The sequence below is a fragment of the Rhipicephalus microplus genome, chromosome 6 (genome assembly GCF_043290135.1).
Source record: "Rhipicephalus microplus isolate Deutch F79 chromosome 6, USDA_Rmic, whole genome shotgun sequence".
Taxonomy (NCBI): Eukaryota; Metazoa; Arthropoda; class Arachnida; order Ixodida; family Ixodidae; genus Rhipicephalus; species Rhipicephalus microplus.
This window is the reverse complement of record NC_134705.1, coordinates 18440474-18714514: the sequence shown is the minus strand read 5'-3', so window position 1 is coordinate 18714514 and position 274041 is coordinate 18440474. Positions and strand designations below refer to the sequence as shown.

At 42.2% G+C, this 274041-nt stretch overlaps 2 protein-coding genes across 2 annotated transcripts; both read left to right on the top strand.

The window, feature by feature from the left end:
- The first annotated feature begins 37174 nt into the window (after nucleotides 1–37174).
- On the top strand, nucleotides 37175–42031 carry LOC142765204 (uncharacterized). The gene is made up of 6 exons (XM_075865837.1): nucleotides 37175–37856; nucleotides 37989–39811; nucleotides 39898–40050; nucleotides 40146–40596; nucleotides 40656–40853; nucleotides 41320–42031. The coding sequence occupies exons 4-6, from the start codon at nucleotides 40519–40521 to the stop codon at nucleotides 41917–41919; spliced, it is 876 nt and encodes a 291-aa protein (XP_075721952.1). The 5' UTR covers nucleotides 37175–37856; nucleotides 37989–39811; nucleotides 39898–40050; nucleotides 40146–40518; the 3' UTR covers nucleotides 41920–42031.
- A 4940-nt stretch (nucleotides 42032–46971) lies between these two features.
- LOC142765203 (uncharacterized) lies at nucleotides 46972–51628 on the top strand. The gene is made up of 3 exons (XM_075865836.1): nucleotides 46972–50127; nucleotides 50187–50384; nucleotides 50851–51628. The coding sequence occupies exons 1-3, from the start codon at nucleotides 50050–50052 to the stop codon at nucleotides 51340–51342; spliced, it is 768 nt and encodes a 255-aa protein (XP_075721951.1). The 5' UTR covers nucleotides 46972–50049; the 3' UTR covers nucleotides 51343–51628.
- Nucleotides 51629–274041: the final 222413 nt, after the last annotated feature.

The window sequence follows — 274041 nt, the reverse complement described above, 5'->3', positions numbered from 1 at the left end:
CTGTGATAGCTTGGTGGTTAGAGCATCGAACGCATTATTTGAAGGTCGTAGGTTCCATTCGTGCTCACGGCTGGTTATATTTTCACCCACTTTTCTTTCTTCCTATTGACATTCCATTTGTTCTAATAATTTTCCCTATACATTCCTTGGGCTTACTGTCTGTTAGATCTCATAATTATTGTGCCAAAACACGAAAACAACGAGCCTTTAGGTACACACTTCTTTTGCTTATTCAATAACGAGGGTCTCGTTTTGGCAGACTTGGTGTCATTAGGTTGTATACGAGGGACTATTATTCAGCCGCCCGCTCGTACTAAGTACACGTGCTACGTGAGGCCACACATGCACATAAAAGAGAGTTTCACACTCGCTGCTTGGCTTATAGATGGTGCTGACCGACACTCCTACTTCTAAATTTACATATAAACCCCATAAAGTAGGGTGAGGGAAGGCCGCTGTAGTACCTCAGTGGTTAGAGCATCGAACGCGGTATTCTAAGGTCATAGGTTAGATTCCTGCACACGGCTGGATTTTTTTGCACCCACTTTTCTTTTTTCTTTTTGACATTCCATTTGTTCTAATAACTTCCCATTTAGATTCCTTGCTATTACTGTCTGTTAGATCTCCATATTATTGTGTCAAAACACGAAAGAACGAGCCCTTAGGTAAACACTTCTTTCCCTTAATTATTAACGAGGGTCTCGTACTGGCAGACGTAGTGTCATTAGGTTGTATACGAGGGACTATTAGTCAGCTGCCCGCTCGTAATAAGTTCACGTGCTACGTGACGCCACACATGCGCATAAAAGAGCGTTTCACACTCGCTGCTTGGCTTATAGACAGTGCTGACCGACACTCCTACTTCTAAATTTACGTATAAACCAAAACAGTGGAATGAGGGAAGGCCGCTGTGATAGGTCAGTGGCTAGAGCATCGAACGCGTTATTTGAAGGTACTAAGTTCGATTCCTGCTCACGGCTGGTTACTTTTTCTCCCACTTTTCTTTCCTCCTATTGACATTCAATTTGTTCTAATAACTTCCCCTGTACACTTCTTGGACTTACTGTCTGTTAGATATTATATTGTGTCAAAACACGAGAAAACGAGCCCTTAGGTATACACTTTTTTCCATTATTCATTAAGAAGGGTCTCGTACTGGCAGACTTAGTGTCATTAGGTTGTATACGAGGGACTATTAGTCAGCTGCCCTTTCGTAATAGGTTCACGTGCTACGTGACGCCACACATGCACATAAAAAGTGTTTCACACTCGCTGCTTGGCTTATAGATGGCGCTGACAGACACTCCTACTTCTGAATTTACATATAAACCTAAAAAAGTGGGGTGAAGGAAGGCTGCTGTGATAGCTTGGTGGTTACAGCACCGAACGCATTACTCGAAGGTCGTAGGCTCGATTCCTGCTCACGGCTGGTTATTTTTTCACCCACTTTTCTTTCTTCTTATTGACAATCGATTTGTTCGAATAACTTCCTCTATACATTCCTTGGCATTACTGGCTGTTAGATCTCATAATTATTGTGTCAAAACACGAAAACAACGAGTACTTCGGTACACACTTCTTTCTCTTAGTCATTAACGAGGGTCTCGTACAGGCAGACTTGGTGTCGTTAGGTTGTATACGAGGGAAATATTATTCATCTGCCCGCTCGTACTAAGTTCACGTGCTACGTGACGCCACACATGCGCAAAAAAGAGTGTTTCACACTCGCTGCTTGGCTTATAGATGGCGCTGACCGATACTCCTACTGAATTTACATATAAACCTAAAAAAAGTGGGGTGAAGGAAGGCTGCTGTGATAGCTTGGTGGTTACAGCACCAAACGCATTACTCGAAGGTCGTAGGCTCGATTCCTGCTCACACCTGGTTATTTTCTCACCCACTTTTTTTCTTCTTATTGACATTCGAATTGTTCGAATAGCTTCCTCTATACCTTCCTTGGTAATACTGTCTGTTCGATCTCAATGATGTTGTGTCAAAACACGAGAACAACGAGCCTTTGGGTACACACTTCTTTTTCATATTCATTAACCAGGGTCTCGTAAGAGCAGACTTGGTGTCATTAGGTTGTATACGAAGGACTATTAGTCAGCTGCCCACTCGTAATAAGTTCACGTGCTATGTGACGCCACACATGCACATAAAGAACTGTTTCACATTCGCTACATGGCTTATAGATGGCGCTAACCGACACTCCTACTTCTAAATATACATATAAACCCCAAAAAAGTGGTGTGAGCATACGAAATCGAACATACTAATTTCAATAGTCCCTCGTATGCGATGTAAATTTAGAAGTAGAAGTGTCGGTCAGCGCCATCAATAAGCAAAGCAGTGAGTGTGAAACACTATTTTATGCGCATGTGTGGCGTCACGTAGCACGTGTACTTAGTACGAGCCGGCGGCTGAATAATAGTCCCTCGTGTACAACCTAATGACACTAAGACTGTCACTACGAGACCCTTGTTAATGAATAAAGGAAAGAAGTGTATACCTAAGGGATAGTTTTTTCGTGTTTTGACACAATAATAATGAGATCTTACAGCCAGTAACGCCAAGGAATGTATAGGGAAAGTTATTCGAACAATTGGAATGTCAATAAGAAGAAAGAAAAGTGGGTGAAAAAATAACCAGCCGTGAGCAGGAATCGAGCCTACGACCTTCGAATAATGCGTTCGGTGCTGTAACCACCGAGCTATCACAGCAGCCTTCCTTCACCCTACTTTTTTTAGGTTTATATGTAAATTCAGAAGTAGGAGTGTCGGTCAGCACCATCTATAAGCCAAGCAGCGAGTGTGAAACACTCTTTTTTGCGCATGTGTGGCGTCACGTAGCACGTGAACTTATTACGAGCGGACAGCTGACTAATAGTCCCTCGTATACAACCTAATGACACCAAGTTTGGCAGTACGAGACCCTCGTTAATGAATAAGGGAAAGAAGTGTATACCTAAGGGCTCGTTTTTTTGTGTCAACTATATTAATGAGATCCAACTGAGAGTAATACCAAGGAATGTATAGGGGAAGTTATTAGAACAAACGGAATGTCTATAGGAAGAAAGAAAATTGGGTGAAAATATAACCAGCCGTGAGCAGGAATCGAACATACTAATTTCAAATAACGCGTTCGATGCTCTAACCACTGAGATATCACAGCGCCTTTTCCACACCCCACTTTTTTGGGTTTATATGTAAATTTAGAAATAGGAGTGTTGGTCACTGCTATCTTTAAGCCAAGCAGCGAGTGTGAAACACTCTTTTATGCGCATGTGTGGCGTCACGTAGCCCGTAAACTTATCACGAGCGGGCAGCTGACTAATAGTCCCTCGTATACAACCAATGATACCATGTTTGCCAGTACGAGACACTCGTTAATGAATAAGGGAAAGAAGTGTAAACCTAAGGGCTAGTTTTTTCGTGTCAACAATATTATTGAGATCTAACCAAGAGTAATGCCGAGGAATGTATAGGGTAAGTTATTGGAACAAATGGAATGTCAATAGGAAAAAAAAGTGTGTGAAAAAATAACGAGCCGTGAGAAGGAATCGAACATACGACCTTCGAATAACGTGTTCGATGCTCTATCCACTGAGCTATCACAGCGGCCTTCCCTCACCCCACCTTTTTGTGTTTATAAGTAAACTTAGAAGTAGGATTGTCAGTCAGCGCCATCTATAAGCCAAGCAGCGAGTGTAACACACTCCTTTATGCGCATGTGTGGCGTCACGTAGCACGTGTATTTAGGACGAGCGGGCGGCTGAATAATAGTCCCTCGTATACAACCTAATGACACTAAGACTGCCAGTACGAGACCCTCGTTAATGAATAAGGGAAAGAAGTGTATACCTAAGGGCTCGTTTTTTCGTGTTTTGACACAATATCATCGAGATCTAACAGACAGTATTACCAAGGAAGGTATAGGGCAAGTTGTTAGAACAATTGGAATGTCAATAAGAAGAAAGACAAGTGGGTGAAACATTAACCAGCAGTGATCAGGAATCGAACCTACGACCTTCGAATAATGTTTTCGATGCTATAAACACCGAGCTATCAGAGCGGCCTTCCTTCACCCCACTTTTTTAGGTTTATAAGCAAATTCACAAGTAGGAGTGTCGGTCAGCGCCATCTATAAGCCAAGCAGCGAGTGTGAAACACTCTTTTATGTGCATGTGTGGCGTCACGTAGCACGTGTACTTAGTACGAGCGGGCCGCAGAATAATAGTCCCTCGTATACAACCTAATGACACTAAGACTGCCAGTACGATACCCTCGTTAAAGAATAAGGGAAAGAAGTGTATATCTCAGGGCTCATTTTCTCCTGTTTTGACGCAATAATAATGAGATCTAACAGACAGTAAGTCCAAGAAGTGTGTAGGGGAAGTTATTAGAAAAAATTGAATGTCATTAGGAGGAAAGAAAAGTGGGTGAAAATATAACCAGCCATGAGCAGGAATCGAACCTAGGACCTTCAAATAACGCGTTCGATGCTCTAACCACTGAGCTATCACAGCGGCCTTCCCGCATTCCACTTTTTTGGTTTATACGTAAATTTAGAAGTAGGAGTGTCGGTCAGCACCGTCTATAAGCCAAGAAGCGAGTCTGAAACGCTCTTTTATGCGCATGTGTGGCGTCACGTAGCACGTGAACTTAGTACGAGCGGGCAGATGAATAATATTTCCCTCGTATACAACCTAACGACACCAAGTCTGCATGTACGAGACCCTCGTTAATGACTAAGAGAAAGAAGTGTGTACCGAAGGACTCGTTGTTTTCGTGTTTTGACACAATAATTATGAGATCTAACAGCCAGTAATGCCAAGGAATGTATAGAGGAAGTTATTCGAACAAATCGATTGTCAATAAGAAGAAAGAAAAGTGGGTGAAAAAATAACCAGCCGTGAGCAGGAATCGAGCCTACGACCTTCGAGTAATGCGTTCGGTGCTGTAACCACCAAGCTATCACAGCAGCCTTCCTTCACCCCACTTTTTTAGGTTTATATGTAAATTCAGAAGTAGGAGTGTCTGTCAGCGCCATCTATAAGCCAAGCAGCGAGTGTGAAACACTTTTTATGCGCATGTGTGGCGTCACGTAGCACGTGAACCTATTACGAAAGGGCAGCTGACTAATAGTCCCTCGTATACAACCTAATGACACTAAGTCTGCCAGTACGAGACCCTTCTTAATGAATAATGGAAAAAAGTGTATACCTAAGGGCTCGTTTTCTCGTGTTTTGACACAATATAATATCTAACAGACAGTAAGTCCAAGAAGTGTACAGGGGAAGTTATTAGAACAAATTGAATGTCAATAGGAGGAAAGAAAAGTGGGAGAAAAAGTAACCAGCCGTGAGCAGGAATCGAACTTAGTACCTTCAAATAACGCGTTCGATGCTCTAGCCACTGACCTATCACAGCGGCCTTCCCTCATTCCACTTTTTTGGTTTATACGTAAATTTAGAAGTAGGAGTGTCGGTCAGCACTGTCTATAAGCCAAGCAGCGAGTGTGAAACGCTCTTTTATGCGCATGTGTGGCGTCACGTAGCACGTGAACTTATTACGAGCGGGCAGCTGACTAATAGTCCCTCGTATACAACCTAATGACACTAAGTCTGCCAGTACGAGACCCTCGTTAATAATTAAGGGAAAGAAGTGTTTACCTAAGGGCTCGTTCTTTCGTGTTTTGACACAATAATATGGAGATCTAACAGACAGTAATAGCAAGGAATCTAAATGGGAAGTTATTAGAACAAATGGAATGTCAAAAAGAAAAAAGAAAAGTGGGTGAAAAAAAATCCAGCCGTGTGCAGGAATCTAACCTATGACCTTAGAATACCGCGTTCGATGCTCTAACCACTGAGGTACTACAGCGGCCTTCCCTCACCCTACTTTATGGGGTTTATATGTAAATTTAGAAGTAGGAGTGTCGGTCAGCACCATCTATAAGCCAAGCAGCGAGTGTGAAACTCTCTTTCATGCGCATGTGTTGCGTCACGTAGCACGTGAACCTAATATACTTGGACAGCTGACTAATAGTCCCTCGTATGCTACCTAATGACACCAAGTCTGCCAGTACGGCACCCTCGTTAATGAATAAGAGAACAAAAGTGTATACTTAAGGGCTAGTTTTTTCTTGTTTTGACAAAATAATATTGAGATATAACAAACAATATTGCCAAGAAATGTATAGGCGAAGTCATTAGAGCAAATGGAATGTCAATTAGAAGAAAGAAAAGTGGGTGAAAAAATAACCATTCATGAGCAGGAATCGAGCCTACGACCTTCAATGACGTGTTCGATGCTCTAACTACTGATCTAACACAACCGCCTTCCCTCACTACAATTTTTTGGGGTTTATATGTAAATTTATAGGTTGAAGTGTCGGTTAGCGCCATCTATAAGCCAAGCAGCGAGTGTGAAACACTCTTTTATGCGCATGTGTGGCGTCACCTAGCACAAGAACTTATTACGAGTGGGCAGCTGACTAATAGTCCCTCGTATACAACCTAATGACAATAAGTCTGCCAGTACGGGACCCTCGTTAATGAATAATGGAAAGAAGTGTATACCTAAGGGCTCGTTCTTTTGTGTTTTGACAAAAAATTATGGAGATCTAACAGACAGTAGTACCAAGGAATGTAAAGGGGAAGTTATTAGAACAAACGTAATGACAAAAAGAAAAAAGAAAAGTGGGTGAAAAGTAACCAGCCGTGTGCAGGAATCGAACACATGACCTTCGAATACCGCGTTCCATGCTCTAACCACTGAGGTACTACTGCAGCGTTCCCTCACCCCACTTTATGGGATTTATATGTAAATTTAGAAGTAGGAGTGTCGGTCAGTACCATCTATAAGGCAAGCAGCGAGTGTTAAACACTCTTTCATGCGCATGTGTTGCGTCACGTAGCATGTGAACTTAATATGAGCGGGCAGCTGACTAATAGTCCCTCGTATGCAACCTAATGACACCAAGTCTGCCCTGACGAGACCCTCGTTAATAAATAAGGGAAAGAGGTGTATGCCTAAGGGCTCCTTTTTTCATGTTTTGACACCATAATAATGAGATCTCACAGACAGTAATACCAAGTAATGTATAGGGGAAGTTATTAGAACAAATGGAATGTCAATAATAATAAAAAAGTGGGTAAAAAAATAACCAGCCGTGGCCAGGAATCAAACCTACAACCTTCGAATAACGCGTGTGATGCTCTAATCACCGAGCTATCACAGCGGCCTTCCTTCACTCCACTGTTTTTAGGTTTATATGTAAATTTAGAAGTAGAAGTGTCGGTCAGCGCCATCAATAAGCAAAGCAGTGAGTGTGAAACACTATTTTATGCACAAGTGTGGCGTCACGTAGCACGTGAACTTATTACGAGTGTGCAGCTGACCAATAGTCCTTCGTATACAACCTGATGACACCAAGTCTGCCAGTACGAGACCCTCGTTAATGAATAAGGGAAAGAGGTGTATACCTTAGGGCTCGTTTTATCGTGTTTTGACACAATATCATTGAGATCTAACAGACAGTATTACCAAGGAAGGCATAGGGAAAGTTATAAGAACAATTGGAATGTCAATAAGAAAAGAGAAAAGTGGGTGAAAAAATAACCAGCCGTGAGCAGGAATCGAGCCTACGGCCTTCGAATAATGCGTTCGGTGCTGTAACCACCGAGCTATCACAGCAGCCTTCCTTTACCCTACTTTTTTTAGGTTTATATGTAAATTCAGAAGTAGGAGTGTCGGTCAGCACCATCTATAAGCCAAGCAGCGAGTGCGAAACACTCTTTTATTCGCATGTGTGGCATCACATAGCACGTGAACTTATTACGAGCGGGCAGATGACTAATAGTCCCTCGTATACAACTTAATGACACCAAGTCTGCCAGTACGAGACCTTCGTTAATGAATAAGGGAAAGAAGTGTATACCTAAGGGCTCGTTTTTTTGTGCTTTGACACAATAATAATGAGTTGTAACAGAGAGTAATGCCAAGGAATTTATAGCGGACGTAATTGAAACAATTAGAATGTCACTAAGAAGAAAAAATTGTGGGAGAAAAAATAACCAGCCATGAGCAGGAATCGATCCTACCACCATCAAATAGCGCATTCGATGCTCTAATCACACACCTATCACAGTGGCCTTCGCTCACACCACTTTTTTGGGGTTTATATGTATATTTAGAAGTAGGAGTGTCGGTTAGCGCCATCTATAAGCCATGTAGCGAATGTGAAACAGTTCTTTATGTGCATGTGTGGCGTCACATAGCACGTGAACTTATTACGAGTGGGCAGCTGACTAATAGTCCTTCGTATACAACCTAATGACACCAAGTCTGCTCTTACGAGACCCTGGTTAATGAATATGAAAAAGAAGTGTGTACCCAAAGGCTCGTTGTTCTCGTGTTTTGACACAACATCATTGAGATCGAACAGACAGTATTACCAAGGAAGGTATAGAGGAAGCTATTCGAACAATTCGAATGTCAATAAGAAGAAAAAAAGTGGGTGAGAAAATAACCAGGTGTGAGCAGGAATCGAGCCTACGACCTTCGAGTAATGCGTTTGGTGCTGTAACCACCAAGCTATCACAGCAGCCTTCCTTCACCCCACTTTTTTTAGGTTTATATGTAAATTCAGTAGGAGTATCGGTCAGCGCCATCTATAAGCCAAGCAGCGAGTGTGAAACACTCTTTTTTGCGCATGTGTGGCGTCACGTAGCACGTGAACTTAGTACGAGCGGGCAGATGAATAATATTTCCCTCGTATACAACCTAACGACACCAAGTCTGCCTGTACGAGACCCTCGTTAATGACTAAGAGAAAGAAGTGTGTACCGAAGTACTCGTTGTTTTCGTGTTTTGACACAATAATTATGAGATCTAACAGCCAGTAATGCCAAGGAATGTATAGAGGAAGTTATTCGAACAAATCGATTGTCAATAAGAAGAAAGAAAAGTGGGTGAAAAAATAACCAGCCGTGAGCAGGAATCGAGCCTACGACCTTCGAGTAATGCGTTCGGTGCTGTAACCACCAAGCTATCACAGCAGCCTTCCTTCACCCCACTTTTTTAGGTTTATATGTAAATTCAGAAGTAGGAGTGTCTGTCAGCGCCATCTATAAGCCAAGCAGCGAGTGTGAAACACTTTTTATGCGCATGTGTGGCGTCACGTAGCACGTGAACCTATTACGAAAGGGCAGCTGACTAATAGTCCCTCGTATACAACCTAATGACACTAAGTCTGCCAGTACGAGACCCTTCTTAATGAATAATGGAAAAAAGTGTATACCTAAGGGCTCGTTTTCTCGTGTTTTGACACAATATAATATCTAACAGACAGTAAGTCCAAGAAGTGTACAGGGGAAGTTATTAGAACAAATTGAATGTCAATAGGAGGAAAGAAAAGTGGGAGAAAAAGTAACCAGCCGTGAGCAGGAATCGAACTTAGTACCTTCAAATAACGCGTTCGATGCTCTAGCCACTGACCTATCACAGCGGCCTTCCCTCATTCCACTTTTTTGGTTTATACGTAAATTTAGAAGTAGGAGTGTCGGTCAGCACTGTCTATAAGCCAAGCAGCGAGTGTGAAACGCTCTTTTATGCGCATGTGTGGCGTCACGTAGCACGTGAACTTATTACGAGCGGGCAGCTGACTAATAGTCCCTCGTATACAACCTAATGACACTAAGTCTGCCAGTACGAGACCCTCGTTAATAATTAAGGGAAAGAAGTGTTTACCTAAGGGCTCGTTCTTTCGTGTTTTGACACAATAATATGGAGATCTAACAGACAGTAATAGCAAGGAATCTAAATGGGAAGTTATTAGAACAAATGGAATGTCAAAAAGAAAAAAGAAAAGTGGGTGAAAAAAAATCCAGCCGTGTGCAGGAATCTAACCTATGACCTTAGAATACCGCGTTCGATGCTCTAACCACTGAGGTACTACAGCGGCCTTCCCTCACCCTACTTTATGGGGTTTATATGTAAATTTAGAAGTAGGAGTGTCGGTCAGCACCATCTATAAGCCAAGCAGCGAGTGTGAAACTCTCTTTTATGTGCATGTGTGGCCTCACGTAGCACGTGTACTTAGTACGAGCGGGCGGCTGAATAATAGTCCCTCGTATACAACCTAATGACACCAAGTCTGCCAAAACGAGACCCTCGTTATTGAATAAGCAAAAGAAGTGTGTACCTAAAGGCTCGTTGTTTTCGTGTTTTGGCACAATAATTATGAGATCTAACAGACAGTAAGCCCAAGGAATGTATAGGGAAAATTATTAGAACAAATGGAATGTCAATAGGAAGAAAGAAAAGTGGGTGAAAATATAACCAGCCGTGAGCACGAATGGAACCTACGACCTTCAAATAATGCGTTCGATGCTCTAACCACCAAGCTATCACAGCGGCCTTCCTTCACCCACCTTTTTTAGGTTTATATGTAAATTTAGAAGTAGGAGTGTCTGTCAGCACCATCAATAAGCCAAGCAGCGAGTGTGAAACACTATTTTATGCGCAAGTGTGGCGTCACGTAGCACGTGAACTTATTTCGAGCGTGAAGCCGACTAATAGTCCCTCGTATACAACCTGATGACACCAAGTCTGCCAGTACGAGAACCTCGTTAATGAATAAGGAAATGAGGTGTATACCTAAGGGCTCATTTTACCGTGTTTTGACATAATATCATTCAGATCTTACAGACAGTATTACCAAGGAAGGTATAGGGGAAGTTATTAAAACAATTGGAATGTCAATCAAAAGAAAGACAAGTGAGTGAAAAAATAACCAGCCGTGAGCAGGAATCGAACCGACGACCTTCGAATAATGCGTTCGATGCTCTAACCACCGAGCTATCACAGCGGCCTTTCTTCAACCCACTTTTTCTAGGTTTATAAGTATATTCAGAAGTAGGAGTGTCGGTCAGCGCCATCTATAAGCCAAGCAGCGAGAGTGAAGCACTCTTTTATGCGCATGTGCGGCGTCACGTAGCACGTGAATTATTACGAGTGGGCAGCTTACTAATAGTCCCTCGTATACAACCTAATGACACCAAGTCTGCCAGTACGAGATCCTCTTTTATGAATAAGGAAAAGAAGTGTATACCTAAGGGCTCTATTTCTCGTGTTTTGACACAATAATAATGAGATCTAACTGACAGTAAGTTCAAGGATTGTATAGGGACGTTATTAGAACAAATGGAATGTCATTGGGAAGAAAGAAAAGTGAGAGAAAAAATAACCAGCCGTGAGCAGGAATCGAACCTACGACCTTCAAATAATGCGTTCGATGCTCTAATCACCAAGCTATCACAGCAGCCTTCCTTCACCCCACTTTTTTTAGGTTTATATGTAAATTTAGAAGTAGGAGTGTCGGTCAGCGCCATCAATAAGCCAAGCAGCGAGTGTGAAACACTATTTTTTGCCCAAGTGTGGCGTCACGTAGCACGTGAACTTATAAAGAGCGTGAACTGACTAATAGTCCCTCGTATACAACCTGATGACACCAAGTCTGCCAGTACGAGAACTTCTTTAATGAATAAGGGAAAGAGGTGTATACCTAAGGGCTCGTTTTATCGTGTTTTGACATAATATCATTGAGATCTAACAGACAGTATTACCAAGGAAGGTATAGGGGAAGTTATTAGAACAATTGGAATGTCAATCAAAAGAAAGACAAGTGGGTGAAAAAATAACCAGCCGAGAGCAGGAATCGAACCTACGACCTTCGAATAATGCGTTCGATGCTCTAACCACCGAGCTATCACTGGGGCCTTCCCTCACCCCACTTTTTTGGTTTATACGTAAATTTAGAAGTAGGAGTGTCGGTCAGCGCCATCTATAAGCCAAGCAGCGAATGTGAAACACTCTATTAGGCGCATGTGTGGCGTCACGTAGCACGTGATCTTATTACGAGCGGGCAGATGACTGTTAGTCCCTCGTATACAACCTAATGACACCAAGTCTGCCAGTACGAGACCTTCGTTAATGAATAAGGGAAAGAGGTGTATACCTAAGGGCTCGTTTTTTCGTGTTTTGACACAATAATAATGAGATCTAACAGACAGTAATAAGAAGGAATGTATACTGGAAGTTATTAGAACAAATGGAATGTCAATAGGAAGAAAGAAAAGCGGGTGCAAAAATAACCATTCATGAGCAGGAATCAAGCCTAGGACCTTCGAATAACGCGTTCTATGCTCTAACCACTGAGCTAACACAGCGGCCTTCCCTCACCTCACTTTTTGGAGTTTATATGTAAATTTAGAAGTAGGAGTGTCGGTCAGCACCATCTATGAGCCAAACAGTGAGTGTGAAACTCTCTTTCATGCGCATGTGTTGCGTCACGTAGCACGTGAACCTAATATAAGTGGACAGCTGACTAATAGTCCCTCGTATGCTACCTAATGACACCAAGTCTGCCAGTAGGACACCCTCGTTAATTAATAAGAGAACAAAAGTGTATACCTAAGGGCTCGTTTTTTCTTGTTTTGACAAAATAATATTGAGATATAACAAACAATATTGCCAAGGAATGTATAGGGGAAGTCATTAGAGCAAATGGAATGTCAATTAGAAGAAAGAAAAGTCGGTGAAAAAATGACCATTCATGAGCAGGAATCGAGCCAACGACCTTCAATGACGCGTTCGATGCTCTAACCACTGATCTAACACAGCGGCCTTCCCTCACCCCCCTTTTTTGGGGTTTATATGTAAATTTATAAGTAGGAGTGCCAGTTAGCGCCATCTATAAGCCAAGTAGCGAGTGTGAAACACTGTTTTATGCGCATGTGTGGCGTCACGTAGCATGTGAACTTAATATGAGCGGGCAGCTGACTAATAGTCTCTCGTATACAACCTAATGACACCAAGTCTGCCAGTACGAGATCCTCTTTTATGGATAAGGAAAAGAAGTGTCTACCTAAGGGCTCATTTCCTCGTGTTTTGACACAATAATAATGAGATCTAACAGACAGTAAGTCCAAGGAATGTATAGGGGAAGTTGTTAAAACAAATGGAATGTCATTAGGAAGAAAGAAAAGTGGGCAAAAAATAACCAGCCGTGAGCAGGAATCAAACCTAGAACCTTCAAATAACTTGTTCGATGCTCCAACCACTGAGCTATCACAGCGGCCTTCCCTCACCCCAATTTTTTGGTTTATACGTAAATTTAAAAGTAGGAGTGTCGCTCAGCGCCATCTATGAGCCAAGCAGAGTGTGTGAAACACTCTTTTATGTGCATGTGTGGCCTCACGTAGCACGTGTACTTAGTACGAGCGGGCGGCTGAATAATAGTCCCTCGTATACAACCTAATGACAATAAGTCTGCCAGTACGAGACCCTCGTTAATGAATAATGGAAAGAAGTGTATACCTAAGGGATAGTTTTTTCGTGTTTTGACACAATAATAATGAGATCTTACAGCCAGTAACGCCAAGGAATGTATAGGGAAAGTTATTCGCACAATTGGAATGTCAATAAGAAGAAAGAAAAGTGGGTGAAAAAATAACCAGCCGTGAGCAGGAATCGAGCCTACGACCTTCGAATAATGCGTTCGGTGCTGTAACCACCGAGCTATCACAGCAGCCTTCCTTCACCCTACTTTTTTTAGGTTTATATGTAAATTCAGAAGTAGGAGTGTCGGTCAGCACCATCTATAAGCCAAGCAGCGAGTGCGAAACGCTCTTTTATTCGCATGTGTGGCATCACATAGCACGTGAACTTATTACGAGCGGGCAGATGACTAATAGTCCCTCGTATACAACTTAATGACACCAAGTCTGCCAGTACGAGACCTTCGTTAATGAATAAGGGAAAGAAGTGTATACCTAAGGGCTCGTTTTTTTGTGTCAACTATATTAATGAGATCCAACTCAGAGTAATACCAAGGAATGTATAGGGGAAGTTATTAGAACAAACGGAATGTCTATAGGAAGAAAGAAAATTGGGTGAAAATATAACCAGCCGTGAGCAGGAATCGAACATACTAATTTCAAATAACGCGTTCGATGCTCTAACCACTGAGATATCACAGCGGCTTTTCCACACCCCACTTTTTTGGATTTATATGTAAATTTAGAAATAGGAGTGTTGGTCACTGCTATCTTTAAGCCAAGCAGCGAGTGTGAAACACTCTTTTATGCGCATGTGTGGCGTCACGTAGCCCGTGAACTTATCACGAGCGGGCAGCTGACTAATAGTCCCTCGTATACAACCAATGATACCATGTTTGCCAGTAGGAGACACTCGTTAATGAATAAGGGAAAGAAGTGTAAACCTAAGGGCTAGTTTTTTCGTGTCAACAATATTATTGAGATCTAACCAAGAGTAATGCCGAGGAATGTATAGGGTAAGTTATTGGAACAAATGGAATGTCAATAGGAAAAAAAAGTGTGTGAAAAAATAACGAGCCGTGAGCAGGAATCGAACATACGACATTCGAATAACGTGTTCGATGCTCTATCCACTGAGCTATCACAGCGGCCTTCCCTCACCCCACCTTTTTGTGTTTATAAGTAAACTTAGAAGTAGGATTCTCAGTCAGCGCCATCTATAAGCCAAGCAGCGAGTGTAACACACTCCTTTATGCGCATGTGTGGCGTCACGTAGCACGTGTATTTAGGACGAGCGGGCGGCTGAATAATAGTCCCTCGTATACAACCTAATGACACTAAGACTGCCAGTACGAGACCCTCGTTAATGAATAAGGGAAAGAAGTGTATACCTAAGGGCTCGTTTTTTCGTGTTTTGACACAATAATATGGAGATCTAACAGACAGTAATAGCAAGGAATCTAAATGGGAAGTTATTAGAACAAATGGAATGTCAATAAGAAGAAAGACAAGTGGGTGAAACATTAACCAGCCGTGATCAGGAATCGAACCTACGACCTTCGAATAATGCGTTCGATGCTATAAACACCGAGCTATCAGAGCGGCCTTCCTTCACCCCACTTTTTTTAGGTTTATAAGCAAATTCACAAGTAGGAGTGTCGGTCAGCGCCATCTATAAGCCAAGCAGCGAGTGTGAAACACTCTTTTATGTGCATGTGTGGCGTCACGTAGCACGTGTACTTAGTACGAGCGGGCCGCAGAATAATAGTCCCTCGTATACAACCTAATGACACTAAGACTGCCAGTACGATACCCTCGTTAAAGAATAAGGGAAAGAAGTGTATACCTAAGGGCGCGTTTTTTCGTGTTTTGACCCAATAATAATGAGATCTAACTGGCAGTAATAGCAAGGAATGTAAAGGGGAAGTTATTAGAACAATTGGAATGTCAATAGAAGAAATAAAAGTGGATGAAAAATAACCAGCCGTGAGCAGGAATCGAACCTACGACCTTCGAATAATGCGTTCGATGCTCAAACCACCGAGCTATCACAGCAGCCTTTCTTCACCCCACTTTTTTTAGGTTTATAAGTAAAATCAGAAGTAGGAGTGTCTGTCAGCGCCATCTATAAGCCAAGCAGTGAGTGTGAAGCACTCTTTCATGCGCATGTGTGGCGTCACGTAGCACGTGACTTTATTACGAGTGGGCAGCTGACTAATAGTCCCTTGTATACAACCTAATGACACCATGTCTGCCAGTACGAGATCCTCTTTTATGAATAAGGAAAAGAAGTGTATATCTCAGGGCTCATTTTCTCGTGTTTTGAAACAATAATCATGAGAACTAACAGACAGTAAGTCCAAGAAGTGTATAGGGGAAGTTATTAGAACAAATTGGATGTCATTAGGAGGAAAAAAAAGTGGGTGAAAATATAACCAGCCGTGAGCAGGAATCGATTCTAGGACCTTCAAATACCACGTTCGATGCTCTAACCAGTGAGCTATCACAGCGGCCTTCCCTCACCTCACTTTTTGGAGTTTATATGTAAATTTAGAAGTATGAGATTCGGTTAGCGCCATCTATAAGCCAAGCAGCGAGTGTGAAACACTAATTTATGCGCAAGTGTGGCGTCACGTAGCACGCGAACTTATTACGAGCGTGAAGCTGACTAATAGTCCCTCGTATACAACCTAATGACACCAAGTCTGCCAAAACGAGACCCTCGTTATTGAATAAGCAAAAGAAGTGTGTACCTAAAGGCTCGTTGTTTTCGTGTTTTGGCACAATAATTATGAGATCTAACAGACAGTAAGCCCAAGGAATGTATAGGGAAAATTATTAGAACAAATGGAATGTCAATAGGAAGAAAGAAAAGTGGGTGAAAATATAACCAGCCGTGAGCACGAATGGAACCTACGACCTTCAAATAATGCGTTCGATGCTCTAACCACCAAGCTATCACAGCGGCCTTCCTTCACCCCCCTTTTTTAGGTTTATATGTAAATTTAGAAGTAGGAGTGTCTGTCAGTACCATCAATAAGCCAAGCAGCGAGTGTGAAACACTATTTTATGCGCAAGTGTGGCGTCACGTAGCACGTGAACTTATTTCGAGCGTGAAGCCGACTAATAGTCCCTCGTATACAACCTGATGACACCAAGTCTGCCAGTACGAGAACCTCGTTAATGAATAAGGAAATGAGGTGTATACCTAAGGGCTCATTTTACCGTGTTTTGACATAATATCATTCAGATCTCACAGACAGTATTACCAAGGAAGGTATAGGGGAAGTTATTAAAACAATTGGAATGTCAATCAAAAGAAAGACAAGTGAGTGAAAAAATAACCAGCCGTGAGCAGGAATCGAACCTACGACCTTCGAATAATGCGTTCGATGCTCTAACCACCGAGCTATCACAGCGGCCTTTCTTCACCCCACTTTTTCTAGGTTTATAAGTATATTCAGAAGTAGGAGTGTCGGTCAGCGCCATCTATAAGCCAAGCAGCGAGAGTGAAGCACTCTTTTATGCGCATGTGCGGCGTCACGTAGCACGTGAATTATTACGAGTGGGCAGCTTACTAATAGTCCCTCGTATACAACCTAATGACACCAAGTCTGCCAGTACGAGATCCTCTTTTATGAATAGGGAAAAGAAGTGTATACCTAAGGGCTCTATTTCTCGTGTTTTGACACAATAATAATGAGATCTAACTGACAGTAAGTTCAAGGATTGTATAGGGACGTTATTAGAACAAATGGAATGTCATTGGGAAGAAAGAAAAGTGAGAGAAAAAATAACCAGCTGTGAGCAGGAATCAAACCTAGGACCTTCAAATAATGCGTTCTATGCTCTAACCTTTGAGCTAACACAGCGGCGTTCCCTCACCTCACTTTTTGGAGTTTATATGTAAATTTAGAAGTAGGAGTGTCGGTTAGCGCCATCTATAAGCCAAGCAGCGAGTGTGAAACACTCCTTTATGTGCATGTGTGGCGTCGGGTAGCACGTGAACTTATTACGAGTGGGCAGCTGACTAATTGTCCTTCGCATACAACCTAATGACACCAAGTCTGCCAGTACGAGACCCTCGTTAATGAATAAGGAAAAGAAGTGTGTAGTTAAAGGCTCGTTGTTTTCGTGTTTTGACACAATAAAAATGAGATCTAACAGACAGTAAGTCCAAGCAATGTATAGGGAAACTTTTTAGAACAAATGGAATGTCAATAGGAAGAAAGAAAAGTGGGTGAAAATATAACCAGCCGTGAGCAGGAATCGAACCTACGACCTTCAAATAATGCGTTCGATGCTCTAATCACCAAGCTATCACAGCAGCCTTCCTTCACCCCACTTTTTTTTAGGTTTATATGTAAATTTAGAAGTAGGAGTGTCGGTCAGCGCCATCAATAAGCCAAGCAGCGAGTGTGAAACACTATTTTTTGCGCAAGTGTGGCGTCACGTAGCACGTGAACTTATAAAGAGCGTGAACTGACTAATAGTCCCTCGTATACAACCTGATGACACCAAGTCTGCCAGTACGAGAACTTCTTTAATGAATAAGGGAAAGAGGTGTATACCTAAGGGCTCGTTTTATCGTGTTTTGACATAATATCATTGAGATCTAACAGACAGTATTACCAAGGAAGGTATAGGGGAAGTTATTAGAACAATTGGAATGTCAATCAAAAGAAAGACAAGTGGGTGAAAAAATAACCAGCCGAGAGCAGGAATCGAACCTACGACCTTCGAATAATGCGTTCGATGCTCTAACCACCGAGCTATCACTGGGGCCTTCCCTCACCCCACTTTTTTGGTTTATACGTAAATTTAGAAGTAGGAGTGTCGGTCAGCGCCATCTATAAGCCAAGCAGCGAGTGTGAAACACTCTATTAGGCGCATGTGTGGCGTCACGTAGCACGTGATCTTATTACGAGCGGGCAGATGACTGTTAGTCCCTCGTATACAACCTAATGACACCAAGTCTGCCAGTACGAGACCTTCGTTAATGAATAAGGGAAAGAGGTGTATACCTAAGGGCTCGTTTTTTCGTGTTTTGACACAATAATAATGAGATCTAACAGACAGTAATAAGAAGGAATGTATACTGGAAGTTATTAGAACAAATGGAATGTCAATAGGAAGAAAGAAAAGCGGGTGCAAAAATAACCATTCATGAGCAGGAATCAAGCCTAGGACCTTCGAATAACGCGTTCTATGCTCTAACCACTGAGCTAACACAGCGGCCTTCCCTCACCTCACTTTTTGGAGTTTATATGTAAATTTAGAAGTAGGAGCGTCGGTCAGCACCATCTATGAGCCAAACAGTGAGTGTGAAACTCTCTTTCATGCGCATGTGTTGCGTCACGTAGCACGTGAACCTAATATAAGTGGACAGCTGACTAATAGTCCCTCGTATGCTACCTAATGACACCAAGTCTGCCAGTAGGACACCCTCGTTAATTAATAAGAGAACAAAAGTGTATACCTAAGGGCTCGTTTTTTCTTGTTTTGACAAAATAATATTGAGATATAACAAACAATATTGCCAAGGAATGTATAGGGGAAGTCATTAGAGCAAATGGAATGTCAATTAGAAGAAAGAAAAGCGGGTGCAAAAATGACCATTCATGAGCAGGAATCGAGCCAACGACGTTCAATGACGCGTTCGATGCTCTAACCACTGATCTAACACAGCGGCCTTCCCTCACCCCCCTTTTTTGGGGTTTATATGTAAATTTATAAGTAGGAGTGTAAGTTAGCGCCATCTATAAGCCAAGTAGCGAGTGTGAAACACTGTTTTATGCGCATGTGTGGCGTCACGTAGCATGTGAACTTAATATGAGCGGGCAGCTGACTAATAGTCTCTCGTATACAACCTAATGACACCAAGTCTGCCAGTACGAGATCCTCTTTTATGGATAAGGAAAAGAAGTGTCTACATAAGGGCTCATTTCCTCGTGTTTTGACACAATAATAATGAGATCTAACAGACAGTAAGTCCAAGGAATGTATAGGGGAAGTTGTTAGAACAAATGGAATGTCATTAGGAAGAAAGAAAAGTGGGCAAAAAATAATCAGCCGTGAGCAGGAATCAAACCTAGAACCTTCAAATGACTTGTTCGATGCTCTAACCACTGAGCTATCACAGCGGCCTTCCCTCACCCCACTTTTTTGGTTTATACGTAAATTTAGAAGTAGGAGTGTCGGTCAGCGCCATCAATAAGCCAAGCAGAAAGTGTGAAACACTCTTTTATGTGCATGTGTGGCCTCACGTAGCACGTGTACTTAGTACAAGCAGGCGGCTGAATAATAGTCCCTCGTATACAACCTAATGACAATAAGTCTGCCAGTATGAGACCGTCGTTAATGAATAAGGGAAAGAAGTGCATACCTAAGGGCTCGTTCTTTTGTGTTTTGACCAAATAATATGGAGATCTAACAAACAGTAGTACCAAGGAATGTAAAGGGGAAGTTATTAGAAAAAACGTAATGACAAAAAGAAAAAAGAAAAGTGGGTGAAAAAATAACCAGCCCTGTGCAGGAATCGAAAACACGACCTTCGAATACCGCGTTCCATGCTCTAACCACTGAGGTACTACTGAAGCGTTCTCTCAACCCACTTTATGGGATTTATATGTAAATTTAGAAGTAGGAGTGTCGGTCAGTACCATCTATAAGGCAAGCAGCAAGTGTGAAACACTCTTTCATGCGCATGTGTTGCGTCACGTAGCATGTGAACTTAATATGAGCGGGCAGCTGACTAATAGTCCCTCGTATGCAACCTAATGACACCAAGTCTGCCCTTACGAGACCCTCGTTAATGAATAAGGGAAAGAGGTGTATGCCTAAGGGCTCGTTTTTTCATGTTTTGACACAATAGTAATGAGATCTCACAGACAGTAATACCAAGTAATGTATAGGGGAAGTTATTAGAACAAATGGAATGTCAATAAGAATTAAAAAAGTGGGTAAAAAATAACCAGCCGTGGCCAGGAATCAAACCTACAACCTTCGAATAACGCGTGTGATGCTCTATTCACTGAGCTATCACAGCGACCTCTCCTCATCACCTCACCCCACTTTTTTGGCTTTATATGTAAATTTTGAAGTAGGAGTGTCATTCAGTGCCATCTATAAACCAAGTAGCGAGTGTGGAACACTACTTCATGCGCATGCGTGGCGTCACATAGCACGTGAACTTATTACGAGTGGGCAGCTGACTAATAGTCCTTCGTATACAACCTAATGACACCAAGTCTGCTCTTACGAGACCCTGGTTAATGAATATGGAAAAGAAGTGTGTACCCAAAGGCTCGTTGTTCTCGTGTTATGACACAATATCATTGAGATCTAACAGACAGTATTACCAAGGAAGGTATAGGGAAAGTTATTAGAATAATTGGAATTCAATAAGAAGAAAGAAATGTGGGTGAAAAAATAACCAGCCGTGAGCAGGAATCGAACCTACGACCTTCAAATAATGCGTTCGATGCTCTAACCACCGAGCAATCACAGCAGCCTTCCTTCACCCCACTTTATTTAGGTTTATATGTAAATTTAGAAGTAAGAGTGTCGGTCAGCGCCATCTATAAGCCAAGCAGCGAGTGTGAAACACTCTTTTATGCGCATGTGTGGCGTCACGTAGCACGTGTACTTAGTACGAGCGGGCGGCTGAATAATAGTCCCTCGTATACAACCTAATGACACTAAGACTGTCAGTAGGAGACCCTCGTTAATGAATAAAGGAAAGAAGTGTATACCTACGGGCTAGTTTTTTCGTGTTTTGACACAATAACAATGAGACCTTACAGCCATTAACGCCAAGGAATGTATAGGGAAAGTTATTCGAACAATTGGAATGTCAATAAGAAGAAAGAAAAGTGGGTGAAAAAATAACCAGCCGTGAGCAGGAATCGATCCTACGACCTTCGAATAATGCGTTCGGTGCTGTAACCACCGAGCTATCACAGCAGCCTTCCTTCACCCTACTTTTTTTAGGTTTATATGTAAATTCAGAAGTAGGAGTGTCAGTCAGCACCATCTATGAGCCAAGCAGCGAGTGTGAAACACTCTTTTATGCGCATGTGTGGCATCACGTAGCACGTGAACTTATTACGAGCCGGCAGATGACTAATAGTTCCTCGTATACAACTTAATGACACCAAGTTTGCCAGTACGAGACCTTCGTTAATGAATAAGTAAAAGAAGTGTATACCTAAGGGGTCGTTGTTTTGTGTTTTGACACAATAATAATGAGTTGTAACAGACAGTAATGTCAAGGAATTTATAGGGGAAGTAATTGAAACAATTAGAATGTCACTAAAAGAAAGAATTGTGGGAGAAAAAATAACCAGCCATGAGCAGGAATCGAACCTACCACCTTCAAATAGCGCATTCGATGCTCTAATCACTGACCTATCACAGTGGCCTTCCCTCACCCCACTTTTTTGGTTTATACGTAAATTTAGAAGCAGGAGTGTCGGTCAGCGCCATCAATAAGCCAAGCAGAAAGTGTGAAACACTCTTTTATGTGCATGTGTGGCCTCACGTAGCACGTGTACTTAGTACGAGCAGGCGGCTGAATAATAGTCCCTCGTATACAACCTAATGACAATAAGTCTGCCAGTATGAGGCCGTCGTTAATGAATAAAGGAAAGAAGTGTATACCTAAGGGCTCGTTCTTTTGTGTTTTGACAAAATAATATGGAGATCTAACAAACAGTAGTACCAAGAATGTAAAGGGGAAGTTATTAGAACAAACGTAATGACAAAAAGAAAAAAGAAAAGTGGGTGAAAAAATAACCAGCCCTGTGCAGGAATCGAAAACACGACCTTCGAATACCGCGTTCCATGCTCTAACCACTGAGGTACTACTGCAGCGTTCTCTCAACCCACTTTTTGGGATTTATATGTAAATTTAGAAGTAGGAGTGTCGGTCAGTACCATCTATAAGGCAAGCAGCAAGTGTGAAACACTCTTTCATGCGCATGTGTTGCGTCACGTAGCATGTGAACTTAATATGAGCGGGCAGCTGACTAATAGTCCCTCGTATGCAACCTAATGACACCAAGTCTGCCCTTACGAGACCCTCGTTAATGAATAAGGGAAAGAGGTGTATGCCTAAGGGCTCGTTTTTTCATGTTTTGACACAATAGTAATGAGATCTCACAGACAGTAATACCAAGTAATGTATAGGGGAAGTTATTAGAACAAATGGAGTGTCAATAAGAATAAAAAAGTGGGTAAAAAATAACCAGCCGTGGCCAGGAATCAAACCTACAACCTTCGAATAACGCGTGTGATGCTCTATTCACTGAGCTATCACAGCGACTTCTCCTCATCACCGCACACCACTTTTTTGGGTTTATATGTAAATTTTGAAGTAGGAGTGTCAGTCAGTGCCATCTATAAACCAAGTAGCGAGTGTGGAACACTACTTCATGCGCATGCGTGGCGTCACATAGCACGTGAACTTATTACGAGTGGGCAGCTGACTAATAGTCCTTCGTATACAACCTAATGACACCAAGTCTGCTCTTACGAGACCCTGGTTAATGAATATGAAAAAGAAGTGTGTACCCAAAGGCTCATTGTTCTCGTGTTTTGACACAATATCATTGAGATCTAACAGACAGTATTACCAAGGAAGGTATAGGGAAAGTTAATAGAACAATTGGAATGTCAATAAGAAGAAAGAAATGTGGGTGAGAAAATAACCAGGCGTGAGCAGGAATCGAACCTACGACCTTCAAATAATGCGTTCGATGCTCTAACCACCGAGCAATCACAGCGGCCTTCCTTCACCCCACTTTTTTTTGGGTTTATATGTAAATTTAGAAGTAAGAGTGTCGGTCAGCGCCATCTATAAGCCAAGCAGCGAGTGTGAAACACTCTTTTATGCGCATGTGTGGCGTCACGTAGCACGTGTACTTAGTACGAGCGGGCAGATGACTAATAGTTCCTCGTATACAACTTAATGACACCAAGTTTGCCAGTACGAGACCTTCGTTAATGAATAAGGAAAAGAAGTGTATACCTAAGGGCTCGTTTTTTTGTGTTTTGACACAATAATAATGAGTTGTAACACACAGTTGTGCCAAGGAATTTATAGGGGAAGTAATTGAAACAATTAGAATGTCACTAAGAAGAAAGAATTGTGGGAGAAAAAATAACCAGCCATGAGCAGGAATCGAACCTACCACCTTCAAATAGCGCATTCGCGTCTCTAATCACTGACCTATCACAGTGGCCTTCGCTCACCCCCTTTTTGGGGTTTATATGTAAATTTAGAAGTAGGAGTGTCGGTTAGCGCCATCTATAAGTCATGTAGCGAATGTGAAACATTCCTTTATGTGCATGTGTGGCGTCAGGTAGCACGTCAACTTTTTATGAACGGGCAGTTGACTATTATTCTCTCATATACAACCTAATGACACAAAGTTTGCCAGTACGAGACCCTCGTTAATGAATAAGAGAAAGAAGTGTGTACCGAAGGACTTGTTATTTTCGTGTTTTTACACAATACTTATGAGATCTAACAGCCAGTAATGCCAAGGAATCTATGGAGGAAGCTATTCGAACAATTCGAATGTCAATAAGAAGAGAGAAAAGTGGGTGAAAAAATAACCAGCCGTGAGCAGGAATCGAGCCTACGACCTTCGAGTAATGCGTTCGGTGCTGTAACCACCAAGCTATCACAGCAGCCTTCCTTCACCCCACTTTTTTTTAGGTTTATATGTATATTCAGAAGTAGGAGTGTCGGTCAGCGCCATCTATAAGCCAAGGAGCGAGTGTGAAACACTTTTTATGCGCATGTGTGGCGTCACGTAGCAGGTGAACCTATTACGAGTGGGCAGCTGACTAATAGTCGCTCGTATACAACCTAATGACACCAAGTCTGCCAGTACGAGACCCTCTTTTATGAATAAGGAAAAGAAGTGTATACCTAAGGGCTCGTTTTCTCGTGTTTTGACACAATATAATGAGATGTAACAGACAGTAAGTCCAAGAAGTGTATAGGGGAAGTTATTAGAACAAATGGAATGTCAAAAAGAAAAAAAGAAAAGTGGGTGAAAAAATAACCAGCCGTGTGCAGGAATCGAACCTACGACTTTCGAATACCGCGTTCGATGCTCTAACCACTGAGGTACTACAGCGGCGTTCCCTCACCCCACTTTATAGAATTTATATTGGCATGTGTTTATATGAAAATGACGATGATAGGAATGTTTTGTTGATTCCAGCTAGTGGGTCAGGTGGTTTTTCGGGATGACAACGAAGCAGGCATCTTGCTGTACAGCTTCTCTTTCAGATTGACAGATTTCAGAATGACAGATTCTCTTTCAGTTTGTGCAGCTCTGACAGCTTCAGAGAACTCTCGAATTCTAAGCACATTCAAAACATTAGTACCGCTGCAGTTGAGACTCCTGAGATTACTATGGGTTCCGGGTCACTGTGGATTAAGATTAAATGATTTGGCCGATTCCTCAGCACGAGCCGCACTTGATGGGCCAGTTTTGTCCATACTGCCATATGTAGAATATATCACGGCTATAAGATATCGAAAATCAGCAATCTCCACTGATACGATAGAAAAAATAATTACATGGACAGACTATAACCAGCTCATGTTTCCATGGCAACCCCACTGGAGTCAGTCCAGAAAGCTCGAAGTCTTAATTACTAAATTTCGATGTCGTGTCCCCCCCCTAAACCTGTATCTACACAGAGCTGGTCAGACAACATCACCCCTCTGTGCATTCTGCGGAGAAACGGAATCACTAGATCATTATTTTTTGTACTGTCGCCGCTACGAGATACTTAGAAAAAGGATACTAGTTATGCCATTTCGGAAAATAGGCCTTAGATTGACGGCGGAAACGGCGCTAAGCTTTGGCGCCTCAGCTTTGGGACATTGCCACAGGGATGCTTTCAATGCCGTTTGCGATTATATTCAGGCAACCAAGCGTATACCTTTGTGATCTTCAATCAAAAAAAAATTATTACTCTCAAGGGCAGAGTGAAGTAAACGCAGCTGAGTGGTAAACATAACACCTCAAATCTCAAAATTGCTCAACTTGATTTTTTTTTCGTTTGTTCTTTTTATGTTGTTTTTATTTTTACATTAGTCTTATTATAATACCAATTCATTGCACATAGTTAAAATGATCACAGAAAAACTGCACTACACTTTCTTGGCCAATCCCCCTGAGTGGGTATGAGCCAACATCCCAGGGAAACAAAACAAAACAAAAAGCTGTACAGCTGATCCTGAATACGCTCTTTTCGCTGCCGTAAGCTGCTGTCATCTTTTGTTCGCGTCGCACTGCGACACTGGTGGAGGAGCTGGGCCGTGACGCTGTCGGATGCTTCACACTCCTAGTGGGAGCCGTTCATCCAGCCCGGACGTGCCTACTGCAACCCCTGTCCATCGATTCAGTCGTCGGCTACGAGGTATTCCTCCAGACTGCAACCCCTCGCAGAAAACCTCTACCAGACATCTAGAAATGGCTAACACCAGCCCCCAGCCTGTACTTCTCGGCACCAGTCCTCCCGCTCCATCCCAGGTAACGTTTTTTCAATCGCTGGAGCCTAAACGCTTTGGTGGTGGCGCACATGAAGATGTAGAAGACTGGTTAGACCACTATGACCGTGTTGCGAAGATCAACCACTGGTCTGCTCAGGAAAAACTCGGCCGGGCCTACTTCTATCTCGACGACAGCGCTCGTACTTGGTACGATAACAGAGAAGGCAACCTGTCCACATGGACCGACTTTCACCAGAAGATGGTTGAAACTTTTGCCACTGTCGACAGACGTGACCGCGCCCACCAACTACTAGAGCTAAGGGTCCGAAAACCCAATGAAACGGTCGCCATGTTCGCCAAAGACATGACACGTTTATTTCGGAGGGCTGACCCGCAGATTACTGAAGATAGGAAGTTGCGCTACCTCATGCGTGGCGTGAAAGAGCAGCTGTTCGCCGGACTTCCGCGCAACCCGCCAAGCACTGTTGAGAACTTCATCAAAGAAGCAGCGACTATCGAGCGGGCCCTTCACCAACGCTGCCGACAATATGACCGCTTGTGCAGCAGCCCCCAAACTCAGGCCGCAGCTGTGACGTTTGACAGTCATAGCTCCTTACGGGACATGATCAGAGAGATTGTTCGTGAAGAATTGCAAAGGCTGCGGACTCCGGTAGTGGATACACCCATGGCATCTGTCGCTCAAGTCGTCCGTGACGAAATCCGCCAAGCATTCTCGACAGCCGATCCTGCCCCCGAACAACGTCCCATGACGTACGCCGCCGCCCTTCGAAGCTCCCCACCCGCTCCGCCTTCATACTACCCGCCACCTGCAACTGTTCCTTGGTCACCATCACAAGGGGAGACATCGTGGCGCCCATCCATCCAGCCCCCATACGACCAGTCGTCTTCTGGCTTGTCATGGCCTTCGTCGCGTGAGGAGTCATCACGGCAACCACAGCTTCGCCGAACAGACACCTGGCGCACTGCCGACAGGCGTCCACTCTGTTTCAACTGCGGAGGTGTAGGCCACATAGCCCGCTATTCCTGGCACCGCGCCGATCCGTCTTGCCCTCTCAGGCCACGGTTTGACATTCGACATGCCAACGAGTACGTATCCCGCCGTGGAGATGTCGGTTCTCAGGGACCTCCGGTACCTCGACACCCATTCGACGGCCGCCGTAACAATGATGACGAGGCTATAACTGATTACGAGCTGGTCTTACGACATCGACCACGCTCTCCTTCTCCTGCCCGGTCACCTTCGTTGCAGCGCCGCACTTTTGTCGACGCCAGAGGAGCGAGGTCACCCAGCCCACACCGGGGAAACTGAAGGCGGCGACCTCAGGGGGTAAGGTTGCAGGCTGTCAAGACGAAGAAAAAAACCCCATTACTCCCACCTCAGGACGCTGTAAAGCCGACAAGATGTAATACCGACGATACTGTGACCCCAGGCCTTACCGTTCTTGTGGTTGGACAGCAAGTCAAAGCTTTAGTCGACACCGGGGCTGACTTCTCTATTATCAGTGATGACCTTGCCGTACGCCTCAAGAAAGTAAAGACAGCGTGGACGGGACCTCACTTAAGGACGGCAGGCGGCCAATTACTGATGCCTGTCGGAATGTGCACAGCAAGGCTCGACATCGGTGGTTCTACTTTCGTGGCGACGTTCGTCGTTCTCGCTTCATGCTGTAAAGACCTGATTATTGGAATGGATTTCTTGAGAGAACATGGCACCGTGATCAACATCCCTGACAGTGTCATTACATTTCGCAACAACAGCCCTACTTTAGTCGATTGTTCAGAGCCGAGACATAAGTTTTGTTCAGGGCCTTTGCGTCTGACGGATGACGATGTGGTCGTCCCGCCACGATCGTGTACGCTTGTTTCGGTGGCAGGGGATGAGCCATTTGACGGCGATGGCATTGCTGACCAAATAAGCTCACTGATATTTAGCCACGGTATTTCAGTTGCTCGAGGTCTTGTCACTGTCACTGCTGGACGCACAGACTTGCTGCTCACTAACTTCAGCACTGAGCGCCGACATCTCCCGAAGGGTACAGCCGTCGCTTACTTTAACACTACTGCAGAAATCCAAGGCAGTTTATCGGCCCTAGACGAAGCACCTCAAGAAGAATCCCTACCTAATCTTGACGTTGGCACTACGTTGTCAAGGGACGAACGAACGAGACTTCTTGATCTGCTAGCTGAATTCCAGGACTGCTTTTCATCGACATCACGGGTCGGTCGAACGCCGCTAACAAAGCATCGAATAATTACCCACGACGCAGCAAGGCCTATACACCAGAATCCTTATCGTGTGGCTCCAAAGGAGCGGGAAGTGATACAGCAACAAGTCGCTAAAATGCTGGAAGATGATGCGATTCAGCCATCACAGAGCCCGTGGGCATCGCCTGTAGTATTAGTTAAGAAAAAGGACGGTACCCTGCGTTTTTGCGTGGATTACAGGAAGCTGAATCAAGTGACTAAGAAAGATGTGTATCCGCTTCCAAGTATTGATGACTCCCTCGATAGGCTTCGAAACGCTCGCTACTTTTCTTCAACGGACCTCAGAAGTGGATATTGGCAGATTGAGGTAGGCCCAAGAGATCGGGAAAAAACCGCTTTTGTGACACCGGATGGTTTATATGAATTTAAAGTTCTACCGTTCGGTCTGTGCTCAGCGCCCGCTACTTTTCAAAGGCTCATGGATACTGTACTTTCAGGGTTAAAATGGAAGACCTGTTTAGTTTATCTAGACGACGTCATAGTGTTTTCCCCAACTTTTGACGAGCATCTCAAGAGGCTAGAAGTTGTTTTACGAGCCATACGCTCCGCAGGCCTCACATTGAAACCAGAGAAATGCCACTTTTGTTTTGAAGAACTGCTGTTTCTTGGTCATGTCGTCAGCTGTACCGGCGTTCGGCCTGATCCCGAAAAACTTGCGGCCGTGGCACAGTTCCCAGTACCATCCGATAAGAAAGCTATCAGGCGCTTTCTGGGGCTATGCGCCTACTATCGCCGGTTCATCGCCGACTTCGCACGGATTGCGTCGCCGTTAACTCGCCTCACTTGAGACGACGCCACCTTTGAGTGGAATCACGAACAGCAAGCAGCGTTTAATGACCTCCGCCAACGTCTTCAAACACCTCCAGTGCTTGCTCACTTCGACGAACAAGCGCCAACAATGCTTCACACTGACGCAAGGAATGTAGGCCTCGGAGCTGTGCTTGTGCAGTGGCAAGAAGACACGGAACGAGTGATCGCCTACGCAAGCAGGACGCTAACACGCGCTGAGGCTAATTATTCAACAACTGAGAAAGAATGCCTCGCCGTGGTCTGGGCAGTTATGAAATTTCGCCCGTACTTGTATGGCCGCCCTTTCAAAGTTATAAGTGACCATCATTCCCTCTGTTGGTTGACTAATTTAAGAGATCCAACCGGCTGATTAGCACGGTGAAGTCTGAAGTTACAAGAGTTTGATATGACGGTCATACACAAGTCTGGGAAGCGCCATACGGACGCCGACTGCCTGTCTCGATCACCAGTACATTCAGCTTCTCTTTCTGACGACGACGATATGGCCTTCCTTGGTGTTCTCGACGCGTCCACGATTGCCCAACAACAACGAAGTGACCCTGAATTGCTTGATTTGATTAATTACGTGGACGGACGTTCTTCGAGGGCACCTAGAGTCTTTGCAAGGACATTATCGTCGTTTTGCTTACGCAATGGCGTCCTCTACAAGAGAAACTTTTCGTCCATCGGAGCTCCCTATTTGCTCGTTATTCCTGCACCCCTTCAAACTGAAGTGCTCCAAGCATGTCACAATGAGCCGACGTCTGGCCATTTAGGCTACACTCGCACATTGGCAAGAGTACAGCAAGGATACTACTGGCCAAAACTAACAACAGCCGTCAAGCACCACGTTCACACTTGCATCGATTGCCAGCGACGCAAGTCACCTCCGAAGAGACCCGCCGGTCAGCTGCAACCAGTTCAGGTTCCACGTACACCGTTTGAACAGATAGGAATGGATATTTTGGGACCCCTTCCTACTTCTACTGCAGGGAATCGCTGGGTTATAGTCGCAACGGACTACCTAGCCAGGTATGCCGAAACAAAAGCTATTCAAAAGAGCACCGCAGTGGAAGTGGCGAGATTTTTCATAGAAAATATTGTGCTACGCCACGGTGCTCCGACTATCATGATCACGGACCGCGGAACAGCATTTACAGCAGCTATTTTAGACCACGTCCTGATGCTTAGTGGAACGACTCACCGTAAGACCACTGCGTACCACCCGCAAACAAATGGACTAACGTAGCGCCTCAACAAGATGATTGAAGACATGCTGTCGATGTACGTGGATGTCCAACATAAGAATTGGGACGAGATTTTACCCTATATCACGTTCGCAAACAATACGGCTAAACAAGACACGACTCGCATGACTCCATTCAGCTTGGTTCACGGACGGGAGGTACGGACTATGCTGGATGCGATGTTGCCACATCAATGGGATGCTACCGACACAGGCCCTGACGTGTTCACTGAACGCGCGGAAGAAGCTAGACAGCTCGCCCGCTTACGGATCCATCAGCGACAAGACTACGACGCAGGCCGCTACAATGCTCGCCATAGAACCGTAAAGTACAAAATCGGTGACAGAGTGTGGGTTTGGACACCCGTACGAAAACGTGGACTGTCCGAGAAGCTGCTAAGGCGATATTTCGGGCCATACCGAGTATCGCGCCAGCTAAGTTACGTCACCTACGAGGTTGTCTCGACAGTCCCCAATGCCCGAGGCGACGCCAGCACCAGCCTGAACTTGTTCATGTAGTGCGTATGAAGCCGTATGTGAGTGACTGACTGCACGTTAAAAAAATGCTGTGCATCTGAATCAGCATCGGGGCGATGCTCTTATAAGGAGGGGCAAGTGACACGTGTTTATATAAAAAACACGATGATAGGAATGTTTTGTAGATTCCAGCTAGTGGGTCAGGTGGTTTTTCGGGACGACAATGAAGCAGGCATCTTGCTGTACAGCTGATCCTGAATACGCTCTTTTCGCTGCCGTAAGCTGCTGTCATCTTTTGTTCGCGTCGCACTGCGACAATATATAAATTTAGAAATAGGAGTTTCGATCAGCACCACCTATAAGCCAAGCAGCGAGTGTGAAAGACTCTTTCATGCGCTTGTGTTGCGTCACGTAGCATGTGAACTTAATATGAGCGGGCAGCTGACTAATTGTCCTTCATATACAACCTAATGACACCAAGTCTGCCAGTACGAGACCCTCGTTAATGAATAGGGAAAAGAAGTGTGTACCTAAAGGCTCGTTGTTTTCGTGTTTTGACACAATAATTATGATATCTAACAGACAGTAAGTCCAAGGAATGTATAGGGAAAATTATTAGAACAAATGGAATGTCAATAGGAAGAAAGAAAAGTGGGTAAAAAAATAACCAGCTGTGAGCAGTAATAGAAACTACGACCTTCGAATAATGCGTTCGATTCTCTCACCACCAAGCTATCACAGCGGCCTTCCTTCACTCCACTTTTTTAGGTTTATATGTAAATTTAGAAGTAGGAGTGTCGATCAGCGCCATCAATAAGCAAAGCAGCGAGTGTGAAACACTATTTTATGCGCAAGTGTGGCATCACGTAGCACGTGAACTTATTACGAGTGTGCAGCTGACTAATAGTCCCTCGTATACAACCTGATGACACCAAGTCTGCCAGTACGAGACCCTCGTTAATGAATAAGGGAAAAAGGTGTATACCTTAGGGCTCGTTTTATCGTGTTTTGACACAATATCATTGAGATCTAACAGACAGTATTACCAAGGAAGGTATAGGGGAAGGTATTAGAACAAATGGAATGTCAATAAGAAAAAGAAAAGTGGGTAAAAAAATAACCAGCCGTGAGTAGGAACCGAACCTACGACCTTTGAATAATGCGTTCGATGCTCTAACCACCGAGCAATCACAGCGGCCTTCCTTCACTCCACTTTTTTAGGTTTATATATAAATTTAGAAGTAGGAGTGTCGGTCAGCGCCATCTATAAGCCAAGCAGCGAATGTGAAACACTCTTTTATGCGCATGTGTGGCGTCACGTAGCACGTGTACTTAGTACAAGCGGGCGGTTGAATAAAAGTCCCTCGTATACAACCTAATGACACTAAGACTGCCAGTACGAGACCCTCGGTAATAAATAAGGGAAAGAAGTGTATACCTAAGGGCTAGTTTTTTCGTGTTTTGACACAATAATAATGAGATCTAAAAGCCAGTAATGCCAAGGAATGTATAAGGGAAGTTATTCGAGCAATTGGAATGTCAATAGGAAGAAAGAAAAGTGGGTGAAAAAATAACCAGCCGTGAGCAGGAATCGAGCCTACGACCTTCGAATAATGCGTTCAGTGCTGTAACCACCGAGCTATCACAGCAGCCTTCCTTCACCCTACTTTTTTTTAAGTTTATATGTAAATTCAGAAGTAGGAGTGTCGGTCAGCACCATCTATATACCAAGCAGCGAGTGTGAAACACTCTTTCATGCGCATGCGTAGCGTTACGTAGCATGTGAACCTAATATGAGCGGGCAGCTGACCTATAGTCCCTCGTATGCAACCTACTAATGATACCAAGTCTGCCAGTACGAGATCCTCGTTATTGAATAAGGGAAAGAGGTGTATACCTAAACACTCGTTTTTTCATGTTTTGACACAATAATAATGAGATCTCACAAACAGTAATGCAAAGTAGTGTATAGGGGAAGTATATTAGAACAAATGGAATGTAAATAAGAAAAAAGAAAAGTGGGTGAAAAATAACCAGCCATGGGCAGGAATCAAACCTACAACCTTTGAATAAAGCGTGTGATGCTCTAATCACTGAGCTATCTTAGCGACCTCTCCTCACCCAACTTTTTTGGGTTTATATGTAAATTTAGAAGTAGGAGTGTCAGTCAGTGCATTCTATAAACGAAGTAGCGAGTGTGGAACACTGTTTCATGCGCATGCGTGGCGTCACATAGCACGTGAACTTATTACGAGCGGGCAGCTTACTAATAGTTCCTCGTATACAACCTAATGACACCAAGTCTGCCAGTACGAAACTCTCGTTAATGAATAAGAGAAAAAAGTGTATACCTAAGGGCTCGTTTTTTCTTGTTTTGACAAAATAATATTGAGATCTAACAAACAATAATGCCAAGGAATGTATAGGAGAAGTTAATAGAACAAATGGAATGTCAACTAGAAGAAAGAAAAGTGGGTGAAAAAATAACCATCCATCAGCACAAATCGAGCCTACGACCTTCGAATAATGCGTTCGATGCTCTAACCACTGGGCTAACACAGTGGCCTTCCCTCACCCCACATTTTTGGGGTTTATATGTCAAATTAGAAGTAGGAGTGTCGGTTAGCGCCATCTATAAGCCAAACAGCGAGTGTGAAACACTCTTTCATGCGCATGTGTTGCGTCACAAAGCACGTCAACTTAATATGAGCAGGCAGCCGACTAATAGTCCCTCGTATGCAACCTAATGACACGAAGTCGGCCAGTACGAGACCCTCGTTATCGAATAAGGGAAAGAGGTGTATGCCTAAGGGCTCGTTTTTTCGTGTTTTGACACAATAATAATGAGATCTCACAGACAGTAAAACCAAGTAATGTATAGGGGAAGTTATTAGAACAAATAGAATGTCAATAAGAATAAAGAAAAGTGGGTAAAAAATAACCAGCCGTGGCCAGGAATCAAACCTACAAACTTCGATTAACACGTGTGATGCTCTAATCACTGAGCTATCACAGCGAGCTCTCCTCATCTCCTCACCCCACTTTTTTGGGTTTATATGTAAATTTCGAAGTAGGAGTGTCAGTCAGTGCCATCTATAAACCAAGTAGCGAGTGTGGAACACTACTTCATGCGCATGTGTGGCGTCACATAGCACGTGAACTTATTACGAGTGGGCAGCTGACTAATAGTCCTTCGTATAGAACCTAATGACACCAAGTCCGCCAGTACGAGACCCTGGTTAATGAATAAGGAAAAAAAGTGTGTGCCTAAAGGCTCGTTGTTTTCGTGTTTTGACACCATAATTATCAGATCTAACAGACAGTTAGTCCAAGGAATGTAGAGGGGAAATTATTAGAACAAAGTGATTGTCAATTGGAAGAAAGAAAAGTGGGTGAAAAAATAACCAGCCATCAGCAGCAATCGAACCTACGACCTTCGAATAATGCGTTCGATGCTGTAAGCGCCATGCTATCAAAGCAGCCTTCCTTCAACCCACTTTTTTAGGTTTATATGTAAATTTAGAAGTAGGAATGTCGGTCAGCGCCATCAATAAGCCAAGCAGCGAGTGTGAAACACAACTTTATGCGCAAGTGTGGCGACACGTAGCACGTGAACTTAGTACAAGTGGGCAGCTGACTAGTAGTCCCTCGTATAACCTTAATGACACTAAGTCTGCCAGTTCGAGACCCTCGTGAATGAATAAGGGAAAGAAGTGTATACCTAAGGGCTCGTTCTTTTGTGTTTTGACACAATAATATGGAGATCTAAGAGACAGTAGTACCAAGGAATGTAAAGGGGAAGTTATTAAAACAAATGGGATGTCAAAATGAAACAGAAAAGTGGATGAAAAAATAACCAGCCGTGTGCAGGAATCGAACCTACGACCTTCGAATAATGCGTTCGATGCTTTAACCACCGAGCAATCACAGCGGCCTTCCTTCACGTCAATTTTTTTAGGTTTATATATAAATTTAGAAGTAGGAGTGTCAGTCAGCGCCATCTATAAGCCAAGCAGCGAGTGTGAAACCCTCTTTTATGCGCATGTATGGCGTCACGTAGCACGTGTACTTAATACGAGCGGGCGGCTGAATAATAGTCCCTCGTATACAACCTAATGACACTAAGACTGCCAGTACGAGACCCTCGTTAATGAATAAGGGAAAGAATTGTATACCTAAGGGCTAGTTTTTTCCGTGTTTTGACACAATATTAATGAGATCTAACAGCCAGTAATGCCAAGGAATGTATAGGGGAAGTTATTCGAACAATTGGAATGTCAATATGAAGAAAGAAAAGTGGGTGAAAAAATAACCAGCCGTGAGCAGGAATCGAGCCTACGACCTTCGAATAAGGCGTTCGGTGCTGTAACCACCGAGCTATCACAGCAGCCTTCCTTCACCCTACTTTTTTTAGGTTTATATGTAAATTCAGAAGTAGGAGTGTCGGTCAGCACCATCTGTAAGCCAAGCAGCGAGTGTGAAACACTCTTTCATGCGCATGTGTTGCGTCACGTAGCATGTGAACCTAATATGAGCGGGCAGCTGACTAATCGTCCCTCGCATGCAACCTAATGACACCAAGTCTGCCAGTACGAGACCCCCGTTAATGAATAAGGGAAAGAGGTGTATACCTAAGGGCTCGTTTCTTCGTGTTTTGACAACTTAATAATGAGATCTCACAGACAGTAATGCCAAGTAATGTATAGGGGAACTTATTAGAACAAATGAAATGTCAATTCGAACAAAGAAAAGTAGGTGAAAAATAACCAGCCGTGGGCACGAGTCAAACCTACAACCTTTGAATAACGTGTGTGATGCTCAAAACACTGAGCTATCACAGTGACCTCACCTCAACCAACTTTTTTGGGTTTATATGTATATTTAGAAGTAGGAGTGTCAGTCAGTGCCATTTATAAACCAAGAATCGAGTGTGGAACACTGTTTCAAGCGCATGTGTGGCGTCACATAGCACGTGAACTTATTACGAGCGGGTATCTGACTAATAGTCCCTCGTATACAACCTAATGACACCAAGTGTGCCAGTACGAAACCCTCGTTAATGAATAAGAGAAAAAAGTGTATACCTAAGGGCTCGTTTTTCTTGTTTTGACAAAATAATATTGAGATCTAACAATAAATAATGCCAAGGAATGTATAGGAGAAGTTATTAGAACAAATGGAATGTCAACTAGAAGAAAGAAAAGTAGGTGAAAAAATAACCATCCATCAGCACAAATCGAGCCTACGAACTTCGAATAATGCGATCGATGCTCTAACCACTGAGTTAACACAGTGGCCTTCCCTCACCCCACTTTTTTGGGGTTTATATGTGAATTTAGAAGTAGGAGTGTCGGTTAGTGCCATCTATAAGCCAAACAGCGAGTGTTAAACACTCTTTTATGCGCATGTGTTGCGTCACGTAGCACGTGAACTTAATTTGAGCAGACAGCTGACTAATAGTCCCTCGTATGCAACCTAATGACACGAAGTGTGCCAGTACGAGACCCTCGTTATTGAATAAGGGAAAGAGGTGTATGCCTAAGGGCTCGTTTTATCGTGTTTTGACACAATAATAATGAGATCTCACAGACAGTAATACCAAGTAATGTATAGGGGAAGTTATTAGAACAAATAGAATGTCAATAGGAATAAAGAAAAGTGGGTAAAAAATAACCAGCCGTGGCCAGGAATCAAACCTACAACCTTCGAATAACACGTGTGATGCTCTAATCACTGAGCTATCACAGCGAGCTCTGCTCATCTCCTCACCCCACTTTTTGGGGTTTATATGTAAATTTTGAAGTGGGAGTGTCAGTCAGTGCCATCTATAAACCAAGTAGCGAGTGTGGAACACTACTTCATGCGCATGTGTGGCGTCACATAGCACGTGAACTTATTACGAGTGGGCAGCTGACTAATAGTCCTTCGTATACAACCTAATGACACCAAGTCCGCCAGTACGAGACCCTGGTTAAAGATTAAGGAAAAAAGTGTGTGCCTAAAGGCTCGTTGTTTTCGTGTTTTGACACAATAATTATCAGATCTAACAGACAGTGTGTCCAAGGAATTAGGGTAAATTAATAGAACAAAGGTAATGTCAATTGGAAGAAAGAAAAGTGGGTGAAAAAATAACCAGCCGTCAGCAGGAATCAAACCTACGACCTTCGAATAATGCGTTCGATGCTGTAAGCGCCATGCTATCAGAGCGGCCTTCCTTCAACCCACTTTTTTTAGGTTTATGTGTAAATTTAGAAGTAGGAGTGTCGGTCAGCGCCATCAATAAGCCAAGCAGCGAGTGTGAAACACAATTTTATGCGCAAGTGTGGCGTTACGTAGCACGTGAACTTAGTACGAGTGGTTAGCTGACCTGTAGTCCCTCGTATAACCTTAATGACACTAAGTCTGCCAGTACGAGACCCTCGTGAATGAATAAGGGAAAGAAGTGTATACCTAAGGGCTCGTTCTTTCGTATTTTGACACAATAATATGGAGATCTAAGAGACAGTTGTACCAGAGTCCTTCAATGCTTTTCTGGTCACGAAACTCCGCCGTCACTCTATGGGAGAGCTTCATACGCTGCCCAAAACTGCCGCGATGCGGTGCCACTGCGCCACAGAGGGCATCGTTCGGGCTGCTCGCGTACTGAAACAGACTGAAACGCGTGCGCACAGCGAGACAAACTGGTGGAAGAAGCGTGCGTGCGTGTCCGAGTTAGCCAAAATGTTGTGAGACAACAATGCCTAACACGTGTTGCGTGCCGGGGTGCTGTTGCGGCTACAGAGGAACGACCGAGAAGGTGTCGTTGTTTTCTTTTCCACCTGACAAGGACCAGCGCGAGAAATGGAAACGGGCCATACCGCGGCAGTAAAGTGGCGACTTCAATTTTGAGTCCAAATATACACGTGTGTGTGCGAAGCATTTCGACGCCTCGGACATTGTCACTACTTATGATTTCAATATCAACGGCGACGCCATGTTCCTGGAGCGCGACAAGCCAACGCTGAAGGCTGACGCTGTCCCAAGTATTTTTGGTGGCCTTCCTTCGTATCTCACGAAGCGTAAACCTCGACCCCGCTCATCGATAAATCGATCACCGCGCAAACGAGCACGTGAGTCGTCGTGCGAGACGGAGGAGCAACGAGCATCGCCGACGACCTGTTCAGACCGCACCGATGCTGCATCAGTGAATGAAGGTATGTAAGCGCTAGGCCAGATTACATCCGTGTCGTCGTGTATGAGGGTATCGTCTGAGCCTGTATATTTGAAACTGCATGACTTCTTTTTCTTCACTCCCTTTCTTCTTCCTTTTTTTCTTTTTTTAGCAGATGTGGCACTGACTAGTGAAACGGTCGAAACCTACCACACGGACACAGCTTGTCAGACAGACCGCTTGGTGGACAGCGCCAGCTGTGCAGCAGTGCAAAAATTGAGGTGCCAACTTCGAGCTGTGAAGCAGCAGCTTCGGCAATGCCAAACAAAACTCGCCGAGTTCCGAAAGAAGACTGCCAAGTACTAACGACAACAGCAGAGCATTCAAAGACTTTCCGATCGCGAGAAACTGATTATTGATCAGTGCGTGATGAAGGCAAACGCGAAGTCTGCAAGGGCCGTACGGTAAGCTTCAAGCACTACTTAACGAATATGCTTTACGTGTAAAGGCGATGGAATATTCACGTGGTAATTTTAGATATTAACCAAATTAAAAGCTACATATCCGTTGTTTTCTGCGCAAGTGTCGGCTCCATTCAAAATCAGCTAAGCGTTCAAAACTACCATGAAATACGTTTTCTGCTTGAGTCCACCTTTACTGCGCTGACTCTAATACTTAAAATCATGAAACAATGATTTTCTTCCATATAAAAAATGTGCCCTTTTTACTACTACGAGTGGCTTATTCACACCCTCATAACCATGTTATTGTGATGTGTTGATCTTTTTTTTGCACCTTACTGCTATTGTTTTGAGCACGTTTATAAACAGACAGTGAATGAGTGTTCTTATGCGCAGTTTCGTTGAAAACTTGGAGATCCAATGTGCACTTATTTTCTCTATTAATTGTTCTGGATTGAGAATGCACCATAGATCTGTGTCATTTATAGTGGCCTGCTCTCATTATGAAGGCTTTGGCCTGCATGTTGATCAGGTTTCCACTGTGTACACAGTGCAATGTGCATGTTCACATTACCCCTTGGCATGCAGTTACACTTGGTGAACAGCAATGTGTTTTTATGCTTGATAGCATTATGGAAGCACTGTGCTAGCATGTTTGTGCATGTGAATGAGATTTGCACCCTTTCCTTACCAGGTATAAGAAAGACAGGTTATATGACTGCCTGCTTTTGAAAACGAAGTCCACATCTGTGTATACATATCTCCAAGAGAACAACTTTCTACCCTTGCCAAATCCACGCACACTCTACTGCTATATGAAGAGCTTGAAAGCCGATTTCGGCTTTGATGCGCATGTATTTACTGTGCTCAAGGAAAAGCTGCTCACTTCCCCTGAAAGTGAACGACGAGGTTTGAAAGCACATCACTTAACCTGAATGCTGTGTGGTTTTGCCTTTCTGAAGTGATAGAAATTAATTTTTTTTCTTTCAGGTGTGCTCATGTTCGATGAAATGAGTGTCAGGAAAAGTTTGCACGTCCGAGAGTCTGACATGAAAGTCGTTGGTAAGGTTGACTTTGGAGAACATACCAGGCCAGCAGACCGTAAAAAGGATGCTGATCATGTTTTGGTCTTCCTGTTTCGACCCTTTCTGGGGGGATGGTCGCGGACTGTGGGTACCTTTTGTGCATCAAGTGCTGCCCCGGGATCAATACTTGCAAAGCTTGTGCTTCAGTGCATTGTACACTTGTGTAATGCTGGCGCAGTTATAGATGCTGTGACATGTGATAATTCAACTACCAATCGGTGTGCCTTGAGGTCCTTATGTAAGTGTTTAACACACAAGCTCTGCTGCAGACTATCTGGAAAGGTATAATTTATTAGTTGCTCATTTCTTTCAGGAATTCGTGGTTACATGAAAGACCAGCAGGTGTCGTTTCAGCACCCATGCGACCCCTCTAAGGTGATCTATGCTATCATTGATCCACCACACATATTTAAATGTATTAAAAATAACCTGCAGAAAGTTGGAAAGTTTGGGTAAGTGAAATAATTACTGTTCCTGTGATATAGTCACTCATATGATCTCATCTCGAGTGACATTCTGATATTCCTTCTTTCTACAGCTGCCTCAAGGTCGGGAACTGTATCATGATCATTATGAAGCACTTCTAGAGTACGAAAAGCAACAGTCAGAGCTGCGTGCTGTACCAAAGTTGACGACGGCAAATATATACCCAAACGCTTTTCAGAAAATGAGCGTCAAACTTGCTGTTCAAGTAAGGCGCCCAACACTCAAGTGCACTTAGAAAACAAAAAAATGCCTTTTTGATGTGACTCACAGTGAAATGCAATGCAAAAAATTTCTTTTCAGCTCTTCAGTGAATCCACAGCTACAGCCATGATATTTTACAGTGAGCAGGAATCATGCAAAAAGCTTCACGGGTCTGCGGGAACATCTGAATTCACCAGACAAATGAACAGATTGTTTGACTGCTTGAACTCCCGCAGGCCTGAACACGTGCAGTACAGTGAAGCTGAGCATGTTGACATAAGAATTATTACTTTGATCTTGCACACATTTTTGATCTCAGGCTAAATTATTTCTTAATTTATAGACACTGAAAGAGGGAATCTCATGGTTGAACAGGTGCTGCAAATACATCGAAAGTCTGCCAAAGCAAAGGCAGGTCTGCTTTTTAAGCAAGCCCACCTGTGAGGCGCTGAGAATAACTTTGCTCAGCACAATGTCACTGGTTGAAAACCTCCTTGCCTCAGGGTTTCGCTACGTACTGGTGGGAAAGTTTGGACAGGACCCATTAGAGGTAAGCATGTGCACGTTCTCGCTTGATAGGTAAATAGTAATCCTTATTTTTTCTTTCAGAGATTTTTTGGCATTATCAGGCACGTGGCTGGTGACGGAGCACAACCAACAGTCCAGCAATGTCTGTTCATTTATAGAATGCTCTCTGTCAGAAATCTTGTCCAGCCGCCTCAGCGAGCATCAGTTGTAGGAGACGGCCCACAACTCCTCCTGAAGCTCCAAGACCTATTCCAGAAGGAAAAACCTGCTGCCTGTCACGTGAGCAAGAATATATTAACAGGGGTTGAAAGGGTAGAAATATGAGCCAGATGGTAAAAATTCCTCAGGGAAAACAAAATGAAAAAAAAAGTGCGGGCAAGGAAGAACACAGTACAAACGCTTCGCGGAGCGATATCTCCTGAATAGGATGAAACTGATCAAAGCGTATTAGTTCTTTAACTAAGTTTTCAGGATAGATTTTAGGCTGCATGCATTTAGGTGTGAATTTTCTCATTTCTAGCCACACCAAGCTGTATGAGCATTACATATGTGCCAGGGGACTGTGCAGTGCAGGCAGTATCAAAGATTTTACAGCCATTAATTTGGAGAAGCCGAGCTGATTTCTGATAAAGCCTGGATTTCATCATACAAAAGGTGTAAAGCAATATTGGGCATTCAGTACATCTTTTTCGTTCGGTGCACTTTCTCTGTTCAGCACACCAGCAATACAGTGTTTGAATTTCAGGCGGACTGTTTGGCTATTCTCTTTGATGAAGTACTTTTGGAGCCAGGAGAAACTGTGGAGCAGGCTTCACTTTTGCAACATCAGCAGTCTCCTGAGGAGAAGATCTTGGACTACCTCGCTGGATACGTTGCAAAGAAGTTTTCCTCACTGAGATGCTCAAGCTGCGTAGAAAGTCTCAGGAGTTCAGAAAGACCGGCAACTGGCCTGATTCTTGTTAAGTCTAAAGGTTTTCTCCTTGTGCCCTCCAGCCAGCTCGTCACACTCCTTCAAATTGTGAAGGATCACATGGAATCGCAAACAGTTGAAAAAACTGCTTGTTCTGGTGTGTACATGAATATTGTGGAGGATGTTTTGATGGACCCTCGGACTGCTTCAGCTGCTGTCGGTTGCAAGTCACATTTTGTGAGCACGACTGCAGAAGTTGTTCAGTTTTTTCTCAAGGTGCGTTTGCATTTTTTACGAGAGAAAGAAACAAACAGATGCAAGCGAAAGGGTGGGCTTCATGTCCAGCAGGGGGAGGTAAAAAACCAAACACTCAAAGGTAACTCTGCACCCAATCCATATCTCACATATGTTGCTGTCCATTCTTCACGTTTTTAATTAGCTTTTCATGAACTGGTGCACTGGTGTTCTGTGTATGTGGTTTGTTCTAAATAAAATTTAATAAATGGTTGTGCTTGCATATTGCTTTCGCACAGGCACCTTTTATGTATTTTTCTTGTTGAATTATTTTTTTTCTTCTGACACTGACAACAATATTAGCATCGATGATTGGAATATCTTAACCCCTCGTATATAGTCGGCCATTAGAAGAATCAAAATAACTTCTTGTGTGTCTTTTTCGAAATCACGAGCGGCTTAAGTTACTGGTTTACTGTCTCTTTTATATGAGACTGCTTATAAAACAATGGCCTAATTACAATACACTGTCAACTGTGTTCGACCTTACTTTTCACGTTCGTCATGATCATAAACTAAACGTCGCACCGGTTGACTGATCGGGTTTTACGTCCCAAAACCAGCTGTGATTAAGACAGACGCCCCGTGGTGGAGGGCTCCGGAACGAATTTGACCGCTTTAACGGGTACCAAACTCCAAGTACACGGGCCTCAACATTTCGCCTCAACCAAAATGCAGCTGCCGCGGCCGGGATTAGATCTCGCAACCTTCGGATCTGTAGCCGGGTGCCATAACCGCTAGAACAGCGTGGCGGGATAACACGCCGCACCGAAGACTGCTATGAGGTTAATATTGCTGGCATTTAAGGACTCTGATATTACATATATTGTACCTAAGGCTCGTAGAGGGATTTAATCGTTCGGTCCAGAAATTTGAAGCGCATAGAACAGGTGTTTTTTTTCCTTGTCATGAAAAGAAGGCATTCTATGGAAGCATTTCTTGAAGTAATGGTTTAATTGTTTGGGTTTTCTGTTGCGAATAAAATGACACCAGGAGTCTGATAATGTTCACAGTTTAATAGAAATTGAGCGGCCGTGCCGTGCGAACCATCTGGCCTTATGCGCAACTTTGCACAGTCGAGAGATTTCGCTCACTTCCGGGCGAATGGACGTGTAACAACTCGTATGTTCGCCTCTGTTTACATGTGGCACAGCACGTGCGTTATTGCGAATGTACAGTGTCTGATTTCAGGCAAATTTTGATAAGCTGGACCAGTTGCAGTATTGCGACGAACGAGCGGCGCTCCCCCGACCCTGACGGCTGCATTTCAACGAGGCGAAACGCAAGAGCAGAAAAAAGGCGTGCACTTTGATTTACATGCATATAAAAACAACCCCAGCTGTTAAACATTAATCAAGAATTCCCACTACGACGTGTATCAAAATCATATCATCGTTATGGTGCTGCAAACCCCGAATTTTTGTCATTTTCGACTGCGACTGCCGCGAGCTGCTTGTCCAGAGCTGTTAGTTTCTTTTCTCCCGGGTGCTCGTTTCAAGGCAGACGGCGCGTTCACGCAGTCACCGACGCACGCTGAATGTTCCAAGTAAATGAGGGAAAGTGAAACGACTTTTGCAGAAGTTTAGAAAGCTTGGAAATCAAAGCAGACCAACACACTACCGCAGCGGTAGCGGACGGCAGCATGCCCTCACGAGCACAACTGCGCCCCTAGCGGCCAGTGCTGGCTCCATATGAAGCTGAGGCGGCATTTTCGTGACCAGAAAAGCATTGAAAGACTCTGGTAGTACCAAGGAATGTAAAGGGGAAGTTATTAGAACAAATGGAATGTCAAAAAGAAAAAGAAAAGTGGGTGAAAAAATAACCACCCGTGTGCAGGAATCGAACCTACGACCTTCGACTAATGCGTTCGATGCTCTAACCACCGAGAAATCACAGCGGCCTTCCTTCATCCCACTTTTTTTAGGTTTATATATAAATTTAGAAGTAGAAGTGTCGGTCAGCGCAAGCTATAAGCCTAACAGCGAGTGTGAAACACTCTTTCATGCGCATGTGTTGCGTCACGTAGCACGTGAACCTAATATGAGCAGGCAGCTGACTAATAGTCCCTCGTATGCAACCTAATGACACGAAGTCTGCCAGTACGAGACCCTCTTTATTGAATAAGGGAAAGAGGTGTATACCTAAGCGCTCGTTTTTTCATGTTTTGACAAATAACAATGAGATCTCACACACAGTAATGCGAAGTAGTGTATAGGGGAAGTATATTAGAACAAATGGAATGTCAATAAGAAAAAAGAAAAGTGGGTGAAAATCCATAGCCATGGGCAGGAATCAAACCTACAACCTTTGAATAAAGCGTGTGATGCTCTAATCACTGAGCTATCTTAGCGGCCTCTCCTCACCCCACTTTTTTGGGTTTATATGTAAATTTAGAAGTTGGAGTGTCAGTCAGTGCCATATATAAACCAAGTAGCGAGTGTGGAACACTACTCAAGGCGCATGTGTGGCGTCACATAGCACGTGAACTTATTACGAGTGGGCAGCTGACTAATAGCCCTTCGTATACAACCTAATGACACCAAGTCCGCCAGTACGAGACCCTGGTTACTGAATAAGGAAAAGAAGTGTGTACCTAAAGGCTCGTTGTTTTCGTGTTTTGACACAATAATTATGAGATCTATCAGACAGTAAGTCCAAGGATTGTATAGGGGAAATTATTAGAACAATTGAAATGTCAATTGGAAGAGAGAAAAGTGGGTGAAAAAATAACTAGCCGTCAGCAGGAATCGAACCTACGACCTTCGAATAATGCGTTCGATGCTGTAAGCACCAAGCTATCAGAGCGGCCTTCCTTCAACCCACTTTTTTTAGGTTTATATGTAAATTTAGAAGTAGGAGTGTCGGTCAGCGCCATCAATAAGCCAAGCAGCGAGTGTGAAACACAATTTTATGCGCAAGTGTGGCGTCCCGTAGCACGTGAACTTAGTACGAGTGGGCAGCTGACTAGTAGTCCCTCGTATTACCTTAATGACACTAAGTCTGCCAGTACGAGACCCTCGTGAATGAATAAGGGAAAGAAGTGTATACCTAAGGGCTTGTTCTTTCGTGTTTTGACACATTATTAATGAGATCTCACAGACAGTAATGCCAAGTAATGTATAGGGGAAGTTATTAGAACAAATGAAATGTCAATTAGAACAAAGGAAAGTGGGTGAAAAATAACCAGCCGTGGGCAGGAGTCAAACCTACAACCTTTGAATAACGCGTGTGATGCTCAAAACACTGAGCTATCACAGTGACCTCTCCTCAACCAACTTTTTTGGGTTTATATGTATATTTAGAAGTAGGAGTGTCAGTCAGTGCCATTTATAAACCAAGAATCGAGTGTGGAACACTGTTTCAAGCGCATGTGTGGCGTCACATAGCACGTGAACTTATTACGAGCGGGTAGCTGACTAATAGTCCCTCGTATACAACCTGATGACACCAAGTCTGCCAGTACGAAACCCTCGTTAATGAATAAGAGAAAAAAGTGTATACCTGAGGGCTCGTTTTTTCTTGTTTTGACAAAATAATATTGAGATCTAACAATAAATAATGCCAAGGAATGTATAGGAGAAGTTATTAGAACAAATGGAATGTCAACTAGAAGAGAGAAAAGTAGGTGAAAAAATAACCATCCATCAGCACAAATCGAGCATACGAACTTCGAATAATGCGTTCGATGCTCTAACCACTGAGTTAACACAGTGGCCTTCCCTCACTTCACTTTTTTGGGGTTTATATGTGACTTTAAAAGTAGGAGTGTCGGTTAGTGCCATCTATAAGCCAAACAGCGAGTGTGAAACACTCTTTTATGCGCATGTGTTGCGTCACGTAGCACGTGAACTTAATATGAGCAGGCAGCTGACTAATAGTCCCTCGTATGCAACCTAATGACACGAAGTGTGCCAGTACGAGACCCTCGTTATTGAATAAGGGAAAGATGTGTATGCCTAAGGGCTCGTTTTTTCGTGTTTGGACGCAATAATAATGAGATCTCACAGACAGTAATACCAAGTAATGTATAGGGGAAGTTATTAGAACAAATAGAATGTCAATAGGAATAAAGAAAAGTGGGTAAGAAATAACCAGCCGTGGCCAGGAATCAAACCTACAACCTTCGAATAACACGTGTGATGCTCTAATCACTGAGCTACCACAGCGAGCTCTTTTCATCTCCTCACCCCACATTTTGGGTTTATATGTAAATTTTGAAGTGGGAGTGTCAGTCAGTGCCATCTATAAACCAAGTAGCGAGTGTAGAACACTACTTCATGCGCATGTGTGGCGTCACATAGCACGTGAACTTATTACGAGTGGGCAGCTGACTAATAGTCCTTCGTATACAACCTAATGACACCAAGTCCGCCAGTACGAGACCCTGGTTAAAGATTAAGGAAAAAAGTGTGTGCCTAAAGGCTCGTTGTTTTCGTGTTTTGACACAATAATTATCAGATCTAACAGACAGTGTGTCCAAGGAATTAGGGTAAATTAATAGAACAAAGGTAATGTCAATTGGAAGAAAGAAAAGTGGGTGAAAAAATAACCAGCCGTCAGCAGGAATCGAACCTACGACCTTCGAATAATGCGTTCGATGCTGTAAGCGCCATGCTATCAGAGCGGCCTTCCTTCAACCCACTCTTTTTAGGTTTATGTGTAAATTTAGAAGTAGGAGTGTCGGTCAGCGCCATCAATAAGCCAAGCAGCGAGTGTGAAACACAATTTTATGCGCAAGTGTGGCGTTACGTAGCACGTGAACTTAGTACGAGTGGTTAGCTGACCTGTAGACCCTCGTATAACCTTAATGACACTACGTCTGCCAGTACGAGACCCTCGTGAATGAATAAGGGAAAGAAGTGTATACCTAAGGGCTCGTTCTTTCGTGTTTTGACACAATAATATGGAGATCTAAGAGACAGTAGTACCAGAGTCCTTCAATGCTTTTCTGGTCACGAAACTCCGCCGTCACTCTATGAGAGAGCTTCATACGCTGCCCAAAACTGCCGCGATGCGGCGCCACTGCGCCACAGAGGGCATCGTTCGGGCTGCTCGCGTACTGAAACAGACTGAAACGCGTGCGCACAGCGAGACAAACTGGTGAAAGAAGCGTGCGTGCGTGTCCGAGTTAGCCAAAATGTTGTGAGACGACGATGCCTAACACGTGTTGCGTGCCGGGGTGCTGTTCCGGCTACAGAGGAACGACCGAGAAGGTGTCGTTGTTTTCTTTTCCACCTGACAAGGACCAGCGCGAGAAATGGAAACGGGCCATACCGCGGCAGTAAAGTGGCGACTTCAACTTTGAGTCCAAATATACACGTGTGTGTGCGAAGCATTTCGACGCCTCGGACATTGTCACTACTTATGATTTCAATATCAACGGCGACGCCATGTTCCTGGAGCGCGACAAGCCAACGCTGAAGGCTGACGCTGTCCCAAGTATTTTTGGTGGCCTTCCTTCGTATCTCACGAAGCGTAAACCTCGACCCCGCTCGTCGACAAATCGATCACCGCGCAAACGAGCACGTGAGTCGTCGTGCGAGACGGAGGAGCAACGAGCATCGCCGACGACCTGTTCAGACCGCACCGATGCTGCATCAGTGAATGAAGGTATGTAAGCGCTAGGCCAGATTACATCCGTGTCGTCGTGTATGAGGGTATCGTCTGAGCCTGTATATTTGAAACTGCATGACTTGTTTTTCTTCACTCCTTTTCTTCTTCCTTTTTTTATTTTTGTAGCGATGTGGCACTGACTAGTGAAACGGTCGAAACCTACCACACGGACACAGCTTGTCAGACAGACCGCTTGGTGGACAGCGCCAGCTATGCAGCAGTGCAAAAATTGAGGTGCCAACTTCGAGCTGCGAAGCAGCAGCTTCGGCAATGCCAAACAAAACTCGCCGAGTTCCGAAAGAAGACTGCCAAGTACGAACGACAACAGCAGAGCATTCAAAGACTTTCCGATCGCGAGAAACTGATTATTGATCAGTGCGTGATGAAGGCAAACGCAAAGTCTGCAAGGGCCGTACGGTAAGCTTCAAGCACTACTCAACGAATATGCTTTACGTGTAAAGGCGATGGAATATTCACGTGGTAATTTTAGATATTAACCAAATTAAAAGCTACATATCCGTTGTTTTCTGCGCAAGTGTCGGCTCCATTCAAAATCAGCTAAGCGTTCAAAACTACCATGAAATACGTTTTCTGCTTGAGTCCACCTTTACTGCGCTGACTCTAATACTTAAAATCATGAAACAATGATTTTCGTCCATATAAAAAATGTGCCCTTTTTACTACTACGAGTGGCTTATTCACACCCTCATAACCATGTTATTGTGATGTGTTGATCTTTTTTTCGCACCTTACTGCTATTGTTTTGAGCACGTTTATAAACAGACAGTGAATGATTGTTCTTATGCGCAGTTTCGTTGAAAACTTGGAGATGCAATGTGCACTTATTTTCTCTATTAATTGTTCTGGATTGAGAATGCACCATAGATCTGTGTCATTTATAGTGGCCTGCTCTCATTATGAAGGCTTTGGCCTGCATGTTGATCAGGTTTCCACTGTGTACACAGTGCAATGTGCATGTTCACATTACCCCTTGGCATGCAGTTACACTTGGTGAACAGCAATGTGTTTTTATGCTTGATAGCATTATGGAAGCACTGTGCTAGCATGTTTGTGCATGTGAATGAGATTTGCACCCTTTCCTTACCAGGTATAAGAAAGACTGGTTATATGACTGCCTGCTTTTGAAAACGAAGTCCACATCTGTGTATACATATCTCCGAGAGAACAACTTTCTACCCTTGCCAAATCCACGCACACTCTACTGCTATATGAAGAGCTTGAAAGCCGATTTCGGCTTTGATGCGCATGTATTTACTGTGCTCAAGGAAAAGCTGCTCACTTCCCCTGAAAGTGAACGACGAGGTTTGAAAGCACATCACTTAACCTGAATGCTGTGTGGTTTTGCCTTTCTGAAGTGATAGAAATTAATTTTTTTTCTTTCAGGTGTGCTCATGTTCGACGAAATGAGTGTCAGGAAAAGTTTGCACGTCCGAGAGTCTGACATGAAAGTCGTTGGTAAGGTTGACTTTGGAGAACATACCAGGCCAGCAGATCGTAAAAAGGATGCTGATCATGTTTTGGTCTTCCTGTTTCGACCCTTTTTGGGGGGATGGTCGCGGACTGTGGGTACGTTTTGTGCATCAAGTGCTGCCCCGGGATCAATACTTGCAAAGCTTGTGCTTCAGTGCATTGTACACTTGTGTAATGCTGGCGCAGTTATAGATGCTGTGACATGTGATAATTCAACTACCAATCGGTGCGCCTTGAGGTCCTTATGTAAGTGTTTAACACACAAGCTCTGCTGCAGATTATCTGGAAAGGTATAATTTATTATTTGCTCATTTCTTTCAGGAATTCGTGGTGACTTGAAAGACCAGCAGGTGTCGTTTCAGCACCCATGCGACCCCTCTAAGGTGATCTATGCTATCATTGATTCACCACACATATTTAAATGTATTAGAAATAACCTGCAGAAAGTTGGAAAGTTTGGGTAAGTGAAATAATTACTGTTCCTGTGATATAGTCACTCATATGATCTCATCTCGAGTGACATTCTGACATTCCTTCTTTCTACAGCTGCCTCAAGGTCGGGAAGTGTATCATGATCATTATGCAGCACTTCTAGAGTATGAAAAGCAACAGTCAGGGCTGCGTGCTGTACCAAAGTTGACGACGGCAAATATATACCCAAACGCTTTTCAGAAAATGAGCGTCAAACTTGCTGTTCAAGTAAGGCGCCCAACACTCAAGTGCACTTAGAAAACAAAAAAATGCCTTTTTGATGTGACTCACAGTGAAATGCAATGCAAAAAATTTCTTTTCAGCTCTTCAGTGAATCCACAGCTACAGCCATGATATTTTACAGTGAGCAGGAATCATGCAAAAAGCTTCACGGGTCTGCGGGCACATCTGAATTCACCAGACAAATGAACAGATTGTTTGACTGCTTGAACTCCCGCAGGCCTGAACACGTGCAGTGCAGTGAAGCTGAGCATGTTGACATAAGAATTATTACTTTGCTCTTGCACACATTTCTGATCTCAGGCTAAATTCTTTCTTACTTTATAGACACTGAAAGAGGGAATCTCATGGTTGGACAGGTGCTGCAAATACATCGAAAGTCTGCCAAAGCAAAGGCAGGTCTGCTTTTTAAGCAAGCCCACCTGTGAGGCGCTGAGAATAACTTTGCTCAGCACAATGTCACTGGTTGAAAACCTCCTTGCCTCAGGGTTTCGCTACGTACTGGTGGGAAAGTTTGGACAGGACCCATTAGAGGTAAGCATGTGCACGTTCTCGCTTGATAGTTAAATAGTAATCCTTATTTTTTCTTTCAGAGATTTTTTGGCATTATCAGGCACGTGGCTGGTGACGGGGGAAGACCAACAGTCCAGCAATGTCTGTTCATTTATAGAATGCTCTGTGTCAGAAATCTTGTCCAGCCGCCTCAGCGAGCATCAGTTGTAGGAGACGGCCCACAACTCCTCCTGAAGCTCCAAGACCTATTCCAGAAGGAAAAACCTGCTGCCTGTCACGTGAGCAAGAATATATTAACAGGGGTTGAAAGGGTAGAAATATGAGCCAGATGGTAAAAATTCGTCAGGGAAAACAAAATGAAAAAAAAAGTGCAGGCAAGGAAGAACACAGTACAAACGCTTTGCGGAGCGATATCTCCTGAATAGGATGAAACTGATCAAAGCGTATTAGTTCTTTAACTAAGTTTTCAGGATAGTTTTTAGGCTGCATGCATTTAGGTGTGAATTTTCTCATTTCTAGCCACACTAAGCTGTATGAGCATTACAAAGGTGCCAGGGGACTGTGCAGTGCAGGCAGTATCAAAGATTTTGCAGCCATTAATTTGGAGAAGCCGAGCTGATTTCTGATAAAGCCTGGATTTCATCATACAAAAGTTGTAAAGCAATACTAGGCATTCAGTACATCTTTTTCGTTCGGTGCACTTTCTATGTTCAGCACACCAGCAATACAGTGTTTGAATTTCAGGCGGACTGTTTGGCTATTCTCTTTGATGAAGTACTTTTGGAGCCAGGAGAAACTGTGGAGCAGGCTTCACTTTTGCAACATCACCAGTCTCCTAAGGAGAAGATCTTGGACAACCTCGCTGGATACGTTGCAAAGAAGTTTTCCTCGCTGAGATGCTCAAGCTGCGTAGAAAGTCTCAGGAGTTCAGAAAGACCGGCAACTGGCCTGATTCTTGTTAAGTCTAAAGGTTTTCTCCTTGTGCCCTCCAGCCAGCTCGTCACACTCCTTCAAATTGTGGAGGATCACATGGAATCGCACACAGTTGAAAAAACTGCTTGTTCTGGTGTGTACATGAATATTGTGGAGGATGTTTTGATGGACCCTCGGACTGCTTCAGCTGCTGTCGGTTGCAAGTCACATTTTGTGAGCACGACTGCAGAAGTTGTTCAGTTTTTCCTCAAGGTGCGTTTGCATTTTTTTACGAGAGAAAGAAACAAACAGATGCAAGCTTAAGGGTGGGCTTCATGTCCAGCAGGGGGTGGTAAAAAACCAAACACTCAAAGGTAACTCTGCACCCAATCCATATCTCACATGTGTTGCTGTCCATTCTTCACGTTTTTTAATTAGCTTTTCATGAACTGGTGCACTGGTGTTCTGTGTATGTGGTTTGTTCTAAATAAAATTAATAATAGTTGTGCTTGCATATTGCTTTCGCACAGGCACCTTGTATGTATTTTTCTTGTTGAATTATTTTTTTTCTTCTGACACTGACAACAATATTAGCATCGATGATTGGAATATCTTAACCACTCGTATATAGTCGGCCATTAGAAGAATCAAAATAACTTCTTGTGTGTTTTTGTCGAAATCACGAGCGGCTTAAGTTACTGGTTTACTGTCTCTTCTATATGAGACTGCTTATAAAACAATGGCCTAATTACAATACACTGTCAACTGTGTTCGACCTTACTTTTCACGTTCGTCATGATCATAAACTAAACGTCGCACCGGTTGATTGATCGGGTTTTACGTCCCAAAACCAGCTGTGATTATGACAGACGCCCCGTGGTGGAGGGCTCCGGAACGAATTTGACCGCTTTAACGGGTACCAAACTCCAAGTACACGGGCCTCAACATTTCGCCTCAACCAAAATGCAGCCGCCGCGGCCGGGATTAGATCTCGCAACCTTCAGATCTGTAGCCGGGTGCCATAACCGCTAGAACACCGTGGCGGGATAACACGCCGCACCGAAGACTGCTATGAGGTTAGTATTGCTGGCATTTAAGGACTCTGATATTACATATATTGTACCTAAGGATCGTAGATGGATTTAATCGTTCGGTCCAGAAATTTGAAGCGCATAGAACAGGTGTTTTTTTTTCTTGTCATGAAAAGAAGGCATTCTACGGAAGCATTTCTTGAAGTAATGGTTTAATTGTTTGGGTTTTCTGTTGCGAATAAAATGACACCAGGAGTCTGATAATGTTCACAGTTTAATAGAAATTGAGCGGCCGTGCCGTGCGAACCATCTGGCCTTATGCGCAACTTTGCACAGTCGAGAGATTTCGCTCACTTCCGGGCGAATGGACGTGTAACAACTCGTATGTTCGCCTCTGTTTACATGTGGCACAGCACGTGCGTTATTGCGAATGTACATTGTCTAATTTCAGGCAAATTTTGAAAAGCTGGACCAGTTGCAGTATTGCGACGAACGAGCGGCGCTCCCCCGACACTGACGGCTGCATTTCGACGAGGCGAAACGCAAGAGCAGAAAAAAAGGCGTGCACTTTGATTTACATGCATATAAAAACAACCCCAGCTGTTAAACGTTAATCAAGAATCCCCCACTACGACGTGTATCAAAATCATATCATCGTTATGGTGCGGCAAACCCCGAATTTTGGTCATTTTCGACTGCGACTGCCGCGAGCTGCTTGTCCAGAGCTGTTAGTTTCTTTTCTGCCGGGTGCTCATTTCAAGGCAGACGGCGCGTTCACGCAGTCACCGACGCACGCTGAATGTTCCAAGTAAATGAGGGAAAGTGAAACGACTTTTGCAGAAGTTTAGAAAGCTTGGAAATCAAAGCAGACCAACACACTACCGCAGCGGTAGCGGACGGCAGCATGCCCTCAAGAGCACAACTGCGCCCCTAGCGGCCAGTGCTGGCTCCATATGAAGCTGAGGCGGCACTTTCGTGACCAGAAAAGCATTGAAAGACTCTGGTAGTACCAAGGAATGTAAAGGGGAAGTTATTAGAACAAATGGAATGTCAAAAAGAAAAAGAAAAGTGGGTGAAAAAATAACCAGCCGTGTGCAGGAATCGAACCTACGACCTTCAAATAATGCGTTCGATGCTCTAACCACCGAGAAATCACAGCGGCCTTCCTTCACCCCACTTTTTTTAGGTTAATATATAAATTTAGAAGTAGAAGTGTCGGTCAGCGCAAGCTATAAGCCAAACAGCGAGTGTGAAACACTCTTTCATGCGCATGTGTTGCGTCACGTAGTATGTGAACCTAATATGAGCGGGCAGCTGACTAATAGTCCCTCGTATGCAACCTAATGACACCAAGTCTGCCAGTACGAGACCCTCGTTAATGAATAAGGGAAAGAGGTGTATACCTAAGGGCTCGTTTTTTCGTGTTTTGACACAATAATAATGAGATCTCACAGACAGTAATGTCAAGTATTGTATAGGGGAAGTTATTAGAACAAATGGAATGTCAATTAGAAGAAAGAAAAGTGGGTGAAAAATAACCAGCCGTGGGCAGGAATCAAACCTACAACCTTTGAATAACGCGTGTGATGCTCAAATCACTGAGCTATCAAAGTGACCTCTCCTCAACCAACTTTTTGGGGTTTATATGTAAATTTAGAAGTAGGAGTGTCAGTCAGTGCCATTTATAAACCAAGAAGCGAGTGTGGAACACTGTTTCAAGCGCATGTGTGGCGTCACATAGCACGTGAACTTATTACGAGCGGGCAGCTGACTAATAGTCCCTCGTATACAACCTAATGTCACCAAGTCTGCCAGTGCGAAACCCTCGTTAATGAATAAGAGAAAAAAGTGTATACCTAAGGGCTCGTTTTTTCTTGTTTTAACAAAATATTATTGAGATCTAACAAACAATAATGCCAAGGAATGTATAGGGGAAGTTATTAGAACAAATGGAATGTCAATTGGAAGAAAGAAAAGTGGGTGAAAAAATTACCATCCATGAGCACAAATCGAGCCTACGACCATCGAATAATGCGTTCGATGCTCTAACCACTGAGCTGACACAGCGGCCTTCCTTCCCCCCACTTTTTTGGTGTTTATATGTAAACTTAGAAGTGGGAGTGTCGGTTAGCGCAATCTATAAGCCAAGCAGCGAGTGTGAAACACTCTTTTATGCGCATGTGTGGCGTCACGTAGCACGTGAACTTATTAGGAGTGGGCAGCTGACTAAAATTCCCTCGTATACAACCTAATGACACCAAGTCTGCCAGTACAAGATCTTCTTTAATGAATAAGGAAAAGAAGTGTATACCTAAGGGCTCATTTTCTCGTGTTTTGGCACAATATTGATACGTGTATGAAACCGTCACCCCGACACAGCTGAATTGGCACCCAAATGAAGAAGACGACAACGTGGTTGTAGTGGGTTGGACTCTCGAGCTTCTCCCGTTGGCCTGCATGACTGTGCGCTCTTTAAGCCGTTAGGTAGACCACCTCTCGGTGAATAAATCTTCCCCGTAACATCTTTTGGTGGAAGGTGCGGGTTCTTCACACAACCCGGCTCTGGAACTCAGCAGTGGACGCCAGCTTTCTCCAGCCGCGATGCCTGAAACTGGCACTCAGGCCTCACCATCCGCACCGGCTACATCACCTGTGATTCCCCTCCATCTTCTCGACCCTGGCACGTTTTTCGGGACGGACAGCACGGACGTCGAAGAATGGCTCGCATTATTCGACCGCGTCAGCAAGCTCTACAGGTGGGACGAAACGCTTATGCTGGCAAATATTCTGTTCTCCCTAAGGGGTACGGCACGCGCCTGGTATGAGACGCATGAAGAAGAATTAACCAGCTGGGACACATGCAAGCAAAAGCTTCGCGATTTGTTCGGTCGGTCAGTTGCTCGTCAGATGGCAGCCAGGCAGGACCTCGCGTCGCGTGTTCAATCATCGACGGAGTCGTACGTCACGTACACCCAAGACGTACTGGCACTGTGCCGAAAGACGGACAAAAACATGTCCGAGGCGGACAAGATCAGCAACGTGTTGAAAGGCATTGCTGATGATGCTTTCAACATACTAATGTGCAAGAACTGCACCACTGTCGACTCCATCGTATCCGAATGCCGACGATTTGAACAAGCAAAAAGCAGGCGAATCACCCACCACATCGCGAGACTACCAAACACTGCTGCGACTTCGTCTTGCGAGGATTCTGCAGCGCCCCGTTCACTTGCGCCTCCTGCCAATATCGCAAGGATTGTTCGCCAGGAGCTGGAAGCCATGGCACCCGCTTCCTATCAGCCCCCTGCGCAAGACCACTGGGCAACAGTCTCGCTCATTCAAGCCGTCGTACGCCAGGAGTTTGCTAACCTGGGCGTCCAGGTTCCCCAGCCGCAGTCCATGAGCACTCCTGTCCACAACGCTGACCACCACTCTGCCCCACTTGTCGCTGCGGCAGCTTCGACTCCTCGGTTTCCACCACGCTACCGAAATCCATCTGAGTGGCGTACGCACGATGATCGACCCATCTGTTTTTCTTGCTCTCGAGTTGGGCACATCTCCCGCCATTGTCGCAACAGGGGGTATTTCCGGCCAAGCTTTCGTAATGTCGACCGCCGTCAGGACCGTGGACACTATTCGATACCCGGTTTTTCGGATGACCATATTCAGGACTCTTCAGCTCGCCGTTCATCTCCACGCTCCGAACCGTTCTACGCTGACGTCGTCGCCCAAAGAAACTGGTCAAGCCGCTCGCCATCACCTCAGGGTCGGCCGTCACGCTCCCCTCAACGCCGCCGCTCTCCGTCACCGGCTTATTCTGACCATTCCGCGGGAAACTGACGAGTGCAGCTCCTGGAGGGGGCGCTGCGTTGACGAATTGGAACGAAAACCCTCAACCAGCTACAATATCAAGACGCAATTTACTTCGGGTGTTCGTTGTTGGCCACGCCGTTACTGCTCTAATTGACACTGGTGCCCAAGTATCTGTTATGAGTTCTACACTTCGATCTCGCCTGAAAAAGTTCTCACACCAGCTATGTTCTCTACTGTTCGAGTTGCTAACGGAAGTCGAACATCGGTACTTGGTATGTGCACTGCCCGCGTTACTGTTGCTGGCCACCACACTTCCGTTCTCTTCGCAGTCCTCGATGCTTGCCCACACGACGTCATTCTTGGAATTGACTTCTTAACCACCCACTCCGCCCTCATCGATTGTTCTACCGGTATTTTACAGCTCGAATTGCCTTTGCGCTCCGATTTCACTCCTTCAAGTCGCACTCGGCTACGATCTGTGGAGTCTCTACGGCTACCGCCCCAGGCTGCTATGTACGTTCCTCTGTCGCCCTTCCCGTCCATTCCTGATGGATACTATCTGGTAGCTCCCCTCATTGATTTGACCCTTACGCACCACATCGCACTACCACATACTATAGTGATTGTTGCTAACAACACGGTGCTACTTCCAGTTCTGAACTTCTCTACGTCGACCCAAGTTCTTCCCCAAGGCATCACTTTAGCCGATCTTTCCACCCTTGATGAATGTTCGATTTGTTCTTTTACACCTGACACTAAGGCCATGGCGAAACCTTTCATCACGTCGCAAAATAAGGCGTCCCTCGACAAAATGATATCCAGCGACCTCTTATCTTCCCAAATTGCGGCGCTCCGGGGAGTTCTGTTTTCTTACCTGGATATCTTTGACGTCGACGACCGTCCCCTGGCCGCACAAGTGCCATAACCCACCGCATCGACACCGGCGACGCCAGTCCACTCCACAAACGCCCTTATCGCGTGTCACATGCTGAGCGCCAAGTTATACAGACGGAGGTCGAGAAAATGTTGAGTAAAGAGGTCATTGAGCCTTCATCGAGTCCTTGGGCCTCCCCTGTGGTCTTAGTTAAAAAGAAGGACAACACCTGGCGCTTTTGCGTCGACTATCGCCACCTGAATCGGGTCACCAAGAAGGACGTTTATCCTTTACCCCGAATCGATGATGCGCTCGACTGCCTCCACGGCGCCAACTATTTCTCGACCCTTGACCTGCGATCCGGATACTAGCAAATTTCGGTCGACGACCGCCACCGCGAAAAGACAGCATTCATCACACCCGACGGCCTTTACCAATTCAAGGTCTTGCCTTTTGGGTCGTGCAATGCCCCGGCTACGTTTGAACGTATGATGGACTCTCTTCTTCGCGGTTTCAAATGGTCGACCTGCCTTTGCTATCTGGATGACGTAATAGTTTTCTCGCCCTCCTTCGAAAGCCACCTGTCTCGTCTCTCGGCAATTCTTGACGTTTTTCGTTGCCCTGGTCTCCAACTGAATTCGTCGAAATGTTCATTTGGACGTCGGCAGAATAAACTACTCGGCCACCTTGTTGACGCCACTGGTGTTCAACCCGACCCTGACAAAGTCCGTGCAGTCCGAGAATTCTCGGTTCTGCGTTCCACACAAGAAGTTCGAAGTTTTATTGGGCTCTGCTCATACTTCCGCCTCTTTGTCTTCAACTTCGCGGATATTGCTAGGCCCCTCACGGATCTCCTCAAAAAGAATGTGGCCTTCTCTTGGGGAAGGGACCAAGAACATTCCTTAGCGTCGCTAATTACCGCCCTCACCTCACCACCTGTGTTGGCTCATTTTGATCCAACGGCTCGAACAGAGCTTCGTACTGATGCAAGCGGCCATGGCATTGGTGCTATACTCGCGCAGATACAGAATGGCACCAACCGTGTGATAGCCTACGCTAGCCGCCTTTTGTCGCAAGCGGAACAAAATTATTCTATAACTGAGCGGGAATGCTTAGCCCTCGTTTGGGCTATCGCGAAATTCCGTCCGTACTTATACGGACGTCCGTTCGCAGTCATCACGGACCATCATGCACTTTGCTGGCTGTCGACGCTTAAGGACCCTACAGGAAGACTCGGCCGATGGGCTCTTCCATTACAGGAGTACACGTTCTCGGTTGTTTACAAATCTGGAAAGCTGCACAGCGATGCTGACTGCTTATCCCGGCAACACGTTGATCCACCTAGCTCCATTGATTTGAAATCCGATGCCTGCGTTTTAGCCATCACTGACTTTTTGAACGTGGCTGACGAACAGCGCTGAGATCCATCGTTGCTCACCATCATTGACCGCCTTCAATCGCGTTATGCTGACCCTTCTCTTAGCAGATACCTGCTTCAAGACAACATTTTGTACCGCCGCAACTTACACCCCGACGGCGCGGAACTTTTACTCGTCGTACCGCATCACCGGCGAAAGGATGTTCTGCGACAATTCCACGACGCTCCAACTTCTGGACATCTAGGAGTCTCCAGAACTTACGACCGCATTCGACGGCGAGTATTCTGGAAGGGTCTGTACTGCTCTGTTCGCCGTTACGTCACATCTTGTGACCTCTGCCAGCGCCGAAAGAAGCCTAGGACTCCCCCTGCCGGTCTTCTTCAACCTATTGAAGTTCCAGCCGAGCCATTTTATCGAGTGGGGTTGGACTTGCTAGGTCCTTTTCCTACTTCTACAACTGGAAATAAATGGATTGCAGTGGCCACAGACTATGCCACTCGGTATGCAATCACTCAAGCGCTACCAACCAGCTGCGCAACCGACGTTGCCGACTTCCTGCTGTACGACATTATTCTCCAGCATGGCGCTCCGACTCACCTGCTCACAGACCGTGGTCGCTACTTTCTATCTCGTGTGGTTGATGACCTACTCCGATCTTGTGCTACCCGTCACAACTTCACCACATCTTACCACCCTCAGACTAACGGCCTTACGGAGCGCCTAAACCGCACATTGACGGACATGCTTTCCATGTACGTATCTACCGACCACACTGATTGGGACATAGCTCTTCCGTTCGTAACCTTCGCCTATAACTCGTCGCGTCATGAAACAGCGGGCTACTCCACTTTTTATCTACTCTTCGGACGTCATCCCTCACTGCCCTTCGACACACTGCTTTCATCAGACCACCCATCCTCCACTTCGTACGCTCAGGAGGCGATCACCCGGGCCCTCACGGCACGCGCGGTAGCGCGCGCTCGGTTATCGTCGTCGCAGACAGCACAGAAATCCCTTTACGACCGTCGACATAGGGATGCCAATTTTTCTGCGGGATCTCTTGTTCTCTTGTGGCTCCCATCTCGACGTGTTGGCCTCTGCGAGAAACTACTATCATGATACGCCGGGCCCTACCGAGTCATTCGTCAGGTCACACCTGTGACCTACGAGATTTCCGCTACCACAAACTCATCAGCTGCTGCACCCAGAACGGAAGTAGTCCACGTTTCTCGTCTCAAGCCCTACAACGCCGACTCGCTCATTTAACAGGCACCGAGACGGTGCCTTACGGGCCGGGGTGATGATACGTGTATGAAACTGTCACCCCGACACAGCTGAATTGGCACCCAAATGAAGAAGACGACAACGTGGTTGTAGTGGGTTGAACTCTCGAGCTTCTCCCGTTGGCCTGCATGACTGTGCGCTCTTTAGGCCGTTAGCAAGACCAGCTCTCGGTTAATAAATCTTCCCCGTAACAATATTAATGAGATATAACAGACAGTAAGTCAAAGGAATGTATAGGGGAAGTTATTAGAACAAATGGATTGTCAAAAAGAAAACAGAAAAGTGGGTGAAAAAAATAACCAGCCGTGTGCAGGAATCGAACCTACGACCTTCGAATACCGCGTTCGATGGTCTAACCACTGAGGTACTACACCGGCGTTCCCTCACCCCACTTTATGAGATTTATATGTAAATTAAGAAGTAGGAGTTCGGTCAGCACCATCTATGAGCCAAACAGCGAGTGTGAAAAACTCTTTCATGCGCATGTGTTGCGTCACGTAGCACGTGAACTTAATATGAGCAGGACCTGACTAATAGTCCCTCGTATGCAACCTAATGATACGAAGCCTGCCAGTACGAGACCCTCGTTATTGAATAAGGGAAAGAGGTGTATGCCTAAGGGCTCGTTTTTTCGTGTTTTGACACAATAATAAAGAGATCTCACAGACAGTAATACCAAGTAATGTATAGGGGAAGTTAATAGAACAAATGGAATGGCAAAAAGAATAAAGAAAAGTGGGTAAAAAAGTAACCAGTCGTGGCCAGGAATCAAACCTACAACCTTCGAATAACACGTGTGATGCTCAAATCACTGAGCTATCACAGCGACCTCTCCTCATCTCCTCACCCCACATTTTAGGTTTATATGTAGATTTTGATGTAGGAGTGTCAGTCAGTGCCATCTATAAACCAAAAAGCGAGTGTGGAACACTCCTTTATGTGCATGTGTGGCGTCACGCAGCACGTGAACTTATCACGAGTGGGCAGCTGACTAATTGTACTTCGTATACAACCTAATGACACCAAGTCTGCCAGTACGAGACACTCGTTAATGAATAAGGAAAAGAAGTGTGTACCTAAAGGCTCGTTGGTTTCGTGTTTAGACGCAATAATTATGAGATCTAACAGATGTAAGTCCAAGGAATGTATAGGGGGACTTATTAGAACAAATGGAATGTCAATAGGAAGAGAGAAAAGTGGGTGAAAAAATAACCAGCCGTGAGCAAGAATCGAACCTACGACCTTCTAATAATGCGTTCGATGCTCTAACCACCGAGAAAACACAGCGGCCTTCCTTCACCCCACTTTTTCTAGGTTTATATATATATTTAGAAGTAGGAGTGTTGGTCAGCGCCATCTATAAGCCAAGCAGCGAGTGTGAAACACAATTTTATGCGCAAGTATGGCGTCACGTAGCACATAAACTTAGTACGAGTGGGCAGCTGACTAGTAGTCCCTCGTATACAACCTAATGACACCAAATCTGCCTGTACGAGATCCTCTTTTATGAATAAGGAAGTGTATACCTAAGGGCTCATTTTCTCGTGTTTTGACACAATATTGATGAGATCAAACAGACAGTAATGCCAAGGATTGTATAGGGAAGTTATTAGAACAAATGGAATGTCAATAAAAAGAAAAAAAGTGCGTAAAAAGTAACCAGCCGTGAGCTGGAATCAAACCTACAACCTTTGAATAACGCGTGTGATGCTCAAATCACTGAGCTATCACAGTGACCTCTCCTCAACCAACTTTTTTGGGTTTATATGTAAATTTACAAGTAGGAGTGTCAGTCAGTGCCATTTATAAACCAAGAAGCGAGTGTGGAACACTGTTTCAAGCGTATATGTGGCGTCACATAGCACGTGAACTTATTACGAGTGGGCAGCTGACTAATAGTTCCTCGCATACAACCTAATGACACCAAGTCTGCCAGTACGAAACCCTCCTTAATGAATAAGAGAAAAAAGTGTATACCTATGGGCTCGTTTTTTCTTGTTTCGACAAAATAATATTGAGATCTAACAAATAATAATGCCAAGGAATGAATAGGGGAAGTTATCAGAACAAATGGAATGTCAATTGGAACAAGGAAAAGTGGGTGAAAAACAACCATCCATGAGCAGAAATCGAGCCTACAACCATCGAATAACTTGTTCGATGCGCTAACCACTGAGCTGACACAGCGGCCTCCCCTCACCCCACTTTTTCGGGTTTATATGTAAATTTTGAAGTAGGAGTGTCCGTCAGTGCCATCTCTAAACCAAGTAGCGAGTGTGGAACACTACTTCATGCGCATGTGTGGCGTCACATAGCACGTGAACTTATTACGAGTGGGCAGCTGACTAATAGCCCTTCGTATACAACCTAATGACACCAAGTCCGCCAGTACGAGACCCTGGTTAATGAATAAGGAAACGAAGTATGTACCTAAAGGCTCGTTGTTTTCGTGTTTTGACACAATAATTATGAGATCTAACAGACAGTAAGTCCAAGGAATGTATAGGGAAAATTATAAGAACAATTGGAATGTCATTAGGAAGAAAGAAAAGTGGGTGAAGAAATAACCAGCCGTCAGCAGGAATCGAACCTACGACCTTCGAATAATGCGTTCGATGCTCTAAACACCAAGCTATCAGAGCGGCCTACCATCAACACACTTTTTTTAGGTTTATATGTAAATTTAGAAGTAGGAATGTCGGTCAGCGCCATCAATAAGCCAAGCAGCGAGTGTGAAACACAATTTTATGCGCAAGTGTGGCGTCACGTAGCACGTGAACTTATTACGAGTGGGCAGCTGACTAAATGTCCCTCGTATAACCTTAATGACACTAAGTCGCCAGTACGACACCCTCGTGAATGAATAAGGGAAAGAAGTGTATACCTAAGGGCTCGTTCTTTCGATTTTGGACACAATAATATGGAGATCTAAGAGACAGTAGTGCCAAGGAATGTAAAGGGGAACTTATTAGAACAAATGGAATGTTAAAAAGAAAAAGAAAAGTGGGTGAAAAAATAACCATCCATCAGCAGAAAACGAGACTACGACCTTCGAATAACGCGTTCGATGGTCTAACCACTGAGCTAACACAGTGGCCTTCCTTCCCTCCACTTCTTTTAGGTTTATATGTAAATGTAGAAGTACGAGTGTCGGTCAGCGCCATCAATAAGCAAAGCAGCGAGTGTGAAACACTATTTTATGCGCAAGTATGGCGTTATGTAGCACCTGAACTTAGTACGAGTGGGCAGCTGACTAGAAGTCACTCGTATATAACCTAATGACACCAAGTCTGCCAGTACGAGACCTTCGTTAATGAATAAGGGAAAGAAGTGTATACCTAAGGGCTTATTTTTGTGTTTTGACACAATAATAATGAGATCTAACAAACAGTAATGCCAAGGAATTTATAGGGAAAGGTATTGAAACAATTAGAATGTCAATAAGAAGAAAGAATTGTGGGAGAAAAAATAACCAGCCATGTGCAGGAATCGAACCTACCACCTTCAAATAGCGCATTCGATGCTCTAATCACTGACCTATCACAGTGGCTTTTTTTTTTTTTTATTTATTGCCTGGCATGGACATTGTACATGGCAATCATTGCACACACATATATTACAATACAAAGAAAAGAAAAAAAAACAAGCATTGCCATCAGTCCCATTTGTACTGATGTTGTCCTCTTAAAAATACTTAAGGTTTGCCAGGGGTTCAAACCTTGACAACCATTCTGGCTCGATATCCTCTATTTTGCTACACTCAATGAATGCAGACATGCTTTGCCTGAAATAAATTACTGCTGGCTTTGCGTCCGGGTCGAAATGGTATCCGGCCATTCGTGCACGCCATATACAGTGGAGACCGGTCAACATCACTACATCAAATGGGACCCCATCATCATTTGTTACTGCGAGGTACCTTATTCCGTGTGGGTCTAGTGGAAAATCCTTCTTTATTGTCCTCTGTAATATGTCCCAAAAATGTACCCCTTCCCAACAATGCAAAAAAACATGGTCTATTGTTTCTGGTTTCTTACATATCAAGCAGTGTGACCCCCATGGTGTAAAAAAACCCCGTTCCTCTGTGAAAGTCTTTACTGATAGTGTTCCTGTGTGTAACTTGAAGAAAAAAGTTTTCACCCCTGTAGGTACCTGCATGTTTCTCACCCGCTTCAGTACATTTTGTCCCGGTCTTCCACTGTATATGGCCCTGTACAATGGTACTGGCAAAACCATAGCACATACATCTTTGTACAATTCTTTTCTTCTAACACTTGCTAGATAATCTATCGAAAAGCGTACAGATAAAAAACGTACACTGTCTACCACTTCCTTGAGATACCCACGCAACGTCACGGGCCGGCTATCCGTAGTAACAACAAAATCTGGTAAGGCACTGCCTAACCTGAGCTGGCATACCGTACGCAAAAACGGATCCCTGACGTCACGGAAAAACAAAAATCTATTTACTACTTGTCTCACAAATAGGTGCGCCAAACCAAGACCTCCGTCCTTCACGCGCCTGAACAAGTTGGTCCGTCTGCACCTTTCCCATTTCGAGCCCCATATAAAAACTGCGAACACTCTGTGCAGCCTTTGCACGTTGATCCTTGAACAATGTAACACCTGCATCACATACCACAGTTTAGCGATAAAAAACATGTTGCACACAGTAGCCCTAGCGAAAACAGACAGGTTCATGCCTTTCCACCTGTCTGCTTTTTCCTTCGTCTCTTTTGTTTGACGCGACCAATACTCCTCGCTGCCGTTATAACATTCCAGGGGAACACCAAGGTACCTTGTCGGTGTTTCCGTCCAGTGCACATTCGCAAAAAGGTCCGGCTTTGAAGGCCACCTTCCGTGCCAAAGCCCAAGAGATTTCGCCCAGTTTACGCGGCTTCCTGTGACGCTACAAAAATGTTTCACAACACTTATCGTTTCCTCTACACTTTCTTTGTTCGTACAACACACCGCAATGTCGTCTGCATATGCCAGCAGCTTAACTTCCACTGCCGCCAAGCTGAAGCCACGAATTTTTTCATTTTCATTTATCGCTAAGCACATCGCTTCGATGTAAATACAAAACAAAAGTGGACTGAGGGGGCAGCCTTGACGCACAGAACGCATTACGTGAATGGGGGCCCCCAAAGACTTGTTAACAATTAAACGTGTTGTGCAGTTCTGGTACGCCAAGGCCACTCCCTCCTTGATGATGGAACCGACATTAATATGATCTAAGATGACAAACAAAATATCATGCGCAACACAATCAAAAGCTTTCTCCAGGTCTATCTGGAGCACAGCAACGCCAAGTGAATCTTCGTCACAACACTCTAGCACACACCGCATCTTGTGAATGTTTGAGCTAATGGTTCTGCCTTTGATTCCACAAGTTTGGTGCTCTCCAACAATTTCTTTAATGACACCTTGAAGTCGCGCTGCCAGAACCTTCATAAAAATCTTGTAGTCGACATTGGTCAGCGATATGGGCCTATACGATGTCACCAGTTTAAGTTTTTCCCCTTCGTCCGTTTTAGGAATTAATATCGTATGCGCTTTGCTGAAGGAGGGCGGCAGAGTTTTCCGTTCGTACGCCTCATTGAACAGCTCAGCTAACCCCGGGGACAGTTCTATTCTAAACGTCTTATACCATGCTGCGGTTAGGCCATCGGGTCCCGGTGACTTTCCGGGGTTCAGATGACCAATCGCGCGTTCCACTTCACCTTCCGTTATTCTGCCTTCTAAAAGCTTTTTTGTGTCGTCACTAAGCCGCGGCAAGCGCTTGAGAAACTCTTCTTTAAAACCATGTACATTCGCTTTTCGAATTGCAAAAAGTGACTGGTAATACGCAACAAAGGCCCGTTCGATGCTTTCATTGTCGCTCGCGAGAGTCCCGTTGCAATAGACCTTATCGATGTGGTTTCGGCGTCCTTGCGCTTTTTCGAGACCAAGCGCCCTTTTTGTGGGCGTCTCACCCGCGGCAAGATCATTTGCGCGCGCGCGAACCCAGGCGCCTCGATAACGCTCTCTGTCATGCAGTTCTAATTTTTCCTTGACACTGCGCACCTCGTCTTTGCAAGTCCCAGGCTCCCGACTTTCTAGGGCTATCAGCTGCTGCAGTGTTTTCTTAAGACTTCTTTCTTTTATTTGCGCTTCGAATTTTAGCGTGCTCGATCTGTCAAGCGCTTTCATTTTCACCTTCTGCTTTAAACACTCCCATTTCTCTGCTACTGTTTCCGTTTTTTCCATAAGCACTTCATTAATGGTCTCGTGCACTGCTTCTAAAAATGGTTCATCTTTTAGTAACAATGCGTTCAGTTTCCATAAATCCCAGTTGAAAACCTTACGCTGTTTCTTCATGCCTATGCGACACACAACCAAACAGTGATCTGAAAAAGACACTGGCTCAACCGAAAAATCGTGACACATAGGCAATACATCTAGGGATAGGTATATGCGGTCTAAACGTGCATGGCTATTGCCATGAAATCGCGTGTAGATCACTTCGCGATTTGCTGCCACACATTCATACACGTCTTTCAAGTCATTTTCGGCTATTAATTTGCCTAGCACGTCACTGCTTTTGTCACGAACGCCAGTGCTATTGACTCTATCGCGAGCCCTTAAAACACAGTTAAAATCACCTAACAAAACCACCCTCTTATCACACTTTGTCCACTGAAACAGGTTAGAAAAAAACTGAGCACGCTCTTCTACACTATTCGGTGCGTATACGCATATAACTCTGAATTCAGTGGCACCATAAACAAAGTCACAATAAACAATTCTGCCCGACTGGCATGAAAAAACACTTTGCACAAGAAGGCTTTGCAATTTTTTTACAAAAAGAACACAACCCGCGGACGTTCCTATCGAGTGGCTTACGACCGCGTAATATCGGTCAGTGAAACGGCGCACCATGCTCCCGGTCTCCTCCTCTCCGTCTACCTTAGTTTCCTGGACGGCTAGGACGTCTATGTCTTGGTCTGTGAGCAACCGATAGAGCTGACTTTGCCTACGCCTAGCCGCCAACCCTCTGACGTTAAGCGTAGCTATACTGAATGGCGGAGTTAATGCCATAGTGACTTGTTCGCTAAAGGAGTAGGCCCGGAGCATGGCGCTTACCCTTCACGACCAGCCCTCGGCTAGTCGCCTCCAGGACCATCCTGCTTCCCAGCGCTGTTTTCTTTTGCCTTGTCCTCCAGTCTCCGGTCGGTAGGGACTTTCGGCTTAGGTTTGAGACTACGCCGCCTCCCTTGCGGCGCCTTCGCAGGCGGCTCCTGGCTGCTGGTGGACGACGCCCCGTCCTGCTCTACCGAGTCGTCGAGTGGACGCTTTAGCGTGGCGCTGGTCACGCACATCTCGTCGTCGCTGTCCGCCGCCGTCTCTCCCTGACCCTCCGTTGTATCAGCTGTCCCCACCGGAACCACGTCCGTCTCGACCCGCTCAGGCTCGGCCGCTGACGGGGCGCTGGCCGGTGTAGTCGAAAGCTGGAGAGTCTCCGGAAACTTGGGTGTGTCTGCCGGCGCCGCCCCTCCAGTAGTCACAGGGACCACTGGGCTTCCGACCCCTTTGGCGGCGTTCTCTGCCTCGGCCGCGTCCATGACGTGATCAGCCATCGCCTCGTTCTTCGCTGGCCCCATTGCACTGGCGTACGTTCGAACGCAATCCGCCTCGACGTGTCCGAAGCGTTTGCACCGCGAGCAACGGGGAACCTTGCACTCTCGGCGGACGTGCCCTTTGCCTTGGCAGCGCAAGCATTGCATCGGCCGACCAGGCACAACCAGCAAGGCCAGCTCTCCATCGATCCTGATCTGGTGCGGAAGGTCTTCGACCCTGACGCCGCTTTTCAGCTTCAGGAGAGCTGTTCTCGTGGTCGAACACTTGTCGGCCATGCCCGGGACACGCCACCGCTCACGGCTCACCTCCACGACCTTGCCGAAAGCCGACAGCGCCGTCCGTACTTCTTCGTCGCTCACCCCGTGAAGCAGCCAGTGAATTCGTAGCCGCACCTGCTGGTCCTGTGGGTCGACGACGACGCAGCGCCGCCCCTTCACCTGCAGCTCCTTCAAGGCGAGCAGGCGTTTCGTGGGAGTGGCATCATTGAATGTCACCGCCCACAAGTGGTTAACCTGGTATGCACCGAGGCTTACCACATCCGGCAGCAGGCCCGTTGGCGTCAATGCGTCCCTGAAATCTTCGACCTTGTATGGCCTCGCTCGTACATCACCGTGTAAAAACACGGTGTTGATAACAAGTCGTCCTTTTGGCATTTGCGGCAAAATAAACTGGTATTCGCTATCTCCGTTCCTGTTTCCGCGGCTAAGATTGGCCGCTGTCGCCGCTCCGCTGGAGCTCATGATCCTGCGATCCGTTCAGCACGACTGCCGGAAGCAGAATGACCTATCACAGTGGCCTTCGCTCACCCAACTTTTTTGGGGTTTATATGAAAATTTAGAAGTAGGAGTGTCGGTTAGCGCCATCTATAAGCCAAGTAGCGAATGTGAAACACTTCTTTATGTGCATGTGTGGCGTCACGTAGCACGTCAACTTTTTACGAGCGGAAATTTGACTATTATTCTCTCATATGCAACCTAATGACACAAAGTTTGCCAGTACGCTACCCTCGTTAATGAATAAGAGAAAGAAGTGTGTACCAAAGGACTCGTTGTTTTCGTGTTTTGACACAATAAATATGAGATCTAACAGCCAGTAATGCCAAGGAATGTATAGAAGAAGTTATTAGAACAAATGGAATGTCATCAGGAAGAAAGAAAAGGGGGTAAAAAATAACCAGCCGTGTGCAGGAATCGAACCTACGACCTTCGAATACCGCGTTCGATGCCCTAACCACCAACGTACTACAGCGGCATTCTTTCACCCCACTTTATGGGATTTATATGTAAATCAAGAAGTAGGAGTTCGGTCAGCACCATCTATGAGCCAAACAGCGAGTGTGAAACACTCTCTCCTGCGCATGTGTTGCGTTTCGTAGCACGTGAACTTAATATGAGCAGGCAGTTGACTAATAGTCCCTCGTATGCCACCTAATGACACGACGTCTGCCTGTACGAGCCCCTCGTTAATGAAAAAGGGAAAGAAGTGTATACCTAAGGGCTCGTTCTTTCGATTTTTGACACAATATAATGGAGATCTAAGAGACAGTAGTACCAAGGAATGTAAAGGGGAAGTTATTAGAACAAATGGAATGTCAAAAAGAAAGAAAAGTGGGTGAAAAAATAACCAGCCGTGTGCAGGAATCAAATCCACGACCTTCGAATACCGCGTTCGATGCTCTAACCACTGAGGTACTACAGCGGCGTTCCCTCACCCCACTTCATGGGATATATATGTAAGTTTGGAAATAGGAGTGTCGATCAGCACCATCTATAAGCCAAGCAGCGAGTGTGAAACACTCCTTCATGCGCTTGTGTTGAGTCACGTAGCACGTGAACTTAATATGAGCGGGCGGCTAATTGTCCCTCGTATACAACCTAATGACACCAAGTCTGCCTGTACGAGCCCCTTGTTAATGAATAAGGAAAAAAAGTGTATACCTAAGGGCTCATTTTTTCTTGTTTTGACACAATATTATTGAGATCTAACAAACAGTAATGCAAAGGAATGTATAGGGAAAATTATTAGAACAAACGGAATGTCAACTAGAAGAAAGAAAAGTGGGTGAAAAAATAACCATCCATTAGCAGAAAACGAGCCTACGACCTTCGAATAACGCGTTCGAAGCTCTAACCACTGAGCTAACACAGTGGCCTTCCTTCCCTCCACTTTTTTTAAGTTTATATGTAAATTTAGAACTACGAGTGTCGGTCAGCGCCATCAATAAGCAAAGCAGCGAGTGTGAAACACAATTCTATGCGCAAGTATGGCGTCATGTAGCACGTGAACTTAGTACGAGTGGGCAGCTGACTAGTAGACCCTGGTATACAACCTAATGACACCAAGTCTGCCAGTACGAGACCTTCGTTAATGAATAAGGAAAAGAAGTGTATACCTAAGGGCTCGTTTTTTGTGTTTTGACACAATAATAATGAGATCTAACAGACAGCAATGCCAAGGAATTTATAGGGGAAGTTATTGAAACAATTAGAATGTCAACAAGAAGAAAGAATTGTGGGAGAAAAAATAACCAGCCATGAGCAGGAATCGAACCTACCACCTTCAAATAGCGCATTCGATGCTCTAATCACTGGCCTATCACAGTGGCCTTCGCTCACCCCAGTTTTTTGGGGTTTATATGTAAATTTAGAAGTAGGAGTGTCGGTAAGCGCCATCTATAAGCCAAGCAGCGAGTGTGAAACACTTTTTGTGCGCATGTGTGGCGTCACGTAGCACGTGAACCTATTACGAGTGAACAGCTGACTAATAGTCCCTCATATACAACCTAATGACACAAAGTTTGCCAGTACGAGACCGTCGTTAATGAATAAGAGAAAGAAGTGTGTACCGAAGGACTCATTTTCTCGTGTTTTGACACAATATTATAGAGATATAACAGACAGTAAGTCAAAGAAATATATAGGGGAAGTTATTAGAGCAAATGGTATGTCAAAAAGAAAACAGAAAAGTGGGGGAAAAAATAACCAGCCGTGTGCAGGAATCGAACCTACGACCTTCGAATACCGCGTTCGAGGCTCTAACCACTGACGTACTACAGCGGCATTCCCTCACCCCTATTTATGGGATTTATATGTAAAATAAGAAGTAGCAGTTCGGTCAGCACCATCTATGAGCCAAACAGCGAGTGTGAAACACTCTCTCATGCGCATGTGTTGCGTCAAGTAGCACGTGAACCTAATATGAGCAGGCAGCTGACTAATAGTCCCTCGTATGCAACCTAATGACATGAAGTCTGCCTGTACGAGCCCCTCGTTAATGAATAAGGAAAAAAACTGTATACCTAAGGGCTCGTTTTTTCTTGTTTTGACACAAGAATATTGAGATCTAACAGACAGTAAGTCCAAGGAATGTATAGGGGAAATTATTAGAACAGATGGAATGTCAATTAGAAGAAAGAAAAGTGGGTGAAAAATAACCAGCCGTGGGCAGGAATCAAACCTACAAACTTTGAATAACGCGTGTGATGCTCAAATCACTGAGATATCACAGTGACCTCTCCTCAACCAACTTTTTTGGTTTATATGTAAATTTAGAAGTAGGAGTGTCAGTCAGTGCCCTTTATAAACCAAGAAGCGAGTGTGGAACACTGTTTCAAGCGCATGTGTGGCGTCACATAGCACGTGAACTTATTACGAGTGGGCAGCTGAGTAATAGCCCTTCGCATACAACCTAATGACACCAAGTCTGCCAGTACGAAACCCTCCTTAATGAATATGAGAAAAAAGTGTATACCTAAGGGCTCATTTTTTCTTGTTTTGACACAATATTATTGAGATCTAACAAACAGTAATGCAAAGGAATGAATAGGGAAAATTATTAGAACAAATGGAATGTCAACTAGAAGAAAGAAAAGTGGGTGAAAAAATAACCAGCCGTGAGCAGGAATCGAGCCTACGACCGTCGAATAATGCGTTCGGTGCTGTAACCACGGAGCTATCACAGCAGCCTTCCTTCACGCCACTTTCTTTAGGTTTATATGTAAATTTAGAAGTAGGAGTGTCGGTGAGCACCATCAATAAGCCAAGCAGCGTGTGTGAAACACTATTTTATGCACAAGTGTGGCGTCAAATAGCACGTGAACCTATTACGAGCGGGCAGCTGACTAATAGTCCCTCGTATACAACCTAATGACACCATGTCTGCCAGTACGACCCCGTAGTTAATGAATAAGTGAATGAAGTGTATACCTAAGGGCTCGTTTTTTCGTGTTTTGACACAATAATAATGAGATCAAACAGACAGTGATGCCAAGGAATGTATAGGGGGAATTATAAAACAAATTAAAGGTCAACTAGAAGAAAGAAAAGTGGGTGAAAAAATAATTATCCATCAGCAGAAAACGAGCCTACGACCTTCGAATAACGCGTTCGATGCTCTAACCACTGAGTCAGTTTCTAGTCATAGAGTTTCTATTTGTGGAGTTTTTAGTTGTGGAGTTTCTACTTGTGGAGTTTCTTGTTGTGGAGTTTATAGTTGCGGAGTCTCTAGTTGTGAAGTTTCTAGTTGTGGGTTTTCTAGTTGCGGAGTTTCTAGTTGCAGAGTTTCTAGTTGTGTAGTTTCTAGTTGAGGAGTTTCTAATTGAGTTTATAGTTGTGGAGTATCTAGTTGTGGTGTTTCAAGTTGTGGAGTTTCTAGTGGCGGAGTCTCTAGTTGTGGAGTTTCTAGCTGTGGAGTTTCTAGTTGTAGAATCTCTAGTTGAGGAGTTTCTAGTTGTGGAGTTTCTAGTTGCGAAGTCTCAAGTTGTGAAGTTTCTAGTTGCGGAGTTTCTAGCTATGGAGTTTCTAGTTGCGGAGTCTCTAGAGTTGAAGTTTCTAGCTGTGGAGTTTCTAGTTGTGGAGTTTCTAGTTGTGGAGTTTTTAGTTGTGGAGTTTGAAGATGTGGAATTTATACATGTGGAGTTTCTAAATGTGGAGTCTGTAGTTGTGGAGTCTGTATTTGTAGAGTTTCTACTTGTGGAGTGTCTAGTTGTGGAGTTTGTAGTTGTGGAATTTGTAGTTGTGGAGTATCTAGTTTTGGTGTTTCAAGTTGTGGAGTTTGTTGTTGTGGAATTTGTAGTTGTGGAGTATCTAGTTGTGGTGTTTCAAGTTGTGGAGTTTCTAGTTGTGGAGTTTCTAGTTGTGAAGTTTCTAGTTGTTTAGTTTCTAGTTGCCGAGTTTCTAGTTGCAAATCTCAAGTTGTCGAGTTTCTAGTTGTGGAGTTTCTATTTGTGGAGTTTCTAGTCATGGAGTTTCTATTTGTGGAGTTTCTAGCTGTGGAGTTTCTAGTTGCGGAGTTTCTAGTTCTGGAGTTTGTTGTTGTGGAGTTTCTAGTTGCGGAGTCTCTAGTTGTGAAGTTTCTAGTTTTGGATTTTTAGTTGCACAGTTTATAGTTGTGGAGTTTCTAGTTGTGGAGTTTCTTATTGCGGAGTTTCTATTTGTGGAGTTTCTAGTTGTGGAGGTTTTAGTTGTTGAGTTCGAAGTTGTTAAATTTATGGGTGTGGAGTTTTTAGTTTTGGAGTCTGTAGTTGTGGAGTCTGTATTTGTAGAGTTTCTACTTGTGGAGTTTCTAGTTGTGGAGTTTCTAGTTGTGGAATTTGTTATTGTGGAGTATTCAGCTGTGGTGTTTCAAGTTGTGGAGTTTTAGTTGCGGAGTTTCTAGTTGTGGAGTTTCTAGTTGTTGAGTTTGTAGTTGCGGAGTTTCTAGTTGTGGAGTTTCTAGTTGTTGAGCTTCCAGTTGTGAAGTTTCATGTTCTGGAGTTTCTAGTTGTGGAGTTTCTAGTTGTCGGGTTTCTAGTTGCGGAGTATCTAGTTGTGGTGTTTCAAGTTGTGGAGTTTCTAGTTGTGGAGTTTCTAGTTGTGAAGTTTCTAGTTGTTTAGTTTCTAGTTGCCGAGTTTCTAGTTGCAAAGTCTCAAGTTGTCGAGTTTCTAGTTGTGGAGTTTCTATTTGTGGAGTTTCTAGTCATGGAGTTTCTATTTGTGGAGTTTCTAGCTGTGGAGTTTCTAGTTGTTTAGTCTCTAGTTGTGGAGGTCCTAGTGTTGGAGTCTCTAGTTGTGGAGTTTTTAGTTGTGGAGCTTTTAGTTGTGGAGTGTCTAGTCGTGGAGTTTCTAGTAGCGGAGTTTTCTAGTGTTGGCGACTCTAGTTGCGGAGTTTCTAGTTGCGGAGTTTTCTAGTGTTGGCGACTCTAGTTGTGGAGTTTCTAGTTGCGAAGTGTCTAGTTGCGAAGTTTCTAGTTGTCGTGTTTGAAGTTGTGGAGTTTCTAGTTTCGAAGTCTCATGTTGTGGAGTTTTTTGTTGTGGAGTTTATAGTTGTGGAGTTTCTAGTTCCGGAGTTTCTAAGTGTGGAGTTTCTGGTTGTGGAATTTGTAGTTGTGGAGTATCTAATTGTGGAGTATCTAGTTGTGGTGTTTCAAGTTGTGGAGTTTCTAGTTGTGGAGTTTCTAGTTGCGGACTCTCTAGTTGTGCAGTCTCAAGTTGTGGAGTGTCTAGTTGTGGAGTTTCTATTTGTTAAGTTTCTAGCTGTGGAGTTTTTAAATGTGGAGTTTCTAGTTGCAGAGTTTCCAGTTGCGGACTCTCTAGTTGTTGAGTTTCTAGTTGTTGAGTTTCTAGTTGCCGAGTTTCTAGTTGCGAAGTCTCAAGTTGTGGAGACTCTAGCTGTGAAGTTTCTAGTTGCGGAGTTTCTAGTTGCCGAGTTTCTAGTTGTTGAGTTTCTAGTTGTGGAATTTGTAGTTGTGGAGTATCTAGTTGTGGTGTTTCAAGTTGTGGAGTTTCTAGTTGTGGAGTTTCTAGTTGTGCAGTTTGTAGTTATTGAATTTGTAGTTGCTGAGTTTCTAAATGCGACGTCTCAAGTTGTGGAGTTTCTTGCTGTGGAGTTTCTTGTTGTGGAGTCTCTAGTTGTGGAGGTCCTAGTGTTGGAGTCTCTAGTTGTGGAGTGTTTAGTTGTGGAGTTTTTAGTTTTGGAGTGTCTAGTCGTGGAGTTTCTAGTTGCGGAGTTTTCTAGTGTTGGCGACTCTAGTTGTGTAGTTTCTAGTTGCGAAGTGTCTAGTTGTCGTGTTTAGGTTGTGGAGTTTCTAGTTGCGAAGTCTCAAGTTGTGGAGTTTCTTGTTGTGGAGTTTCTAGTTCCGGAGTTTCTAATTGTGGAGTTTCTGGTTGTGGAATTTGTAGTTGTGGAGTATCTATTTGTGGAGTTTCTAGCTGTGAAGTTTCTAGTTGCGGAGTTTCAAGTTGTGGAGTATCTAGTTGTAAAATTTGTAGTTGTGGAGTATCTAGTTGTGGTGTTTCAAGTCGTGAAGTTTCTAGCTGTGGAGCTTCTAGTTGTGGAGTTTCTAGTTGCGGAGTTTCTAGTTGTGGAGTTTCAAGTTGTGGAGCTTCCAGTTGTGAAGTTTCAAGTTGTGGAATTTATAGATGTGGAGTTTCTAGTTGTGGAGTTTCTAGTTGTCGGGTTTCTAGTTGCGGAGTTTTTAGTTGTTGAATTTCTAGCTGTGGAGTTTCTAGTTTCGGAGTTTCTAGTTGCAGAGTTTGTGGTTGTGGAGTTTGTGGTTGTGAAGTTTCTAGATGTGGAGCCTGTAGTTGTGGAGTCTGTAGTTGTGGAGTTTCTAGTTGGGGAGTTCCTTGTTATGGAGTCTCTAGTGTTGGAGTTTCAAGTTGCGGAGTTTCTAGTTGTGGAGTTTCTAGTTGCAGAGTCTCTAGATGTGGGGTTTCTAGTTGTAAAATTCTAGCTGTGGAGTTTCTACTTATGGACTCTCTAGTCGTGGAGTTTCTAGTTGTGTTGTTTCCAACTGAGGAGTTTTTAAATGTGAAGTCTGTAGTTGTGCAGTTTCTAGTTGTGGAATTTCAAGTTGCAGTGTTTCGAGTTGCAGAGTTTCGTGTTGTGGATTTTCTAGTTGCGGAGACCCTAGTTGTGGAGTTTCTAGTTGTGGACCTTACAGTTGTGAAGTTTCAAGTTGTGGTGTTTCTAGTTGCGGAGTCTCTAGTTGTGCAGTCTCAAGTTGTGGAGTGTCTTGTTGTGGAGTTTCTATTTGTTAAGTTTCTAGCTGTGGAGTTTTTAGTTGCGGAGTTTCTAGTTGCAGAGTTTCCAGTTGCGGACTCTCTAGCTGTGGAGTTTCTAGTTGCGGAGTTTCTAGTAGCAGAGTTTCTAGTTGTGGAGTTTCTAGTTGTGGAGTTTCAAGTTAAGATCTTATAGGTGTGGAGATTCTAGTTGTGGGGTTTCTAGTTGTTGAAATTCTAGCTGTGGAGTTTCTACTTATGGACTCTCTAGTCGTGGAGTTTCTAGTTGTGTTGTTTCTATCTGAGGAGTTTCTAAATGCGAGGTCTCTAGTTGTGGAGTTTCTAGTCGTGGAGTTTCTAGTTGTGGAGTTTCTAGTTGCGGAGTCTCTAGTTGTGAAGTTTCTAGTTGTGGATTTTCTAGTTGCGGAGTTTCTAGTTGCAGAGTTTTTAGTTGTGTAGTTTCTAGTGGAGGAGTTTCTACTTGAGTTTATAGTTGTGAAGTTTCTAGTTCAGAAATTCGAGTTGCAGAGTTTCCAGTTGTGGAGTTTCTAGTTGCGGAGTCTCTAGTTGTGGAGTTTCTAGTTGCGGAGATTCTAGCTGTGGAGTTTCTAGTTGCGGAGTCTCTAGAGTTGGAGTTTCTAGCTGTGGAGTTTCTAGTTGTGGAGTTTCTAGTTGTGGAGTTTTTAGTTGTGGAGATTGAAGATGTGGAATTTATAGATGTGGAGTTTGTAGTACCACTGAGGTACTACAGCGGCGTTCCCTCACCCCACTTTATGGGATTTATATGTAAATTAAGAAGTAGGAGTTCGGTCAGCACCATCTATGAGCCAAACAGCGAGTGTGAAACACTCTTTCATGCGCATGTGTTGCGTCACGTAGCACGTGAACTTACTATGAGCAGGCAGCTGACTAATAGTCCCTCGTATGCAACCTAATGACACGAAGTCTGCCAGTACGAGACCCTCCTTAGTGAATAAGGAAAAAAGTGTATCCCTAAGGGCTCATTTTCTCGTGTTTTGACACAATAATAATGAGATATAACAGACAGTGTGTCAAAGGAAGGTACAGGGGAAGTTATTAGAACAAATGGAATGTCAAAAAAACAAACAGAAAAGTGGCTGAAAAAATAACCAGCCGTGTGCAGGAATCGAACCTACGACCTTCGAATACCGCGTTCGAATCTCTAACCACTGAGGTACTACAGCGGCGTTCCCTCAGCCCACTTTATGGGATTTATATGTAAATTAAGAAGTAGGAGTTCGGTCAGCACCATCTATGAGCCAAACAGCGAGTGTGAAACACTCTTTCATGCGCATGTGTTGCGTCACGTAGCACGTGAACTTACTATGAGCAGGCAGCTGACTAATAGTCCCTCGTATGCAACCTAATGACACGAAGTCTGCCAGTACGAGAACCTCCTTAGTGAATAAGGGAATGAGGTGTATACCTAAGCGCTCGTTTTTTCATGTTTTGACACAATAATAATGAGATCTCACACACAGTAATGCGAAGTAGTGTATAGGGGAAGTATATTAGAAGAAATGGAATGTCAATAAAAAAAAAGAAAAGGGGGTGAATAATCAATAGCCATGGGCAGGAATCAAACCTACAACCTTTGAATAAAGCGTGTGATGCTCTAATCACTGAGCTATCTTAGCGGCCTCTCCTCACCCCACTTTTTTGGGTTTACATGTAAATTTAGAAGTAGGAGTGTCAGTCAGTGCCATCTATAAACCAAGTAGCGAGTGTAGAACACTACTTCATGCGCATGTGTGGCGTCACATAGCACGTGAACTTATTACGAGTGGGCAGCTGACTAATAGTCCTTTGTATACAACCTAATGACACCAAGACTGCCAGTACGAGACCCTCGTTAATGAATAAGGGTAAGAAGTGTATACCTAAGGGCTAGTTTTTTCGTGTTTTGACACAATAATATTGAGATCTAACAGCCAATATTGCCAAGGAATGTAGAGGGAAAGTTATTCGAACAATTGGAATGTCAATAAGGAGAAAGAAAAGTGGGTGAAAAAATAACCAGCCGTGAGCAGGAATCGAGCCTACGACCTTCGAATAATGCGTTCGGTGCTGTAACCACCGAGCTATCACAGCAGCCTTCCTTCACCGTACTTTCTTTAGGTTTACATGTAAATTCAGAAGTAGGAGTGTCGGTCAGCACCATCTATAGGCCAAGCAGCGAGTGTGAAACACTCTTTCATGCGCATGTGTTGCGTCACGTAGCATGTGAACCTAATATGAGCGGGCAGCTGACTAATAGTCCCTCGTATGCAACCTAATGACACCAAGTCTGGCAGTACGAGACCCTCGTTAATGAATAAGGGAAAGAGGTGTATACCTAAGGGCTCGTTTTTTCGTGTTTTGAAACAATAATAATGAGATCTCACAGACAGTAATGCCAAGTATTGTATAGGGGAAGTTATTAGAACAAATGGAATGTCAATTAGAAGAAAGAAAAGTGGGTGAAAAATAACCAGCCGTGGGCAGGAATGAAACCTACAACCTTTGAATAACGCGTGTGATGCTCAAATAACTGAGCTATCACAGTGACCTCTCCTAACCCAACTTTTTTGGGTTTATATGTAAATTTAGAAGTAGGAGTGTCAGCCAGTGCCATTTAAAAACCAAGAAGCGAGTGTGGAACACTGTTTCAAGCGCATGTGTGGCGTCACATAGCACGTGAACTTATTACGAGCGGGCAGCTGACTAATAGTCCCTCGTATACAACCTAATGTCACCAAGTCTGCCAGTACGAAACCCTCGTTAATGAATAAGAGAAAAAAGTGTATACCTAAGGGCTCGTTTTTTCTTGTTTTGACAAAATAATATTGAGATCTAACAAACAATAATGCCAAGGAATGTATAGGGGAAGTTATTAGAACAAATGGAATGTCAATTAGAAGAAAGAAAAGTGGGTGAAAAAATTACCATCCATGAGCACAAATCGAGCCTACGACCATCGAATAACGCGTTCGATGCTCTAACCACTGAGCTGACACAGCGGCCTTTCCTCCCCCCACTTTTTTGGTGTTTATATGTAAACTTAGGAGTGTCGGTTAGCTCAATCTATAAGCCAAGCAGCGAGTGTGAAACACTCTTTTATGCGCATGTGTGGCGTCACGTAGCACGTGAACTTATTACGAGTGGGCAGCTGACTAAAATTCCCTCGTATACAACCTAATGACACCAAGTCTGCCAGTACAAGATCTTCTTTAATGAATAAGGAAAAGAAGTGTATACCTAAGAGCTCATTTTCTCGTGTTTTGGAACAATATTGATACGTGTATGAAACTGTCACCCCGACACAGCTGAATTGGCACCCAAATGAAGAAGACGACAACGTGGTTGTAGTGGGTTGGACTCTCGAGCTTCTCCCGTTGGCCTGAATGACTGTGCACTCTTTAGGCCGTTAGGTAGACCAGCTCTCGGTGAATAAACCTTCTCCGTAACATCTTTTGGTGGAAGGTGCGGGTTCTTCACACAACCCGGCTCTGGAACTCCGCAGTGGACGCCAGCTTTCTCCAGCCGCGATGCCTGAAACTGGCACTCAGGCCTCACCATCCGCGCCGGCTACATCAACTGTGATTCCCCCCCCTCCATCTTCTCGACCCTGGCACGTATTTCGGGACGGACAGCACGGACGTCGAAGAATGGCTCGCATTATTCGAGCGCGTCAGCAAGCTCTACAGGTGGGACGAAACGCTTATGCTGGCAAATATTCTGTTCTCCCTAAGGGATACGGCACGCGCCTGGTATGAGACGCATGAAGAAGAATTAACCAGCTGGGACACATGCAAGCAAAAGCTTCGCGATTTCTTCGGTCGGTCAGTTGCTCGTCAGATGGCAGCCAGGCAGGACCTCGCGTCGCGTGTTCAATCGTCGACGGAGTCGTACGTCACGTACATCCAAGACGTACTGGCACTGTGCCGAAAGACGGACAAAAACATGTCCGAGGCGGACAAGATCAGCAACGTGTTTAAAGGCATTGCTGATGATGCTTTCAACATACTAATGTGCAAGAACTGCACCACTGACGACTCCATCGTATCCGAATGCCGACGATTTGAACAAGCAAAAAGCAGGCGAATCACCCACCACATCGCGAGACTACCAAACACTGCTGCGACTTCGTCTGGCGAGGATTCTGCAGCGCCCCGTTCACTTGCGCCTCCTGCCAATATCGCAAGGATTGTTCGCCAGGAGCTGGAAGCCATGGCACCCGCTTCCTATGAGCCCCCTGCGCAAGACCACTGGGCAACAGTCTCGCTCATTCAAGCCGTCGTACGCCAGGAGTTTGCTAACCTGGGCGTCCAGGTTCCCCAGCCGCAGTCCATGAGTGCTCCTGTCCACAACGCTGACCACCACTCTGCCCCACTTGTCACTGCGGCAGCTTCGACTCCTCGGTTTCCACCAGGCTACCGAAATCCATCTGAGTGGCGTACGCACGATGATCGACCCATCTGTTTTTCTTGCTCTCGAGTTGGGCACATCTCCTGCCATTGTCGCAACAGGGGGTATTTCCGGCCAAGCTTTCGTAAAGTCTACCGCCGTCAGGACCGTGGACACTATTCGCAACCCGGTTTTTCGGATGACCATATTCAGGGCTCTTCAGCTCGCCGTTCATCTCCACGCTCCGAACCGTCCTACGCTGACGTCGTCGCCCAGAGAAACTGGTCAAGCCGCTCGCCATCACCTCAGGGTCGGCCGTCACGCTCCCCTCAACGCCACCGCTCTCCGTCACCGGCTTATTCTGGCCATTCCCCGGGAAACTGACGAGCGCAGCTCCTGGAGGTGGCGCTGCGTTGACGACTCGGAACGAAAACCCTCAACCGGCTACAATTTCAAGACGCAATTTACTTCGGGTGTTCGTTGATGGCCACGCCGTTACTGCTCTAATTGACATTGGTGCCCAAGTATCTGTTATGAGTTCTACACTTCGATCTCGCCTGAAAAAAGTTCTCACACCAGCTATGTTCTCTACTGTTCGAGTTGCTAACGGAAGTCGAACATCGGTGCTTGGTATGTGCACTGCCCGCGTTACTGTTGCTGGCCACCACACTTCCGTTCTCTTCGCAGTCCTCGATGCTTGCCCACACGACGTCATCCTTGGAATTGACTTCTTAACCACCCACTCCGCCCTCATCGATTGTTCTACCGGTATTTTACGGCTCGAATTGCCTTTGCGCTCCGATTTCACTCCTCGAAGTCGCACTCGGCTACGATCCGTGGAGTCTCTACGGCTACCGCCCCAGGCTGCTATGTACGTTCCTCTGTCGCCCTTCCCGTCCATTCCTGATGGAGACTATCTGGTAGCTCCCCTCATTGATTTGACCCTTACGCACCACATCGCACTACCACATACTATAGTGATTGTTGCTAACAACACGGTGCTACTTCCAGTTCTGAACTTCTCTACGTCGACCCAAGTTCTTCCCCAAGGCATCACTTTAGCCGATCTTTCCACCCTTGATGAATGTTCGATTTGTTCTTTTACACCTGACAGTAAGACCATGGCGAAACCTTTCATCACGTCGCAAAATAAGGCGTCCCTCGACAAAATGATATCCAGCGACCTCTTACCTTCCCAAATTGTGGAGCTCCGGGGTGTTCTGTTTTCTTACCTGGATATCTTTGACGTCGACGACCGTCCCCTGGGCCGCACAAGTGCCGTAACCCACCGCATCGACACCGGCGACGCCAGTCCACTCTACAAACGCCCTTATCGCGTGTCACATGCTGAGCGCCAAGTTATACAGACGGAGGTCGAGAAGATGTTGAGTAAAGACGTCATTGAGCCTTCATCGAGTCCTTGGGCCTCCCCTGTGGTCTTAGTTAAAAAGAAGGACAACACCTGGCGCTTTTGCGTCGACTATCGCCACCTGAATCAGGTCACCAAGAAGGACGTTTATCCTTTACCCCGCATCGATGATGCGCTCGACTGCCTCCACGGCGCCAACTATTTCTCGACCCTTGACCTTCGATCCGGATACTGGCAAATTTCGGTCGACGACCGCGACCGCGAAAAGACAGCATTCATAACACCCGACGGCCTTTACCAATTCAAGGTCATGCCTTTTGGGTTGTGCAATGCCCCGGCTACGTTTGAACGTATGATGGACTCTCTTCTTCGCGATTTCAAATGGTCGACCTGCCTTTGCTATCTGGATGATGTATTAGTTTTCTCGCCCTCCTTCGAAAGCCACCTGTCTCGTCTCTCGGCAATTCTTGACGTTTTTCGTTGCGCTGGTCTCCAACTGAATTCGTCGAAATGTTCATTTGGACGTCGGCAGAATAAACTACTCGGGCACCTTGTTGACGCCACTGGTGTTCAACCCGACCCTGACAAAGTCCGTGCAGTCTGAAAATTCCCGGTTCCGCGTTCCACACAAGAAGTTCGCAGTTTTATTGGGCTCTGCTCATACTTCCGCCGCTTTGTCTTCAACTTCGCGGATATTGCTAGGCCCCTCATGGATCTTCTCAAAAAGAATGTGGCCTTCTCTTGGGGAAGGGACCAAGAACATTCCTTCGCGTCGCTAATTACCGCCCTCACCTCACCACCTTTGTTGGCTCATTTTGATCCAACGGCTCGAACAGAGCTTCGCACTGATGCAAGCGGCCACGGCATTGGTGCTATACTCGCGCAGATACAGAATGGCACCAACCGTGTGATAGCCTACGCTAGCCGCCTTTTGTCGCAAGCGGAACAAAATTATTCTATAACTGAGCGGGAATGCTTAGCCCTCGTTTGGGCTATCGCGAAATTCCGTCCGTACTTATACGGACGTCCGTTCGCAGTCATCACGGACCATCATGCGCTTTGCTGGCTGTCGACGCTTAAGGACCCTACAGGAAGACTCGGCCGATGGGCTCTTCGATTACAGGAGTACACGTTCTCGGTTGTTTACAAATCTGGAAAGCTGCACAGCGATGCTGACTGCTTATCCCGGCATCCCGTTGATCCACCTAGCTCCACTGATTTGAAATCCGATGCCTGCGTTTTAGCCATCACTGACTTTTTGAACGTGGCTGACGAAAAGCGCCGAGATCTATCGTTGCTCACCATCATTGACCGCCTTCAATCGCGTTATGCTGACCCTTCTCTTAGCAGATACCTGCTTCAAGACAACATTTTGTACCACCGCAACTTACATCCCGACGGCGCGGAACTTTTACTCGTCGTACCGCATCTCCTGCGAAAGGATGTTCTGCGACAATTCCACGACGCTCCAACTTCTGGACATCTAGGAGTCTCCAGAACTTACGACCGTATTCGACGACGAGTATTCTGGAAGGGTCTGTACCGCTCTGTTCGCCGTTACGTCACATCTTGTGACATCTGCCAGCGCCGAATGAAGCCTACGACTCCCCCTGCCGGTCTTCTTCAACCTAATGAAGTTCCAGCCGAGCCATTTTATTGAGTGGGGTTGGACTTGCTAGGTCCTTTTCCTACTTCTACAACTGAAAATAAATGGATTGCAGTGGCCACAGACTATGCCACTCGGTATGCAATCACTCGAGCGCTACCAACCAGCTGCGCAACCGACTTTGCCGACTTCCTGCTGTACGACATTATTCTCCAGCATGGCGCTCCGACTCACCTGCTCACAGACCGTGGTCGCTACTTTCTATCTCGTGTGGTTGATGACTTACTCCGATCTTGTGCTACCCGTCACAACTTCACCACATCTCACCACCCTCAGACTAACAGCCTTACGGAGCGCCTAAACCGCACATTGACGGACATGCTTTCCATGTACGTATCTACCGACCACACTGATTGGGACATAGCTCTTCCGTTCGTAACCTTCGCCTATAACTCGTCGCGTCATGAAACAGCGGGCTACTCCCCTTTTTATCTACTCTTCGGACGTCATCCCTTACTGCCCTTCGACACACTGCTTTCATCAGACCACCCATCCTCCACTTCGTACGCTCAGGATGCGATCACCCGGGCCCTCACGGCACGCGCGGTAGCGCGCGCTCGGTTATCGTCGTCGCAGACAGCACAGAAGTCTCTTTACGACCGTCGACATAGAGATGCCGTTTTTTCTGCGGGATCTCTTGTTCTCTTGTGGCTCCCATCTCGACGTATTGGCCTCTGCGAGAAACTACTATCGCGATACGCCGGGCCCTACCGCGTCATTCGTCAGGTCACACCTGTGACCTACGAGATTTCGCTACCACAAACTCATCAGCTGCTGCATCCAGAACGGAAGTAGTCCACGTTTCTCGTCTCAAGCCCTACAACGCCGACTCGCTCATTTAACAGGCACCGAGACGGTGCCTTACGGGCCGGGGTGATGATACGTGTATGAAACTGTCACCCCGACACAGCTGAATTGGCACCCAAATGAAGAAGACGACAACGTGGTTGTAGTGGGTTGGTCTCTCGAGCTTCTCCCGTTGGCTTGCATGACTGTGCGCTCTTTAAGCCGTTAGCAAGACCAGCTCTCGGAGAATAAATCTTCCACGTAACAATATTAATGAGATATTACAGACAGTAAGTCAAAGGAGTGTATAGGGGAAGTTATTAGAACAAATGCATTGTCAAAAAGAAAACAGAAAAGTGCGTGAAAAAATAACCAGCCGTGTGGAGGGATCGAACCTACGACCTTCGAATACCGCGTTCGATGCTCTAACCACTGAGGTACTACACCGGCGTTCCCTCACCCCACTTTATGGGATTTATATGTAAATTAAGAAGTAGGAGTTCGATCAGCACCATCTATGAGCCAAACAGCGAGTGTGAAACAATCTTTCAGGCGCATGTGTTGCGTCACGTAGCACGTGAACTTAATATGAGCAGGCAGCTGACTCGTATGGTCCCTCGTATGCAACCTAATGACACGAAGTCTGCCTGTACGAGACCCTCGTTATTGAATAAGGGAAAGAGGTGTATACCTACGCGTTCGTTTTTTCATGTTTTGACACAATAATAATGAGATCTCACACACAGTAATGCGAAGTAGTGTATAGGGGAAGTATATTAGAACAAATGAAATGTCAATAAGAAAAAAGCAAAGTGGGTGAAAAATAACCTACCATGGGCAGGAATCAAACCTACAACCTTTGAATAAAGCGTGTGATGCTCTAATCACTGAGCTATCTTAGCGACCTCTCCTCACCCAACTTTTTTGGGTTTATATGTAAATTTAGAAGTATGGAGTGTCAGTCAGTGCCATCTATAAACCAAGTAGCGAGTGTGGAACACTCCTTTATGTGCATGTGTGGCGTCAAAAAGCACGTGAACTTATTACGAGCGGGCAGCTGACTAATAGTTCCTCGTATACAACCTAATGACACCAAGTCTGCCAGTACGAAACCCTCGTTAATGAATAAGAGAAAAAAGTGTATACCTAAGGGCTCGTTTTGTCTTGTTTTGACACAATAATTATCAGATCTAACAGACAGTAAGTCCAAGGAATGTATAGGGGAAATTATTAGAACAAATGGAATGTCAACTAGAAGAAAGAAAAGTGGATGAAAAAATAACCATCCATCAGCAGAAATCAAGCCTACGACCTTCGATAAACGCGTCTGATGCTCTAACCACTGAGCTAACACAGTGGCCTTCCCTAACCCCACTTTCTTGGGGTTTATATGTAAATGTAGAAGTAGGAGTGTCAGTTAGCGCCATCTATAAGCCAAACAGCGAGTGGGAAAAACTCTTTCATGCGCATGTGTTGCGTCACGTAGCATGTGAACTTAGTACGAGTGGGCAGCTGACTAGTAGTCCCTCGTATACAACCTAATGACACCAAATCAGCCAGTACGAGATTCTCTTTTATGAATAAGGAAAAGAAGTGTATACCTAAGGGCTCATTTTCTCGTGTTTTGACACAATATTGATGAGATCTAACAAACAGTAAGTCCAAGGAATGTATAGGGGAAATTATTAGACCAAATGGAATGTCAAATAGAAGAAAGAAAAGTGGGTGAAAAATAACCAGCCGTGGGCAGGAATCAAACCTACAACCTTTGAATAACGCGTGTGATGCTCAAATCACTGAGCTATCACAGTGACCTCTCCTCAACCAACTTTTTTGGGTTTATATGTAAATTTAGAAGTAGGAGTGTCAGTCAGTGCCATTTATAAACCAAGAAGCGAGTGTGGAACACTGTTTCAAGCGTATGTGTGGCGCCACATAGCACGTGAACTTATTACGAGCGGGCAGCTGACTAATAGTCCCTCGCATACAACCTAATGACACCAAGTCTGCCAGTACGAAACCCTCCTTAATGAATACGAGAAAAAAGTGTATACCTAAGGGCTCGTTTTTTCTTGTTTCGACAAAATAATATTGAGATCTAACAAACAATAATGCCAAGGAATGAATAGGGGAAGTTATCAGAACAAATGGAATGTCAATTGGAACAAAGAAAATTGGGTGAAAAAATAACCATCCATGAGCAGAAATCGAGCCTACAACCTTCGAATAACGCGTTCGATGCGCTAACCACTGAGCTGACACAGCGGCCTTCCCTCACCCCACTTTTTTGGGTTTATATGTAAATTTTGAAGTAGGAGTGTCCGTCAGTGCCATCTATAAACCAAGTAGCGAGTGTGGAACACTACTTCATGCGCATGTGTGGCGTCACATAGCACGTGAACTTATTACGAGTGGGCAGCTGACTAACAGCCCTTCGTATACAACCTAATGACACCAAGTCCGCCAGTACGAGACCCTGGTTAATGAATAAGGAAACGAAGTGTGTACCTAAAGGCTCGTTGTTTTCGTGTTTTGACACAATAATTATGAGATCTAACAGACAGTAAGTCCAAGGGATGTATAAAGAAAATTATGAGAACAATTGGAATGTCATTAGGAAGAAAGAAAAGTGGGTGAAGAAATAACCAGCCGTCAGCAGGAATCGAACCTACGACCTTCGAATAATGCGTTCGATGCTCTAAACACCAAGCTATCAGAGCGGCCTTCCATCTACCCACTTTTTTTATTTATATGTAAATTTAGAAGTAGGACTGTCGGTCAGCGCCATCAATAAGCGAAGCAGCGAGTGTGAAACACAATTTTATGCGCAAGTGTGGCGTCACGTAGCACGTGAAGTTATTACGAGTGGGCAGCTGACTAGTTGTTCCTCGTATAACTTTAATGACACTAAGTCTGCCAGTACGACACCCTCGTGAATGAATAAGGGAAAGAAGTGTATACCTAAGGGCTCGTTCTTTCGATTTTTGACACAGTAATATGGAGATCGAAGAGACAGTAGTACCAAGGAATGTAAAGGGGAAGTTATTAGAACAAATGGAATGTCAAAAAAAAAAGAAAAGTGGGTGAAAAAATAACCAGCCGTGTGCAGGAATCAAACCCACGACCTCCGAATACCGCGTTCGATGCTCTAACCACTGAGGTACTACAGCGGCGTTCCCTCACCCCACTTCATGGGATATATATGTAAACTTAGAAATAGGAGTGTCGATAAGCACCATCTATAAGCCAAGCAGCGAGTGTGAAACACTCCTTCATGCGCTTGTGTTGAGTCACGTAGCACGTGATTTTAATATAAGCGGGCGGCTGACTAATTGTCCCTCGTATACAACCTAATGACACCAAGTCTGCCTGTACGAGCCTCTCGTTAATGAATAAGGAAAAAAAGTGTATACCTAAGGGCTCATTTTTTCTTGTTTTTACACAATATTATTGAGATCTAACAAACAGTAATGCAAAAGGAATGTATAGGGAAAATTATTAGAACAAATGGAATGTCAACTAGAAGAAAGAAAAGTGGGTGAAAAAATAACCATTCATCAGCAGAAAACGAGCCTACGACCTTCGAATAACGCGTTCGATGCTCTAACCACTGAGCTAACACAGTGGCCTTCCTTCCCTCCACTTTTTTTAGGTTTATATGTAAATTTAGAACTACGAGTGTCGGTCAGCGCCATCAATGAGCAAAGCAGCGAGTGTGAAACACTCCTTCATGCGCTGTGTTGAGTCACGTAGCACGTGAACTAGATATGAGCGGGCGGCTTACTAATTGTCCCTCGTATACAACCTAATGACACCAAGTCTGCCTGTACGAGCCCCTCGTTAATGAATAAGGAAAAAAAGTGTATACCTAAGGGCTCGTTTTTTCTTGTTTTGACACAATATCATTGAGATCTAACAGACAGTATTATCAAGGAAGGTATAGGGGAAGGTATTAGAACGATTGGAATGTCAATAAGAAGAAAGAAAACTGGGTGAAAAAATAACCAGCCGTGAGCAGGAATCGAGCCTACGACCTTCGAATAATGAGTTCGGTGCTGTAACCACCGAGCTATCACAGCAGCCTTCCTTCACCCTACTTTTTTAAGGTTTATATGTAAATTCAGAAGTAGGAGTGTCGGTCAGCCCCATCTATAAGCCGAGCAGCGAGTGTGAAACACAATTTTATGCGCAAGTATGGCGTCACGTAGCACATAAACTTAGTACGAGTGGGCAGCTGACTAGTAGTCCCTCGTATACAACCTAATGACACCAAATCTGCCAGTACGAGATTCTCTTTTATGAATAAGGAAAAGAAGTGTATACCTAAGGGCTAATTTTCTCGTGTTTTGACACAATATTGATGAGATCCAACAGACAGTAAGTCCAAGGAATGTATAGGAGAAATTATTAGAGCAAATGGAATGTCAAATAGAAGAAAGAAAAGTGGGTGAAAAATAACCAGCCGTGGGCAGAAATCAAACCTACAACCTTTGAATAACGCGTGTGATGCTCAAATCACTGAGCTATCACAGTGACCTCTCCTTAACCAACTTTTTTGGGTTTATATGTAAATTTAGAAGTAGGAGTGTCAGTCAGTGCCATTTATAAACCAAGAAGCGAGTGTGGAACACTGTTTCAAGCGTATGTGTGGCGTCACATAGCACGTGAACTTATTACGAGCGGGCAGCTGAACAATAGTCCCTCGCACACAACCTAATGACACTATGACTGCCAGTACGAGACCCTCATTATTGATTAAGGGAAAGAAGTGTATACCTAAGGGCTAGTTTTTTCGTGTTTTGACACTATAATAATGAGATCTAACAGCCAGTAATGCCAAGGAATGTATAGGGGAAGTTATTCGAACAATTGGAATGTCAATAAGAAGAAAGAAAAGGGGGTAAAAAAATAAGCAGCCGTGAGCAGGAATCGAGCCTACGACCTTCGAATAATGCGTTCGGTGCTGTAACCACCGAGCTATCACAGCAGCCTTCCTTCACCCTACTTTTTTAAGGTTTATATGTAAATTCAGAAGTAGGAGTGTCGGTCAGCCCCATCTATAAGCCAAGCAGCGAGTGTGAAACACAATTTAATGCGCAAGTATGGCGTCACGTAGCACATGAACTTAGTACGAGTTGGCAGCTGACTAGTAGTCCCTCGTATACAACCTAATGACACCAAATCTGCCTGTACGAGATCCTCTTTTATGAATAAGGAAAAGAAGTGTATACCTAAGGGCTCATTTTCTCGTGTTTTGACACAATATTGGTGAGATCTAACAGACAGTAAGTCCAAGGAATGTATAGGGGAAATTATTAGAACAAATGGAGTGTCAAATAGAAGAAAGAAAAGTGGGTGAAAAATAACCAGCCGTGGGCAGAAATCAAACCTACAACCTTTGAATAACGCGTGTGATGCTAAATCACTGAGCTATGACAGTGACCTCTCCTCAACCAACGTTTTTGGGTTTATATGTAAATTTAGAAGAAGGAGTGTCAGTCAGTGCCATTTATAAACCAACAAGCGAGTGTGGAACACTGTTTCAAGCGTATGTGTGGCGTCACATAGCACGTGAACTTATTACGAGTGGGCAGCTGACTAATAGTCCCTCGCATACAACCTAATGACACCAAGTCTGCCAGTACGAGACCCTGGTTAATGAATAAGGAAACGAAGTGTGTACCTAAAGGCTCGTTGTTTTCGTGTTTTGACACAATAATTATGAGATCTAACAGACAGTAAGTCCAAGGGATGTATAAAGAAAATTATGAGAACAATTGGAATGTCATTAGGAAGAAAGAAAAGTGGGTGAAGAAATAACCAGCCGTCAGCAGGAATCGAACCTACGACCTTCGAATAATGCGTTCGATGCTCTAAACACCAAGCTATCAGAGCGGCCTTCCATCAACCCACTTTTTTTATTTATATGTAAATTTAGAAGTAGGACTGTCGGTCAGCGCCATCAATAAGCGAAGCAGCGAGTGTGAAACACAATTTTATGCGCAAGTGTGGCGTCACGTAGCACGTGAACTTATTACGAGTGGGCAGCTGACTAGTTGTTCCTCGTATAACTTTAATGACACTAAGTCTGCCAGTACGACACCCTCGTGAATGAATAAGGGAAAGAAGTGTATACCTAAGGGCTCGTTCTTTCGATTTTTGACACAGTAATATGGAGATCGAAGAGACAGTAGTACCAAGGAATGTAAAGGGGAAGTTATTAGAACAAATGGAATGTCAAAAAAAAAGAAAAGTGGGTGAAAAAATAACCAGCCGTGTGCAGGAATCAAACCCACGACCTCCGAATACCGCGTTCGATGCTCTAACCACTGAGGTACTACAGCGGCGTTCCCTCACCCCACTTCATGGGATATATATGTAAACTTAGAAATAGGAGTGTCGATAAGCACCATCTATAAGCCAAGCAGCGAGTGTGAAACACTCCTTCATGCGCTTGTGTTGAGTCACGTAGCACGTGATTTTAATATAAGCGGGCGGCTGACTAATTGTCCCTCGTATACAACCTAATGACACCAAGTCTGCCTGTACGAGCCTCTCGTTAATGAATAAGGAAAAAAAGTGTATACCTAAGGGCTCATTTTTTCTTGTTTTTACACAATATTATTGAGATCTAACAAACAGTAATGCAAAAGGAATGTATAGGGAAAATTATTAGAACAAATGGAATGTCAACTAGAAGAAAGAAAAGTGGGTGAAAAAATAACCATTCATCAGCAGAAAACGAGCCTACGACCTTCGAATAACGCGTTCGATGCTCTAACCACTGAGCTAACACAGTGGCCTTCCTTCCCTCCACTTTTTTTAGGTTTATATGTAAATTTAGAACTACGAGTGTCGGTCAGCGCCATCAATGAGCAAAGCAGCGAGTGTGAAACACTCCTTCATGCGCTGTGTTGAGTCACGTAGCACGTGAACTAGATATGAGCGGGCGGCTTACTAATTGTCCCTCGTATACAACCTAATGACACCAAGTCTGCCTGTACGAGCCCCTCGTTAATGAATAAGGAAAAAAAGTGTATACCTAAGGGCTCGTTTTTTCTTGTTTTGACACAATATCATTGAGATCTAACAGACAGTATTATCAAGGAAGGTATAGGGGAAGGTATTAGAACGATTGGAATGTCAATAAGAAGAAAGAAAACTGGGTGAAAAAATAACCAGCCGTGAGCAGGAATCGAGCCTACGACCTTCGAATAATGAGTTCGGTGCTGTAACCACCGAGCTATCACAGCAGCCTTCCTTCACCCTACTTTTTTAAGGTTTATATGTAAATTCAGAAGTAGGAGTGTCGGTCAGCCCCATCTATAAGCCGAGCAGCGAGTGTGAAACACAATTTTATGCGCAAGTATGGCGTCACGTAGCACATAAACTTAGTACGAGTGGGCAGCTGACTAGTAGTCCCTCGTATACAACCTAATGACACCAAATCTGCCAGTACGAGATTCTCTTTTATGAATAAGGAAAAGAAGTGTATACCTAAGGGCTAATTTTCTCGTGTTTTGACACAATATTGATGAGATCCAACAGACAGTAAGTCCAAGGAATGTATAGGAGAAATTATTAGAGCAAATGGAATGTCAAATAGAAGAAAGAAAAGTGGGTGAAAAATAACCAGCCGTGGGCAGAAATCAAACCTACAACCTTTGAATAACGCGTGTGATGCTCAAATCACTGAGCTATCACAGTGACCTCTCCTTAACCAACTTTTTTGGGTTTATATGTAAATTTAGAAGTAGGAGTGTCAGTCAGTGCCATTTATAAACCAAGAAGCGAGTGTGGAACACTGTTTCAAGCGTATGTGTGGCGTCACATAGCACGTGAACTTATTACGAGCGGGCAGCTGAACAATAGTCCCTCGCACACAACCTAATGACACTATGACTGCCAGTACGAGACCCTCATTATTGATTAAGGGAAAGAAGTGTATACCTAAGGGCTAGTTTTTTCGTGTTTTGACACTATAATAATGAGATCTAACAGCCAGTAATGCCAAGGAATGTATAGGGGAAGTTATTCGAACAATTGGAATGTCAATAAGAAGAAAGAAAAGGGGGTAAAAAAATAAGCAGCCGTGAGCAGGAATCGAGCCTACGACCTTCGAATAATGCGTTCGGTGCTGTAACCACCGAGCTATCACAGCAGCCTTCCTTCACCCTACTTTTTTAAGGTTTATATGTAAATTCAGAAGTAGGAGTGTCGGTCAGCCCCATCTATAAGCCAAGCAGCGAGTGTGAAACACAATTTAATGCGCAAGTATGGCGTCACGTAGCACATGAACTTAGTACGAGTTGGCAGCTGACTAGTAGTCCCTCGTATACAACCTAATGACACCAAATCTGCCTGTACGAGATCCTCTTTTATGAATAAGGAAAAGAAGTGTATACCTAAGGGCTCATTTTCTCGTGTTTTGACACAATATTGGTGAGATCTAACAGACAGTAAGTCCAAGGAATGTATAGGGGAAATTATTAGAACAAATGGAGTGTCAAATAGAAGAAAGAAAAGTGGGTGAAAAATAACCAGCCGTGGGCAGAAATCAAACCTACAACCTTTGAATAACGCGTGTGATGCTAAATCACTGAGCTATGACAGTGACCTCTCCTCAACCAACGTTTTTGGGTTTATATGTAAATTTAGAAGAAGGAGTGTCAGTCAGTGCCATTTATAAACCAACAAGCGAGTGTGGAACACTGTTTCAAGCGTATGTGTGGCGTCACATAGCACGTGAACTTATTACGAGTGGGCAGCTGACTAATAGTCCCTCGCATACAACCTAATGACACCAAGTCTGCCAGTACAAAACCCTCCTTAATGAATATGAGAAAAAAGTGTATACCTTAGGGCTCGTTTTTTCTTGTTTCGACAAAATAAAATTGAGATCTAACAAACAATAATGCCAAGGAATCAATAGGGGAAGTTATCAGAACAAATGGAACGTCAATTGGAACAAAGAAAAGTGGGTGAAAAAATAACCATCCATCAGCAGAAAACGCGCCTACGACCTTCGAATAACGCGTTCGATGCTCTAACCACTGAGCTAACACAGTGGCCTTCTTTCCCTCCACTTTTTTTTAGGTTTATATGTAAATTTAGAAGAACGAGTGTCGGTCAGCGCCATCAATAAGCAAAGCAGCGAGTGTGAAACACTATTTTATGCGCAAGTATGGCGTCATGTAGCACGTGAACTTAGTACGAGTGCGCAGCTGACTAGAAGTCCCTCGTATATAACCTAATGACACCAAGTCTGCCAGTACGAGACCTTCGTTAATGAATAAGGGAAAGAAGTGTATACCTAAGGGCTCATTTTTTGTGTTTTGACACAATAATAATGAAATCTAACAGACAGTAATGCCAAGGAATTTATAGGGGAAGGTATTGAAACAATTAGAATGTCAAAAAGAAGAAAGCATTGTGGGAGAAAAAATAACCAGCCGTGTGCAAGAATCGAACCTACCACCTTCAAATAGCGCATTCGATGCTCTAATCACTGACCCATCACAGTGGCCTTCGCTCACCCCACTTTTTTAGGGTTTATATGAAAATTTAGAAGTAGGAGTGTCGGTTAGCGCCATCTATAAGCCAAGTAGCGAATGTGAAACACTTCTTTATGTGCATGTGTGGCGTCACGTAGCACGTCAACTTTTTACGAGCGGGCATTTGACTAATATTCTCTCATATACAACCTAATGACACAAAGTTTGCCAGTACGAGACCCTCGTTAATGAATAAGAGAAAGAAGTGTGTACCAAAGGACTCGTTGTTATCGTATTTTGACACAATAATTATGAGATCTAACAGCCAGTAATGCCAAGGAATGTATAGAAGAAGTTATTAGAACAAAGGGAATGTCATTAGGAAGAAAGAAAAGTGGGTAAAAAAATAACCAGCCGTGTGCAGGAATCGAACCTACGACCTTCGAATACCGCGTTCGATGCTCTAACCACTGACGTACTACAGCGGCATTCCCTCACCCCACTTTATGGGATTTATATGTAAATCAAGAAGCAGGAGTTCGGTCAGCACCATCTATGAGCCAAACAGCGAGTGTGAAACACTCTCTCATGCGCATGTGTTGCGTCACGTAGCACGTGAACTTAATGTGAGCAGGCAGCTGACTAATAGTCCCTCGTATGCAACCTAATGACACGAAGTCTGCCTGTACGAGCCCCTCGTTAATGAATAAGGAAAAAAAGTGTATACCTAAGGGCTCGTTTTTTCTTGTTTTGACACAATAATAATGAGATCTCACACACAGTAATGCGAAGTAGTGTATAGGGGAAGTATATTAGAACAAATGAAATGTCAATAAGAAAAAAAGCAAAGTGGGTGAAAAAACAACCATCCATGAGCAGAAATCGAGCCTACAACCTTCGAATAACTTGTTCGATGCGCTAACCACTGAGCTGACACAGCGGCCTTCCCTCACCCCACTTTTTTGGGTTTATATGTAAATTTAGAAGTAGGAGTGTAGGTCAGTGCCATTTATAAACCAAGAAGCGAGTGTGGAACACTGTTTCAAGCGCATGTGTGGCGTCACATAGCACGTGAACTTATTACGAGTGGGCAGCTGACTAATAGCCCTTCGTATACAACCTAATGACACCAAGTCCACCAGTACGAGACCCTGGTTAATGAATAAGGAAAAGAAGTGTGTACCTAAAGGCTCATTGTTTTCGTGTTTTGACACAATAATTATGAGATCTAAAAGACATTAAGCCCAAGGATTGTATAGGGAAAATTATTAGAACAATTGGAATGTCAATAAGAAGAAAGAAAACTGGGTGAAAAAATAACCAGCCGTGAGCAGGAATCGAGCCTACGACCTTCGAATAATGAGTTCGGTGCTGTAACCACCGAGCTATCACAGCAGCCTTCCTTCACCCTACTTTTTTAAGGTTTATATGTAAATTCAGACGTAGGAGTGTCGGTCAGCCCCATCTATAAGCCAAGCAGCGAGTGTGAAACACAATTTTATGCGCAAGTATGGCGTCACGTAGCACATAAACTTAGTACGAGTGAGCAGCTGACTAGTAGTCCCTCGTATACAACCTAATGACACCAAATCTGCCAGTACGAGATCCTCTTTTATGAATAAGGAAAAGAAGTGTATACCTAAGGGCTCATTTTCTCGTGTTTTGACACAATATTGATGAGATCCAACAGACAGTAAGTCCAAGGAATGTATAGGAGAAATTATTAGAGCAAATGGAATGTCAAATAGAAGAAAGAAAAGTGGGTGAAAAATAACTAGCCGTGGGCAGTAATCAAACCTACAACCTTTGAATAACGCGTGTGATGCTCAAATCACTGAGCTATCACAGTGACCTCTCCTTAACCAACTTTTTTGGGTTTATATGTAAATTTAGAAGTAGGAGTGTCAGTCAGTGCCATTTATAAACCAAGAAGCGAGTGTGGAACACTGTTTCAAGCGTATGTGTGGCGTCACATAGCACGTGAACTTATTACGAGCGGGCAGCTGACTAATAGTCCCTCGCACACAACCTAATGACACTAAGACTGCCAGTACGAGACCCTCATTATTGATTAAGGGAAAGAAGTGTATACCTAAGGGCTAGTTTTTTCGTGTTTTGACACTATATTATTGAGATCTAACAGCCAGTAATGCCAAGGAATGTATAGGGGAAATTATTCGAACAATTGGAATGTCAATAAGAAGAAAGAAAAGGGGGTAAAAAAATAAGCAGCCGTGAGCAGGAATCGAGCCTACGACCTTCGAATAATGAGTTCGGTGCTGTAACCACCGAGCTATCACAGCAGCCTTCCTTCACTCTACTTTTTTAAGGTTTATATGTAAATTCAGAAGTAGGAGTGTCGGTCAGCCCCATCTATAAGCCAAGCAGCGAGTGTGAAACACAATTTTATGCGCAAGTATGGCGTCACGTAGCACATAAACTTAGTACGAGTGGGCAGCTGACTAGTAGTCCCTCGTATACAACCTGATGACACCAAATCTGCCAGTACGAGATCCTCTTTTATGAATAAGGAAAAGAAGTGTATACCTAAGGGCTCATTTTCTCGTGTTTTGACACAATATTGTTGAGATCCAACAGACAGTAAGTCCAAGGAATGTATAGGAGAAATTATTAGAGCAAATGGAATGTCAAATAGAAGAAAGAAAAGTGGGTGAAAAATAACCAGCCGTGGGCAGTAATCAAACCTACAACCTTTGAATAACGCGTGTGATGCTCAAATCACTGAGCTATCACAGTGACCTCTCCTTAACCAACGTTTTTGGGTTTATATGTAAATTTAGAAGTAGGAGTGTCAGTCAGTGCCATTTATAAACCAAGAAACGAGTGTGGAACACTGTTTCAAGCGTATGTGTGGCGTCACATAGCACGTGAACTTATTACGAGCGGGCAGCTGACTAATAGTCCCTCGCACACAACCTAATGACACTAAGACTGCCAGTACGAGACCCTCATTATTGATTAAGGCAAAAAAGTGTATACCTAAGGGCTAGTTTTTTCGTGTTTTGACACTATAATAATGAGATCTAACAGCAGGTAATGCCAAGGAATGTATAGGGGAAGTTATTCGAACAATTGGAATGTCAATGAGAAGAAAGAAAAGGGGGTAAAAAAATAAGCAGCCGTTAGCAGGAATCGAGCCTACGACCTTCGAATAATGCGTTCGGTGCTGTAACCACCGAGCTATCACAGCAGCCTTCCTTCACCCTACTTTTTTAAGGTTTATATGTAAATTCAGAAGTAGGAGTGTCGGTCAGCCCCATCTATAAGCCAAGCAGCGAGTGTGAAACACAATTTTATGCGCAAGTATGGCGTCACGTAGCACATGAACTTAGTACGAGTTGGCAGCTGACTAGTAGTCCCTCGTATACAACCTAATGACACCAAATCTGCCAGTACGAGATCCTCTTTTATGAATAAGGAAAAGAAGTGTATACCTAAGGGCTCATTTTCTCGTGTTTTGACACAATATTGGTGAGATCTAACAGACAGTAAGTCCAAGGAATGTATAGGGGAAACTATTAGAACAAATGGAGTGTCAAATAGAAGAAAGAAAAGTGGGTGAAAAATAACCAGCCGTGGGCAGAAATCAAACCTACAACCTTTGAATAACGCGTGTGATGCTAAATCACTGAGCTATGACAGTGACCTCTCCTCAACCAACTTTTTTGGGTTTATATGTAAATTTAGAAGAAGGAGTGTCAGTCAGTGCCATTTATAAACCAAGTAGCGAGTGTGGAACACTACTTCATGCGCATGTGTGGCGTTACATAGCACGTGAACTTATTACGAGTGGGCAGCTGACTAATAGCCCTTCGTATACAACCTAATGACACCAAGTCCACCAGTACGAGACCCTGGTTAATGAATAAGGAAAAGAAGTGTGTACCTAAAGGCTCGTTGTTTTCGTGTTTTGACACAATAATTATGAGATCTAAAAGACATTAAGTCCAAGGATTGTATAGGGGGAATTATTAGAACAATTGGAATGTCATTAGGAAGAAAGAAAAGTGGGTGAAGAAATAACCAGCCGTCAGCAGGAATCAAACCTACGACTTTCGAATAATGCGTTCGATGCTCTAAACACCAAGCTATCAGAGCGGCCTTCCTTCAACCCACTCTCTTTAGGTTTATATGTAAATTTAGAAGTAGGAGTGTCGGTCAGCGCCTTCAATAAGCCAAGCAGCGAGTGTGAAACACAATTTTATGCGCAAGTGTGGCGTCACGTAGCACGTGAACTTATTACGAGTGGGCAGCTGACTAGTTGTCCCTCGTATAACCTTAATGACACTAAGTCTGCCAGTACTACACCCTCATGAATGAATAAGGGAAAGAAGTGTATACCTAAGGGCTCGTTGTTTCGATTTTTGACACAATATAATGGAGATCTAAGAGACAGTAGTACCAAGGAATGTAAAGGGGAAGTTATTAGAACAAATGGAATGTCAAAAAAAGAAAAGTGGGTGAAAAAATAACCAGCCGTGTGCAGGAATCAAACCCACGACCTCCGAATACCGCGTTCGATGCTCTAACCACTGAGGTACTACAGCGGCGTTCCCTCACCCCACTTCATGGGATATAAATGTAAACTTAGAAATAGGAGTGTCGATAAGCACCATCTATAAGCCAAGCAGCGAGTGTGAAACACTCCTTTATGCGCTTGTGTTGAGTCACGTAGCACGTGATTTTAATATGAGCGGGCGGCTGACTAATTGTCCCTCGTATACAACCTAATGACACCAAGTCTGCCTGTACGAGCCTCTCGTTAATGAATAAGGAAAAAAATTGTATACCTAAGGGCTCATTTTTTCTTGTTTTTACACAATATTATTGAGATCTAACAAACAGTAATGCAAAAGGAATGTATAGGAAAATTATTAGAACAAATGGAATGTCAACTAGAAGAAAGAAAAGTGGGTGAAAAAATAACCATTCATCAGCAGAAAACGAGCCTACGACCTTCGAATAACGCGTTCGATGCTCTAACCACTGAGCTAACACAGTGGCCTTCCTTCCCTCCACTTTTTTTAGGTTTATATGTGAATTTAGAACTACGAGTGTCGGTCAGCGCCATCAATGAGCAAAGCAGCGAGTGTGAAACACTCCTTCATGCGCTTGTGTTGAGTCACGTAGCACGTGAACTAGATATGAGCGGGCGGCTTACTAATTGTCCCTCGTATACAACCTAATGACACCAAGTCTGCCTGTACGAGCCCCTCGTTAATGAATAAGGAAAAAAAGTGTATACCTTAGGGCTCGTTTTTTCTTGTTTTGACACAATATCATTGAGATCTAACAGACAGTATTACCAAGGAAGGTATAGGGGAAGGTATTAGAACAATTGGAATGTCAATAAGAAGAAAGAAAACTGGGTGAAAAAATAACCAGCCGTGAGCAGGAATCGAGCCTACGACCTTCGAATAATGAGTTCGGTGCTGTAACCACCGAGCTATCACAGCAGCCTTCCTTCACCCTACTTTTTTAAGGTTTATATGTAAATTCAGAAGTAGGAGTGTCGGTCAGCCCCATCTATAAGCCAAGCAGCGAGTGTGAAAAACAATTTTATGCGCAAGTATGGCGTCACGTAGCACATAAACTTAGTACGAGTGGGCAGCTGACTAGTATTCCCTCGTATACAACCTAATGACACCAAATCTGCCAGTACGAGATCCTCTTTTATGAATAAGGAAAAGAAGTGTATACCTAAGGGCTCATTTTCTCGTGTTTTGACACAATATTGATGAGATCCAACAGACAGTAAGTCCAAGGAATGTATAGGAGAAATTATTAGAGCAAATGGAATGTCAAATAGAAGAAAGAAAAGTGGGTGAAAAATAACCAGCCGTGGGCAGGAATCAAACCTACAACCTTTGAATAACGCGTGTGATGCTCAAATCACTGAGCTATCACAGTGACCTCTCCTTAACCAACTTTTTGGGTTTATATGTAAATTTAGAAGTAGGAGTGTCAGTCAGTGCCATTTATAAACCAAGAAGCGAGTGTGGAACACTGTTTCAAGCGTATGTGTGGCGTCACATAGCACGTGAACTTATTACGAGCGGGCAGCTGACTAATAGTCCCTCGCACACAACCTAATGACAGTAAGACTGCCAGTACGAGACCCTCATTATTGATTAAGAGAAAGAAGTGTATACCTAAGGGCTAGTTTTTTCGTGTTTTGACACTATAATAATGAGATCTAACAGACAGTAATGCCAAGGAATGTATAGGGGAAGTTATTCGAACAATTGGAATGTCAATAAGAAGAAAGAAAAGGGGGTAAAAAAATAAGCAGCCGTGAGCAGGAATCGAGCCTACGACCTTCGAATAATGCGTTCGGTGCTGTAACCACCGAGCTATCACAGCAGCCTTCCTTCACCCTACTTTTTTAAGTTTTATATGTAAATTCAGAAGTAGGAGGGTCGGTCAGCCCCATCTATAAGCCAAGCAGCGAGTGTGAAACACAATTTTATGCGCAAGTATGGCGTCACGTAGCACATGAACTTAGTACGAGTTGGCAGCTGACTAGTAGTCCCTCGTATACAACCTAATGACACCAAATCTGCCAGTACGAGATCCTCTTTTATGAATAAGGAAAAGAAGTGTATACCTAAGGGCTCATTTTCTCGTGTTTTGACACAATATTGGTGAGATATAACAGACAGTAAGTCCAAGGAATGTATAGGGGAAATTATTAGAACAAATGGAGTGTCAAATAGAAGAAAGAAAAGTGGGTGAAAAATAACCAGCCGTGGGCAGAAATCAAACCTACAACCTTTGAATAACGCGTGTGATGCTAAATCACTGAGCTATGACAGTGACCTCTCCTCAACCAACTTTTTTGGGTTTATATGTAAATTTAGAAGAAGGAGTGTCAGTCAGTGCCATTTATAAACCAAAAGCGAGTGTGGAACACTACTTCATGCGCATGTGTGGCGTCACATAGCACGTGAACTTATTACGAGTGGGCAGCTGACTTATAGCCCTTCGTATACAACCTAATGACACCAAGTCCGCCAGTACGAGACCCTGGTTAATGAATAAGAAAACGAAGTGTGTACCTAAAGGCTCGTTGTTTTCGTGTTTTGACACAATAATTATGAGATCTAACAGAAAGTCCAAGGAATGTATAGGGGAAATTAATAGAACAATTGGAATGTCATTAGGAAGAGAGAAAAGTGGGTGAAGAAATAACCAGCCGTCAGCAGGAATCGAACCTACGACCTTTGAATAATGCGTTCGATGCTCTAAACACCAAGCTATCAGAGCGGCCTTCCATCAACCCACTTTTTTAGGTTTATATGTAAATTTAGAAGTAGGAATGTCGGTCAGCGCCATCAATAAGCCAAGCAGCGAGTGTGAAACACAATTTTATGCGCAAGTGTGGCGTCACGTAGTACGTGAACTTATTACGAGTGGACAGCTGACTAGTTGTCCCTCGTATAACCTTAATGACACTAAGTGGCCAGTACGACACCCTCGTGAATGAATAAGGGAAAGAAGTGTATACCTAAGGGCTCGTTCTTTCGATTTTTGACACAATAATAAGGAGATCTAAGAGACAGTAGTACCAAGGAATGTAAAGGGGAAGTTATTAGAACAAATGGAATGTCAAAAAGAAAAAGAAAAGTGGGTGAAAAAATAACCAGCCGTGTGCAGGAATTGAACCCACGACCTTCGAATACCGCGTTTGATGCTCTAAACACTGAGGTACTACAGCGGCGTTCCCTCACCCCACTTCATGGGATTTATACGTAAATTTAGAAATAGGAGTGTCGATCAGGACCATCTATAAGCGAAGCAGCGAGTGTGAAACACTCCTTCATGCGCTTGTGTTGAGTCACGTAGCACGTGAACTTAATATGAGCGGGCGGCTGACTAATTGTCCGTCGTATACAACCTAATGACACCAAGTCTGCCTGTACGAGCCCCTCGTTAATGAATAAGGAAAAAAAGTGTATACCTAAGGGCTCGTTTTTTCTTGTTTTGACACAATATTATTGAGATCTAACAAACAGTAATGCAAAGGAATGTATAGGGAAAATTATTAGAACAAATGGAATGTCAACTAGAAGAAAGAAAAGTGGGTGAAAAAATAACCAGCCGTGAGCAGGAATAGAAACTACGACCTTCGAATAATGCGTTCGATGCTCTAACCACCTAACTATCACAGTGGCCTTCCTTCCCTCCACTTTTTTTAGGTTTATATGTAAATTTAGAAGTACGAGTGTCGGTCAGCGCCATCAATAAGCAAAGCAGCGAGTGTGAAACACTATTTTATGCGCAAGTGTGGCGTCACGTAGCACGTGAACTTACTACGAGTGTGCAGCTGACTAATAGTCCCTCGTATAAAACCTGATAACACCAAGTCTGCCAGTACGAGACCCTTGTTAATTAATAAGGGAAAGAGGTGTATACTTTAGGGCTCGTTTTATCGTGTTTTGACACAATATCATTGAGATCTAACAGACAGAATTACCAAGGAAGGTATAGGGAAAGTTATTAGAACAATTGGAATGTCAATAAGAAGAAAGAAAAGTGGGTGAAAAAATAACCAGCCGTGAGCAGGGACCGAACCTACGACCTTCAAATGATGCGTTAGATGCTCTAAACACCAAGCTATCACTGCGGCCTTCCTTCACCCCACTTTTTTTAAGTTTATATGTAAATTAATATGTAGGAGTGTCGGTCAGCGCCATCAATAAGCCAGGCATCGAGTGTGAAACACAATTTTATGCGCAAGTATGGCGTCATGTAGCACGTGAACTTAGTACGAGTGAGCAGCTGACTAGTAGTCCCTCGTATACAACCTAATTACACCAAGTCTGCCAGTACGAGACCTTCGTTAATGAATAAGGGAAAGAAGTGTATACCTAAGGGCTCGTTTTTTGTGTTTTGACACAATATTAATGAGATCTAACAGACTGTAATGCCAAGAAATTTATAGGGGCATTTATTGAAACAATTAGAATGTCAATAAGAAGAAAGAATTGTGGGAGAAAAAATAACCAGCCATGAGCAGGAATCGAAGCTACCACCTTCAAATAGCGCATTCGATGCTTTAATCACTGACCTATCACAGTGGCCTTCGCTCACCCCACTTTTTTGGGCTTTATATGTAAATTTTGAAGTAGGAGTGTCGGTCAGCGCCATCTATAAGCCAAGAAGCGAGTGTGAAACACTTTTTGTGCGCATCTGTGGCGTCACGTAGCACGTGAACCTATTACGAGTGAACAGCTGACTAATAGTCCCTCATATACAACCTAATGACACAAAGTTTGCCAGTACGAGACCCTCGTTAATGAATAAGCGAAAGAAGTGTGTACCGAAGGACTCGTTGTTTTCGTGTTTTGACACAATAATTATGAGATCTAACAGCCAGTTATGCCAAGAAATGTATAGAGGAAGTTATTCGAACAATTGGAATGACAATAAGAAGAAAGAAAAGTGGGTGAAAAAATAACCAGCCGTGAGCAGGAATCGAGCCTACGACCGTCGAGTAATGCGTTCGGTGCTGTAACCACCGAGCTATCACAGCAGCCTTCCTTCACGCCAATTTTTTTTAGGCTTATATGTAAATTCAGAAGTAGGAGTGTCGGTCAGCACCATCAATAAGCCAAGCAGCGAGTGTGAAACACTATTTTATGCGCAAGTGTGGCGTCACATAGCACGTGAATCTATTACGAGCGGGCAGCTGACTAGTAGTCCCTCGTATACAACCTAATGACACCATGTCTGCCAGTACGACCCCGTCGTTAATAAATAAGTGAATGAAGTGTATACCTAAGGGCTCGTTTTTTCGTGTTTTGACACAATAATAATGAGCTCAAACAGACAGTGATGCCCAAAAATGTATAGGGGGAATTATAAAACAAATTGAAGGTCAACTAGAAGAAAGAAAAGGGGGTGAAAAAATAACCATCCATCAGCAGAAAACGAGCCTACGACCTTCGAATAACGCGTTCGATGCTCTAACCACTGAGTCAGTTTCTAGTCACGGAGTTTCTATTTGTGGAGTTTCTAGCTGTGGAGTTTCTAGTTGCGGAGTTTCTAGTTGTAGAGTTTCTAGTTGTGGAGTTTCTTGTTGTGGAGTTTCTAGTTGCGGAGTCTCTAGTGGCGGAATCTCTAGTTTTGGAGTTTCTAGCTGTGGAGTTTCTAGTTGTGGAGTCTCTAGTTGAGGAGTTTCTAGTTGGGGAGTTTCTAGTTGCGAAGTCTCAAGTTGTGGAGTTTCTAGCTGTGGAGTTTCTAGTTGCGGAGTCTCTAGAGTTGAAGTTTCTAGCTGTGGAGTTTCTAGTTGTGGAGTTTTAGTTGTGGAGTTTTTAGTTGTGGAGTTTGAAGATGTGGAATTTATAGATGTGGAGTTTCTAAATGTGGAGTCTGTAGTTGTGGAGTCTGTATTTGTAGTGTTTTTACTTGTGGAGTTTGTAGTTGTGGAGTTTGTAGTTGTGGAATTTGTAGTTGTGGAGTATCTAGTTGTGGTGTTTCAAGTTGTGGAGTTCCTAGTTGTGAAGTTTCTAGTTGTGAAGTTTCTAGTTGTTGAGTTTCTAGTTGCCGAGTTTCTAGTTGCAAAGTCTCAAGTTGTCGAGTTTCTAGTTGTGGAGTTTCTATTTGTGGAGTTTCTAGTCATGGAGTTTCTATTTGTGGAGTTTCTAGCTGTGGAGTTTCTAGTTGCGGAGTTTCTAGTTGTGGAGTTTGTTGTGTAGAGTTTCTAGTTGCGGAGTCTCTAGTTGTGAAGTTTGTAGTTTTGGATTTTTTAGTTGCGGAGTTTCTAGTTGCAGAGTTTCTAGTTGTGTAGTTTCTAGTTTAGGAGTTTCTTCTTGAGTTTATAATTGTGGAGTTTCTAGTTGTGGAGTTTCTTATTGCGGAGTTTCTATTTGTGGAGTTTCTAGTTGTGGAGTTTTTAGTTGTTGAGTTCGAAGTTGTGGAATTTAGAGGTGTGTAGTTTCTAATTCTGGAGTCTGTAGTTGTGGAGTCTGTTTTGTAGAGTTTCCACTTGTGGAGTTTCTAGTTGTGGAGTTTCTAGTTTTGGAATTTGTTGTTGTGGAGTATTTAGTTGTGGTGTTTCAAGTTGTGGAGTTTTAGTTGTGGAGTTTCTAGTTGTGGAGTTTCTAGTTGTTGAGTTTCTAGTTGCCGAGTTTCTAGATGCAAAGTCTCAAGTTTTGGAGTTTCTAGGTGTGGAGTTTCGATTTGTGGAGTTTCTAGTCATGGAGTTCCTAGTTGTGGAGTCTGTAGTTGTGGAGTTTCTAGTTGTGGAGTTTCTAGCTGTGGAGTTTCAAACTGCGGAGTTTCTAGTTGCGGAGTTTCTAGTTGTGGAGTTTTCTAGTTGTGGGGTTTCTAGTTGCGGAGTTTCTAGTTGCGGAGTTTCTAGTTGTGGAGTCTCTAGTTGTGGAGTTTCTAGTTGTGGAGTTTCTAGCTGTAGAGTTTCAAACTGCGGAGTTTCTAGTTGCGGAGTTTTGTAGTTGTGGAGTTTCTAGTTCCGGAGTTTCTAGTTGCGGAGTTTCAAGTTGTGGAGTTTCTACTTGTGGAGTTTCTAGTTGTGGAGTTTGTAGTTGTGGAGTATCTAGTTGTGGAGTTTCATGTTGTAAGTTTCTCGTTGTGGATTTTGAAGTTGTAGAGTTTCTAGTTGCGGAGTGTCTAGTTGTGGAGATCCTAGTTGTGGAGTTTCTAGTTGCGGAGTTTTCTAGTTAGGGAGTATGTAGTTGTGGAGTTTCTAGTTGTGTAGTTTCGAGTTGTGGATTTTCTAGCTGTGGAGTTTCTAGTTGTGGAGTTTCTAGTTGTGGAGTTTCTAGTTGTGGAGTTTCTAGTTGTTGAGCTTCCAGTTGTGAAGTTTCAAGTTGTGGAGTTTTTAGTTGTGGAGTTTCTAGTTGTGGAGTTTCTAGTTGGAGTTTTTAGTTTTCGAGTTTGTAGTTGTGGAATTTGTAGTTGTGGAGTATCTAGTTGTGGTGTTTCAAGTTGTGGAGTTTCTAGTTGTGGAGTTTCTAGTTGTGCAGTTTCTAGTTTTTGAGTTTCTATTTGCTGAGTTTCTAAACGCGAAGTCTCAAGTTGTAGAGTTTCTTGCTGTGAAGTTTCTAGTTGTTTAGTCTCTAGTTGTGGAGGTCCTAGTGTTGGAATCTCTAGTTGTGGAGTTTTTATTTGTGGAGTTTTTAGTTGTGGAGTGTCTAGTCGTGGAGTTTCTAGTTGCGGAGTTTTGTAGTATTGGTGACTCTAGTTCTGGAGTTTCTAGTTGCGGAGTTTTCTAGTGTTGGCGACTCTAGTTGTGGAGTTTCTAGTTGCGAAGTGTCTAGTTGCGAAGTGTCTAGTTGTCGTGTTTGAAGTTGTGGAAATTCTAGTTCCGGAGTTTCTAATTGTGGAGTTTCTGGTTGTGGAATTTGTAGTTGTGGAGTATCTAGTTGTGGAGTATCTAGTTGTGGTGTTTCAAGTTGTGGAGTTTCTAGTTGTGGAGTTTCTAGTTGCGGAGTCTCTAGTTGTGCAGTCTCAAGTTGTGGAGCGTCTAGTTGTGGAGTTTCTATTTGTTAAGTTTCTAGCTGTGGAGTTTTTAGTTGCGGAGTTTCTAGTTGCAGAGTTTCCAGTTGCGGACTCTCTAGCTGTGGAATTTCTAGTTGCGGAGTTTCTAGTAGCAGAGTTTCTAGTTGTGGAGTTTCTAGTTGTGGAGTTTCTAGTTGCGGACTTTCTAGCTGTGGAGTTTCTAGGTGCGGAGTTTCTAGTTGCAGAGTTTCTGGTTGTGGAGTTTCTAGTTCTGCAGTTTCTAGTTGTTGAGTCTGTAGTTGTGGAGTTTCTAGGTTGGAGTTTCTAGTAATGGAGTCTCTAGTTGTGGAGTTTCTAGTTGCGGAGCCTGTAGTTGTGGAGTCTCTAATTGTGCAGTTTCTAGTTGCGGAGTTTGTAGTTGCAGAGTTTCTAATTGTGGTGTTTCAAGTTGTGGAGTTTCTAGTTGTGGAGTTTTTAGTTGTTGAGTTTCTAGTTGTTGAGTTTCTAGTTGCCGAGTTTCTAGTTGCGAAGTCTCAAGTTGTGGAGTTTCTAGCTGTGAAGTTTCTAGTTGCGGAGTTTCTAGTTGCCGAGTTTCTAGTTGTGGAATTTGTAGTTGTGGAGTACCTAGTTGTGGTGTTTCAAGTTGTGGAGTTTCTAGTTGTGCAGTTTCTAGTTGTTGAGTTTCTAGTTGCTGAGTTTCTAAATGCGAAGTCTCAAGTTGTGGAGTTTCTTGCTGTGGAGTTTCTAGTTGTGGAGTCTCTAGTTGTGGAGGTCCTAGTGTTGGAGTCTCTAGTTGTGGAGTTTTTAGTTGTGCAGTGTCTAGTCGTGGAGTTTCTAGTTGCGGAGTTTTCTAGTGTTGGCGACTCTAGTTGTGGAGTTTCTAGTTGCGAAGTGACTAGTTGCGAAGTGTCTAGTTGTCGTGTTTCAAGTTGTGGAGTTTCTAGTTGCGAAGTCTCAAGTTGTGGAGTTTCTTGTTGTGGAGTTTATAGTTGTGGAGTTTCTAGTTCCGGAGTTTCTAATTGTGGAGTTTCTGGTTGTGGAATTTGTAGTTGTGGAGTATCTAGTTGTGGGGTATCTAGTTGTGGTGTTTCAAGTTGTGGAGTTTCTAGTTGTGGACTTTCTAGTTGCGGAGTCTCTAGTTGTGCAGTCTCAAGTTGTGGAGTGTCTAGTTGTGGAGTTTCTATTTGTTAAGTTTCTAGCTGTGGAGTTTTTAGTTGCGGAGTTTCTAATTGTGGTGTTTCAAGTTATGGAGTTTCTAGTTGTGGAGTTTCTAGTTGTTGAGTTTCTAGTTGTTGAGTTTCTAGTTGCCGAGTTTCTAGTTGCGAAGTCTCAAGTTGTGGAGTTTCTAGCTGTGAAGTTTCTAGTTGCGGAGTTTCTAGTTGCCGAGTTTCTAGTTGTGGAGTTTCTAGTTGTGAAATTTGTAGTTTTGGAGTATCTAGTTGTGGTGTTTCAAGTTGTGGAGTTTCTAGTTGTGGAGTTTCTATTTGTGCAGCTTCTAGTTGTTGAGATTCTAGTTGCAGAGTTTCTAAATGCGAAGTCTCAACTTGTGGAGTTTCGAGTTTCTTGCTGTGGAGTTTCTAGTTGTGGAGTCTCTAGTTGTGGAGGTCCTAGTGTTGGAGTCTCTAGTTGTGGAGTTTTAGTTGTGGAGTTTTTAGTTGTGAAGTGTCTAGTCGTGGAGTTTCTAGTTGCGGAGTTTTCTAGTGTTGGCGACTCTTGTTGTGGAATTTCGAGTTGCAAAGTGTCTAGTTGCGAAGTATCTAGTTGTCGTGTTTAGCTTGTGGAGTTTCTAGTTGCGAAGTCTCAAGTTGTGGAGTTTCTTGTTGTGGAGTTTATAGTTGTGGAGTTTGTAGTTCCGGAGTTTCTAATTGTGGAGTTTCTGGTTGTGGAGTTTGTAGTTGTGGAGTATCTATTTGTGGTGTTTCAAGTTGTGGAGTTTCTAGTTGTGGAGTTTCTAGTTGTGGAGTTTCTAGTTGTTGAGTTTCTAGTTGCCGAGTTTCTAGTTGCGAAGTCTTAAGTTGTTGAAATTCTAGCTGCGGAGTTTCTACTTATGGACTCTCTAGTCGTGGAGTTTCTAGTTGTGTAGTTTCCATCTGAGAAGTTTCTAAATGCGAAGTCTCCAGTTGTGCAGTCTCTAGCTGTGGAGTTTCTAATAGTGGAGTTTCTAGTTGTGGAGTTTCTTATTGTGGAATTTCTATTTATAGAGTTTCTAGTTGGAGTTTTTAGTTTTCGAGTTTCTAGTTGTAGATTTTCTAGTTGCGGTGTTCCTAGTTGCGGAGGTTCTAGTTGTGGGGTTTCTAGTTGTTGAATTTCTAGCTGTGTAGATTCTACTTATGAACTTTCTAGTCGTGGAGTTTCTAGTTGTGTAGTTTCGATCTGAGGAGTTTCTAAATGCGAAGTCTCCAGTTGTGGAGTCTCTAGTTGTGGTGTTTCAAGTTGTGGAGTTTCTAGTTGTGGAGTTTTTAGTTGTGGAGTTTCTCGTTGTGGAGTTTCTAGTTGCGGAGTTTCGGGTTGTGGAGTTTCTAGTTGTAGAGTTTCTAGTTGTGGAGTCTGTAGTTGTTGAGCCTGTAGTGGTGGAGATTCTAGTTGTGAAGTTTCTAGGTATGGAGTCTCTAGTTGTGGAGTTTCTAGTTGTGGAATTTGTAGTTGTGGAGTATCCAGTTGCGGACTTTCTAGCTCTAAAGTTTCTAGTTGTAAAGTTTCTAGTTGTGGACTTTCTAGCTGTGGAGTTTCCAGTTCTTGAGTTTCTAGTTGCCGAGTTTGTAGTTGCGAAGTCTAAAGTTGTGGAGTTTCTAGCTGTGAGGTTTCTAGTTGCGAAGTTTCTAGTTGCGGAGTTTCTAGCTGTGTAGTGTCTAGTTGTGGAATTTGTAGTTGTGGAGTCTCTAGTTGTGGTGTTTCAAGTTGTGGAGTTTCTACTTGTCGGGTTTCTAGTTGTGGAGTTTCTAGTTGTGGAGTTTCTAGTTGTGGAGTTTCTAGCTGTGGAGTTTAGAGTGGCGGAGTTTCTAGTCGTAGACTTTTAGCTGTGGAGTTTCAAGTTCTTGAGTTTCTAGTTGCCGAGTTTCTAGTTGCGAAGTCTCAAGTTGTGGAGTTTCTAGCTGTGAGGTTTCTATTTGCGTAGTTTCTAGTTGTGGAGTTTCTAGTTATGGAGTCTCTAGTTGTGGAGTTTCTAGTTGCGGAGTTTGTAGTTGCGGAGTTTCTAGTTGTGGAGTTTCTAGTTGTGGAATTTGTAGTTGTGGAGTATGTATTTGTGGTGTTTCAAGTTGTGGAGTTTCTAGTTGTGGAGTTTTTAGTTGCGGAGTTTCTAGTTGTGGAGTCTGTAGTTGTGGAGTTTCTAGTTGTGGAGTTTCAAGTTATGGAGTCTCTAGTTGTAGAGTTCCTAGTTGCGGAGTGTCTAGTTGTGGAGTTTCTACTTGTGGAGTTTCTGGTTGTGAAGTTTCTAGTTGTGGAGTTTCTAGTTGTGAAGTCTGTAGTTGTGGAGTCTGTAGTTGTGGAGTTTCTAGTTGTGGAGTCTCTAGTTGTGGAGTTTCTAGTTGTGGAGTTTCTGGTTGCGGAGTTTCTGGTTGTGGAGTTTCTAGTTGTGGAATTTGTAGTTTTGAAGTATCTAATTGTGTTGTTTCAAGTTGTGGAGTTTCTATTTGTGGAGTTTCTAGCTGTGGAGTTTCCAGTTCTTGAGTTTCTAGTTGCCGAGTGTCTAGTTGCGAAGTCTCAAGTTGCGCAGTTTCTAGCTGAGGAGTTTGTAGTTGCGGAGTCTCTAGTTGTGCAGTTTCTGGTTGTGGAGTTTCTAGTTGTGGAGTTTCTAGCTGTGGAGTTTCTACTTATGGAATCTCTAGTCATGGAGTTTCTAGTTGTGTAGTTTCCATCTGAGGAGTTTCTAAATGCGAAGTCTCCAGTTGTGCAGTCTCTAGCTGTGGAGTTTCTAGTTGTGGAGTTTCTTATTGTGGAGTTTCTAGTGTCGTAGTCTCTAGTTGTTAAGTTTCTAGTAGTGGATTTTGTAGTTGCGGAGTTTCTAGTTGTGTAGTTTCTAGTTGGAGAGCTTGTACTTGAGTTTTTAGTGGTGGAGACTCTAGTTGTGGAGTTTCTAGTTGCGAAGTGTCTAGTTGTAGAGTTTCTAGTTGTGGAGTTTATAGTTGGAGTTTCTAGTTGGAGTTTTTAGTTTTCGAGTTTCTAGTTGTAGATTTTCTAGTTGCGGAGTTCCTAGTTGCGGAGTTTCTAGTTGTGCGGTTTCTAGTTGTTGAAATTCTAGCTGTGGAGTTTCTACTTATTGACTCCCTGGTCATGGAGTTTCTAAATGTGTAGTTTCTATCTGAGGAGTTTCTAAATGTGAAGTGTCCAGTTGTGCAGTCTCTAGTTGTGGAGTTTCTAGTTGTGGAGTTTCTTATTGTGGAGTTTCTAGTTATAGAGTTTCTAGTTGGAGTTTTTTGTTTTCGAGTTTCTAGTTGTAGATTTTCTAGTTGCGGAGTTCCTAGTTGCGGAGTTTCTAGTTGTGGGGTTTCTAGTCGTTGAAATTCTAGCTGTGTAGTTTCTACTTATGGACTCTCTAGTCGTGGAGTTTCTAGTTGTGTAGTTTTTATCTGAGGAGTTTCTAAAAGCGAAGTCTCCAGTTGTGCAGTCTCTAGTTGTGGAGTTTTTAGTAGTTGAGTTTCTAGTTGTGGAGTTTCTTATTGTGGAGTTTCTAGTTGCGGAGTCTCTTGTTGTGAAGTTTCTAGTTGTGGATTTTCCAGTTGCGGAGTTTCAAGTTGCAGAGTTTCAGTTGTGTAGTGTCTAGTTGGGGAGTTTCTACTTGAGTTTATAGTTGTGAAGTTTTTAGTTGCAGAATTTCGAATTGCAGAGTTTCAAGTTGTGGAGTTTCTAGTTGCAGAGCCTCTAGTTGTGGAATTTCTAGCTGTGGAGTTTCCAGTTCTTGAGTTTCTAGTTTCGGAGTTTCTAGTTGCGAAGTCTCAAGTTGTGGAGTTTCTAGCTGTGAAGTTTCTTGTTCCGAAGTTTCTAGTTGCAGAGTTTCTAGTTGCAGAGTTTCTAGTTGTGGAGTTTTGTAGTGTTGGCGACTCTAGTTGTGGAGTTTCTAGTTGCGAAGTGTCTAGTTGCGAAGTGTCTAGTTGTCGTGTTTAGGTTGTGGAGTTTCTAGTTGCGAAGTCTCAAGTTGTGGAGTTTCTTGTTGTGGAGTTTAGAGTTGTGGAGTTTCTAGTTCCGGAGTTTCTAATTGTGGAGTTTCTGGTTGTGGAATTTGTAGTTGTGGAGTATCTATTTGTGGTGTTTCAAGTTGTGGAGTTTCTAGTTGTGGAGTTTCTAGTTGTGGAGTTTCTAGTTGTTGAGTTTCTAGTGGCCGAGTTTCTAGTGTCGAAGTCTTAAGTTGTTGAAATTCTAGCTGTGGAGTTTCTACTTATGGACTCTCTAGTCGTGGAGTTTCTAGTTGTGTAGTTTCCATCTGAGAAGTTTCTAAATGCGAAGTCTCCAGTTGTGCAGTCTCTAGCTGTGGAGTTTCTAATAGTGGAGTTTCTAGTTGTGGAGTTTCTTATTGTGGAATTTCTAGTTATAGAGTTTCTAGTTGGAGTTTTTAGTTTTGGAGTTTCTAGTTGTAGATTTTCTAGTTGCGGTGTTCCTAGTTGCGGAGGTTCTAGTTGTGGGGTTTCTAGTTGTTGAATTTCTAGCTGTGTAGATTCTACTTATGGACTCTCTAGTCGTGGAGTTTCTAGTTGTGTAGTTTCTATCTGAGGAGTTTCTAAATGCGAAGTCTCCAGTTGTGGAGTCTCTAGTTGTGGTGTTTCAAGTTGTGGAGTTTCTAGTTGTGGAGTTTTTAGTTGCGGAGTTTCTCGTTGTGGAGTTTCTCGTTGTGGAGTTTCTAGTTGCGGAGTTTCGGGTTGTGGAGTTTCTAGTTGTGGAGTTTCTAGTTGTGGAGTCTGTAGTTGTTGAGCCTGTAGTGGTGGAGTTTCTAGTTGTGAAGTTTCTAGGTATGGAGTCTCTAGTTGTGGAGTTTCTAGTTGTGGAATTTGTAGTTGTGGAGTATCCAGTTGCGGACTTTGTAGCTCTAAAGTTTCTAGTTGTGGAGTTTCTAGTTGTGGACTTTCTAGCTGTGGAGTTTCCAGTTCTTGAGTTTCTAGTTGCCGAGTTTGTAGTTGCGAAGTCTAAAGTTGTGGAGTTCATAGCTGTGAGGTTCATAGTTGCGAAGTTTCTAGTTGCGGAGTTTCTAGCTGTGTAGTGTCTAGTTGTGGAATTAGTAGTTGTGGAGTCTCTAGTTGTGGTGTTTCAAGTTGTGGAGTTTCTACTTGTCGGGTTTCTAGTTGTGGAGTTTCTAGTTGTGGAGTTTCTAGTTGTGGAGTTTCTAGTTGTGGAGTTTAGAGTGGCGGAGTTTCTAGTCGTAGACTTTCTAGCTGTGGAGTTTCCAGTTCTTGAGTTTCTAGTTGCCGAGTTTCTAGTTGCGAAGTCTCAAGTTGTGGAGTTTCTAGCTGTGAGGTTTCTAGTTGCGTAGTTTCTAGTTGTGGAGTTTCTAGTTATGGAGTCTCTAGTTGTGGAGTTTCTAGTTGCGGAGTTTCTAGTTGCGGAGTTTTTAGTTGCGGAGTTTCTAGTTGTGGAGTCTGTAGTTGTGGAGTTTCTAGTTGTGGAGTTTCTAGTTATGGAGTCTCTAGTTGTAGAGTTCCTAGTTGCGGAGTGTCTAGTTGTGCAGTTTCTACTTGTGGAGTTTCTGGTTGTGAAGTTTCTAGTTGTGGAGTTTCTAGTTGTGAAGTCTGTAGTTGTGGAGTTTCTGGTTGTGAAGTTTCTAGTTGTGGAGTTTCTAGTTGTGCAGTCTCTAGCTGTGGAGTTTCTAGCTGTGGAGTTTCTTATTGTGGAGTTTCTAGTGTCGTAGTCTCTAGTTGTTAAGTTTCTAGTAGTGGATTTTGTAGTTGCGGAGTTTCTAGTTGTGTAGTTTCTAGTTGAAGAGCTTGTACTTGAGTTTTTAGTGGTGGAGTTTAAAGTTGCGAAGTTTTCTAGTTGTGGAGACTCTAGTTGTGGAGTTTCTAGTTGCGAAGTGTCTAGTTGTAGAGTTTCTAGTTGTGGAGTTTATAGTTGGAGTTTCTAGTTGGAGTTTTTAGTTTTCGAGTTTCTAGTTGTAGATTTTCTAGTTGCGGAGTTCCTAGTTGCGGAGTTTCTAGTTGTGCGGTTTCTAGTTGTTGAAATTCTAGCTGTGGAGTTTCTACTTATTGACTCCCTGGTCGTGGAGTTTCTAAATGTGTAGTTTCTATCTGAGGAGTTTCTAAATGTGAAGTGTCCAGTTGTGCAGTCTCTAGTTGTGGAGTTTCTAGTTGTGGAGTTTCTTATTGTGGAGTTTCTAGTTATAGAGTTTCTAGTTGGAGTTTTTTGTTTTCGAGTTTCTAGTTGTAGATTTTCTAGTTGCGGAGTTCCTAGTTGCGGAGTTTCTAGTTGTGGGGTTTCTAGTTGTTGAAATTCTAGCTGTGTAGTTTCTACTTATGGACTCTCTAGTCGTGGAGTTTCTAGTTGCGGAGTCTCTAGTTGTGCAGTCTCAAGTTGTGGAGTGTCTAGTTGTGGAGTTTCTATTTGTTAAGTTTCTAGCTGTGGAGTTTTTAGTTGCGGAGTTTCTAATTGTGGTGTTTCAAGTTATGGAGTTTCTAGTTGTGGAGTTTCTAGTTGTTGAGTTTCTAGTTGTTGAGTTTCTAGTTGCCGAGTTTCTAGTTGCGAAGTCTCAAGTTGTGGAGTTTCTAGCTGTGAAGTTTCTAGTTGCGGAGTTTCTAGTTGCCGAGTTTCTAGTTGTGGAGTTTCTAGTTGTGAAATTTGTAGTTGTGGAGTATCTAGTTGTGGTGTTTCAAGTTGTGGAGTTTCTAGTTGTGGAGTTTCTATTTGTGCAGCTTCTAGTTGTTGAGATTCTAGTTGCAGAGTTTCTAAATGCGAAGTCTCAACTTGTGGAGTTTCGAGTTTCTTGCTGTGGAGTTTCTAGTTGTGGAGTCTCTAGTTGTGGAGGTCCTAGTGTTGGAGTCTCTAGTTGTGGAGTTTTAGTTGTGGAGTTTTTAGTTGTGAAGTGTCTAGTCGTGGAGTTTCTAGTTGCGGAGTTTTCTAGTGTTGGCGACTCTTGTTGTGGAATTTCGAGTTGCAAAGTGTCTAGTTGCGAAGTATCTAGTTGTCGTGTTTAGCTTGTGGAGTTTCTAGTTGCGAAGTCTCAAGTTGTGGAGTTTCTTGTTGTGGAGTTTATAGTTGTGGAGTTTGTAGTTCCGGAGTTTCTAATTGTGGAGTTTCTTGTTGTGGAGTTTGTAGTTGTGGAGTATCTATTTGTGGTGTTTCAAGTTGTGGAGTTTCTAGTTGTGGAGTTTCTAGTTGTGGAGTTTCTAGTTGTTGAGTTTCTAGTTGCCGAGTTTCTAGTTGCGAAGTCTTAAGTTGTTGAAATTCTGGCTGCGGAGTTTCTACTTATGGACTCTCTAGTCGTGGAGTTTCTAGTTGTGTAGTTTCCATCTGAGAAGTTTCTAAATGCGAAGTCTCCAGTTGTGCAGTCTCTAGCTGTGGAGTTTCTAATAGTGGAGTTTCTAGTTGTGGAGTTTCTTATTGTGGAATTTCTATTTATAGAGTTTCTAGTTGGAGTTTTTAGTTTTCGAGTTTCTAGTTGTAGATTTTCTAGTTGCGGTGTTCCTAGTTGCGGAGGTTCTAGTTGTGGGGTTTCTAGTTGTTGAATTTCTAGCTGTGTAGATTCTACTTATGAACTTTCTAGTCGTGGAGTTTCTAGTTGTGTAGTTTCGATCTGAGGAGTTTCTAAATGCGAAGTCTCCAGTTGTGGTGTTTCAAGTTGTGGAGTTTCTAGTTGTGGAGTTTTTAGTTGTGGAGTTTCTCGTTGTGGAGTTTCTAGTTGCGGAGTTTCGGGTTGTGGAGTTTCTAGTTGTGGAGTATCCAGTTGCGGACTTTCTAGCTCTAAAGTTTCTAGTTGTAAAGTTTCTAGTTGTGGACTTTCTAGCTGTGGAGTTTCCAGTTCTTGAGTTTCTAGTTGCCGAGTTTGTAGTTGCGAAGTCTAAAGTTGTGGAGTTTCTAGCTGTGAGGTTTCTAGTTGCGAAGTTTCTAGTTGCGGAGTTTCTAGCTGTGTAGTGTCTAGTTGTGGAATTTGTAGTTGTGGAGTCTCTAGTTGTGGTGTTTCAAGTTGTGGAGTTTCTACTTGTCGGGTTTCTAGTTGTGGAGTTTCTAGTTGTGGAGTTTCTAGCTGTGGAGTTTAGAGTGGCGGAGTTTCTAGTCGTAGACTTTCTAGCTGTGGAGTTTCAAGTTCTTGAGTTTCTAGTTGCCGAGTTTCTAGTTGCGAAGTCTCAAGTTGTGGAGTTTCTAGCTGTTAGGTTTCTATTTGCGTAGTTTCTAGTTGTGGAGTTTCTAGTTATGGAGTCTCTAGTTGTGGAGTTTCTAGTTGCGGAGTTTGTAGTTGCGGAGTTTCTAGTTGTGGAGTTTCTAGTTGTGGAATTTGTAGTTGTGGAGTATGTATTTGTGGTGTTTCAAGTTGTGGAGTTTCTAGTTGTGGAGTTTTTAGTTGCGGAGTTTCTAGTTGTGGAGTCTGTAGTTGTGGAGTTTCTAGTTGTGGAGTTTCAAGTTATGGAGTCTCTAGTTGTAGTGTTCCTAGTTGCGGAGTGTCTAGTTGTGGAGTTTCTACTTGTGGAGTTTCTGGTTGTGAAGTTTCTAGTTGTGGAGTTTCTAGTTGTGAAGTCTGTAGTTGTGGAGTCTGTAGTTGTGGAGTTTCTAGTTGTGGAGTCTCTAGTTGTGGAGTTTCTAGTTGTGGAGTTTCTGGTTGCGGAGTTTCTGGTTGTGGAGTTTCTAGTTGTGGAATTTGTAGTTTTGAAGTATCTAATTGTGTTGTTTCAAGTTGTGGAGTTTCTATTTGTGGAGTTTCTAGCTGTGGAGTTTCCAGTTCTTGAGTTTCTAGTTGCCGAGTGTCTAGTTGCGAAGTCTCAAGTTGCGCAGTTTCTAGCTGAGGAGTTTGTAGTTGCGGAGTCTCTAGTTGTGCAGTTTCTGGTTGTGGAGTTTCTAGTTGTGGAGTTTCTAGCTGTGGAGTTTCTACTTATGGAATCTCTAGTCATGGAGTTTCTAGTTGTGTAGTTTCCATCTGAGGAGTTTCTAAATGCGAAGTCTCCAGTTGTGCAGTCTCTAGCTGTGGAGTTTCTAGTTGTGGAGTTTCTTATTGTGGAGTTTCTAGTGTCGTAGTCTCTAGTTGTTAAGTTTCTAGTAGTGGATTTTGTAGTTGCGGAGTTTCTAGTTGTGTAGTTTCTAGTTGGAGAGCTTGTACTTGAGTTTTTAGTGGTGGAGTTTAAAGTTGCGAAGTTTTCTAATTGTGGAGACTCTAGTTGTGGAGTTTCTAGTTGCGAAGTGTCTAGTTGTAGAGTTTCTAGTTGTGGAGTTTATAGTTGGAGTTTCTAGTTGGAGTTTTTAGTTTTCGAGTTTCTAGTTGTAGATTTTCTAGTTGCGGAGTTCCTAGTTGCGGAGTTTCTAGTTGTGCGGTTTCTAGTTGTTGAAATTCTAGCTGTGGAGTTTCTACCTATTGACTCCCTGGTCATGGAGTTTCTAAATGTGTAGTTTCTATCTGAGGAGTTTCTAAATGTGAAGTGTCCAGTTGTGCAGTCTCTAGTTGTGGAGTTTCTAGTTGTGGAGTTTCTTATTGTGGAGTTTCTAGTTATAGAGTTTCTAGTTGGAGTTTTTTGTTTTCGAGTTTCTAGTTGTAGATTTTCTAGTTGCGGAGTTCCTAGTTGCGGAGTTTCTAGTTGTGGGGTTTCTAGTTGTTGAAATTCTAGCTGTGTAGTTTCTACTTATGGACTCTCTAGTCGTGGAGTTTCTAGTTGTGTAGTTTTTATCTGAGGAGTTTCTAAAAGCGAAGTCTCCAGTTGTGCAGTCTCTAGTTGTGGAGTTTTTAGTAGTTGAGTTTCTAGTTGTGGAGTTTCTTATTGTGGAGTTTCTAGTTGCGGAGTCTCTAGTTGTGAAGTTTCTAGTTGTGGATTTTCCAGTTGCGGAGTTTCAAGTTGCAGAGTTTCAGTTGTGTAGTGTCTAGTTGGGGAGTTTCTACTTGAGTTTATAGTTGTGAAGTTTTTAGTTGCAGAATTTCGAATTGCAGAGTTTCAAGTTGTGGAGTTTCTAGTTGCAGAGCCTCTAGTTGTGGAATTTCTAGCTGTGGAGTTTCCAGTTCTTGAGTTTCTAGTTTCGGAGTTTCTAGTTGCGAAGTCTCAAGTTGTGGAGTTTCTAGCTGTGAAGTTTCTTGTTCCGAAGTTTCTAGTTGCAGAGTTTCTAGTTGCAGAGTTTCTAGTTGTGGAGTTTTGTAGTGTTGGCGACTCTAGTTGTGGAGTTTCTAGTTGCGAAGTGTCTAGTTGCGAAGTGTCTAGTTGTCGTGTTTAGGTTGTGGAGTTTCTAGTTGCGAAGTCTCAAGTTGTGGAGTTTCTTGTTGTGGAGTTTAGAGTTGTGGAGTTTCTAGTTCCGGAGTTTCTAATTGTGGAGTTTCTGGTTGTGGAATTTGTAGTTGTGGAGTATCTATTTGTGGTGTTTCAAGTTGTGGAGTTTCTAGTTGTGGAGTTTCTAGTTGTGGAGTTTCTAGTTGTTGAGTTTCTAGTGGCCGAGTTTCTAGTGTCGAAGTCTTAAGTTGTTGAAATTCTAGCTGTGGAGTTTCTACTTATGGACTCTCTAGTCGTGGAGTTTCTAGTTGTGTAGTTTCCATCTGAGAAGTTTCTAAATGCGAAGTCTCCAGTTGTGCAGTCTCTAGCTGTGGAGTTTCTAATAGTGGAGTTTCTAGTTGTGGAGTTTCTTATTGTGGAATTTCTAGTTATAGAGTTTCTAGTTGGAGTTTTTAGTTTTGGAGTTTCTAGTTGTAGATTTTCTAGTTGCGGTGTTCCTAGTTGCGGAGGTTCTAGTTGTGGGGTTTCTAGTTGTTGAATTTCTAGCTGTGTAGATTCTACTTATGGACTCTCAAGTCGTGGAGTTTCTAGTTGTGTAGTTTCTATCTGAGGAGTTTCTAAATGCGAAGTCTCCAGTTGTGGAGTCTCTAGTTGTGGTGTTTCAAGTTGTGGAGTTTCTAGTTGTGGAGTTTTTAGTTGCGGAGTTTCTCGTTGTGGAGTTTCTCGTTGTGGAGTTTCTAGTTGCGGAGTTTCGGGTTGTGGAGTTTCTAGTTGTGGAGTTTCTAGTTGTGGAGTCTGTAGTTGTTGAGCCTGTAGTGGTGGAGTTTCTAGTTGTGAAGTTTCTAGGTATGGAGTCTCTAGTTGTGGAGTTTCTAGTTGTGGAATTTGTAGTTGTGGAGTATCCAGTTGCGGACTTTGTAGCTCTAAAGTTTCTAGTTGTGGAGTTTCTAGTTGTGGACTTTCTAGCTGTGGAGTTTCCAGTTCTTGAGTTTCTAGTTGCCGAGTTTGTAGTTGCGAAGTCTAAAGTTGTGGAGTTCATAGCTGTGAGGTTTCTAGTTGCGAAGTTTCTAGTTGCGGAGTTTCTAGCTGTGTAGTGTCTAGTTGTGGAATTAGTAGTTGTGGAGTCTCTAGTTGTGGTGTTTCAAGTTGTGGAGTTTCTACTTGTCGGGTTTCTAGTTGTGGAGTTTCTAGTTGTGGAGTTTCTAGTTGTGGAGTTTCTACTTGTGGAGTTTAGAGTGGCGGAGTTTCTAGTCGTAGACTTTCTAGCTGTGGAGTTTCCAGTTCTTGAGTTTCTAGTTGCCGAGTTTCTAGTTGCGAAGTCTCAAGTTGTGGAGTTTCTAGCTGTGAGGTTTCTAGTTGCGTAGTTTCTAGTTGTGGAGTTTCTAGTTATGGAGTCTCTAGTTGTGGAGTTTCTAGTTGCGGAGTTTCTAGTTGCGGAGTTTTTAGTTGCGGAGTTTCTAGTTGTGGAGTCTGTAGTTGTGGAGTTTCTAGTTGTGGAGTTTCTAGTTATGGAGTCTCTAGTTGTAGAGTTCCTAGTTGCGGAGTGTCTAGTTGTGCAGTTTCTACTTGTGGAGTTTCTGGTTGTGAAGTTTCTAGTTGTGGAGTTTCTAGTTGTGAAGTCTGTAGTTGTGGAGTTTCTGGTTGTGAAGTTTCTAGTTGTGGAGTTTCTAGTTGTGCAGTCTCTAGCTGTGGAGTTTCTAGCTGTGGAGTTTCTTATTGTGGAGTTTCTAGTGTCGTAGTCTCTAGTTGTTAAGTTTCTAGTAGTGGATTTTGTAGTTGCGGAGTTTCTAGTTGTGTAGTTTCTAGTTGAAGAGCTTGTACTTGAGTTTTTAGTGGTGGAGTTTAAAGTTGAGAAGTTTTCTAGTTGTGGAGACTCTAGTTGTGGAGTTTCTAGTTGCGAAGTGTCTAGTTGTAGAGTTTCTAGTTGTGGAGTTTATAGTTGGAGTTTCTAGTTGGAGTTTTTAGTTTTCGAGTTTCTAGTTGTAGATTTTCTAGTTGCGGAGTTCCTAGTTGCGGAGTTTCTAGTTGTGCGGTTTCTAGTTGTTGAAATTCTAGCTGTGGAGTTTCTACTTATTGACTCCCTGGTCGTGGAGTTTCTAAATGTGTAGTTTCTATCTGAGGAGTTTCTAAATGTGAAGTGTCCAGTTGTGCAGTCTCTAGTTGTGGAGTTTCTAGTTGTGGAGTTTCTTATTGTGGAGTTTCTAGTTATAGAGTTTCTAGTTGGAGTTTTTTGTTTTCGAGTTTCTAGTTGTAGATTTTCTAGTTGCGGAGTTCCTAGTTGCGGAGTTTCTAGTTGTGGGGTTTCTAGTTGTTGAAATTCTAGCTGTGTAGTTTCTACTTATGGACTCTCTAGTCGTGGAGTTTCTCGTTGTGTAGTTTTTATCTGAGGAGTTTCTAAAAGCGAAGTCTCCAGTTTTGCAGTCTCTAGTTGTGGAGTTTTTAGTAGTTGAGTTTCTAGTTGTGGAGTTTCTTATTGTGGAGTTTCTAGTTGTGGATTTTCCAGTTGCGGAGTTTCTAGTTGCAGAGTTTCAGTTGTGTAGTGTCTAGTTGGGGAGTTTCTACTTGAGTTTATAGTTGTGAAGTTTTTAGTTGCAGAATTTCGAATTGCAGAGTTTCAAGTTGTGGAGTTTCTAGTTGCAGAGCCTCTAGTTGTGGAATTTCTAGCTGTGGAGTTTCCAGTTCTTGAGTTTCTAGTTTCGGAGTTTCTAGTTGCGAAGTCTCAAGTTGTGGAGTTTCTAGCTGTGAAGTTTCTAGTTCCGAAGTTTCTAGTTGCAGAGTTTCTAGTTGCAGAGTTTCTAGTTGTAGAGTTTTGTAGTGTTGGCGACTCTAGTTGTGGAGTTTCTAGTTGCGAAGTGTCTAGTTGCGAAGTGTCTAGTTGTCGTGTTTAGGTTGTGGAGTTTCTAGTTGCGAAGTCTCAAGTTGTGGAGTTTCTTGTTGTGGAGTTTATAGTTGTGGAGTTTCTAGTTGTGGAGTTTCTAGTTGTTGAGTTTCTAGTTGCCGAGTTTCTAGTGTCGAAGTCTTAAGTTGTTGAAATTCTAGCTGTGGAGTTTCTACTTATGGACTCTCTAGTCGTGGAGTTTCTAGTTGTGTAGTTTCCATCTGAGAAGTTTCTAAATGCGAAGTCTCCAGTTGTGCAGTCTCTAGCTGTGGAGTTTCTAATAGTGGAGTTTCTAGTTGTGGAGTTTCTTATTGTGGAATTTCTAGTTATAGAGTTTCTAGTTGGAGTTTTTAGTTTTGGAGTTTCTAGTTGTAGATTTTCTAGTTGCGGTGTTCCTAGTTGCGGAGGTTCTAGTTGTGGGGTTTCTAGTTGTTGAAATTCTAGCTGTGTAGTTTCTACTTATGGACTCTCTAGTCGTGGAGTTTCTAGTTGCGGAGTCTCTAGTTGTGCAGTCTCAAGTTGTGGAGTGTCTAGTTGTGGAGTTTCTATTTGTTAAGTTTCTAGCTGTGGAGTTTTTAGTTGCGGAGTTTCTAATTGTGGTGTTTCAAGTTATGGAGTTTCTAGTTGTGGAGTTTCTAGTTGTTGAGTTTCTAGTTGTTGAGTTTCTAGTTGCCGAGTTTCTAGTTGCGAAGTCTCAAGTTGTGGAGTTTCTAGCTGTGAAGTTTCTAGTTGCGGAGTTTCTAGTTGCCGAGTTTCTAGTTGTGGAGTTTCTAGTTGTGAAATTTGTAGTTGTGGAGTATCTAGTTGTGGTGTTTCAAGTTGTGGAGTTTCTAGTTGTGGAGTTTCTATTTGTGCAGCTTCTAGTTGTTGAGATTCTAGTTGCAGAGTTTCTAAATGCGAAGTCTCAACTTGTGGAGTTTCGAGTTTCTTGCTGTGGAGTTTCTAGTTGTGGAGTCTCTAGTTGTGGAGGTCCTAGTGTTGGAGTCTCTAGTTGTGGAGTTTTAGTTGTGGAGTTTTTAGTTGTGAAGTGTCTAGTCGTGGAGTTTCTAGTTGCGGAGTTTTCTAGTGTTGGCGACTCTTGTTGTGGAATTTCGAGTTGCAAAGTGTCTAGTTGCGAAGTATCTAGTTGTCGTGTTTAGCTTGTGGAGTTTCTAGTTGCGAAGTCTCAAGTTGTGGAGTTTCTTGTTGTGGAGTTTATAGTTGTGGAGTTTGTAGTTCCGGAGTTTCTAATTGTGGAGTTTCTTGTTGTGGAGTTTGTAGTTGTGGAGTATCTATTTGTGGTGTTTCAAGTTGTGGAGTTTCTAGTTGTGGAGTTTCTAGTTGTGGAGTTTCTAGTTGTTGAGTTTCTAGTTGCCGAGTTTCTAGTTGCGAAGTCTTAAGTTGTTGAAATTCTGGCTGCGGAGTTTCTACTTATGGACTCTCTAGTCGTGGAGTTTCTAGTTGTGTAGTTTCCATCTGAGAAGTTTCTAAATGCGAAGTCTCCAGTTGTGCAGTCTCTAGCTGTGGAGTTTCTAATAGTGGAGTTTCTAGTTGTGGAGTTTCTTATTGTGGAATTTCTATTTATAGAGTTTCTAGTTGGAGTTTTCAGTTTTCGAGTTTCTAGTTGTAGATTTTCTAGTTGCGGTGTTCCTAGTTGCGGAGGTTCTAGTTGTGGGGTTTCTAGTTGTTGAATTTCTAGCTGTGTAGATTCTACTTATGAACTTTCTAGTCGTGGAGTTTCTAGTTGTGTAGTTTCGATCTGAGGAGTTTCTAAATGCGAAGTCTCCAGTTGTGGTGTTTCAAGTTGTGGAGTTTCTAGTTGTGGAGTTTTTAGTTGTGGAGTTTCTCGTTGTGGAGTTTCTAGTTGCGGAGTTTCGGGTTGTGGAGTTTCTAGTTGTGGAGTTTCTAGTTGTGGAGTCTGTAGTTGTTGAGCCTGTAGTGGTGGAGATTCTAGTTGTGAAGTTTCTAGGTATGGAGTCTCTAGTTGTGGAGTTTCTAGTTGTGGAATTTGTAGTTGTGGAGTATCCAGTTGCGGACTTTCTAGCTCTAAAGTTTCTAGTTGTAAAGTTTCTAGTTGTGGACTTTCTAGCTGTGGAGTTTCCAGTTCTTGAGTTTCTAGTTGCCGAGTTTGTAGTTGCGAAGTCTAAAGTTGTGGAGTTTCTAGCTGTGAGGTTTCTAGTTGCGAAGTTTCTAGTTGCGGAGTTTCTAGCTGTGTAGTGTCTAGTTGTGGAATTTGTAGTTGTGGAGTCTCTAGTTGTGGTGTTTCAAGTTGTGGAGTTTCTACTTGTCGGGTTTCTAGTTGTGGAGTTTCTAGTTGTGGAGTTTCTAGTTGTGGAGTTTCTAGCTGTGGAGTTTAGAGTGGCGGAGTTTCTAGTCGTAGACTTTCTAGCTGTGGAGTTTCAAGTTCTTGAGTTTCTAGTTGCCGAGTTTCTAGTTGCGAAGTCTCAAGTTGTGGAGTTTCTAGCTGTTAGGTTTCTATTTGCGTAGTTTCTAGTTGTGGAGTTTCTAGTTATGGAGTCTCTAGTTGTGGAGTTTCTAGTTGCGGAGTTTGTAGTTGCGGAGTTTCTAGTTGTGGAGTTTCTAGTTGTGGAATTTGTAGTTGTGGAGTATGTATTTGTGGTGTTTCAAGTTGTGGAGTTTCTAGTTGTGGAGTTTTTAGTTGCGGAGTTTCTAGTTGTGGAGTCTGTAGTTGTGGAGTTTCTAGTTGTGGAGTTTCAAGTTATGGAGTCTCTAGTTGTAGTGTTCCTAGTTGCGGAGTGTCTAGTTGTGGAGTTTCTACTTGTGGAGTTTCTGGTTGTGAAGTTTCTAGTTGTGGAGTTTCTAGTTGTGAAGTCTGTAGTTGTGGAGTCTGTAGTTGTGGAGTTTCTAGTTGTGGAGTCTCTAGTTGTGGAGTTTCTAGTTGTGGAGTTTCTGGTTGCGGAGTTTCTGGTTGTGGAGTTTCTAGTTGTGGAATTTGTAGTTTTGAAGTATCTAATTGTGTTGTTTCAAGTTGTGGAGTTTCTATTTGTGGAGTTTCTAGCTGTGGAGTTTCCAGTTCTTGAGTTTCTAGTTGCCGAGTGTCTAGTTGCGAAGTCTCAAGTTGCGCAGTTTCTAGCTGAGGAGTTTGTAGTTGCGGAGTCTCTAGTTGTGCAGTTTCTGGTTGTGGAGTTTCTAGTTGTGGAGTTTCTAGCTGTGGAGTTTCTACTTATGGAATCTCTAGTCATGGAGTTTCTAGTTGTGTAGTTTCCATCTGAGGAGTTTCTAAATGCGAAGTCTCCAGTTGTGCAGTCTCTAGCTGTGGAGTTTCTAGTTGTGGAGTTTCTTATTGTGGAGTTTCTAGTGTCGTAGTCTCTAGTTGTTAAGTTTCTAGTAGTGGATTTTGTAGTTGCGGAGTTTCTAGTTGTGTAGTTTCTAGTTGGAGAGCTTGTACTTGAGTTTTTAGTGGTGGAGTTTAAAGTTGCGAAGTTTTCTAATTGTGGAGACTCTAGTTGTGGAGTTTCTAGTTGCGAAGTGTCTAGTTGTAGAGTTTCTAGTTGTGGAGTTTATAGTTGGAGTTTCTAGTTGGAGTTTTTAGTTTTCGAGTTTCTAGTTGTAGATTTTCTAGTTGCGGAGTTCCTAGTTGCGGAGTTTCTAGTTGTGCGGTTTCTAGTTGTTGAAATTCTAGCTGTGGAGTTTCTACTTATTGACTCCCTGGTCATGGAGTTTCTAAATGTGTAGTTTCTATCTGAGGAGTTTCTAAATGTGAAGTGTCCAGTTGTGCAGTCTCTAGTTGTGGAGTTTCTAGTTGTGGAGTTTCTTATTGTGGAGTTTCTAGTTATAGAGTTTCTAGTTGGAGTTTTTTGTTTTCGAGTTTCTAGTTGTAGATTTTCTAGTTGCGGAGTTCCTAGTTGCGGAGTTTCTAGTTGTGGGGTTTCTAGTTGTTGAAATTCTAGCTGTGTAGTTTCTACTTATGGACTCTCTAGTCGTGGAGTTTCTAGTTGTGTAGTTTTTATCTGAGGAGTTTCTAAAAGCGAAGTCTCCAGTTGTGCAGTCTCTAGTTGTGGAGTTTTTAGTAGTTGAGTTTCTAGTTGTGGAGTTTCTTATTGTGGAGTTTCTAGTTGCGGAGTCTCTAGTTGTGAAGTTTCTAGTTGTGGATTTTCCAGTTGCGGAGTTTCAAGTTGCAGAGTTTCAGTTGTGTAGTGTCTAGTTGGGGAGTTTCTACTTGAGTTTATAGTTGTGAAGTTTTTAGTTGCAGAATTTCGAATTGCAGAGTTTCAAGTTGTGGAGTTTCTAGTTGCAGAGCCTCTAGTTGTGGAATTTCTAGCTGTGGAGTTTCCAGTTCTTGAGTTTCTAGTTTCGGAGTTTCTAGTTGCGAAGTCTCAAGTTGTGGAGTTTCTAGCTGTGAAGTTTCTTGTTCCGAAGTTTCTAGTTGCAGAGTTTCTAGTTGCAGAGTTTCTAGTTGTGGAGTTTTGTAGTGTTGGCGACTCTAGTTGTGGAGTTTCTAGTTGCGAAGTGTCTAGTTGCGAAGTGTCTAGTTGTCGTGTTTAGGTTGTGGAGTTTCTAGTTGCGAAGTCTCAAGTTGTGGAGTTTCTTGTTGTGGAGTTTAGAGTTGTGGAGTTTCTAGTTCCGGAGTTTCTAATTGTGGAGTTTCTGGTTGTGGAATTTGTAGTTGTGGAGTATCTATTTGTGGTGTTTCAAGTTGTGGAGTTTCTAGTTGTGGAGTTTCTAGTTGTGGAGTTTCTAGTTGTTGAGTTTCTAGTGGCCGAGTTTCTAGTGTCGAAGTCTTAAGTTGTTGAAATTCTAGCTGTGGAGTTTCTACTTATGGACTCTCTAGTCGTGGAGTTTCTAGTTGTGTAGTTTCCATCTGAGAAGTTTCTAAATGCGAAGTCTCCAGTTGTGCAGTCTCTAGCTGTGGAGTTTCTAATAGTGGAGTTTCTAGTTGTGGAGTTTCTTATTGTGGAATTTCTAGTTATAGAGTTTCTAGTTGGAGTTTTTAGTTTTGGAGTTTCTAGTTGTAGATTTTCTAGTTGCGGTATTCCTAGTTGCGGAGGTTCTAGTTGTGGGGTTTCTAGTTGTTGAATTTCTAGCTGTGTAGATTCTACTTATGGACTCTCTAGTCGTGGAGTTTCTAGTTGTGTAGTTTCTATCTGAGGAGTTTCTAAATGCGAAGTCTCCAGTTGTGGAGTCTCTAGTTGTGGTGTTTCAAGTTGTGGAGTTTCTAGTTGTGGAGTTTTTAGTTGCGGAGTTTCTCGTTGTGGAGTTTCTCGTTGTGGAGTTTCTAGTTGCGGAGTTTCGGGTTGTGGAGTTTCTAGTTGTGGAGTTTCTAGTTGTGGAGTCTGTAGTTGTTGAGCCTGTAGTGGTGGAGTTTCTAGTTGTGAAGTTTCTAGGTATGGAGTCTCTAGTTGTGGAGTTTCTAGTTGTGGAATTTGTAGTTGTGGAGTATCCAGTTGCGGACTTTGTAGCTCTAAAGTTTCTAGTTGTGGAGTTTCTAGTTGTGGACTTTCTAGCTGTGGAGTTTCCAGTTCTTGAGTTTCTAGTTGCCGAGTTTGTAGTTGCGAAGTCTAAAGTTGTGGAGTTCATAGCTGTGAGGTTTCTAGTTGCGAAGTTTCTAGTTGCGGAGTTTCTAGCTGTGTAGTGTCTAGTTGTGGAATTAGTAGTTGTGGAGTCTCTAGTTGTGGTGTTTCAAGTTGTGGAGTTTCTACTTGTCGGGTTTCTAGTTGTGGAGTTTCTAGTTGTGGAGTTTCTAGTTGTGGAGTTTCTACTTGTGGAGTTTAGAGTGGCGGAGTTTCTAGTCGTAGACTTTCTAGCTGTGGAGTTTCCAGTTCTTGAGTTTCTAGTTGCCGAGTTTCTAGTTGCGAAGTCTCAAGTTGTGGAGTTTCTAGCTGTGAGGTTTCTAGTTGCGTAGTTTCTAGTTGTGGAGTTTCTAGTTATGGAGTCTCTAGTTGTGGAGTTTCTAGTTGCGGAGTTTCTAGTTGCGGAGTTTTTAGTTGCGGAGTTTCTAGTTGTGGAGTCTGTAGTTGTGGAGTTTCTAGTTGTGGAGTTTCTAGTTATGGAGTCTCTAGTTGTAGAGTTCCTAGTTGCGGAGTGTCTAGTTGTGCAGTTTCTACTTGTGGAGTTTCTGGTTGTGAAGTTTCTAGTTGTGGAGTTTCTAGTTGTGAAGTCTGTAGTTGTGGAGTTTCTGGTTGTGAAGTTTCTAGTTGTGGAGTTTCTAGTTGTGCAGTCTCTAGCTGTGGAGTTTCTAGCTGTGGAGTTTCTTATTGTGGAGTTTCTAGTGTCGTAGTCTCTAGTTGTTAAGTTTCTAGTAGTGGATTTTGTAGTTGCGGAGTTTCTAGTTGTGTAGTTTCTAGTTGAAGAGCTTGTACTTGAGTTTTTAGTGGTGGAGTTTAAAGTTGCGAAGTTTTCTAGTTGTGGAGACTCTAGTTGTGGAGTTTCTAGTTGCGAAGTGTCTAGTTGTAGAGTTTCTAGTTGTGGAGTTTATAGTTGGAGTTTCTAGTTGGAGTTTTTAGTTTTCGAGTTTCTAGTTGTAGATTTTCTAGTTGCGGAGTTCCTAGTTGCGGAGTTTCTAGTTGTGCGGTTTCTAGTTGTTGAAATTCTAGCTGTGGAGTTTCTACTTATTGACTCCCTGGTCGTGGAGTTTCTAAATGTGTAGTTTCTATCTGAGGAGTTTCTAAATGTGAAGTGTCCAGTTGTGCAGTCTCTAGTTGTGGAGTTTCTAGTTGTGGAGTTTCTTATTGTGGAGTTTCTAGTTATAGAGTTTCTAGTTGGAGTTTTTTGTTTTCGAGTTTCTAGTTGTAGATTTTCTAGTTGCGGAGTTCCTAGTTGCGGAGTTTCTAGTTGTGGGGTTTCTAGTTGTTGAAATTCTAGCTGTGTAGTTTCTACTTATGGACTCTCTAGTCGTGGAGTTTCTCGTTGTGTAGTTTTTATCTGAGGAGTTTCTAAAAGCGAAGTCTCCAGTTGTGCAGACTCTAGTTGTGGAGTTTTTAGTAGTTGAGTTTCTAGTTGTGGAGTTTCTTATTGTGGAGTTTCTAGTTGTGGATTTTCCAGTTGCGGAGTTTCTAGTTGCAGAGTTTCAGTTGTGTAGTGTCTAGTTGGGGAGTTTCTACTTGAGTTTATAGTTGTGAAGTTTTTAGTTGCAGAATTTCGAATTGCAGAGTTTCAAGTTGTGGAGTTTCTAGTTGCAGAGCCTCTAGTTGTGGAATTTCTAGCTGTGGAGTTTCCAGTTCTTGAGTTTCTAGTTTCGGAGTTTCTAGTTGCGAAGTCTCAAGTTGTGGAGTTTCTAGCTGTGAAGTTTCTAGTTCCGAAGTTTCTAGTTGCAGAGTTTCTAGTTGCAGAGTTTCTAGTTGTAGAGTTTTGTAGTGTTGGCGACTCTAGTTGTGGAGTTTCTAGTTGCGAAGTGTCTAGTTGCGAAGTGTCTAGTTGTCGTGTTTAGGTTGTGGAGTTTCTAGTTGCGAAGTCTCAAGTTGTGGAGTTTCTTGTTGTGGAGTTTATAGTTGTGGAGTTTCTAGTTGTGGAGTTTCTAGTTGTTGAGTTTCTAGTTGCCGAGTTTCTAGTGTCGAAGTCTTAAGTTGTTGAAATTCTAGCTGTGGAGTTTCTACTTATGGACTCTCTAGTCGTGGAGTTTCTAGTTGTGTAGTTTCCATCTGAGAAGTTTCTAAATGCGAAGTCTCCAGTTGTGCAGTCTCTAGCTGTGGAGTTTCTAATAGTGGAGTTTCTAGTTGTGGAGTTTCTTATTGTGGAATTTCTAGTTATAGAGTTTCTAGTTGGAGTTTTTAGTTTTGGAGTTTCTAGTTGTAGATTTTCTAGTTGCGGTGTTCCTAGTTGCGGAGGTTCTAGTTGTGGGGTTTCTAGTTGTTGAATTTCTAGCTGTGTAGATTCTACTTATGGACTCTCTAGTCGTGGAGTTTCTAGTTGTGTAGTTTCTATCTGAGGAGTTTCTAAATGCGAAGTCTCCAGTTGTGGAGTCTCTAGTTGTGGTGTTTCAAGTTGCGGAGTTTCTCGTTGTGGAGTTTCTAGTTGCGGAGTTTCGGGTTGTGGAGTTTCTAGTTGTGGAGTTTCTAGTTGTGGAGTCTGTAGTTGTTGAGCCTGTAGTGGTGGAGTTTCTAGTTGTGAAGTTTCTAGGTATGGAGTCTCTAGTTGTGGAGTTTCTAGTTGTGGAATTTGTAGTTGTGGAGTATCCAGTTGCGGACTGTGTAGCTCTAAAGTTTCTAGTTGTGGAGTTTCTAGTTGGGGACTTTCTAGCTGTGGAGTTTCCAGTTCTTGAGTTTCTAGTTGCCGAGTTTGTAGTTGCGAAGTCTAAAGTTGTGGAGTTTCTAGCTGTGAGGTTTCTAGTTGCGAAGTTTCTAGTTGCGGAGTTTCTAGCTGTGTAGTGTCTAGTTGTGGAATTTGTAGTTGTGGAGTCTCTAGTTGTGGTGTTTCAAGTTGTGGAGTTTCTACTTGTCGGAATTCTAGTTGTGGAGTTTCTAGTTGTGGAGTTTCTAGTTGTGGAGTTTCTAGCTGTGGAGTTTAGAGTGGCGGAGTTTCTAGTCGTAGACTTTCTAGCTGTGGAGTTTCCAGTTCTTGAGTTTCTAGTTGCCGAGTTTCTAGTTGCGAAGTCTCAAGTTGTGGAGTTTCTAGCTGTGAGGTTTCTAGTTGCGTAGTTTGTAGTTGTGGAGTTTCTAGTTATGGAGTCTCTAGTTGTGGAGTTTCTAGTTGCGGAGTTTCTAGTTGCGGAGTTTTTAGTTGCGGAGTTTCTAGTTGTGGAGTCTGTAGTTGCGGAGTCTCTAGTTGTGCAGTTTCTGGTTGTGGAGTTTCTAGTTGTGGAGTTTCTAGCTGTGGAGTTTCTACTTATGGACTCTCTAGTCGTGGAGTTTCTAGTTGTGTAGTTTCCATCTGAGGAGTTTCTAAATGCGAAGTCTCCAGTTGTGCAGTCTCTAGCTGTGGAGTTTCTAGTTGTGGAGTTTCTTATTGTGGAGTTTCTAGTGTCGTAGTCTCTAGTTGTTAAGTTTCTAGTTGTGGATTTTGTAGTTGCGGAGTTTCTAGTTGTGTAGTTTCTAGTTGGAGAGTTTGTACTTGAGTTTTTAGTGGTGGAGTTTAAAGTTGCGAAGTTTTCTAGTTGTGGAGACTCTAGTTGTGGAGTTTCTAGTTGCGAAGTGTCTAGTTGTAGAGTTTCTAGTTGTGGAGTTTCTAGTTGGAGTTTCTAGTTGGAGTTTTTAGTTTTCGAGTTTCTAGTTGTAGATTTTCTAGTTGCGGAGTTCCTAGTTGCGGAGTTTCTAGTTGTGCGGTTTCTAGTTGTTGAAATTCTAGCTGTGGAGTTTCTACTTATTGACTCCCTGGTCGTGGAGTTTCTAAATGTGTAGTTTCTACCTGAGGAGTTTCTAATTGTGAAGTGTCCAGTTGTGCAGTCTCTAGTTGTGGAGTTTCTAGTTGTGGAGTTTCCTATTGTGGAGTTTCTAATTATAGAGTTTCTAGTTGGAGTTTTTTGTTTTCGAGTTTCTAGTTGTAGATTTTCTAGTTGCGGAGTTCCTAGTTGCGGAGTTTCTAGTTGTGGGGTTTCTAGTTGTTGAAATTCTAGCTGTGTAGTTTCTACTTATGGACTCTCTAGTCGTGGAGTTTCTAGTTGTGTAGTTTTTATCTGAGGAGTTTCTAAAAGCGAAGTCTCCAGTTGTGCAGTCTCTAGTTGTGGAGTTTTTAGTAGTTGAGTTTCTAGTTGTGGAGTTTGTTATTGTGGAGTTTCTAGTTGCGGAGTCTCTAGTTGTGAAGTTTCTAGTTGTGGATTTTCCAGTTACGGAGTTTCTAGTTGCAGAGTTTCAGTTGTGTAGTGTCTAGTTGGGGAGTTTCTACTTGAGTTTATAGTTGTGAAGTTTCTAGTTGCAGAATTTCGAATTGCAGAGTTTCAAGTTGTGGAGTTTCTAGTTGCAGAGCCTCTAGTTGTGGAATTTCTAGCGGTGGAGTTTCCAGTTCTTGAGTTTCTAGTTTCGGAGTTTCTAGTTGCGAAGTCTCAAGTTGTGGAGTTTCTAGCTGTGAAGTTTCTAGTTGCGAGTTGCGAAGTTTCTAGTTGCAGAGTTTCTAGTTGTGGAGTTTCTAGTTGTGGAATTTGTAGTTGTGGAGTCTCTAGTTGTGGTGTTTCAAGTTGTGGAGTTTCTAGTTGTGGAGTTTTTAGTTGCGAGTTTCAGGTTGTGGAGTTTCTAGTTCGGAGTTTCTGGTTGTGGAGTTTCTAGTTGTGAGGTTTCTAGTTGCGAAGTTTCTAGTTGTGGAGTTTCTAGTTGCAGAGTTTCTAGTTGTGGAGTTTCTAGTTGTGGACTTTGTAGTTGTGGAGTATCTAGTTGTGGTCTTTCAAGTTGTGGAGTTTCTAGTTGTGGAGTTTTTAGTTGCGGAGTTTCTAGTTGTGGAGTTTCTAGTTGCGGAGTTTCTGGTTGTGGAGTTTCTAGTTGTGGAGTTTCCAGTTGTGGAGTCTGTAGTTGTGGAGTCTGTATTTGTTGAGTCTGTAGTTGCGGAGTTTCTAGTTGTGAAGTTTCTAGTTATGGAGTCTCTAGATGTGGAGTTTCTAGTTGCGGAGTTTCTAGTGGCGGAGTTTCTAGTTGTGGAGTTTCTAGTTGTGGAATTTGTAGTTGTGGAGTATTTAGTTGCGGACCTTCTAGCTCTAGAGTTTCTAGTTGTGGAGTTTCTAGTTGCAGAGTTTCTAGTTGTGGAGTTTCTAGTTTTGGAGTTTATAGTTGCGGAGTTTCTAGTTGTGGACTTTCTAGCTGTGGAGTTTCCAGTTCTTGAGTTTCTAGTTGCCGAGTTTCTAGTTGCGAAGTCTCAAGTTGTGGAGTTTCTAGCTGTGAGGTTTCTGGTTGCGAAGTTTCTAGTTGTGGAGTTTCTAGTTGCAGAGTTTATAGTTGTGGAGTTTCTAGTTGTGGACTTTGTAGTTGTGGAGTATATAGTTGTGGAGTTTCTAGTTGTGGAGTTTTTAGTTGCGGAGTTTCTAGTTGTGGAGTTTCTAGTTGCGGAGTTTCTGGTTGTGGAGTTTCTAGTTGTGGAGTTTCCAGTTGTGGAGTCTGTAGTTGTGGAGTCTGTAGTTGTGGAGTTTCTAGTTGTGGAGTTTCTAGTTATGGTGTCTCTACTTGTGGAGTTTCTAGTTGCGGTGTTTCTAGTTGCGGAGTTTCTAGTTGTGGAGTTCTAGTTGTGGAATTTGTAGTTGTGGAGTATCTAGTTGTGGCGTTCCAAGTTGTGGAGTTTCTAGTGTTGGAGTTTCTAGTTGTGGAGTTTCTGGTTCTTAAGTTTATGTTGCTGAGTTTCTAGTTGCAAAGTCTCAAGTTGTGGAGTTTCTAGTTGTGGAGTTTCTAGTTGCGGAGTTTCTGGTTGTGGAGTTTCTAGTTGTGGAGTTTCTAGTTGTGGAGTCTGTAGTTGTGGAGTCTGTAGTAGTGGAGTTTCTAGTTGTGGAGTTTCTAGTTATGGAGTCTCTAGTTGTAGAGTTCCTAGTTGCAGAGTGTCTAGTCGTGGAGTTTCTAGTTGTGGAGTTTCTAGCTGTGGAATTTGTAGTTGTGGAGTATCTATTTGTGGTGTTTCATGTTGCGAGTTTCTAGTTGTGGAGTTTTTAGTTGCAGAGTTTCTAGTTGTGGAGTCTCTAGTTGTAGAGTTCCTAGTTGCGGAGTGTCTAGTTGTGGAGTTTCTACATGTGGAGTTTCTGGTTGTGAAGTTTCTAGTTGTGGAGTTTCTAGTTGTGAAGTCTGTAGTTGTGGAGTCTGTAGTTGTGGAATTTGTAGTTGTGAAGTATCTAATTGTGTTGTTTCAAGTTGTGGAGTTTCTAGTTGTGGAGTTTCTAGCTGTGGAGTTTCCAGTTCTTGAGTTTCTAGTTGCCGAGTGTCTAGTTGCGAAGTCTCAAGTTGCGCAGTTTCTAGCTGAGGAGTTTATAGTTGCGGAGTCTCTAGTTGTGCAGTTTCTGGTTGTGGAGTTTCTAGTTGTGGAGTTTCTAGCTGTAGAGTTTCTACTTATGGACTCCCTAGTCGTGGAGTTTCTAGTTGTGTAGTTTCAATCTGAGGAGTTTCTAAATGCGAAGTCTCCAGTTGTGCAGTCTCTAGCTGTGGAGTTTCTAGTAGTGGAGTTTCTTGTTGTGGAGTTTCTTGTTGTGGAGTTTCTTATTGTGGAGTTTCTAGTGTCGGAGACTCTAGTTGTTAAGTTTCTAGTTGTGGATTTTGTAGTTGCGGAGTTTCTAGTTGTGTAGTTTCTAGTTGGAGAGTTTGTACTTGAGTTTATAGTGGTGGAGTTTCAAGTTGTGAAGTTTTCTAGTTGTGGAGACTCTAGTTGTGGAGTTTCTAGTTGCGAAATGTCTAGTTGTAGAATTTCTAGTTGTGGAGTTTCTAGTTGGAGTTTCTAGTTGGAGTTTTAGTTTTCGAGTTTCTAGTTGTAGATTTTCTAGTTGCGGAGTTCCTAGATGCAGAGTTTCTAGTTGTGTATTGTCTAGTTGGGGAGTTTCTGCTTGAGTTTATAGTTGTGGAGTTTCTAGTTGCAGAATTTCGAATTGCAGAGTTTCAAGTTGTGGAGTTTCTAGTTGCGGAGTCTCTAGTTGTGGAGTTTCTAGCTGTGGAGTTTCCAGTTCTTGAGTTTCTAGTTGCGGAGTTTCTAGTTGCGAAGTCTCAAGTTGTGGAGTTTCTAGCTGTGAAGTTTCTAGTTGCGAAGTTTCTAGTTGCAGTGTTTCTAGTTGTGGAGTTTCTAGTTGTGGAATTTGTAGTTGTGGAGTCTCTAGTTGTGGTGTTTCAAGTTGTAGAGTTTCTAGTTGTGGAGTTTTTAGTTGCGGAGTTTCTAGTTGTGGAGTTTCTAGTTGCGGAGTTTCTGGTTGTGGAGTTTCTAGTTGTGAGGTTTCTAGTTGCGAAGTTTCTAGTTGTGGAGTTTCTAGTTGCAGAGTTTCTAGTTGTGGAGTTTCTAGTTGTGGACTTTGTAGTTGTGGAGTATCTAGTTGTGGTGTTTCAAGTTGTGGAGTTTCTAGTTGTGGAGTTTTTAGTTGCGGAGTTTCTAGTTGTGGAGTTTCTAGTTTCGGAGTTTCTGGTTGTGGAGTTTCTAGTTGTGGAGTTTCCAGTTGTGGAGTCTGTAGTTGTGGAGTCTGTAGTTGTGGAGTTTCTTGTTGTGGAGTTTCTAGTTATGGAGTCTCTAGTTGTGGAGTTTCTAGTTGCGGAGTTTCTAGTTGCGAAGTCTCAAGTTGTGGAGTTTTTATCTGTGAGGTTTCTAGTTGCGAAGTTTCTAGTTGTGGAGTTTCTAGTTGCAGAGTTTCTAGTTGTGGAGTTTCTAATTGTGGACTTTGTAGTTGTGGAGTATCTTGTTGTGGTGTTTCAAGTTGTGGACTTTCTAGTTGTGGAGTTTCTAGTTGTGAAATTTGTAGGGTTGGAGTATCTAGTTGCGGACTTTGTAGCTGTAGAGTTTCTAGCTGTGGAGTTTCCAGTTCTTGAGTTTCTAGTTGCCGAGTGTCTAGTTGCGAAGTCTCAAGTTGCGCAGCTTCTAGCTGAAGAGTTTATAGTTGCGGAGTCTCTAGTTGTGCAGTTTCTGGTTGTGGAGTTTCTAGTTGTGGAGTTTCTAGCTGTAGAGTTTCTACTTATGGACTCTCTAGTCGTGGAGTTTCTAGTTGTGTAGTTTCCATCTGAGGAGTTTCTAAATGCGAAGTCTCCAGTTGTGCAGTCTCTAGCTGTGGAGTTTCTAGTAGTGGAGTTTCTAGTTGTGGAGTTTCTTGTTGTGGAGTTTCTTATTGTGGAGCTTCTAGTGTCGGAGTCTCTAGTTGTTAAGTTTCTAGTTGTGGATTTTCCAGTTGCGGAGTCTCTAGTTGCAGAGTTTCTAGTTGTGTAGTGTCTAGTTGGGGAGTTTCTACTTGAGTTTATAGTTGTGAAGTTTCTAGTTGCAGAATTTCGAATTGCAGAGTTTCAAGTTGTGGAGTTTCTAGTTGCAGAGTCTCTAGTTGTGGAATTTCTAGCTGTGGAGTTTCCAGTTCTTGAGTTTCTAGTAGCGGAGTTTCCAGTTGCGAAGTCTCAAGGTGTGGAGTTTCTAGCTGTGAAGTTTCTAGTTCCGAAGTTTCTAGTTGCAGAGTTTCTAGTTGCAGAGTTTCTAGTTTTGGAGTTTCTAGTTGTGGAATTTGTAGTTGTGGAGTCTCTAGTTGTGGGGTTTCAAGTTGTGGAGTTTCTAGTTGTGGAGTTTCTAGTTGCAGAGTTTCTAGTTGTGGAGTTTCTAGTTGTGGACTTTGTAGTTGTGGAGTATCTAGATGTGGTGTTTCAAGTTGTGGAGTTTCTAGTTGTGGAGTTTTTAGTTGCGGAGTTTCTAGTTGTGGAGTTTCCAGTTGCGGAGTTTCTGGTTGTGGAGTTTCTAGTTGTGGAGTTTCGAGTTGGGGAGTCTGTATGTAGTTGTGGAGTCTGTAGTTGTTGAGTGTGTAGTTGTGGAGTTTCTAGTTGTGAAGTTTCTAGTTGCAGAGTTTCTAGTTGTGGAGTTTCTTGTTGTGGAGTTTATAGTTGCGGAGTTTCTAGTTGTGGAGTTTCTAGCTGTGGAGTTTCCAGTTCTTCAGTTTCTAGTTGCCGAGTTTCTAGTTGCGAAGTCTCAAGTTGTGGAGTTTTTATCTGTGAGGTTTCTAGTTGCGAAGTTTCTAGTTGTGGAGTTTCTAGTTGCAGAGTTTCTAGTTGTGGAGTTTCTAATTGTGGACTTTGTAGTTGTGGAGTATCTTGTTGTGGTGTTTCAAGTTGTGGAGTTTCTAGTTGTGGAGTTTTTAGTTGCGGAGTTTCTAGTTGTGGAGTTTCTAGTTTCGGAGTTTCTGGTTGTGGAGTTTCTAGTTGTGGAGTTTCCAGTTGTGGAGTCTGTAGTTGTGGAGTCTGTAGTTGTGGAGTTTCTTGTTGTGGAGTTTCTAGTTGCAGAGTTTCTAGTTGTGGAGTTTCTAGTTGTGGACTTTGTAGTTGTGGAGTATCTAGTTGTGGTGTTTCAAGTTGTGGAGTTTCTAGTTGTGGAGTTTTTAGTTTCGGAGTTTCTAGTTGTGGTTTTTCCAGTTGCGGATTTTCTGGTTGTGGAGTTTCTAGTTGTGAAGTTTCCAGTTGGGGAGTCAGTAGTTGTGGAGTCTGTAGTTGTTGAGTGTGTAGTTGTGGAGTTTCTAGTTGTGAAGTTTCTAGTTGCAGAGTTTCTAGTTGTGGAGTTTCTTGTTGTGGAGTTTATAGTTGCAGAGTTTCTAGTTGTGGAGTTTCTAATTGTGGACTCTGTAGTTGTGGAGTATCTTGTTGTGGTGTTTCAAGTTGTGGAGTTTCTAGTTGTGGAGTTTTTAGTTGCGGAGTTTCTAGTTATGGAGTCTCTAGTTGTAGAGTTCCTAGTTGCAGAGTGTCTAATCGTGGAGTTTCTAGTTGTGGAGTTTCTAGCTGTGGAATTTGTAGTTGTGGAGTATCTATTTGTGGTGTTTCATGTTGCGAGTTTCTAGTTGTGGAGTTTTTAGTTGCAGAGTTTCTAGTTGTGGAGTCTGTAGTTGTGGAGTTTCTGGTTGTGTAGTTTCTAGTTATGGAGTCTCTAGTTGTAGAGTTCCTAGTTGCGGAGTGTCTAGTTGTGGAGTTTCTACATGTGGAGTTTCTGGTTGTGAAGTTTCTAGTTGTGGAGTTTCTAGTTGTGAAGTCTGTAGTTGTGGAGTCTGTAGTTGTGGAATTTGTAGTTGTGAAGTATCTAATTGTGTTGTTTCAAGTTGTGGAGTTTCTAGTTGTGGAGTTTCTAGCTGTGGAGTTTCCAGTTCTTGAGTTTCTAGTTGCCGAGTGTCTAGTTGCGAAGTCTCAAGTTGCGCAGTTTCTAGCTGAGGAGTTTATAGTTGCGGAGTCTCTAGTTGTGCAGTTTCTGGTTGTGGAGTTTCTAGTTGTGGAGTTTCTAGCTGTAGAGTTTCTACTTATGGACTCCCTAGTCGTGGAGTTTCTAGTTGTGTAGTTTCAATCTGAGGAGTTTCTAAATGCGAAGTCTCCAGTTGTGCAGTCTCTAGCTGTGGAGTTTCTAGTAGTGGAGTTTCTTGTTGTGGAGTTTCTTGTTGTGGAGTTTCTTATTGTGGAGTTTCTAGTGTCGGAGTCTCTAGTTGTTAAGTTTCTAGTTGTGGATTTTGTAGTTGCGGAGTTTCTAGTTGTGTAGTTTCTAGTTGGAGAGTTTGTACTTGAGTTTATAGTGGTGGAGTTTCAAGTTGTGAAGTTTTCTAGTTGTGGAGACTCTAGTTGTGGAGTTTCTAGTTGCGAAATGTCTAGTTGTAGAATTTCTAGTTGTGGAGTTTCTAGTTGGAGTTTCTAGTTGGAGTTTTAGTTTTCGAGTTTCTAGTTGTAGATTTTCTAGTTGCGGAGTTCCTAGATGCAGAGTTTCTAGTTGTGTATTGTCTAGTTGGGGAGTTTCTGCTTGAGTTTATAGTTGTGGAGTTTCTAGTTGCAGAATTTCGAATTGCAGAGTTTCAAGTTGTGGAGTTTCTAGTTGCGGAGTCTCTAGTTGTGGAGTTTCTAGCTGTGGAGTTTCCAGTTCTTGAGTTTCTAGTTGCGGAGTTTCTAGTTGCGAAGTCTCAAGTTGTGGAGTTTCTAGCTGTGAAGTTTCTAGTTGCGAAGTTTCTAGTTGCAGAGTTTCTAGTTGTGGAGTTTCTAGTTGTGGAATTTGTAGTTGTGGAGTCTCTAGTTGTGGTGTTTCAAGTTGTAGAGTTTCTAGTTGTGGAGTTTTTAGTTGCGGAGTTTCTAGTTGTGGAGTTTCTAGTTGCGGAGTTTCTGGTTGTGGAGTTTCTAGTTGTGAGGTTTCTAGTTGCGAAGTTTCTAGTTGTGGAGTTTCTAGTTGCAGAGTTTCTAGTTGTGGAGTTTCTAGTTGTGGACTTTGTAGTTGTGGAGTATCTAGTTGTGGTGTTTCAAGTTGTGGAGTTTCTAGTTGTGGAGTTTTTAGTTGCGGAGTTTCTAGTTGTGGAGTTTCTAGTTTCGGAGTTTCTGGTTGTGGAGTTTCTAGTTGTGGAGTTTCCAGTTGTGGAGTCTGTAGTTGTGGAGTCTGTAGTTGTGGAGTTTCTTGTTGTGGAGTTTCTAGTTATGGAGTCTCTAGTTGTGGAGTTTCTAGTTGCGGAGTTTCTAGTTGCGAAGTCTCAAGTTGTGGAGTTTTTATCTGTGAGGTTTCTAGTTGCGAAGTTTCTAGTTGTGGAGTTTCTAGTTGCAGAGTTTCTAGTTGTGGAGTTTCTAATTGTGGACTTTGTAGTTGTGGAGTATCTTGTTGTGGTGTTTCAAGTTGTGGACTTTCTAGTTGTGGAGTTTCTAGTTGTGAAATTTGTAGGGTTGGAGTATCTAGTTGCGGACTTTGTAGCTGTAGAGTTTCTAGCTGTGGAGTTTCCAGTTCTTGAGTTTCTAGTTGCCGAGTGTCTAGTTGCGAAGTCTCAAGTTGCGCAGCTTCTAGCTGAAGAGTTTATAGTTGCGGAGTCTCTAGTTGTGCAGTTTCTGGTTGTGGAGTTTCTAGTTGTGGAGTTTCTAGCTGTAGAGTTTCTACTTATGGACTCTCTAGTCGTGGAGTTTCTAGTTGTGTAGTTTCCATCTGAGGAGTTTCTAAATGCGAAGTCTCCAGTTGTGCAGTCTCTAGCTGTGGAGTTTCTAGTAGTGGAGTTTCTAGTTGTGGAGTTTCTTGTTGTGGAGTTTCTTATTGTGGAGCTTCTAGTGTCGGAGTCTCTAGTTGTTAAGTTTCTAGTTGTGGATTTTCCAGTTGCGGAGTCTCTAGTTGCAGAGTTTCTAGTTGTGTAGTGTCTAGTTGGGGAGTTTCTACTTGAGTTTATAGTTGTGAAGTTTCTAGTTGCAGAATTTCGAATTGCAGAGTTTCAAGTTGTGGAGTTTCTAGTTGCAGAGTCTCTAGTTGTGGAATTTCTAGCTGTGGAGTTTCCAGTTCTTGAGTTTCTAGTTGCGGAGTTTCCAGTTGCGAAGTCTCAAGGTGTGGAGTTTCTAGCTGTGAAGTTTCTAGTTCCGAAGTTTCTAGTTGCAGAGTTTCTAGTTGCAGAGTTTCTAGTTTTGGAGTTTCTAGTTGTGGAATTTGTAGTTGTGGAGTCTCTAGTTGTGGGGTTTCAAGTTGTGGAGTTTCTAGTTGTGGAGTTTCTAGTTGTGGAGTTTCTAGTTGTGGACTTTGTAGTTGTGGAGTATCTAGTTGTGGTGTTTCAAGTTGTGGAGTTTCTAGTTGTGGAGTTTTTAGTTGCGGAGTTTCTAGTTGTGGAGTTTCCAGTTGCGGAGTTTCTGGTTGTGGAGTTTCTAGTTGTGGAGTTTCCAGTTGGGGAGTCTGTAGTTGTGGAGTCTGTAGTTGTTGAGTGTGTAGTTGTGGAGTTTCTAGTTGTGAAGTTTCTAGTTGCAGAGTTTCTAGTTGTGGAGTTTCTTGTTGTGGAGTTTATAGTTGCGGAGTTTCTAGTTGTGGAGTTTCTAGCTGTGGAGTTTCCAGTTCTTGAGTTTCTAGTTGCCGAGTTTCTAGTTGCGAAGTCTCAAGTTGTGGAGTTTTTATCTGTGAGGTTTCTAGTTGCGAAGTTTCTAGTTGTGGAGTTTCTAGTTGCAGAGTTTCTAGTTGTGGAGTTTCTAATTGTGGACTTTGTAGTTGTGGAGTATCTTGTTGTGGTGTTTCAAGTTGTGGAGTTTCTAGTTGTGGAGTTTTTAGTTGCGGAGTTTCTAGTTGTGGAGTTTCTAGTTTCGGAGTTTCTGGTTGTGGAGTTTCTAGTTGTGGAGTTTCCAGTTGTGGAGTCTGTAGTTGTGGAGTCTGTAGTTGTGGAGTTTCTTGTTGTGGAGTTTCTAGTTGCAGAGTTTCTAGTTGTGGAGTTTCTAGTTGTGGACTTTGTAGTTGTGGAGTATCTAGTTGTGGTGTTTCAAGTTGTGGAGTTTCTAGTTGTGGAGTTTTTAGTTGCAGAGTTTCTAGTTGTGGAGTTTCCAGTTGCGGAGTTTCTGGTTGTGGAGTTTCTAGTTGTGGAGTTTCCAGTTGGGGAGTCTGTAGTTGTGGAGTCTGTAGTTGTTGAGTGTGTAGTTGTGGAGTTTCTAGTTGTGAAGTTTCTAGTTGCAGAGTTTCTAGTTGTGGAGTTTCTTGTTGTGGAGTTTATAGTTGCGGAGTTTCTAGTTGTGGAGTTTCTAGCTGTGGAGTTTTCCAGTTCTTGAGTTTCTAGTTGCCGAGTTTCTAGTTGCGAAGTCTCAAGTTGTGGAGTTTCTATCTGTGAAGTTTCTAGTTGCGAAATTTCTAGTTGTGGAGTTTCTAGTTGCAGAGTTTCTAGTTGTGGACTTTCTTATTGTGGACTTTGTAGTTGTGGAGTATCTTGTTGTGGTGTTTCAAGTTGTGGAGTTTCTAGTTGTGGAGTTTTAGTTGCGGAGTTTCTAGTTGTGGAGTTTCTAGTTTCGGAGTTTCTGGTTGTGGAGTTTCTAGTTGTGGAGTTTCCAGTTGTGGAGTCTGTAGTTGTGGAGTCTGTAGTTGTGGAGTTTCTTGTTGTGGAGTTTCTAGTTATGGAGTCTCTAGTTGTGGAGTTTCTAGTTGCGGAGTTTCTAGTGGCGAAGTTTCTAGTTGTGGAGTTTCTAGTTGTGAAATTTGTAGGGTTGGAGTATATAGTTGCGGACTTTGTAGCTGTAGAGTTTCTAGCTGTGGAGTTTCCAGTTCTTGAGTTTCCAGTTGCCGAGTGTCTAGTTGCAAAGTCTCAAGTTGCGCAGTTTCTAGCTGAGGAGTTTATAGTTGCGGAGTCTCTAGTTGTGCAGTTTCTGGTTGTGGAGTTTCTAGTTGTGGAGTTTCTAGCTGTAGAGTTTCTACTTATGGACTCTCTAGTCGTGGAGTTTTAGTTGTGTAGTTTCCATCTGAGGAGTTTCTAAATGCGAAGTCTCCAGTTGTGCAGTCTCTAGCTGTGGAGTTTCTAGTAGTGGAGTTTCTAGTTGTGGAGTTTCTTGTTGTGGAGTTTCTTATTGTGGAGTTTCTAGTGTCGGAGTCTCTAGTTGTTAGGTTCTAGTTGTGGATTTTCCAGTTGCGGAGTTTCTAGTTGCAGAGTTTCTAGTTGTGTAGTGTCTAGTTGGGGAGTTTCTACTTGAGTTTATAGTTGTGAAGTTTCTAGTTGCAGAATTTCGAATTGCAGAGTTTCAAGTTGGGGAGTTTCTAGTTGCATAGTCTCTAGTTGTGGAATTTCTAGCTGTGGAGTTTCCAGTTCTTGAGTTTCTAGTTGCGGAGTTTCTAGTTGCGAAGTCTCAAGGTGTGGAGTTTCTAGCTGTGAAGTTTCTAGTTCCGAAGTTTCTAGTTGCAGAGTTTCTAGTTGCAGAGTTTCTAGTTGTGGAGTTTCTAGTTGTGGAATTTGTAGTTGTGGAGTCTCTAGTGGTGGGGCTTCAAGTTGTGGAGTTTCTAGTTGTGGAGTTTCTAGTTGCAGAGTTTCTAGTTGTGGAGTTTCTAGTTGTGGACTTTGTAGTTGTGTAGTATCTAAATGTGGTGTTTCAAGTTGTGGAGTTTCTAGTTGTGGAGTTTTTAGTTGCGGAGTTTCTAGTTGTGGAGTTTATAGTTGCGGAGTTTCTAGTTGTGGAGTTTCTAGCTGTGGAGTTTTCAGTTCTTGAGTTTCTAGTTGCCGAGTTTCTAGTTGCGAAGTCTCAAGTTGTGGAGTTTCTATCTGTGAGGTTTCTAGTTGCGAAGTTTCTAGTTGTGGAGTTTTTAGTTGCAGAGTTTCTAGTTGTGGAGTTTCTAATTGTGGACTTTGTAGTTGTGGAGTATCTTGTTGTGGTGTTTCAAGTTGTGGAGTTTCTAGTTGTGGAGTTTTTAGTTGCGGAGTTTCTAGTTGTGGATTTTCTAGTTTCGGAGTTTCTGGTTGTGGAGTTTCTAGTTGTGGAGTTTCCAGTTGTGGAGTCTGTAGTTGTGGAGTCTGTAGTTGTGGAGTTTCTTGTTGTGGAGTTTTTAGTTGCGGAGTTTCTAGTGGCGAAGTTTCTAGTTGTGGAGTTTCTAGTTGTGAAATTTGTAGGGTTGGAGTATCTAGTTGCGGACTTTGTAGCTGTAGAGTTTCTAGTTGTGGAGTTTCTAGTTGCAGAGTTTCTAGTTGTGGAGTTTCTAGTTGTGTAATTTGTAGTTGTGGAGTATCTAGTTGTGGCGTTCCAAGTTGTGGAGTTTCTAGTTGTGGAGTTTCTAGTTGTGGAGTTTCTAGTTGTTGAGTTTCTAGTTGCCGAGTTTCTAGTTGCAAAGTCTCAAGTTGTGGAGTTTCTAGTTGTGGAGTATCTAGTTGTGGCGTTCCAAGTTGTGGAGTTTCTAGTTGTGGAGTTTCTAGTTGCAAAGTCTCAAGTTGTGGAGTTTCTAGTTATGGAGTTTCTAGTTGTGGAGTTTCTATTTGTGGAGTCTGTAGTTGTGGAGTCTGTAGTAGTGGAGTTTCTAGTTGTGGAGTTTCTAGTTGCATAGTTTCTAGTTGTGGAGTTTCTAGTTGTGGACTTTGTAGTTGTGGAGTATCTAGTTGTGGTGTTTCAAGTTGTGGAGTTTCTAGTTGTGGAGTTTTTAGTTGCAGAGTTTCTAGTTGTGGAGTTTCCAGTTGCGGAGTTTCTGGTTGTGGAGTTTCTAGTTGTGGAGTTTCCAGTTGGGGAGTCTGTAGTTGTGGAGTCTGTAGTTGTTGAGTGTGTAGTTGTGGAGTTTCTAGTTGTGAAGTTTCTAGTTGCAGAGTTTCTAGTTGTGGAGTTTCTTGTTGTGGAGTTTATAGTTGCGGAGTTTCTAGTTGTGGAGTTTCTAGCTGTGGAGTTTTCAAGTTCTTGAGTTTCTAGTTGCCGAGTTTCTAGTTGCGAAGTCTCAAGTTGTGGAGTTTCTATCTGTGAAGTTTCTAGTTGCGAAATTTCTAGTTGTGGAGTTTCTAGTTGCAGAGTTTCTAGTTGTGGACTTTCTAATTGTGGACTTTGTAGTTGTGGAGTATCTTGTTGTGGTGTTTCAAGTTGTGGAGTTTCTAGTTGTGGAGTTTTAGTTGCGGAGTTTCTAGTTGTGGAGTTTCTAGTTTCGGAGTTTCTGGTTGTGGAGTTTCTAGTTGTGGAGTTTCCAGTTGTGGAGTCTGTAGTTGTGGAGTCTGTAGTTGTGGAGTTTCTTGTTGTGGAGTTTCTAGTTATGGAGTCTCTAGTTGTGGAGTTTCTAGTTGCGGAGTTTCTAGTGGCGAAGTTTCTAGTTGTGGAGTTTCTAGTTCTGAAATTTGTAGGGTTGGAGTATCTAGTTGCGGACTTTGTAGCTGTAGAGTTTCTAGTTGTGGAGTTTCTAGTTGCAGTGTTTCTAGTTGTGGAGTTTCTAGTTGTGTAATTTGTAGTTGTGGAGTATCTAGTTGTGGCGTTCCAAGTTGTGGAGTTTCTAGTTGTGGAGTTTCTAGTTGTGGAGTTTCTAGTTGTTGAGTTTCTAGTTGCCGAGTTTCTAGTTGCAAAGTCTCAAGTTGTGGAGTTTCTAGTTGTGGAGTATCTAGTTGTGGCGTTCCAAGTTGTGGAGTTTCTAGTTGTGGAGTTTCTAGTTGCAAAGTCTCAAGTTGTGGTGTTTCTAGTTATGGAGTTTCTAGTTGTGGAGTTTCTAGTTGTGGAGTCTGTAGTTGTGGAGTCTGTAGTAGTGGAGTTTCTAGTTGTGGAGTTTCTAGTTGCATAGTTTCTAGTTGTGGAGTTTCTAGTTGTGGACTTTGTAGTTGTGGAGTATCTAGTTGTGGTGTTTCAAGTTGTGGAGTTTCTAGTTGTGGAGTTTTTAGTTGCAGAGTTTCTAGTTGTGGAGTTTCCAGTTGCGGAGTTTCTGGTTGTGGAGTTTCTAGTTGTGGAGTTTCCAGTTGGGGAGTCTGTAGTTGTGGAGTCTGTAGTTGTTGAGTGTGTAGTTGTGGAGTTTCTAGTTGTGAAATTTCTAGTTGCAGAGTTTCTAGTTGTGGAGTTTCTTGTTGTGGAGTTTATAGTTGCGGAGTTTCTAGTTGTGGAGTTTCTAGCTGTGGAGTTTTCCAGTTCTTGAGTTTCTAGTTGCCGAGTTTCTAGTTGCGAAGTCTCAAGTTGTGGAGTTTCTATCTGTGAAGTTTCTAGTTGCGAAATTTCTAGTTGTGGAGTTTCTAGTTGCAGAGTTTCTAGTTGTGGACTTTCTAATTGTGGACTTTGTAGTTGTGGAGTATCTTGTTGTGGTGTTTCAAGTTGTGGAGTTTCTAGTTGTGGAGTTTTAGTTGCGGAGTTTCTAGTTGTGGAGTTTCTAGTTTCGGAGTTTCTGGTTGTGGAGTTTCTAGTTGTGGAGTTTCCAGTTGTGGAGTCTGTAGTTGTGGAGTCTGTAGTTGTGGAGTTTCTTGTTGTGGAGTTTCTAGTTATGGAGTCTCTAGTTGTGGAGTTTCTAGTTGCGGAGTTTCTAGTGGCGAAGTTTCTAGTTGTGGAGTTTCTAGTTGTGAAATTTGTAGGGTTGGAGTATCTAGTTGCGGACTTTGTAGCTGTAGAGTTTCTAGCTGTGGAGTTTCCAGTTCTTGAGTTTCCAGTTGCCGAGTGTCTAGTTGCAAAGTCTCAAGTTGCGCAGTTTCTAGCTGAGGAGTTTATAGTTGCGGAGTCTCTAGTTGTGCAGTTTCTGGTTGTGGAGTTTCTAGTTGTGGAGTTTCTAGCTGTAGAGTTTCTACTTATGGACTCTCTAGTCGTGGAGTTTTAGTTGTGTAGTTTCCATCTGAGGAGTTTCTAAATGCGAAGTCTCCAGTTGTGCAGTCTCTAGCTGTGGAGTTTCTAGTAGTGGAGTTTCTAGTTGTGGAGTTTCTTGTTGTGGAGTTTCTTATTGTGGAGTTTCTAGTGTCGGAGTCTCTAGTTGTTAGGTTCTAGTTGTGGATTTTCCAGTTGCGGAGTTTCTAGTTGCAGAGTTTCTAGTTGTGTAGTGTCTAGTTGGGGAGTTTCTACTTGAGTTTATAGTTGTGAAGTTTCTAGTTGCAGAATTTCGAATTGCAGAGTTTCAAGTTGGGGAGTTTCTAGTTGCATAGTCTCTAGTTGTGGAATTTCTAGCTGTGGAGTTTCCAGTTCTTGAGTTTCTAGTTGCGGAGTTTCTAGTTGCGAAGTCTCAAGGTGTGGAGTTTCTAGCTGTGAAGTTTCTAGTTCCGAAGTTTCTAGTTGCAGAGTTTCTAGTTGCAGAGTTTCTAGTTGTGGAGTTTCTAGTTGTGGAATTTGTAGTTGTGGATTCTCTAGTTGTGGGGCTTCAAGTTGTGGAGTTTCTAGTTGTGGAGTTTCTAGTTGCAGAGTTTCTAGTTGTGGAGTTTCTAGTTGTGGACTTTGTAGTTGTGTAGTATCTAAATGTGGTGTTTCAAGTTGTGGAGTTTCTAGTTGTGGAGTTTTTAGTTGCGGAGTTTCTAGTTGTGGAGTTTCCAGTTGCGGAGTTTCTGGTTGTGGAGTTTCTAGTTGTGGAGTTTCCAGTTGGGGAGTCTGTAGTTAAGGAGTCTGTAGTTGTGGAGTCTGTAGTTGTTGAGTGTGTAGTTGCGGAGTTTCTAGTTGTGAAGTTTCTAGTTGCAGAGTTTCTAGTTGTGGAGTTTCTTGTTGTGGAGTTTATAGTTGTGGAGTCTCTAGTTGTGGGGTTTCAAGTTGTGGAGTTTTTAGTTGTGGAGTTTCTAGTTGCAGAGTTTCTAGTTGTGGAGTTTCTAGTTGTGGACTTTGTAGTTGTGGAGTATCTAAATGCGGTGTTTCAAGTTGTGGAGTTTCTAGTTGTGGAGTTTTTAGTTGCGGAGTATCTAGTTGTGGTGTTTCAAGTTGTGGAGTTTTAGTTGCGGAGTTTCTTGTTGTGGAGTTCCCAGTTGCGGAGTTTCTGGTTGTGGAGTTTCTAGTTGTGGAGTTTCCAGTTGGGGAGTCTGTAGTTGTGGAGTCTGTAGTTGTTGAGTGTGTAGTTGTGGAGTTTCTAGTTGTGAAGTTTCTAGTTGCAGAGTTTCTAGTTGTGGAGTTTCTTGTTGTGGAGTTTATAGTTGCGGAGTTTCTAGTTGTGGAGTTTCTAGCTGTGGAATTTCCAGTTCTTGAGTTTCTAGTTGCCGAGTTTCTAGTTGCGAAGTCTCAAGTTGTGGAGTTTCTATCTGTGAGGTTTCTAGTTGCGAAGTTTCTAGTTGTGGAGTTTCTAGTTGCAGAGTTTCTAGTTGTGGAGTTTCTAATTGTGGACTCTGTAGTTGTGGAGTATATTGTTGTGGTGTTTCAAGTTGTGGAGTTTCTAGTTGTGGAGTTTTTAGTTGCGGAGTTTCTAGTTGTGGAGTTTCTAGTTTCGGAGTTTCTGGTTGTGGAGTTTCTAGTTGTGGAGTTTCCAGTTGTGGAGTCTGTAGTTGTGGAGTCTGTAGTTGTGGAGTCTGTAGTTGTGGAGTTTCTTGTTGTGGAGTTTCTAGTTATGGAGTCTCTAGTTGTGGAGTTTCTAGTTGCGGAGTTTCTAGTGGCGAAGTTTCTAGTTGTGGAGTTTCTAGTTGTGAAATTTGTAGGGTTGGAGTATCTAGTTGCGGACTTTGTAGCTGTAGAGTTTCTAGCTGTGGAGTTTCCAGTTCTTGAGTTTCTAGTTGCCGAGTGTCTAGTTGCGAAGTCTCAAGTTGCGCAGCTTCTAGCTGAGGAGTTTATAGTTGCGGAGTCTCTAGTTGTGCAGTTTCTGGTTGTGGAGTTTCTAGTTGTGGAGTTTCTAGCTGTAGAGTTTCTACTCATGGACTCTCTAGTCGTGGAGTTTCTAGTTGTGTAGTTTCCATCTGAGGAGTTTCTAAATGCGAAGTCTCCAGTTGTGCAGTCTCTAGCTGTGGAGTTTCTAGTAGTGGAGTTTCTAGTTGTGGAGTTTCTTGTTGTGGAGTTTCTTATTGTGGAGTTTCTAGTGTCGGAGTCTCTAGTTGTTAAGTTTCTAGTTGTGGATTTTCCAGTTGCTGAGTTTCTAGTTGCAGAGTTTCTAGTTGTGTAGTGTCTAGTTGGGGAGTTTCTACTTGAGTTTATAGTTGTGAAGTTTCTAGTTGCAGAATTTCGAATTGCAGAGTTTCAAGTTGTGGAGTTTCTAGTTGCAGAGTCTCTAGTTGTGGAATTTCTAGCTGTGGAGTTTCCAGTTCTTGAGTTTCTAGTTGCGGAGTTTCCAGTTGCGAAATCTCAAGGTGTGGAGTTTCTAGCTGTGAAGTTTCTAGTTCCGAAGTTTCTAGTTGCAGAGTTTCTAGTTGCAGAGTTTCTAGTTTTGGAGTTTCTAGTTGTGGAATTTGTAGTTGTGGAGTCTCTAGTTGTGGGGTTTCAAGTTGTGGAGTTTCTAGTTGTGGAGTTTCTAGTTGCAGAGTTTCTAGTTGTGGAGTTTCTAGTTGTGGACTTTGTAGTTGTGTAGTATCTAGTTGTGGTGTTTCAAGTTGTGGAGTTTCTAGTTGCGGAGTTTTTAGTTGCGGAGTTTCTAGTTGTGGAGTTTCCAGTTGCGGAGTTTCTGGTTGTGGAGTTTCTAGTTGTGGAGTTTCCAGTTGGGGAGTCTGTAGTTGTGGAGTCTGTAGTTGTTGAGTGTGTAGTTGTGGAGTTTCTAGTTGTGAAGTTTCTAGTTGCAGAGTTTCTAGTTGTGGAGTTTCTTGTTGTGGAGTTTATAGTTGCGGAGTTTCTAGTTTATTTATTTACTAGAATACCCTCAGGGCCCGTAGGGCATTACAGAGGGGGTGGGTACAACATATATAACACACAAGAAAAAAAGACAAAATAAAGAAACAAGTATCAGATGCGCAAATCAGGAAGGCAACATAAGTCAACTAAAAATGTATAAGAATTCAAGCACATACAAGACAAAGATAGATAGTGGAAACTGCGTATAGTTACAAGCATTGCTGAGAAATTGCAGTCTTGAATAACAAAGGGTCTGTTATTGATACAACGGAAGAGGGAAGGTGGTTCCAATCGGCGGCTGTTTTCGGTAAGAAGGCTCCTGAAAAGAATTTGGTGCGGCAAAACGGAATGGCAACCTTATGCTGATGATCAATGCGCGACGAGTGGTATGACGGTTGTGAAATGAGGTCTCGCTTCATTGATGGATTGTGAAAAAATATCTTATGAAAAAAATGCAGTCGCGCCAGTTTCCTCCGGACAGTTAAATTGGGTAGGTCAAGGTTAGATTTCATTTCTGATATGCTAGCAGTACGGGAATAATTAGAACAAATGAACCGAACTGAGCGGTTCTGAACAGATTCTAACGCGTTAATTAAATTTTGCTGCACGGGATCCCATATAGCGGACGCGTACTCAAGCTTTGGGCGAATTAGTGATCGGTATAATAGAATTTTGAGGGACAGCGGAGCGCGAGAAAAGTTGCGGCGTAAGTATCCTAGCGTTCGGTTAGCGTTATTACAGATGTAGGTAACATGCGTGTGCCAAGATAGATTGTTGGTAATGTAAACGCCGAGGAGTGGAGTAGTTGTGGAGTTTCTAGCTGTGGAGTTTCCAGTTCTTGAGTTTCTAGTTGCCGAGTTTCTAGTTGCGAAGTCTCAAGTTGTGGAGTTTTTATCTGTGAGGTTTCTAGTTGCGAAGTTTCTAGTTGTGGAGTTTCTAGTTGCAGAGTTTCTAGTTGTGGAGTTTCTAATTGTGGACTTTGTAGTTGTGGAGTATCTTGTTGTGGTGTTTCAAGTTGTGGAGTTTCTAGTTGTGGAGTTTTTAGTTGCGGAGTTTCTAGTTGTGGAGCTTCTAGTTTCGGAGTTTCTGGTTGTGGAGTTTCTAGTTGTGGAGTTTCCAGTTGTGGAGTCTGTAGTTGTGGAGTCTGTAGTTGTGGAGTTTCTTGTTGTGGAGTTTCTAGTTGCAGAGTTTCTAGTTGTGGAGTTTCTAGTTGTGGACTTTGTAGTTGTGGAGTATCTAGTTGTGGTGTTTCAAGTTGTGGAGTTTCTAGTTGTGGAGTTTTTAGTTGCGGAGTTTCTGGTTGTGGAGTTTCCAGTTGCGGAGTTTCTGGTTGTGGAGTTTCTAGTTGTGGAGTTTCCAGTTGGGGAGTCAGTAGTTGTGGAGTCTGTAGTTGTTGAGTGTGTAGTTGTGGAGTTTCTAGTTGTGAAGTTTCTAGTTGCAGAGTTTCTAGTTGTGGAGTTTCTTGTTGTGGAGTTTATAGTTGCGGAGTTTCTAGTTGTGGAGTTTCTAGCTGTGGAGTTTTCAGTTCTTGAGTTTCTAGTTGCCGAGTTTCTAGTTGCGAAGTCTCAAGTTGTGGAGTTTCTATCTGTGAGGTTTCTAGTTGCGAAGTTTCTAGTTGTGGAGTTTTTAGTTGCAGAGTTTCTAGTTGTGGAGTTTCTAATTGTGGACTTTGTAGTTGTGGAGTATCTTGTTGTGGTGTTTCAAGTTGTGGAGTTTCTAGTTGTGGAGTTTTTAGTTGCGGAGTTTCTAGTTGTGGAGTTTCTAGTTTCGGAGTTTCTGGTTGTGGAGTTTCTAGTTGTGGAGTTTCCAGTTGTGGAGTCTGTAGTTGTGGAGTTTCTTGTTGTGGAGTTTCTAGTTGCGGAGTTTCTAGTGGCGAAGTTTCTAGTTGTGGAGTTTCTAGTTGTGAAATTTGTAGGGTTGGAGTATCTAGTTGCGGACTTTGTAGCTGTAGAGTTTCTAGTTGTGGAGTTTCTAGTTGCAGAGTTTCTAGTTGTGGAGTTTCTAGTTGTGTAATTTGTAGTTGTGGAGTATCTAGTTGTGGCGTTCCAAGTTGTGGAGTTTCTAGTTGTGGAGTTTCTAGTTGTGGAGTTTCTAGTTGTTGAGTTTCTAGTTGCCGAGTTTCTAGTTGCAAAGTCTCAAGTTGTGGAGTTTCTAGTTGTGGAGTATCTAGTTGTGGCGTTCCAAGTTGTGGAGTTTCTAGTTGTGGAGTTTCTAGTTGCAAAGTCTCAAGTTGTGGAGTTTCTAGTTATGGAGTTTCTAGTTGTGGAGTTTCTAGTTGTGGAGTCTGTAGTTGTGGAGTCTTTAGTAGTGGAGTTTCTAGTTGTGGAGTTTCTAGTTGCATAGTTTCTAGTTGTGGAGTTTCTAGTTGTGGACTTTGTAGTTGTGGAGTTTTTAGTTGCAGAGTTTCTAGTTGTGGAGTTTCCAGTTGCGGAGTTTCTGGTTGTGGAGTTTCTAGTTGTGGAGTTTCCAGTTGGGGAGTCTGTAGTTGTGGAGTCTGTAGTTGTTGAGTGTGTAGTTGTGGAGTTTCTAGTTGTGAAGTTTCTAGTTGCAGAGTTTCTAGTTGTGGAGTTTCTTGTTGTGGAGTTTATAGTTGCGGAGTTTCTAGTTGTGGAGTTTCTAGCTGTGGAGTTTTCCAGTTCTTGAGTTTCTAGTTGCCGAGTTTCTAGTTGCGAAGTCTCAAGTTGTGGAGTTTCTATCTGTGAAGTTTCTAGTTGCGAAATTTCTAGTTGTGGAGTTTCTAGTTGCAGAGTTTCTAGTTGTGGACTTTCTAATTGTGGACTTTGTAGTTGTGGAGTATCTTGTTGTGGTGTTTCAAGTTGTGGAGTTTCTAGTTGTGGAGTTTTAGTTGCGGAGTTTCTAGTTGTGGAGTTTCTAGTTTCGGAGTTTCTGGTTGTGGAGTTTCTAGTTGTGGAGTTTCCAGTTGTGGAGTCTGTAGTTGTGGAGTCTGTAGTTGTGGAGTTTCTTGTTGTGGAGTTTCTAGTTATGGAGTCTCTAGTTGTGGAGTTTCTAGTTGCGGAGTTTCTAGTGGCGAAGTTTCTAGTTGTGGAGTTTCTAGTTGTGAAATTTGTAGGGTTGGAGTATCTAGTTGCGGACTTTGTAGCTGTAGAGTTTCTAGCTGTGGAGTTTCCAGTTCTTGAGTTTCCAGTTGCCGAGTGTCTAGTTGCAAAGTCTCAAGTTGCGCAGTTTCTAGCTGAGGAGTTTATAGTTGCGGAGTCTCTAGTTGTGCAGTTTCTGGTTGTGGAGTTTCTAGTTGTGGAGTTTCTAGCTGTAGAGTTTCTACTTATGGACTCTCTAGTCGTGGAGTTTTAGTTGTGTAGTTTCCATCTGAGGAGTTTCTAAATGCGAAGTCTCCAGTTGTGCAGTCTCTAGCTGTGGAGTTTCTAGTAGTGGAGTTTCTAGTTGTGGAGTTTCTTGTTGTGGAGTTTCTTATTGTGGAGTTTCTAGTGTCGGAGTCTCTAGTTGTTAGGTTCTAGTTGTGGATTTTCCAGTTGCGGAGTTTCTAGTTGCAGAGTTTCTAGTTGTGTAGTGTCTAGTTGGGGAGTTTCTACTTGAGTTTATAGTTGTGAAGTTTCTAGTTGCAGAATTTCGAATTGCAGAGTTTCAAGTTGGGGAGTTTCTAGTTGCATAGTCTCTAGTTGTGGAATTTCTAGCTGTGGAGTTTCCAGTTCTTGAGTTTCTAGTTGCGGAGTTTCTAGTTGCGAAGTCTCAAGGTGTGGAGTTTCTAGCTGTGAAGTTTCAAGTTCCGAAGTTTCTAGTTGCAGAGTTTCTAGTTGCAGAGTTTCTAGTTGTGGAGTTTCTAGTTGTGGAATTTGTAGTTGTGGAGTCTCTAGTTGTGGGGCTTCAAGTTGTGGAGTTTCTAGTTGTGGAGTTTCTAGTTGCAGAGTTTCTAGTTGTGGAGTTTCTAGTTGTGGACTTTGTAGTTGTGTAGTATCTAAATGTGGTGTTTCAAGTTGTGGAGTTTCTAGTTGTGGAGTTTTTAGTTGCGGAGTTTCTAGTTGTGGAGTTTCCAGTTGCGGAGTTTCTGGTTGTGGAGTTTCTAGTTGTGGAGTTTCCAGTTGGGGAGTCTGTAGTTAAGGAGTCTGTAGTTGTGGAGTCTGTAGTTGTTGAGTGTGTAGTTGCGGAGTTTCTAGTTGTGAAGTTTCTAGTTGCAGAGTTTCTAGTTGTGGAGTTTCTTGTTGTGGAGTTTATAGTTGTGGAGTCTCTAGTTGTGGGGTTTCAAGTTGTGGAGTTTTTAGTTGTGGAGTTTCTAGTTGCAGAGTTTCTAGTTGTGGAGTTTCTAGTTGTGGAGTTTTTAGTTGCGGAGTATCTAGTTGTGGTGTTTCAAGTTGTGGAGTTTTAGTTGCGGAGTTTCTAGTTGTGGAGTTCCCAGTTGCGGAGTTTCTGGTTGTGGAGTTTCTAGTTGTGGAGTTTCCAGTTGGGGAGTCTGTAGTTGTGGAGTCTGTAGTTGTTGAGTGTGTAGTTGTGGAGTTTCTAGTTGTGAAGTTTCTAGTTGCAGAGTTTCTAGTTGTTGAGTTTCTTGTTGTGGAGTTTATTGTTGCGGAGTTTCTAGTTGTGGAGTTTCTAGCTGTGGAGTTTCCAGTTCTTGAGTTTCTAGTTGCCGAGTTTCTAGTTGCGAAGTCTCAAGTTGTGGAGTTTCTATCTGTGAGGTTTCTAGTTGCGAAGTTTCTAGTTGTGGAGTTTCTAGTTGCAGAGTTTCTAGTTGTGGAGTTTCTAATTGTGGACTTTGTAGTTGTGGAGTATGTTGTTGTGGTGTTTCAAGTTGTGGAGTTTCTAGTTGTGGAGTTTTAGTTGCGGAGTTTCTAGTTGTGGAGTTTCTAGTTTCGGAGTTTGTGGTTGTGGAGTTTCTAGTTGTGGAGTTTCCAGTTGTGGAGTCTGTAGTTGTGGAGTTTCTTGTTGTGGAGTTTCTAGTTATGGAGTCTCTAGTTGTGGAGTTTCTAGTTGCGGAGTTTCTAGTGGCGAAGTTTCTAGTTGTGGAGTTTCTAGTTGTGAAATTTGTAGGGTTGGAGTATCTAGTTGCGGACTTTGTAGCTGTAGAGTTTCTAGCTGTGGAGTTTCCAGTTCTTGAGTTTCTAGTTGCCGAGTGTCTAGTTGCAAAGTCTCAAGTTGCGCAGTTTCTAGCTGAGGAGTTTATAGTTGCGGAGTCTCTAGTTGTGCAGTTTCTGGTTGTGGAGTTTCTAGTTGTGGAGTTTCTAGCTGTAGAGTTTCTACTTATGGACTCTCTAGTCGAGGAGTTTCTAGTTGTGTAGTTTCCATCTGAGGAGTTTCTAAATGCGAAGTCTCCAGTTGTGCAGTCTCTAGCTGTGGAGTTTCTAGTAGTTGAGTTTCTAGTTGTGGAGTTTCTTGTTGTGGAGTTTCTTATTGTGGAGTTTCTAGTGTCGGAGTCTCTAGTTGTTAAGTTTCTAGTTGTGGATTTTCCAGTTGCGGAGTTTCTAGTTGCAGAGTTTCTAGTTGTGTAGTGTCTAGTTGGGGAGTTTCTACTTGAGTTTATAGTTGTGAAGTTTCTAGTTGCAGAATTTCGAATTGCAGAGTTTCAAGTTGTGGAGTTTCTAGTTGCATAGTCTCTAGTTGTGGAATTTCTAGCTGTGGAGTTTCCAGTTCTTGAGTTTCTAGTTGCGGAGTTTCTAGTTGCGAAGTCTCAAGGTGTGGAGTTTCTAGCTGTGAAGTTTCTAGTTCCGAAGTTTCTAGTTGCAGAGTTTCTAGTTGCAGAGTTTCTAGTTGTGGAGTTTCTAGTTGTGGAATTTGTAGTTGTGGAGTCTCTAGTTGTGGTGTTTCAAGTTGTGGAGTTTCTAGTTGTGGAGTTTCTAGTTGCAGAGTTTCTAGTTGTGGAGTTTCCAGTTGTGGACTTTGTAGTTGTGGAGTATCTAGTTGTGGTGTTTCAAGTTGTGGAGTTTCTAGTTGTGGACTTTTTAGTTGCGGAGTTTCTAGTTGTGGAGTTTCCAGTTGCGGAGTTTCTGGTTGTGGAGTTTCTAGTTGTGGAGTTTCCAGTTGGGGAGTCTGTAGTTGTGGAGTCTGTAGTTGTGGAGTTTCTTGTTGTGGAGTTTCTAGTTATGGAGTCTCTAGTTGTGGAGTTTCTAGTTGCGGAGTTTCTAGTGGCGAAGTTTCTAGTTGTGGAGTTTCTAGTTGTGAAATTTGTAGGGTTGGAGTATCTAGTTGCGGACTTTGTAGCTGTAGAGTTTCTAGCTGTGGAGTTTCCAGTTCTTGAGTTTCCAGTTGCCGAGTGTCTAGTTGCAAAGTCTCAAGTTGCGCAGTTTCTAGCTGAGGAGTTTATAGTTGCGGAGTCTCTAGTTGTGCAGTTTCTGGTTGTGGAGTTTCTAGTTGTGGAGTTTCTAGCTGTAGAGTTTCTACTTATGGACTCTCTAGTCGTGGAGTTTCTAGTTGTGTAGTTTCCATCTGAGGAGTTTCTAAATGAGAAGTCTCCAGTTGTGCAGTCTCTAGCTGTGGAGTTTCTAGTAGTTGAGTTTCTAGTTGTGGAGTTTCTTGTTGTGGAGTTTCTTATTGTGGAGTTTCTAGTGTCGGAGTCTCTAGTTGTTAAGTTTCTAGTTGTGGATTTTCCAGTTGCGGAGTTTCTAGTTGCAGAGTTTCTAGTTGTGTAGTGTCTAGTTGGGGAGTTTCTACTTGAGTTTATAGTTGTGAAGTTTCTAGTTGCAGAATTTCGAATTGCAGAGTTTCAAGTTGTGGAGTTTCTAGTTGCATAGTCTCTAGTTGTGGAATTTCTAGCTGTGGAGTTTCCAGTTCTTGAGTTTCTAGTTGCGGAGTTTCTAGTTGCGAAGTCTCAAGGTGTGGAGTTTCTAGCTGTGAAGTTTCTAGTTCCGAAGTTTCTAGTTGCAGAGTTTCTAGTTGCAGAGTTTCTAGTTGTGGAGTTTCTAGTTGTGGAATTTGTAGTTGTGGAGTCTCTAGTTGTGGGGTTTCAAGTTGTGGAGTTTCTAGTTGTGGAGTTTCTAGTTGCAGAGTTTCTAGTTGTGGAGTCTGTAGTTGTGGAGTTTCTGGTTGTGTAGTTTCTAGTTATGGAGTCTCTAGTTGTAGAGTTCCTAGTTGCGGAGTGTCTAGTTGTGGAGTTTCTACATGTGGAGTTTCTGGTTGTGAAGTTTCTAGTTGTGGAGTTTCTAGTTGTGAAGTCTGTAGTTGTGGAGTCTGTAGTTGTGGAATTTGTAGTTGTGAAGTATCTAATTGTGTTGTTTCAAGTTGTGGAGTTTCTATATGTGGAGTTTCTAGCTGTGGAGTTTCCAGTTCTTGAGTTTCTAGTTGCCGAGTGTCTAGTTGCGAAGTCTCAAGTTGCGCAGTTTCTAGCTGAGGAGTTTATACTTGCGGAGTCTCTGGTTGTGCAGTTTCTGGTTGTGGAGTTTCTAGTTGTGGAGTTTCTAGCTGTACAGTTTCTACTTATGGACTCTCTAGTCGTGGAGTTTCTAGTTGTGTAGTTTCCATCTGAGGAGTTTCTAAATGCGAAGTCTCCAGTTGTGCAGTCTCTAGCTGTGGAGTTTCTAGTGGAGTTTCTAGTTGTGGAGTTTCTTGTTGTGGAGTTTCTTATTGTGGAGTTTCTAGTGTCGGAGTCTCTAGTTGTTAAGTTTCTAGTTGTGGATTTTGTAGTTGCGGAGTTTCTAGTTGTGTAGTTTCTAGTTGGAGAGTTTGTACTTGAGTTTATAGTTGTGGAGTTTCTAGTTGCAGAATTTCGAATTGCAGAGTTTCAAGTTGTGGAGTTTCTAGTTGCGGAGTCTCTAGTTGTGGAGTCTTAGCTGTGGAGTTTCCAGTTCTTGAGTTTCTAGTTGCCGAGTGTCTAGTTGCGAAGTCTCAAGTTGCGCAGCTTCTAGGTGAGGAGTTTATAGTTGCGGAGTCTCTAGTTGTGCAGTTTCTGGTTGTGGAGTTTCTAGTTGTGGAGTTTCTAGCTGTAGAGTTTCTACTTATGGACTCTCTAGTCGTGGAGTTTCTAGTTGTGTAGTTTCCATCTGAGGAGTTTCTAAATGCGAAGTCTCCAGTTGTGCAGTCTCTAGCTGTGGAGTTTCTAGTAGTGGAGTTTCTAGTTGTGGAGTTTCTTGTTGTGGAGTTTCTTATTGTGGAGTTTCTAGTGTCGGAGTCTCTAGTTGTTAAGTTTCTAGTTGTGGATTTTCCAGTTGCGGAGTTTCTAGTTGCAGAGTTTCTAGTTGTGTAGTGTCTAGTTGGGAAGTTTCTACTTGAGTTTATAGTTGTGAAGTTTCTAGTTGCAGAATTTCGAATTGCAGAGTTTCAAGTTGTGGAGTTTCTAGTTGCAGAGTCTCTAGTTGTGGAATTTCTAGCTGTGGAGTTTCCAGTTCTTGAGTTTCTAGTTGCGGAGTTTCTAGTTGCGAAGTCTCAAGGTGTGGAGTTTCTAGCTGTGAAGTTTCTAGTTCCGAAGTTTCTAGTTGCAGAGTTTCTAGTTTTGGAGTTTCTAGTTGTGGAATTTGTAGTTGTGGAGTCTCTAGTTGTGGGGTTTCAAGTTGTGGAGTTTCTAGTTGTGGAGTTTCTAGTTGCAGAGTTTCTAGTTGTGGAGTTTCTAGTTGTGAACTTTGTAGTTGTGGAGTATCTAGTTGTGGTGTTTCAAGTTGTGGAGTTTCTAGTTCTGGAGTTTTTAGTTGCGGAGTTTCTAGTTGTGGAGTATCCAGTTGCGGAGTTTCTGGTTGTGGAGTTTCTAGTTGTGGAGTTTCCAGTTGGGGAGTCTGTAGTTGTGGAGTCTGTAGTTGTTGAGTGTGCAGTTGTGGAGTTTCTAGTTGTGAAGTTTCTAGTTGCAGAGTTTCTAGTTGTGGAGTTTCTTGTTGTGGAGTTTATAGTTGCGGAGTTTCTAGTTGTGGAGTTTCTAGCTGTGGAGTTTCCAGTTCTTGAGTTTCTAGTTGCCGAGTTTCTAGTTGCGAAGTCTCAAGTTGTGGAGTTTCTGTCTGTGAGGTTTCTAGTTGCGAAGTTTCTAGTTGTGGAGTTTCTAGTTGTGGACTTTGTAGTTGTGGAGTATCTAGTTGTGGTGTTTAAAGTTGTGGAGTTTCTAGTTGTGGAGTTTTTAGTTGCGGAGTTTCTAGTTGTGGAGTTCCCAGTTGCGGAGTTTCTGGTTGTGGAGTTTCTAGTTGTGGAGTTTCTAGCTGTGGAGTTTCCAGTTCTTGAGTTTCTAGTTGCCGAGTTTCTAGTTGCGAAGTCTCAAGTTGTGGAGTTTCGATCTGTGAGGTTTCTAGTTGCGAAGTTTTTAGTTGTGGAGTTTCTAGTTGCAGAGTTTCTAGTTGTGGAGTTTCTAATTGTGGACTTTGTAGTTGTGGAGTATCTTGTTGTGGTGTTTCAAGTTGTAAAGTTTCTAGTTGTGGAGTTTTAGTTGCGGAGTTTCTAGTTGTGGAGTTTCTAGTTTCGGAGTTTCTGGTTGTGGAGTTTCTAGTTGTGGAGTTTCCAGTTGTGGAGTCTGTAGTTGTGGAGTCTGTAGTTGTGGAGTTTCTTGTTGTGGAGTTTCTAGTTATGGAGTCTCTAGTTGTGGAGTTTCTAGTTGCGGAGTTTCTAGTGGCGAAGTTTCTAGTTGTGGAGTTTCTAGTTGTGAAATTTGTAGGGTTGGAGTATCTAGTTGCGGACTTTGTAGCTGTAGAGTTTCTAGCTGTGGAGTTTCCAGTTCTTGAGTTTCTAGTTGCCGAGTGTCTAGTTGCGAAGTCTCAAGTTGCGCAGCTTCTAGCTGAGGAGTTTATAGTTGCGGAGTCTCTAGTTGTGCAGTTTCTGGTTGTGGAGTTTCTAGTTGTGGAGTTTCTAGCTGTAGAGTTTCTACTTATGGACTCTCAAGTCGTGGAGTTTCTAGTTGTGTAGTTTCCATCTGAGGAGTTTTTAAATGCGAAGTCTCCAGTTGTGCAGTCTCTAGCTGTGGAGTTTCTAGTAGTGGAGTTTCTAGTTGTGGAGTTTCTTGTTGTGGAGTTTCTTATTGTGGAGTTTCTAGTGTCGGAGTCTCTAGTTGTTAAGTTTCTAGTTGTGGATTTTCCAGTTGCGGAGTTTCTAGTTGCAGAGTTTCTAGTTGTGTAGTGTCTAGTTGGGGAGTTTCTACTTGAGTTTATAGTTGTGAAGTTTCTAGTTGCAGAATTTCGAATTGCAGAGTTTCAAGTTGTGGAGTTTCTAGTTGCAGAGTCTCTAGTTGTGGAATTTCTAGCTGTGGAGTTTCCAGTTCTTGAGTTTCTAGTTGCGGAGTTTCTAGTTGCGAAGTCTCAAGGTGTGGAGTTTCTAGCTGTGAAGTTTCTAGTTCCGAAGTTTCTAGTTGCAGAGTTTCTAGTTTTGGAGTTTCTAGTTGTGGAATTTGTAGTTGTGGAGTCTCTAGTTGTGGGGTTTCAAGTTGTGGAGTTTCTAGTTGCAGAGTTTCTAGTTGTGGAGTTTCTAGTTGTGGACTTTGTAGTTGTGGAGTATCTAGTTGTGGTGTTTCAAGTTGTGGAGTTTCTAGTTGTGGAGTTTTTAGTTGCGGAGTTTCTAGTTGTGGAGTATCCAGTTGCGGAGTTTCTGGTTGTGGAGTTTCTAGTTGTGGAGTTTCCAGTTGGGGAGTCTGTAGTTGTGGAGTCTGTAGTTGTTGAGTGTGTAGTTGTGGAGTTTATAGTTGTGAAGTTTCTAGTTGCAGAATTTCGAATTGCAGAGTTTCAAGTTGTGGAGTTTCTAGTTGCAGAGTCTCTAGTTGTGGAATTTCTAGCTGTGGAGTTTCCAGTTCTTGAGTTTCTAGTTGCGGAGTTTCTAGTTGCGAAGTCTCAAGGTGTGGAGTTTCTAGCTGTGAAGTTTCTAGTTCCGAAGTTTCTAGTTGCAGAGTTTCTAGTTTTGGAGTTTCTAGTTGTGGAATTTGTAGTTGTGGAGTCTCTAGTTGTGGGGTTTCAAGTTGTGGAGTTTCTAGTTGTGGAGTTTCTAGTTGCAGAGTTTCTAGTTGTGGAGTTTCTAGTTGTGAACTTTGTAGTTGTGGAGTATCTAGTTGTGGTGTTTCAAGTTGTGGAGTTTCTAGTTCTGGAGTTTTTAGTTGCGGAGTTTCTAGTTGTGGAGTATCCAGTTGCGGAGTTTCTGGTTGTGGAGTTTCTAGTTGTGGAGTTTCCAGTTGGGGAGTCTGTAGTTGTGGAGTCTGTAGTTGTTGAGTGTGCAGTTGTGGAGTTTCTAGTTGTGAAGTTTCTAGTTGCAGAGTTTCTAGTTGTGGAGTTTCTTGTTGTGGAGTTTATAGTTGCGGAGTTTCTAGTTGTGGAGTTTCTAGCTGTGGAGTTTCCAGTTCTTGAGTTTCTAGTTGCCGAGTTTCTAGTTGCGAAGTCTCAAGTTGTGGAGTTTCTGTCTGTGAGGTTTCTAGTTGCGAAGTTTCTAGTTGTGGAGTTTCTAGTTGTGGACTTTGTAGTTGTGGAGTATCTAGTTGTGGTGTTTAAAGTTGTGGAGTTTCTAGTTGTGGAGTTTTTAGTTGCGGAGTTTCTAGTTGTGGAGTTCCCAGTTGCGGAGTTTCTGGTTGTGGAGTTTCTAGTTGTGGAGTTTCCAGTTGGGGAGTCTGTAGTTGTGGAGTCTGTAGTTGTTGAGTGTGTAGTTGTGGAGTTTCTAGTTGTGAAGTTTCTAGTTGCAGAGTTTCTAGTTGTGGAGTTTCTTGTTGTGGAGTTTATAGTTGCGGAGTTTCTAGTTGTGGAGTTTCTAGCTGTGGAGTTTCCAGTTCTTGAGTTTCTAGTTGCCGAGTTTCTAGTTGCGAAGTCTCAAGTTGTGGAGTTTCGATCTGTGAGGTTTCTAGTTGCGAAGTTTTTAGTTGTGGAGTTTCTAGTTGCAGAGTTTCTAGTTGTGGAGTTTCTAATTGTGGACTTTGTAGTTGTGGAGTATCTTGTTGTGGTGTTTCAAGTTGTAAAGTTTCTAGTTGTGGAGTTTTAGTTGCGGAGTTTCTAGTTGTGGAGTTTCTAGTTTCGGAGTTTCTGGTTGTGGAGTTTCTAGTTGTGGAGTTTCAAGTTGTGGAGTCTGTAGTTGTGGAGTCTGTAGTTGTGGAGTTTCTTGTTGTGGAGTTTCTAGTTATGGAGTCTCTAGTTGTGGAGTTTCTAGTTGCGGAGTTTCTAGTGGCGAAGTTTCTAGTTGTGGAGTTTCTAGTTGTGAAATTTGTAGGGTTGGAGTATCTAGTTGCGGACTTTGTAGCTGTAGAGTTTCTAGCTGTGGAGTTTCCAGTTCTTGAGTTTCTAGTTGCCGAGTGTCTAGTTGCGAAGTCTCAAGTTGCGCAGCTTCTAGCTGAGGAGTTTATAGTTGCGGAGTCTCTAGTTGTGCAGTTTCTGGTTGTGGAGTTTCTAGTTGTGGAGTTTCTAGCTGTAGAGTTTCTACTTATGGACTCTCAAGTCGTGGAGTTTCTAGTTGTGTAGTTTCCATCTGAGGAGTTTCTAAATGCGAAGTCTCCAGTTGTGCAGTCTCTAGCTGTGGAGTTTCTAGTAGTGGAGTTTCTAGTTGTGGAGTTTCTTGTTGTGGAGTTTCTTATTGTGGAGTTTCTAGTGTCGGAGTCTCTAGTTGTTAAGTTTCTAGTTGTGGATTTTCCAGTTGCGGAGTTTCTAGTTGCAGAGTTTCTAGTTGTGTAGTGTCTAGTTGGGGAGTTTCTACTTGAGTTTATAGTTGTGAAGTTTCTAGTTGCAGAATTTCGAATTGCAGAGTTTCAAGTTGTGGAGTTTCTAGTTGCAGAGTCTCTAGTTGTGGAATTTCTAGCTGTGGAGTTTCCAGTTCTTGAGTTTCTAGTTGCGGAGTTTCTAGTTGCGAAGTCTCAAGGTGTGGAGTTTCTAGCTGTGAAGTTTCTAGTTCCGAAGTTTCTAGTTGCAGAGTTTCTAGTTTTGGAGTTTCTAGTTGTGGAATTTGTAGTTGTGGAGTCTCTAGTTGTGGGGTTTCAAGTTGTGGAGTTTCTAGTTGCAGAGTTTCTAGTTGTGGAGTTTCTAGTTGTGGACTTTGTAGTTGTGGAGTATCTAGTTGTGGTGTTTCAAGTTGTGGAGTTTCTAGTTGTGGAGTTTTTAGTTGCGGAGTTTCTAGTTGTGGAGTATCCAGTTGCGGAGTTTCTGGTTGTGGAGTTTCTAGTTGTGGAGTTTCCAGTTGGGGAGTCTGTAGTTGTGGAGTCTGTAGTTGTTGAGTGTGTAGTTGTGGAGTTTCTAGTTGTGAAGTTTCTAGTTGCAGAGTTTCTAGTTGTGGAGTTTCTTGTTGTGGAGTTTATAGTTGCGGAGTTTCTAGTTGTGGAGTTTCTAGCTGTGGAGTTTCCAGTTCTTGAGTTTCTAGTTGCCGAGTTTCTAGTTGCGAAGTCTCAAGTTGTGGAGTTTCTGTCTGTGAGGTTTCTAGTTGCGAAGTTTCTAGTTGTGGAGTTTCTAGTTGCAGAGTTTCTAGTTGTGGAGTTTCTAATTGTGGACTTTGTAGTTGTGGAGTATCTTGTTGTGGTGTTTCAAGTTGTGGAGTTTCTAGTTGTGGAGTTTTTAGTTGCGGAGTTTCTAGTTGTGGAGTTTCTAGTTTCGGAGTTTCTGGTTGTGGAGTTTCTAGTTGTGGAGTTTCCAGTTGTGGAGTCTGTAGTTGTGGAGTCTGTAGTTGTGGAGTTTCTTGTTGTGGAGTTTCTAGTTGCAGAGTTTCTAGTTGTGGAGTTTCTAGTTGTGGACTTTGTAGTTGTGAAGTATCTAGTTGTGGAGTTTCTAGTTGTGGAGTTTTTAGTAGCGGAGTTTCTAGTTGTGGAGTTTCCAGTTGCGGAGTTTCTGGTTGTGGAGTTTCTAGTTGTGGAGTTTCCAGTTGTGGAGTTTCTAGTTGCAGAGTTTCTAGTTGTGGAGTTTCTAATTGTGGACTTTGTAGTTGTGGAGTATCTTGTTGTGGTGTTTCAAGTTGTGGAGTTTCTAGTTGTGGAGTTTTAGTTGCGGAGTTTCTAGTTGTGGAGTTTCTAGTTTCGGAGTTTCTGTTTGTGGAGTTTCTAGTTGTGGAGTTTCCAGTTGTGGAGTCTGTAGTTGTGGAGTCTGTAGTTGTGGAGTTTCTTGTTGTGGAGTTTCTAGTTATGGAATCTCTAGTTGTGGAGTTTCTAGTTGCGGAGTTTCTAGTGGCGAAGTTTCTAGTTGTGGAGTTTCTAGTTGTGAAATTTGTAGGGTTGGAGTTGCTAGTTGCGGACTTTGTAGCTGTAGAGTTTCTAGCTGTGGAGTTTCCAGTTCTTGAGTTTCTACTTGCCGAGTGTCTAGTTGCAAAGTCTCAAGTTGCGCAGTTTCTAGCTGAGGAGTTTATAGTTGCGGAGTCTCTAGTTGTGCAGTTTCTGGTTGTGGAGTTTCTAGTTGTGGAGTTTCTAGCTGTAGAGTTTCTACTTATGGACTCTCTAGTCGAGGAGTTTCTAGTTGTGTAGTTTCCATCTGAGGAGTTTCTAAATGCGAAGTCTCCAGTTGTGCAGTCTCTAGCTGTGGAGTTTCTAGTAGTTGAGTTTCTAGTTGTGGAGTTTCTTGTTGTGGAGTTTCTTATTGTGGAGTTTCTAGTGTCGGAGTCTCTAGTTGTGGGGCTTCAAGTTGTGGAGTTTCTAGTTGTGGAGTTTCTAGTTGCAGAGTTTCTAGTTGTGGAGTTTCTAGTTGTGGACTTTGTAGTTGTGTAGTATCTAAATGTGGTGTTTCAAGTTGTGGAGTTTCTAGTTGTGGAGTTTTTAGTTGCGGAGTTTCTAGTTGTGGAGTTTCCAGTTGCGGAGTTTCTGGTTGTGGAGTTTCTAGTTGTGGAGTTTCCAGTTGGGGAGTCTGTAGTTAAGGAGTCTGTAGTTGTGGAGTCTGTAGTTGTTGAGTGTGTAGTTGCGGAGTTTCTAGTTGTGAAGTTTCTAGTTGCAGAGTTTCTAGTTGTGGAGTTTCTTGTTGTGGAGTTTATAGTTGTGGAGTCTCTAGTTGTGGGGTTTCAAGTTGTGGAGTTTTTAGTTGTGGAGTTTCTAGTTGCAGAGTTTCTAGTTGTGGAGTTTCTAGTTGTGGACTTTGTAGTTGTGGAGTATCTCAATGTGGTGTTTCAAGTTGTGGAGTTTCTAGTTGTGGAGTTTTTAGTTGCGGAGTATCTACTTGTGGTGTTTCAAGTTGTGGAGTTTTAGTTGCGGAGTTTCTAGTTGTGGAGTTCCCAGTTGCGGAGTTTCTGGTTGTGGAGTTTCTAGTTGTGGAGTTTCCAGTTGGGGAGTCTGTAGTTGTGGAGTCTGTAGTTGTTGAGTGTGTAGTTGTGGAGTTTCTAGTTGTGAAGTTTCTAGTTGCAGAGTTTCTAGTTGTTGAGTTTCTTGTTGTGGAGTTTATTGTTGCGGAGTTTCTAGTTGTGGAGTTTCTAGCTGTGGAGTTTCCAGTTCTTGAGTTTCTAGTTGCCGAGTTTCTAGTTGCGAAGTCTCAAGTTGTGGAGTTTCTATCTGTGAGGTTTCTAGTTGCGAAGTTTCTAGTTGTGGAGTTTCTAGTTGCAGAGTTTCTAGTTGTGGAGTTTCTAATTGTGGACTTTGTAGTTGTGGAGTATCTTGTTGTGGTGTTTCAAGTTGTGGAGTTTCTAGTTGTGGAGTTTTAGTTGCGGAGTTTCTAGTTGTGGAGTTTCTAGTTTCGGAGTTTGTGGTTGTGGAGTTTCTAGTTGTGGAGTTTCCAGTTGTGGAGTCTGTAGTTGTGGAGTCTGTAGTTGTGGAGTTTCTTGTTGTGGAGTTTCTAGTTATGGAGTCTCTAGTTGTGGAGTTTCTAGTTGCGGAGTTTCTAGTGGCGAAGTTTCTAGTTGTGGAGTTTCTAGTTGTGAAATTTGTAGGGTTGGAGTATCTAGTTGCGGACTTTGTAGCTGTAGAGTTTCTAGCTGTGGAGTTTCCAGTTCTTGAGTTTCTAGTTGCCGAGTGTCTAGTTGGAAAGTCTCAAGTTGCGCAGTTTCTAGCTGAGGAGTTTATAGTTGCGGAGTCTCTAGTTGTGCAGTTTCTGGTTGTGGAGTTTCTAGTTGTGGAGTTTCTAGCTGTAGAGTTTCTACTTATGGACTCTCTAGTCGAGGAGTTTCTAGTTGTGTAGTTTCCATCTGAGGAGTTTCTAAATGCGAAGTCTCCAGTTGTGCAGTCTCTAGCTGTGGAGTTTCTAGTAGTTGAGTTTCTAGTTGTGGAGTTTCTTGTTGTGGAGTTTCTTATTGTGGAGTTTCTAGTGTCGGAGTCTCTAGTTGTTAAGTTTCTAGTTGTGGATTTTCCAGTTGCGGAGTTTCTAGTTGCAGAGTTTCTAGTTGTGTAGTGTCTAGTTGGGGAGTTTCTACTTGAGTTTATAGTTGTGAAGTTTCTAGTTGCAGAATTTCGAATTGCAGAGTTTCAAGTTGTGGAGTTTCTAGTTGCATAGTCTCTAGTTGTGGAATTTCTAGCTGTGGAGTTTCCAGTTCTTGAGTTTCTAGTTGCGGAGTTTCTAGTTGCGAAGTCTCAAGGTGTGGAGATTCTAGCTGTGAAGTTTCTAGTTCCGAAGTTTCTAGTTGCAGAGTTTCTAGTTGCAGAGTTTCTAGTTGTGGAGTTTCTAGTTGTGGAATTTGTAGTTGTGGAGTCTCTAGTTGTGGGGTTTCAAGTTGTGGAGTTTCTAGTTGTGGAGTTTCTAGTTGCAGAGTTTCTAGTTGTGGAGTTTCCAGTTGTGGACTTTGTAGTTGTGGAGTATCTAGTTGTGGTGTTTCAAGTTGTGGAGTTTCTAGTTGTGGACTTTTTAGTTGCGGAGTTTCTAGTTGTGGAGTTTCCAGTTGCGGAGTTTCTGGTTGTGGAGTTTCTAGTTGTGGAGTTTCCAGTTGGGGAGTCTGTAGTTGTGGAGTCTGTAGTTGTGGAGTTTCTTGTTGTGGAGTTTCTAGTTATGGAGTCTCTAGTTGTGGAGTTTCTAGTTGCGGAGTTTCTAGTGGCGAAGTTTCTAGTTGTGGAGTTTCTAGTTGTGAAATTTGTAGGGTTGGAGTATCTAGTTGCGGACTTTGTAGCTGTAGAGTTTCTAGCTGTGGAGTTTCCAGTTCTTGAGTTTCTAGTTGCCGAGTGTCTAGTTGCGAAGTCTCAAGTTGCGCAGCTTCTAGCTGAGGAGTTTATAGTTGCGGAGTCTCTAGTTGTGCAGTTTCTGGTTGTGGAGTTTCTAGTTGTGGAGTTTCTAGCTGTAGAGTTTCTACTTATGGACTCTCAAGTCGTGGAGTTTCTAGTTGTGTAGTTTCCATCTGAGGAGTTTCTAAATGCGAAGTCTCCAGTTGTGCAGTCTCTAGCTGTGGAGTTTCTAGTAGTGGAGTTTCTAGTTGTGGAGTTTCTTGTTGTGGAGTTTCTTATTGTGGAGTTTCTAGTGTCGGAGTCTTTAGTTGTTAAGTTTCTAGTTGTGGATTTTCCAGTTGCGGAGTTTCTAGTTGCAGAGTTTCTAGTTGTGTAGTGTCTAGTTGGGGAGTTTCTACTTGAGTTTATAGTTGTGAAGTTTCTAGTTGCAGAATTTCGAATTGCAGAGTTTCAAGTTGTGGAGTTTCTAGTTGCAGAGTCTCTAGTTGTGGAATTTCTAGCTGTGGAGTTTCCAGTTCTTGAGTTTCTAGTTGCGGAGTTTCTAGTTGCGAAGTCTCAAGGTGTGGAGTTTCTAGCTGTGAAGTTTCTAGTTCCGAAGTTTCTAGTTGCAGAGTTTCTAGTTTTGGAGTTTCTAGTTGTGGAATTTGTAGTTGTGGAGTCTCTAGTTGTGGGGTTTCAAGTTGTGGAGTTTCTAGTTGCAGAGTTTCTAGTTGTGGAGTTTCTAGTTGTGGACTTTGTAGTTGTGGAGTATCTAGTTGTGGTGTTTCAAGTTGTGGAGTTTCTAGTTGTGGAGTTTTTAGTTGCGGAGTTTCTAGTTGTGGAGTATCCAGTTGCGGAGTTTCTGGTTGTGGAGTTTCTAGTTGTGGAGTTTCCAGTTGGGGAGTCTGTAGTTGTGGAGTCTGTAGTTGTTGAGTGTGTAGTTGTGGAGTTTCTAGTTGTGAAGTTTCTAGTTGCAGAGTTTCTAGTTGTGGAGTTTCTTGTTGTGGAGTTTATAGTTGCGGAGTTTCTAGTTGTGGAGTTTCTAGCTGTGGAGTTTCCAGTTCTTGAGTTTCTAGTTGCCGAGTTTCTAGTTGCGAAGTCTCAAGTTGTGGAGTTTCTGTCTGTGAGGTTTCTAGTTGCGAAGTTTCTAGTTGTGGAGTTTCTAGTTGCAGAGTTTCTAGTTGTGGAGTTTCTAATTGTGGACTTTGTAGTTGTGGAGTATCTTGTTGTGGTGTTTCAAGTTGTGGAGTTTCTAGTTGTGGAGTTTTTAGTTGCGGAGTTTCTAGTTGTGGAGTTTCTAGTTTCGGAGTTTCTGGTTGTGGAGTTTCTAGTTGTGGAGTTTCCAGTTGTGGAGTCTGTAGTTGTGGAGTCTGTAGTTGTGGAGTTTCTTGTTGTGGAGTTTCTAGTTGCAGAGTTTCTAGTTGTGGAGTTTCTAGTTGTGGACTTTGTAGTTGTGAAGTATCTAGTTGTGGAGTTTCTAGTTGTGGAGTTTTTAGTAGCGGAGTTTCTAGTTATGGAGTTTCCAGTTGCGGAGTTTCTGGTTGTGGAGTTTCTAGTTGTGGAGTTTCCAGTTGTGGAGTTTCTAGTTGCAGAGTTTCTAGTTGTGGAGTTTCTAATTGTGGACTTTGTAGTTGTGGAGTATCTTGTTGTGGTGTTTCAAGTTGTGGAGTTTCTAGTTGTGGAGTTTTAGTTGCGGAGTTTCTAGTTGTGGAGTTTCTAGTTTCGGAGTTTCTGTTTGTGGAGTTTCTAGTTGTGGAGTTTCCAATTGTGGAGTCTGTAGTTGTGGAGTCTGTAGTTGTGGAGTTTCTTGTTGTGGAGTTTCTAGTTATGGAATCTCTAGTTGTGGAGTTTCTAGTTGCGGAGTTTCTAGTGGCGAAGTTTCTAGTTGTGGAGTTTCTAGTTGTGAAATTTGTAGGGTTGGAGTTGCTAGTTGCGGACTTTGTAGCTGTAGAGTTTCTAGCTGTGGAGTTTCCAGTTCTTGAGTTTCTACTTGCCGAGTGTCTAGTTGCAAAGTCTCAAGTTGCGCAGTTTCTAGCTGAGGAGTTTATAGTTGCGGAGTCTCTAGTTGTGCAGTTTCTGGTTGTGGAGTTTCTAGTTGTGGAGTTTCTAGCTGTAGAGTTTCTACTTATGGACTCTCTAGTCGAGGAGTTTCTAGTTGTGTAGTTTCCATCTGAGGAGTTTCTAAATGCGAAGTCTCCAGTTGTGCAGTCTCTAGCTGTGGAGTTTCTAGTAGTTGAGTTTCTAGTTGTGGAGTTTCTTGTTGTGGAGTTTCTTATTGTGGAGTTTCTAGTGTCGGAGTCTCTAGTTGTGGGGCTTCAAGTTGTGGAGTTTCTAGTTGTGGAGCTTCTAATTGCAGAGTTTCTAGTTGTGGAGTTTCTAGTTGTGGACTTTGTAGTTGTGTAGTATCTAAATGTGGTGTTTCAAGTTGTGGAGTTTCTAGTTGTGGAGTTTTTAGTTGCGGAGTTTCTAGTTGTGGAGTTTCCAGTTGCGGAGTTTCTGGTTGTGGAGTTTCTAGTTGTGGAGTTTCCAGTTGGGGAGTCTGTAGTTAAGGAGTCTGTAGTTGTGGAGTCTGTAGTTGTTGAGTGTGTAGTTGCGGAGTTTGTAGTTGTGAAGTTTCTAGTTGCAGAGTTTCTAGTTGTGGAGTTTCTTGTTGCGGAGTTTATAGTTGTGGAGTCTCTAGTTGTGGGGTTTCAAGTTGTGGAGTTTTTAGTTGTGGAGTTTCTAGTTGCAGAGTTTCTGGTTGTGTAGTTTCTAGTTATGGAGTCTCTAGTTGTAGAGTTCCTAGTTGCGGAGTGTCTAGTTGTGGAGTTTCTACATGTGGAGTTTCTGGTTGTGAAGTTTCTAGTTGTGGAGTTTCTAGTTGTGAAGTCTGTAGTTGTGGAGTCTGTAGTTGTGGAATTTGTAGTTGTGAAGTATCTAATTGTGTTGTTTCAAGTTGTGGAGTTTCTAGTTGTGGAGTTTCTAGCTGTGGAGTTTCCAGTTCTTGAGTTTCTAGTTGCCGAGTGTCTAGTTGCGAAGTCTCAAGTTGCGCAGTTTCTAGCTGAGGAGTTTATACTTGCGGAGTCTCTGGTTGTGCAGTTTCTGGTTGTGGAGTTTCTAGTTGTGGAGTTTCTAGCTGTACAGTTTCTACTTATGGACTCTCTAGTCGTGGAGTTTCTAGTTGTGTAGTTTCCATCTGAGGAGTTTGTAAATGCGAAGTCTCCAGTTGTGCAGTCTCTAGCTGTGGAGTTTCTAGTGGAGTTTCTAGTTGTGGAGTTTCTTGTTGTGGAGTTTCTTATTGTGGAGTTTCTAGTGTCGGAGTCTCTAGTTGTTAAGTTTCTAGTTGTGGATTTTGTAGTTGCGGAGTTTCTAGTTGTGTAGTTTCTAGTTGGAGAGTTTGTACTTGAGTTTATAGTTGTGGAGTTTCTAGTTGCAGAATTTCGAATTGCAGAGTTTCAAGTTGTGGAGTTTCTAGTTGCGGAGTCTCTAGTTGTGGAGTCTTAGCTGTGGAGTTTCCAGTTCTTGAGTTTCTAGTTGCCGAGTGTCTAGTTGCGAAGTCTCAAGTTGCGCAGCTTCTAGGTGAGGAGTTTATAGTTGCGGAGTCTCTAGTTGTGCAGTTTCTGGTTGTGGAGTTTCTAGTTGTGGAGTTTCTAGCTGTAGAGTTTCTACTTATGGACTCTCTAGTCGTGGAGTTTCTAGTTGTGTAGTTTCCATCTGAGGAGTTTCTAAATGCGAAGTCTCCAGTTGTGCAGTCTCTAGCTGTGGAGTTTCTAGTAGTGGAGTTTCTAGTTGTGGAGTTTCTTGTTGTGGAGTTTCTTATTGTGGAGTTTCTAGTGTCGGAGTCTCTAGTTGTTAAGTTTCTAGTTGTGGATTTTCCAGTTGCGGAGTTTCTAGTTGCAGAGTTTCTAGTTGTGTAGTGTCTAGTTGGGGAGTTTCTACTTGAGTTTATAGTTGTGAAGTTTCTAGTTGCAGAATTTCGAATTGCAGAGTTTCAAGTTGTGGAGTTTCTAGTTGCAGAGTCTCTAGTTGTGGAATTTCTAGCTGTGGAGTTTCCAGTTCTTGAGTTTCTAGTTGCGGAGTTTCTAGTTGCGAAGTCTCAAGGTGTGGAGTTTCTAGCTGTGAAGTTTCTAGTTCCGAAGTTTCTAGTTGCAGAGTTTCTAGTTTTGGAGTTTCTAGTTGTGGAATTTGTAGTTGTGGAGTCTCTAGTTGTGGGGTTTCAAGTTGTGGAGTTTCTAGTTGTGGAGTTTCTAGTTGCAGAGTTTCTAGTTGTGGAGTTTCTAGTTGTGAACTTTGTAGTTGTGGAGTATCTAGTTGTGGTGTTTCAAGTTGTGGAGTTTCTAGTTCTGGAGTTTTTAGTTGCGGAGTTTCTAGTTGTGGAGTATCCAGTTGCGGAGTTTCTGGTTGTGGAGTTTCTAGTTGTGGAGTTTCCAGTTGGGGAGTCTGTAGTTGTGGAGTCTGTAGTTGTTGAGTGTGCAGTTGTGGAGTTTCTAGTTGTGAAGTTTCTAGTTGCAGAGTTTCTAGTTGTGGAGTTTCTTGTTGTGGAGTTTATAGTTGCGGAGTTTCTAGTTGTGGAGTTTCTAGCTGTGGAGTTTCCAGTTCTTGAGTTTCTAGTTGCCGAGTTTCTAGTTGCGAAGTCTCAAGTTGTGGAGTTTCTGTCTGTGAGGTTTCTAGTTGCGAAGTTTCTAGTTGTGGAGTTTCTAGTTGTGGACTTTGTAGTTGTGGAGTATCTAGTTGTGGTGTTTAAAGTTGTGGAGTTTCTAGTTGTGGAGTTTTTAGTTGCGGAGTTTCTAGTTGTGGAGTTCCCAGTTGCGGAGTTTCTGGTTGTGGAGTTTCTAGTTGTGGAGTTTCCAGTTGGGGAGTCTGTAGTTGTGGAGTCTGTAGTTGTTGAGTGTGTAGTTGTGGAGTTTCTAGTTGTGAAGTTTCTAGTTGCAGAGTTTCTAGTTGTGGAGTTTCTTGTTGTGGAGTTTATAGTTGCGGAGTTTCTAGTTGTGGAGTTTCTAGCTGTGGAGTTTCCAGTTCTTGAGTTTCTAGTTGCCGAGTTTCTAGTTGCGAAGTCTCAAGTTGTGGAGTTTCGATCTGTGAGGTTTCTAGTTGCGAAGTTTTTAGTTGTGGAGTTTCTAGTTGCAGAGTTTCTAGTTGTGGAGTTTCTAATTGTGGACTTTGTAGTTGTGGAGTATCTTGTTGTGGTGTTTCAAGTTGTAAAGTTTCTAGTTGTGGAGTTTTAGTTGCGGAGTTTCTAGTTGTGGAGTTTCTAGTTTCGGAGTTTCTGGTTGTGGAGTTTCTAGTTGTGGAGTTTCCAGTTGTGGAGTCTGTAGTTGTGGAGTCTGTAGTTGTGGAGTTTCTTGTTGTGGAGTTTCTAGTTATGGAGTCTCTAGTTGTAGAGTTTCTAGTTGCGGAGTTTCTAGTGGCGAAGTTTCTAGTTGTGGAGTTTCTAGTTGTGAAATTTGTAGGGTTGGAGTATCTAGTTGCGGGCTTTGTAGCTGTAGAGTTTCTAGCTGTGGAATTTCCAGTTCTTGAGTTTCTAGTTGCCGAGTGTCTAGTTGCGAAGTCTCAAGTTGCGCAGCTTCTAGCTGAGGAGTTTATAGTTGCGGAGTCTCTAGTTGTGCAGTTTCTGGTTGTGGAGTTTCTAGTTGTGGAGTTTCTAGCTGTAGAGTTTCTACTTATGGACTCTCAAGTCGTGGAGTTTCTAGTTGTGTAGTTTCCATCTGAGGAGTTTCTAAATGCGAAGTCTCCAGTTGTGCAGTCTCTAGCTGTGGAGTTTCTAGTAGTGGAGTTTCTAGTTGTGGAGTTTCTTGTTGTGGAGTTTCTTATTGTGGAGTTTCTAGTGTCGGAGTCTCTAGTTGTTAAGTTTCTAGTTGTGGATTTTCCAGTTGCGGAGTTTCTAGTTGCAGAGTTTCTAGTTGTGTAGTGTCTAGTTGGGGAGTTTCTACTTGAGTTTATAGTTGTGAAGTTTCTAGTTGCAGAATTTCGAATTGCAGAGTTTCAAGTTGTGGAGTTTCTAGTTGCAGAGTCTCTAGTTGTGGAATTTCTAGCTGTGGAGTTTCCAGTTCTTGAGTTTCTAGTTGCGGAGTTTCTAGTTGCGAAGTCTCAAGGTGTGGAGTTTCTAGCTGTGAAGTTTCTAGTTCCGAAGTTTCTAGTTGCAGAGTTTCTAGTTTTGGAGTTTCTAGTTGTGGAATTTGTAGTTGTGGAGTCTCTAGTTGTGGGGTTTCAAGTTGTGGAGTTTCTAGTTGCAGAGTTTCTAGTTGTGGAGTTTCTAGTTGTGGACTTTGTAGTTGTGGAGTATCTAGTTGTGGTGTTTCAAGTTGTGGAGTTTCTAGTTGTGGAGTTTTTAGTTGCGGAGTTTCTAGTTGTGGAGTATCCAGTTGCGGAGTTTCTGGTTGTGGAGTTTCTAGTTGTGGAGTTTCCAGTTGGGGAGTCTGTAGTTGTGGAGTCTGTAGTTGTTGAGTGTGTAGTTGTGGAGTTTCTAGTTGTGAAGTTTCTAGTTGCAGAGTTTCTAGTTGTGGAGTTTCTTGTTGTGGAGTTTATAGTTGCGGAGTTTCTAGTTGTGGAGTTTCTAGCTGTGGAGTTTCCAGTTCTTGAGTTTCTAGTTGCCGAGTTTCTAGTTGCGAAGTCTCAAGTTGTGGAGTTTCTGTCTGTGAGGTTTCTAGTTGCGAAGTTTCTAGTTGTGGAGTTTCTAGTTGCAGAGTTTCTAGTTGTGGAGTTTCTAATTGTGGACTTTGTAGTTGTGGAGTATCTTGTTGTGGTGTTTCAAGTTGTGGAGTTTCTAGTTGTGGAGTTTTTAGTTGCGGAGTTTCTAGTTGTGGAGTTTCTAGTTTCGGAGTTTCTGGTTGTGGAGTTTCTAGTTGTGGAGTTTCCAGTTGTGGAGTCTGTAGTTGTGGAGTCTGTAGTTGTGGAGTTTCTTGTTGTGGAGTTTCTAGTTGCAGAGTTTCTAGTTGTGGAGTTTCTAGTTGTGGACTTTGTAGTTGTGAAGTATCTAGTTGTGGAGTTTCTAGTTGTGGAGTTTTTAGCAGCGGAGTTTCTAGTTGTGGAGTTTCCAGTTGCGGAGTTTCTGGTTGTGGAGTTTCTAGTTGTGGAGTTTCCAGTTGTGGAGTTTCTAGTTGCAGAGTTTCTAGTTGTGGAGTTTCTAATTGTGGACTTTGTAGTTGTGGAGTATCTTGTTGTGGTGTTTCAAGTTGTGGAGTTTCTAGTTGTGGAGTTTTAGTTGCGGAGTTTCTAGTTGTGGAGTTTCTAGTTTCGGAGTTTCTGTTTGTGGAGTTTCTAGTTGTGGAGTTTCCAGTTGTGGAGTCTGTAGTTGTGGAGTCTGTAGTTGTGGAGTTTCTTGTTGTGGAGTTTCTAGTTATGGAATCTCTAGTTGTGGAGTTTCTAGTTGCGGAGTTTCTAGTGGCGAAGTTTCTAGTTGTGGAGTTTCTAGTTGTGAAATTTGTAGGGTTGGAGTTGCTAGTTGCGGACTTTGTAGCTGTAGATTTTCTAGCTGTGGAGTTTCCAGTTCTTGAGTTTCTACTTGCCGAGTGTCTAGTTGCAAAGTCTCAAGTTGCGCAGTTTCTAGCTGAGGAGTTTATAGTTGCGGAGTCTCTAGTTGTGCAGTTTCTGGTTGTGGAGTTTCTAGTTGTGGAGTTTCTAGCTGTAGAGTTTCTACTTATGGACTCTCTAGTCGAGGAGTTTCTAGTTGTGTAGTTTCCATCTGAGGAGTTTCTAAATGCGAAGTCTCCAGTTGTGCAGTCTCTAGCTGTGGAGTTTCTAGTAGTTGAGTTTCTAGTTGTGGAGTTTCTTGTTGTGGAGTTTCTTATTGTGGAGTTTCTAGTGTCGGAGTCTCTAGTTGTGGGACTTCAAGTTGTGGAGTTTCTAGTTGTGGAGTTTCTAGTTGCAGAGTTTCTAGTTGTGGAGTTTCTAGTTGTGGACTTTGTAGTTGTGTAGTATCTAAATGTGGTGTTTCAAGTTGTGGAGTTTCTAGTTGTGGAGTTTTTAGTTGCGGAGTTTCTAGTTGTGGAGTTTCCAGTTGCGGAGTTTCTGGTTGTGGAGTTTCTAGTTGTGGAGTTTCCAGTTGTGGAGTCTGTAGTTAAGGAGTCTGTAGTTGTGGAGTCTGTAGTTGTTGAGTGTGTAGTTGCGGAGTTTCTAGTTGTGAAGTTTCTAGTTGCAGAGTTTCTAGTTGTGGAGTTTCTTGTTGTGGAGTTTATAGTTGTGGAGTCTCTAGTTGTGGGGTTTCAAGTTGTGGAGTTTTTAGTTGTGGAGTTTCTAGTTGCAGAGTTTCTAGTTGTGGAGTTTCTAGTTGTGGACTTTGTAGTTGTGGAGTATCTCAATGTGGTGTTTCAAGTTGTGGAGTTTCTAGTTGTGGAGTTTTTAGTTGCGGAGTATCTAGTTGTGGTGTTTCAAGTTGTGGAGTTTTAGTTGCGGAGTTTCTAGTTGTGGAGTTCCCAGTTGCGGAGTTTCTGGTTGTGGAGTTTCTAGTTGTGGAGTTTCCAGTTGGGGAGTCTGTAGTTGTGGAGTCTGTAGTTGTTGAGTGTGTAGTTGTGGAGTTTCTAGTTGTGAAGTTTCTAGTTGCAGAGTTTCTAGTTGTTGAGTTTCTTGTTGTGGAGTTTATTGTTGCGGAGTTTCTAGTTGTGGAGTTTCTAGCTGTGGAGTTTCCAGTTCTTGAGTTTCTAGTTGCCGAGTTTCTAGTTGCGAAGTCTCAAGTTGTGGAGTTTCTATCTGTGAGGTTTCTAGTTGCGAAGTTTCTAGTTGTGGAGTTTCTAGTTGCAGAGTTTCTAGTTGTGGAGTTTCTAATTGTGGACTTTGTAGTTGTGGAGTATCTTGTTGTGGTGTTTCAAGTTGTGGAGTTTCTAGTTGTGGAGTTTTAGTTGCGGAGTTTCTAGTTGTGGAGTTTCTAGTTTCGGAGTTTGTGGTTGTGGAGTTTCTAGTTGTGGAGTTTCCAGTTGTGGAGTCTGTAGTTGTGGAGTCTGTAGTTGTGGAGTTTCTTGTTGTGGAGTTTCTAGTTATGGAGTCTCTAGTTGTGGAGTTTCTAGTTGCGGAGTTTCTAGTGGCGAAGTTTCTAGTTGTGGAGTTTCTAGTTGTGAAATTTGTAGGGTTGGAGTATCTAGTTGCGGATTTGTAGCTGTAGAGTTTCTAGCTGTGGAGTTTCCAGTTCTTGAGTTTCTAGTTGCCGAGTGTCTAGTTGGAAAGTCTCAAGTTGGGCAGTTTCTAGCTGAGGAGTTTATAGTTGCGGAGTCTCTAGTTGTGCAGTTTCTGGTTGTGGAGTTTCTAGTTGTGGAGTTTCTAGCTGTAGAGTTTCTACTTATGGACTCTCAAGTCGTGGAGTTTCTAGTTGTGTAGTTTCCATCTGAGGAGTTTCTAAATGCGAAGTCTCCAGTTGTGCAGTCTCTAGCTGTGGAGTTTCTAGTAGTGGAGTTTCTAGTTGTGGAGTTTCTTGTTGTGGAGTTTCTTATTGTGGAGTTTCTAGTGTCGGAGTCTCTAGTTGTTAAGTTTCTAGTTGTGGATTTTCCAGTTGCGGAGTTTCTAGTTGCAGAGTTTCTAGTTGTGTAGTGTCTAGTTGGGGAGTTTCTACTTGAGTTTATAGTTGTGAAGTTTCTAGTTGCAGAATTTCGAATTGCAGAGTTTCAAGTTGTGGAGTTTCTAGTTGCAGAGTCTCTAGTTGTGGAATTTCTAGCTGTGGAGTTTCCAGTTCTTGAGTTTCTAGTTGCGGAGTTTCTAGTTGCGAAGTCTCAAGGTGTGGAGTTTCTAGCTGTGAAGTTTCTAGTTCCGAAGTTTCTAGTTGCAGAGTTTCTAGTTTTGGAGTTTCTAGTTGTGGAATTTGTAGTTGTGGAGTCTCTAGTTGTGGGGTTTCAAGTTGTGGAGTTTCTAGTTGCAGAGTTTCTAGTTGTGGAGTTTCTAGTTGTGGACTTTGTAGTTGTGGAGTATCTAGTTGTGGTGTTTCAAGTTGTGGAGTTTCTAGTTGTGGAGTATCCAGTTGCGGAGTTTCTGGTTGTGGAGTTTCTAGTTGTGGAGTTTCCAGTTGGGGAGTCTGTAGTTGTGGAGTCTGTAGTTGTTGAGTGTGTAGTTGTGGAGTTTCTAGTTGTGAAGTTTCTAGTTGCAGAGTTTCTAGTTGTGGAGTTTCTTGTTGTGGAGTTTATAGTTGCGGAGTTTCTAGTTGTGGAGTTTCTAGCTGTGGAGTTTCCAGTTCTTGAGTTTCTAGTTGCCGAGTTTCTAGTTGCGAAGTCTCAAGTTGTGGAGTTTCTGTCTGTGAGGTTTCTAGTTGCGAAGTTTCTAGTTGTGGAGTTTCTAGTTGCAGAGTTTCTAGTTGTGGAGTTTCTAATTGTGGACTTTGTAGTTGTGGAGTATCTTGTTGTGGTGTTTCAAGTTGTGGAGTTTCTAGTTGTGGAGTTTTTAGTTGCGGAGTTTCTAGTTGTGGAGTTTCTAGTTTCGGAGTTTCTGGTTGTGGAGTTTCTAGTTGTGGAGTTTCCAGTTGTGGAGTCTGTAGTTGTGGAGTCTGTAGTTGTGGAGTTTCTTGTTGTGGAGTTTCTAGTTGCAGAGTTTCTAGTTGTGGAGTTTCTAGTTGTGGACTTTGTAGTTGTGAAGTATCTAGTTGTGGAGTTTCTAGTTGTGGAGTTTTTAGTAGCGGAGTTTCTAGTTGTGGAGTTTCCAGTTGCGGAGTTTCTGGTTGTGGAGTTTCTAGTTGTGGAGTTTCCAGTTGTGGAGTTTCTAGTTGCAGAGTTTCTAGTTGTGGAGTTTCTAATTGTGGACTTTGTAGTTGTGGAGTATCTTGTTGTGGTGTTTCAAGTTGTGGAGTTTCTAGTTGTGGAGTTTTAGTTGCGGAGTTTCTAGTTGTGGAGTTTCTAGTTTCGGAGTTTCTGTTTGTGGAGTTTCTAGTTGTGGAGTTTCCAGTTGTGGAGTCTGTAGTTGTGGAGTCTGTAGTTGTGGAGTTTCTTGTTGTGGAGTTTCTAGTTATGGAATCTCTAGTTGTGGAGTTTCTAGTTGCGGAGTTTCTAGTGGCGAAGTTTCTAGTGGTGGAGTTTCTAGTTGTGAAATTTGTAGGGTTGGAGTTGCTAGTTGCGGACTTTGTAGCTGTAGAGTTTCTAGCTGTGGAGTTTCCAGTTCTTGAGTTTCTACTTGCCGAGTGTCTAGTTGCAAAGTCTCAAGTTGCGCAGTTTCTAGCTGAGGAGTTTATAGTTGCGGAGTCTCTAGTTGTGCAGTTTCTGGTTGTGGAGTTTCTAGTTGTGGAGTTTCTAGCTGTAGAGTTTCTACTTATGGACTCTCTAGTCGAGGAGTTTCTAGTTGTGTAGTTTCCATCTGAGGAGTTTCTAAATGCGAAGTCTCCAGTTGTGCAGTCTCTAGCTGTGGAGTTTCTAGTAGTTGAGTTTCTAGTTGTGGAGTTTCTTGTTGTGGAGTTTCTTATTGTGGAGTTTCTAGTGTCGGAGTCTCTAGTTGTGGGGCTTCAAGTTGTGGAGTTTCTAGTTGTGGAGTTTCTAGTTGCAGAGTTTCTAGTTGTGGAGTTTCTAGTTGTGGACTTTGTAGTTGTGTAGTATCTAAATGTGGTGTTTCAAGTTGTGGAGTCTGTAGTTGTTGAGTGTGTAGTTGCGGAGTTTGTAGTTGTGAAGTTTCTAGTTGCAGAGTTTCTAGTTGTGGAGTTTCTTGTTGTGGAGTTTATAGTTGTGGAGTCTCTAGTTGTGGGGTTTCAAGTTGTGGAGTTTTTAGTTGTGGAGTTTCTAGTTGCAGAGTTTCTAGTTGTGGAGTTTCTAGTTGTGGACTTTGTAGTTGTGGAGTATCTCAATGTGGTGTTTCAAGTTGTGGAGTTTCTAGTTGTGGAGTTTTTAGTTGCGGAGTATCTAGTTGTGGTGTTTCAAGTTGTGGAGTTTTAGTTGCGGAGTTTCTAGTTGTGGAGTTCCCAGTTGCGGAGTTTCTGGTTGTGGAGTTTCTAGTTGTGGAGTTTCCAGTTGGGGAGTCTGTAGTTGTGGAGTCTGTAGTTGTTGAGTGTGTAGTTGTGGAGTTTCTAGTTGTGAAGTTTCTAGTTGCAGAGTTTCTAGTTGTGGAGTTTCTTGTTGTGGAGTTTATAGTTGCGGAGTTTCTAGTTGTGGAGTTTCTAGCTGTGGAGTTTCCAGTTCTTGAGTTTCTAGTTGCCGAGTTTCTAGTTGCGAAGTCTCAAGTTGTGGAGTTTCGATCTGTGAGGTTTCTAGTTGCGAAGTTTTTAGTTGTGTTGTTTCTAGTTGCAGAGTTTCTAGTTGTGGAGTTTCTAAATGTGGACTTTGTAGTTGTGGAGTATCTTGTTGTGGTGTTTCAAGTTGTAAAGTTTCTAGTTGTGGAGGTTTAGTTTCGGAGTTTCTAGTTGTGGAGTTTCTAGTTTCGGAGTTTCTGGTTGTGGAGTTTCTAGTTGTGGAGTTTCCAGTTGTGGAGTCTGTAGTTGTGGAGTCTGAAGTTGTGGAGTTTCTTGTTGTGGAGTTTCTAGTTATGGAGTCTCTAGTTGTGGAGTTTCTAGTTGCGGAGTTTCTAGTGGCGAAGTTTCTAGTTGTGGAGTTTCTAGTTGTGAAATTTGTAGGGTTGGAGTATCTAGTTGCGGACTTTGTAGCTCTAGAGTTTCTAGCTGTGGAGTTTCCAGTTCTTGAGTTTCTAGTTGCCGAGTGTCTAGTTGCGAAGTCTCAAGTTGCGCAGCTTCTAGCTGAGGAGTTTATAGTTGCGGAGTCTCTAGTTGTGCAGTTTCTGGTTGTGGAGTTTCTAGTTGTGGAGTTTCTAGCTGTAGAGTTTCTACTTATGGACTCTCAAGTCGTGGAGTTTCTAGTTGTGTAGTTTCCATCTGAGGAGTTTCTAAATGCGAAGTCTCCAGTTGTGCAGTCTCTAGCTGTGGAGTTTCTAGTAGTGGAGTTTCTAGTTGTGGAGTTTCTTGTTGTGGAGTTTCTTATTGTGGAGTTTCTAGTGTCGGAGTCTCTAGTTGTTAAGTTTCTAGTTGTGGATTTTCCAGTTGCGGAGTTTCTAGTTGCAGAGTTTCTAGTTGTGTAGTGTCTAGTTGGGGAGCTTCTACTTGAGTTTATAGTTGTGAAGTTTCTAGTTGCAGAATTTCGAATTGCAGAGTTTCAAGTTGTGGAGTTTCTAGTTGCAGAGTCTCTAGTTGTGGAATTTCTAGCTGTGGAGTTTCCAGTTCTTGAGTTTCTAGTTGCGGAGTTTCTAGTTGCGAAGTCTCAAGGTGTGGAGTTTCTAGCTGTGAAGTTTCTAGTTCCGAAGTTTCTAGTTGCAGAGTTTCTAGTTTTGGAGTTTCTAGTTGTGGAATTTGTAGTTGTGGAGTCTCTAGTTGTGGGGTTTCAAGTTGTGGAGTTTCTAGTTGCAGAGTTTCTAGTTGTGGAGTTTCTAGTTGTGGATTTTGTAGTTGTGGAGTATCTAGTTGTGGTGTTTCAAGTTGTGGAGTTTCTAGTTGTGGAGTTTTTAGTTGCGGAGTTTCTAGTTGTGGAGTATCCAGTTGCGGAGTTTCTGGTTGTGGAGTTTCTAGTTGTGGAGTTTCCAGTTGGGGAGTCTGTAGTTGTGGAGTCTGTAGTTGTTGAGTGTGTAGTTGTGGAGTTTCTAGTTGTGAAGTTTCTAGTTGCAGAGTTTCTAGTTGTGGAGTTTCTTGTTGTGGAGTTTATAGTTGCGGAGTTTCTAGTTGTGGAGTTTCTAGCTGTGGAGTTTCCAGTTCTTGAGTTTCTAGTTGCCGAGTTTCTAGTTGCGAAGTCTCAAGTTGTGGAGTTTCTGTCTGTGAGGTTTCTAGTTGCGAAGTTTCTAGTTGTGGAGTTTCTAGTTGCAGAGTTTCTAGTTGTGGAGTTTCTAATTGTGGACTTTGTAGTTGTGGAGTATCTTGTTGTGGTGTTTCAAGTTGTGGAGTTTCTAGTTGTGGAGTTTTTAGTTGCGGAGTTTCTAGTTGTGGAGTTTCTAGTTTCGGAGTTTCTGGTTGTGGAGTTTCTAGTTGTGGAGTTTCCAGTTGTGGAGTCTGTAGTTGTGGAGTCTGTAGTTGTGGAGTTTCTTGTTGTGGAGTTTCTAGTTGCAGAGTTTCTAGTTGTGGAGTTTCTAGTTGTGGACTTTGTAGTTGTGAAGTATCTAGTTGTGGAGTTTCTAGTTGTGGAGTTTTTAGTAGCGGAGTTTCTAGTTGTGGAGTTTCCAGTTGCGGAGTTTCTGGTTGTGGAGTTTCTAGTTGTGGAGTTTCCAGTTGTGGAGTTTCTAGTTGCAGAGTTTCTAGTTGTGGAGTTTCTAATTGTGGACTTTGTAGTTGTGGAGTATCTTGTTGTGGTGTTTCAAGTTGTGGAGTTTCTAGTTGTGGAGTTTTAGTTGCGGAGTTTCTAGTTGTGGAGTTTCTAGTTTCGGAGTTTCTGTTTGTGGAGTTTCTAGTTGTGGAGTTTCCAGTTGTGGAGTCTGTAGTTGTGGAGTTTCTAGTTATGGAATCTCTAGTTGTGGAGTTTCTAGTTGCGGAGTTTCTAGTGGCGAAGTTTCTAGTTGTGGAGTTTCTAGTTGTGAAATTTGTAGGGTTGGAGTTGCTAGTTGCGGACTTTGTAGCTGTAGAGTTTCTAGCTGTGGAGTTTCCAGTTCTTGAGTTTCTACTTGCCGAGTGTCTAGTTGCAAAGTCTCAAGTTGCGCAGTTTCTAGCTGAGGAGTTTATAGTTGCGGAGTCTCTAGTTGTGCAGTTTCTGGTTGTGGAGTTTCTAGTTGTGGAGTTTCTAGCTGTAGAGTTTCTACTTATGGACTCTCTAGTCGAGGAGTTTCTAGTTGTGTAGTTTCCATCTGAGGAGTTTCTAAATGCGAAGTCTCCAGTTGTGCAGTCTCTAGCTGTGGAGTTTCTAGTAGTTGAGTTTCTAGTTGTGGAGTTTCTTGTTGTGGAGTTTCTTATTGTGGAGTTTCTAGTGTCGGAGTCTCTAGTTGTTAAGTTTCTAGTTGTGGATTTTCCAGTTGCGGAGTTTCTAGTTGCAGAGTTTCTAGTTGTGCAGTGTCTAGTTGGGGAGTTTCTACTTGAGTTTATAGTTGTGAAGTTTCTAGTTGCAGAATTTCGAATTGCAGAGTTTCAAGTTGTGGAGTTTCTAGTTGCATAGTCTCTAGTTGTGGAATTTCTAGCTGTGGAGTTTCCAGTTCTTGAGTTTCTAGTTGCGGAGTTTCTAGTTGCGAAGTCTCAAGGTGTGGAGTTTCTAGCTGTGAAGTTTCTAGTTCCGAAGTTTCTAGTTGCAGAGTTTCTAGTTGCAGAGTTTCTAGTTGTGGAGTTTCTAGTTGTGGAATTTGTAGTTGTGGAGTCTCTAGTTGTGGGGTTTCAAGTTGTGGAGTTTCTAGTTGTGGAGTTTCTAGTTTCAGAGTTTCTAGTTGTGGAGTCTGTAGTTGTGGAGTTTCTGGTTGTGTAGTTTCTAGTTATGGAGTCTCTAGCTGTAGAGTTCCTAGTTGCGGAGTGTCTAGTTGTGGAGTTTCTACATGTGGAGTTTCTGGTTGTGAAGTTTCTAGTTGTGGAGTTTTTAGTTGTGAAGTCTGTAGTTGTGGAGTCTGTAGTTGTAGAATTTGTAGTTGTGAAGTATCTAATTGTGTTGTTTCAAGTTGTGGAGTTTCTAGTTGTGGAGTTTCTAGCTGTGGAGTTTATAGTTGCGCAGTCTCTAGTTGTGCAGTTTCTGGTTGTGGAGTTTCTAGTTGTGGAGTTTCTAGCTGTACAGTTTCTACTTATGGACTCTCTAGTCGTGGAGTTTCTAGTTGTGTAGTTTCCATCTGAGGAGTTTCTAAATGCGAAGTCTCCAGTTGTGCAGTCTCTAGCTGTGGAGTTTCTAGTGGAGTTTCTAGTTGTGGAGTTTCTTGTTGTCGAGTTTCTTATTGTGGAGTTTCTAGTGTCGGAGTCTCTAGTTGTTAAGTTTCTAGTTGTGGATTTTGTAGTTGCGGAGTTTCTAGTTGTGTAGTTTCTAGTTGGAGAGTTTGTACTTGAGTTTATAGTGGTGGAGTTTCAAGTTGCGAAGTTTTCTAGTTGTGGAGACTCTAGTTGTGGAGTTTCTAGTTGCGAAATGTCTAGTTGTAGAGTTTCTAGTTGTGGAGTTTCTAGTTGGAGTTTCTAGTTGGAGTTTTAGTTTTCGAGTTTCTAGTTGTAGATTTTCTAGTTGCGGAGTTCCTAGATGCAGAGTTTCTAGTTGTGTAGTGTCTAGTTGGGGAGTTTCTGCTTGAGTTTATAGTTGTGAAGTTTCTAGTTGCAGAATTTCGAATTGCAGAGTTTCAAGTTGTGGAGTTTCTAGTTGCGGAGTCTCTAGTTGTGGAGTTTCTAGCTGTGGAGTTTCCAGTTCTTGAGTTTCTAGTTGCCGAGTGTCTAGTTGCGAAGTCTCAAGTTGCGCAGCTTCTAGCTGAGGAGTTTATAGTTGCGGAGTCTCTAGTTGTGCAGTTTCTGGTTGTGGAGTTTCTAGTTGTGGAGTTTTAGCTGTAGAGTTTCTACTTATGGACTCTCTAGTCGTGGAGTTTCTAGTTGTGTAGTTTCCATCTGAGGAGTTTCTAAATGCGAAGTCTCCAGTTGTGCAGTCTCTAGCTGTGCAGTTTCTAGTAGTGGAGTTTCTAGTTGTGGAGTTTCTTGTTGTGGAGTTTCTTATTGTGGAGTTTCTAGTGTCGGAGTCTCTAGTTGTTAAGTTTCTAGTTGTGGATTTTCCAGTTGCGGAGTTTCTAGTTGCAGAGTTTCTAGTTGTGTAGTGTCTAGTTGGGGAGTTTCTACTTGAGTTTATAGTTGTGAAGTTTCTAGTTGCAGAATTTCGAATTGCAGAGTTTCAAGTTGTGGAGTTTCTAGTTGCAGAGTCTCTAGTTGTGGAATTTCTAGCTGTGGAGTTTCCAGTTCTTGAGTTTCTAGTTGCGGAGTTTCTAGTTGCGAAGTCTCAAGGTGTGGAGTTTCTAGCTGTGAACTTTCTAGTTCCGAAGTTTCTAGTTGCAGAGTTTCTAGTTTTGGAGTTTCTAGTTGTGGAATTTGTAGTTGTGGAGTCTCTAGTTGTGGGGTTTCAAGTTGTGGAGTTTCTAGTTGTGGAGTTTCTAGTTGCAGAGTTTCTAGTTGTGGAGTTTCTAGTTGTGGACTTTGTAGTTGTGGAGTATCTAGTTGTGGAGTTTCCAGTTGGGGAGTCTGTAGTTGTGGAGTCTGTAGTTGTTGAGTGTGTAGTTGTGGAGTTTCTAGTTGTGAAGTTTCTAGTTGTGGAGTTTCTTGTTGTGGAGTTTATAGTTGCGGAGTTTCTAGTTGTGGAGTTTCTAGCTGTGGAGTTTCCAGTTCTTGAGTTTCTAGTTGCCGAGTTTCTAGTTGCGAAGTCTCAAGTTGTGGAGTTTCTGTCTGTGAGGTTTCTAGTTGCGAAGTTTCTAGTTTTGGAGTTTCTAATTGCAGAGTTTCTAGTTGTGGAGTTTCTAATTGTGGACTTTGTAGTTGTGGAGTATCTTGTTGTGGTGTTTCAAGTTGTGGAGTTAATAGTTGTGGAGTTTTAGTTGCGGAGTTTCTAGTTGTGGAGTTTCTAGTTTCGGAGTTTCTGGTTGCGGAGTTTCTAGTTGTGGAGTTTCCAGTTGTGGAGTCTGTAGTTGTGGAGTCTGTAGTTGTGGAGTTTCTTGTTGTGGAGTTTCTAGTTGCAGAGTTTCTAGTTGCAGAGTTTCTAGTTGTGGAGTTTCTTGTTGTGGAGTTTATAGTTGCGGAGTTTTCTAGTTGTGGAGTTTCTAGCTGTGGAGTTTCCAGTTCTTGAGTTTCTAGTTGCCGAGTTTCTAGTTGCGAAGTCTCAAGTTGTGGAGTTTCTATCTGTGAGGTTTCTAGTTGCGAAGTTTCTAGTTGTGGAGTTTCTAGTTGCAGAGTTTCTAGTTGTGGAGTTTCTAATTGTGGACTTTGTAGTTGTGGAGTATCTTGTTGTGGTGTTTCAAGTTGTGGAGTTTCTAGTTGTGGAGTTTTAGTTGCGGAGTTTCTAGTTGTGGAGTTTCTAGTTTTGGAGTTTCTGGTTGTGGAGTTTCTAGTTGTGGAGTTTCCAGTTGTGGAGTCTGTAGTTGTGGAGTTTCTTGTTGTGGAGTTTCTAGTTATGGAGTCTCTAGTTGTGGAGTTTCTAGTTGCGGAGTTTCTAGTGGCGAAGTTTCTAGTTGTGGAGTTTCTAGTTGTGAAATTTGTAGGGTTGGTGTATCTAGTTGCGGACTTTGTAGCTGTAGAGCTTCTAGTTGTGGAGTTTCTAGTTGCAGAGTTTCTAGTTGTGGAGTTTCTAGTTGTGTAATTTGTAGTTGTGGAGTATCTAGTTGTGGCGTTCCAAGTTGTGGAGTTTCTAGTTGTGAAGTTTCTAGTTGTGGAGTTTCTAGTTGTTGAGTTTCTAGTTGCCGAGTTTCTAGTTGCAAAGTCTCAAGTTGTGGAGTTTCTAGTTGTGGAGTATCTAGTTGTGGCGTTCCAAGTTGTGGAGTTTCTAGTTGTGGAGTTTCTAGTTGTGGAGTTTCTAGTTGTTGAGTTTCTAGTTGCCGAGTTTCTAGTTGCAAAGTCTCAAGTTGTGGAGTTTCTAGTTGTGGAGTTTCTAGTTGTGGAGTCTGTAGTTGTGGAGTCTGTAGTAGTGGAGTTTCTAGTTGTGGAGTTTCTAGTTATGGAGTCTCTAGTTGTAGAGTTCCTAGTTGCAGAGTGTCTAGTTGTGGAGTTTCTAGTTGTGGAGTTTCTAGCTGTGGAATTTGTAGTTGTGGAGTATCTATTTGTGGTGTTTCAAGTTGTGGAGTTTCTAGTTGTGGAGTTTTTAGTTGCGGAGTTTCTAGTTGTGGAGTTTGTAGTTGTGGAGTTTCTGGTTGTGTAGTTTCTGGTTATGGAGTCTCTAGTTGTAGAGTTTCTAGTTGCGAAGTGTCTAGTTGTGGAGTTTCTACTTGTGGAGTTTCTGGTTGTGAAGTTTCTAGTTGTGGAGTTTTTAGTTGTGAAGTCTGTAGTTGTGGAGTCTGAAGTTGTGGAGTTTCTAGTTGTGGAGTCTCTAGTTGTGGAGTTTCTAGTTGTGGAGTTTCTAGTTGCGGAGTTCCTGGTTGTGGAGTTTCTAGTTGTGGAATTTGTAGTTGTGAAGTATCTAATTGTGTTGTTTCAAGTTGTGGAGTTTCTAGTTGTGGAGTTTATAGCTGTGGAGTTTCTAGTTCTTGAGTTTCTAGTTGCCGAGTGTCTAGTTGCGAAGTCTCAAGTTGCGCAGTTTCTAGCTGAGGAGTTTATAGTTGCGGAGTCTCTAGTTAGCAGTTTCTGGTTGTGGAGTTTCTAGTTGTGGAGTTTCTAGCTGTGGAGTTTCTACTTATGGACTCTCTAGTCGTGGAGTTTCTAGTTGTGTAGTTTCCATCTGAGGAGTTTCTAAATGCGAAGTCTCCAGTTGTGCAGTCTCTAGCTGTGGAGTTTCTAGTAGTGGAGTTTCTAGTTGTGGAGTTTCTTGTTGTGGAGTTTCTTATTGGGGAGTTTCTAGTGTCGGAGTCTCTAGTTGTTAAGTTTCTAGTTGTGGATTTTGTAGTTGCGGAGTTTCTAGTTGTGTAGTTTCTAGTTCGAGAGTTTGTACTCGAGTTTATAGTGGTGGAGTTTCAAGTTGCGAAGTTTTCTAGTTGTGGAGACTCTAGTTGTGGAGTTTCTAGTTGCGAAGTGTCTAGTTGTAGAGTTTCTAGTTGTGGAGTTTCTAGTTGGAGTTTATATTTGGAGTTTTTGGTTTTCGAGTTTCTAGTTGTAGATTTTCTAGTTGCGGAGTTCCTAGATGCGGAGTTTCTAGTTGTGCGGTTTCTAGTTGTTGAAATTCTAGCTGTGGAGTTTCTACTTATTGACTCCGTAGTCGTGGAGTTTCTAAATGTGTAGTTTCTATCTGAGGAGTTTCTAAATGTGAAGTCTCCAGTTGTGCAGTCTCTAGTTGTGGAGTTTTTAGTTGTGGAGTTTCAAGTTGTGGAGTTTCTAGTTGGAGTTTTTTGTTTTCGAGTTTCTAGTTGTAGATTTTCTAGTTGCGGAGTTCCTAGTTGCGGAGTTTCTAGCTGTGGGGTTTCTAGTTGTTGAAAGTCTAGCTGTGTAGTTTCTACTTATGGACTCTCTAGTCGTGGAGTTTCTAGTTGTGTAGTTCTATCTGAGGAGTTTCTAAAAGCGAAGTCTCCAGTTGTGCAGTCTCTAGTTGTGGAGTTTTTAGTAGTGGAGTTTCTAGTTGTGGAGTTTCTAGTTGCGGAGTCTCTAGTTGTGGAGTTTCTAGCTGTGGAGTTTCCAGTTCGTGAGTTTCTAGTTGCGGAGTTTCTAGTTGCGAAGTCTCAAGTTGTGGAGTTTCTAGCTGTGAAGTTTCTAGTAACGAGTTGCGAAGTTTCTAGTTGCAGAGTTTCTAGTTGTGGAGTTTCTAGTTGTGGAATTCGTAGTTGTGGAGTCTCTAGTTGTTGTGTTTCAAGTTGTGGAGTTTCTAGTTGTGGAGTTTTAAGTTGCGGAGTTTCTGGTTGTGGAGTTTCTAGTTGCGGAGTTTCTGGTTGTGGAGTTTCTAGTTGTGAGGTTTCTAGTTGCGAAGTTTCTAGTTGTGGAGTTTCTAGTTGCAGAGTTTCTAGTTGTGGAGTTTCTAGTTGTGGACTTTGTAGTTGTGGAGTATCTAGTTGTGGTCTTTCAAGTTGTGGAGTTTCTAGTTGTGGAGTTTTTAGTTGCGGAGTTTCTAGTTGTGAAGTTTCTAGTTGCGGAGTTTCTGGTTGTGGAGTTTCTAGTTGTGGAGTTTCCAGTTGTGGAGTCTGTAGTTGTGGAGTCTGTATTTTTTGAGTCTGTAGTTGTGGAGTCTGTAGTTGTGGAGTTTCTTGTTGTGGAGTTTCTAGTTATGGAGTCTCTAGCTGTGGAGTTTCCAGTTGCGGAGTTTTTAGTGGCGAAGTTTCTAGTTGTGAAATTTGTAGGGTTGGAGTATCTAGTTGCGGACTTTGTAGCTGTAGAGTTTCTAGCTGTGGAGTTTCCAGTTCTTGAGTTTCTAGTTGCCGAGTGTCTAGTTGCAAAGTCTCAAGTTGCGCAGTTTCTAGCTGAGGAGTTTATAGTTGCGGAGTCTCTAGTTGTGCAGTTTCTGGTTGTGGAGTTTCTAGTTGTGGAGTTTCTAGCTGTAGAGTTTCTACTTATGGACTCTCTAGTCGTGGAGTTTCTAGAGTGTAGTTTCCATCTGAGGAGTTTCTAAATGCGAAGTCTCCAGTTGTGCAGTCTCTAGCTGTGGAGTTTCTAGTAGTGGAGTTTCTAGTGGTGGAGTTTCTTGTTGTGGAGTTTCATATTGTGGAGTTTCTAGTGTCGGAGTCTCTAGTTGTTAAGTTTCTAGTTGTGGATTTTCCAGTTGCGGAGTTTCTAGTTGCAGAGTTTCTAGTTGTGTAGTGTCTAGTTGGGGAGTTTCTACTTGAGTTTATAGTTGTGAAGTTTCTAGTTACAGAATTTCGAATTGCAGAGTTTCAAGTTGTGGAGTTTCTAGTTGCATAGTCTCTAGTTGTGGAATTTTTAGCTGTGGAGTTTCCAGTTCTTGAGTTTCTAGTTGCGGAGTTTCTAGTTGCGAAGTCTCAAGGTGTGGAGTTTCTAGCTGTGAAGTTTCTAGTTCCGAAGTTTCTTGTTGCAGAGTTTCTAGTTGCAGAGTTTCTAGTTTTGGAGTTTCTAGTTGTGGAATTTGTAGTTGTGGAGTCTCTAGTTGTGGGGTTTCAAGTTGTGGAGTTTCTAGTTGTGGAGTTTCTAGTTGCAGAGTTTCTAGTTGTGGAGTTTCTAGTTGTGGACTTTGTAGTTGTGGAGTATCTAGTTGTGGAGTTTTTAGTTGCGGAGTTTCTAGTGTTGGAGTTTCCAGTTGCGGAGTTTCTGGTTGTGGAGTTTCTAGTTGTGGAGTTTCCAGTTGGGGAGTCTGTAGTTGTGGAGTCTGTAGTTGTTGAGTGTGTAGTTGTGGAGTTTCTAGTTGTGAAGTTTCTAGTTGCAGAGTTTCTAGTTGTGGAGTTTCTTGTTGTGGAGTTTATAGTTGCGGAGTTTCTAGTTGTGGAGTTTCTAGCTGTGGAGTTTCCAGTTCTTGAGTTTCTAGTTGCCGAGTTTCTAGTTGCGAAGTCTCAAGTTGTGGAGTTTCTGTCTGTGAGGTTTCTAGTTGCGAAGTTTCTAGTTGTGGAGTTTCTAATTGCAGAGTTTCTAGTTGTGGAGTTTCTAATTGTGGACTTTGTAGTTGTGGAGTATCTTGTTGTGGTGTTTCAAGTTGTGGAGTTTATAGTTGTGGAGTTTTAGTTGCGGAGTTTCTAGTTGTGGAGTTTCTAGTTTCGGAGTTTCTGGTTGTGGAGTTTCTAGTTGTGGAGTTTCCAGTTGTGGAGTCTGTAGTTGTGGAGTCTGTAGTTGTGGAGTTTCTTGTTGTGGAGTTTCTAGTTGCAGAGTTTCTAGTTGTGGACTTTGTAGTTGTGGAGTATCTAGTTGTGGTGTTTCAAGTTGTGGAGTTTCTAGTTGTGGAGTTTTAGTTGCGGAGTTTCTAGTTGTGGAGTTTCCAGTTGCGGAGTTTTTGGTTGTAGAGTTTCTAGTTGTGGAGTTTCCAGTTGGGGAGTCTGTAGTTGTGGAGTCTGTAGTTGTTGAGTGTGTAGTTGTGGAGTTTCTAGTTGTGAAGTTTCTAGTTGCAGAGTTTCTAGTTGTGGAGTTTCTTGTTGTGGAGTTTATAGTTGCGGAGTTTTCTAGTTGTGGAGTTTCAAGCTGTGGAGTTTCCAGTTCTTGAGTTTCTAGTTGCCGAGTTTCTAGTTGCGAAGTCTCAAGTTGTGGAGTTTCTATCTGTGAGGTTTCTAGTTGCGAAGTTTCTAGTTGTGGAGTTTCTAGTTGCAGAGTTTCTAGTTGTGGAGTTTCTAATTGTGGACTTTGTAGTTGTGGAGTATCTTGTTGTGGTGTTTCAAGTTGTGGAGTTTCTAGTTGTGGAGTTTTAGTTGCGGAGTTTCTAGTTGTGGAGTTTCTAGTTTTGGAGTTTCTGGTTGTGGAGTTTCTAGTTGTGGAGTTTCCAGTTGTGGAGTCTGTAGTTGTGGAGTTTCTTGTTGTGGAGTTTCTAGTTATGGAGTCTCTAGTTGTGGAGTTTCTAGTTGCGGAGTTTCTAGTGGCGAAGTTTCTAGTTGTGGAGTTTCTAGTTGTGAAATTTGTAGGGTTGGAGTATCTAGTTGCGGACTTTGTAGCTGTAGAGTTTCTAGTTGTGGAGTTTCTAGTTGCAGAGTTTCTAGTTGTGGAGTTTCTAGTTGTGTAATTTGTAGTTGTGGAGTATCTAGTTGTGGCGTTCCAAGTTGTGGAGTTTCTAGTTGTGAAGTTTCTAGTTGTGGAGTTTCTAGTTGTTGAGTTTCTAGTTGCCGAGTTTCTAGTTGCAAAGTCTCGAGTTGTGGAGTTTCTAGTTGTGGAGTATCTAGTTGTGGCGTTCCAAGTTGCGGAGTACCTAGATGCGGAGTTTCTAGTTGTGCGGTTTCTAGTTGTTGAAATTCTAGCTGTGGAGTTTCTACTTATTGACTCCGTAGTCGTGGAGTTTCTAAATGTGTAGTTTCTATCTGAGGAGTTTCTAAATGTGAAGTCTCCAGTTGTGCAGTCTCTAGTTGTGGAGTTTTTAGTTGTGGAGTTTCTAGTTGTGGAGTTTCTAGTTGGAGTTTTTTGTTTTCGAGTTTCTAGTTGTAGATTTTCTAGTTGCGGAGTTCCTAGTTGCGGAGTTTCTAGCTGTGGGGTTTCTAGTTGTTGAAAGTCTAGCTGTGTAGTTTCTACTTATGAACTCTCTAGTCGTGGAGTTTCTAGTTGTGTAGTTCTATCTGAGGAGTTTCTAAAAGTGAAGTCTCCAGTTGTGCAGTCTCTAGTTGTGGAGTTTTTAGTAGTGGAGTTTCTAGTTGTGGAGTTTCTAGTTGCGGAGTCTCTAGTTGTGGAGTTTCTAGCTGTGGAGTTTCCAGTTCGTGAGTTTCTAGTTGCGGAGTTTCTAGTTGCGAAGTCTCAAGTTGTGGAGTTTCTAGCTGTGAAGTTTCTAGTAACGAGTTGCGAAGTTTCTAGTTGCAGAGTTTCTAGTTGTGGAGTTTCTAGTTGTGGAATTCGTAGTTGTGGAGTCTCTAGTTGTTGTGTTTCAAGTTGTGGAGTTTCTAGTTGTGGAGTTTTTAGTTGCGGAGTTTCAGGTTGTGGTGTTTCTAGTTGCGGAGTTTCTGGTTGTGGAGTTTCTAGTTATGAGATTTCTAGTTGCGAAGTTTCTAGTTGTGGAGTTTCTAGTTGCAGAGTTTCTAGTTGTGGAGTTTCTAGTTGTGGACTTTGTAGTTGTGGAGTATCTAGTTGTGGTCTTTGAAGTTGTGGAGTTTCTAGTTGTGGAGTTTTTAGTTGCGGAGTTTCTAGTTGTGAAGTTTCTAGTTGCGGAGTTTCTGGTTGTGGAGTTTCTAGTTGTGGAGTCTGTAGTTGTGGAATTTCTTGTTGTGGAGTTTCTAGTTATGGAGTCTCTAGTTGCGGAGTTTTTGGTTGCGGAGTTTTTAGTGGCGAAGTTTCTAGTTGTGAAATTTGTAGGGTTGGAGTATCTAGTTGCGGACTTTGTAGCTGTAGAGTTTCTAGCTGTGGAGTTTCCAGTTCTTGAGTTTCTAGTTGCCGAGTGTCTAGTTGCAAAGTCTCAAGTTGCGCAGTTTCTAGCTGAGGAGTTTATAGTTGCGGAGTCTCTAGTTGTGCAGTTTCTGGTTGTGGAGTTTCTAGTTGTGGAGTTTCTAGCTGTAGAGTTTCTACTTATGGACTCTCTAGTCGTGGAGTTTCTAGTTGTGTAGTTTCCATCTGAGGAGTTTCTAAATGCGAAGTCTCCAGTTGTGCAGTCTCTAGCTGTGGAGTTTCTAGTAGTGGAGTTTCTAGTTGTGGAGTTCCTTGTTGTGGAGTTTCTTATTGTGGAGTTTCTAGTGTCGGAGTCTCTAGTTGTTAAGTTTCTAGTTGTGGATTTTCCAGTTGCGGAGTTTCTAGTTGCAGAGTTTCTAGTTGTGTAGTGTCTAGTTGGGGAGTTTCTACTTGAGTTTATAGTTGTGAAGTTTCTAGTTACAGAATTTCGAATTGCAGAGTTTCAAGTTGTGGAGTTTCTAGTTGCATAGTCTCTAGTTGTGGAATTTCTAGCTGTGGAGTTTCCAGTTCTTGAGTTTCTAGTTGCCGTGTTTCTAGTTGCGAAGTCTCAAGGTGTGGAGTTTCTAGCTGTGAAGTTTCTAGTTCCGAAGTTTCTAGTTGCAGAGTTTCTAGTTGCAGAGTTTCTAGTTTTGGAGTTTCTAGTTGTGGAATTTGTAGTTGTGGAGTCTCTAGTTGTGGGGTTTCAAGTTGTGGAGTTTCTAGTTGTGGAGTTTCTAGTTGCAGAGTTTCTAGTTGTGGAGTTTCTAGTTGTGGACTTTGTAGTTGTGGAGTTTCTAGTTGTGAAGTTTCTAGTTGCAGAGTTTCTAGTTGTGGAGTTTCTTGTTGTGGAGTTTATAGTTGCGGAGTTTCTAGTTGTGGAGTTTCTAGCTGTGGAGTTTTCCAGTTCTTGAGTTTCTAGTTGCCGAGTTTCTAGTTGCGAAGTCTCAAGTTGTGGAGTTTCTATCTGTGAAGTTTCTAGTTGCGAAATTTCTAGTTGTGGAGTTTCTAGTTGCAGAGTTTCTAGTTGTGGACTTTCTAATTCTGGACTTTGTAGTTGTGGAGTATCTTGTTGTGGTGTTTCAAGTTGTGGAGTTTCTAGTTGTGGAGTTTTAGTTGCGGAGTTTCTAGTTGTGGAGTCTGTAGTTGTGGAGTCTGTAGTAGTGGAGTTTCTAGTTGTGGAGTTTCTAGTTATGGAGTCTCTAGTTGTAGAGTTCCTAGTTGCAGAGTGTCTAGTTGTGGAGTTTCTAGTTGTGGAGTTTCTAGCTGTGGAATTTGTAGTTGTGGAGTATCTATTTGTGGTGTTTCAAGTTGTGGAGTTTCTAGTTGTGGAGTTTTTAGTTGCGGAGTTTCTAGTTGTGGAGTTTGTAGTTGTGGAGTTTCTGGTTGTGTAGTTTCTAGTTATGGAGTCTCTAGTTGTAGAGTTTCTAGTTGCGAAGTGTCTAGTTGTGGAGTTTCTACTTGTGGAGTTTCTGGTTGTGAAGTTTCTAGTTGTGGAGTTTTTAGTTGTGAAGTCTGTAGTTGTGGAGTCTGAAGTTGTGGAGTTTCTAGTTGTGGAGTCTCTAGTTGTGGAGTTTCTAGTTGTGGAGTTTCTAGTTGCGGAGTTCCTGGTTGTGGAGTTTCTAGTTGTGGAATTGGTAGTTGTGAAGTATCTAATTGTGTTGTTTCAAGTTGTGGAGTTTCTAGTTGTGGAGTTTATAGCTGTGGAGTTTCCAGTTCTTGAGTTTCTAGTTGCCGAGTGTCTAGTTGCGAAGTCTCAAGTTGCGCAGTTTCTAGCTGAGGAGTTTATAGTTGCGGAGTCTCTAGTTGTGCAGTTTCTGGTTGTGGAGTTTCTAGTTGTGGAGTTTCTAGCTGTGGAGTTTCTACTTATGGACTCTCTAGTCGTGGAGTTTCTAGTTGTGTAGTTTCCATCTGAGGAGTTTCTAAATGCGAAGTCTCCAGTTGTGCAGTCTCTAGCTGTGGAGTTTCTAGTGGTGGAGTTTCTAGTTGTGGAGTTTCTTGTTGTGGAGTTTCTTATTGGGGAGTTTCTAGTGTCGGAGTCTCTAGTTGTTAAGTTTCTAGTTGTGGATTTTGTAGTTGCGGAGTTTCTAGTTGTGTAGTTTCTAGTTGGAGAGTTTGTACTCGAGTTTATAGTGGTGGAGTTTCAAGTTGCGAAGTTTTCTAGTTGTGGAGACTCTAGTTGTGGAGTTTCTAGTTGCGAAGTGTCTAGTTGTAGAGTTTCTAGTTGTGGAGTTTCTAGTTGGAGTTTATATTTGGAGTTTTTAGTTTTCGAGTTTCTAGTTGTAGATTTTCTAGTTGCGGAGTTCCTAGATGCGGAGTTTCTAGTTGTGCGGTTTCTAGTTGTTGAAATTCTAGCTGTGGAGTTTCTACTTATTGACTCCGTAGTCGTGGAGTTTCTAAATGTGTAGTTTCTATCTGAGGAGTTTCTAAATGTGAAGTCTCCAGTTGTGCAGTCTCTAGTTGTGGAGTTTTTAGTTGTGGAGTTTCTAGTTGTGGAGTTTCTAGTTGGAGTTTTTTGTTTTCGAGTTTCTAGTTGTAGATTTTCTAGTTGCGGAGTTCCTAGTTGCGGAGTTTCTAGCTGTGGGGTTTCTAGTTGTTGAAAGTCTAGCTGTGTAGTTTCTACTTATGAACTCTCTAGTCGTGGAGTTTCTAGTTGTGTAGTTCTATCTGAGGAGTTTCTAAAAGTGAAGTCTCCAGTTGTGCAGTCTCTAGTTGTGGAGTTTTTAGTAGTGGAGTTTCTAGTTGTGGAGCTTCTAGTTGCGGAGTCTCTAGTTGTGGAGTTTCTAGCTGTGGAGTTTCCAGTTCGTGAGTTTCTAGTTGCGGAGTTTCTAGTTGCGAAGTCTCAAGTTGTGGAGTTTCTAGCTGTGAAGTTTCTAGTAACGAGTTGCGAAGTTTCTAGTTGCAGAGTTTCTAGTTGTGGAGTTTCTAGTTGTGGAATTCGTAGTTGTGGAGTCTCTAGTTGTTGTGTTTCAAGTTGTGGAGTTTCTAGTTGTGGAGTTTTTAGTTGCGGAGTTTCAGGTTGTGGTGTTTCTAGTTGCGGAGTTTCTGGTTGTGGAGTTTCTAGTTATGAGATTTCTAGTTGCGAAGTTTCTAGTTGTGGAGTTTCTAGTTGCAGAGTTTCTAGTTGTGGAGTTTCTAGTTGTGGACTTTGTAGTTGTGGAGTATCTAGTTGTGGTCTTTGAAGTTGTGGAGTTTCTAGTTGTGGAGTTTTTAGTTGCGGAGTTTCTAGTTGTGAAGTTTCTAGTTGCGGAGTTTCTGGTTGTGGAGTTTCTAGTTGTGGAGTTTCCAGTTGTGGAGTCTGTAGTTGTGGAGTCTGTATTTCTTGAGTCTGTAGTTGTGGAGTCTGTAGTTGTGGAATTTCTTGTTGTGGAGTTTCTAGTTATGGAGTCTCTAGTTGTGGAGTTTCTAGTTGCGGAGTTTTTAGTGGCGAAGTTTCTAGTTGTGGAGTTTCTAGTTGTGAAATTTGTAGGGTTGGAGTATCTAGTTGCGGACTTTGTAGCTGTAGAGTTTCTAGCTGTGGAGTTTCCAGTTCTTGAGTTTCTAGTTGCCGAGTGTCTAGTTGCAAAGTCTCAAGTTGCGCAGTTTCTAGCTGAGGAGTTTATAGTTGCGGAGTCTCTAGTTGTGCAGTTTCTGGTTGTGGAGTTTCTAGTTGTGGAGTTTCTAGCTGTAGAGTTTCTACTTATGGACTCTCTAGTCGTGGAGTTTCTAGTTGTGTAGTTTCCATCTGAGGAGTTTCTAAATGCGAAGTCTCCAGTTGTGCAGTCTCTAGCTGTGGAGTTTCTAGTAGTGGAGTTTCTAGTTGTGGAGTTCCTTGTTGTGGAGTTTCTTATTGTGGAGTTTCTAGTGTCGGAGTCTCTAGTTGTTAAGTTTCTAGTTGTGGATTTTCCAGTTGCGGAGTTTCTAGTTGCAGAGTTTCTAGTTGTGTAGTGTCTAGTTGGGGAGTTTCTACTTGAGTTTATAGTTGTGAAGTTTCTAGTTACAGAATTTCGAATTGCAGAGTTTCAAGTTGTGGAGTTTCTAGTTGCATAGTCTCTAGTTGTGGAATTTCTAGCTGTGGAGTTTCCAGTTCTTGAGTTTCTAGTTGCCGTGTTTCTAGTTGCGAAGTCTCAAGGTGTGGAGTTTCTAGCTGTGAAGTTTCTAGTTCCGAAGTTTCTAGTTGCAGAGTTTCTAGTTGCAGAGTTTCTAGTTGTGGAGTTTCTAGTTGTGGAATTTGTAGTTGTGGAGTCTCTAGTTGTGGCGTTTCAAGTTGTGGAGTTTCTAGTTGTGGAGTTTCTAGTTGCAGAGTTTCTAGTTGTGGAGTTTCCAGTTGCGGAGTTTCTGGTTGTGGAGTTTCTAGTTGTGGAGTTTCCAGTTGGGGAGTCTGTAGTTGTGGAGTGTGTAGTTGTTGAGTGTGTAGTTGTGGAGTTTCTAGTTGTGAAGTTTCTAGTTGCAGAGTTTCTAGTTGTGGAGTTTCTTGTTGTGGAGTTTATAGTTGCGGAGTTTCTAGTTGTGGAGTTTCTAGCTGTGGAGTTTTCCAGTTCTTGAGTTTCTAGTTGCCGAGTTTCTAGTTGCGAAGTCTCAAGTTGTGGAGTTTCTATCTGTGAAGTTTCTAGTTGCGAAATTTCTAGTTGTGGAGTTTCTAGTTGCAGAGTTTCTAGTTGTGGACTTTCTAATTGTGGACTTTGTAGTTGTGGAGTATCTTGTTGTGGTGTTTCAAGTTGTGGAGTTTCTAGTTGTGGAGTTTTAGTTGCGGAGTTTCTAGTTGTGGAGTCTGTAGTTGTGGAGTCTGTAGTAGTGGAGTTTCTAGTTGTGGAGTTTCTAGTTATGGAGTCTCTAGTTGTAGAGTTCCTAGTTGCAGAGTGTCTAGTTGTGGAGTTTCTAGTTGTGGAGTTTCTAGCTGTGGAATTTGTAGTTGTGGAGTATCTATTTGTGGTGTTTCAAGTTGTGGAGTTTCTAGTTGTGGAGTTTTTAGTTGCGGAGTTTCTAGTTGTGGAGTTTGTAGTTGTGGAGTTTCTGGTTGTGTAGTTTCTAGTTATGGAGTCTCTAGTTGTAGAGTTTCTAGTTGCGAAGTGTCTAGTTGTGGAGTTTCTACTTGTGGAGTTTCTGGTTGTGAAGTTTCTAGTTGTGGAGTTTTTAGTTGTGAAGTCTGTAGTTGTGGAGTCTGAAGTTGTGGAGTTTCTAGTTGTGGAGTCTCTAGTTGTGGAGTTTCTAGTTGTGGAGTTTCTAGTTGCGGAGTTCCTGGTTGTGGAGTTTCTAGTTGTGGAATTGGTAGTTGTGAAGTATCTAATTGTGTTGTTTCAAGTTGTGGAGTTTCTAGTTGTGGAGTTTATAGCTGTGGAGTTTCCAGTTCTTGAGTTTCTAGTTGCCGAGTGTCTAGTTGCGAAGTCTCAAGTTGCGCAGTTTCTAGCTGAGGAGTTTATAGTTGCGGAGTCTCTAGTTGTGCAGTTTCTGGTTGTGGAGTTTCTAGTTGTGGAGTTTCTAGCTGTGGAGTTTCTACTTATGGACTCTCTAGTCGTGGAGTTTCTAGTTGTGTAGTTTCCATCTGAGGAGTTTCTAAATGCGAAGTCTCCAGTTGTGCAGTCTCTAGCTGTGGAGTTTCTAGTGGTGGAGTTTCTAGTTGTGGAGTTTCTTGTTGTGGAGTTTCTTATTGGGGAGTTTCTAGTGTCGGAGTCTCTAGTTGTTAAGTTTCTAGTTGTGGATTTTGTAGTTGCGGAGTTTCTAGTTGTGTAGTTTCTAGTTGGAGAGTTTGTACTCGAGTTTATAGTGGTGGAGTTTCAAGTTGCGAAGTTTTCTAGTTGTGGAGACTCTAGTTGTGGAGTTTCTAGTTGCGAAGTGTCTAGTTGTAGAGTTTCTAGTTGTGGAGTTTCTAGTTGGAGTTTATATTTGGAGTTTTTAGTTTTCGAGTTTCTAGTTGTAGATTTTCTAGTTGCGGAGTTCCTAGATGCGGAGTTTCTAGTTGTGCGGTTTCTAGTTGTTGAAATTCTAGCTGTGGAGTTTCTACATATTGACTCCGTAGTCGTGGAGTTTCTAAATGTGTAGTTTCTATCTGAGGAGTTTCTAAATGTGAAGTCTCCAGTTGTGCAGTCTCTAGTTGTGGAGTTTTTAGTTGTGGAGTTTCTAGTTGTGGAGTTTCTAGTTGGAGTTTTTTGTTTTCGAGTTTCTAGTTGTAGAATTTCTAGTTGCGGAGTTCCTAGTTGCGGAGTTTCTAGCTGTGGGGTTTCTAGTTGTTGAAAGTCTAGCTGTGTAGTTTCTACTTATGAACTCTCTAGTCGTGGAGTTTCTAGTTGTGTAGTTCTATCTGAGGAGTTTCTAAAAGCGAAGTCTCCAGTTGTGCAGTCTCTAGTTGTGGAGTTTTTAGTAGTGGAGTTTCTAGTTGTGGAGCTTCAAGTTGCGGAGTCTCTAGTTGTGGAGTTTCTAGCTGTGGAGTTTCCAGTTCGTGAGTTTCTAGTTGCGGAGTTTCTAGTTGCGAAGTCTCAAGTTGTGGAGTTTCTAGCTGTGAAGTTTCTAGTAACGAGTTGCGAAGTTTCTAGTTGCAGAGTTTCTAGTTGTGGAGTTTCTAGTTGTGGAATTCGTAGTTGTGGAGTCTCTAGTTGTTGTGTTTCAAGTTGTGGAGTTTCTAGTTGTGGAGTTTTAAGTTGCGGAGTTTCTGGTTGTGGAGTTTCTAGTTGCGGAGTTTCTGGTTGTGGAGTTTCTAGTTGTGAGGTTTCTAGTTGCGAAGTTTCTAGTTGTGGAGTTTCTAGTTGCAGAGTTTCTAGTTGTGGAGTTTCTAGTTGTGGACTTTGTAGTTGTGGAGTATCTAGTTGTGGTCTTTCAAGTTGTGGAGTTTCTAGTTGTGGAGTTTTTAGTTGCGGAGTTTCTAGTTGTGAAGTTTCTAGTTGCGGAGTTTCTGGTTGTGGAGTTTCTAGTTGTGGAGTTTCCAGTTGTGGAGTCTGTAGTTGTGGAGTCTGTATTTTTTGAGTCTGTAGTTGTGGAGTCTGTAGTTGTGGAGTTTCTTGTTGTGGAGTTTCTAGTTATGGAGTCTCTAGCTGTGGAGTTTCCAGTTGCGGAGTTTTTAGTGGCGAAGTTTCTAGTTGTGAAATTTGTAGGGTTGGAGTATCTAGTTGCGGACTTTGTAGCTGTAGAGTTTCTAGCTGTGGAGTTTCCAGTTCTTGAGTTTCTAGTTGCCGAGTGTCTAGTTGCAAAGTCTCAAGTTGCGCAGTTTCTAGCTGAGGAGTTTATAGTTGCGGAGTCTCTAGTTGTGCAGTTTCTGGTTGTGGAGTTTCTAGTTGTGGAGTTTCTAGCTGTAGAGTTTCTACTTATGGACTCTCTAGTCGTGGAGTTTCTAGAGTGTAGTTTCCATCTGAGGAGTTTCTAAATGCGAAGTCTCCAGTTGTGCAGTCTCTAGCTGTGGAGTTTCTAGTAGTGGAGTTTCTAGTGGTGGAGTTTCTTGTTGTGGAGTTTCATATTGTGGAGTTTCTAGTGTCGGAGTCTCTAGTTGTTAAGTTTCTAGTTGTGGATTTTCCAGTTGCGGAGTTTCTAGTTGCAGAGTTTCTAGTTGTGTAGTGTCTAGTTGGGGAGTTTCTACTTGAGTTTATAGTTGTGAAGTTTCTAGTTACAGAATTTCGAATTGCAGAGTTTCAAGTTGTGGAGTTTCTAGTTGCATAGTCTCTAGTTGTGGAATTTTTAGCTGTGGAGTTTCCCGTTCTTGAGTTTCTAGTTGCGGAGTTTCTAGTTGCGAAGTCTCAAGGTGTGGAGTTTCTAGCTGTGAAGTTTCTAGTTCCGAAGTTTCTTGTTGCAGAGTTTCTAGTTGCAGAGTTTCTAGTTTTGGAGTTTCTAGTTGTGGAATTTGTAGTTGTGGAGTCTCTAGTTGTGGGGTTTCAAGTTGTGGAGTTTCTAGTTGTGGAGTTTCTAGTTGCAGAGTTTCTAGTTGTGGAGTTTCTAGTTGTGGACTTTGTAGTTGTGGAGTATCTAGTTGTGGAGTTTTTAGTTGCGGAGTTTCTAGTGTTGGAGTTTCCAGTTGCGGAGTTTCTGGTTGTGGAGTTTCTAGTTGTGGAGTTTCCAGTTGGGGAGTCTGTAGTTGTGGAGTCTGTAGTTGTTGAGTGTGTAGTTGTGGAGTTTCTAGTTGTGAAGTTTCTAGTTGCAGAGTTTCTAGTTGTGGAGTTTCTTGTTGTGGAGTTTATAGTTGCGGAGTTTCTAGTTGTGGAGTTTCTAGCTGTGGAGTTTCCAGTTCTTGAGTTTCTAGTTGCCGAGTTTCTAGTTGCGAAGTCTCAAGTTGTGGAGTTTCTGTCTGTGAGGTTTCTAGTTGCGAAGTTTCTAGTTGTGGAGTTTCTAATTGCAGAGTTTCTAGTTGTGGAGTTTCTAATTGTGGACTTTGTAGTTGTGGAGTATCTTGTTGTGGTGTTTCAAGTTGTGGAGTTTATAGTTGTGGAGTTTTAGTTGCGGAGTTTCTAGTTGTGGAGTTTCTAGTTTCGGAGTTTCTGGTTGTGGAGTTTCTAGTTGTGGAGTTTCCAGTTGTGGAGTCTGTAGTTGTGGAGTCTGTAGTTGTGGAGTTTCTTGTTGTGGAGTTTCTAGTTGCAGAGTTTCTAGTTGTGGACTTTGTAGTTGTGGAGTATCTAGTTGTGGTGTTTCAAGTTGTGGAGTTTCTAGTTGTGGAGTTTTAGTTGCGGAGTTTCTAGTTGTGGAGTTTCCAGTTGCGGAGTTTTTGGTTGTAGAGTTTCTAGTTGTGGAGTTTCCAGTTGGGGAGTCTGTAGTTGTGGAGTCTGTAGTTGTTGAGTGTGTAGTTGTGGAGTTTCTAGTTGTGAAGTTTCTAGTTGCAGAGTTTCTAGTTGTGGAGTTTCTTGTTGTGGAGTTTATAGTTGCGGAGTTTTCTAGTTGTGGAGTTTCTAGCTGTGGAGTTTCCAGTTCTTGAGTTTCTAGTTGCCGAGTTTCTAGTTGCGAAGTCTCAAGTTGTGGAGTTTCTATCTGTGAGGTTTCTAGTTGCGAAGTTTCTAGTTGTGGAGTTTCTAGTTGCAGAGTTTCTAGTTGTGGAGTTTCTAATTGTGGACTTTGTAGTTGTGGAGTATCTTGTTGTGGTGTTTCAAGTTGTGGAGTTTCTAGTTGTGGAGTTTTAGTTGCGGAGTTTCTAGTTGTGGAGTTTCTAGTTTTGGAGTTTCTGGTTGTGGAGTTTCTAGTTGTGGAGTTTCCAGTTGTGGAGTCTGTAGTTGTGGAGTTTCTTGTTGTGGAGTTTCTAGTTATGGAGTCTCTAGTTGTGGAGTTTCTAGTTGCGGAGTTTCTAGTGGCGAAGTTTCTAGTTGTGGAGTTTCTAGTTGTGAAATTTGTAGGGTTGGAGTATCTAGTTGCGGACTTTGTAGCTGTAGAGTTTCTAGTTGTGGAGTTTCTAGTTGCAGAGTTTCTAGTTGTGGAGTTTCTAGTTGTGTAATTTGTAGTTGTGGAGTATCTAGTTGTGGCGTTCCAAGTTGTGGAGTTTCTAGTTGTGAAGTTTCTAGTTGTGGAGTTTCTAGTTGTTGAGTTTCTAGTTGCCGAGTTTCTAGTTGCAAAGTCTCGAGTTGTGGAGTTTCTAGTTGTGGAGTATCTAGTTGTGGCGTTCCAAGTTGCGGAGTACCTAGATGCGGAGTTTCTAGTTGTGCGGTTTCTAGTTGTTGAAATTCTAGCTGTGGAGTTTCTACTTATTGACTCCGTAGTCGTGGAGTTTCTAAATGTGTAGTTTCTATCTGAGGAGTTTCTAAATGTGAAGTCTCCAGTTGTGCAGTCTCTAGTTGTGGAGTTTTTAGTTGTGGAGTTTCTAGTTGTGGAGTTTCTAGTTGGAGTTTTTTGTTTTCGAGTTTCTAGTTGTAGATTTTCTAGTTGCGGAGTTCCTAGTTGCGGAGTTTCTAGCTGTGGGGTTTCTAGTTGTTGAAAGTCTAGCTGTGTAGTTTCTACTTATGAACTCTCTAGTCGTGGAGTTTCTAGTTGTGTAGTTCTATCTGAGGAGTTTCTAAAAGTGAAGTCTCCAGTTGTGCAGTCTCTAGTTGTGGAGTTTTTAGTAGTGGAGTTTCTAGTTGTGGAGTTTCTAGTTGCGGAGTCTCTAGTTGTGGAGTTTCTAGCTGTGGAGTTTCCAGTTCGTGAGTTTCTAGTTGCGGAGTTTCTAGTTGCGAAGTCTCAAGTTGTGGAGTTTCTAGCTGTGAAGTTTCTAGTAACGAGTTGCGAAGTTTCTAGTTGCAGAGTTTCTAGTTGTGGAGTTTCTAGTTGTGGAATTCGTAGTTGTGGAGTCTCTAGTTGTTGTGTTTCAAGTTGTGGAGTTTCTAGTTGTGGAGTTTTTAGTTGCGGAGTTTCAGGTTGTGGTGTTTCTAGTTGCGGAGTTTCTGGTTGTGGAGTTTCTAGTTATGAGATTTCTAGTTGCGAAGTTTCTAGTTGTGGAGTTTCTAGTTGCAGAGTTTCTAGTTGTGGAGTTTCTAGTTGTGGACTTTGTAGTTGTGGAGTATCTAGTTGTGGTCTTTGAAGTTGTGGAGTTTCTAGTTGTGGAGTTTTTAGTTGCGGAGTTTCTAGTTGTGAAGTTTCTAGTTGCGGAGTTTCTGGTTGTGGAGTTTCTAGTTGTGGAGTTTCCAGTTGTGGAGTCTGTAGTTGTGGAGTCTGTATTTCTTGAGTCTGTAGTTGTGGAGTCTGTAGTTGTGGAATTTCTTGTTGTGGAGTTTCTAGTTATGGAGTCTCTAGTTGCGGAGTTTTTGGTTGCGGAGTTTTTAGTGGCGAAGTTTCTAGTTGTGAAATTTGTAGGGTTGGAGTATCTAGTTGCGGACTTTGTAGCTGTAGTGTTTCTAGCTGTGGAGTTTCCAGTTCTTGAGTTTCTAGTTGCCGAGTGTCTAGTTGCAAAGTCTCAAGTTGCGCAGTTTCTAGCTGAGGAGTTTATAGTTGCGGAGTCTCTAGTTGTGCAGTTTCTGGTTGTGGAGTTTCTAGTTGTGGAGTTTCTAGCTGTAGAGTTTCTACTTATGGACTCTCTAGTCGTGGAGTTTCTAGTTGTGTAGTTTCCATCTGAGGAGTTTCTAAATGCGAAGTCTCCAGTTGTGCAGTCTCTAGCTGTGGAGTTTCTAGTAGTGGAGTTTCTAGTTGTGGAGTTCCTTGTTGTGGAGTTTCTTATTGTGGAGTTTCTAGTGTCGGAGTCTCTAGTTGTTAAGTTTCTAGTTGTGGATTTTCCAGTTGCGGAGTTTCTAGTTGCAGAGTTTCTAGTTGTGTAGTGTCTAGTTGGGGAGTTTCTACTTGAGTTTATAGTTGTGAAGTTTCTAGTTACAGAATTTCGAATTGCAGAGTTTCAAGTTGTGGAGTTTCTAGTTGCATAGTCTCTAGTTGTGGAATTTCTAGCTGTGGAGTTTCCAGTTCTTGAGTTTCTAGTTGCCGTGTTTCTAGTTGCGAAGTCTCAAGGTGTGGAGTTTCTAGCTGTGAAGTTTCTAGTCCCGAAGTTTCTAGTTGCAGAGTTTCTAGTTGCAGAGTTTCTAGTTGTGGAGTTTCTAGTTGTGGAATTTGTAGTTGTGGAGTCTCTAGTTGTGGCGTTTCAAGTTGTGGAGTTTCTAGTTGTGGAGTTTCTAGTTGCAGAGTTTCTAGTTGTGGAGTTTCTAGTTGTGGACTTTGTAGTTGTGGAGTATCTAGTTGTGGTGTTTCAAGTTGTGGAGTTTCTAGTTGTGGAGTTTTTAGTTGCGGAGTTTCTAGTTGTGGAGTTTCCAGTTGCGGAGTTTCTGGTTGTGGAGTTTCTAGTTGTGGAGTTTCCAGTTGGGGAGTCTGTAGTTGTGGAGTGTGTAGTTGTTGAGTGTGTAGTTGTGGAGTTTCTAGTTGTGAAGTTTCTAGTTGCAGAGTTTCTAGTTGTGGAGTTTCTTGTTGTGGAGTTTATAGTTGCGGAGTTTCTAGTTGTGGAGTTTCTAGCTGTGGAGTTTTCCAGTTCTTGAGTTTCTAGTTGCCGTGTTTCTAGTTGCGAAGTCTCAAGTTGTGGAGTTTCTATCTGTGAAGTTTCTAGTTGCGAAATTTCTAGTTGTGGAGTTTCTAGTTGCAGAGTTTCTAGTTGTGGACTTTCTAATTCTGGACTTTGTAGTTGTGGAGTATCTTGTTGTGGTGTTTCAAGTTGTGGAGTTTCTAGTTGTGGAGTTTTAGTTGCGGAGTTTCTAGTTGTGGAGTCTGTAGTTGTGGAGTCTGTAGTAGTGGAGTTTCTAGTTGTGGAGTTTCTAGTTATGGAGTCTCTAGTTGTAGAGTTCCTAGTTGCAGAGTGTCTAGTTGTGGAGTTTCTAGTTGTGGAGTTTCTAGCTGTGGAATTTGTAGTTGTGGAGTATCTATTTGTGGTGTTTCAAGTTGTGGAGTTTCTAGTTGTGGAGTTTTTAGTTGCGGAGTTTCTAGTTGTGGAGTTTGTAGTTGTGGAGTTTCTGGTTGTGTAGTTTCTAGTTATGGAGTCTCTAGTTGTAGAGTTTCTAGTTGCGAAGTGTCTAGTTGTGGAGTTTCTACTTGTGGAGTTTCTGGTTGTGAAGTTTCTAGTTGTGGAGTTTTTAGTTGTGAAGTCTGTAGTTGTGGAGTCTGAAGTTGTGGAGTTTCTAGTTGTGGAGTCTCTAGTTGTGGAGTTTCTAGTTGTGGAGTTTCTAGTTGCGGAGTTCCTGGTTGTGGAGTTTCTAGTTGTGGAATTGGTAGTTGTGAAGTATCTAATTGTGTTGTTTCAAGTTGTGGAGTTTCTAGTTGTGGAGTTTATAGCTGTGGAGTTTCCAGTTCTTGAGTTTCTAGTTGCCGAGTGTCTAGTTGCGAAGTCTCAAGTTGCGCAGTTTCTAGCTGAGGAGTTTATAGTTGCGGAGTCTCTAGTTGTGCAGTTTCTGGTTGTGGAGTTTCTAGTTGTGGAGTTTCTAGCTGTGGAGTTTCTACTTATGGACTCTCTAGTCGTGGAGTTTCTAGTTGTGTAGTTTCCATCTGAGGAGTTTCTAAATGCGAAGTCTCCAGTTGTGCAGTCTCTAGCTGTGGAGTTTCTAGTGGTGGAGTTTCTAGTTGCGGAGTTTCTAGTTGTGTAGTTTCTAGTTGGAGAGTTTGTACTCGAGTTTATAGTGGTGGAGTTTCAAGTTGCGAAGTTTTCTAGTTGTGGAGACTCTAGTTGTGGAGTTTCTAGTTGCGAAGTGTCTAGTTGTAGAGTTTCTAGTTGTGGAGTTTCTAGTTGGAGTTTATATTTGGAGTTTTTAGTTTTCGAGTTTCTAGTTGTAGATTTTCTAGTTGCGGAGTTCCTAGATGCGGAGTTTCTAGTTGTGCGGTTTCTAGTTGTTGAAATTCTAGCTGTGGAGTTTCTACTTATTGACTCCGTAGTCGTGGAGTTTCTAAATGTGTAGTTTCTATCTGAGGAGTTTCTAAATGTGAAGTCTCCAGTTGTGCAGTCTCTAGTTGTGGAGTTTTTAGTTGTGGAGTTTCTAGTTGTGGAGTTTCTAGTTGGAGTTTTTTGTTTTCGAGTTTCTAGTTGTAGATTTTCTAGTTGCGGAGTTCCTAGTTGCGGAGTTTCTAGCTGTGGGGTTTCTAGTTGTTGAAAGTCTAGCTGTGTAGTTTCTACTTATGAACTCTCTAGTCGTGGAGTTTCTAGTTGTGTAGTTCTATCTGAGGAGTTTCTAAAAGTGAAGTCTCCAGTTGTGCAGTCTCTAGTTGTGGAGTTTTTAGTAGTGGAGTTTCTAGTTGTGGAGCTTCTAGTTGCGGAGTCTCTAGTTGTGGAGTTTCTAGCTGTGGAGTTTCCAGTTCGTGAGTTTCTAGTTGCGGAGTTTCTAGTTGCGAAGTCTCAAGTTGTGGAGTTTCTAGCTGTGAAGTTTCTAGTAACGAGTTGCGAAGTTTCTAGTTGCAGAGTTTCTAGTTGTGGAGTTTCTAGTTGTGGAATTCGTAGTTGTGGAGTCTCTAGTTGTTGTGTTTCAAGTTGTGGAGTTTCTAGTTGTGGAGTTTTTAGTTGCGGAGTTTCAGGTTGTGGTGTTTCTAGTTGCGGAGTTTCTGGTTGTGGAGTTTCTAGTTATGAGATTTCTAGTTGCGAAGTTTCTAGTTGTGGAGTTTCTAGTTGCAGAGTTTCTAGTTGTGGAGTTTCTAGTTGTGGACTTTGTAGTTGTGGAGTATCTAGTTGTGGTCTTTGAAGTTGTGGAGTTTCTAGTTGTGGAGTTTTTAGTTGCGGAGTTTCTAGTTGTGAAGTTTCTAGTTGCGGAGTTTCTGGTTGTGGAGTTTCTAGTTGTGGAGTTTCCAGTTGTGGAGTCTGTAGTTGTGGAGTCTGTATTTCTTGAGTCTGTAGTTGTGGAGTCTGTAGTTGTGGAATTTCTTGTTGTGGAGTTTCTAGTTATGGAGTCTCTAGTTGTGGAGTTTCTAGTTGCGGAGTTTTTAGTGGCGAAGTTTCTAGTTGTGGAGTTTCTAGTTGTGAAATTTGTAGGGTTGGAGTATCTAGTTGCGGACTTTGTAGCTGTAGAGTTTCTAGCTGTGGAGTTTCCAGTTCTTGAGTTTCTAGTTGCCGAGTGTCTAGTTGCAAAGTCTCAAGTTGCGCAGTTTCTAGCTGAGGAGTTTATAGTTGCGGAGTCTCTAGTTGTGCAGTTTCTGGTTGTGGAGTTTCTAGTTGTGGAGTTTCTAGCTGTAGAGTTTCTACTTATGGACTCTCTAGTCGTGGAGTTTCTAGTTGTGTAGTTTCCATCTGAGGAGTTTCTAAATGCGAAGTCTCCAGTTGTGCAGTCTCTAGCTGTGGAGTTTCTAGTAGTGGAGTTTCTAGTTGTGGAGTTCCTTGTTGTGGAGTTTCTTATTGTGGAGTTTCTAGTGTCGGAGTCTCTAGTTGTTAAGTTTCTAGTTGTGGATTTTCCAGTTGCGGAGTTTCTAGTTGCAGAGTTTCTAGTTGTGTAGTGTCTAGTTGGGGAGTTTCTACTTGAGTTTATAGTTGTGAAGTTTCTAGTTACAGAATTTCGAATTGCAGAGTTTCAAGTTGTGGAGTTTCTAGTTGCATAGTCTCTAGTTGTGGAATTTCTAGCTGTGGAGTTTCCAGTTCTTGAGTTTCTAGTTGCCGTGTTTCTAGTTGCGAAGTCTCAAGGTGTGGAGTTTCTAGCTGTGAAGTTTCTAGTTCCGAAGTTTCTAGTTGCAGAGTTTCTAGTTGCAGAGTTTCTAGTTGTGGAGTTTCTAGTTGTGGAATTTGTAGTTGTGGAGTCTCTAGTTGTGGCGTTTCAAGTTGTGGAGTTTCTAGTTGTGGAGTTTCTAGTTGCAGAGTTTCTAGTTGTGGAGTTTCCAGTTGCGGAGTTTCTGGTTGTGGAGTTTCTAGTTGTGGAGTTTCCAGTTGGGGAGTCTGTAGTTGTGGAGTGTGTAGTTGTTGAGTGTGTAGTTGTGGAGTTTCTAGTTGTGAAGTTTCTAGTTGCAGAGTTTCTAGTTGTGGAGTTTCTTGTTGTGGAGTTTATAGTTGCGGAGTTTCTAGTTGTGGAGTTTCTAGCTGTGGAGTTTTCCAGTTCTTGAGTTTCTAGTTGCCGAGTTTCTAGTTGCGAAGTCTCAAGTTGTGGAGTTTCTATCTGTGAAGTTTCTAGTTGCGAAATTTCTAGTTGTGGAGTTTCTAGTTGCAGAGTTTCTAGTTGTGGACTTTCTAATTGTGGACTTTGTAGTTGTGGAGTATCTTGTTGTGGTGTTTCAAGTTGTGGAGTTTCTAGTTGTGGAGTTTTAGTTGCGGAGTTTCTAGTTGTGGAGTCTGTAGTTGTGGAGTCTGTAGTAGTGGAGTTTCTAGTTGTGGAGTTTCTAGTTATGGAGTCTCTAGTTGTAGAGTTCCTAGTTGCAGAGTGTCTAGTTGTGGAGTTTCTAGTTGTGGAGTTTCTAGCTGTGGAATTTGTAGTTGTGGAGTATCTATTTGTGGTGTTTCAAGTTGTGGAGTTTCTAGTTGTGGAGTTTTTAGTTGCGGAGTTTCTAGTTGTGGAGTTTGTAGTTGTGGAGTTTCTGGTTGTGTAGTTTCTAGTTATGGAGTCTCTAGTTGTAGAGTTTCTAGTTGCGAAGTGTCTAGTTGTGGAGTTTCTACTTGTGGAGTTTCTGGTTGTGAAGTTTCTAGTTGTGGAGTTTTTAGTTGTGAAGTCTGTAGTTGTGGAGTCTGAAGTTGTGGAGTTTCTAGTTGTGGAGTCTCTAGTTGTGGAGTTTCTAGTTGTGGAGTTTCTAGTTGCGGAGTTCCTGGTTGTGGAGTTTCTAGTTGTGGAATTGGTAGTTGTGAAGTATCTAATTGTGTTGTTTCAAGTTGTGGAGTTTCTAGTTGTGGAGTTTATAGCTGTGGAGTTTCCAGTTCTTGAGTTTCTAGTTGCCGAGTGTCTAGTTGCGAAGTCTCAAGTTGCGCAGTTTCTAGCTGAGGAGTTTATAGTTGCGGAGTCTCTAGTTGTGCAGTTTCTGGTTGTGGAGTTTCTAGTTGTGGAGTTTCTAGCTGTGGAGTTTCTACTTATGGACTCTCTAGTCGTGGAGTTTCTAGTTGTGTAGTTTCCATCTGAGGAGTTTCTAAATGCGAAGTCTCCAGTTGTGCAGTCTCTAGCTGTGGAGTTTCTAGTGGTGGAGTTTCTAGTTGTGGAGTTTCTTGTTGTGGAGTTTCTTATTGGGGAGTTTCTAGTGTCGGAGTCTCTAGTTGTTAAGTTTCTAGTTGTGGATTTTGTAGTTGCGGAGTTTCTAGTTGTGTAGTTTCTAGTTGGAGAGTTTGTACTCGAGTTTATAGTGGTGGAGTTTCAAGTTGCGAAGTTTTCTAGTTGTGGAGACTCTAGTTGTGGAGTTTCTAGTTGCGAAGTGTCTAGTTGTAGAGTTTCTAGTTGTGGAGTTTCTAGTTGGAGTTTATATTTGGAGTTTTTAGTTTTCGAGTTTCTAGTTGTAGATTTTCTAGTTGCGGAGTTCCTAGATGCGGAGTTTCTAGTTGTGCGGTTTCTAGTTGTTGAAATTCTAGCTGTGGAGTTTCTACATATTGACTCCGTAGTCGTGGAGTTTCTAAATGTGTAGTTTCTATCTGAGGAGTTTCTAAATGTGAAGTCTCCAGTTGTGCAGTCTCTAGTTGTGGAGTTTTTAGTTGTGGAGTTTCTAGTTGTGGAGTTTCTAGTTGGAGTTTTTTGTTTTCGAGTTTCTAGTTGTAGATTTTCTAGTTGCGGAGTTCCTAGTTGCGGAGTTTCTAGCTGTGGGGTTTCTAGTTGTTGAAAGTCTAGCTGTGTAGTTTCTACTTATGAACTCTCTAGTCGTGGAGTTTCTAGTTGTGTAGTTCTATCTGAGGAGTTTCTAAAAGCGAAGTCTCCAGTTGTGCAGTCTCTAGTTGTGGAGTTTTTAGTAGTGGAGTTTCTAGTTGTGGAGCTTCAAGTTGCGGAGTCTCTAGTTGTGGAGTTTCTAGCTGTGGAGTTTCCAGTTCGTGAGTTTCTAGTTGCGGAGTTTCTAGTTGCGAAGTCTCAAGTTGTGGAGTTTCTAGCTGTGAAGTTTCTAGTAACGAGTTGCGAAGTTTCTAGTTGCAGAGTTTCTAGTTGTGGAGTTTCTAGTTGTGGAATTCGTAGTTGTGGAGTCTCTAGTTGTTGTGTTTCAAGTTGTGGAGTTTCTAGTTGTGGAGTTTTTAGTTGCGGAGTTTCAGGTTGTGGTGTTTCTAGTTGCGGAGTTTCTGGTTGTGGAGTTTCTAGTTATGAGATTTCTAGTTGCGAAGTTTCTAGTTGTGGAGTTTCTAGTTGCAGAGTTTCTAGTTGTGGAGTTTCTAGTTGTGGACTTTGTAGTTGTGGAGTATCTAGTTGTGGTCTTTGAAGTTGTGGAGTTTCTAGTTGTGGAGTTTTTAGTTGCGGAGTTTCTAGTTGTGAAGTTTCTAGTTGCGGAGTTTCTGGTTGTGGAGTTTCTAGTTGTGGAGTTTCCAGTTGTGGAGTCTGTAGTTGTGGAGTCTGTATTTCTTGAGTCTGTAGTTGTGGAGTCTGTAGTTGTGGAATTTCTTGTTGTGGAGTTTCTAGTTATGGAGTCTCTAGTTGTGGAGTTTCTAGTTGCGGAGTTTTTAGTGGCGAAGTTTCTAGTTGTGGAGTTTCTAGTTGTGAAATTTGTAGGGTTGGAGTATCTAGTTGCGGACTTTGTAGCTGTAGAGTTTCTAGCTGTGGAGTTTCCAGTTCTTGAGTTTCTAGTTGCCGAGTGTCTAGTTGCAAAGTCTCAAGTTGCGCAGTTTCTAGCTGAGGAGTTTATAGTTGCGGAGTCTCTAGTTGTGCAGTTTCTGGTTGTGGAGTTTCTAGTTGTGGAGTTTCTAGCTGTAGAGTTTCTACTTATGGACTCTCTAGTCGTGGAGTTTCTAGTTGTGTAGTTTCCATCTGAGGAGTTTCTAAATGCGAAGTCTCCAGTTGTGCAGTCTCTAGCTGTGGAGTTTCTAGTAGTGGAGTTTCTAGTTGTGGAGTTCCTTGTTGTGGAGTTTCTTATTGTGGAGTTTCTAGTGTCGGAGTCTCTAGTTGTTAAGTTTCTAGTTGTGGATTTTCCAGTTGCGGAGTTTCTAGTTGCAGAGTTTCTAGTTGTGTAGTGTCTAGTTGGGGAGTTTCTACTTGAGTTTATAGTTGTGAAGTTTCTAGTTACAGAATTTCGAATTGCAGAGTTTCAAGTTGTTGAGTTTCTAGTTGCATAGTCTCTAGTTGTGGAATTTCTAGCTGTGGAGTTTCCAGTTCTTGAGTTTCTAGTTGCCGTGTTTCTAGTTGCGAAGTCTCAAGGTGTGGAGTTTCTAGCTGTGAAGTTTCTAGTTCCGAAGTTTCTAGTTGCAGAGTTTCTAGTTGCAGAGTTTCTAGTTGTGGAGTTTCTAGTTGTGGAATTTGTAGTTGTGGAGTCTCTAGTTGTGGCGTTTCAAGTTGTGGAGTTTCTAGTTGTGGAGTTTCTAGTTGCAGAGTTTCTAGTTGTGGAGTTTCTAGTTGTGGACTTTGTAGTTGTGGAGTATCTAGTTGTGGTGTTTCAAGTTGTGGAGTTTCTAGTTGTGGAGTTTTTAGTTGCGGAGTTTCTAGTTGTGGAGTTTCCAGTTGCGGAGTTTCTGGTTGTGGAGTTTCTAGTTGTGGAGTTTCCAGTTGGGGAGTCTGTAGTTGTGGAGTGTGTAGTTGTTGAGTGTGTAGTTGTGGAGTTTCTAGTTGTGAAGTTTCTAGTTGCAGAGTTTCTAGTTGTGGAGTTTCTTGTTGTGGAGTTTATAGTTACGGAGTTTCTAGTTGTGGAGTTTCTAGCTGTGGAGTTTCCAGTTCTTGAGTTTCTAGTTGCCGAGTTTCTAGTTGCGAAGTCTCAAGTTGTGGAGTTTCTATCTGTGAGGTTTCTAGTTGCGAAGTTTCTAGTTGTGGAGTTTCTAGTTACAGAGTTTCTAGTTGTGGAGTTTCTAATTGGGGACTTTGTAGTTGTGGAGTATCTAGTTGTGGCGTTCCAAGTTGTGGAGTTTCTAGTTGTGGAGTTTTTGTTGTAGAGTTTCTAGTTGTTGAGTTTCTAGTTGCCGAGTTTCTAGTTGCAAAGTCTCAAGTTGTGGAGTTTCTAGTTGTGGAGTATCTAGTTGTGGCGTTCCAAGTTGTGGAGTTTCTAGTTGTGGAGTTTCTAGTTGTGGAGTTTCTAGTTGTTGAGTTTCTAGTTGCCGAGTTTCTAGTTGCAAAGTCTCAAGTTGTGGAGTTTCTAGTTGTGGAGTTTCTAGTTGTGGAGTTTCTAGTTGTGGAGTCTGTAGTTGTGGAGTCTGTAGTAGTGGAGTTTCTAGTTGTGGAGTTTCTAGTTATGGAGTCTCTAGTTGAAGAGTTCCTAGTTGCAGAGTGTCTAGTTGTGGAGTTTCTAGTTGTGGAGTTTCTAGCTGTGGAATTTGTAGTTGTGGAGTATCTATTTGTGGTGTTTCAAGTTGTGGAGTTTCTAGTTGTGGAGTTTTTAGTTGCGGAGTTTCTAGTTGTGGAGTTTGTAGTTGTGGAGTTTCTGGTTGTGTAGTTTCTAGTTATGGAGTCTCTAGTTGTAGAGTTCCTAGTTGCGAAGTGTCCAGTTGTGGAGTTTCTACTTGTGGAGTTTCTGGTTGTGAAGTTTCTAATTGTGGAGTTTTTAGTTGTGAAGTCTGTAGTTGTGGAGTCTGTAGTTGTGGAGTTTCTAGTTGTGGAGTCTCTAGTTGTGGAGTTTCTAGTTGTGGAGTTTCTAGTTGCGGAGTTCCTGGTTGTGGAGTTTCTAGTTGTGGAATTTGTAGTTGTGAAGTATCTAATTGTGTTGTTTCAAGTTGTGGAGTTTCTAGTTGTGGAGTTTCTAGCTGTGGAGTTTCCAGTTCTTGAGTTTCTAGTTGCCGAGTGTCTAGTTGCGAAGTCTCAAGTTGCGCAGTTTCTAGCTGAGGAGTTTATAGTTGCGGAGTCTCTAGTTGTGCAGTTTCTGGTTGTGGAGTTTCTAGTTGTGGAGTTTCTAGTTGCGGAGTTTCTGGTTGTGGAGTTTCTAGTTGTGGAGTTTCCAGTTGTGGAGTCTGTAGTTGTGGAGTCTGTATTTCTTGAGTCTGTAGTTGTGGAGTCTGTAGTTGTGGAGATTCTTGTTGTGGAGTTTCTAGTTGCGGAGTCTCTAGTTGTGGAGTTTCTAGCTGTGGAGTTTCCAGTTCTTGAGTTTCTAGTTGCGGAGTTCCTAGTTGCGAAGTCTCAAGTTGTGGAGTTTCTAGCTGTGAAGTTTCTAGTAACGAGTTGCGAAGTTTCTAGTTGCAGAGTTTCTAGTTGTGGAGTTTCTAGTTGTGGAATTCGTAGTTGTGGAGTCTCTAGTTGTGGTGTTTCAAGTTGTGGAGTTTCTAGTTGTGGAGTTTTTAGTTGCGGAGTTTCTGGTTGTGGAGTTTCTAGTTGCGGAATTTCTGGTTGTGGAGTTTCTAGTTGTGAGGTTTCTAGTTGCGAAGTTTCTAGTTGTGGAGTTTCTAGTTGCAGAGTTTCTAGTTGTGGAGTTTCTAGTTGTGGACTTTGTAGTTGTGGATTATCTAGTTGTGGTCTTTCAAGTTGTGGAGTTTCTAGTTGTGGAGTTTTTAGTTGCGGAGTTTCTAGTTGTGAAGTTTCTAGTTGCGGAGTTTCTGGTTGTGGAGTTTCTAGTTGTGGAGTTTCCAGTTGTGGAGTCTGTAGTTGTGGAGTCTGTATTTCTTGAGTCTGTAGTTGTGGAGTCTGTAGTTGTGGAGATTCTTGTTGCGGAGTTTCTAGTTATGGAGTCTCTAGTTGTGGAGTTTCCAGTTGCGGAGTTTCTAGTGGCGAAGTTTCTAGTTGTGGAGTTTCTAGTTGTGAAATTTGTAGGTTTGGAGTATCTAGTTGCGGACTTTCTAGCTGTAGAGTTTCTAGCTGTGGAGTTTCCAGTTCTTGAGTTTCTAGTTGCCGAGTGTCTAGTTGCAAAGTCTCAAGTTGCGCAGTTTCTAGCTGAGGAGTTTATAGTTGCGGAGTCTCTAGTTGTGCAGTTTCTGGTTGTGGAGTTTCTAGTTGTGGAGTTTCTAGCTGTAGAGTTTCTACTTATGGACTCTCTAGTCGTGAAGTTTCTAGTTGTGTAGTTTCCATCTGAGGAGTTTCTAAATGCGAAGTCTCCAGTTGTGCAGTCTCTAGCTGTGGAGTTTCTAGTAGTGGAGTTTCTAGTTGTGGAGTTTCTTGTTGTGGAGTTTCTTATTGTGGAGTTTCTAGTGTCGTAGTCTCTAGTTGTTAAGTTTCTAGTTGTGGATTTTCCAGTTGCGGAGTTTCTAGTTGCAGAGTTTCTAGTTGTGTAGTGTCTAGTTGGGGAGTTTCTACTTGAGTTTATAGTTGTGAAGTTTCTAGTTGCAGAATTTCGAATTCCAGAGTTTCAAGTTGTGGAGTTTCTAGTTGCATTGTCTCTAGTTGTGGAATTTCTAGCTGTGGAGTTTCCAGTTCTTGAGTTTCTAGTTGCGGAGTTTCTAGTTGCGAAGTCTCAAGGTGTGGAGTTTCTAGCTGTGAAGTTTCTAGTTCCGAAGTTTCTAGTTGCAGAGTTTCTAGTTGCAGAGTTTCTAGTTGTGGAGTTTCTAGTTGTGGAATTTGTAGTTGTGGAGTCTCTAGTTGTGGGGTTTCAAGATGTGGAGTTTCTAGTTGTGGAGTTTCTAGTTGCAGAGTTTCTAGTTGTGGACTTTGTAGTTGTGGAGTATCTAGTTGTGGTGTTTCAAGTTGTGGAGTTTCTAGTTGTGGAGTTTTTAGTTGCGGAGTTTCTAGTTGTGGAGTTTCCAGTTGCGGAGTTTCTGGTTGTGGAGTTTCTAGTTGTGGAGTTTCCAGTTGGGGAGTCTGTAGTTGTGGAGTCTGTAGTTGTTGAGTGTGTAGTTGTGGAGTTTCTAGTTGTGAAGTTTCTAGTTGCAGAGTTTCTAGTTGTGGAGTTTCTTGTTGTGGAGTTTATAGTTGCGGAGTTTCTAGTTGTGGAGTTTCTAGCTGTGGAGTTTCCAGTTCTTGAGTTTCTAGTTGCCGAGTTTCTAGTTGCGAAGTCTCAAGTTGTGGAGTTTCTATCTGTGAGTTTTCTAGTTGCGAAGTTTCTAGTTGTGGAGTTTCTAGTTGCAGAGTTTCTAGTTGCGGAGTTTCTAATTGTGGACTTTGTAGTTGTGGAGTATCTTGTTGTGGTGTTTCAAGTTGTGGAGTTTCTAGTTGTGGAGCTTTTAGTTGCGGAGTTTCTAGTTGTGGAGTTTCTAGTTTTGGAGTTTCTGGTTGTGGAGTTTCTAGTTGTGGAGTTTCCAGTTGTGGAGTCTGTAGTTGTGGAGTTTCTTGTTGTGGAGTTTCTAGTTATGGAGTCTCTAGTTGTGGAGTTTCTAGTTGCGGAGTTTCTAGTGGCGAAGTTTCTAGTTGTGGAGTTTCTAGTTGTGAAATTTGTAGGGTTGGAGTATCTAGTTGCGGACTTTGTAGCTGTAGAGTTTCTAGTTGTGGAGTTTCTAGTTTCAGAGTTTCTAGTTGTGGAGTTTCTAGTTGTGTATTTGTAGTTGTGGAGTATCTAGTTGTGGCGTTCCAAGTTGTGGAGTTTCTAGTTGTGGAGTTTCTAGTTGTGGAGTTTCTAGTTGTTGAGTTTCTAGTTGCCGAGTTTCTAGTTGCAAAGTCTCAAGTTGTGGAGTTTCTAGTTGTGGAGTATCTAGTTGTGGCGTTCCAAGTTGTGGAGTTTCTAGTTGTGGAGTTTCTAGTTGTGGAGTTTCTAGTTGTTGAGTTTCTAGTTGACGAGTTTCTAGTTGCAAAGTCTCAAGTTGTGGAGTTTCTAGTTGTGGAGTTTCTAGTTGTGGAGTTTCTAGTTGTGGAGTCTGTAGTTGTGGAGTCTGTAGTAGTGGAGTTTCTAGTTGTGGAGTTTCTAGTTGTGGAGTTTCTAGCTGTGGAGTCTGTAGTTGTGGAGTCTGTAGTAGTGGAGTTTCTAGTTGTGGAGTTTCTATTTATGGAGTCTCTAGTTGTAGAGTTCCTAGTTGCAGAGTGTCTAGTTGTGGAGTTTCTAGTTGTGGAGTTTCTAGCTGTGGAATTTGTAGTTGTGGAGTATCTATTTGTGGTGTTTCAAGTTGTGGAGTTTCTAGTTGTGGAGTTTTTAGTTGCGGAGTTTCTAGTTGTGAAGTCTGTAGTTGTGGAGTTTCTGGTTGTGTAGTTTCTAGTTATGGAGTCTCTAGTTGTAGAGTTCCTAGTTGCGGAGTGTCTAGTTGTGGAGTTTCTACTTGTGGAGTTTCTGGTTGTGAAGTTTCTAGTTGTGGAGTTTCTAGTTGTGAAGTCTGTAGTTGTGGAGTCTGTAGTTGTGGAATTTGTAGTTGTGAAGTATCTAATTGTGTTGTTTCAAGTTGTGGAGTTTCTAGTTGTGGAGTTTCTAGCTGTGGAGTTTCCAGTTCTTGAGTTTCTAGTTGCCGAGTGTCTAGTTGCGAAGTCTCAAGTTGCGCAGTTTCTAGCTGAGGAGTTTATAGTTGCGGAGTCTCTAGTTGTGCAGTTTCTGGTTGTGGAGTTTCTAGTTGTGGAGTTTCTAGCTGTGGAGTTTCTACTTATGGACTCTCTAGTCGTGGAGTTTCTAGTTGTGTAGTTTCCATCTGAGGAGTTTCTAAATGCGAAGTCTCCAGTTGTGCAGTCTCTAGCTGTGGAGTTTCTAGTAGTGGAGTTTCTAGTTGTGGAGTTTCTCGTTGTGGAGTTTCTTATTGTTGAGTTTCTATTGTCGGAGTCTCTAGTTGTTAAGTTTCTAGTTGTGGATTTTGTAGTTGCGGAGTTTCTAGTTGTATAGTTTCTAACTGGAGAGTTTGTACTTGAGTTTATAGTGGTGGAGTTTCAAGTTGCGAAGTTTTCTAGTTGTGGAGACTCTAGTTGTGGAGTTTCTAGTTGCGATGTGTCTAGTTGTAGAGTTTCTAGTTGTGGAGTTTCTAGTTGGAGTTTCTGGTTGGAGTTTTTAGTTTTTGAGTTTCTAGTTGTAGATTTTCTAGTTGCGGAGTTCCTAGATGCGGAGTTTCTAGTTGTGCGGTTTCTAGTTGTTAAAATTCTAGCTGTGGAGTTTTTACTTATTGACTCCATAGTCGTGGAGTTTCTAAATGTGTAGTTTCTATCTGAGGAGTTTCTAAATGTGAAGTCTTCAGTTGTGCAGTCTTTAGTTGTGGAGTTTCTAGTTGTGGAGTTTCTAGTTGTGGAGTTTCTTATTGTGGAGTTTCTAGTTATAGAGTTTCTAGTTGGAGTTTTTTGTTTTCGAGTTTCTAGTTGTAGATTTTCTATTTGCGGAGTTCCTAGTTGCGGAGTTTCTAATTGTGGACTTTGTAGTTGTGGAGTATCTTGTTGTGGTGTTTCAAGTTGTGGAGTTTCTAGTTGTGGAGCTTTTAGTTGCGGAGTTTCTAGTTGTGGAGTTTCTAGTTTTGGAGTTTCTGGTTGTGGAGTTTCTAGTTGTGGAGTTTCCAGTTGTGGAGTCTGTAGTTGTGGAGTTTCTTGTTGTGGAGTTTCTAGTTATGGAGTCTCTAGTTGTGGAGTTTCTAGTTGCGGAGTTTCTAGTGGCGAAGTTTCTAGTTGTGGAGTTTCTAGTTGTGAAATTTGTAGGGTTGGAGTATCTAGTTGCGGACTTTGTAGCTGTAGAGTTTCTAGTTGTGGAGTTTCTAGTTTCAGAGTTTCTAGTTGTGGAGTTTCTAGTTGTGTATTTGTAGTTGTGGAGTATCTAGTTGTGGCGTTCCAAGTTGTGGAGTTTCTAGTTGTGGAGTTTCTAGTTGTGGAGTTTCTAGTTGTTGAGTTTCTAGTTGCCGAGTTTCTAGTTGCAAAGTCTCAAGTTGTGGAGTTTCTAGTTGTGGAGTATCTAGTTGTGGCGTTCCAAGTTGTGGAGTTTCTAGTTGTGGAGTTTCTAGTTGTGGAGTTTCTAGTTGTTGAGTTTCTAGTTGACGAGTTTCTAGTTGCAAAGTCTCAAGTTGTGGAGTTTCTAGTTGTGGAGTTTCTAGTTGTGGAGTTTCTAGTTGTGGAGTCTGTAGTTGTGGAGTCTGTAGTAGTGGAGTTTCTAGTTGTGGAGTTTCTAGTTGTGGAGTTTCTAGCTGTGGAGTCTGTAGTTGTGGAGTCTGTAGTAGTGGAGTTTCTAGTTGTGGAGTTTCTATTTATGGAGTCTCTAGTTGTAGAGTTCCTAGTTGCAGAGTGTCTAGTTGTGGAGTTTCTAGTTGTGGAGTTTCTAGCTGTGGAATTTGTAGTTGTGGAGTATCTATTTGTGGTGTTTCAAGTTGTGGAGTTTCTAGTTGTGGAGTTTTTAGTTGCGGAGTTTCTAGTTGTGAAGTCTGTAGTTGTGGAGTTTCTGGTTGTGTAGTTTCTAGTTATGGAGTCTCTAGTTGTAGAGTTCCTAGTTGCGGAGTGTCTAGTTGTGGAGTTTCTACTTGTGGAGTTTCTGGTTGTGAAGTTTCTAGTTGTGGAGTTTCTAGTTGTGAAGTCTGTAGTTGTGGAGTCTGTAGTTGTGGAATTTGTAGTTGTGAAGTATCTAATTGTGTTGTTTCAAGTTGTGGAGTTTCTAGTTGTGGAGTTTCTAGCTGTGGAGTTTCCAGTTCTTGAGTTTCTAGTTGCCGAGTGTCTAGTTGCGAAGTCTCAAGTTGCGCAGTTTCTAGCTGAGGAGTTTATAGTTGCGGAGTCTCTAGTTGTGCAGTTTCTGGTTGTGGAGTTTCTAGTTGTGGAGTTTCTAGCTGTGGAGTTTCTACTTATGGACTCTCTAGTCGTGGAGTTTCTAGTTGTGTAGTTTCCATCTGAGGAGTTTCTAAATGCGAAGTCTCCAGTTGTGCAGTCTCTAGCTGTGGAGTTTCTAGTAGTGGAGTTTCTAGTTGTGGAGTTTCTCGTTGTGGAGTTTCTTATTGTTGAGTTTCTATTGTCGGAGTCTCTAGTTGTTAAGTTTCTAGTTGTGGATTTTGTAGTTGCGGAGTTTCTAGTTGTATAGTTTCTAACTGGAGAGTTTGTACTTGAGTTTATAGTGGTGGAGTTTCAAGTTGCGAAGTTTTCTAGTTGTGGAGACTCTAGTTGTGGAGTTTCTAGTTGCGATGTGTCTAGTTGTAGAGTTTCTAGTTGTGGAGTTTCTAGTTGGAGTTTCTGGTTGGAGTTTTTAGTTTTTGAGTTTCTAGTTGTAGATTTTCTAGTTGCGGAGTTCCTAGATGCGGAGTTTCTAGTTGTGCGGTTTCTAGTTGTTAAAATTCTAGCTGTGGAGTTTTTACTTATTGACTCCATAGTCGTGGAGTTTCTAAATGTGTAGTTTCTATCTGAGGAGTTTCTAAATGTGAAGTCTTCAGTTGTGCAGTCTTTAGTTGTGGAGTTTCTAGTTGTGGAGTTTCTAGTTGTGGAGTTTCTTATTGTGGAGTTTCTAGTTATAGAGTTTCTAGTTGGAGTTTTTTGTTTTCGAGTTTCTAGTTGTAGATTTTCTATTTGCGGAGTTCCTAGTTGCGGAGTTTCTAGCTGTGGGGTTTCTAGTTGTTGAAATTCTAGCTGTGTAGTTTCTACTTATGGACTCTCTAGTCGTGGAGTTTCTAGTTGTGTAGTTTCTATCTGAGGAGTTTCTAAAAGCGAAGTCTCCAGTTGTGCAGTCTCTAGTTGTGGAGTTTTTAGTAGTGGAGTTTCTAGTTGTGGAGTTTCTTATTGTGGAGTTTCTAGTTGCGGAGTCTCTAGTTGTGAAGTTTCTAGTTGTGGATTTTCCAGTGGCGGAGTTTCTAGTTGCAGAGTTTCTAGTTGTGTAGTGTCTATTTGGGGAGTTTCTACTTGAGTTTATAGTTGTGAAGTTTCTATTTGCAGAATTTCGAATTGCAGAGTTTCAAGTTGTGGAGTTTCTAGTTGCAGAGTCTCTAGTTGTGGAATTTCTAGCTGTGGAGTTTCCAGTTCTTGACTTTCTAGTGGCGGAGTTTCTAGTTGCGAAGTCTCAAGGTGTGGAGTTTCTAGCTGTGAAGTTTCTAGTTCTGAAGTTTCTAGTTGCAGAGTTTCTAGTTGCAGAGTTTCTAGTTGTGGAGTTTCTAGTTGTGGAATTTGTAGTTGTGGAGTCTCTAGCTGTGGGGTTTCAAGTTGTGGAGTTTCTAGTTGTGGAGTTTCTAGTTGCAGAGTTTCTAGTTGTGGAGTTTCTAGTTGTGGACTTTGTAGTTGTGGAGTACCTAGTTGTGGTGTTTCAAGTTGTGGAGTTTCTAGTTGTGGAGTTTTTAGTTGCGGAGTTTCTAGTTGTGGAGTTTCCAGTTGCGGAGTTTCTGGTTGTGGAGTTTCTAGTTGTGGAGTTTGAAGTTGGGGAGTCTGTAGTTGTGGAGTCTGTAGTTGTTGAGTGTGTAGTTGTGGAGTTTCTAGTTGTAAAGTTTCTAGTTGCAGAGTTTCTAGTTGTAGAGTTTCTTGTTGTGGAGTTTATAGTTGCGGAGTTTCTAGTTGTGGAGTTTCTAGCTGTGGAGTTTCCAGTTCTTGAGTTTCTAGTTGCCGAGTTTCTAGTTGCGAAGTCTCAAGTTGTGGAGTTTCTATCTGTGAGGTTTCTAGTTGCGAAGTTTCTAGTTGTGGAGTTTCTAGTTGCAGAGTTTCTAGTTGTGGAGTTTCTAATTGTGGACTTTGTAGTTGTGGAGTATCTTGTTGTGGTGTTTCAAGTTGTGGAGTTTCTAGTTGTGGAGTTTTTAGTTGCGGAGTTTCTAGTTGTGGAGTTTTTAGTTTCGGAGTTTCTGGTTGTGGAGTTTCTAGTTGGAGTTTTTTGTTTTCGAGTTTCTAGTTGTAGATTTTCTAGTTGCGGAGTTCCTAGTTGCGGAGTTTCTAGCTGTGGGGTTTCTAGTTGTTGAAAGTCTAGCTGTGTAGTTTCTACTTATGAACTCTCTAGTCGTGGAGTTTCTAGTTGTGTAGTTCTATCTGAGGAGTTTCTAAAAGCGAAGTCTCCAGTTGTGCAGTCTCTAGTTGTGGAGTTTTTAGTAGTGGAGTTTCTAGTTGTGGAGCTTCAAGTTGCGGAGTCTCTAGTTGTGGAGTTTCTAGCTGTGGAGTTTCCAGTTCGTGAGTTTCTAGTTGCGGAGTTTCTAGTTGCGAAGTCTCAAGTTGTGGAGTTTCTAGCTGTGAAGTTTCTAGTAACGAGTTGCGAAGTTTCTAGTTGCAGAGTTTCTAGTTGTGGAGTTTCTAGTTGTGGAATTCGTAGTTGTGGAGTCTCTAGTTGTTGTGTTTCAAGTTGTGGAGTTTCTAGTTGTGGAGTTTTTAGTTGCGGAGTTTCAGGTTGTGGTGTTTCTAGTTGCGGAGTTTCTGGTTGTGGAGTTTCTAGTTATGAGATTTCTAGTTGCGAAGTTTCTAGTTGTGGAGTTTCTAGTTGCAGAGTTTCTAGTTGTGGAGTTTCTAGTTGTGGACTTTGTAGTTGTGGAGTATCTAGTTGTGGTCTTTGAAGTTGTGGAGTTTCTAGTTGTGGAGTTTTTAGTTGCGGAGTTTCTAGTTGTGAAGTTTCTAGTTGCGGAGTTTCTGGTTGTGGAGTTTCTAGTTGTGGAGTTTCCAGTTGTGGAGTCTGTAGTTGTGGAGTCTGTATTTCTTGAGTCTGTAGTTGTGGAGTCTGTAGTTGTGGAATTTCTTGTTGTGGAGTTTCTAGTTATGGAGTCTCTAGTTGTGGAGTTTCTAGTTGCGGAGTTTTTAGTGGCGAAGTTTCTAGTTGTGGAGTTTCTAGTTGTGAAATTTGTAGGGTTGGAGTATCTAGTTGCGGACTTTGTAGCTGTAGAGTTTCTAGCTGTGGAGTTTCCAGTTCTTGAGTTTCTAGTTGCCGAGTGTCTAGTTGCAAAGTCTCAAGTTGCGCAGTTTCTAGCTGAGGAGTTTATAGTTGCGGAGTCTCTAGTTGTGCAGTTTCTGGTTGTGGAGTTTCTAGTTGTGGAGTTTCTAGCTGTAGAGTTTCTACTTATGGACTCTCTAGTCGTGGAGTTTCTAGTTGTGTAGTTTCCATCTGAGGAGTTTCTAAATGCGAAGTCTCCAGTTGTGCAGTCTCTAGCTGTGGAGTTTCTAGTAGTGGAGTTTCTAGTTGTGGAGTTCCTTGTTGTGGAGTTTCTTATTGTGGAGTTTCTAGTGTCGGAGTCTCTAGTTGTTAAGTTTCTAGTTGTGGATTTTCCAGTTGCGGAGTTTCTAGTTGCAGAGTTTCTAGTTGTGTAGTGTCTAGTTGGGGAGTTTCTACTTGAGTTTATAGTTGTGAAGTTTCTAGTTACAGAATTTCGAATTGCAGAGTTTCAAGTTGTTGAGTTTCTAGTTGCATAGTCTCTAGTTGTGGAATTTCTAGCTGTGGAGTTTCCAGTTCTTGAGTTTCTAGTTGCCGTGTTTCTAGTTGCGAAGTCTCAAGGTGTGGAGTTTCTAGCTGTGAAGTTTCTAGTTCCGAAGTTTCTAGTTGCAGAGTTTCTAGTTGCAGAGTTTCTAGTTGTGGAGTTTCTAGTTGTGGAATTTGTAGTTGTGGAGTCTCTAGTTGTGGCGTTTCAAGTTGTGGAGTTTCTAGTTGTGGAGTTTCTAGTTGCAGAGTTTCTAGTTGTGGAGTTTCTAGTTGTGGACTTTGTAGTTGTGGAGTATCTAGTTGTGGTGTTTCAAGTTGTGGAGTTTCTAGTTGTGGAGTTTTTAGTTGCGGAGTTTCTAGTTGTGGAGTTTCCAGTTGCGGAGTTTCTGGTTGTGGAGTTTCTAGTTGTGGAGTTTCCAGTTGGGGAGTCTGTAGTTGTGGAGTGTGTAGTTGTTGAGTGTGTAGTTGTGGAGTTTCTAGTTGTGAAGTTTCTAGTTGCAGAGTTTCTAGTTGTGGAGTTTCTTGTTGTGGAGTTTATAGTTACGGAGTTTCTAGTTGTGGAGTTTCTAGCTGTGGAGTTTCCAGTTCTTGAGTTTCTAGTTGCCGAGTTTCTAGTTGCGAAGTCTCAAGTTGTGGAGTTTCTATCTGTGAGGTTTCTAGTTGCGAAGTTTCTAGTTGTGGAGTTTCTAGTTACAGAGTTTCTAGTTGTGGAGTTTCTAATTGTGGACTTTGTAGTTGTGGAGTATCTAGTTGTGGCGTTCCAAGTTGTGGAGTTTCTAGTTGTGGAGTTTTTGTTGTAGAGTTTCTAGTTGTTGAGTTTCTAGTTGCCGAGTTTCTAGTTGCAAAGTCTCAAGTTGTGGAGTTTCTAGTTGTGGAGTATCTAGTTGTGGCGTTCCAAGTTGTGGAGTTTCTAGTTGTGGAGTTTCTAGTTGTGGAGTTTCTAGTTGTTGAGTTTCTAGTTGCCGAGTTTCTAGTTGCAAAGTCTCAAGTTGTGGAGTTTCTAGTTGTGGAGTTTCTAGTTGTGGAGTTTCTAGTTGTGGAGTCTGTAGTTGTGGAGTCTGTAGTAGTGGAGTTTCTAGTTGTGGAGTTTCTAGTTATGGAGTCTCTAGTTGTAGAGTTCCTAGTTGCAGAGTGTCTAGTTGTGGAGTTTCTAGTTGTGGAGTTTCTAGCTGTGGAATTTGTAGTTGTGGAGTATCTATTTGTGGTGTTTCAAGTTGTGGAGTTTCTAGTTGTGGAGTTTTTAGTTGCGGAGTTTCTAGTTGTGGAGTTTGTAGTTGTGGAGTTTCTGGTTGTGTAGTTTCTAGTTATGGAGTCTCTAGTTGTAGAGTTCCTAGTTGCGAAGTGTCCAGTTGTGGAGTTTCTACTTGTGGAGTTTCTGGTTGTGAAGTTTCTAATTGTGGAGTTTTTAGTTGTGAAGTCTGTAGTTGTGGAGTCTGTAGTTGTGGAGTTTCTAGTTGTGGAGTCTCTAGTTGTGGAGTTTCTAGTTGTGGAGTTTCTAGTTGCGGAGTTCCTGGTTGTGGAGTTTCTAGTTGTGGAATTTGTAGTTGTGAAGTATCTAATTGTGTTGTTTCAAGTTGTGGAGTTTCTAGTTGTGGAGTTTCTAGCTGTGGAGTTTCCAGTTCTTGAGTTTCTAGTTGCCGAGTGTCTAGTTGCGAAGTCTCAAGTTGCGCAGTTTCTAGCTGAGGAGTTTATAGTTGCGGAGTCTCTAGTTGTGCAGTTTCTGGTTGTGGAGTTTCTAGTTGTGGAGTTTCTAGTTGAGGAGTTTCTGGTTGTGGAGTTTCTAGTTGTGGAGTTTCCAGTTGTGGAGTCTGTAGTTGTGGAGTCTGTATTTCTTGAGTCTGTAGTTGTGGAGTCTGTAGTTGTGGAGATTCTTGTTGTGGAGTTTCTAGTTGCGGAGTCTCTAGTTGTGGAGTTTCTAGCTGTGGAGTTTCCAGTTCTTGAGTTTCTAGTTGCGGAGTTCCTAGTTGCGAAGTCTCAAGTTGTGGAGTTTCTAGCTGTGAAGTTTCTAGTAACGAGTTGCGAAGTTTCTAGTTGCAGAGTTTCTAGTTGTGGAGTTTCTAGTTGTGGAATTCGTAGTTGTGGAGTCTCTAGTTGTGGTGTTTCAAGTTGTGGAGTTTCTAGTTGTGGAGTTTTTAGTTGCGGAGTTTCTGGTTGTGGAGTTTCTAGTTGCGGAATTTCTGGTTGTGGAGTTTCTAGTTGTGAGGTTTCTAGTTGCGAAGTTTCTAGTTGTGGAGTTTCTAGTTGCAGAGTTTCTAGTTGTGGAGTTTCTAGTTGTGGACTTTGTAGTTGTGGATTATCTAGTTGTGGTCTTTCAAGTTGTGGAGTTTCTAGTTGTGGAGTTTTTAGTTGCGGAGTTTCTAGTTGTGAAGTTTCTAGTTGCGGAGTTTCTGGTTGTGGAGTTTCTAGTTGTGGAGTTTCCAGTTGTGGAGTCTGTAGTTGTGGAGTCTGTATTTCTTGAGTCTGTAGTTGTGGAGTCTGTAGTTGTGGAGATTCTTGTTGCGGAGTTTCTAGTTATGGAGTCTCTAGTTGTGGAGTTTCCAGTTGCGGAGTTTCTAGTGGCGAAGTTTCTAGTTGTGGAGTTTCTAGTTGTGAAATTTGTAGGTTTGGAGTATCTAGTTGCGGACTTTCTAGCTGTAGAGTTTCTAGCTGTGGAGTTTCCAGTTCTTGAGTTTCTAGTTGCCGAGTGTCTAGTTGCAAAGTCTCAAGTTGCGCAGTTTCTAGCTGAGGAGTTTATAGTTGCGGAGTCTCTAGTTGTGCAGTTTCTGGTTGTGGAGTTTCTAGTTGTGGAGTTTCTAGCTGTAGAGTTTCTACTTATGGACTCTCTAGTCGTGAAGTTTCTAGTTGTGTAGTTTCCATCTGAGGAGTTTCTAAATGCGAAGTCTCCAGTTGTGCAGTCTCTAGCTGTGGAGTTTCTAGTAGTGGAGTTTCTAGTTGTGGAGTTTCTTGTTGTGGAGTTTCTTATTGTGGAGTTTCTAGTGTCGTAGTCTCTAGTTGTTAAGTTTCTAGTTGTGGATTTTCCAGTTGCGGAGTTTCTAGTTGCAGAGTTTCTAGTTGTGTAGTGTCTAGTTGGGGAGTTTCTACTTGAGTTTATAGTTGTGAAGTTTCTAGTTGCAGAATTTCGAATTCCAGAGTTTCAAGTTGTGGAGTTTCTAGTTGCATTGTCTCTAGTTGTGGAATTTCTAGCTGTGGAGTTTCCAGTTCTTGAGTTTCTAGTTGCGGAGTTTCTAGTTGCGAAGTCTCAAGGTGTGGAGTTTCTAGCTGTGAAGTTTCTAGTTCCGAAGTTTCTAGTTGCAGAGTTTCTAGTTGCAGAGTTTCTAGTTGTGGAGTTTCTAGTTGTGGAATTTGTAGTTGTGGAGTCTCTAGTTGTGGGGTTTCAAGATGTGGAGTTTCTAGTTGTGGAGTTTCTAGTTGCAGAGTTTCTAGTTGTGGACTTTGTAGTTGTGGAGTATCTAGTTGTGGTGTTTCAAGTTGTGGAGTTTCTAGTTGTGGAGTTTTTAGTTGCGGAGTTTCTAGTTGTGGAGTTTCCAGTTGCGGAGTTTCTGGTTGTGGAGTTTCTAGTTGTGGAGTTTCCAGTTGGGGAGTCTGTAGTTGTGGAGTCTGTAGTTGTTGAGTGTGTAGTTGTGGAGTTTCTAGTTGTGAAGTTTCTAGTTGCAGAGTTTCTAGTTGTGGAGTTTCTTGTTGTGGAGTTTATAGTTGCGGAGTTTCTAGTTGTGGAGTTTCTAGCTGTGGAGTTTCCAGTTCTTGAGTTTCTAGTTGCCGAGTTTCTAGTTGCGAAGTCTCAAGTTGTGGAGTTTCTATCTGTGAGTTTTCTAGTTGCGAAGTTTCTAGTTGTGGAGTTTCTAGTTGCAGAGTTTCTAGTTGCGGAGTTTCTAATTGTGGACTTTGTAGTTGTGGAGTATCTTGTTGTGGTGTTTCAAGTTGTGGAGTTTCTAGTTGTGGAGCTTTTAGTTGCGGAGTTTCTAGTTGTGGAGTTTCTAGTTTTGGAGTTTCTGGTTGTGGAGTTTCTAGTTGTGGAGTTTCCAGTTGTGGAGTCTGTAGTTGTGGAGTTTCTTGTTGTGGAGTTTCTAGTTATGGAGTCTCTAGTTGTGGAGTTTCTAGTTGCGGAGTTTCTAGTGGCGAAGTTTCTAGTTGTGGAGTTTCTAGTTGTGAAATTTGTAGGGTTGGAGTATCTAGTTGCGGACTTTGTAGCTGTAGAGTTTCTAGTTGTGGAGTTTCTAGTTTCAGAGTTTCTAGTTGTGGAGTTTCTAGTTGTGTATTTGTAGTTGTGGAGTATCTAGTTGTGGCGTTCCAAGTTGTGGAGTTTCTAGTTGTGGAGTTTCTAGTTGTGGAGTTTCTAGTTGTTGAGTTTCTAGTTGCCGAGTTTCTAGTTGCAAAGTCTCAAGTTGTGGAGTTTCTAGTTGTGGAGTATCTAGTTGTGGCGTTCCAAGTTGTGGAGTTTCTAGTTGTGGAGTTTCTAGTTGTGGAGTTTCTAGTTGTTGAGTTTCTAGTTGACGAGTTTCTAGTTGCAAAGTCTCAAGTTGTGGAGTTTCTAGTTGTGGAGTTTCTAGTTGTGGAGTTTCTAGTTGTGGAGTCTGTAGTTGTGGAGTCTGTAGTAGTGGAGTTTCTAGTTGTGGAGTTTCTAGTTGTGGAGTTTCTAGCTGTGGAGTCTGTAGTTGTGGAGTCTGTAGTAGTGGAGTTTCTAGTTGTGGAGTTTCTATTTATGGAGTCTCTAGTTGTAGAGTTCCTAGTTGCAGAGTGTCTAGTTGTGGAGTTTCTAGTTGTGGAGTTTCTAGCTGTGGAATTTGTAGTTGTGGAGTATCTATTTGTGGTGTTTCAAGTTGTGGAGTTTCTAGTTGTGGAGTTTTTAGTTGCGGAGTTTCTAGTTGTGAAGTCTGTAGTTGTGGAGTTTCTGGTTGTGTAGTTTCTAGTTATGGAGTCTCTAGTTGTAGAGTTCCTAGTTGCGGAGTGTCTAGTTGTGGAGTTTCTACTTGTGGAGTTTCTGGTTGTGAAGTTTCTAGTTGTGGAGTTTCTAGTTGTGAAGTCTGTAGTTGTGGAGTCTGTAGTTGTGGAATTTGTAGTTGTGAAGTATCTAATTGTGTTGTTTCAAGTTGTGGAGTTTCTAGTTGTGGAGTTTCTAGCTGTGGAGTTTCCAGTTCTTGAGTTTCTAGTTGCCGAGTGTCTAGTTGCGAAGTCTCAAGTTGCGCAGTTTCTAGCTGAGGAGTTTATAGTTGCGGAGTCTCTAGTTGTGCAGTTTCTGGTTGTGGAGTTTCTAGTTGTGGAGTTTCTAGCTGTGGAGTTTCTACTTATGGACTCTCTAGTCGTGGAGTTTCTAGTTGTGTAGTTTCCATCTGAGGAGTTTCTAAATGCGAAGTCTCCAGTTGTGCAGTCTCTAGCTGTGGAGTTTCTAGTAGTGGAGTTTCTAGTTGTGGAGTTTCTTGTTGTGGAGTTTCTTATTGTTGAGTTTCTATTGTCGGAGTCTCTAGTTGTTAAGTTTCTAGTTGTGGATTTTGTAGTTGCGGAGTTTCTAGTTGTATAGTTTCTAACTGGAGAGTTTGTACTTGAGTTTATAGTGGTGGAGTTTCAAGTTGCGAAGTTTTCTAGTTGTGGAGACTCTAGTTGTGGAGTTTCTAGTTGCGATGTGTCTAGTTGTAGAGTTTCTAGTTGTGGAGTTTCTAGTTGGAGTTTCTGGTTGGAGTTTTTAGTTTTTGAGTTTCTAGTTGTAGATTTTCTAGTTGCGGAGTTCCTAGATGCGGAGTTTCTAGTTGTGCGGTTTCTAGTTGTTAAAATTCTAGCTGTGGAGTTTTTACTTATTGACTCCATAGTCGTGGAGTTTCTAAATGTGTAGTTTCTATCTGAGGAGTTTCTAAATGTGAAGTCTTCAGTTGTGCAGTCTTTAGTTGTGGAGTTTCTAGTTGTGGAGTTTCTAGTTGTGGAGTTTCTTATTGTGGAGTTTCTAGTTATAGAGTTTCTAGTTGGAGTTTTTTGTTTTCGAGTTTCTAGTTGTAGATTTTCTATTTGCGGAGTTCCTAGTTGCGGAGTTTCTAGCTGTGGGGTTTCTAGTTGTTGAAATTCTAGCTGTGTAGTTTCTACTTATGGACTCTCTAGTCGTGGAGTTTCTAGTTGTGTAGTTTCTATCTGAGGAGTTTCTAAAAGCGAAGTCTCCAGTTGTGCAGTCTCTAGTTGTGGAGTTTTTAGTAGTGGAGTTTCTAGTTGTGGAGTTTCTTATTGTGGAGTTTCTAGTTGCGGAGTCTCTAGTTGTGAAGTTTCTAGTTGTGGATTTTCCAGTGGCGGAGTTTCTAGTTGCAGAGTTTCTAGTTGTGTAGTGTCTATTTGGGGAGTTTCTACTTGAGTTTATAGTTGTGAAGTTTCTATTTGCAGAATTTCGAATTGCAGAGTTTCAAGTTGTGGAGTTTCTAGTTGCAGAGTCTCTAGTTGTGGAATTTCTAGCTGTGGAGTTTCCAGTTCTTGACTTTCTAGTGGCGGAGTTTCTAGTTGCGAAGTCTCAAGGTGTGGAGTTTCTAGCTGTGAAGTTTCTAGTTCTGAAGTTTCTAGTTGCAGAGTTTCTAGTTGCAGAGTTTCTAGTTGTGGAGTTTCTAGTTGTGGAATTTGTAGTTGTGGAGTCTCTAGCTGTGGGGTTTCAAGTTGTGGAGTTTCTAGTTGTGGAGTTTCTAGTTGCAGAGTTTCTAGTTGTGGAGTTTCTAGTTGTGGACTTTGTAGTTGGGGAGTACCTAGTTGTGGTGTTTCAAGTTGTGGAGTTTCTAGTTGTGGAGTTTTTAGTTGCGGAGTTTCTAGTTGTGGAGTTTCCAGTTGCGGAGTTTCTGGTTGTGGAGTTTCTAGTTGTGGAGTTTGAAGTTGGGGAGTCTGTAGTTGTGGAGTCTGTAGTTGTTGAGTGTGTAGTTGTGGAGTTTCTAGTTGTAAAGTTTCTAGTTGCAGAGTTTCTAGTTGTAGAGTTTCTTGTTGTGGAGTTTATAGTTGCGGAGTTTCTAGTTGTGGAGTTTCTAGCTGTGGAGTTTCCAGTTCTTGAGTTTCTAGTTGCCGAGTTTCTAGTTGCGAAGTCTCAAGTTGTGGAGTTTCTATCTGTGAGGTTTCTAGTTGCGAAGTTTCTAGTTGTGGAGTTTCTAGTTGCAGAGTTTCTAGTTGTGGAGTTTCTAATTGTGGACTTTGTAGTTGTGGAGTATCTTGTTGTGGTGTTTCAAGTTGTGGAGTTTCTAGTTGTGGAGTTTTTAGTTGCGGAGTTTCTAGTTGTGGAGTTTTTAGTTTCGGAGTTTCTGGTTGTGGAGTTTCTAGTTGTGGAGTTTCCAGTTGTGGAGTCTGTAGTTGTGGAGTCTGTAGTTGTGGAGTTTCTTGTTGTGGAGTTTCTAGTTATGGAGTCTCTAGTTGTGGAGTTTCTAGTTGCGGAGTTTCTAGTGGCGAAGTTTCTAGTTGTGGAGTTTCTAGTTGTGAAATTTGTAGGGTTGGAGTATCTAGTTGCGGACTTCGTAGCTGTAGAGTTTCTAGTTGTGGAGTTTCTAGTTGCAGAGTTTGTAGTTGTGGAGTTTCTAGTTGTGTAATTTGTAGTTGTTGAGTATCTAGTTGTGGCATTCCAAGTTGTGGAGTTTCTAGTTGTGGAGTTTCTAGTTGTGGAGTTTCTAGTTGTTGACTTTCTAGTTGCCGAGTTTCTAGTTACAAAGTCTCAAGTTGTGGAGTTTTTAGTTGTGGAGTATCTAGTTGTGGCGTTCCAAGTTGTGGAGTTTCTAGTTGTGGAGTTTCTAGTTGTGGAGTTCCTAGTTGTTGAGTTTCTAGTTGCGGAGTTTCTAGTTGCAAAGTCTCAAGTTGTGGAGTTTCTAGTTGTGGAGTTTCTAGTTGTGGAGTTTCTAGTTGTGGAGTCTGTAGTTGTGGAGTCTGTAGTAGTGGAGTTTCTAGTTGTGGAGTTTCTAGTTATGGAGTCTCTAGTTGTAGAGTTCCTAGTTGCAGAGTGTCTAGTTGTGGAGTTTCTAGTTGTGGAGTTTCTAGCTGTGGAATTTGTAGTTGTGGAGTATCTATTTGTGGTGTTTCAAGTTGTGGAGTTTCTAGTTGTGGAGTTTTTAGTTGCGGAGTTTCTAGTTGTGGAGTTTGTAGTTGTGGAGTTTCTGGTTGTGTAGTTTCTAGTTATGGAGTCTCTAGTTGTAGAGTTCCTAGTTGCGAAGTGTCTAGTTGTGGAGTTTCTACTTGTGGAGTTTCTGGTTGTGAAGTTTCTAGTTGTGGAGTTTTTAGTTGTGAAGTCTGTAGTTGTGGAGTCTGTAGTTGTGGAGTTTCTAGTTGTGGAGTCTCTAGTTGTGGAGTTTCTAGTTGTGGAGCTTCAAGTTGCGGAGTTTCTGGTTGTGGAGTTTCTAGTTGTGGAATTTGTAGTTGTGAAGTATCTAATTGTGTTGTTTCAAGTTGTGGAGTTTCTAGTTGTGGAGTTTCTAGCTGTGGAGTTTCCAGTTCTTGAGTTTCTAGTTGCCGAGTGTCTAGTTGCGAAGTCTCAAGTTGCGCAGTTTCTAGCTGAGGAGTTTATAGTTGCGGAGTCTCTAGTTGTGCAGTTTCTGGTTGTGGAGTTTCTAGTTGTGGAGTTTCTAGCTGTGGAGTTTCTACTTATGGACTCTCTAGTCGTGGAGTTTCTAGTTGTGTAGTTTCCATCTGAGGAGTTTCTAAATGTGAAGTCTCCAGTTGTGCAGTCTCTAGCTGTGGAGTTTCTAGTAGTGGAGTTTCTAGTTGTGGAGTTTCTAGTGTCGGAGTCTCTAGTTGTTAAGTTTCTAGTTGTGGATTTTGTAGTTTCAGAGTTTCTAGTTGTGGAGACTCTAGTTGTGGAGTTTCTAGTTGCGAAGTGTCTAGTTGTAGAGTTTCTAGTTGTGGAGTTTCTAGTTGGAGTTTCTATTTGGAGTTTTTAGTTTTCGAGTTTCTAGTTGTAGATTTTCTAGTTGCGGAGTTCCTAGATGCGGAGTTTCTAGTTGTGCGGTTTCTAGTTGTTGAAATTCTAGCTGTGGAGTTTCTACTTATTGACTCCGTAGTCGTGGAGTTTCTAAATGTGTAGTTTCTATCTGAGGAGTTTCTGAATGTGAAGTCTCCAGTTGTGCAGTCTCTAGTTGTGGAGTTTCTAGTTGTGGAGTTTCTTATTGTGGAGTTTCTAGTTATAGAGTTTCTAGTTGGAGTTTTTTGTTTTCGAGTTTCTAGTTGTAGATTTTCTAGTTGCGGAGTTCCTAGTTGCGGAGTTTCTAGCTGTGGGGTTTCTAGTTGTTGAAAGTCTAGCTGTGTAGTTTCTACTTATGGACTCTCTAGTCGTGGAGTTTCTAGTTGTGTAGTTTCTATCTGAGGAGTTTCTAAAAGCGAAGTCTCCAGTTGTGCAGTCTCTAGTTGTGGAGTTTTTAGTAGTGGAGTTTCTAGTTGTGGAGTTTCTTATTGTGGAGTTTCAAGTTGCGGAGTCTCTAGTTGTGAAGTTTCTAGTTGTGGATTTTCCAGTTGCGGAGTTTCTAGTTGCAGAGTTTCTAGTTGCAGAGTTTCTAGTTGTGGAATTTGTAGTTTTGGAGTCTCTAGTTGTGGGGTTTCAAGTTGTGGAGTTTCTAGTTGTGGAGTTTATAGTTGCGGAGTTTCTAGTTGTGGAGTTTCTAGTTGCGGAGTTTCTGGTTGTGGAGTTTCTAGTTGTGAGGTTTCTAGTTGCGAAGTTTCTAGTTGTGAAGTTTCTAGTTGCAGAGTTTCTAGTTGTGGAGTTTCTAGTTGTGGAGTTTCCTATTGTGGAGTTTCTAGTTATAGAGTTTCTAGTTGGAGTTTTTTTGTTTTCGAGTTTCTAGTTGTAGATTTTCTAGTTGCGGAGTTCCTAGTTACGGAGTTTCTATCTGTGAGGTTTCTAGTTGCGAAGTTTCTAGTTGTGGAGTTTCTAGTTACAGAGTTTCTAGTTGTGGAGTTTCTAATTGTGGACTTTGTAGTTGTGGAGTATCTAGTTGTGGCGTTCCAAGTTGTGGAGTTTCTAGTTGTGGAGTTTTTGTTGTAGAGTTTCTAGTTGTTGAGTTTCTAGTTGCCGAGTTTCTAGTTGCAAAGTCTCAAGTTGTGGAGTTTCTAGTTGTGGAGTATCTAGTTGTGGCGTTCCAAGTTGTGGAGTTTCTAGTTGTGGAGTTTCTAGTTGTGGAGTTTCTAGTTGTTGAGTTTCTAGTTGCCGAGTTTCTAGTTGCAAAGTCTCAAGTTGTGGAGTTTCTAGTTGTGGAGTTTCTAGTTGTGGAGTTTCTAGTTGTGGAGTCTGTAGTTGTGGAGTCTGTAGTAGTGGAGTTTCTAGTTGTGGAGTTTCTAGTTATGGAGTCTCTAGTTGTAGAGTTCCTAGTTGCAGAGTGTCTAGTTGTGGAGTTTCTAGTTGTGGAGTTTCTAGCTGTGGAATTTGTAGTTGTGGAGTATCTATTTGTGGTGTTTCAAGTTGTGGAGTTTCTAGTTGTGGAGTTTTTAGTTGCGGAGTTTCTAGTTGTGGAGTTTGTAGTTGTGGAGTTTCTGGTTGTGTAGTTTCTAGTTATGGAGTCTCTAGTTGTAGAGTTCCTAGTTGCGAAGTGTCCAGTTGTGGAGTTTCTACTTGTGGAGTTTCTGGTTGTGAAGTTTCTAATTGTGGAGTTTTTAGTTGTGAAGTCTGTAGTTGTGGAGTCTGTAGTTGTGGAGTTTCTAGTTGTGGAGTCTCTAGTTGTGGAGTTTCTAGTTGTGGAGTTTCTAGTTGCGGAGTTCCTGGTTGTGGAGTTTCTAGTTGTGGAATTTGTAGTTGTGAAGTATCTAATTGTGTTGTTTCAAGTTGTGGAGTTTCTAGTTGTGGAGTTTCTAGCTGTGGAGTTTCCAGTTCTTGAGTTTCTAGTTGCCGAGTGTCTAGTTGCGAAGTCTCAAGTTGCGCAGTTTCTAGCTGAGGAGTTTATAGTTGCGGAGTCTCTAGTTGTGCAGTTTCTGGTTGTGGAGTTTCTAGTTGTGGAGTTTCTAGTTGCGGAGTTTCTGGTTGTGGAGTTTCTAGTTGTGGAGTTTCCAGTTGTGGAGTCTGTAGTTGTGGAGTCTGTATTTCTTGAGTCTGTAGTTGTGGAGTCTGTAGTTGTGGAGATTCTTGTTGTGGAGTTTCTAGTTGCGGAGTCTCTAGTTGTGGAGTTTCTAGCTGTGGAGTTTCCAGTTCTTGAGTTTCTAGTTGCGGAGTTCCTAGTTGCGAAGTCTCAAGTTGTGGAGTTTCTAGCTGTGAAGTTTCTAGTAACGAGTTGCGAAGTTTCTAGTTGCAGAGTTTCTAGTTGTGGAGTTTCTAGTTGTGGAATTCGTAGTTGTGGAGTCTCTAGTTGTGGTGTTTCAAGTTGTGGAGTTTCTAGTTGTGGAGTTTTTAGTTGCGGAGTTTCTGGTTGTGGAGTTTCTAGTTGCGGAATTTCTGGTTGTGGAGTTTCTAGTTGTGAGGTTTCTAGTTGCGAAGTTTCTAGTTGTGGAGTTTCTAGTTGCAGAGTTTCTAGTTGTGGAGTTTCTAGTTGTGGACTTTGTAGTTGTGGATTATCTAGTTGTGGTCTTTCAAGTTGTGGAGTTTCTAGTTGTGGAGTTTTTAGTTGCGGAGTTTCTAGTTGTGAAGTTTCTAGTTGCGGAGTTTCTGGTTGTGGAGTTTCTAGTTGTGGAGTTTCCAGTTGTGGAGTCTGTAGTTGTGGAGTCTGTATTTCTTGAGTCTGTAGTTGTGGAGTCTGTAGTTGTGGAGATTCTTGTTGTGGAGTTTCTAGTTATGGAGTCTCTAGTTGTGGAGTTTCCAGTTGCGGAGTTTCTAGTGGCGAAGTTTCTAGTTGTGGAGTTTCTAGTTGTGAAATTTGTAGGTTTGGAGTATCTAGTTGCGGACTTTCTAGCTGTAGAGTTTCTAGCTGTGGAGTTTCCAGTTCTTGAGTTTCTAGTTGCCGAGTGTCTAGTTGCAAAGTCTCAAGTTGCGCAGTTTCTAGCTGAGGAGTTTATAGTTGCGGAGTCTCTAGTTGTGCAGTTTCTGGTTGTGGAGTTTCTAGTTGTGGAGTTTCTAGCTGTAGAGTTTCTACTTATGGACTCTCTAGTCGTGAAGTTTCTAGTTGTGTAGTTTCCATCTGAGGAGTTTCTAAATGCGAAGTCTCCAGTTGTGCAGTCTCTAGCTGTGGAGTTTCTAGTAGTGGAGTTTCTAGTTGTGGAGTTCCTTGTTGTGGAGTTTCTTATTGTGGAGTTTCTAGTGTCGTAGTCTCTAGTTGTTAAGTTTCTAGTTGTGGATTTTCCAGTTGCGGAGTTTCTAGTTGCAGAGTTTCTAGTTGTGTAGTGTCTAGTTGGGGAGTTTCTACTTGAGTTTATAGTTGTGAAGTTTCTAGTTGCAGAATTTCGAATTCCAGAGTTTCAAGTTGTGGAGTTTCTAGTTGCATTGTCTCTAGTTGTGGAATTTCTAGCTGTGGAGTTTCCAGTTCTTGAGTTTCTAGTTGCGGAGTTTCTAGTTGCGAAGTCTCAAGGTGTGGAGTTTCTAGCTGTGAAGTTTCTAGTTCCGAAGTTTCTAGTTGCAGAGTTTCTAGTTGCAGAGTTTCTAGTTGTGGAGTTTCTAGTTGTGGAATTTGTAGTTGTGGAGTCTCTAGTTGTGGGGTTTCAAGATGTGGAGTTTCTAGTTGTGGAGTTTCTAGTTGCAGAGTTTCTAGTTGTGGACTTTGTAGTTGTGGAGTATCTAGTTGTGGTGTTTCAAGTTGTGGAGTTTCTAGTTGTGGAGTTTTTAGTTGCGGAGTTTCTAGTTGTGGAGTTTCCAGTTGCGGAGTTTCTGGTTGTGGAGTTTCTAGTTGTGGAGTTTCCAGTTGGGGAGTCTGTAGTTGTGGAGTCTGTAGTTGTTGAGTGTGTAGTTGTGGAGTTTCTAGTTGTGAAGTTTCTAGTTGCAGAGTTTCTAGTTGTGGAGTTTCTTGTTGTGGAGTTTATAGTTGCGGAGTTTCTAGTTGTGGAGTTTCTAGCTGTGGAGTTTCCAGTTCTTGAGTTTCTAGTTGCCGAGTTTCTAGTTGCGAAGTCTCAAGTTGTGGAGTTTCTATCTGTGAGTTTTCTAGTTGCGAAGTTTCTAGTTGTGGAGTTTCTAGTTGCAGAGTTTCTAGTTGCGGAGTTTCTAATTTTGGACTTTGTAGTTGTGGAGTATCTTGTTGTGGTGTTTCAAGTTGTGGAGTTTCTAGTTGTGGAGCTTTTAGTTGCGGAGTTTCTAGTTGTGGAGTTTCTAGTTTTGGAGTTTCTGGTTGTGGAGTTTCTAGTTGTGGAGTTTCCAGTTGTGGAGTCTGTAGTTGTGGAGTTTCTTGTTGTGGAGTTTCTAGTTATGGAGTCTCTAGTTGTGGAGTTTCTAGTTGCGGAGTTTCTAGTGGCGAAGTTTCTAGTTGTGGAGTTTCTAGTTGTGAAATTTGTAGGGTTGGAGTATCTAGTTGCGGACTTTGTAGCTGTAGAGTTTCTAGTTGTGGAGTTTCTAGTTTCAGAGTTTCTAGTTGTGGAGTTTCTAGTTGTGTATTTGTAGTTGTGGAGTATCTAGTTGTGGCGTTCCAAGTTGTGGAGTTTCTAGTTGTGGAGTTTCTAGTTGTGGAGTTTCTAGTTGTTGAGTTTCTAGTTGCCGAGTTTCTAGTTGCAAAGTCTCAAGTTGTGGAGTTTCTAGTTGTGGAGTATCTAGTTGTGGCGTTCCAAGTTGTGGAGTTTCTAGTTGTGGAGTTTCTAGTTGTGGAGTTTCTAGTTGTTGAGTTTCTAGTTGACGAGTTTCTAGTTGCAAAGTCTCAAGTTGTGGAGTTTCTAGTTGTGGAGTTTCTAGTTGTGGAGTTTCTAGTTGCGGAGTCTGTAGTTGTGGAGTCTGTAGTAGTGGAGTTTCTAGTTGTGGAGTTTCTAGTTGTGGAGTTTCTAGCTGTGGAGTCTGTAGTTGTGGAGTCTGTAGTAGTGGAGTTTCTAGTTGTGGAGTTTCTATTTATGGAGTCTCTAGTTGTAGAGTTCCTAGTTGCAGAGTGTCTAGTTGTGGAGTTTCTAGTTGTGGAGTTTCTAGCTGTGGAATTTGTAGTTGTGGAGTATCTATTTGTGGTGTTTCAAGTTGTGGAGTTTCTAGTTGTGGAGTTTTCAGTTGCGGAGTTTCTAGTTGTGAAGTCTGTAGTTGTGGAGTTTCTGGTTGTGTAGTTTCTAGTTATGGAGTCTCTAGTTGTAGAGTTCCTAGTTGCGGAGTGTCTAGTTGTGGAGTTTCTACTTGTGGAGTTTCTGGTTGTGAAGTTTCTAGTTGTGGAGTTTCTAGTTGTGAAGTCTGTAGTTGTGGAGTCTGTAGTTGTGGAATTTGTAGTTGTGAAGTATCTAATTGTGTTGTTTCAAGTTGTGGAGTTTCTAGTTGTGGAGTTTCTAGCTGTGGAGTTTCCAGTTCTTGAGTTTCTAGTTGCCGAGTGTCTAGTTGCGAAGTCTCAAGTTGCGCAGTTTCTAGCTGAGGAGTTTATAGTTGCGGAGTCTCTAGTTGTGCAGTTTCTGGTTGTGGAGTTTCTAGTTGTGGAGTTTCTAGCTGTGGAGTTTCTACTTATGGACTCTCTAGTCGTGGAGTTTCTAGTTGTGTAGTTTCCATCTGAGGAGTTTCTAAATGCGAAGTCTCCAGTTGTGCAGTCTCTAGCTGTGGAGTTTCTAGTAGTGGAGTTTCTAGTTGTGGAGTTTCTTGTTGTGGAGTTTCTTATTGTTGAGTTTCTATTGTCGGAGTCTCTAGTTGTTAAGTTTCTAGTTGTGGATTTTGTAGTTGCGGAGTTTCTAGTTGTATAGTTTCTAGTTGGAGAGTTTGTACTTGAGTTTATAGTGGTGGAGTTTCAAGTTGCGAAGTTTTCTAGTTGTGGAGACTCTAGTTGTGGAGTTTCTAGTTGCGATGTGTCTAGTTGTAGAGTTTCTAGTTGTGGAGTTTCTAGTTGGAGTTTCTGGTTGGAGTTTTTAGTTTTTGAGTTTCTAGTTGTAGATTTTCTAGTTGCGGAGTTCCTAGATGCGGAGTTTCTAGTTGTGCGGTTTCTAGTTGTTAAAATTCTAGCTGTGGAGTTTTTACTTATTGACTCCATAGTCGTGGAGTTTCTAAATGTGTAGTTTCTATCTGAGGAGTTTCTAAATGTGAAGTCTTCAGTTGTGCAGTCTTTAGTTGTGGAGTTTCTAGTTGTGGAGTTTCTAGTTGTGGAGTTTCCTATTGTGGAGTTTCTAGTTATAGAGTTTCTAGTTGGAGTTTTTTGTTTTCGAGTTTCTAGTTGTAGATTTTCTATTTGCGGAGTTCCTAGTTGCGGAGTTTCTAGCTGTGGGGTTTCTAGTTGTTGAAATTCTAGCTGTGTAGTTTCTACTTATGGACTCTCTAGTCGTGGAGTTTCTAGTTGTGTAGTTTCTATCTGAGGAGTTTCTAAAAGCGAAGTCTCCAGTTGTGCAGTCTCTAGTTGTGGAGTTTTTAGTAGTGGAGTTTCTAGTTGTGGAGTTTCTTATTGTGGAGTTTCTAGTTGCGGAGTCTCTAGTTGTGAAGTTTCTAGTTGTGGATTTTCCAGTGGCGGAGTTTCTAGTTGCAGAGTTTCTAGTTGTGTAGTGTCTAGTTGGGGAGTTTCTACTTGAGTTTATAGTTGTGAAGTTTCTATTTGCAGAATTTCGAATTGCAGAGTTTCAAGTTGTGGAGTTTCTAGTTGCAGAGTCTCTAGTTGTGGAATTTCTAGCTGTGGAGTTTCCAGTTCTTGACTTTCTAGTGGCGGAGTTTCTAGTTGCGAAGTCTCAAGGTGTGGAGTTTCTAGCTGTGAAGTTTCTAGTTCTGAAGTTTCTAGTTGCAGAGTTTCTAGTTGCAGAGTTTCTAGTTGTGGAGTTTCTAGTTGTGGAATTTGTAGTTGTGGAGTCTCTAGCTGTGGGGTTTCAAGTTGTGGAGTTTCTAGTTGTGGAGTTTCTAGTTGCAGAGTTTCTAGTTGTGGAGTTTCTAGTTGTGGACTTTGTAGTTGTGGAGTACCTAGTTGTGGTGTTTCAAGTTGTGGAGTTTCTAGTTGTGGAGTTTTTAGTTGCGGAGTTTCTAGTTGTGGAGTTTCCAGTTGCGGAGTTTCTGGTTGTGGAGTTTCTAGTTGTGGAGTTTGAAGTTGGGGAGTCTGTAGTTGTGGAGTCTGTAGTTGTTGAGTGTGTAGTTGTGGAGTTTCTAGTTGTAAAGTTTCTAGTTGCAGAGTTTCTAGTTGTAGAGTTTCTTGTTGTGGAGTTTATAGTTGCGGAGTTTCTAGTTGTGGAGTTTCTAGCTGTGGAGTTTCCAGTTCTTGAGTTTCTAGTTGCCGAGTTTCTAGTTGCGAAGTCTCAAGTTGTGGAGTTTCTATCTGTGAGGTTTCTAGTTGCGAAGTTTCTAGTTGTGGAGTTTCTAGTTGCAGAGTTTCTAGTTGTGGAGTTTCTAATTGTGGACTTTGTAGTTGTGGAGTATCTTGTTGTGGTGTTTCAAGTTGTGGAGTTTCTAGTTGTGGAGTTTTTAGTTGCGGAGTTTCTAGTTGTGGAGTTTTTAGTTTCGGAGTTTCTGGTTGTGGAGTTTCTAGTTGTGGAGTTTCCAGTTGTGGAGTCTGTAGTTGTGGAGTCTGTAGTTGTGGAGTTTCTTGTTGTGGAGTTTCTAGTTATGGAGTCTCTAGTTGTGGAGTTTCTAGTTGCGGAGTTTCTAGTGGCGAAGTTTCTAGTTGTGGAGTTTCTAGTTGTGAAATTTGTAGGGTTGGAGTATCTAGTTGCGGACTTCGTAGCTGTAGAGTTTCTAGTTGTGGAGTTTCTAGTTGCAGAGTTTGTAGTTGTGGAGTTTCTAGTTGTGTAATTTGTAGTTGTTGAGTATCTAGTTGTGGCATTCCAAGTTGTGGAGTTTCTAGTTGTGGAGTTTCTAGTTGTGGAGTTTCTAGTTGTTGACTTTCTAGTTGCCGAGTTTCTAGTTACAAAGTCTCAAGTTGTGGAGTTTTTAGTTGTGGAGTATCTAGTTGTGGCGTTCCAAGTTGTGGAGTTTCTAGTTGTGGAGTTTCTAGTTGTGGAGTTTCTAGTTGTTGAGTTTCTAGTTGCGGAGTTTCTAGTTGCAAAGTCTCAAGTTGTGGAGTTTCTAGTTGTGGAGTTTCTAGTTGTGGAGTTTCTAGTTGTGGAGTCTGTAGTTGTGGAGTCTGTAGTAGTGGAGTTTCTAGTTGTGGAGTTTCTAGTTATGGAGTCTCTAGTTGTAGAGTTCCTAGTTGCAGAGTGTCTAGTTGTGGAGTTTCTAGTTGTGGAGTTTCTAGCTGTGGAATTTGTAGTTGTGGAGTATCTATTTGTGGTGTTTCAAGTTGTGGAGTTTCTAGTTGTGGAGTTTTTAGTTGCGGAGTTTCTAGTTGTGGAGTTTGTAGTTGTGGAGTTTCTGGTTGTGTAGTTTCTAGTTATGGAGTCTCTAGTTGTAGAGTTCCTAGTTGCGAAGTGTCTAGTTGTGGAGTTTCTACTTGTGGAGTTTCTGGTTGTGAAGTTTCTAGTTGTGGAGTTTTTAGTTGTGAAGTCTGTAGTTGTGGAGTCTGTAGTTGTGGAGTTTCTAGTTGTGGAGTCTCTAGTTGTGGAGTTTCTAGTTGTGGAGCTTCAAGTTGCGGAGTTTCTGGTTGTGGAGTTTCTAGTTGTGGAATTTGTAGTTGTGAAGTATCTAATTGTGTTGTTTCAAGTTGTGGAGTTTCTAGTTGTGGAGTTTCTAGCTGTGGAGTTTCCAGTTCTTGAGTTTCTAGTTGCCGAGTGTCTAGTTGCGAAGTCTCAAGTTGCGCAGTTTCTAGCTGAGGAGTTTATAGTTGCGGAGTCTCTAGTTGTGCAGTTTCTGGTTGTGGAGTTTCTAGTTGTGGAGTTTCTAGCTGTGGAGTTTCTACTTATGGACTCTCTAGTCGTGGAGTTTCTAGTTGTGTAGTTTCCATCTGAGGAGTTTCTAAATGTGAAGTCTCCAGTTGTGCAGTCTCTAGCTGTGGAGTTTCTAGTAGTGGAGTTTCTAGTTGTGGAGTTTCTAGTGTCGGAGTCTCTAGTTGTTAAGTTTCTAGTTGAGGATTTTGTAGTTTCAGAGTTTCTAGTTGTGGAGACTCTAGTTGTGGAGTTTCTAGTTGCGAAGTGTCTAGTTGTAGAGTTTCTAGTTGTGGAGTTTCTAGTTGGAGTTTCTATTTGGAGTTTTTAGTTTTCGAGTTTCTAGTTGTAGATTTTCTAGTTGCGGAGTTCCTAGATGCGGAGTTTCTAGTTGTGCGGTTTCTAGTTGTTGAAATTCTAGCTGTGGAGTTTCTACTTATTGACTCCGTAGTCGTGGAGTTTCTAAATGTGTAGTTTCTATCTGAGGAGTTTCTAAATGTGAAGTCTCCAGTTGTGCAGTCTCTAGTTGTGGAGTTTCTAGTTGTGGAGTTTCTTATTGTGGAGTTTCTAGTTATAGAATTTCTAGTTGGAGTTTTTTGTTTTCGAGTTTCTAGTTGTAGATTTTCTAGTTGCGGAGTTCCTAGTTGCGGAGTTTCTAGCTGTGGGGTTTCTAGTTGTTGAAAGTCTAGCTGTGTAGTTTCTACTTATGGACTCTCTAGTCGTGGAGTTTCTAGTTGTGTAGTTTCTATCTGAGGAGTTTCTAAAAGCGAAGTCTCCAGTTGTGCAGTCTCTAGTTGTGGAGTTTTTAGTAGTGGAGTTTCTAGTTGTGGAGTTTCTTATTGTGGAGTTTCAAGTTGCGGAGTCTCTAGTTGTGAAGTTTCTAGTTGTGGATTTTCCAGTTGCGGAGTTTCTAGTTGCAGAGTTTCTAGTTGCAGAGTTTCTAGTTTTGGAATTTGTAGTTTTGGAGTCTCTAGTTGTGGGGTTTCAAGTTGTGGAGTTTCTAGTTGTGGAGTTTATAGTTGCGGAGTTTCTAGTTGTGGAGTTTCTAGTTGCGGAGTTTCTGGTTGTGGAGTTTCTAGTTGTGAGGTTTCTAGTTGCGAAGTTTCTAGTTGTGAAGTTTCTAGTTGCAGAGTTTCTAGTTGTGGAGTTTCTAGTTGTGGAGTTTCTTATTGTGGAGTTTCTAGTTATAGAGTTTCTAGTTGGAGTTTTTTTGTTTTCGAGTTTCTAGTTGTAGATTTTCTAGTTGCGGAGTTCCTAGTTACGGAGTTTCTAGCTGTGGGGTTTCTAGTTGTTGAAAGTCTAGCTGTGTAGTTTCTACTTATGGACTCTCTAGTCGTGGAGTTTCTAGTTGTGTAGTTTCTATCTGAGGAGTTTCTAAAAGCGAAGTCTCCAGTTGTGCAGTCTCTAGTTGTGGAGTTTTTAGTAGTGGAGTTTCTAGTTGTGGAGTTTCTTATTGTGGAGTTTCAAGTTGCGGAGTCTCTAGTTGTGAAGTTTCTAGTTGTGGATTTTCCAGTTGCGGAGTTTCTAGTTGCAGAGTTTCTAGTTGCAGAGTTTCTAGTTGTGGAATTTGTAGTTTTGGAGTCTCTAGTTGTGGGGTTTCAAGTTGTGGAGTTTCTAGTTGTGGAGTTTATAGTTGCGGAGTTTCTAGTTGTGGAGTTTCTAGTTGCGGAGTTTCTGGTTGTGGAGTTTCTAGTTGTGAGGTTTCTAGTTGCGAAGTTTCTAGTTGTGAAGTTTCTAGTTGCAGAGTTTCTAGTTGTGGAGTTTCTAGTTGTGGAGTTTCCTATTGTGGAGTTTCTAGTTATAGAGTTTCTAGTTGGAGTTTTTTTGTTTTCGAGTTTCTAGTTGTAGATTTTCTAGTTGCGGAGTTCCTAGTTACGGAGTTTCTAGCTGTGGGGTTTCTAGTTGTTGAAAGTCTAGCTGTGTAGTTTCTACTTATGGACTCTCTAGTTGTGGAGTTTCTAGTTGTGTAGTTTCTATCTGAGGAGTTTCTAAAAGCGAAGTCTCCAGTTGTGCAGTCTCTAGTTGTGGAGTTTTTAGAAGTGGAGTTTCTAGTTGTGGAGTTTCTTATTGTGGAGTTTCTAGTTGCAGAGTCTCTAGTTGTGAAGTTTCTAGTTGTGGATTTTCCAGTTGCGGAGTTTCTAGTTGCAGAGTTTCTAGTTGTGTAGTGTCTAGTTGGGGAGTTTCTACTTGAGTTTATAGTTGTGAAGTTTCTAGTTGCAGAATTTCGAATTGCAGAGTTTCAAGTTGTGGAGTTTTTATTTGCAGAGTCTCTAGTTGTGGAATTTCTAGTTGTGGAGTTTCTAGTTGCGGAGTTTCTAGTTGTGGAGTTTCTAGTTGTGGAGTTTCTAAATGTGGACTTTGTAGTTGTGGAGTATCTAGTTGTGGTGTTTCAAGTTGTGGAGTTTCTAGTTGTGGAGTTTTTAGTAGCGCTGTTTCTAGTTGTGGAGTTTCTAGTTGCGAAGTTTCTAGTTGTGGAGTTTCTATTTGCAGAGTTTCTAGTTGTGGTGTTTCTAATTGTGGACTTTGTAGTTGTGGAGTATCTTGTTGTGGTGTTTCAAGTTGTGGAGTTTCTAGTTGTGGAGTTTTTAGTTGCGGAGTTTCTAGTTGTGGAGTTTCTAGTTGCGGAGTTTCTGGTTGTGGAGTTTCTAGTTGTGGAGTTTCTATCTGAGGAGTTTCTAAAAGCGAAGTCTCTAGTTGTGCAGTCTCTAGTTGTGGAGTTTTTAGTAGTGGAGTTTCTAGTTGTGGAGTTTCTTATTGTGGAGTTTCAAGTTGCGGAGTCTCTAGTTGTGAAGTTTCTAGTTGTGGATTTTGCAGTTGCGGAGTTTCTAGTTGCAGAGTTTCTAGTTGCAGAGTTTCAAGTTGTGGAGTTTCTAGTTGCGGAGTCTCTAGTTGTGGAGTTTCTAGCTGTGGAGTTTCCAGTTCTTGAGTTTCTAGTTGCCGAGTGTCTAGTTGCGAAGTCTCATGTTGCGGAGTTTCTACCTGTGGAGTTTGTAGTTGCGGAGTCTCTAGTTGTGCAGTTTCTGGTTGTGGAGTTTCTAGTTGTGGAGTTTCTTGTTGTGGAGTTTATAGTTGCGGAGTTTCTAGTTGTGGAGTTTCTAGCTGTGGAGTTTCCAGTTCTTGAGTTTCTAGTTGCCGAGTTTCTAGTTGCGAAGTCTCAAGTTGTGGAGTTTCTATCTGTGAGGTTTCTAGTTGCGAAGTTTCTAGTTGTGGAGTTTCTAGTTACAGAGTTTCTAGTTGTGGAGTTTCTAATTGTGGACTTTGTAGTTGTGGAGTATCTTGTTGTGGTGTTTCAAGTTGTGGAGTTTCTAGTTGTGGAGTTTTTAGTTGCGGAGTCTCTAGTTGTGGAGTTTTTAGTTTCGGAGTTTCTGGTTGTGGAGTTTCTAGTTGTGGAGTTTCCAGTTGTGGAGTCTGTAGTTGTGGAGTCTGTAGTTGTGGAGTTTCTTGTTGTGGAGTTTCTAGTTATGGAGTCTCTAGTTGTGGAGTTTCTAGTTGCGGAGTTTCTAGTGGCAAAGTTTCTAGTTGTGGAGTTTCTAGTTGTGAAATTTGTAGGGTTGGAGTATCTAGTTGCGGACTTCGTAGCTGTAGAGTTTCTAGTTGTGGAGTTTCTAGTTGCAGAGTTTGTAGTTGTGGAGTTTCAAGTTGTGTAATTTGTAGTTGTGGAGTATCTAGTTGTGGCATTCCAAGTTGTGGAGTTTCTAGTTGTGGAGTTTCTAGTTGTGGAGTTTCTAGTTGTTGACTTTCTAGTTGCCGAGTTTCTAGTTGCAAAGTGTCAAGTTGTGGAGTTTCTAGTTGTGGAGTATCTAGTTGTGGCGTTCCAAGTTGTGGAGTTTCTAGTTGTGGAGTTTCTAGTTGTTGAGTTTCTAGTTGCCGAGTTTCTAGTTGCAAAGTCTCAAGTTGTGGAGTTTCTAGTTGTGGAGTTTCTAGTTGTGGAGTTTCTAGTTGTGGAGTCTGTAGTTGTGGAGGCTGTAGTAGTGGAGTTTCTAGTTGTGGAGTTTCTAGTTATGGAGTCTCTAGTTGTAGAGTTCCTAGTTGCAGAGTGTCTAGTTGTGGAGTTTCTAGTTGTGGAGTTTCTAGCTGTGGAATTTGTAGTTGTGGAGTATCTATTTGTGGTGTTTAAAGTTGTGGAGTTTCTAGTTGTGGAGTTTTTAGTTGTGAAGTCTGTAGTTGTGGAGTCTGTAGTTGTGGAGTTTCTAGTTGTGGAGTCTCTAGTTGTGGAGTTTCTAGTTGTGGAGTTTCAAGTTGCGGAGTTTCTGGTTGTGGAGTTTCTAGTTGTGGAATTTGTAGTTGTGAAGTATCTAATTGTGTTGTTTCAAGTTGTGGAGTTTCTAGTTGTGGAGTTTCTAGCTGTGGAGTTTCCAGTTCTTGAGTTTCTAGTTGCCGAGTGTCTAGTTGCGAAGTCTCAAGTTGCGCAGTTTCTTGCTGAGGAGTTTATAGTTGCGGAGTCTCTAGTTGTGCAGTTTCTGGTTGTGGAGTTTCTAGTTGTGGAGTTTCTAGCTGTGGAGTTTCTACTTATGGACTCTCTAGTCGTGGAGTTTCTAGTTGTGTAGTTTCCATCTGAGGAGTTTCTAAATGTGAAGTCTCCAGTTGTGCAGTCTCTAGCTGTGGAGTTTCTAGTAGTGGAGTTTCTAGTTGTGGAGTTTCTAGTGTCGGAGTCTCTAGTTGTTAAGTTTCTAGTTGTGGATTTTGTAGTTTCAGAGTTTCTAGTTGTGGAGACTCTAGTTGTGGAGTTTCTAGTGTCGAAGTGTCTAGTTGTAGAGTTTCTAGTTGTGGAGTTTCTAGTTGGAATTTCTATTTGGAGTTTTTAGTTTTCGAGTTTCTAGTTGTAGATTTTCTAGTTGCGGAGTTCCTAGATGCGGAGTTTCTAGTTGTGCGGTTTCTAGTTGTTAAAATTCTAGCTGTGGAGTTTCTACTTATTGACTCCGTAGTCGTGGAGTTTCTAAATGTGTAGTTTCTATCTGAGGAGTTTCTAAATGTGAAGTCTCCAGTTGTGCAGTCTCTAGTTGTGGAGTTTATAGTTGTGGAGTTTCTTATTGTGGAGTTTCTAGTTATAGAGTTTCTAGTTGGAGTTTTTTGTTTTCGAGTTTCTAGTTGTAGATTTTCTAGTTGCGGAGTTGCTAGTTGCGGAGTTTCCAGCTGTGGGGTTTCTAGTTGTTGAAAGTCTAGCTGTGTAGTTTCTACTTATGGACTCTCTAGTCGTGGAGTTTCTAGTTGTGTAGTTTCTATCTGAGGAGTTTCTAAAAGCGAAGTCTCCAGTTGTGCAGTCTCTAGTTGTGGAGTTTTTAGTAGTGGAGTTTCTAGTTGTGGAGTTTCTTATTGTGGAGTTTCTAGTTGCGGAGTCTCTAGTTGTGAAGTTTCTAGTTGTGGATTTTCCAGTGGCGGATTTTCTAGTTGCAGAGTTTCTAGTTGTGTAGTGTCTAGTTGGGGAGTTTCTACTTGAGTTTATAGTTGTGAAGTTTCTATTTGCAGAATTTCGAATTGCAGAGTTTCAAGTTGTGGAGTTTCTAGTTGCAGAGTCTCTAGTTGTGGAATTTCTAGCTGTGGAGTTTCCAGTTCTTGAGTTTCTAGTGGCGGAGTTTCTAGTTGCGAAGTCTCAAGGTGTGGAGTTTCTAGCTGTGAAGTTTCTAGTTCCGAAGTTTCTAGTTGCAGAGTTTCTAGTTGCAGAGTTTCTAGTTGTGGAGTTTCTAGTTGTGGAATTTGTAGTTGTGGAGTCTCTAGCTGTGGGGTTTCAAGTTGTGGAGTTTCTAGTTGTGGAGTTTCTAGTTGCAGAGTTTCTAGTTGTGGAGTTTCTAGTTGTGGACTTTGTAGTTGTGGAGTATCTAGTTGTGGTGTTTCAAGTTGTGGAGTTTCTAGTTGTGGAGTTTTTAGTTGCGGAGTTTCTAGTTGTGGAGTTTCCAGTTGCGGAGTTTCTGGTTGTGGAGTTTCTAGTTGTGGAGTTTCCAGTTGGGGAGTCTGTAGTTGTGGAGTCTGTAGTTGTTGAGTGTGTAGTTGTGGAGTTTCTAGTTGTGAAGTTTCTAGTTGCAGAGTTTCTAGTTGTAGAGTTTCTTGTTGTGGAGTTTATAGTTGCGGAGTTTCTAGTTGTGGAGTTTCTAGCTGTGGAGTTTCCAGTTCTTGAGTTTCTAGTTGCCGAGTTTCTAGTTGCGAAGTCTCAAGTTGTGGAGTTTCTATCTGTGAGGTTTCTAGTTGCGAAGTTTCTAGTTGTGGAGTTTCTAGTTGCAGAGTTTCTAGTTGTGGAGTTTCTAATTGTGGACTTTGTAGTTGTGGAGTATCTTGTTGTGGTGTTTCAAGTTGTGGAGTTTCTAGTTGTGGAGTTTTTAGTTGCGGAGTTTCTAGTTGTGGAGTTTTTAGTTTCGGAGTTTCTGGTTGTGGAGTTTCTAGTTGTGGAGTTTCCAGTTGTGGAGTCTGTAGTTGTGGAGTCTGTAGTTGTGGAGTTTCTTGTTGTGGAGTTTCTAGTTATGGAGTCTCTAGTTGTGGAGTTTCTAGTTGCGGAGTTTCTAGTGGCGAAGTTTCTAGTTGTGGAGTTTCTAGTTGTGAAATTTGTAGGGTTGGAGTATCTAGTTGCGGACTTCGTAGCTGTAGAGTTTCTAGTTGTGGAGTTTCTAGTTGCAGAGTTTGTAGTTGTGGAGTTTCTAGTTGTGTAATTTGTAGTTGTGGAGTATCTAGTTGTGGCATTCCAAGTTGTGGAGTTTCTAGTTGTGGAGTTTCTAGTTGTGGAGTTTCTAGTTGTTGACTTTCTAGTTGCCGAGTTTCTAGTTACAAAGTCTCAAGTTGTGGAGTTTTTAGTTGTGGAGTATCTAGTTGTGGCGTTCCAAGTTGTGGAGTTTCTAGTTGTGGAGTTTCTAGTTGTGGAGTTTCTAGTTGTTGAGTTTCTAGTTGATGAGTTTCTAGTTGCAAAGTCTCAAGTTGTGGAGTTTCTAGTTGTGGAGTTTCTAGTTGTGGAGTTTCTAGTTGTGGAGTCTGTAGTTGTGGAGTCTGTAGTAGTGGAGTTTCTCGTTGTGGAGTTTCTAGTTATGGAGTCTCTAGTTGTAGAGTTCCTAGTTGCAGAGTGTCTAGTTGTGGAGTTTCTAGTTGTGGAGTTTCTAGCTGTGGAATTTGTAGTTGTGGAGTATCTATTTGTGGTGTTTCAAGTTGTGGAGTTTCTAGTTGTGGAGTTTTTAGTTGCGGAGTTTCTAGTTGTGGAGTTTGTAGTTGTGGAGTTTCTGGTTGTGTAGTTTCTAGTTATGGAGTCTCTAGTTGTAGAGTTCCTAGTTGCGAAGTGTCTAGTTGTGGAGTTTCTACTTGTGAAGTTTCTGGTTGTGAAGTTTCTAGTTGTGGAGTTTTTAGTTGTGAAGTCTGTAGTTGTGGAGTCTGTAGTTGTGGAGTTTCTAGTTGTGGAGTCTCTAGTTGTGGAGTTTCTAGTTGTGGAGCTTCAAGTTGCGGAGTTTCTGGTTGTGGAGTTTCTAGTTGTGGAATTTGTAGTTGTGAAGTATCTAATTGTGTTGTTTCAAGTTGTGGAGTTTCTAGTTGTGGAGTTTCTAGCTGTGGAGTTTCCAGTTCTTGAGTTTCTAGTTGCCGAGTGTCTAGTTGCGAAGTTTCAAGTTGCGCAGTTTCTAGCTGAGGAGTTTATAGTTGCGGAGTCTCTAGTTGTGCAGTTTCTGGTTGTGGAGTTTCTAGTTGTGGAGTTTCTAGCTGTGGAGTTTCTACTTATGGACTCTCTAGTCGTGGAGTTTCTAGTTGTGTAGTTTCCATCTGAGGAGTTTCTAAATGTGAAGTCTCCAGTTGTGCAGTCTCTAGCTGTGGAGTTTCTAGTAGTGGAGTTTCTAGTTGTGGAGTTTCTAGTGTCGGAGTCTCTAGTTGTTAAGTTTCTAGTTGTGGATTTTGTAGTTTCAGAGTTTCTAGTTGTGGAGACTCTAGTTGTTGAGTTTCTAGTTGCGAAGTGTCTAGTTGTAGAGTTTCTAGTTGTGGAGTTTCTAGTTGGAGTTTCTATTTGGAGCTTTTAGTTTTCGAGTTTCTAGTTGTAGATTTTCTAGTTGCGGAGTTCCTAGATGCGGAGTTTCGAGTTGTGCGGTTTTTAGTTGTTGAAATTCTAGCTGTGGAGTTTCTACTTATTGACTCCGTAGTCGTGGAGTTTCTAAATGTGTAGTTTCTATCTGAGGAGTTTCTAAATGTGAAGTCTCCAGTTGTGCAGTCTCTAGTTGTGGAGTTTCTAGTTGTGGAGTTTCTTATTGTGGAGTTTCTAGTTATAGAGTTTCTAGTTGGAGTTTTTTGTTTTCGAGTTTCTAGTTGTAGATTTTCTAGTTGCGGAGTTCCTAGTTGCGGAGTTTCTAGCTGTGGGGTTTCTAGTTGTTGAAAGTCTAGCTGTGTAGTTTCTACTTATGGACTCTCTAGTCGTGGAGTTTCTAGTTGTGTAGTTTCTATCTGAGGAGTTTCTAAAAGCGAAGTCTCCAGTTGTGCAGTCTCTAGTTGTGGAGTTTTTAGTAGTGGAGTTTCTAGTTGTGGAGTTTCTTATTGTGGAGTTTCAAGTTGCGGAGTCTCTAGTTGTGAAGTTTCTAGTTGTGGATTTTCCAGTTGCGGAGTTTCTAGTTGCAGAGTTTCTAGTTGCAGAGTTTCTAGTTGTGGAATTTGTAGTTTTGGAGTCTCTAGTTGTGGGGTTTCAAGTTGTGGAGTTTCTAGTTGTGGAGTTTATAGTTGCGGAGTTTCTAGTTGTGGAGTTTCTAGTTGCGGAGTTTCTGGTTGTGGAGTTTCTAGTTGTGAGGTTTCTAGTTGCGAAGTTTCTAGTTGTGAAGTTTCTAGTTGCAGAGTTTCTAGTTGTGGAGTTTCTAGTTGTGGAGTTTCTTATTGTGGAGTTTCTAGTTATAGAGTTTCTAGTTGGAGTTTTTTGTTTTCGAGTTTCTAGTTGTAGATTTTCTAGTTGCGGAGTTCCTAGTTACAGAGTTTCTAGCTGTGGGGTTTCTAGTTGTTGAAAGTCTAGCTGTGTAGTTTCTACTTATGGACTCTCTAGTCGTGGAGTTTCTAGTTGTGTAGTTTCTATCTGAGGAGTTTCTAAAAGCGAAGTCTCCATTTGTGCAGTCTCTAGTTGTGGAGTTTTTAGAAGTGGAGTTTCTAGTTGTGGAGTTTCTTATTGTGGAGTTTCTAGTTGCAGAGTCTCTAGTTGTGAAGTTTCTAGTTGTGGATTTTCCAGTTGCGGAGTTTCTAGTTGCAGAGTGTCTAGTTGTGTAGTGTCTAGTTGGGGAGTTTCTACTTGAGTTTATAGTTGTGAAGTTTCTAGTTGCAGAATTTCGAATTGCAGAGTTTCAAGTTGTGGAGTTTTTATTTGCAGAGTCTCTAGTTGTGGAATTTCTAGTTGTGGAGTTTCTAGTTGTGGAATTTGTAGTTGTGGAGTCTCTAGTTGTGGGGTTTCAAGTTGTGGAGTTTCTAGTTGTGGAGTTTTTAGTTGCGGAGTTTCTAGTTGTGGAGTTTCTAGTTGTGGAGTTTCTAAATGTGGACTTTGTAGTTGTGGAGTATCTAGTTGTGGTGTTTCAAGTTGTGGAGTTTCTAGTTGTGGAGTTTTAGTTGCGGAGTTTCTAGTTGTGGAGTTTTTAGTTTCGGAGTTTCTGGTTGTGGAGTTTCTAGTTGTGGAGTTTCCAGTTGTGGAGTCTGTAGTTGTGGAGTCTGTAGTTGTGGAGTTTCTTGTTGTGGAGTTTCTAGTTATGGAGTCTCTAGTTGTGGAGTTTCTAGTTGCGGAGTTTCTAGTGGTGAAGTTTCTAGTTGTGGAGTTTCTAGTTGTGAAATTTGTAGGGTTGGAGTATCTAGTTGCGGACTTCGTAGCTGTAGAGTTTCTAGTTGTGGAGTTTCTAGTTGCAGAGTTTGTAGTTGTGGAGTTTCTAGTTGTGTAATTTGTAGTTGTGGAGTATCTAGTTGTGGCATTCCAAGTTGTGGAGTTTCTAGTTGTGGAGTTTCTAGTTGTGGAGTTTCTAGTTGTTGACTTTCTAGTTGCCGAGTTTCTAGTTACAAAGTCTCAAGTTGTGGAGTTTTTAGTTGTGGAGTATCTAGTTGTGGCGTTCCAAGTTGTGGAGTTTCTAGTTGTGGAGTTTCTAGTTGTGGAGTTTCTAGTTGTTGAGTTTCTAGTTGATGAGTTTCTAGTTGCAAAGTCTCAAGTTGTGGAGTTTCTAGTTGTGGAGTTTCTAGTTGTGGAGTTTCTAGTTGTGGAGTCTGTAGTTGTGGAGTCTGTAGTAGTGGAGTTTCTAGTTGTGGAGTTTCTAGTTATGGAGTCTCTAGTTGTAGAGTTCCTAGTTGCAGAGTGTCTAGTTGTGGAGTTTCTAGTTGTGGAGTTTCTAGCTGTGGAATTTGTAGTTGTGGAGTATCTATTTGTGGTGTTTCAAGTTGTGGAGTTTCTAGTTGTGGAGTTTTTAGTTGCGGAGTTTCTAGTTGTGGAGTTTGTAGTTGTGGAGTTTCTGGTTGTGTAGTTTCTAGTTATGGAGTCTCTAGTTGTAGAGTTCCTAGTTGCGAAGTGTCTAGTTGTGGAGTTTCTACTTGTGAAGTTTCTGGTTGTGAAGTTTCTAGTTGTGGAGTTTTTAGTTGTGAAGTCTGTAGTTGTGGAGTCTGTAGTTGTGGAGTTTCTAGTTGTGGAGTCTCTAGTTGTGGAGTTTCTAGTTGTGGAGCTTCAAGTTGCGGAGTTTCTGGTTGTGGAGTTTCTAGTTGTGGAATTTGTAGTTGTGAAGTATCTAATTGTGTTGTTTCAAGTTGTGGAGTTTCTAGTTGTGGAGTTTCTAGCTGTGGAGTTTCCAGTTCTTGAGTTTCTAGTTGCCGAGTGTCTAGTTGCGAAGTCTCAAGTTGCGCAGTTTCTAGCTGAGGAGTTTATAGTTGCGGAGTCTCTAGTTGTGCAGTTTCTGGTTGTGGAGTTTCTAGTTGTGGAGTTTCTAGCTGTGGAGTTTCTACTTATGGACTCTCTAGTCGTGGAGTTTCTAGTTGTGTAGTTTCCATCTGAGGAGTTTCTAAATGTGAAGTCTCCAGTTGTGCAGTCTCTAGCTGTGGAGTTTCTAGTAGTGGAGTTTCTAGTTGTGGAGTTTCTAGTGTCGGAGTCTCTAGTTGTTAAGTTTCTAGTTGTGGATTTTGCAGTTTCAGAGTTTCTAGATGTGGAGACTCTAGTTGTTGAGTTTCTAGTTGCGAAGTGTCTAGTTGTAGAGTTTCTAGTTGTGGAGTTTCTAGTTGGAGTTTCTATTTGGAGCTTTTAGTTTTCGAGTTTCTAGTTGTAGATTTTCTAGTTGCGGAGTTCCTAGATGCGGAGTTTCTAGTTGTGCGGTTTTTAGTTGTTGAAATTCTAGCTGTGGAGTTTCTACTTATTGACTCCGTAGTCGTGGAGTTTCTAAATGTGTAGTTTCTATCTGAGGAGTTTCTAAATGTGAAGTCTCCAGTTGTGCAGTCTCTAGTTGTGGAGTTTCTAGTTGTGGAGTTTCTTATTGTGGAGTTTCTAGTTATAGAGTTTCTAGTTGGAGTTTTTTGTTTTCGAGTTTCTAGTTGTAGATTTTCTAGTTGCGGAGTTCCTAGTTGCGGAGTTTCTAGCTGTGGGGTTTCTAGTTGTTGAAAGTCTAGCTGTGTAGTTTCTACTTATGGACTCTCTAGTCGTGGAGTTTCTAGTTGTGTAGTTTCTATCTGAGGAGTTTCTAAAAGCGAAGTCTCCAGTTGTGCAGTCTCTAGTTGTGGAGTTTTTAGTAGTGGAGTTTCTAGTTGTGGAGTTTCTTATTGTGGAGTTTCAAGTTGCGGAGTCTCTAGTTGTGAAGTTTCTAGTTGTGGATTTTCCAGTTGCGGAGTTTCTAGTTGCAGAGTTTCTAGTTGCAGAGTTTCTAGTTGTGGAATTTGTAGTTTTGGAGTCTCTAGTTGTGGGGTTTCAAGTTGTGGAGTTTCTAGTTGTGGAGTTTATAGTTGCGGAGTTTCTAGTTGTGGAGTTTCTAGTTGCGGAGTTTCTGGTTGTGGAGTTTCTAGTTGTGAGGTTTCTAGTTGCGAAGTTTCTAGTTGTGAAGTTTCTAGTTGCAGAGTTTCTAGTTGTGGAGTTTCTAGTTGTGGAGTTTCTTATTGTGGAGTTTCTAGTTATAGAGTTTCTAGTTGGAGTTTTTTGTTTTCGAGTTTCTAGTTGTAGATTTTCTAGTTGCGGAGTTCCTAGTTACGGAGTTTCTAGCTGTGGGGTTTCTAGTTGTTGAAAGTCTAGCTGTGTAGTTTCTACTTATGGACTCTCTAGTCGTGGAGTTTCTAGTTGTGTAGTTTCTATCTGAGGAGTTTCTAAAAGCGAAGTCTCCATTTGTGCAGTCTCTAGTTGTGGAGTTTTTAGAAGTGGAGTTTCTAGTTGTGGAGTTTCTTATTGTGGAGTTTCTAGTTGCAGAGTCTCTAGTTGTGAAGTTTCTAGTTGTGGATTTTCCAGTTGCGGAGTTTCTAGTTGCAGAGTGTCTAGTTGTGTAGTGTCTAGTTGGGGAGTTTCTACTTGAGTTTATAGTTGTGAAGTTTCTAGTTGCAGAATTTCGAATTGCAGAGTTTCAAGTTGTGGAGTTTTTATTTGCAGAGTCTCTAGTTGTGGAATTTCTAGTTGTGGAGTTTCTAGTTGTGGAATTTGTAGTTGTGGAGTCTCTAGTTGTGGGGTTTCAAGTTGTGGAGTTTCTAGTTGTGGAGTTTTTAGTTGCGGAGTTTCTAGTTGTGGAGTTTCTAGTTGTGGAGTTTCTAAATGTGGACTTTGTAGTTGTGGAGTATCTAGTTGTGGTGTTTCAAGTTGTGGAGTTTCTAGTTGTGGAGTTTTTAGTTGCGGAGTTTCTTGTTGTGGAGTTTTTAGTTTCGGAGTTTCTGGTTGTGGAGTTTCTAGTTGTGGAGTTTCCAGTTGTGGAGTCTGTAGTTGTGGAGTTTCTTGTTGTGGAGTTTCTAGTTATGGAGTCTCTAGTTGTGGAGTTTCTAGTTGCGGAGTTTCTAGTGGCGAAGTTTCTAGTTGTGGAGTTTCTAGTTGTGAAATTTGTAGGGTTGGAGTATCTAGTTGCGGACTTCGTAGCTGTAGAGTTTCTAGTTGTGGAGTTTCTAGTTGCAGAGTTTGTAGTTGTGGAGTTTCTAGTTGTGTAATTTGTAGTTGTGGAGTATCTAGTTGTGGCATTCCAAGTTGTGGAGTTTCTAGTTGTGGAGTTTCTAGTTGTGGAGTTTCTAGTTGTTGACTTTCTAGTTGCCGAGTTTCTAGTTACAAAGTCTCAAGTTGTGGAGTTTTTAGTTGTGGAGTATCTAGTTGTGGCGTTCCAAGTTGTGGAGTTTCTAGTTGTGGAGTTTCTAGTTGTGGAGTTTCTAGTTGTTGAGTTTCTAGTTGATGAGTTTCTAGTTGCAAAGTCTCAAGTTGTGGAGTTTCTAGTTGTGGAGTTTCTAGTTGTGGAGTTTCTAGTTGTGGAGTCTGTAGTTGTGGAGTCTGTAGTAGTGGAGTTTCTAGTTGTGGAGTTTCTAGTTATGGAGTCTCTAGTTGTAGAGTTCCTAGTTGCAGAGTGTCTAGTTGTGGAGTTTCTAGTTGTGGAGTTTCTAGCTGTGGAATTTGTAGTTGTGGAGTATCTATTTGTGGTGTTTCAAGTTGTGGAGTTTCTAGTTGTGGAGTTTTTAGTTGCGGAGTTTCTAGTTGTGGAGTTTGTAGTTGTGGAGTTTCTGGTTGTGTAGTTTCTAGTTATGGAGTCTCTAGTTGTAGAGTTCCTAGTTGCGAAGTGTCTAGTTGTGGAGTTTCTACTTGTGAAGTTTCTGGTTGTGAAGTTTCTAGTTGTGGAGTTTTTAGTTGTGAAGTCTGTAGTTGTGGAGTCTGTAGTTGTGGAGTTTCTAGTTGTGGAGTCTCTAGTTGTGGAGTTTCTAGTTGTGGAGCTTCAAGTTGCGGAGTTTCTGATTGTGGAGTTTCTAGTTGTGGAATTAATAGTTGTGAAGTATCTAATTGTGTTGTTTCAAGTTGTGGAGTTTCTAGTTGTGGAGTTTCTAGCTGTGGAGTTTCCAGTTCTTGAGTTTCTAGTTGCCGAGTGTCTAGTTGCGAAGTCTCAAGTTGCGCAGTTTCTAGCTGAGGAGTTTATAGTTGCGGAGTCTCTAGTTGTGCAGTTTCTGGTTGTGGAGTTTCTAGTTGTGGAGTTTCTAGCTGTGGAGTTTCTACTTATGGACTCTCTAGTCGTGGAGTTTCTAGTTGTGTAGTTTCCATCTGAGGAGTTTCTAAATGTGAAGTCTCCAGTTGTGCAGTCTCTAGCTGTGGAGTTTCTAGTAGTGGAGTTTCTAGTTGTGGAGTTTCTAGTGTCGGAGTCTCTAGTTGTTAAGTTTCTAGTTGTGGATTTTGTAGTTTCAGAGTTTCTAGTTGTGGAGACTCTAGTTGTTGAGTTTCTAGTTGCGAAGTGTCTAGTTGTAGAGTTTCTAGTTGTGGAGTTTCTAGTTGGAGTTTCTATTTGGAGCTTTTAGTTTTCGAGTTTCTAGTTGTAGATTTTCTAGTTGCGGAGTTCCTAGATGCGGAGTTTCTAGTTGTGCGGTTTTTAGTTGTTGAAATTCTAGCTGTGGAGTTTCTACTTATTGACTCCGTAGTCGTGGAGTTTCTAAATGTGTAGTTTCTATCTGAGGAGTTTCTAAATGTGAAGTCTCCAGTTGTGCAGTCTCTAGTTGTGGAGTTTCTAGTTGTGGAGTTTCTTATTGTGGAGTTTCTAGTTATAGAGTTTCTAGTTGGAGTTTTTTGTTTTCGAGTTTCTAGTTGTAGATTTTCTAGTTGCGGAGTTCCTAGTTGCGGAGTTTCTAGCTGTGGGGTTTCTAGTTGTTGAAAGTCTAGCTGTGTAGTTTCTACTTATGGACTCTCTAGTCGTGGAGTTTCTAGTTGTGTAGTTTCTATCTGAGGAGTTTCTAAAAGCGAAGTCTCCATTTGTGCAGTCTCTAGTTGTGGAGTTTTTAGAAGTGGAGTTTCTAGTTGTGGAGTTTCTTATTGTGGAGTTTCTAGTTGCAGAGTCTCTAGTTGTGAAGTTTCTAGTTGTGGATTTTCCAGTTGCGGAGTTTCTAGTTGCAGAGTGTCTAGTTGTGTAGTGTCTAGTTGGGGAGTTTCTACTTGGGTTTATAGTTGTGAAGTTTCTAGTTGCAGAATTTCGAATTGCAGAGTTTCAAGTTGTGGAGTTTTTATTTGCAGAGTCTCTAGTTGTGGAATTTCTAGTTGTGGAGTTTCTAGTTGTGGAATTTGTAGTTGTGGAGTCTCTAGTTGTGGGGTTTCAAGTTGTGGAGTTTCTAGTTGTGGAGTTTTTAGTTGCGGAGTTTCTAGTTGTGGAGTTTCTAGTTGTGGAGTTTCTAAATGTGGACTTTGTAGTTGTGGAGTATCTAGTTGTGGTGTTTCAAGTTGTGGAGTTTCTAGTAGTGGAGTTTTTAGTTGCGCAGTTTCTAGTTGTTGAGTTTCTAGTTGCCGAGTTTCTAGTTGCAAAGTCTCAAGTTGTGGAGTTTCTAGTTGTGGAGTTTCTAGTTGTGGAGTTTCTAGTTGTGGAGTCTGTAGTTGTGGAGTCTGTAGTAGTGGAGTTTCTAGTTGCGAAGTGTCTAGTTGTAGAGTTTCTAGTTGTGGAGTTTCTATTTGGAGTTTTTAGTTTTCGAGTTTCTAGTTGTAGATTTTCTAGTTGCGGAGTTCCTAGATGCGGAGTTTCTAGTTGTGCGGTTTCTAGTTGTTGAAATTCTAGCTGTGGAGTTTCTACTTATTGACTCCGTAGTCGTGGAGTTTCTAAATGTGTAGTTTCTATCTGAGGAGTTTCTAAATGTGAAGTCTCCAGTTGTGCAGTCTCTAGTTGTGGAGTTTCTAGTTGTGGAGTTTCTTATTGTGGAGTTTCTAGTTATAGAGTTTCTAGTTGGAGTTTTTTGTTTTCGAGTTTCTAGTTGTAGATTTTCTAGTTGCGGAGTTCCTAGTTGCGGAGTTTCTAGCTGTGGGGTTTCTAGTTGTTGAAAGTCTAGCTGTGTAGTTTCTACTTATGGACTCTCTAGTCGTGGAGTTTCTAGTTGTGTAGTTTCTATCTGAGGAGTTTCTAAAAGCGAAGTCTCCAGTTGTGCAGTCTCTAGTTGTGGAGTTTTTAGTAGTGGAGTTTCTAGTTGTGGAGTTTCTAGTTGCGGAGTTTCTGGTTGTGGAGTTTCTAGTTGTGAGGTTTCTAGTTGCGAAGTTTCTAGTTGTGAAGTTTCTAGTTGCAGAGTTTCTAGTTGTGGAGTTTCTAGTTGTGGAGTTTCTTATTGTGGAGTTTCTAGTTATAGAGTTTCTAGTTGGAGTTTTTTGTTTTCGAGTTTCTAGTTGTAGATTTTCTAGTTGCGGAGTTCCTAGTTGCGGAGTTTCTAGCTGTGGGGTTTCTAGTTGTTGAAAGTCTAGCTGTGTAGTTTCTACTTATGGACTCTCTAGTCGTGGAGTTACTAGTTGTGTAGTTTCTATCTGAGGAGTTTCTAAAAGCGAAGTCTCCAGTTGTGCAGTCTCTAGCTGTGGTGTTTTTAGAAGTGGAGTTTCTAGTTGTGGAGTTTCTTATTGTGGAGTTTCTAGTTGCAGAGTCTCTAGTTGTGAAGTTTCTAGTTGTGGATTTTCCAGTTGCGGAGTTTCTAGTTGCAGAGTTTCTAGTTGTGTAGTGTCTAGTTGGGGAGTTTCTACTTGAGTTTATAGCTGTGAAGTTTCTAGTTGCAGAATTTCGAATTGCAGAGTTTCAAGTTGTGGAGTTTTTATTTGCAGAGTCTCTAGTTGTGGAATTTCTAGTTGTGGAGTTTCTAGTTGTGGAATTCGTAGTTGTGGAGTCTCTAGTTGTGGGGTTTCAAGTTGTGGAGTTTCTAGTTGTGGAGTTTTTAGTTGCGGAGTTTCTAGTTGTGGAGTTTCTAGTTGTGGAGTTTCTAAATGTGGACTTTGTAGTTGTGGAGTATCTAGTTGTGGTGTTTCAAGTTGTGGAGTTTCTAGTTGTGGAGTTTTTAGTTGCGCAGTTTCTAGTTGTGGAGTTTCTAGTTGCGGAGTTTCTGGTTGTGGAGTTTCTAGTTGTGGAGTTTCCAGTTGGGGAGTCTGTAGTTGTGGAGTCTGTAGTTGTTGAGTGTGTAGTTGTGGAGTTTCTAGTTGTGAAGTTTCTAGTTATGGAGTCTCTAGTTGTGGAGTTTGTAGTTGCGGAGTTTCTAGTTGCGGAGTTTCTGGTTGTGGAGTTTCTAGTTGTGCAATTTGTAGTTGTGGAGTATCTAGTTGCGGATTTTCTAGCTCTAGAGTTTCTAGTTGTGGAGTTTCTAGTTGTAGAGTTTCTAGTTGTGGAGTTTCTAGTTGTGGAGTTTATAGTTGCGGAGTTTCTAGTTGCGAAGTCTCAAGTTGTGGAGTTTCTATCTGTGAGGTTTCTAGTTGCGAAGTTTCTAGTTGTGGAGTTTCTATTTGCAGAGTTTCTAGTTGTGGTGTTTTAATTGTGGACTTTGTAGTTGTGGAGTATCTTGTTGTGGTGTTTCAAGTTGTGGAGTTTCTAGTTGTGGAGTTTTTAGTTGCGGAGTTTCTAGTTGTGGAGTTTCTAGTTGCGGAGTTTCTGGTTGTGGAGTTTCTAGTTGTGGAGTTTCTATCTGAGGAGTTTCTAAAAGCGAAGTCTCCAGTTGTGCAGTCTCTAGTTGTGGAGTTTTTAGTAGTGGAGTTTCTAGTTGTGGAGTTTCTTATTGTGGAGTTTCAAGTTGCGGAGTCTCTAGTTGTGAAGTTTCTAGTTGTGGATTTTGCAGTTGCGGAGTTTCTAGTTGCAGAGTTTCTAGTTGCAGAGTTTCAAGTTGTGGAGTTTCTAGTTGCGGAGTCTCTAGTTGTGGAGTTTCTAGCTGTGGAGTTTCCAGTTCTTGAGTTTCTAGTTGCCGAGTGTCTAGTTGCGAAGTCTCAAGTTGCGGAGTTTCTACCTGTGGAGTTTGTAGTTGCGGAGTCTCTAGTTGTGCAGTTTCTGGTTGTGGAGTTTCTAGTTGTGGAGTTTCTAGCTGTGGAGTTTCTAGTTGCGGAGTTTCTAGTTGCAGAGTTTCTAGTTGCGAAGTTTTCTAGTTGTGAAGACTCTACTTGTTGAGTTTCTAGTTGTGAAGTGTCTAGTTGTAGAGTTTCTAGTTGTGGAGTTTCTAGTTGGAGTTCTTAGTTGGAGTTTTTAGTTTTCGAGTTTCTAGTTGTAGATTTTCTAGTTGCGGAGTTCCTAGTTGCGGAGTTTCTAGTTGTGCGGTTTCTAGTTGTTGAAATTCTAGCTGTGGAGTTTCTACATATGGACTCCCTAGTCGTGGAGTTTCTAGTTGTGTAGTTTCTATCTGAGGAGTTTCTAAATGTGAAGTCTCCAGTTGTGCAGTCTATAGTTGTGGAGTTTCTAGTAATGGAGTTTCTAGTTGTGGAGTTTCTTATTGTGGAGTTTCTAGTGTCGGAGTCTCTAGTTGTTAAGTTTCTAGTTGTGGATTTTGTAGTTGCGGAGTTTCTAGTTGTGTAGTTTCTAGTTGGAGAGTTTGTACTTGAGTTTATAGTGGTGGAGTTTCAAGTTGCGAAGTTTTCTAGTTGCGGAGTCTCTAGTTGTGCAGTTTCTGGTTGTGGAGTTTCTACTTATGGACTCTCTAGTCGTGAAGTTTCTAGTTGTGTAGTTTCCATCTGAGGAGTTTATAAATGTGAAGTCTCCAGTTGTGCAGTCTCTAGCTGTGGAGTTTCTAGTAGTGGAGTTTCTAGTTGTGGAGTTTCTAGTGTCGGAGTCTCTAGTTGTTAAGTTTCTAGTTGTGGATTTTGTAGTTTCGGAGTTTCTAGTTGTGGAGACTCTAGTTGTGGAGTTTCTAGTTGCGAAGTGTCTAGTTGTAGAGTTTCTAGTTGTGGAGTTCTAGTTGGAGTTTCTATTTGGAATTTTTAGTTTTCGAGTTTCTAGTTGTAGATTTTCTAGTTGCGGAGTTCCTAGATGCGGAGTTTCTAGTTGTGCGGTTTCTAGTTGTTGAAATTCTAGCTGTGGAGTTTCTACTTATTGACTCCGTAGTCGTGGAGTTTCTAAATGTGTAGTTTCTATCTGAGGAGTTTCTAAATGTGAAGTCTCCAGTTGTGCAGTCTCTAGTTGTGGAGTTTCTAGTTGTGGAGTTTCTTATTGTGGAGTTTCTAGTTATAGAGTTTCTAGTTGGAGTTTTTTGTTTTCGAGTTTCTAGTTGTAGATTTTCTAGTTGCGAAGTTCCTAGTTGCGGAGTTTCTAGCTGTGGGGTTTCTAGTTGTTGAAAGTCTAGCTGTGTAGTTTCTACTTATGGACTCTCTAGTCGTGGAGTTTCTAGTTGTGTAGTTTCTATCTGAGGAGTTTCTAAAAGCGAAGTCTCCAGTTGTGCAGTCTCTAGTTGTGGAGTTTTTAGTAGTGGAGTTTCTAGTTGTGGAGTTTCTTATTGTGGAGTTTCAAGTTGCGGAGTCTCTAGCTGTGAAGTTTCTAGTTGTGGATTTTCCAGTTGCGGAGTTTCTAGTTGCAGAGTTTCTAGTTGCAGAGTTTCTAGTTGTGGAATTTGTAGTTTTGGAGTCTCTAGTTGTGGGGTTTCAAGTTGTGGAGTTTCTAGTTGTGGAGTTTTTAGTTGCGGAGTTTCTAGTTGTGGAGTTTCTAGTTGCGGAGTTTCTGGTTGTGGAGTTTCTAGTTGTGAGGTTTCTAGTTGCGAAGTTTCTAGTTGTGAAGTTTCTAGTTGCAGAGTTTCTAGTTGTGGAGTTTCTAGTTGTGGAGTTTCTTATTGTGGAGTTTCTAGTTATAGAGTTTCTAGTTGGAGTTTTTTGTTTCCGAGTTTCTAGTTGTAGATTTTCTAGTTGCGGAGTTCCTAGTTGCGGAGTTTCTAGCTGTGGGGTTTCTAGTTGTTGAAAGTCTAGCTGTGTAGTTTCTACTTATGGACTCTCTAGTCGTGGAGTTTCTAGTTGTGTAGTTTCTATCTGAGGAGTTTCTAAAAGCGAAGTCTCCAGTTGTGCAGTCTCTAGTTGTGGAGTTTTTAGAAGTGGAGTTTCTAGTTGTGGAGTTTCTTATTGTGGAGTTTCTAGTTGCAGAGTCTCTAGTTGTGAAGATTCTAGTTGTGGATTTTCCAGTTGCGGAGTTTCTAGTTGCAGAGTTTCTAGTTGTGTAGTGTCTAGTTGGGGAGTTTCTACTTGAGTTTATAGTTGTGAAGTTTCTAGTTGCAGAATTTCGAATTGCAGAGTTTCAAGTTGTGGAGTTTTTATTTGCAGAGTCTCTAGTTGTGGAATTTCTAGTTGTGGAGTGTCTAGTTGTGGAATTTGTAGTTGTGGAGTCTCTAGTTGTGGGGTTTCAAGTTGTGGAGTTTCTAGTTGTGGAGTTTTTAGTTGCGGAGTTTCTAGTTGTGGAGTTTCTAGTTGTGGAGTTTCTAAATGTGGACTTTGTAGTTGTGGAGTATCTAGTTGTGGTGTTTCAAGTTGTGGAGTTTCTAGTTGTGGAGTTTTTAGTTGCGCAGTTTCTAGTTGTGGAGTTTCTAGTTGCGGAGTTTCTGGTTGTGGAGTTTCTAGTTGTGGAGTTTCCAGTTGGGGAGTCTGTAGTTGTGGAGTCTGTAGTTGTTGAGTGTGTAGTTGTGGAGTTTCTAGTTGTGAAGTTTCTAGTTATGGAGTCTCTAGTTGTGGAGTTTGTAGTTGCGGAGTTTCTAGTTGCGGAGTTTCTGGTTGTGGAGTTTCTAGTTGTGCAATTTGTAGTTGTGGAGTATCTAGTTGCGGATTTTATAGCTCTAGAGTTTCTAGTTGTGGAGTTTCTAGTTGCAGAGTTTCTAGTTGTGGAGTTTCTAGTTGTGGAGTTTATAGTTGCGGAGTTTCTAGTTGTGGAGTTTCTAGCTGTGGAGTTTCCAGTTCTTGAGTTTCTAGTGGCCGAGTTTCTAGTTGCGAAGTCTCAAGTTGTGGAGTTTCTATCTGTGAGGTTTCTAGTTGCGAAGTTTCTAGTTGTGGAGTTTCTATTTGCAGAGTTTCTAGTTGTGGTGTTTCTAATTGTGGACTTTGAAGTTGTGGAGTATCTTGTTGTGGTGTTTCAAGTTGTGCAGTTTCTAGTTGTGGAGTTTTTAGTTGCGGAGTTTCTAGTTGTGGAGTTTCTAGTTGCGGAGTTTCTGGTTGTGGAGTTTCTAGTTGTGGAGTTTCTATCTGAGGAGTTTCTAAAAGCGAAGTCTCCAGTTGTGCAGTCTCTAGTTGTGGAGTTTTTAGTAGTGGAGTTTCTAGTTGTGGAGTTTCTTATTGTGGAGTTTCAAGTTGCGGAGTCTCTAGTTGTGAAGTTTCTAGTTGTGGATTTTGCAGTTGCGGAGTTTCTAGTTGCAGAGTTTCTAGTTGCAGAGTTTAAAGTTGTGGAGTTTCTAGTTGCGGAGTCTCTAGTTGTGGAGTTTCTAGCTGTGGAGTTTCCAGTTCTTGAGGTTCTAGTTGCCGAGTGTCTAGTTGCGAAGTCTCAAGTTGCGGAGTTTCTACCTGTGGAGTTAGTAGTTGCGGAGTCTCTAGTTGTGCAGTTTCTGGTTGTGGAGTTTCTAGTTGTGGAGTTTCTAGCTGTGGAGTTTCTAGTTGCGGAGTTTCTAGTTGCAGAGTTTCTAGTTGCGGACTTTCTAGCTGTGGAGTTTCTAGTTGCGGAGTTTCTAGTTGCAGAGTTTCTAGTTGCGAAGTTTTCTAGTTGTGAAGACTCTACTTGTTGAGTTTCTAGTTGCGAAGTGTCTAGTTGTAGAGTTTCTAGTTGTGGAGTTTCTAGTTGGAGTTCTTAGTTGGAGTTTTTAGTTTTCGAGTTTCTTGTTGTAGAGTTTCTAGTTGCGGAGTTCCTAGTTGCGGAGTTTCTAGTTGTGCGGTTTCTAGTTGTTGAAATTCTAGCTGTGGAGTTTCTACATATGGACTCCCTATTCGTGGAGTTTCTAGTTGTGTAGTTTCCATCTGAGGAGTTTATAAATGTGAAGTCTCCAGTTGTGCAGTCTCTAGCTGTGGAGTTTCTAGTAGTGGAGTTTCTAGTTGTGGAGTTTCTAGTGTCGGAGTCTCTAGTTGTTAAGTTTCTAGTTGTGGATTTTGTAGTTTCGGAGTTTCTAGTTGTGGAGACTCTAGTTGTGGAGTTTCTAGTTGCGAAGTGTCTAGTTGTAGAGTTTCTAGTTGTGGAGTTTCTAGTTGGAGTTTCTATTTGGAGTTTTTAGTTTTCGAGTTTCTAGTTGTAGATTTTCTAGTTGCGGAGTTCCTAGATGCGGAGTTTCTAGTTGTGCGGTTTCTAGTTGTTGAAATTCTAGCTGTGGAGTTTCTACTTATTGACTCCGTAGTCGTGGAGTTTCTAAATGTGTAGTTTCTATCTGAGGAGTTTCTAAATGTGAAGTCTCCAGTTGTGCAGTCTCTAGTTGTGGAGTTTCTTATTGTGGAGTTTCTAGTCATAGAGTTTCTAGTTGGAGTTTTTTGTTTTCGAGTTTCTAGTTGTAGATTTTCTAGTTGCGGAGTTCCTAGTTGCGGAGTTTCTAGCTGTGGGGTTTCTAGTTGTTGAAAGTCTAGCTGTGTAGTTTCTACTCATGGACTCTCTAGTCGTGGAGTTTCTAGTTGTGTAGTTTCTATCTGAGGAGTTTCTAAAAGCGAAGTCTCCAGTTGTGCAGTCTCTAGTTGTGGAGTTTCTTATTGTGGAGTTTCAAGTTGCGGAGTCTCTAGTTGTGAAGTTTCTAGTTGTGGATTTTCCAGTTGCGGAGTTTCTAGTTGCAGAGTTTCTAGTTGCAGAGTTTCTAGTTGTGGAATTTGTAGTTTTGGAGTCTCTAGTTGTGGGGTTTCAAGTTGTGGAGTTTCTAGTTGTGGAGTTTTTAGTTGCGGAGTTTCTAGTTGTGGAGTTTCTAGTTGCGGAGTTTCTGGTTGTGGAGTTTCTAGTTGTGAGGTTTCTAGTTGCGAAGTTTCTAGTTGTGAAGTTTCTAGTTGCAGAGTTTCTAGTTGTGGAGTTTCTAGTTGCGGAGTTCCTAGTTGCGGAGTTTCTAGCTGTGGGGTTTCTAGTTGTTGAAAGTCTAGCTGTGTAGTTTCTACTTATGGACTCTCTAGTCGTGGAGTTTCTAGTTGTGTAGTTTCTATCTGAGGAGTTTCTAAAAGCGAAGTCTCCAGTTGTGCAGTCTCTAGTTGTGGATTTTTTAGAAGTGGAGTTTCTAGTTGTGGAGTTTCTTATTGTGGAGTTTCTGGTTGCAGAGTCTCTAGTTGTGAAGTTTCTAGTTGTGGATTTTCCAGTTGCGGAGTTTCTAGTTGCAGAGTTTCTAGTTGTGTAGTGTCTAGTTGGGGAGTTTCTACTTGAGTTTATAGTTGTGAAGTTTCTAGTTGCAGAATTTCGAATTGCAGAGTTTCAAGTTGTGGAGTTTTTATTTGCAGAGTCTCTAGTTGTGGAATTTCTAGTTGTGGAGTTTCTAGTTGTGGAATTTGTAGTTGTGGAGTCTCTAGTTGTGGGGTTTCAAGTTGTGGAGTTTCTAGTTGTGGAGTTTTTAGTTGCGGAGTTTCTAGTTGTGGAGTTTCTAGTTGTGGAGTTTCTAAATGTGGACTTTGTAGTTGTGGAGTATCTAGTTGTGGTGTTTCAAGTTGTGGAGTTTCTAGTTGTGGAGTTTTTAGTTGCGCAGTTTCTAGTTGTGGAGTTTCTAGTTGTGGAGTTTCCAGTTGGGGAGTCTGTAGTTGTGGAGTCTGTAGTTATTGAGTGTGTAGTTGTGGAGTTTCTAGTTGTGAAGTTTCTAGTTATGGAGTCTCTAGTTGTGGAGTTTGTAGTTGCGGAGTTTCTAGTTGCGGAGTTTCTGGTTGTGGAGTTTCTAGTTGTGCAATTTGTAGTTGTGGAGTATCTAGTTGCGGATTTTCTAGCTCTAGAGTTTCTAGTTGTGGAGTTTCTAGTTGCAGAGTTTCTAGTTGTGGAGTTTCTAGTTGTGGAGTTTATAGTGGCGGAGTTTCTAGTTGTGGAGCTTCTAGCTGTGGAGTTTCCAGTTCTTGAGTTTCTAGTTGCCGAGTTTCTAGTTGCGAAGTCTCAAGTTGTGGAGTTTCTATCTGTGAGGTTTCTAGTTGCGAAGTTTCTAGTTGTGGAGTTTCTATTTGCAGAGTTTCTAGTTGTGGAGTTTCTAATTGTGGACTTTGTAGTTGTTGAGTATCTTGTTGTGGTGTTTCAAGTTGTGGAGTTTCTAGTTGTGGAGTTTTTAGTTGCGGAGTTTCTAGTTGTGGAGTTTCTAGTTGCGGAGTTTCTGGTTGTGGAGTTTCTAGTTGTGGAGTTTCTATCTGAGGAGTTTCTAAAAGCGAAGTCTCCGGTTGTGCAGTCTCTAGTTGTGGAGTTTTTAGTAGTGGAGTTTCTAGTTGTGGAGTTTCTTATTGTGGAGTTTCAAGTTGCGGAGTTTCTAGTTGTGAAGTTTCTAGTTGTGGATTTTGCAGTTGCGGAGTTTCTAGTTGCAGAGTTTCTAGTTGCAGAGTTTCAAGTTGTGGAGTTTCTAGTTGCGGAGTCTCTAGTTGTGGAGTTTCTAGCTGTGGAGTTTCCAGTTCTTGAGTTTCTAGTTGCCGAGTGTCTAGTTGGAGTTCTTAGTTGGAGTTTTTAGTTTTCGAGTTTCTAGTTGTAGATTTTCTAGTTGCGGAGTTCCTAGTTGCGGAGTTTCTAGTTGCGCGGTTTCTAGTTTTTGAAATTCTAGCTGTGGAGTTTCTACATATGGACTCCCTAGTCGTGGAGTTTCTAGTTGTGTAGTTTCTATCTGAGGAGTTTCTAAATGTGAAGTCTCCAGTTGTGCAGTCTCTAGTTGTGGAGTTTCTAGTTGTGGAGTTTCTTATTGTGGAGTTTCTAGTGTCGGAGTCTCTAGTTGTTAAGTTTCTAGTTGTGGATTTTGTAGTTGTAGTTGCGGAGTTTCTAGTTGTGTAGTTTCTAGTTGGAGAGTTTGTACTGGAGTTTATAGTGGTGGAGTTTCAAGTTGCGAAGTTTTCTAGTTGTGGAGACTCTAGTTGTGGAGTTTCTAGTGGCGAAGTCTCAAGTTGCGCAGTTTCTAGCTGAGGAGTTTATAGTTGTGGAGTCTCTAGTTGTGCAGTTTCTGATTGGGGAGTTTCTAGTTGTGGAGTTTCTAGCTGTGGAGTTTCTACTTATGGACTCTCTAGTCGTGGAGTTTCTAGTTGTGTAGTTTCCATCTGAGGAGTTTCTAAATGTGAAGTCTCCAGTTGTGCAGTCTCTAGCTGTGGAGTTTCTAGTAGTGGAGTTTCTAGTTGTGGAGTTTCTAGTGTCGGAGTCTCTAGTTGTTAAGTTTCTAGTTGTGGATTTTGTAGTTTCGGAGTTTCTAGTTGTGGAGACTCTAGTTGTGGAGTTTCTAGTTGCGAAGTGTCTAGTTGTAGAGTTTCTAGTTGTGGAGATTCTAGTTGGAGTTTCTATTTGGAGTTTTTAGTTTTCGAGTTTCTAGTTGTAGATTTTCTAGTTGCGGAGTTCCTAGATGCGGAGTTTCTAGTTGTGCGGTTTCTAGTTGTTGAAATTCTAGCTGTGGAGTTTCTACTTATTGACTCCGTAGTCGTGGAGTTTCTAAATGTGTAGTTTCTATCTGAGGAGTTTCTAAATGTGAAGTCTCCAGTTGTGCAGTCTCTAGTTGTGGAGTTTCTTATTGTGGAGTTTCTAGTTATAGAGTTTCTAGTTGGAGTTTTTTGTTTTCGAGTTTCTAGTTGTAGATTTTCTAGTTGCGGAGTTCCTAGTTGCGGAGTTTCTAGCTGTGGGGTTTCTAGTTGTTGAAAGTCTAGCTGTGTAGTTTCTACTTATGGACTCTCTAGTCGTGGAGTTTCTAGTTGTGTAGTTTCTATCTGAGGAGTTTCTAAAAGCGAAGTCTCCAGTTGTGCAGTCTCTAGTTGTGGAGTTTCTTATTGTGGAGTTTCAAGTTGCGGAGTCTCTAGTTGTGAAGTTTCTAGTTGTGGATTTTCCAGTTGCGGAGTTTCTAGTTGCAGAGTTTCTAGTTGCAGAGTTTCTAGTTGTGGAATTTGTAGTTTTGGAGTCTCTAGTTGTGGGGTTTCAAGTTGTGGAGTTTCTAGTTGTGGAGTTTTTAGTTGCGGAGTTTCTAGTTGTGGAGTTTCTAGTTGCGGAGTTTCTGGTTGTGGAGTTTCTAGTTTTGAGGTTTCTAGTTGCGAAGTTTCTAGTTATGAAGTTTCTAGTTGCAGAGTTTCTAGTTGTGGAGTTTCTAGCTGCGGAGTTCCTAGTTGCGGAGTTTCTAGCTGTGGGGTTTCTAGTTGTTGAAAGTCTAGCTGTGTAGTTTCTACTTATGGACTCTCTAGTCGTGGAGTTTCTAGTTGTGTAGTTTCTATCTGAGGAGTTTCTAAAAGCGAAGTCTCCAGTTGTGCAGTCTCTAGTTGTGGATTTTTTAGAAGTGGAGTTTGTAGTTGTGGAGTTTCTTATTGTGGAGTTTCTGGTTGCAGAGTCTCTAGTTGTGAATTTTCTAGTTGTGGATTTTCCAGTTGCGGAGTTTCTAGTTGCAGAGTTTCTAGTTGTGTAGTGTCTAGTTGGGGAGTTTCTACTTGAGTTTATAGTTGTGAAGTTTCTAGTTGCAGAATTTCGAATTGCAGAGTTTAGAGTTGTGGAGTTTTTATTTGCAGAGTCTCTAGTTGTGGAATTTCTAGTTGTGGAGTTTCTAGTTGTGGAATTTGTAGTTGTGGAGTCTCTAGTTGTGGGGTTTCAAGTTGTGGAGTTTCTAGTTGTGGAGTTTTTAGTTGCGGAGTTTCTAGTTGTGGAGTTTCTAGTTGTGGAGTTTCTAAATGTGGACTTTGTAGTTGTGGAGTATCTAGTTGTGGTGTTTCAAGTTGTGGAGTTTCTAGTTGTGGAGTTTTTAGTTGCGGAGTTTCTAGTTGTGGAGTTTCTAGTTGCGGAGTCTCTAGTTGTGGAGTTTCTAGCTGTGGAGTTTCCAGTTCTTGAGTTTCTAGTTGCCGAGTGTCTAGTTGCGAAGTCTCAAGTTGCGGAGTTTCTACCTGTGGAGTTTGTAGTTGCGGAGTCTCTAGTTGTGCAGTTTCTGGTTGTGGAGTTTCTAGTTGTGGAGTTTCTAGCTGTGGAGTTTCTAGTTGCGGAGTTTCTAGTTGCAAAGTTTCTAGTTGCGGACTTTCTAGCTGTGGAGTTTCTAGTTGCGGAGTTTCTAGTTGCAGAGTTTCTAGTTGCGAAGTTTTCTAGTTGTGAAGACTCTACTTGTTGAGTTTCTAGTTGCGAAGTGTCTAGTTGTAGAGTTTCTAGTTGTGGAGTGTCTAGTTGGAGTTCTTAGTTGGAGTTTTTAGTTTTCGAGTTTCTAGTTGTAGATTTTCTAGTTGCGGAGTTCCTAGTTGCGGAGTTTCTAGTTGTGCGGTTTCTAGTTTTTGAAATTCTAGCTGTGGAGTTTCTACATATGGACTCCCTAGTCGTGGAGTTTCTAGTTGTGTAGTTTCTATCTGAGGAGTTTCTAAATGTGAAGTCTCCAGTTGTGCAGTCTCTAGTTGTGGAGTTTCTAGTTGTGGAGTTTCTTATTGTGGAGTTTCTAGTGTCGGAGTCTCTAGTTGTTAAGTTTCTAGTTGTGGATTTTGTAGTTGTAGTTGCGGAGTTTCTAGTTGTGTGGTTTCTAGTTGGAGAGTTTGTACTTGAGTTTATAGTGGTGGAGTTTCAAGTTGCGAAGTTTTCTAGTTGTGGAGACTCTAGTTGTGGAGTTTCTAGTTGCGAAGTGTCAAGTTGCGCAGTTTCTAGCTGAGGAGTTTATAGTTGTGGAGTCTCTAGTTGTGCAGTTTCTGATTGTGGAGTTTCTAGTTGTGGAGTTTCTAGCTGTGGAGTTTCTACTTATGGACTCTCTAGTCGTGGAGTTTCTAGTTGTGTAGTTTCCATCTGAGGAGTTTCTAAATGTGAAGTCTCCAGTTGTGCACTATCTAGCTGTGGAGTTTCTAGTAGTGGAGTTTCTAGTTGTGGAGTTTCTAGTGTCGGAGTCTCTAGTTGTTAAGTTTCTAGTTGTGGATTTTGTAGTTTCGGAGTTTCTAGTTGTGGAGACTCTAGTGTTGGAGTTTCTAGTTGCGAAGTGTCTAGTTGTAGAGTTTCTAGTTGTGGAGTTTCTAGTTGGAGTTTCTATTTGGAGTTTTTAGATTTCGAGTTTCTAGTTGTAGATTTTCTAGTTGCGGAGTTCCTAGATGCGGAGTTTCTAGTTGTGCGGTTTCTAGTTGTTGAAATTCTAGCTGTGGAGTTTCTACTTATTGACTCCGTAGTCGTGGAGTTTCTAAATGTGTAGTTTCTATCTGAGGAGTTTCTAAATGTGAAGTCTCCAGTTGTGCAGTCTCTAGTTGTGGAGTTTCTAGTTGTGGAGTTTCTTATTGTGGAGTTTCTAGTTATAGAGTTTCTAGCTGGAGTTTTTTGTTTTCGAGTTTCTAGTTGTAGATTTTCTAGTTGCAGAGTTCCTAGTTGCGGAGTTTCTAGCTGTGGGGTTTCTAGTTGTTGAAAGTCTAGCTGTGTAGTTTCTACTTGTGGACTCTCTAGTCGTGGAGTTTCTAGTTGTGTAGTTTCTATCTGAGGAGTTTCTAAAAGCGAAGTCTCCAGTTGTGCAGTCTCTAGTTGTGGAGTTTTTAGTAGTGGAGTTTCTAGTTGTGGAGTTTCTTATTGTGGAGTTTCTAGTTGCAGAGCCTCTAGTTGTGAAGTTTCTAGTTGTGGATTTTCCAGTTGCGGAGTTTCTAGTTGCAGAGTTTCTAGTTGTGTAGTGTCTAGTTGGGGAGTTTCTACTTGAGTTTATAGTTGTGAAGTTTCTAGTTGCAGAATTTCGAATTGCAGAGTTTCAAGTTGTGGAGTTTTTATTTGCAGAGTCTCTAGTTGTGGAATTTCTAGTTGTGGAGTTTCTAGTTGTGGAATTTGTAGTTGTGGAGTCTCTAGTTGTGGGGTTTCAAGTTGTGGAGTTTCTAGTTGTGGAGTTTTTAGTTGCGGAGTTTCTAGTTGTGGAGTTTCTAGTTGTGGAGTTTCTAAATGTGGACTTTGTAGTTGTGGAGTATCTAGTTGTGGTGTTTCAAGTTGTGGAGTTTCTAGTTGTGGAGTTTTTAGTTGCGCAGTTTCTAGTTGTGGAGTTTCTAGTTGCGGAATTTCTGGTTGTGGAGTTTCTAGTTGTGGAGTTTCCAGTTGGGGAGTCTGTAGTTGTGGAGTCTGTAGTTGTTGAGTGTGTAGTTGTGGAGTTTCTAGTTGTGAAGTTTCTAGTTATGGAGTCTCTAGTTGTGGAGTTTGTAGTTGCGGAGTTTCTAGTTGCGGAGTTTCTGGTTGTGGAGTTTCTAGTTGTGCAATTTGTAGTTGTGGAGTATCTAGTTGCGGATTTTCTAGCTCTAGAGTTTCTAGTTGTGGAGTTTCTAGTTGCAGAGTTTCTAGTTGTGGAGTTTCTAGTTGTGGAGTTTATAGTTGCGGAGTTTCTAGTTGTGGAGCTTCTAGATGTGGAGTTTCCAGTTCTTGAGTTTCTAGTTGCCGAGTTTCTAGTTGCGAAGTCTCAAGTTGTGGAGTTTCTATCTGTGAGGTTTCTAGTTACGGAGTTTCTAGTTGTGGAGTTTCTAGTTGCGGAGTTTCTGGTTGTGGAGTTTCTATCTGAGGAGTTTCTAAAAGCGAAGTCTCCGGTTGTGCAGTCTCTAGTTGTGGAGTTTTTAGTAGTGGAGTTTCTAGTTGTGGAGTTTCTTATTGTGGAGTTTCAAGTTGCGGAGTCTCTAGTTGTGAAGTTTCTAGTTGTGGATTTTGCAGTTGCGGAGTTTCTAGTTGCAGAGTTTCTAGTTGCAGAGTTTCAAGTTGTGGAGTTTCTAGTTGCGGAGTCTCTAGTTGTGGAGTTTCTAGCTGTCGAGTTTCCAGTTCTTGAGTTTCTAGTTGCCGAGTGTCTAGTTGCGAAGTCTCAAGTTGCGGAGTTTCTACCATTGGAGTTTGTAGTTGCGGAGTCTCTAGTTGTGCAGTTTCTGGTTGTGGAGTTTCTAGTTGTGGAGTTTCTAGCTGTGGAGTTTCTAGTTGCGGAGTTTCTAGTTGCAAAGTTTCTAGTTGCGGACTTTCTAGCTGTGGAGTTTCTAGTTGCGGAGTTTCTAGTTGCAGAGTTTCTAGTTGCGAAGTTTTCTAGTTGTGAAGACTCTACTTGTTGAGTTTCTAGTTGCGAAGTGTCTAGTTGTACAGTTTCTAGTTGTGGAGTTTCTAGTTGGAGTTCTTAGTTGGAGTTTTTAGTTTTCGAGTTTCTAGTTGTAGATTTTCTAGTTGCGGAGTTCCTAGTTGCGGAGTTTCTAGTTGTGCGGTTTCTAGTTTTTGAAATTATAGCTGTGGAGTTTCTACATATGGACTCCCTAGTCGTGGAGTTTCTAGTTGTGTAGTTTCTATCTGAGGAGTTTCTAAATGTGAAGTCTCCAGTTGTGCAGTCTCTAGTTGTGGAGTTTCTAGTTGTGGAGTTTCTTATTGTGGAGTTTCTAGTGTCGGAGTCTCTAGTTGTTAAGTTTCTAGTTGTGGATTTTGTAGTTGCGGAGTTTCTAGTTGTGTAGTTTCTAGTTGGAGAGTTTGTACTTGAGTTTATAGTGGTGGAGTTTCAAGTTGCGAAGTTTTCTAGTTGTGGAGACTCTAGTTGTGGAGTTTCTAGTTGCGAAGTCTCAAGTTGCGCAGTTTCTAGCTGAGGAAATTATAGTTGTGGAGTCTCTAGTTGTGCAGTTTCTGATTGTGGAGTTTCTAGTTGTGGAGTTTCTAGCTGTGGAGTTTCTACTTATGGACTCTCTAGTCGTGGAGTTTCTAGTTGTGTAGTTTCCATCTGAGGAGTTTCTAAATGTGAAGTCTCCAGTTGTGCAGTCTCTAGCTGTGGAGTTTCTAGTAGTGGAGTTTCTAGTTGTGGAGTTTCTAGTGTCGGAGTCTCTAGTTGTTAAGTTTCTAGTTGTGGATTTTGTAGTTTCGGAGTTTCTAGTTGTGGAGACTCTAGTTGTGGAGTTTCTAGTTGCGAAGTGTCTAGTTGTAGAGTTTCTAGTTGTGGAGTTTCTAGTAGGATTTTCTATTTGGAGTTTTTAGTTTTCGAGTTTCTAGTTGTAGATTTTCTAGTTGCAGAGTTCCTAGATGCGGAGTTTCTAGTTGTGCGGTTTCTAGTTGTTGAAATTCTAGCTGTGGAGTTTCTACTTATTGACTCCGTAGTCGTGGAGTTTCTAAATGTGTAGTTTCTATCTGAGGAGTTTCTAAATTTGAAGTCTCCAGTTGTGCAGTCTCTAGTTGTGGAGTTTCTTATTGTGGAGTTTCTAGTCATAGAGTTTCTAGTTGGAGTTTTTTGTTTTCGAGTTTCTAGTTGTAGATTTTCTAGTTGCGGAGTTCCTAGTTGCGGAGTTTCTAGCTGTTGGGTTTCTAGTTGTTGAAAGTCTAGCTGTGTAGTTTCTACTTATGGACTCTCTAGTCGTGGAGTTTCTAGTTGTGTAGTTTCTATCTGAGGAGTTTCTAAAAGCGAAGTCTCCAGTTGTGCAGTCTCTAGTTGTGGAGTTTCTTATTGTGGAGTTTCAAGTTGCGGAGTCTCTAGTTGTGAAGTTTCTAGTTGTGGATTTTCCAGTTGCGGAGTTTCTAGTTGCGGAGTTTCTAGTTGCGGAGTTTTTGGTTGTGGAGTTTCTAGTTGTGAGGTTTCTAGTTGCAAAGTTTCTAGTTGTGAAGTTTCTAGTTGCAGAGTTTCTAGTTGTGGAGTTTCTAGTTGTGGAGTTTCTTATTGTGGAGTTTCTAGTTATAGAGTTTCTAGTTGGAGTTTTTTGTTTTCGAGTTTCTAGTTGTAGATTTTCTAGTTGCGGAGTTCCTAGTTGCGGAGTTTCTAGCTGTGGGGTTTCTAGTTGTTGAAAGTCTAGCTGTGTAGTTTCTACTTATGGACTCTCTAGTCGTGGAGTTTCTAGTTTTGTAGTTTCTATCTGAGGAGTTTCTAAAAGCGAAGTCTCCAGTTGTGCAGTCTCTAGTTGTGGATTTTTTAGAAGTGGAGTTTCTAGTTGTGGAGTTTCTTATTGTGGAGTTTCTGGTTGCAGAGTCTCTAGTTGTGAAGTTTCTAGTTGTGGATTTTCCAGTTGCGGAGTTTCTAGTTGCAGAGTTTCTAGTTGTGTAGTGTCTAGTTGGAGAGTTTCTACTTGAGTTTATAGTTGTGAAGTTTCTAGTTGCAGAATTTCGAATTGCAGAATTTCAAGTTGTGGAGTTTTTATTTGCAGAGTCTCTAGTTGTGGAATTTCTAGTTGTGGAGTTTCTATTTGTGGAATTTGTAGTTGTGGAGTCTCTAGTTGTGGGCTTTCAAGTTGTGGAGTTTCTAGTTGTGGAGTTTTTAGTTGCGGAGTTTCTAGTTGTGGAGTTTCTAGTTGTGGAGTTTCTAAATGTGGACTTTGTAGTTGTGGAGTATCTAGTTGTGGTGTTTCAAGTTGTGTAGTTTCTAGTTGTGGAGTTTTTAGTTGCGCAGTTTCTAGTTGTGGAGTTTCTAGTTGCGGAGTTTCTGGTTGTGGAGTTTCTAGTTGTGGAGTTTCCAGTTGGGGAGTCTGTAGTTGTGGAGTCTGTAGTTATTGAGTGTGTAGTTGTGGAGTTTCTAGTTGTGAAGTTTCTAGTTATGGAGTCTCTAGTTGTGGAGTTTGAAGTTGCGGAGTTTCTAGTTGCGGAGTTTCTGGTTGTGGAGTTTCTAGTTGTGCAATTTGTAGTTGTGGAGTATCTAGTTGCGGATTTTCTAGCTCTAGAGTTTCTAGTTGTGGAGTTTCTAGTTGCAGAGTTTCTAGTTGTGGAGTTTCTAGTTGTGGAGTTTATAGTTGCGGAGTTTCTAGTTGTGGAGCTTCTAGATGTGGAGTTTCCAGTTCTTGAGTTTCTAGTTGCCGAGTTTCTAGTTGCGAAGTCTCAAGTTGTGGAGTTTCTATCTGTGAGGTTTCTAGTTACGGAGTTTCTAGTTGTGGAGTTTCTAGTTGCGGAGTTTCTGGTTGTGGAGTTTCTATCTGAGGAGTTTCTAAAAGCGAAGTATCCGGTTGTGCAGTCTCTAGTTGTGGAGTTTTTAGTAGTGGAGTTTCTAGTTGTGGAGTTTCTTATTGTGGAGTTTCAAGTTGCGGAGTCTCTAGTTGTGAAGTTTCTAGTTGTGGATTTTGCAGTTGCGGAGTTTCTAGTTGCAGAGTTTCTAGTTGCAGAGTTTCAAGTTGTGGAGTTTCTAGTTGCGGAGTCTCTAGTTGTGGAGTTTCTAGCTGTGGAGTTTCCAGTTCTTGAGTTTCTAGTTGCCGAGTGTCTAGTTGCGAAGTCTCAAGTTGCGGAGTTTCTACCATTGGAGTTTGTAGTTGCGGAGTCTCTAGTTGTGCAGTTTCTGGTTGTGGAGTTTCTAGTTGTGGAGTTTCTAGCTGTGGAGTTTCTAGTTGCGGAGTTTCTTGTTGCAAAGTTTCTAGTGGCGGACTTTCTAGCTGTGGAGTTTCTAGTTGCGGAGTTTCTAGTTGCAGAGTTTCTAGTTGCGAAGTTTTCTAGTTGTGAAGACTCTACTTGTTGAGTTTCTAGTTGCGAAGTGTCTAGTTGTACAGTTTCTAGTTGTGGAGTTTCTAGTTGGAGTTCTTAGTTGGAGTTTTTAGTTTTCGAGTTTCTAGTTGTAGATTTTCTAGTTGCGGAGTTCCTAGTTGCGGAGTTTCTAGTTGTGCGGTTTCTAGTTTTTGAAATTATAGCTGTGGAGTTTCTACATATGGACTCCCTAGTCGTGGAGTTTCTAGTTGTGTAGTTTCTATCTGAGGAGTTTCTAAATGTGAAGTCTCCAGTTGTGCAGTCTCTAGTTGTGGAGTTTCTAGTTGTGGAGTTTCTTATTATGGAGTTTCTAGTGTCGGAGTCTCTAGTTGTTAAGTTTCTAGTTGTGGATTTTGTAGTTGCGGAGTTTCTAGTTGTGTAGTTTCTAGTTGGAGAGTTTGTACTTGAGTTTATAGTGGTGGAGTTTCAAGTTGCGAAGTTTTCTAGTTGTGGAGACTCTAGTTGTGGAGTTTCTAGTTGCGAAGTCTCAAGTTGCGCAGTTTCTAGCTGAGGAAATTATAGTTGTGGAGTCTCTAGTTGTGCAGTTTCTGATTGTGGAGTTTCTAGTTGTGGAGTTTCTAGCTGTGGAGTTTCTACTTATGGACTCTCTAGTCGTGGAGTTTCAAGTTGTGTAGTTTCCATCTGAGGAGTTTCTAAATGTGAAGTCTCCAGTTGTGCAGTCTCTAGCTGTGGAGTTTCTAGTAGTGGAGGTTCTAGTTGTGGAGTTTCTAGTGTCGGAGTCTCTAGTTGTTAAGTTTCTAGTTGTGGATTTTGTAGTTTCGGAGTTTCTAGTTGTGGAGACTCTAGTTGTGGAGTTTCTAGTTGCGAAGTGTCTAGTTGTAGAGTTTCTAGTTGTGGAGTTTCTAGTTGGAGTTTCTATTTGGAGTTTTTAGTTTTCGAGTTTCTAGTTGTAGATTTTCTAGTTGCGGAGTTCCTAGATGCGGAGTTTCTAGTTGTGCGGTTTCTAGTTGTTGAAATTCTAGCTGTGGAGTTTCTACTTATTGACTCCATAGTCGTGGAGTTTCTAAATGTGTAGTTTCTATCTGAGGAGTTTCTAAGTGTGAAGTCTCCAGTTGTGCAGTCTCTAGTTGTGGAGTTTCTAGTTGTAGAGTTTCTTATTGTGGAGTTTCTAGTTATAGAGTTTCTAGTTGGAGTTTTTTGTTTTCGAGTTTCTATTTGTAGATTTTCTAGTTGCAGAGTTCCTAGTTGCGGAGTTTCTAGCTGTGGGGTTTCTAGTTGTTGAAAGTCTAGCTGTGTAGTTTCTACTTATGGACTCTCTAGTCGTGGAGTTTCTAGTTGTGTAGTTTCTATCTGAGGAGTTTCTAAAAGCGAAGTCTCCAGTTGTGCAGTCTCTAGTTGTGGAGTTTTTAGTAGTGGAGTTTCTAGTTGTGGAGTTTCTTATTGTGGAGTTTCAAGTTGCGGAGTCTCTAGTTGTGAAGTTTCTAGTTGTGGATTTTCCAGTTGCGGAGTTTCTAGTTGCAGAGTTTGTAGTTGCAGAGTTTCTAGTTGTGGAATTTGTAGTTTTGGAGTCTCTAGTTGTGGGGTTTCAAGTTGTGGAGTTTCTAGTTGTGGAGTTTTTAGTTGCGGAGTTTCTAGTTGTGGAGTTTCTAGTTGCGGAGTTTCTGGTTGTGGAGTTTCTAGTTGTGAGGTTTCTAGTTGCGAAGTTTCTAGTTGTGAAGTTTCTAGTTGCAGAGTTTCTAGTTGTGGAGTTTCTAGTTGTGGAGTTTCTTATTGTGGATTTTCTAGTTATAGAGTTTCTAGTTGCAGTTTTTTGTTTTCGAGTTTCTAGTTGTAGATTTTCTAGTTGCGGAGTTCCTAGTTGCGGAGTTTCTAGCTGTGGGGTTTCTACTTGTTGAAAGTCTAGCTGTGTAGTTTCTACCTATGAACTCTCTAGTCGTGGAGTTTCTAGTTGTGTAGTTTCTATCTGAGGAGTTTCTAAAAGCGAAGTCTCCAGTTGTGCAGTCTCTAGTTGTGGAGTTTTTAGAAGTGGAGTTTCTAGTTGTGGAGTTTCTTATTGTGGAGTTTCTAGTTGCAGAGTCTCTAGTTGTGAAGTTTCTAGTTGTAGATTTTCCAGTTGCGGAGTTTCTAGTTGCAGAGTTTCTAGTTGTGTAGTGTCTAGTTGGGGAGTTTCTACTTGAGTTTATAGTTGTGAAGTTTCTAGTTGCAGAATTTCGAATTGCAGAGTTTCAAGTTGTGGAGTTTTTATTTGCAGAGTCTCTAGTTGTGGGGTTACAAGTTGTTGAGTTTCTAGTTGTGGAGTTTTTAGTTGCGGAGTTTCTAGTTGTGGAGTTTCTAGTTGTGGAGTTTCTAAATGTGGACTTTTTAGTTGTGGAGTATCTAGTTGTGGTGTTTCAAGTTGTGGAGTTTCTAGTTGTGGAGTTTTTAGTTGCGCAGTTTCTAGTTGTGGAGTTTCTAGTTGCAGAGTTTCTGGTTGTGGAGTTTCTAGTTGTGGAGTTTCCAGTTGGGGAGTCTGTAGTTGTGGAGTCTGTAGTTGTTGAGTGTGTAGTTGTGGAGTTTCTAGTAGTGAAGTTTCTAGTTATGGAGTCTCTAGTTGTGGAGTTTGTAGTTGCGGAGTTTCTAGTTGCGGAGTTTCTGGTTGTGGAGTTTCTAGTTGTGCAATTTGTAGTTGTGGAGTATCTAGTTGCGGATTTTCTAGCTCTAGAGTTTCTAGTTGTGGGGTTTCTAGTTGCAGAGTTTCTAGTTGTGGAGTTTCTAGTTGTGGAGTTTATAGTTGCGGAGTTTCTAGTTGTGGAGTTTCTAGCTGTGGAGTTTCCAGTTCTTGAGTTTCTAGTTGCCAAGTTTCTAGTTGCGAAGTCTCAAGTTGTGGAGTTTCTATCTGTGAGGTTTCTAGTTGCGAAGTTTCTAGTTGTGGAGTTTCTATTTGCAGAGTTTCTAGTTGTGGAGTTTCTAATTGTGGACTTTGTAGTTGTGGAGTATCTTGTTGTGGCGTTTCAAGTTGTGGAGTTTCTAGTTGAGGAGTTTTTAGTTGCGGAGTTTCTAGTTGTGGAGTTTCTAGTTGCGGAGTTTCTGGTTGTGGAGTTTCTAGTTGTGAAGTTTCTATCTGAGGAGTTTCTAAAAGCGAAGTCTCCAGTTGTGTAGTCTCTAGTTGTGGAGTTTTTAGTAGTGGAGTTTCTAGTTGTGGAGTTTCTTATTGTGGAGTTTCAAGTTGCGGAGTCTCTAGTTGTGAAGTTTCTAGTTGTGGATTTTGCAGTTGCGGAGTTTCTAGTTGCAGAGTTTCTAGTTGCAGAGTTTCAAGTTGCGAAGTTTTCTAGTTGTGGAGACTCTAGTTGTGGAGTTTCTAGTTGCGAAGTCTCAAGTTGCGCAGTTTCTAGCTGAGAAGTTTATAGTTGCGGAGTCTCTAGTTGTGCAGTTTCTGGTTGTGGAGTTTCTACTTATGGACTCTCTAGTCGTGGAGTTTCTAGTCGTGTAGTTTCCATCTGAGGAGTTTATAAATGTGAAGTCTCCAGTTGTGCAGTCTCTAGCTGTGGAGTTTCTAGTAGTGGAGTTTCTAGTTGTGGAGTTTCTAGTGTCGGAGTCTCTAGTTGTTAAGTTTCTAGTTTCGGATTTTGTAGTTTCGGAGTTTCTAGTTGTGGAGACTCTAGTTGTGGAGTTTCTAGTTGCGACGTGTCTAGTTGTAGAGTTTCTAGTTGTGGAGTTTCTAGTTGGAGTTTCTATTTGGAGTTTTTTGTTTTCGAGTTTCTAGTTGTAGATTTTCTAGTTGCGGAGTTCCTAGTTGCGGAGTTTCTAGCTGTGGGGTTTCTAGTTGTTGAAAGTCTAGCTGTGTAGTTTCTACTTATGGACTCTCTAGTCGTGGAGTTTCTAGTTTTGTAGTTTCTATCTGAGGAGTTTCTAAAAGCGAAGTCTCCAGTTGTGCAGTCTCTAGTTGTGGATTTTTTAGAAGTGGAGTTTCTAGTTGTGGAGTTTCTTATTGTGGAGTTTCTGGTTGCAGAGTCTCTAGTTGTGAAGTTTCTAGTTGTGGATTTTCCAGTTGCGGAGTTTCTAGTTGCAGAGTTTCTAGTTGTGTAGTGTCTAGTTGGAGAGTTTCTACTTGAGTTTATAGTTGTGAAGTTTCTAGTTGCAGAATTTCGAATTGCAGAATTTCAAGTTGTGGAGTTTTTATTTGCAGAGTCTCTAGTTGTGGAATTTCTAGTTGTGGAGTTTCTATTTGTGGAATTTGTAGTTGTGGAGTCTCTAGTTGTGGGCTTTCAAGTTGTGGAGTTTCTAGTTGTGGAGTTTTTAGTTGCGGAGTTTCTAGTTGTGGAGTTTCTAGTTGTGGAGTTTCTAAATGTGGACTTTGTAGTTGTGGAGTATCTAGTTGTGGTGTTTCAAGTTGTGTAGTTTCTAGTTGTGGAGTTTTTAGTTGCGCAGTTTCTAGTTGTGGAGTTTCTAGTTGCGGAGTTTCTGGTTGTGGAGTTTCTAGTTGTGGAGTTTCCAGTTGGGGAGTCTGTAGTTGTGGAGTCTGTAGTTATTGAGTGTGTAGTTGTGGAGTTTCTAGTTGTGAAGTTTCTAGTTATGGAGTCTCTAGTTGTGGAGTTTGAAGTTGCGGAGTTTCTAGTTGCGGAGTTTCTGGTTGTGGAGTTTCTAGTTGTGCAATTTGTAGTTGTGGAGTATCTAGTTGCGGATTTTCTAGCTCTAGAGTTTCTAGTTGTGGAGTTTCTAGTTGCAGAGTTTCTAGTTGTGGAGTTTCTAGTTGTGGAGTTTATAGTTGCGGAGTTTCTAGTTGTGGAGCTTCTAGATGTGGAGTTTCCAGTTCTTGAGTTTCTAGTTGCCGAGTTTCTAGTTGCGAAGTCTCAAGTTGTGGAGTTTCTATCTGTGAGGTTTCTAGTTACGGAGTTTCCAGTTGTGGAGTTTCTAGTTGCGGAGTTTCTGGTTGTGGAGTTTCTATCTGAGGAGTTTCTAAAAGCGAAGTCTCCGGTTGTGCAGTCTCTGGTTGTGGAGTTTTTAGTAGTGGAGTTTCTAGTTGTGGAGTTTCTTATTGTGGAGTTTCAAGTTGCGGAGTCTCTAGTTGTGAAGTTTCTAGTTGTGGATTTTGCAGTTGCGGAGTTTCTAGTTGCAGAGTTTCTAGTTGCAGAGTTTCAAGTTGTGGAGTTTCTAGTTGCGGAGTCTCTAGTTGTGGAGTTTCTAGCTGTGGAGTTTCCAGTTCTTGAGTTTCTAGTTGCCGAGTGTCTAGTTGCGAAGTCTCAAGTTGCGGAGTTTCTACCATTGGAGTTTGTAGTTGCGGAGTCTCTAGTTGTGCAGTTTCTGGTTGTGGAGTTTCTAGTTGTGGAGTTTCTAGCTGTGGAGTTTCTAGTTGCGGAGTTTCTAGTTGCAAAGTTTCTAGTTGCGGACTTTCTAGCTGTGGAGTTTCTAGTTGCGGAGTTTCTAGTTGCAGAGTTTCTAGTTGCGAAGTTTTCTAGTTGTGAAGACTCTACTTGTTGAGTTTCTAGTTGCGAAGTGTCTAGTTGTACAGTTTCTAGTTGTGGAGTTTCTAGTTGGAGTTCTTAGTTGGAGTTTTTAGTTTTCGAGTTTCTAGTTGTAGATTTTCTAGTTGCGGAGTTCCTAGTTGCGGAGTTTCTAGTTGTGCGGTTTCTAGTTTTTGAAATTATAGCTGTGGAGTTTCTACATATGGACTCCCTAGTCGTGGAGTTTCTAGTTGTGTAGTTTCTATCTGAGGAGTTTCTAAATGTGAAGTCTCCAGTTGTGCAGTCTCTAGTTGTGGAGTTTCTAGTTGTGGAGTTTCTTATTATGGAGTTTCTAGTGTCGGAGTCTCTAGTTGTTAAGTTTCTAGTTGTGGATTTTGTAGTTGCGGAGTTTCTAGTTGTGTAGTTTCTAGTTGGAGAGTTTGTACTTGAGTTTATAGTGGTGGAGTTTCAAGTTGCGAAGTTTTCTAGTTGTGGAGACTCTAGTTGTGGAGTTTCTAGTTGCGAAGTCTCAAGTTGCGCAGTTTCTAGCTGAGGAAATTATAGTTGTGGAGTCTCTAGTTGTGCAGTTTCTGATTGTGGAGTTTCTAGTTGTGGAGTTTCTAGCTGTGGAGTTTCTACTTATGGACTCTCTAGTCGTGGAGTTTCAAGTTGTGTAGTTTCCATCTGAGGAGTTTCTAAATGTGAAGTCTCCAGTTGTGCAGTCTCTAGCTGTGGAGTTTCTAGTAGTGGAGGTTCTAGTTGTGGAGTTTCTAGTGTCGGAGTCTCTAGTTGTTAAGTTTCTAGTTGTGGATTTTGTAGTTTCGGAGTTTCTAGTTGTGGAGACTCTAGTTGTGGAGTTTCTAGTTGCGAAGTGTCTAGTTGTAGAGTTTCTAGTTGTGGAGTTTCTAGTTGGAGTTTCTATTTGGAGTTTTTAGTTTTCGAGTTTCTAGTTGTAGATTTTCTAGTTGCGGAGTTCCTAGATGCGGAGTTTCTAGTTGTGCGGTTTCTAGTTGTTGAAATTCTAGCTGTGGAGTTTCTACTTATTGACTCCATAGTCGTGGAGTTTCTAAATGTGTAGTTTCTATCTGAGGAGTTTCTAAGTGTGAAGTCTCCAGTTGTGCAGTCTCTAGTTGTGGAGTTTCTAGTTGTAGAGTTTCTTATTGTGGAGTTTCTAGTTATAGAGTTTCTAGTTGGAGTTTTTTGTTTTCGAGTTTCTAGTTGTAGATTTTCTAGTTGCAGAGTTCCTAGTTGCGGAGTTTCTAGCTGTGGGGTTTCTAGTTGTTGAA

Bases quoted from the DNA above. Each gene is read 5' to 3' on its own strand.
- LOC142765204 (XM_075865837.1), top strand. From the start codon at position 40,519: ATGTCACTGGTTGAAAACCTCCTTGCCTCAGGGTTTCGCTACGTACTG. The intron at 40,597-40,655 runs GTAAGCATGTGC...TTTTTCTTTCAG, and splicing joins TTGGACAGGACCCATTAGAG to AGATTTTTTGGCATTATCAG. The intron at 40,854-41,319 runs GTGAGCAAGAAT...TTTGAATTTCAG, and splicing joins AAAAACCTGCTGCCTGTCAC to GCGGACTGTTTGGCTATTCT.
- LOC142765203 (XM_075865836.1), top strand. From the start codon at position 50,050: ATGTCACTGGTTGAAAACCTCCTTGCCTCAGGGTTTCGCTACGTACTG. The intron at 50,128-50,186 runs GTAAGCATGTGC...TTTTTCTTTCAG, and splicing joins TTGGACAGGACCCATTAGAG to AGATTTTTTGGCATTATCAG. The intron at 50,385-50,850 runs GTGAGCAAGAAT...TTTGAATTTCAG, and splicing joins AAAAACCTGCTGCCTGTCAC to GCGGACTGTTTGGCTATTCT.